The 280903-nt window shown below is 44.8% G+C and overlaps 1 protein-coding gene across 3 annotated transcripts; it reads left to right on the forward strand.

Annotated features, from left to right (window-relative positions):
- The first annotated feature begins 50730 nt into the window (after window positions 1-50730).
- On the forward strand, window positions 50731-242222 carry LOC132826430 (FYN-binding protein 1). Of its 3 annotated transcripts, none has more exons than XM_060842351.1 (19): window positions 50731-50886; window positions 107967-109095; window positions 159237-159333; window positions 174623-174714; window positions 176575-176612; window positions 178359-178405; window positions 179647-179773; window positions 187327-187486; window positions 190954-191086; window positions 204389-204420; window positions 205639-205720; window positions 208778-208924; window positions 215533-215564; window positions 219278-219341; window positions 227322-227436; window positions 228885-229047; window positions 233977-234010; window positions 238129-238172; window positions 241302-242222. In XM_060842351.1, exons 1-19 carry the CDS (start codon window positions 50833-50835, stop codon window positions 241322-241324), a joined length of 2613 nt encoding a protein of 870 aa, XP_060698334.1. In that variant the 5' UTR covers window positions 50731-50832; the 3' UTR covers window positions 241325-242222. The 3 variants fall into 3 exon arrangements, with proteins under 3 accessions (XP_060698334.1, XP_060698351.1, XP_060698343.1); XM_060842360.1 differs by lacking the exon at window positions 50731-50886 and adding an exon at window positions 98735-98841; XM_060842368.1 differs by lacking the exon at window positions 208778-208924 and having other exon boundaries at window positions 50732-50886.
- The last annotated feature ends 38681 nt before the right edge of the window (window positions 242223-280903 follow it).

Consider the following 280903-nt stretch of genomic DNA (forward strand, 5'->3'; position numbering starts at 1 on the left):
ACACATTAATCAGTCTGTGATCCCCAACACTCATTGATCAGTCTGTGATCTCCAACTCACATTGCTTACTCTGTGATCCCCAACACACATTGATCTGTCTGTGATCTCCAACACACATTGATCATTGTGTGATCTCCAATACACATTGATTGTCTTTGATCCCCAACACACTTTGATCAGTCTGTAATCCCCAACACACATTGTTCAGTCTGTTATCTCCAACACACATTGATCAGTCTGTGATCCGCAAAACACATTGATCGGTCGGTGATCCCCAGCACACATTGATGCGTCTGTGATCGCCAACACACATTGATCAGTCTGTGATCCCCAAAACATATTGATCAGTCTGTGATCCCCAGGACACATTGATCAGTCTGTGGTTTCTAACACACATTCATCAGTCTGTGATCTCTAACACACATTGATCAGTCTATGATCCCCAACACACATTGATCAGTCTATGATTCCCAGGACACATTGATCAGTCTGTGATCCCCAACACACATTGATCAGTCTGTGATCTCCAACACACATTAATCAGTCTGGGATCTCCAACACACATTGATCAGTCTGTGATCTCAAACACACCTTGATCAGTCTGTGTTCGGCAACACACATTGATCAGTCTGTGATGTCCAACACACATTGAATTCTCTGTGATCTCCAACACACATTGATCATTCTGTGATCTGCAACACACATTGATCAGTCTGTGATCTCCAACACACATTGATCAGTCTGTGATCTCGAACACACATTGATCAGTCTGTGATCTCCGACTCACATTGATCACTCTGTGATCTCCAACACACATTGATCTGTCTGTGATCTCCAAAACACATTGATCAGTGTGTGATCTCCAACGCACATTGATCAGTCTGTGATCTGCAACACACTTTGATCACTCTGTGATCCCTAACACACATTGATCAGTCTGTGATCTCCAACATACATTGATCAGTCTGTGATCTCGAACACACATTAATCAGTCTGTGATCTCCAACTCACATTGACCACTCTGTGATCTCCGACACACATTGATCAGTCTGTGATCTCCAACGCACATTGTTCAGTCTGTTATCTCCAACACACATTGATCAGTTGGTGATCGCCAGCACACATTGATCAGTCTGTGATCTCCAACACACATTGATCAGTCTGTGATTCCCAACACATATTTATCAGTTTGTGATCTCCAACACACATTGATCAGTCTGTGATCTCTAACACACATTGATCAGTCTGTGATCCCCAACACGCACTGATCAGTCTGTGATCTCCAACACACATTGATCAGTCTGTGATCGCCAACACACATTGATCAGACTGTGATCTCCAACACACATTGATCAGTCTGTGATCCCCAACACACATTGATCAATCTGTGATCTCCAACACACATTGATCAGTCTGTGATCCTCAACACACATTGATCACTCTGTGATCCTCAACACACATTGATCAGTCTGTGATCTCCAACACACATTGATCAGTCTGTGATCTCCAGCGCACATTGATCAGTCTGTGATCTCCGACACACATTGATCAGTCTGTGTCCTCCAACACACATTGATCAGTGTGTGATCTCTAACACACATTTATAATCTGTGATCCCCAACACACATTGATCAGTCTGTGATCCCCAACACACATTGATCAGTCTGTTATCTCCAACACACATTGATCAGTCTGTGATCCCCAACACACATTGATCAGTCGGTGATCCCCAACACACATTGTTCAGTCTGTGATCTCCAACACACATTGATCAGTCTGTTATCTCCAACACACATTGATCAGTCTGTGATCCCTAACACACATTGATCAGTCGGTGATCCCCAGCACACATTGATAAGTCTGTGATCTCCAACACACTTTGATCAGTCTGTGACCCCCAACACACATTGGTCAGTCGGTGATCCCCAGCACAGATTGATCAGACTGTGATCGCCAACACATATTGATCAGTCTGTGATCCCCAACACACATTGATCAGTCTGTGGTCTCTAACACACATTGATCAATTTGTGATCTCCAATTCACATTTATCAGTTTGTGATCTCCAACACACATTGATCAGTCTGTGATCTCCAACACACATTGATCAGTCTATGATCTCCAACACACATTGATCAGTCTGTCATCCCCAACACACATTGATCAGTCTGTGATCTCCAACACACATTGATAGTCTGTGATCCTCAACACACATTGATCAGTCTGTGATCGCCAGCACACATTGATCAGTCTGTGATCTCTAACACACATTGATCAGTCTGTGATCACTAACACACATTGAATTCTCTGTGATCTCCAACACACATTGATCAGTCTGTGATCTCTAACACACATTGATCAGTCTGTGATCTCCAACACACATTGATCAGTCTGTGATCCCCAATACACAATGATCAGTCTGTGATGTCCAACACACATTGAATTCTCTGTGATCTCTAACACACATTGATCATTCTGTGATCTCTAACACAATTCGTTCAATATGTGATCTCCAGCACACATTGATCAGTCTTTGATCTGCAACACACACTGATCAATCTGTGATGTCCAACATACATTGATCAGTCTGTGATCTCGCAACACACATTAATCAGTCTGTGATCCCCAACACTCATTGATCAGTCTGTGATCTCCAACTCACATTGCTTACTCTGTGATCCCCAACACACATTGATCTGTCTGTGATCTCCAACACACATTGATCATTGTGTGATCTCCAATACACATTGATTGTCTTTGATCCCCAACACACTTTGATCAGTCTGTAATCCCCAACACACATTGTTCAGTCTGTTATCTCCAACACACATTGATCAGTCTGTGATCCGCAAAACACATTGATCGGTCGATGATCCCCAGCACACATTGATGCGTCTGTGATCGCCAACACACATTGATCAGTCTGTGATCCCCAAAACATATTGATCAGTCTGTGATCCCCAGGACACATTGATCAGTCTGTGGTTTCTAACACACATTGATCAGTCTATGATCCCCAACACACATTGATCAGTCTATGATTCCCAGGACACATTGATCAGTCTGTGATCCCCAACACACATTGATCAGTCTGTGATCTCCAACACACATTAATCAGTCTGGGATCTCCAACACACATTGATCAGTCTGTGATCTCAAACACACCTTGATCAGTCAGTGATCGCCAACACACATTGATCAGTCTGTGATTTCCAACACACATTGATCAGTCTGTGATCCCCAACACACATTGATCAATCTGTGATCTCCAACACACATTGATCAGTCTGTGATCCTCAACACACATTGATCACTCTGTGATCCTCAACACACATTGATCAGTCTGTGATCTCCAACACACATTGATCAGTCTGTGATCTCCAGCGCACATTGATCAGTCTGTGATCTCCGACACACATTGATCAGTCTGTGTCCTCCAACACACATTGATCAGTGTGTGATCTCTAACACACATTTATAATCTGTGATCCCCAACACACATTGATCAGTCTGTGATCCCCAACACACATTGATCAGTCTGTTATCTCCAACACACATTGATCAGTCTGTGATCCCCAACACACATTGATCAGTCGGTGATCCCCAACACACATTGTTCAGTCTGTGATCTCCAACACACATTGATCAGTCTGTTATCTCCAACACACATTGATCAGTCTGTGATCCCCAACACACATTGATCAGTCGGTGATCCCCAGCACACATTGATAAGTCTGTGATCTCCAACACACTTTGATCAGTCTGTGACCCCCAACACACATTGGTCAGTCGGTGATCCCCAGCACAGATTGATCAGTCTGTGATCCCCAACACATATTGATCAGTCTGTGATCCCCAACACACATTGATCAGTCTGTGGTCTCTAACACACATTGATCAATTTGTGATCTACAATTCACATTTATCAGTTTGTGATCTCCAACACACATTGATCTGTCTGTGATCTCCAACACACATTGATCATTGTGTGATCTCCAATACACATTGATTGTCTTTGATCCCCAACACACTTTGATCAGTCTGTAATCCCCAACACACATTGTTCAGTCTGTTATCTCCAACACACATTGATCAGTCTGTGATCCGCAAAACACATTGATCGGTCGGTGATCCCCAGCACACATTGATGCGTCTGTGATCGCCAACACACATTGATCAGTCTGTGATCCCCAAAACATATTGATCAGTCTGTGATCCCCAGGACACATTGATCAGTCTGTGGTTTCTCACACACATTCATCAGTCTGTGATCTCTAACACTCATTGATCAGTCTATGATCCCCAACACACTTTGATCAGTCTATGATTCCCAGGACACATTGATCAGTCTGTGATCCCCAACACACATTGATCAGTCTGTGATCTCCAACACACATTAATCAGTCTGGGATCTCCAACACACATTGATCAGTCTGTGATCTCAAACACACCTTGATCAGTCTGTGTTCGGCAACACACATTGATCAGTCTGTGATCCACAACACACATTGATCAGTCTGTGATCTCCAACACACATTGATCAGTCTGTGATCTCGAACACACATTGATCAGTCTGTGATCTCGAACACACATTGATCAGTCTGTGATCTCCGACTCACATTGATCACTCTGTGATCTCCAACACACATTGATCAGTGTGTGATCTCCAACACACATTGATCAGTCTGTGATCTCGAACACACATTGATCAGTCTGTGATCTCCGACTCACATTGATCACTCTGTGATCTCCAACACACATTGATCTGTCTGTGATCTCCAAAACACATTGATCAGTGTGTGATCTCCAACGCACATTGATTAGTCTGTGATCTGCAACACACTTTGATCACTCTGTGATCCCTAACACACATTGATCAGTCTGTGATCTCAAACACATATTGATCAGTCTGTGATCCCCAACACACATTGATCAGTCTGTGGTTTCTAACACACATTGATCAGTCTGTGATGTCTAACACACATTGATCAGTCTGTGATCTCCAACACACATTGTTCAGTCTGTGATCCCCAGGACACACTGAATAATTTGTGATCTCCAGCACGCATTGATCCGTCTCTGATCTCGAACGCACATTGATCAGTCTGTGATCCCCAACACACATTGATCAATCTGTGATCTCCAACACACATTGATCAGTCTGTGATCCGCAAAACACAAGTTGATCATTCTGTGATATCTAACACTCATTGATCAGTATGTGATCTCCAGTACACGTTGATCAGTCTGTGATCTGCAACACACATTGATCAGTCTGTGATCTCCAACATACATTGATCAGTCTGTGATCTCGAACACACATTGATCAGTCTGTGATCTCCAACTCACATTGATCACTCTGTGATCTCCGACACACATTGATCTGTCTGTGATCTCCAACGCACATTGAGAGTCTGCGATCCCCAATACACTTTGATCAGTCTGTGATCCCCAACACACATTGTTCAGTTTGTTTTCTCCAACATACATTGAACAGTCTGTGATCCCCAACACCCATTGATCAGTCGGTGATCCCCATCACACATTGATCAGTCTTTTTTTTTAGATTACCTACAGTGTGGAAACAAGCCCTTTGGCCCAACAAGTCCACACCGACCCGCCGAAGCGCAACCCACCCATACCCCTACATTTACCCCATTACCTAACACTACGGGCAATTTAGCATGGCCACTTCACCTGACCCGCACATCTTTGGACTGTGTGTGATCTCCAACTCACATTGATCACTCTGTGATCTCCAACACACAGTGATCAGTCTGTGAACTCCAACACACATTGATTAGTGTGTGATCTCCAACACACATTGATAGTCTGTGATCCCCAACACACTTTGATCAGTCTGTGATCCCCAGCACACATTGATCAATCTGTGGTCTCTAACACACATTGATCAGTCTGTGATTCCCAACCAACATTAATCAGTCTGTGATCGCCAACACACCTTGATCAGTCTGTGATCCACAACACACATTGATCAGTCTGTGATCCCCAATACACATTGATCAGTCTGTGATCTCCAACACACATTGATCAGTCTGTGATCTCAAACACACATTGATCAGTCTGTGATCTCCAACTCACATTGACCACTCTGTGATCTCCGACACACATTGATCAGTCTGTGATCTCCAACGCACATTGTTCAGTCTGTTGTCTCCAACACACATTGATCAGTCTGTGTTCGGCAACACACATTGATCAGTCTGTGATCTCCAACACACATTGATCAGTCTGTGATTCCCAACACATATTTATCAGTTTGTGATCTCCAACACACATTGATCAGTCTGTGATCTCTAACACACATTGATCAGTCTGTGATCCCCAACACGCATTGATCAGTCTGTGATCTCAAACACACATTGATCAGTCTGTGACCTGCAACATACATTGATCACTCTGTGATCTCCAACATACATTGATCACTCTGTGATCTCTAACACACATTAATCAGTCTGTGATCTCCAACTCACATTGACCACTCTGTGATCTCCGACACACATTGATCAGTCTGTGATCTCCAACACACATTGTTCAGTCTGTTATCTCCAACACACATTGATCAGTTGGTGATCGCCAGCACACATTGATCAGTCTGTGATCTCCAACACACATTGATCAGTCTGTGATTCCCAACACATATTTATCAGTTTGTGATCTCCAACACACATTGATCAGTCTGTGATCTCTAACACACATTGATCAGTCTGTGATCCCCAACACGCACTGATCAGTCTGTGATCTCCAACACACATTGATCAGTCTGTGATCGCCAACACACATTGATCAGTCTGTGATCTCCAACACACATTGATCAGTCTGTGATCCCCAACACACATTGATCAATCTGTGATCTCCAACACACATTGATCAGTCTGTGATCCTCAACACACATTGATCACTCTGTGATCCTCAACACACATTGATCAGTCTGTGATCTCCAACACACATTGATCAGTCTGTGATCTCCAGCGCACATTGATCAGTCTGTGATCTCAAACACACATTGATCAGTCTGTGATCTCCAACTCACATTGACCACTCTGTGATCTCCGACACACATTGATCAGTCTGTGATCTCCAACGCACATTGTTCAGTCTATTGTCTCCAACACACATTGATCAGTCTGTGTTCGGCAACACACATTGATCAGTCTGTGATCTCCAACACACATTGATCAGTCTGTGATCCCAACACATATTTATCAGTTTGTGATCTCCAACACACATTGATCAGTCTGTGATCTCTAACACACATTGATCAGTCTGTGATCCCCAACACGCATTGATCAGTCTGTGATCTCAAACACACATTGATCAGTCTGTGACCTGCAACATACATTGATCACTCTGTGATCTCCAACATACATTGATCAGTCTGTGATCTCGAACACACATTAATCAGTCTGTGATCTCCGACACACATTGATCAGTCTGTGATCTCCAACGCACATTGTTCAGTCTGTTATCTCCAACACACATTGATCAGTTGGTGATCGCCAGCACACATTGATCAGTCTGTGATCTCCAACACACATTGATCAGTCTGTGATTCCCAACACATATTTATCAGTTTGTGATCTCCAACACACATTGATCAGTCTGTGATCTCTAACACACATTGATCAGTCTGTGATCCCCAACACGCACTGATCAGTCTGTGATCGCCAACACACATTGATCAGTCTGTGATCTCCAACACACATTGATCAGTCTGTGATCTCCAACACACATTGATCAGTCTGTGATCCCCAACACACATTGATCAATCTGTGATCTCCAACACACATTGATCAGTCTGTGATCCTCAACACACATTGATCACTCTGTGATCCTCAACACACATTGATCAGTCTGTGATCTCCAACACACATTGATCAGTCTGTGATCTCCAGCGCACATTGATCAGTCTGTGATCTCCGACACACATTGATCAGTCTGTGTCCTCCAACATACATTGATCAGTGTGTGATCTCTAACACACATTTATAATCTGTGATCCCCAACACACATTGATCAGTCTGTGATCCCCAACACACATTGATCAGTCTGTTATCTCCAACACACATTGATCAGTCTGTGATCCCCAACACACATTGATCAGTCGGTGATCCCCAACACACATTGTTCAGTCTGTGATCTCCAACACACATTGATCAGTCTGTTATCTCCAACACACATTGATCAGTCTGTGATCCCCAACACACATTGATCAGTCGGTGATCCCCAGCACACATTGATAAGTCTGTGATCTCCAACACACATTGATCAGTCTGTGATCCCCAACACACATTGGTCAGTCGGTGATCCCCAGCACAGATTGATCAGTCTGTGATCCCCAACACATATTGATCAGTCTGTGATCCCCAACACACATTGATCAGTCTGTGGTCTCTAACACACATTGATCAATTTGTGATCTCCAATTCACATTTATCAGTTTGTGATCTCCAACACACATTGATCAGTCTGTGATCTCCAACACACATTGATCAGTCTATGATCTCCAACACACATTGATCAGTCTGTCATCCCCAACACACATTGATCAGTCTGTGATCTCCAACACACATTGATAGTCTGTGATCCTCAACACACATTGATCAGTCTGTGATCGCCAGCACACATTGATCAGTCTGTGATCTCTAACACACATTGATCAGTCTGTGATCACTAACTCACATTGAATTCTCTGTGATCTCCAACACACATTGATCAGTCTGTGATCTCTAACACACATTGATCAGTCTGTCATCTCCAGCACACATTGATCAGTCTGTGATCTGCAACACGCATTGATCACTCTGTGATCTCCAACACACATTGATCAGTGTGTGATCTCCAACGCACATTGATCAGTCTGTGATCTCCAACTCACATTGATCACTCTGTGATCTCCGACACACATTGATCTGTCTGTGATCTCCAATGCACATTGAGAGTCTGCGATCCCCAACACACTTTGATCAGTCTGTGATCCCCAACACACATTGTTCAGTTTGTTTTCTCCAACATACATTGATCAGTCTGTGATCCCCAACACCCATTGATCAGTCGGTGATCCCCATCACACATTGATCAGTCTTTTTTTTTAGATTACCTACAGTGTGGAAACAAGCCCTTTGGCCCAACAAGTCCACACCGACCCGCCGAAGCGCAACCCACCCATACCCCTACATTTTCACCATTACCTAACACTACGGGCAATTTAGCATGGCCACTTCACCTGACCCGCACATCTTTGGACTGTGTGTGATCTCCAACTCACATTGATCACTCTGTGATCTCCGACACACAGTGATCAGTCTGTGATCTCCAACACACATTGATTAGTGTGTGATCTCCAACACACATTGATAGTCTGTGATCCCCAACACACTTTGATCAGTCTGTGATCCCCAGCACACATTGATCAATCTGTGGTCTCTAACACACATTGATCAGTCTGTGATTCCCAACCAACATTAATCAGTCTGTGATCGCCAACACACATTGATCAGTCTGTGATCCACAACACACATTGATCAGTCTGTGATCCCCAATACACATTGATCAGTCTGTGATGTCCACCACACATTGAATTCTCTGTGATCTCCGACACACATTGATCAGTCTGTGATCTCCAACGCACACTGTACAGTCTGTTATCTCCAACACACATTGATCAATCGGTGATCGCCAGCACACATTGATCAGTCTGTGATCTCCAACACACATTGATCAGTCTGTGATCCCCAACACGTATTGATCAGTCTGTGATCCCCAACACACATTGATCAGTCTGTGGTCTCTAACACACATTGATCAGTCCGTGATCCCCAACACACATTGATCAGTCTGTGATCCACAACACACATTGATCACTCTGTGATCACCAACACACATTGATCCGTCCGTGATGTCCAACACACATTAAATTCTCTGTGATCACCAACACACATTGATCAGTCTGTGATCTCTAACACACATTGATTAGTGTGTGATCTCCAACTCACATTGATCACTCTGTGATCCCCAACACACGTTAATCAGTCTGTGATCTCCAACACACATTGATCAGTCTGTGATCTCCAACACACCTTGATCAGTCTGTGATCGCCAACACACATTGATCAGTCTGTGACCACAACACACATTGATCAGTCTGTGATATTCAACACACATTGAATTCTCTGTGATCTCCAACACACATTGATCAGTCGGTGATCTCTAACACACATTGATCAGTCTGTGATCTCGAACACACATTGATCAGTCTCTGATCTCCAACTCACATTGATCACTCTGTGATCTTCGACAAACATTGATCAGTCTGTGATCTCCAACACACATTGATCAGTCTGTGATCCCCAACACACATTGATCAGTCTGTGATCCCCAGGACACATTGATCAATTTGTGATATCCAGTACATATTGTTCAGTCTGTGATTTCCAACACACATTCATCAGACTGTGGTTACCAATACAGATTGATCAGTCTGTGATCCCCAGCATACATTGATCAGTCTGTGATCTCCAACACACATTGATAAGTCTGTGATCCCCAACGCACATTGATCAGTCTGTGATCCCCAACACACATTGATCAGTCTGTGATCTCCAACACACATTAATCAGACTGTAATCCCCAACACAAATTAATCAGCCTGTGATCTCCAACACACATTGATCAGTCTGTGATCCTCAACACACATTGATCAGTCTATGATCCTCAACACACATTGATCAGTCTGTGATCCCCAATACAAATTGATCAGTGTGTGATCTCCAACACACATTGAATTCTCTGTGATCTCCAGCACAGATTGATCAGTCTGTGATCCCCAACACATATTGATCAGTCTGTGATGCCCAACACACATTGATCAGTCTGTGATCTCCAACACACATTGATCAGTCTGTGATCTCGAACACACATTGATCAGTCTCTGATCTCCAACTCACATGGATCACTCTGTGATCTTCGACAAACATTGATCTGTCTGGGATCTCCAACACACATTGATCAGTGTGTGATCTCCAACGCACATTGATCAGTCTGTGATCTCCAACACACATTGATCAGTCTGTGATCCCCAACACACATTGATCAGTCTGTGATCTCCAACACACATTAATCAGACTGTAATCCCCAACACAAATTAATCAGCCTGTGATCTCCAACACACATTGATCAGTCTGTGATCCTCAACACACATTGATCAGTCTGTGATCCTCAACACACATTGATCAGTGTGTGATCTCCAACGCCCATTGATCAGTCTGTGATCTCCAACACACATTGATCAGTCTGTGATCCCCAACACACATTGATCAGTCTGTGATCCGCAAAACACAAGTTGATCATTCTGTGATATCTAACACTCATTGATCAGTATGTGATCTCCAGTACACGTTGATCAGTCTGCGATCTGCAACACACATTGATCAGTCTGTGATCTCCAACATACATTGATCAGTCTGTGATCTCGAACACACATTGATCAGTCTGTGATCTCCAACTCACATTGATCACTCTGTGATCTCCGACACACATTGATCTGTCTGTGATCTCCAACGCACATTGAGAGTCTGCGATCCCCAATACACTTTGATCAGTCTGTGATCCCCAACACACATTGTTCAGTTTGTTTTCTCCAACATACATTGAACAGTCTGTGATCCCCAACACCCATTGATCAGTCGGTGATCCCCATCACACATTGATCAGTCTTTTTTTTTAGATTACCTACAGTGTGGAAACAAGCCCTTTGGCCCAACAAGTCCACACCGACCCGCCGAAGCGCAACCCACCCATACCCCTACATTTACCCCATTACCTAACACTACGGGCAATTTAGCATGGCCACTTCACCTGACCCGCACATCTTTGGACTGTGTGTGATCTCCAACTCACATTGATCACTCTGTGATCTCCGACACACAGTGATCAGTCTGTGAACTCCAACACACATTGATTAGTGTGTGATCTCCAACACACATTGATAGTCTGTGATCCCCAACACACTTTGATCAGTCTGTGATCCCCAGCACACATTGATCAATCTGTGGTCTCTAACACACATTGATCAGTCTGTGATTCCCAACCAACATTAATCAGTCTGTGATCGCCAACACACATTGATCAGTCTGTGATCCACAACACACATTGATCAGTCTGTGATGTCCAACACACATTGAGTTCTCTGTGATCTCAAACACACATTGATCAGTCTGTGACCTGCAACATACATTGATCACTCTGTGATCTCCAACACACATTGATCAGTCTGTGGTCTCAAACACACATTGATCAGTCTGTGATCCCCAACACACATTAATCAGTCTGTGATCTCCAACACACATTGAATTCTCTGTGATCCCCAACGCACATTGATCAGTCTGAGATCCCCAACACACATTGATCAGTCTGTGATCTCCAACACACATTAATCAGACTGTAATCCCCAACACAAATTAATCAGCCTGTGATCTCCAACACACATTGATCAGTCTGTGATCCTCAACACACATTGATCAGTCTGTGATCCTCAACACACATTGATCAGTGTGTGATCTCCAACGCCCATTGATCAGTCTGTGATCTCCAACACACATTGATCAGTCTGTGATCCCCAACACACATTGATCAGTCTGTGATCCCCAGGACACATTGATCAATTTGTGATCTCCAGTACATAGTGTTCAGTCTGTGATCTCCAACACACATTCATCAGACTGTGGTTACCAATACAGATTGATCAGTCTGTGATCCCCAGCATACATTGATCAGTCTGTGATCTCCAACACACATTGATAAGTCTGTGATCCCCAACGCACATTGATCAGTCTGTGATCCCCAACACACATTGATCAGTCTGTGATCTCCAACACACATTAATCAGACTGTAATCCCCAACACAAATTAATCAGCCTGTGATCTCCAACACACATTGATCAGTCTGTGATCCTCAACACACATTGATCAGTCTGTGATCCTCAACACACATTGATCAGTCTGTGATCCCCAATACAAATTGATCAGTCTGTGATCTCCAACACACATTGAATTCTCTGTGATCCCCAGCACACATTGATCAGTCAGTGATCTCCAACACACATCGATCCGTCTGTGATCCCCAACACATATTGATCAGTCTGTGATCCCCAACACACATTGATCAGTCTGTGATCCCCAACACACATTGATCAGTCGGTGATCCCCAGCACACATTGATCAGTCTGTGATTAGATTAGATTAGATTACTTACAGTGTGGAAACAGGCCGTTCGGCCCAACAAGTCCACACCGACCCGCCGAGGCGCAACCCACCCATACCCCAACCCCTTACATAACACTACGGGCAATTTAGCATGGCCAATTCACCTGACCCGCACATCTTTGGACTGTGGGAGGAAACCGGAGCACCCGGAGGAAACCCACGCAGACATGGGGAGAACGTGCAAACTCCACACAGTCAGTCGCCTGAGTCGGGAATCGAACCCAGGTCTCTGTCGCTGTGAGGCAGCAGTGCTAACCACTGTGCCACCGTGCCGCCCTCCAACACACATTGATCAGTCTGTGATTCCCAACACATATTTATCAGTTTGTGATCTCTAACACACATTGATCAGTCTGTGATCTCTAACACACATTGATGAGTCTGTGATCTCCAACACACATTGATCAGTCTGTGATTCCCAACACACGTTGGTCAGTCGGTGATCCCCAGCACAGATTGATCAGTCTGTGATCCCCAACACACATTGATCAGTCTGTGATCTCCAACACACATTGATCAGTCTGTGATCTCCAACACACATTGATCAGTCTGTGATTCCCAACACATATTTATCAGTTTGTGATCTCTAACACACATTGATCAGTCTGTGATCTCTAACACACATTGATCAGTCTATGATCTCCAACACACATTGATCTGTCTGTGATCCCCAACACACATTGATCAGTCTGGGATCCCCAGCACACATTGATCAGTCTGTGATCTCCAACACACATTGAATTCTCTGTGATCTCCAACACACATTGATCAGTCTGTGATCGCCAGCACACATTGATCAGTCTGTGATCCCCAATACACATTGATCAGTCTGTGATCTCCAACACACATTGATCACTCTGTGATCTCCAACATACATTGATCAGTCTGTGATCTCGAACACACATTGATCAGTCTGTCATCCCCAACACACATTGATCAGTCTGTGATCTCCAACACACATTGATAGTCTGTGATCCTCAACACACATTGATCAGTCTGTGATCGCCAGCACACATTGATCAGTCTGTGATCTCTAACACACATTGATCAGTCTGTGATCACTAACACACATTGAATTCTCTGTGATCTCCAACACACATTGATCAGTCTGTGATCTCTAACACACATTGATCAGTCTGTCATCTCCAGCACACATTGATCAGTCTGTGATCTGCAACACGCATTGATCACTCTGTGATCTTCAACACACATTGATCAGTGTGTGATCTCCAACGCACATTGATCAGTCTGTGATCTCCAACTCACATTGATCACTCTGTGATCTCCGACACACATTGATCTGTCTGTGATCTCCAATGCACATTGAGAGTCTGCGATCCCCAACACACTTTGATCAGTCTGTGATCCCCAACACACATTGTTCAGTTTGTTTTCTCCAACATACATTGATCAGTCTGTGATCCCCAACACCCATTGATCAGTCGGTGATCCCCATCACACATTGATCAGTCTTTTTTTTTAGATTACCTACAGTGTGGAAACAAGCCCTTTGGCCCAACAAGTCCACACCGACCCGCCGAAGCGCAACCCACCCATACCCCTACATTTTCCCCATTACCTAACACTACGGGCAATTTAGCATGGCCACTTCACCTGACCCGCACATCTTTGGACTGTGTGTGATCTCCAACTCACATTGATCACTCTGTGATCTCCGACACACAGTGATCAGTCTGTGATCTCCAACACACATTGATTAGTGTGTGATCTCCAACACACATTGATAGTCTGTGATCCCCAACACACTTTGATCAGTCTGTGATCCCCAGCACACATTGATCAATCTGTGGTCTCTAACACACATTGATCAGTCTGTGATTCCCAACCAACATTAATCAGTCTGTGATCGCCAACACACATTGATCAGTCTGTGATCCACAACACACATTGATCAGTCTGTGATCCCCAATACACATTGATCAGTCTGTGATGTCCACCACACATTGAATTCTCTGTGATCTCCGACACACATTGATCAGTCTGTGATCTCCAACGCACACTGTACAGTCTGTTATCTCCAACACACATTGATCAATCGGTGATCGCCAGCACACATTGATCAGTCTGTGATCTCCAACACACATTGATCAGTCTGTGATCCCCAACACGTATTGATCAGTCTGTGATCCCCAACACACATTGATCAGTCTGTGGTCTCTAACACACATTGATCAGTCCGTGATCCCCAACACACATTGATCAGTCTGTGATCCACAACACACATTGATCACTCTGTGATCACCAACACACATTGATCCGTCCGTGATGTCCAACACACATTAAATTCTCTGTGATCACCAACACACATTGATCAGTCTGTGATCTCTAACACACATTGATTAGTGTGTGATCTCCAACTCACATTGATCACTCTGTGATCCCCAACACACGTTAATCAGTCTGTGATCTCCAACACACATTGATCAGTCTGTGATCTCCAACACACCTTGATCAGTCTGTGATCGCCAACACACATTGATCAGTCTGTGACCACAACACACATTGATCAGTCTGTGATATTCAACACACATTGAATTCTCTGTGATCTCCAACACACATTGATCAGTCGGTGATCTCTAACACACATTGATCAGTCTGTGATCTCGAACACACATTGATCAGTCTCTGATCTCCAACTCACATTGATCACTCTGTGATCTTCGACAAACATTGATCAGTCTGTGATCTCCAACACACATTGATCAGTCTGTGATCCCCAACACACATTGATCAGTCTGTGATCCCCAGGACACATTGATCAATTTGTGATATCCAGTACATATTGTTCAGTCTGTGATTTCCAACACACATTCATCAGACTGTGGTTACCAATACAGATTGATCAGTCTGTGATCCCCAGCATACATTGATCAGTCTGTGATCTCCAACACACATTGATAAGTCTGTGATCCCCAACGCACATTGATCAGTCTGTGATCCCCAACACACATTGATCAGTCTGTGATCTCCAACACACATTAATCAGACTGTAATCCCCAACACAAATTAATCAGCCTGTGATCTTCAACACACATTGATCAGTCTGTGATCCTCAACACACATTGATCAGTCTATGATCCTCAACACACATTGATCAGTCTGTGATCCCCAATACAAATTGATCAGTGTGTGATCTCCAACACACATTGAATTCTCTGTGATCTCCAGCACAGATTGATCAGTCTGTGATCCCCAACACATATTGATCAGTCTGTGATGCCCAACACACATTGATCAGTCTGTGATCTCCAACACACATTGATCAGTCTGTGATCTCGAACACACATTGATCAGTCTCTGATCTCCAACTCACATTGATCACTCTGTGATCTTCGACAAACATTGATCTGTCTGGGATCTCCAACACACATTGATCAGTGTGTGATCTCCAACGCACATTGATCAGTCTGTGATCTCCAACGCACATTGATCAGTCTGTGATCCCCAACACACATTGATCAGTCTGTGATCTCCAACACACATTAATCAGACTGTAATCCCCAACACAAATTAATCAGCCTGTGATCTCCAACACACATTGATCAGTCTGTGATCCTCAACACACATTGATCAGTCTGTGATCCTCAACACACATTGATCAGTGTGTGATCTCCAACGCCCATTGATCAGTCTGTGATCTCCAACACACATTGATCAGTCTGTGATCCCCAACACACATTGATCAGTCTGTGATCCGCAAAACACAAGTTGATCATTCTGTGATATCTAACACTCATTGATCAGTATGTGATCTCCAGTACACGTTGATCAGTCTGTGATCTGCAACACACATTGATCAGTCTGTGATCTCCAACATACATTGATCAGTCTGTGATCTCGAACACACATTGATCAGTCTGTGATCTCCAACTCACATTGATCACTCTGTGATCTCCGACACACATTGATCTGTCTGTGATCTCCAACGCACATTGAGAGTCTGCGATCCCCAATACACTTTGATCAGTCTGTGATCCCCAACACACATTGTTCAGTTTGTTTTCTCCAACATACATTGAACAGTCTGTGATCCCCAACACCCATTGATCAGTCGGTGATCCCCATCACACATTGATCAGTCTTTTTTTTTAGATTACCTACAGTGTGGAAACAAGCCCTTTGGCCCAACAAGTCCACACCGACCCGCCGAAGCGCAACCCACCCATACCCCTACATTTACCCCATTACCTAACACTACGGGCAATTTAGCATGGCCACTTCACCTGACCCGCACATCTTTGGACTGTGTGTGATCTCCAACTCACATTGATCACTCTGTGATCTCCGACACACAGTGATCAGTCTGTGAACTCCAACACACATTGATTAGTGTGTGATCTCCAACACACATTGATAGTCTGTGATCCCCAACACACTTTGATCAGTCTGTGATCCCCAGCACACATTGATCAATCTGTGGTCTCTAACACACATTGATCAGTCTGTGATTCCCAACCAACATTAATCAGTCTGTGATCGCCAACACACATTGATCAGTCTGTGATCCACAACACACATTGATCAGTCTGTGATGTCCAACACACATTGAGTTCTCTGTGATCTCAAACACACATTGATCAGTCTGTGACCTGCAACATACATTGATCACTCTGTGATCTCCAACACACATTGATCAGTCTGTGGTCTCAAACACACATTGATCAGTCTGTGATCCCCAACACACATTAATCAGTCTGTGATCTCCAACACACATTGAATTCTCTGTGATCCCCAACGCACATTGATCAGTCTGAGATCCCCAACGCACATTGATCAGTCTGAGATCCCCAACACACATTGATCAGTCTGTGATCTCCAACACACATTAATCAGACTGTAATCCCAAACACAAATTAATCAGCCTGTGATCTCCAACACACATTGATCAGTCTGTGATCCTCAACACACATTGATCAGTCTGTGATCCTCAACACACATTGATCAGTGTGTGATCTCCAACGCCCATTGATCAGTCTGTGATCTCCAACACACATTGATCAGTCTGTGATCCCCAACACACATTGATCAGTCTGTGATCCCCAGGACACATTGATCAATTTGTGATCTCCAGTACATAGTGTTCAGTCTGTGATCTCCAACACACATTCATCAGACTGTGGTTACCAATACAGATTGATCAGTCTGTGATCCCCAGCATACATTGATCAGTCTGTGATCTCCAACACACATTGATAAGTCTGTGATCCCCAACGCACATTGATCAGTCTGTGATCCCCAACACACATTGATCAGTCTGTGATCTCCAACACACATTAATCAGACTGTAATCCCCAACACAAATTAATCAGCCTGTGATCTCCAACACACATTGATCAGTCTGTGATCCTCAACACACATTGATCAGTCTGTGATCCTCAACACACATTGATCAGTCTGTGATCCCCAATACAAATTGATCAGTCTGTGATCTCCAACACACATTGAATTCTCTGTGATCCCCAGCACACATTGATCAGTCAGTGATCTCCAACACACATCGATCCGTCTGTGATCCCCAACACATATTGATCAGTCTGTGATCCCCAACACACATTGATCAGTCTGTGATCCCCAACACACATTGATCAGTCGGTGATCCCCAGCACACATTGATCAGTCTGTGATTAGATTAGATTAGATTACTTACAGTGTGGAAACAGGCCGTTCGGCCCAACAAGTCCACACCGACCCGCCGAGGCGCAACCCACCCATACCCCAACCCCTTACATAACACTACGGGCAATTTAGCATGGCCAATTCACCTGACCCGCACATCTTTGGACTGTGGGAGGAAACCGGAGCACCCGGAGGAAACCCACGCAGACATGGGGAGAACGTGCAAACTCCACACAGTCAGTCGCCTGAGTCGGGAATCGAACCCAGGTCTCTGTCGCTGTGAGGCAGCAGTGCTAACCACTGTGCCACCGTGCCGCCCTCCAACACACATTGATCAGTCTGTGATTCCCAACACATATTTATCAGTTTGTGATCTCTAACACACATTGATCAGTCTGTGATCTCTAACACACATTGATGAGTCTGTGATCTCCAACACACATTGATCAGTCTGTGATTCCCAACACACGTTGGTCAGTCGGTGATCCCCAGCACAGATTGATCAGTCTGTGATCCCCAACACACGTTGATCAGTCTGTGATCTCCAACACACATTGATCAGTCTGTGATCTCCAACACACATTGATCAGTCTGTGATTCCCAACACATATTTATCAGTTTGTGATCTCCAACACACATTGATCTGTCTGTGATCCCCAACACACATTGATCAGTCTGGGATCCCCAGCACACATTGATCAGTCTGTGATCTCCAACACACATTGAATTCTCTGTGATCTCCAACACACATTGATCAGTCTGTGATCGCCAGCACACATTGATCAGTCTGTGATCCCCAATACATATTGATCAGTCTGTGATCTCCAACACACATTGATCACTCTGTGATCTCCAACATACATTGATCAGTCTGTGATCTCGAACATACATTGATCAGTCTCTGATCTCCAACTCACATTGATCACTCTGTGATCTCCGAGAAACATTGATCTTTCTGTGATCTCCAACACACATTGATCAGTCTGTGATCTCCAACACACATTGATCAGTCTGTGATCCCCAACACGTATTGATCAGTCTGTGATCCCAAACATACATTGATTCGTCTGTGGTCTCTAACACACATTGATCAGTCTGTGATCCCCAACACACATTGATCAGTCTGTGATCTCCAGCACACATTGATCAGTCTGTTATCTCCAACACACATTGATCAGTCTGTGATCCCCAACACACATTGATCAGTCTGTGATGTCCAACACACATTGATCAGTCTATGATCTCCAACACACATTGATCTGTCTGTGATCCCCAACACACATTGATCAGTCGGTGATCCCCAGCACACATTGATGAGTCTGTGATCTCCAACACACTTTGATCAGTCTGTGATCCCCAACACACATTGGTCAGTTGGTGATCCACAGCACAGATTGATCAGTCTGTGATCCCCAACACATATTGATCAGTCTGTGATGCACAACACACATTGATCAGTCTGTGATCTCTAACACACATTGATCAGTCTGTGATCTCCAACACATATTGATCAGTCTGTGATTCCCAACACATATTTATCAGTTTGTGATCTCTAACACACATTGATCAGTCTGTGATCTCTAACACACATTGATCAGTCTATGATCTCCAAAACACATTGATCTGTCTGTGATCCCCAACACAAATTGATCAGTCTGGGATCCCCAGCACACATTGATCTGTCTGTGATCTCCAACACACATTGAATTCTCTGTGATCTCCAACACACATTGATCAGTCTGTGATCGCCAGCACACATTGATCAGTCTGTGATCCCCAATACACATTGATCAGTCTGTGATCTCCAACACACATTGAATTCTCTGTGATCTCCAACACACATTGAGCAGTCTGTGATCTTTCACACACATTGATCAGCCTGTGATCCCCAACACACATTGATCAGTCTGTGATCTGCAACACACATTGATCACTCTGTGATCTCCAACATACATTGATCAGTCTGTGATCTCGAACACACATTGATCAGTCTGTGATCTCCAACTCACATTGATCACTCTGTGATCTCCAACACACATTGATCAGTCTGTGATTCCCAACACATATTTATCAGTTTGTGATCTCTAACACACATTGATCAGTCTGTGATCTCTAACACACATTGATCAGTCTATGATCTCCAACACACATTGATCTGTCTGTGATCCCCAACACACATTGATCAGTCTGGGATCCCCAGCACACATTGATCAGTCTGTGATCTCCAACACACATTGAATTCTCTGTGATCTCCAAAACACATTGATCAGTCGGTGATCGCCAGCACACATTGATCAGTCTGTGATCCCCAATACACATTGATCAGTCTGTGATCTCCAACACACATTGATCACTCTGTGATCTCCAACATGCATTGATCAGTCAGTGATCTCCAACACACATTCATCAGTCTCTGATCTCCAACTCACATTGATCACTCTGTGATCTCCGACAAACATTGATCTGTCTGTGATCTCCAACACACATTGATCAGTCTGTGATCTCCAACACACATTGATCAGTCTGTGATCCCCAACACGTATTGATCAGTCTGTGATCCCAAACATACATTGATTCGTCTGTGGTCTCTAACACGCATTGATCAGTCTGTGATCCCCAACACACATTGATCAGTCTGTGATCTCCAGCACACATTGATCAGTCTGTTATCTCCAACACACATTGATCAGTCTGTGATCCCCAACACACATTGATCAGTCTGTGATCTCCAACACACATTAATCAGACTGTAATCCCCAACACAAATTAATCAGCCTGTGATCTCCAACACACATTGATCAGTCTGTGATCCTCAACACACATTGATCAGTCTGTGATCCTCAACACACATTGATCAGTCTGTGATCCCCAATACAAATTGATCAGTCTGTGATCTCCAACACACATTGAATTCTCTGTGATCCCCAGCACACATTGATCAGTCAGTGATCTCCAACACACATTGATCCGTCTGTGATCTCCAGCACACATTGATCAGTCTGTTATCTCCAACACACATTGATCAGTCTGTGATCCCCAACACACATTGATCAGTCTGTGATCTCCAACACACATTAATCAGACTGTAATCCCCAACACAAATTAATCAGCCTGTGATCTCCAACACACATTGATCAGTCTGTGATCCTCAACACACATTGATCTGTCTGTGATCCCCAACACACATTGATCAGTCTGGGATCCCCATCACACATTGATCAGTCTGTGATCTCCAACACACATTGAATTCTCTGTGATCTCCAACACACATTGATCAGTCTGTGATCGCCAGCACACATTGATCAGTCTGTGATCCCCAATACACATTGATCAGTCTGTGATCTCCAACATACATTGATCAGTCTGTGATCTCGAACACACATTGATCAGTCTCTGATCTCCAACTCACATTGATCAATCTGTGATCTCCGACAAACATTGATCTGTCTGTGATCTCCGACAAACATTGATCTGTCTGTGATCTCCAACACACATTGATCAGTCTGTGATCTCCAACACACATTGATCAGTCTGTGATCCCCAACACGTATTGATCAGTCTGTGATCCCAAACATACATTGATTCGTCTGTGGTCTCTAACACACATTGATCAGTCTGTGATCCCCAACACACATTGATCAGTCTGTGATCTCCAGCACACATTGATCAGTCTGTTATCTCCAACACACATTGATCAGTCTGTGATCCCCAACACACATTGATCAGTCGGTGATCCCCAGCACACATTGATGAGTCTGTGATCTCCAACACACTTTGATCAGTCTGTGATCCCCAACACACATTGGTCAGTCGGTGATCTCCAGCACAGATTGATCAGTCTGTGACCCCAACACATATTGATCAGTCTGTGATGCCCAACACACATTGATCAGTCTGTGATCTCCAACACACATTGATCACTCTGTGATCTCCAACACACATTGATCAGTCTGTGATTCCCAACACATATTTATCAGTTTGTGATCTCTAACACACATTGATCAGTCTGTGATCTCTAACACACATTGATCAGTCTATGATCTCCAACACACATTGATCTGTCTGTGATCCCCAACACACATTGATCAGTCTGGGATCCCCAGCACACATTGATCTGTCTGTGACCTCCAACACACATTGAATTCTCTGTGATCTCCAACACACATTGATCAGTCTGTGATCGCCAGCACACATTGATCAGTCTGTGGTCCCCAATACACATTGATCAGTCTGTGATCCCCAACACACATTGATCAGTCTGTTATCCCCAGGACACATTGATCAATTTGTGATCTCCAGTACATAGTGTTCAGTCTGTGATCTCCAACACACATTCATCAGACTGTGGTTACCAATACAGATTGATCAGTCTGTGATCCCCAGCATACATTGATCAGTCTGTGATCTCCAACACACATTGATAAGTCTGTGATCCCCAACGCACATTGATCAGTCTGTGATCCCCAACACACATTGATCAGTCTGTGATCTCCAACACACATTAATCAGACTGTAATCCCCAACACAAATTAATCAGCCTGTGATCTCCAACACACATTGATCAGTCTGTGATCCTCAACACACATTGATCAGTCTGTGATCCTCAACACACATTGATCAGTCTGTGATCCCCAATACAAATTGATCAGTCTGTGATCTCCAACACACATTGAATTCTCTGTGATCCCCAGCACACATTGATCAGTCAGTGATCTCCAACACACATTGATCCGTCTGTGATCCCCAACACATATTGGTCAGTCGGTGATCCCCAGCACAGATTGATCAGTCTGTGATCCCCAACACATATTGATCAGTCTGTGATCTCCAACACACATTGATCAGTCTGTGATCTCCAACACACATTGATCAGTCTGTGATTCCCAACACATATTTATCAGTTTGTGATCTCTAACACACATTGATCAGTCTGTGATCTCTAACACACATTGATCAGTCTATGATCTCCAACACACATTGATCTGTCTGTGATCCCCAACACACATTGATCAGTCTGGGATCCCCATCACACATTGATCAGTCTGTGATCTCCAACACACATTGAATTCTCTGTGATCTCCAACACACATTGATCAGTCTGTGATCGCCAGCACACATTGATCAGTCTGTGATCCCCAATACACATTGATCAGTCTGTGATCTCCAACACACATTGATCAGTCTGTGATCTCCAACATACATTGATCAGTCTGTGATCTCGAACACACATTGATCAGTCTGTGATCCCCAATACAAATTGATCAGTCTGTGATCTCCAACACACATTGAATTCTCTGTGATCCCCAGCACACATTGATCAGTCAGTGATCTCCAACACACATTGATCCGTCTGTGATCTCCAGCACACATTGATCAGTCTGTTATCTCCAACACACATTGATCAGTCTGTGATCCCCAACACACATTGATCAGTCTGTGATCTCCAACACACATTAATCAGACTGTAATCCCCAACACAAATTAATCAGCCTGTGATCTCCAACACACATTGATCAGTCTGTGATCCTCAACACACATTGATCTGTCTGTGATCCCCAACACACATTGATCAGTCTGGGATCCCCATCACACATTGATCAGTCTGTGATCTCCAACACACATTGAATTCTCTGTGATCTCCAACACACATTGATCAGTCTGTGATCGCCAGCACACATTGATCAGTCTGTGATCCCCAATACACATTGATCAGTCTGTGATCTCCAACATACATTGATCAGTCTGTGATCTCGAACACACATTGATCAGTCTCTGATCTCCAACTCACATTGATCAATCTGTGATCTCCGACAAACATTGATCTGTCTGTGATCTCCGACAAACATTGATCTGTCTGTGATCTCCAACACACATTGATCAGTCTGTGATCTCCAACACACATTGATCAGTCTGTGATCCCCAACACGTATTGATCAGTCTGTGATCCCAAACATACATTGATTCGTCTGTGGTCTCTAACACACATTGATCAGTCTGTGATCCCCAACACACATTGATCAGTCTGTGATCTCCAGCACACATTGATCAGTCTGTTATCTCCAACACACATTGATCAGTCTGTGATCCCCAACACACATTGATCAGTCGGTGATCCCCAGCACACATTGATGAGTCTGTGATCTCCAACACACTTTGATCAGTCTGTGATCCCCAACACACATTGGTCAGTCGGTGATCTCCAGCACAGATTGATCAGTCTGTGACCCCAACACATATTGATCAGTCTGTGATGCCCAACACACATTGATCAGTCTGTGATCTCCAACACACATTGATCAGTCTGTGATCTCCAACACACATTGATCAGTCTGTGATTCCCAACACATATTTATCAGTTTGTGATCTCTAACACACATTGATCAGTCTGTGATCTCTAACACACATTGATCAGTCTATGATCTCCAACACACATTGATCTGTCTGTGATCCCCAACACACATTGATCAGTCTGGGATCCCCAGCACACATTGATCTGTCTGTGACCTCCAACACACATTGAATTCTCTGTGATCTCCAACACACATTGATCAGTCTGTGATCGCCAGCACACATTGATCAGTCTGTGGTCCCCAATACACATTGATCAGTCTGTGATCCCCAACACACATTGATCAGTCTGTGATCCCCAGGACACATTGATCAATTTGTGATCTCCAGTACATAGTGTTCAGTCTGTGATCTCCAACACACATTCATCAGACTGTGGTTACCAATACAGATTGATCAGTCTGTGATCCCCAGCATACATTGATCAGTCTGTGATCTCCAACACACATTGATAAGTCTGTGATCCCCAACGCACATTGATCAGTCTGTGATCCCCAACACACATTGATCAGTCTGTGATCTCCAACACACATTAATCAGACTGTAATCCCCAACACAAATTAATCAGCCTGTGATCTCCAACACACATTGATCAGTCTGTGATCCTCAACACACATTGATCAGTCTGTGATCCTCAACACACATTGATCAGTCTGTGATCCCCAATACAAATTGATCAGTCTGTGATCTCCAACACACATTGAATTCTCTGTGATCCCCAGCACACATTGATCAGTCAGTGATCTCCAACACACATTGATCCGTCTGTGATCCCCAACACATATTGGTCAGTCGGTGATCCCCAGCACAGATTGATCAGTCTGTGATCCCCAACACATATTGATCAGTCTGTGATCTCCAACACACATTGATCAGTCTGTGATCTCCAACACACATTGATCAGTCTGTGATTCCCAACACATATTTATCAGTTTGTGATCTCTAACACACATTGATCAGTCTGTGATATCTAACACACATTGATCAGTCTATGATCTCCAACACACATTGATCTGTCTGTGATCCCCAACACACATTGATCAGTCTGGGATCCCCATCACACATTGATCAGTCTGTGATCTCCAACACACATTGAATTCTCTGTGATCTCCAACACACATTGATCAGTCTGTGATCGCCAGCACACATTGATCAGTCTGTGATCCCCAATACACATTGATCAGTCTGTGATCTCCAACACACATTGATCAGTCTGTGATCTCCAACATACATTGATCAGTCTGTGATCTCGAACACACATTGATCAGTCTCTGATCTCCAACTCACATTGATCAATCTGTGATCTCCGACAAACATTGATCTGTCTGTGATCTCCAACACACATTGATCAGTCTGTGATCTCCAACACACATTGATCAGTCTGTGATCTCCAGCACACATTGATCAGTCTGTGATCTCCAACACACATTGATCAGTCTGTGATCCCCAACACGTATTGATCAGTCTGTGATCCCAAACATACATTGATTCGTCTGTGGTCTCTAACACACATTGATCAGTCTGTGATCCCCAACACACATTGATCAGTCTGTGATCTCCAGCACACATTGATCAGTCTGTTATCTCCAACACACATTGATCACTCTGTGATCCCCAACACACATTGATCAGTCTGTGATCCCCAGCACACATTGATGAGTCTGTGATCTCCAACACACTTTGATCAGTCTGTGATCCCCAACACACATTGGTCAGTTGGTGATCCCCAGCACAGATTGATCAGTCTGTGATCCCCAACACATATTGATCAGTCTGTGATGCCCAACACACATTGATCAGTCTGTGATCTCTAACACACATTGATCAGTCTGTGATCTCCAACACACATTGATCTGTCTGTGATTCCCAACACATATTTATCAGTCTGGGATCCCCAGCACACATTGATCTGTCTGTGATCCCCAACACACATTGATCAGTCTGTGATCTGCAACACACATTGATCACTCTGTGATCTCCGACAAACATTGATCTGTCTGTGATCTCCAACACACATTGATCAGTCTGTGATCTCCAACACACATTGATCAGTCTGTGATCTCCAGCACACATTGATCAGTCTGTGATCCCAAACACACATTGATCAGTCTGTGATCTGCAACACACATTGATCACTCTGTGATCTCCGACATACATTGATCACTCTGTGATCTCCGACAAACATTGATCTGTCTGTGATCTCCAACACACATTGATCAGTGTGTGATCTCCAACGCACATTGATAGTCGGTGATCCCCAGCACACATTGATCAGTCTGTGATCTCCAACACACATTCATCAGTCTGTGATCCCCAACACGTATTGATCAGTCTGTGATCCCAAACATACATTGATTCGTCTGTGGTCTCTAACACACATTGATCAGTCTGTGATACCCAGGACACATTGATCAATTTGTGATCTCCAGTACATATTGTTCAGTCTGTGATCTCCAACACACATTCATCAGACTGTGGTTTCCAATACAGATTGATCAGTCTGTGATTCCCAACACATATTTATCAGTTTGTGATCTCCAACACACATTGATTAGTCTGTGATCTCTAACACACATTGATCAGTCTGTGATCCCCAATACACATTGATCAGTCTGTGATCACCAACACACATTGATCAGTCAGTGATCTCCAACACACATTCATCAGTCTGTGATCCTGAACACACATTGATCACTCTGTGATCTCCAACACACATTGATCAGTCTGTGATCCTCAACACACATTGATCACTCTGTGATCCTCAACACACATTGATCAGTCTGTGATCCTCAAAACACATTCATCAGTCTGTGATCCACAATACAAATTGATCAGTCTGTGATCTCCAACACACATTGAACTCTCTGTGATCTCCAACACACATTGATCAGTCTGTGATCTCCAACACACATTGATCAGTATGTGATCTCCAGCGCACATTGATCAGTCTGTGATCCTCAACACACATTGATCAGTCTGTGATCCTCAACACACATTGATCAGTCTGTGATCCCCAATACAAATTGATCAGTCTGTGATCTCCAACACACATTGAATTCTCTGTGATCCCCAGCACACATTGATCAGTCAGTGATCTCCAACACACATTGATCCGTCTGTGATCCCCAACACATATTGATCAGTCTGTGATCCCCAACACACATTGATCAGTCTGTGATCCCCAACACACATTGATCTGTCGGTGATCCCCAGCACACATTGAACAGTCTGTGATCTCCAACACACATTGATCAGTCTGTGATTCCCAACACATATTTATCAGTTTGTGATCTCTAACACACATTGATCAGTCTGTGATCTCTAACACACATTGATGAGTCTGTGATCTCCAACACACATTGATCAGTCTGTGATCCCCAACACGCATTGGTCAGTCGGTGATCCCCAGCACAGATTGATCAGTCTGTGATCCACAACACATATTGATCAGTCTGTGATCTCCAACACACATTGATCAGTCTGTGATCTCCAACACACATTGATCAGTCTGTGATTCCCAACACATATTTATCAGTTTGTGATCTCTAACACACATTGATCAGTCTGTGATCTCTAACACACATTGATCAGTCTATGATCTCCAACACACATTGATCTGTCTGTGATCCCCAACACACATTGATCAGTCTGGGATCCCCATCACACATTGATCAGTCTGTGATCTCCAACACACATTGAATTCTCTGTGATCTCCAACACACATTGATCAGTCTGTAGTCGCCAGCACACATTGATCAGTCTGTGATCCCCAATACACATTGATCAGTCTGTGATCTCCAACACACATTGATCACTCTGTGATCTCCAACATACATTGATCAGTCTGTGATCTCGAACACACATTGATCAGTCTCTGATCTCCAACTCACATTGATCACTCTGTGATCTCCGAGAAACATTGATGTTTCTGTGATCTCCAATACACATTGATCAGTCTGTGATCTCCAACACACATTGATCAGTCTGTGATCCCCAACACGTATTGATCAGTCTGTGATCCCAAACATACATTGATTCGTCTGTGGTCTCTAACACACATTGATCAGTCTGTGATCCCCAAAACACATTGATCAGTCTGTGATCTCCAGCACACATTGATCAGTCTGTTATCCCCAACACACATTGATCAGTCGGTGATCCCCAGCACACATTGATGAGTCTGTGATCTCCAACACACTTTGATCAGTCTGTGATCCCCAACACACATTGGTCAGTTGGTGATCCCCAGCACAGATTGATCAGTCTGTGATCCCCAACACATATTGATCAGTCTGTGATGCCCAACACACATTGATCAGTCTGTGATCTCTAACACACATTGATCAGTCTGTGATCTCCAACACACATTGACAGTCTGTGATTCCCAACACATATTTATCAGTTTGTGATCTCTAACACACATTGATCAGTCTATGATCTCCAACACACATTGATCTGTCTGTGATCCCCAACACACATTGATCAGTCTGGGATCCCCAGCACACATTGATCTGTCTGTGATCTCCAACACATATTGAATTCTCTGTGATCTCCAACACACATTGATCAGTCTGTGATCGCCAGCACACATTGAATTCTCTGTGATCTCCAACACACATTGAGCAGTCTGTGATCTTGGAAACACATTGATCAGCCTGTGATCCCCAACACACATTGATCAGTCTGTGATCTGCAACACACATTGATCACTCTGTGATCTCCGACAAACATTGATCTGTCTGTGATCTCCAACACACATTGATCAGTGTGTGATCTCCAACGCACATTGATAGTCGGTGATCCCCAGCACACATTGATCAGTCTGTGATCTCCAACACACATTCATCAGTCTGTGATCCCCAACACGTATTGATCAGTCTGTGATCCCAAACATACATTGATTCGTCTGTGGTCTCTAACACACATTGATCAGTCTGTGATACCCAGGACACATTGATCAATTTGTGATCTCCAGTACATATTGTTCAGTCTGTGATCTCCAACACACATTCATCAGACTGTGGTTTCCAATACAGATTGATCAGTCTGTGATTCCCAACACATATTTATCAGTTTGTGATCTCCAACACACATTGATTAGTCTGTGATCTCTAACACACATTGATCAGTCTGTGATCCCCAACACACATTGATCAGTCTGTGATCACCAACACACATTGATCAGTCAGTGATCTCCAACACACATTCATCAGTCTGTGATCCTGAACACACATTGATCACTCTGTGATCTCCAACACACATTGATCAGTCTGTGATCCTCAACACACATTGATCACTCTGTGATCCTCAACACACATTGATCAGTCTGTGATCCTCAACACACATTCATCAGTCTGTGATCCACAATACAAATTGATCTGTCTGTGATCTCCAACACACATTGAACTCTCTGTGATCTCCAACACACATTGATCAGTCTGTGATCTCCAACACACATTGATCAGTATGTGATCTCCAGCGCACATTGATCAGTCTGTGATCTCCGACACACATTGATCAGTCTGTGTCCTCCAACACACATTGATCAGTGTGTGATCTCTAACACACATTTATAATCTGTGATCCCCAACACACATTGATCAGTCTGTGATCCCCACCACACATTGATCAGTCTGTTATCTCCAACACACATTGATCAGTCTGTGATCCCCAACACACATTGATCAGTCTGTGATCTCCAACATACATTGATCAGTCTGTTATCTCCAACACACATTGATCAGTCTGTGATCCCCAACACACATTGATCAGTCGGTGATCCCCAGCACACATTGATGAGTCTGTGATCTCCAACACACTTTGATCAGTCTGTGACCCCCAACACACATTGGTCAGTCGGTGATCCCCAGCACAGATTGATCAGTCTGTGATCCCCAACACATATTGATCAGTCTGTGATCCCCAACACACATTGATCAGTCTATGATCTCCAACACACATTGATAGTCTGTGATCCTCAACACACATTGATCAGTCTGTGATCGCCAGCACACATTGATCCGTCTGTTATCTCTAACACACATTGATCAGTCTGTGATCACTAACACACATTGAATTCTCTGTGATCTCCAACACACATTGATCAGTCTGTGATCTCTAACACACATTGATCAGTCTGTGATCTCCAGCACACATTGATCAGTCTGTGATCTGCAACACACATTGATCACTCTGTGATCTCCAACATACATTGATCAGTCTGTGATCTCGAACACACATTGATCAGTCTCTGATCTCCAACTCACATTGATCACTCTGTGATCTCCGACAAACATTGATCTGTCTGTGATCCCCAACACTTATTGATCAGTCTGTGATCCCAAACATACATTGATTCGTCTGTGGTCTCTAACACACATTGATCAGTCTGTGATCCCCAACACACATTGATCAGTCTGTGATCCCCAACACACATTGATCATTCTGTGATCCCCAATACACATTGATCAGTCTGTGATGTTCAACACACATTGAATTCTCTGTGATCCCCAACACACATTGATCAGTCTGTGATCTCCAGCACACATTGATCAGTCTGTGATCTCCAACACACATTATTCAGTCTGTGATCCCCAACACGTATTGATCAGTCTGTGATCCCAAACATACATTGATTCGTCTGTGGTCTCTAACACACATTGATCAGTCTGTGATCCCCAACACACATTGATCAGTCTGTGATCCCCAACACACATTGATCAATCTGTGATCCCCAATACACATTGATCAGTCTGTGATGTTCAACACACATTGAATTCTCTGTGATCCCCAAAACACATTGATCAGTCCGTGATCTCCAACACAAATTGATCAGTCTGTGATCTCCAACACGCATTGATCAGTCTGTTATCCCCAACACACATTGATCAGTCTGTGATCCCCAACACACATTTATCAGTCTGTGATGTTCAACACACATTGAATTCTCTGTGATCTCCAACACACATTGATCAGTCTGTGATCTCTAACACACATTGATCAGTCTGTGATCTCGAACACACATTGATCAGTCTCTGATCTCCAACTCACATTGATCACTCTGTGATCCCCAACACACATTGATCAGTCTGTGATCCCCAACACACATTGATCAGTCTGTGATCCCCAGGACACATTGATCAATTTGTGATCTCCAGTACATATTGTTCAGTCTGTGATCTCCAACACACATTCATCAGACTGTGGTTACCAATACAGATTGATCAGTCTGTGATCCTCAACACACATTGATCAGTCTGTGATCCCCAATACAAATTGATCAGTCTGTGATCTCCAACACACATTGAATTCTCTGTGATCTCCAGCGCACATTGATCAGTCTGTGATCTCCAACACACATTGATCAGTCGGTGATCCCCAGCACACATTGATGAGTCTGTGATCTCCAACACACTTTGATCAGTCTGTGATCCCCAACACACATTGGTCAGTCGGTGATCCCCAGCACAGATTGATCAATCTGTGATCTCCAACACACATTGATCAGTCTGTGATCTCCAACACACTTTGATCAGTCTGTGATTCCCAACCCATATTTATCAGTTTGTGATCTCCAACACACATTGATCAGTCTGTGATCTCTAACACACATTGATCAGTCTATGATCCCCAACACACATTGATCAGTCTGTGATCCCCAGCACACATTGATCAGTCTGTGATCTCCAACACACATTGAATTCTCTGTGATCTCAAACGCACATTGATCATGCTGTGATTCCCAACACACATTGATCAGTCTGTGATCCCCAACACACATTGATCAGTCTGTGATCCACAACACACATTGATCAGTCTGTGATCCCCAAAACACATTGATCAGTCCGTGATCTCCAACTCACATTGATCAGTCTGTGATCTCCAACACGCATTGATCAGTCTGTTATCCCCAACACACATTGATCTGTCTGTGATCCCCAACACACATTGATCAGTCTGTGATCTCCAGCACACATTGATCAGTCTGTTATCTCCAACACACATTGATCAGTCTGTTATCTCCAACACACATTGATCAGTCTGTGATCCCCAACACGCATTGATCAGTCGGTGATTCCCAACACACATTGATCAGTCTGTGATCTCCAACACACATTGATCAGTCTGTGATCCCCAACATATATTGATCAGTCTGTGATCCCCAACACACATTGATCAGTCGGTGATCCCCAGCACACATTGATCAGTCTGTGATCTCCAACACACCTTGATCATTCTGTGATCCCCACCACATATTGATCAGTCTGTGATCCCCAACACACATTGATCAGTCTGTGGTCCCTAACACACATTGATCAGTCTGTTGTCCCCAATACACATTGATCAGTCTGTGATCTCCAACACACATTGATCAGTCTGTGATCCCCAACGCACATTTATCAGTCTGTGATCTCCAACAGACATTGATCAGTCTGTGATCTCCAACACAGATTGATCTGTCCGTGATCTCCAGCACACATTGATCCGTCTGTGATCTCTAACGCACATTGATCAGTCTGTGATATCCAACATATATTCATCAGTCTGTGATCCCCAGGACACATTGATCCATTTGTGATCTCCAGTACACATTGATCAGTCTGCGATCTCCAACGCACATTGATCAGTCCGTGATCCCCAGCTTACATTGATCAGTCTGTGATCTCCAACACACATTGATCAGTCTGTGATCCCCAATACACATTGATCAGTCTGTGATCCCCAACACACATTGATCAGACTGTGATCCCCAACACACATTGATCAGTCTGTGATCTCTAACACACATTGATCAGTATGTGATCTCCAGCACACATTGATCAGTCTGTGATCTGCAACACACATTGATCAGTCTGTGATCTCCAACTCACATTGATCACTCTGTGATCTCCGACACACATTGATCAGTCTGTGATCTCCAACACACATTGATCAGTGTGTGATCTCTAACACACATTGATATTCTGTGATCCCCAACACACACTGATCAGTCGTTGATCCCCAGCACACTTTGATCAGTCTGTGATCTCCAACACACATTGATCAGTCGGTGATCCCCAGCACACATTGATCAGTCTGTGATCTCCAACACACATTGATCAGTCTGTGATCCCCAACACACATTGATCAGTCGGTGATCCCCAGCACACATTGATCATTCTGTGATCCCCAACACACATTGATCAGTCGGTGATCCCCAGCACACATTGATCATTCTGTGATCTCCAACACACATTGATCAGTCTGTGATCCCCAACACACATTGATCAGTCTGTGATCTCTAACACACATTGATCAGTCTGTGATATCCAACGCACATTGATCCGTCTGTGATCCCCAACACACATTGATCAGTCTGTGCTCTCCAATACACATTGATCAGCCCCTTCCAATGACCCCTACCCCCAGTCTGCCCCTCTCCAATCTCCCCATCCCCAGTCTGTCCCCTCATGAATCACCCCATCCCCCAGTCAACCCCCTCTCCAGTCACCCCATTCCCCAGTCAACCCCCTCTCCAATCGCCCCCTCCCCCACTCTGTCCCCTCTCCACTCACCCCATCCCCAGACTCTCCCCCCTCCAACCCTCCCATTGCCCAGTCTCTCCCCTCTCCACTCCCCAGATCCCTCAGTCTCTCCCCCCTCCAATCTCTCCATCCCTGAGTCTCTCCCCTGTCCAATCACCCCACCCTTAGTGTCTTCCTGTCAAATCATCCCACCCCCGTCTCCACCTCGCCAATCCTCCCACCCCACCTCTCCCTCTCCAAGCATCCCAATCCCCATTCTCCCCCTCTCCAATTCCCCCAACCCACTTCTTCCCGCTCTCCAATCATGTCATCCCCAGTCTCTCCCCTTTTCAATGTCCCCATCGCCAAGTCTCCCCCTCTTCAATCACCCCCTCCCCCAGTCTTTCCTTCCTCCAATCTGCCCTTCCCCCAGTCTACCCTTTCTCCAATCCCCTCCATTCCCCAATCTCTACCCCTCTCCAATCACCCCATCCCCCAGTCGATTCCCCCTCTCCAATTTCCCCATCCCATCTCCTCCCTCTTCAATCTCTCTTCCCCCAGTCTCCCCTTCTCCAATCTCTCATCTCCCAGTCTCCCCCTCACCAAATAACCCACACCCCAGTCTCCCCCTCTCAAATCACCCCATCCCATAGTCTCTCACACCTCCAATCACCCCCATTCCCCAGTGTCCCCCTCTCCTATCCCCTCATTCTCCAGTGTCCCCCTCTCCAATCTCCTCATTCCCCAGTCTCTCCTCTCTCCAATCTCCCCATTCCCCAGTCTCACCCCTCTCCAATCACTCCACGTTGCCAGTCTCTCCCCTCTCCAATCTCCCCATTCCCCAGTCTCACCCCTCTCCAATCACTCCACGTTGCCAGTCTCTCCCCTCTCCAATCTCCCCATTCCCCAGTCTCACCCCTCTCCAGTCACTCCACCCCACCTGTCTCACTCCCTTTCCAATCACCCCACTCCCAATCTCTAAAAGAATTACAAATACTTGTGGTGCAGGAGGCTGCCATTTACCCATTGTATCTTGACCAGCTCTTCTAATGAGCATCATGGCTTATTGTCATTTTCCCGTTGCCTTTTTCCTACACCCTTGCACATTGTTCTCATTTACATAACCATTCAATACCCTCGAGTGCCTCAATAGAACCACACATCGAGACAACACATTCCAAAGCCAAATCACTCAGTGTGATGAAACAGCTTATTCTCATATCACATGGATACAGGGAAAACTAGCCATTTGGATACAACAGTGCCTGAAAGGGAAGACAGAGGGTGGTGATGGAGGGTTGTTTTTCAGACTGGAGGCCTGTGACCAGTGGAGTGCTACAAGGATTGGTGCTGAGTCTACTACTTTTCATCATTTATATAAATGATTTGGATGTGAGCACAAGAGGTATAGTTAGTAAGTTTGCAGATGACGCCAAAATTGGAGGTGTAGTGGACAGCAAAGAAGGTTACTTCAGAGTACAATGCGATCTTGACCAGATGGGTCAATGGGCTGAGAAGTGGCAAATAGAGTTAAACTTAAATAAATACAAGGTGCTGCATTTTAGGAAAACAAATCTTTGCAGGACTTATACACTTAATGTCAAGATTAGAGTGGTGTTGGAAAAGCACTGCAGGTCAGGTAGCATCCAAGGGACAAGAAAATCGAATGTTGATTTTCCTGCTCCTCAGATGCTGCCTGACCTGTTGTGCTTTTCCAGCACCACTCTAATCTTGACTCTGATCTCTAGCATTTGCAATCCTCACTTTCGCCTTAGATATTTAATGATAAGATCCTCGGGAGTGTTGCTGAACAAAGAGACCTTGGAGTGCAGGCTCATAACTTCTTGAAAGTGGAGTCACAGGTAGATAGGATAGTGAAGAAGTGCTTTCCTTTATTGGTCAGAGTATTGAGTACAGGAGTTGGGAGATCATGTTGCGGCACATTGGTTCGACCACTGTTGGAATATTGCGTGCAATTCTGGTCTCCTTCCTATTGGAAAGATGTTGTGAAACTTGAAAGGGTTCAGAAAAGATTTACAAGATGTTGCCAGGGTTGGAGGATTTGAGCTATAGAGAGGCTGAACAGGCTGGGGCTGTTTTCCCTGGAGCATCAGAGGCTGAGGGGGACCTTACCGAGGTTTTTAAAATCATGAGGGATATGATTTTCTTTTCCCTGGGCTGGGGGAGTCCAAAACGAGAGGGCATAGGTTTAGGGTGAGAGGGGAAAGATATAAAAGAGATCTAAGGAGCAACTTTTTCACACAGAGGGTGGTATGTGTATGGAATGAGCTGTCAGAGGAAGTGGTGGAGGCTGGTACAATTGCAACATTTAAGAGGCATTTGGAGGGGTATATCAATAGGAAGGGTTTGGAGGGATATGGGCCGGGTGCTGGCAGGTGGGATTAAATTGGGTTGGGATATCTGGTCGGCATGGACGGGTTGGACTGAAGGGTCTGTTTCCGTGCTGTACATCTCTATGACTCTATTTGCTTCTTTTGAAAACCACATTAAATCTGTGCCCTCAAGTTCTTGATCCTTTTATGAGCAGGAGCAGGTTCTCCTTATCTATGATATCCAGCCCCTTCATGATTTTTAAAACTTCCATCTGATCTCCTCTTACCTTCCTTCACTCCAAGAACACTCCCATCCTCTCCAAACTATTTTCACGATTCATTCCTGGAACCATTCTTGTAAATCTTGTCTGCACACTCTCCCCCCATTCACATCCCCCCAATAATGTCTCACCAAGAACTGTGTACAATATTCCAGCTGAGGACTAGCAACCTATAGGTGGTGCAGTGGCTCTGTGGTTAGCACTGCTGCCTCAGAGTGCCAAGGTCCTGGGTTTGATTCCTGCCTCAGGGGACCGCCTATGTGGAGTTTGCACATTCTCCCTGTGTCTGTGTGGGTTTTCTCCAGATAGTCTGGTTTCCTTTCACAGTCAGCGCAGGTCAGGTGAATTGGCTCTGCTAAATTGCCCATAGTGTTAGGTGCATTAGTCACTGGTAAATGCAAGGAAATGGGTCTGGGCGGGTTACTCTTTGATTAGATTAGATTAGACTTACAGTGTGGAAACAGGCCCTTCGACCGACCCGCCAAAGCGCAACCCACCCATACCCCTACATTTACCCCTTACCTAACACTACGGGCAATTTAGCATGGCCAATTCATCTGACCTGCACATCTTTGGACTGTGGGAGGAAACCGGAGCACCCGGAGGAAACCCGGGAGGGTCAATATGGACTTGTGCCAAATGGCCTGTTTCCAGACTGCAGGGTATCTAATCTAAACTCAAGTATCCCAATCCTCATATCATTCTTTTAACATGTAATGTCCGGAACTATACTTCTGGATTAAACAATGGGCTTTGACAAGTGTCTCATTCAAGTTCACCATCACCTCCTCGCTCTTGTACTCTATGTCCCTATTAAAAAAACCAAGGACACTGTATGCTTTATTGACTGCTCTCTCCATGTGCCCTGCCACATACACACCCAGCTGCCTCTGCTCCTGGCTCCCCTTTTTCATATTGTGTTCCAATGGTCTTCTGACCAAAATGCATCACTTTATGTTTCTCTACATTGAACTTCATCTGCCACCCCCCCTCACCAGCTTGTTTAGATCCTTTCAGAGCCCACCTCACACTTATCAAGGTTCAGGTCATCCACAAACTTTGAAATCGTCCTCTCCGCACCAGATCATTAATAACAGAGAAAGTGAGGATCTCAACACCACCCCCTGAGGAACTCCATGACAAACCCACCTCCAGGCTGAATAATATCCAATGACCATTACTCTCTGTTTCCTGTCACTCCGCCAATTCCATATCTAATCTCCCTTTTATTCAGTGACCTATAAGTTTTGACACATATCTGTTTTGTGGCACTTTATGGAGTGCCTTCTGGAAGTTCACATACACCACGTCAACACTTTACAGAAATTATTTTTGCTTCCTATTCAAAAAAACTTCAGCACGTCAGTTAAATATTATTTCTGCTTCACAAATCTGTGCTGAACTCATTAAATCAATCTTTCCTTTTGCATGTAAAATCATAAAATATAAGAGCACGAGTCCATCAAGTCTGGGATCGTGTCTGATCTGATCATCCTCAATCTCTGCTTCCTGCCTTTCCCCCATAACCCTCGATCCCCTTCCTGATTAAAACTCTCTCTGTCTCAGCCTTGAATGACCCAGCCCTGACAGCCCTCAGTCTCCCACAGATTCACTCCCCTTGGAGGGAAGACATTCCTCCTCATCTCTGTCTTCAATGGGTGAGCCCTTATTCTGAGATGATTCCCTCTGGTCCTAGTCTCTCCCTCACAAGGGGAACAACCTTTCCACGTCTCCCCCTGTCACATCCCTTGAGAATCTTGACTTGTTATCACAATCTCAGAGACTAGTCACTCCTCAGAGTGGGAGGGAGCAGGTTGAGAAGCAAGGTCCTTCATGGTAACGAGGTAAAAACAATGACTGCAGATGCTGGAAACCAGATTCTGGATCAGTGATGCTGGAAGAGCACAGCAGTTCAGGCAGCATCCAACGAGTAGCGAAATCGACGTTTCGGGCAAAAGCCCTTCATCAGGAATAAAGGCAGTGGTAACCTCAGGTAGTGACAGGATCTGAACCCACACTGCTGATTTGATTTTAATTTTATTGTCAAGTGTATTTTACAGTAACAATACAGTGAAAAAGCATTCATTTGGCTCCTTGAAAAGGCATCCTTTTGAACAATTTAAGAATAAGGAATAAAAAAGGAAGCTACAGTTTGAAGAGAGTCTCTCAGTCCTGAGCCAGCTCTCACCATCAATGAGGCTTGCACTGCCATCCATCTGCCACCACCACCGTCTACACCAGACCCAACCAACTTCAAAGTTGCTGGTCCCGGGTCAAAGCCCCTCTGCCACCCACTCACTACCCCCTGCACGTGATGCCCTTCCTCTACCATTTCACCGGTAACTACACCCTAAACTCCTTTTCCCAATAACAGATGTCAAGTTAACTGGTCTATAGTTACCTATGTTATTTTATCTCCTTCCCTTGGTAAATAAAAGTGCCACATTGTCAGTTTTCCATAGCTCTGGCACTTTTCCAGACTCTAAGGATTCCTGGAAGACTCCTATCAGTGCATTCATTATCCCTGTAGCTACTTATAATATCCAAGGATGGCTATTACAGGACACCGTTAATATCCAAGGATGGATATTATAGGATACCATTAGTATCCAAGGATGGATATTACAGGATACTGTTAATATTCAAGGATGGATATTATAGGACACCGTTAATATCCAAGGATGGGTATTATAGGATACCGTTAATATCCAAGGATACATCAAATCAGGTCCAAGGGACACTGCAGTCTTTAGCCCCATTAGTTTCCCAAACAATTTTTGGATCATTGGAATCTCTTTTGGGGTAGAAGTGACCTGTACAAGAAGGATGGATTGCACCTAAATTGGAAGGGGACTAATATAGTGGCAAGGAAATTTGCTAGAGCTGCTCAGGAGGATTTAAACTAGTAAGGTGGGAGGGTGGGACCAGGGAGATAGTGAGGGAAGAGATCAATCTGATACTGGTACAGTTGGGAACAGAAGTGAGTCAAACCGTCAGAGCAGGTAGGGACAAGGTAGGACTAATAAGGTCATGCAAGTGTGCCCATAGTGTTGAAGAAAAAAGTGGGCAGCACAGTGGTTAGCACTGCTGCCTCACAGCGCCAGAAACCCGGGTTCAATTCCCACCTCAGGCGACTGACTGTGTGGAGTTTGCACATTCTCCCCGTGTCTGCGTGGGTTTCCTCCGGGTGCTCTGGTTTCCTCCCACAGTCCAAAAATGTGCAGGTTAGGTGAATTGGCCATGCTAAATTGCCCCGTAGTATTAGATGAAGGGATAAATGTAGGGGAACGGGTCTGGGTGGGTTGCGTTTCGGTGGGTCGGTGGGAAACTGTAAGTAATCTAATCTAATAAATTAAATTGCATTTATTTCAATGCAATGGGCCTAACAGGGAAGGCAGATGAACTCAGGGCATGGTTAGGAACATGGGACTGGGATATCATAGCAATTACAGAAACATGGCTCAGGGATGGGCAGGACTGGCAGCTTAATGTTCCAGGATACAAATGCTACAGGAAGGACAGAAAGGGAGGCAAGAGAGGAGGGGGAGTGGTGTTTTTGATAAGGGATAACATTACAGCTGTGCTGAGGGAGGATATTCCCAGAAATAGATCCAGGGAAATTATTTGGGTGGAACTGAGAAGTAAGAAAGGGATGATCACCTTATTGGGACTGTATTATAGACCCCCTAATAGTCAGAGGGAAATTGAGAAACAAACTTGTAAGAACATCTCAGCTATCTGTAAGAATAACAAGTTTGTGAAAAGATTTGTAGCTTGGGTGCTCGTTGTTGTGGTTCTGTTCGCCGAGCTGGGAATTTGTGTTGCAGACATTTCGTCCCCTGGCTAGGTGACATCCTCAGTGCTTGGGAGCCGCCTGTGAAGCGCTTCTGTGATCTTTCCTCCGGCATTTATAGTGGTTTGTATCCGCTGCTTCCGGTTGTCAGTTCCAGCTGTCCGCTGCAGTGGCCGGTATATTGGGTCCAGGTCGATGTGCTTATTGATTGAATCTGTGGATGAGTGCCGTGCCTCTAGGAAGTCCCTGGCTGTTCTCTGTTTGGCTTGTCCTATAATAGTAGTGTTGTCCCAGTCGAATTCATGTTGTTTGTCATCTGCGTGTGTGGCTACTAAGGATAGCTGGTCGTGTCGTTTCGTGGCTAGTTGGTGACCCAATATACCGGCCACTGCAGCGGACACCTGGAACTGACAACCAGAAGCGGCCGATTCAAACCACTGTAAATGCCGGAGGAAAGATCACAGAAGCGCTTCACAGGAGGCTCCCAAGCACTGAGGATGTCACCTAGACAGGGGACGAAACGTCTGCAACACAAATTCCCAGCTCGGTGTAAGAATAGGGTGGTTATGGGAGGGGATTTTAACTTTCCAAACATTGACTGGGATTACCATAGTGTTAAGGGTTTAGATGGAGAGGAATTTGTTAAGTGTGTACAAGATAATTTTCTGATTCAGTATGTGGATGTACCTACTAGAGAAGGTGCAAAACTTGACCTACTCTTGGGAAATAAGGCAGGGCAGGTGACTGAGGTGTCAGTGGGGGAGCACTTTGGAGCCAGCGACCATAATTCTATTCATTTTAAAATAGTGATGGAAAAGGATAGACCAGATCTAAAAGATGAAGTTCTAAATTGGAGAAAAGCCAATTTTGATGGTATTAGGCAAGAACTTTCAAAAGCTGATTGGAGGCAGATGTTCGCAGGTAAAGGAACGGTTGGAAAATGGGAGGCCTTCAGAAATGAGATAACAAGAATCCAGGGAAAGTATATTCCTGTCAGGGTGAAAGGGAAGGCTGGTAGGTATAGGGAATGCTGGATGACTAAAGAAATTGAGGATTTTGTTAAGAAAGAAAGGAAGCTATGTCAGGTATAGACAGGATAGATCAAGTGAATCCTTCGAAGAGTTTAAAGGAAGTAGGAATATACTTAAGAGGGAAATCAGGAGCGCAAAACGGGGACATGAGATAACTTAGGCAAGTATAATTAAGGAGAATCCAAAGAGTTTTTACAACTACATTAAGAACAAAAGGGTAACTAGGGAGAGAATAGGGCCCCTCAAAGATCAGCAAGGCAGCCTATGTGTGGAGCCGCAGAAAGTGAGGGAGATACTAAGTGAATATTTTGTATCAGAATTTACTGTGGGAAAGGATATGGAAGATATAGAGTGTAGGGAAATAGATGGTGACATCTTGCAAAATTTTCCTATTACAGAGGAGGAAGTGCTGGATGTCTTGAAACGGTTAAAGGTGGATAAATCCCCAGGACCTGATTAGGTGTACCCAAGAACTCTGTGGGAAGCTAGAGAAGTTATTGCTGGGCCTCTTGCTGAGATATTTGTATCATTGATAGTCACAGGTGAGGTGCTGGAAGATTGGAGGTGGGTTAAAATGGCGCCACTGTTTAAGAAGGGTGGAAAGGATAAGCCAGGGAACTATAGACCAGCGAGTCTAACGTTGGTGATGGGCAAGTTGTTGGAGGGAATCCTGACGGACAGGATGTATATGTATTTGGAAAGGCAGAGGCTGACTGGGGATAGTCAACATGGCTTTGTGCGTGGGAAATCATGTCTCACAAACTTGATTGAGTTTTTTGAAGAAGTAACAAAGAGGATTGATGAGGGCAGAATGGTAGGCATGATCTATATGGACTTCAGTAAGGCGTTCGACAAGGTTCCCCATGGGAGACTGATTAGCAAGGTTAAATCTCACGGAATAGAGGGAGAACTAGCTACTTGGATACAGAACTGGCTCAAAGGTAGAAGACAGAGGATGGTGGTGGAGGGTTGTTTTTCAGACTGGAGGCCTGTGACCAGTGGAGTGCCACAAAATTATGAGGGGCATGGATAGGATAAATAGACAAAGTCTTTTCCCTGCAGTTGGGGAGTCCAGAACTGGAGGGCATAGATTTAGGGTGAGAGGGGAAAGATATAACAGACACCTAAGGGACAACTTTTTTACACAGAGGATGGTATGTGTATGGAATGAGCTGCCAGAGGATATGGTAGAGGCTGGTACAATTGCAACATTTAAGAAGCATTTGGATGGTATGTGAATAGGAAGGGTTTGGAGGGATATGGGCTGGGTGCTGGCAGGTGGGTCTATATTGGGTTGGGATATCTGGCCGTCATGGATGGGTTGGACGGAAGGGTCTGTTTCCGTGCTGTACATCTCTATGAGTCTATGACTAATTATTATTCTTATCACCACTCCTCCTTTTGCTCCTTGATTATTTAATAATTTTGGGATGCTATTAGTGTCTTCCAGTGTGAAGATTGATGTAAAATATTTAGTCAGCCCCTCTGCCATTCCCCCATTCTCCATTATTATTTCCCCAGCCTCAGTCTCCAAGGGATCTGTGCTCACTTTGCCTTCTCTCTTCCTGTTTAGATAGTTAAAAAAGTTCTTGATGTCCATCTTGACATTACTTGAAGTTTATGCTCAAAGTTTATCTTCTCCCCCTATATTATTCCTTTTTTTGGTCATCTTTTGTTGGACTTGGTGCAGGTCAGGTGAATTGGCCATGCTAAATTGCCCGTAGTGTTAGGTGAAGGGGTAAAGTGTCACTGCGATCTTACAGAAATGCAACGTGCGGGGATCTTACAGAAACATAAAATTATGAAAGGGATAGGTAAGCTAGTGGCTGAGACGAGGACATGGGGAAATGGCCTCGAGATTAGGGGGAGGAGATTTAGGACAGAAATGAGGAGAAACTGCTTTTCCCAGAAAGTAGTGAATCTGTGGAATTCTCTGCCAAAGCAAGTAATGGAGGCAGCTTCATAAAATAGATTCAAGACACAATTGGATGGGATTTTGCATGGCAGGAAAATCAAGGGTTATGAGGATAATGCAGGGAGACGATGGATGGATCGACCATGATCCTAATATATGGCAGAGCAAGCTCAACAGGACAAAAGGCCTTCTCCTGCATCTATTACTATGAAACTATGTTATTTGTGTCCTCCACTGTGAAGACTGACACAAAATACCTTCAGCGAACAAATATAAGGAACATCACAGCAAAGTGTGTGGCACTATGGAACTGTGTTTCCCCAATTTTTTTCCTCCAACAATAACACCAGTTTTTTTTGTCTGTCTGTAAGGGTGGTTAATTGGATGGTAAGTAGAACCTCAAATAGTAGAGTTATGTGTTAATGGTTGTTTACCTGGTTAGTGTTTTCTGTTAACCTGCTTCTAACAGACAGGTATATCGGGGACTTCATATTTTATGATAATACTTTCAAACTGTTATGATGACGATGACCCCAAGAGTAGTTGGGCTTGAGCAACACTGCACCTTCCCAAAACTCATGCACACACTTACACATTCCCCAGTCACTCTCTTGCCCCCATCTCTCAGGCTGTCTCCCTCTCTCCTCAACACCAATTTCTCAATCCAACTATCTCCTCTCTTCCCAGTCTCCCTCACTCACCCTTCTCAACACCTCCAGTCTCCCATTCTGCCCAAACTCCCCCCCCATTTCCCCTTCCCCCTCTCAGTCCCAGTTGAGTCAGGGTTAATTCCATTGTCATATTCTTGTGCGAATCCAAGTATCAAGATTATTGTGTGGCCAGAGAAATAGTGTAGGACTGAAAGCTTCCAACTCCCAGTACGCTGGGACCAATCCTGTGTTAGCAGCATGTCTCAAAAGAATAGAGACAATGGTGCTTATTGGAAAGTTAACCAATGAGGCGGAGAAGAATTTAATTGTGTGTGTGTGTGTGTGTTTTGTGTCTCTTTGTGTGAGAGTCTGTGTGTGTTGTGTCCGTGAGTGTGTGAGAGAGTGAGTGGGGTGTGTTGGGGGAGGGGTGGTGGGGTGGTGGGGTGGTGGGGGGGCGGAAATGGTGGTTTGCTCTGTGTGGGGAGGTCTTTGTGTATGTGAACAAAGAACAGTACAGCACAGGAACAGGCCCTTCGGCCCACCAAGCTAACACATGATACCTTTCTAAACCTTTCTTAGGGCCAGCACGGTGGCTCAGTGGTTAGCACTATGCCTCACAGCGCCAGGGGCCTGGGTTCGAGTCCAACCTCGGGCGACTGACTGTGTGGGTTTCCTCTGGGTGCTCTGGTTTCCTCCCATAATCCAAAGATGTGCAGGTCAAGTGAATTGGTCATGCTGAATTGTCCATAGTGTTAGGTACGTTAGTCAAATTGAAATGGGTCTGGGTGGGTTACTCTTCGGAGGGTCAGTATGAACTTGTTGGGCCGAAGGGCCTGTTTCTATGCTGTAGGGTATCTAATCTAAACTAAACACCTTTTTCCCCCATGCTGTCCAATCCATCTATTCCCTGCCTATTCATGGATCTGTCAAGATATCTCTTAAACATAGCAATTGTATTCCCCTCACCCACCTCCTCAGGCAGCACATTCAAGGCACTTACCACCTTCTGAGGAAAACACCTGGCTCTCACATCACCTTTAAACTTACCCCCTTTTCCCTTAAACCTGTGTCCCCCAGTAATTGACAATTCTGCCCTGGGAGAAAGACTCCGATGAGTCATTCTATCTGTGCTGCTAATAGTGTAAACCTCTACCATGCTGCCCTTCAGTCTTCGACGTTCAAGTGAAAATCCATTTTGGTTGGAGTAGCAGTAAAAAGGATTATTACTTGAATGGTAAAAAGTTGCAGCATGTTGCTGTGCAGAGGGACCTGGGTGTCCTTTTGCATGAATCACAGAGGGTTGGTTTGCAGGTACAACAGGCTATCAGGAAGGCAAATGGAACTTTGTCCTTCATTGCTAAAGAGGTTGAGTTTAAAAGCAGGGAGGTTATGTTGCAGGTGTACAGGATACTGGAGTACTGCATGCAGTTTTGGTCTCCTTACTTGAGGAAGGACGTACTGGCATCAGAGGGGGTGCAGAGGAGGGTCACTAGGTTGATTCCGGGAGCTGATAGGGTTGGCTTATGAGGAGCACTGAGTAGACTGGGATTATATTCAGTGGGATTTAGAAGAATGAGGAGGGAATCTTATAGAAACATATCGAGTTATGAAGAGGATAGATAAGATAGAAGTAGAGAGAATATTTCCACTGGCGTATGAAACTAGGACAATAGGGCAAAGCCTCAAAATTAGGAGGAGCAGATTTAGGACCGAATTGAGAAGGAACTTCTTCGCCCAGGGGATTGTGAATCTGTGGAATTCCCTGCCCAGTGAAGTGGTTGATGTTACATCAGTAAACGGTTTTAAGCTAAGGTAGATCTTTTTTCAACAATAATAGAATGAAGGGAAGTGGTGAGCTGGCAAGTACATGGTGCTGAGGCTGTGAAAGGATTAACCATGATCTTATTGAAAGGCAGAGTAGGATTGAGGGGCCAAATGGCTTACTCCTGCTTCTAGTTCTGATGTTCTTATGTTCTATGTTCTAAAACAAACCAAGTTTGTCCAATCTCTCCCCACAACTAATTCCCTCCAAACCAGACAACATCCTGATAACAAAAACAGAAGTTGCTGGAAAAGCACAGCAAGGCTGGCAGCAACTGTGCAGAGAAATCAGAGTTAATGTTTCAGGTCTGGTGACCCCTTCCTCAGAACATCTTGGTAAACTGTTACTGTACCCTCTCCAAAGCCTCTGCATCCTTCCGGGCAGTGTGGTGACCAGAACTGCACACCATATTGCAAATGTGGCCGAATGAAAGTTAATAGATGTGAAGCTGGAAGAGTACAGCAGGTCAGACAGCTTCCCAGGAGCAGGAATGTAAGTGTTTCAGACCAAAACCCTTTGTCAGGAATGTTGACTGTCCTGCTCCTTGGATGCTGTCTGACCTGCTGTACTCTTCCAGCTCCATATCTATTGACTCAGGCCTGAAGAATCTACAGTCCTTACTGTCTGCTCTTGCTCTCAGTAAAATTTTCTACAGCTGCAACATGACTTTTTATACTCTATGCCCTGACCGATGGTGTGGAGGTATCAGTGTGGGGTGGACAAGGTCAGAAGTCACATGACACCAGGTTACAGTCCAACAGGTTTGTTTGAAATCACAAGTTTTCGGAGCACGGTCCCTTCATCAGGTGAAGTCCTGACCAATGAAGGCAAGCATGCTATAGGACACCGTGGGCATCTTGACCTCCTTACCCACGTGCGTTGCCACTTTTAGGGAACTGTGACATGCCCAGACCCCTCTGCGTGTTAGTACTTTTCAGGACTCTGCCACTTGTTGTGTACTTCCCTTCTGTATTAGACCTTCCAAAATAAGTCACCACCCATTTGTCTAGTTTAAACTCCATCTGCCATTTCTCTACCCAAGTCTCCAGCCTAATGATACCCTGCTGTATCCTCTCCTCACTGTCCACAGCTCCCCCAATCTGTGTATCATCCCCAATCTTACTAATTAGACCACTGTAATCTTCTCCAAATCATTTATATATATTACAAATAAGAGGGGTCCCTGCAGAGCACCGCCGGTCACAATTCTCCAATCTGACAATCCCCTTTCCACTGCTACTCTGCCTTCTATGACTAAGCCAGTGTTTTATCTATCTTACCAGGTCACTGTGGATCCCATTTGACTTCAACTTCTGTATCAGTCTGCCATGAGAGACCTTGTTAAAGACCTCGCTAAAGTCCATATAAACATCTCTTCCCTCCTTACATCAATCAGCTTTGTCACTTCCTCAAAAAACTCAATCAAATTTGTGAGACTCAATCTTCCCCGCACAACACCATACTGTCTATCATTAATAAGCCCATATTTTTCAAAATGTGAGTAAAAGAATTTTTGCTAATTAGCTCCCTCCTACTGATAGTAAAAAGTGAGGTCTGCAGATGCTGGAGATCAGAGCTTAAAATGTGTTGCTGGTTAAAGCACAGCAGGTCAGGCAGCATCCAAGGAACAGGAAATTTGACGTTTCGGGCCAGAGCCCTTCATCAGGAATCATGATGAACCATTCCTGATGAAGGGCTCTGGCCCGAAACGTCAAATTTCCTGTTCCTTGGATGCTGCCTGACCTGCTGTGCTTTAAACAGCAACACATTTTCAGCTCTCCCTCTTACTGATGTAAAGCTCACTGGCCTGTACTTCCCTGGATTATCCCTGCTGCCCTTCTTAAACAAAGGAACGATGTTGGCTATTCCCCAGGCCTCTGAGTGCTCTGCTGTCACTGAAGAGGATATAAAGATTTCATGCAAAGCCCCAGCAATTTCCTAACCTGCCTCCCTCAGTATTCTGGGATAGATTCCATCAGGCCTGGGGACTTATTTACCTTTAATGCTTCTCAAAACATCCAAAATCTCCTCCTTTTTGACATGCCCTGGAATATCAACATACTCATCCCTAGACTCACCACTCACTATGTGTTTTCCTTTGTGAACACTAATGCAAAGTATTAATTAAGGGTTCCATGCATAAATTCCCTCCTTTGTCCTTGAGTGGACCTACTATTTCTCTGGTTACTATTTGTGTTCATTATATATGTATAAAACACCTTGGGATTCTCCTTAATCCTGTTTACCAAAGGCACTTCATGCCTCCTTTGAGCTCTCTGATTCGTTGTTTGAGTTCTTTTTTGCTATCTTTGTATTCTTCAATGGATTTTGTCTGTCTTTACTTTCCTAAACCTTACATATACCTCCTTTTCATTGTTGACTAAGCTCTCAATTTCTCTTATCATCTAAGGTTCCTGAATCTTGCCATCCGTAACTTGCATAGGAACATGTTCGACCTCAACTCTCATCAAATGACCTTTAAAAGATTCCCACATGTCAGATTTGGATTTACTTTCAACCAATCACCCCCAGTCTACATTCTCCATTTGCTACCTGACAAGGTGGTAGTTAGTCTTCCCCCATATTAATACTTTCACCTCTGGACTGGGGTAGTACGGTGACTCAGTAGTTAGCACTGCTGACCCACAGCACCAGAGAACTGAGTTCACTTCCAACCTCGGGCAACTGCGTCTGTGTGGAGTTTGCACATTCTCCCCGTGTCTGTGTGGGTTTCCTCTGGGTGCTCTGGCTTCCTCCTACAGTCCAAAGATGTGTAGATTAGGTGGATGGTCTATGGGAAATTGCCCATAGGGTTTCAAGATGTACATGCCAGGTGGATTCGCCATAGGATATGCAGAGTTACAGGGATAAGGTAGATGGAATGCTCTTCAGAAGATTGGTGTAGACACAATGGGTTGAATAGCCTACTTCCACCCTATAAGGATTCTATGACAACTCTTGTCCTTATGTATAAGTAACTTAAAACTTAAGGAATTATGATCACTATTCCCAAAATGCCCATCCACTGAATCTTCGATCACTAGACTAGGCTCATTCTCCAACACCAGGTCTAGTCAGGGACCCTTCCCGAGTTGGATTATTTACATATTGCTTCAAAAAATCACTCAGAACACTCCCTCCCCATTCAAGCCCCTGCTACTAAGCGAGTGCCCGTCAACATAGGGGAAGTTACAATCATACCCTACAACAACCCATTGTTGTTCATTTTTCCATCATCTGCCCACTTTCCTGATCCTCTAACTCCCACTGGCTATTGGGAGGCTTGGAAAATCATCCCAGCAAAGTGACTGCCCCCTTCCTATTCCTGAGCTCTCCCTGTAAGGTTTTGCTGGATAGTCCCTTGAAGGTGTCCTCCCTCAGTACAGCTGTGATATTCCCCTGATCAGTAACACAACTCCCCCACTTCTTTTACATTCTTATTGATCTCAGCTGAAACATTTAAATCCCAGAACGTTAACCTGCCAGCCTGAGTGGGTGGGTCTGTATGTTTTGGGAGGTCAATTTGTGTGTGGAGGTGGCAGTGTCTATATGTGTGGGAGGGGAAGTCTATGTATGTGTGGCAGGGCCATATCTATGTGTAGGGGCGGGTCTGTGTGTGGAGGAGTGGGGTCTATATTTGTGTGTGGGGCCTGGGTTGTGTGTGTGTGTGTGTGTGTGTGTGTGTGTGTGTGTGCGTGCGCGCGTGTGTGTGTGTGTACGTGCAAGAGTGTGCATATGAGTGCATGTGTATGGGCATGTGTGAGTGCGCATTGTGTGTGTACGCACATGCAAGAGTGTGCATATGAGTGCATGTGTATGGGTATGTGTGAGTGCACGTGTGTGTGTGTGTGTGTGTGTGTGTGCGTGTGTGAGAGAGAGAGAGTCTGCCTGTGCATCTCTCAGTGTAAGTCTGTATGTGTCTGTGTGTATGTTTGTCTGTCTCTACATGTTTATGTGCGCGTGTGAGGGATTGTCTCTATATATATTAGTGTATCTGTGTGGATGATGTATCTTCCCTAAGTGCTTACTAATCGCAGTGTTCCAAGACAAGCTCCTCCCACTGCTTTGGCTTCAATTTCACCCTAGCCCTCCCCATTGAACTCTCTAACCATCCTTGCTCCTGGCACTGAATGCAAACGTTGAATGTGGTGATCGAGCTTCCTGTAATGCTGTTATAGAACGACACTTCAGCAGTCAAGCAGGAAGTAAATGATGTAGAGAACAGACTGAACTATATGGATGTACTGGAGCAGGGCAATCAGGGCCAACAGGAGCAACAGCACAATATGGTGAGTCCTCATGGGTTTCACTACGTGTTTGTGAGCGCTTATTTATTGGTGTGTTGACATGGTGGCGGGTGGGGGGTGGGGAGCTTAAGTATATTTTTGAGTGTGTTAGTCTAAGAATGTGTTAGTCTGTGAATGTGTTATTCTGTGAATGTGTCAGTCTGTGAGTGTGTCAGTCTGAGTGTGTCAGTCTGAGTGTGTTAGTCTGAGTGTGTTAGTCTATGACTGTGTCAGTCTATGACTGTGTTAGTCTGTGAATGTGTCAGTCTGTGAGTGTGTTAATCTGAGTGTGTTAGTCTGAGTGTGTTAGTCCACCTGTGAGTGTGTTTGTCTGTGAGTGTGTTAGTCTGTGAGTTTGTTCGTCTTTGAGTGTGTTAGTCTGTGAGTGTGTTAGTCTGTAAGTGTGTTAGTCTATGAGTGTGTTAGTCTATGAGTGTGTTTGTCTGTGAGTGTGTTTGTCTGTGAGTGTGTCAGTCTGTGAGTTTTTTCGTCTTTGAGTGTGTTAGTCTGTGAGTGTGTTAGTCTGTGAGTGTGTTTGTCTTTGAGTGTGTTAGTCTGTGAGTGTGTTAGTTCAGTGTGTGTGTTAGTCTGTGAGTGTGTTAGTCTGTGAGTGTGTTTGTCTGTGAGTGTGTTAGTCTGTGAGTGTGTTAGTTCAGTGTGTGTGTTAGTCTGTGAGTGTGTTAGTCTGTGAGTGTGTTTGTCTGTGAGTTTGTTCGTCTTTGAGTGTGTTTGTCTGTGAGTGTCTTAGGCTGTGCATGTGCTAGATTGAGAGTGTGTTAGCCTGTGAGTGCGTTAGTCTGCGAGTGTGACAGTCTGTAAGTGCATTAGTCTGCAAATGTTCGTCTCTGAGTGTGTTAATCTGTGAGTGTGTTAGTCTGTGTATGTGTTAGGTTGTGTGTGTGTTAGTCCATCTGTGAGTGTGTTTGTCTTTGAGTGTGTTAGTCTGTGAGCGTGTTAGTCTGTGAGTGTGTTAGTTCAGTGTGTGTGTTAGTCTATGAGTGTGTTAGTCTGTGAGTGTGTTAGTCTGTGAGTGTGTTAGTTCAGTGTGTGTGTTAGTCTGTAAGTGTGTTAGTCTATGAGTGTGTTTGTCTGTGAGTGTCTTAGGCTGTGCATGTGCTAGATTGAGAGTGTGTTAGCCTGTGAGTGCATTAGTCTGCGAGTGCAACAGTCTGTAAGTGCATTAGTCTGCAAATGTTTGTCTCTGAGTGTGTTAATCTGTGAGTGTGTTAGTCTATGAGTGTGTTAGACTGTGTGTGTGGTAGTCCATCTGTGAGTGTGCTAGTCTGTGAGTGTGTTAGTCTATGAGTGTGTTCGACTGTGAGTGTGTTAGTCTGAGAGTGTGTTAATCCATCTGTGAGTGTGTTAGACTGTGAGTGTGTTAGTCTGCAAGTGTGTTAGTCTGTGAGTGTGTTAGACTGTGAGTGTGTTAGTTTGTATGTGTGGTTGTCTGTGAGTGTGTTAATCCACCTGTGAGTGTGTTAGTCTGTGGGTGTGTTAGTCTGTGAGTGTGTTAATATATCTGAGTGTGTTAGAGTATGTGTGTTAGTCTATGAGTGTGTTTGTCCATCTGTGAGAGTGTTAGACTGTGAGTGCATCACACAGTGAGTGTGTTAGTCTGAGAGTGTGTTAGATCATCTGTTCGTGTGTTAGACTGTGTGTGTTTGTCTGTTCATGTGTTAGTCTGTGAGTGTGTTAGTCTGTCAGTGTGTTATTCTGTGAGTGTGTTAGTCGGTGAGTGTATTAGTCTGTGAGAGTTTTAGTCTCTGAGTGCGTTAATCTGTGTGTGTTAGAACATAGAATATAAAACAATACAGCACAAAACAGGCTCTTCAGCCCTCAAAGGGAGACAGTGAGGTCTGCAGATGCTGGAGATCAGAGTTGAGAGTAAGTTGCTGGAAAAGCACAGCAGGTCAGGCAGTATCCGAGGAACAGGAAAATTGATGTATTGGGCAAAAGCCCTTCATCAGGAATGAGTCTGGGATCCTCGGGGGTGGAGAGATAAATGGGAAGGGGTGGGGCTATGGAGAAGGTAGCTAAGAGTACAATAACTGGATGGAGGTGGGGCTAAAGGTGATAGGTCAGAGAGGAGGGTGGAGTGGACATGTGGGAAGGAAGATTTACAGGTAGGACAGATCATGGGGCTGGTGCTGAGCTGGTAGGTTAGAACTGGGGTAGGTTGGGAGGAGGGGAAATGAGGAAACTGTTGAAGTCGACATTAATGCCCTGGGGCTGAAGGGTCCCGAGGTGGAAGATGGGGTGTTGCTCCTCCAGGTGTCGGGTGGTGAGGGCGCTTTAGGGAACATCTCTGGGACACCCGCACCAAACAACCCCACCACCCCGTGGATGAACACTTTAACTCCACCTCCCCCTCTGCTGAGGACATGTTGGTCCTGGGCCTCCTCCATCGCCGCTCCCTCACCAACTGATGCCTGGAGGAAGAACGCCTCATCTTCCGCCTCGGAACACTTCAACCTTAGGGTATCAATGTGGACTTCACCTGTTTCCTTATTTCCTCTCCCCCCACCTTACCCCAGTTCCAACCTTCCAGCTCGGTACTGTCCTCATGACCTGTCCTACCTGCCAATCTCCCTTCCCACCTATCCACTCCACCCTCCCCTCTGACCTATTACCTTTACCCCCAACTCCATCCACCTATTGCACTCTTAGCTACCTTCTCCCCAGCCCCACCCCCCTCCAATTTATCTCTCCATCCCCGAGCCTCCCTGCCTCATTTCTGATGAAGGGCTTTTGCCTGAAACATTGATTCTCCTGCCCCTCGGATGCTGCCGGAACTGCTGTGCTTTTCCAGCACCACACTCTCAACCCTTCGGCCCTCGATGTTGCGCCAACCTGTGAACTAATCTAAGCCCATCCCCCTACACTATCCCATCATCATCCATGTGCTTATCCAAAGATTGTTTAAATCTCCCTAATGTGGCTGAGTTGATTACATTAGCAGGCAGGGCATTCCACACCCTTACCACTCTCTGAGTAAAGAACCTGCCTCTGACATCTGTCTTAAATCCATCACCCCTCAATTTGTATCTATGCCTCCTCGTACACGCTGATGTCACCATCCTAGGATAAAGATTCTCACTGTCCACCCTATCTAATCCTCTGATCATCTTGTATGTCTCTATCAAATCCCCCCTTAGCCTTCTTCTTTCCAATGAGAACAGACCCAAGTCCCTCAGCCTTTCCTCATAAGACCTTCCCTCCAGACCAGGCAACTTCCTGGTAAATCTCCTCTGCACCTTTTCCAATGCTTCCACATCCTTCCCGAAACATGGGGACCAGAACTGTACACAATATTCCAAGGGTGGCCGCACTAACGTGTTTAATAGTTATAGTGTGACATTACGGCTCTGGAACTCAATCCCTCTACGAATGAAACCTAACACACGGTATGCCTTCTTAACAGCACTATCCACCTGGATGGCAACTTTCAGGGATCTATATACATGGACTCCAAGATCCCTCTGATATTGCACACTACCAATAATCTTTCCATTGACCCAGTATTCTGCTTTTCTGTTGTTCTTCCCAAAGTTAGTCTGTGAGTGTGTTAGTCTGTGTGTGAGTGTCTTAGTCCATTTGTGAGTGTATTATTCTATGAGTGTGTTAATCCAACTGTGAATGTGTTAAACTGTGAGTGTGTTAGTCCATCTAGGAATGTTTTAGTGTGTGAGTGCGTTAGTCTGCGAGTGTGTTAGTCTGTGGGTGTGTTATTCTGAGAGTGTGTTAGTACATCTGTGAGAGTGTTAGACTGAGAGTATGTTAGTCCATCTCTGAATGTGTTAGTCTATGAGTGTGTTAGTATAACTATGAGTGTGTTAGTCCATCTGTGTGTGTTAGTCTGTGAGTGTGTTAGTCCATCTGTGAGTGTGTTAGTCCATCTGTGGGTGTGTTAGTCTGTGAGTGTGTTAATCTTTCAGTGAGAATGTTAGACTGTGAGTATGTTACATAGTGAGTGCATTATACAGTGAGTGTGTTAGTCTGTGAGTGTGTTAGTCCATATGTAAGTGTTTTAGTCTGTGAGTGTGTTAGTCTGTTAGTGTGTTATTCTGTGTGTGTTAGTCTGTCAGTGTGTTATTCTGTGAGTATGTTATTCTGTGAGTATATTAGTCTGTGAGTGTATTATTCTGTGTGTGTTAATCTGTCAGTGTGTCATCTGTGAGTGTGTTATTCTGTGAGTATGTTAGTCTGTGAGTGTATTATTCTGTGTGTGTTCATCTGTCAGTGTGTCATCTGTGAGTGTGTTATTCTGTGAGTGCGTTAGTCCATCTGTGCGTGTTTGTTTGTGAGTGTGTCAGTCCACCTGTGAGTGTGTTAGACTGTGTTACACGGTGAGTATGTTAATTTGTGAGTGTTAGTCCCTCTTTGAGTGTATTAGTCTGTGAGTGTTTGTTCATCTGTAAGACTGTTAGTCTGTGTTACACAGTGAGTGTGTTAGATTGTGAGTGTGTTAGTCTGTGAGTGTGTTAGTCTGTGAGTGTGTTAGTTTGAGTGTGCTAGACTGTGAGTGTATTCGTCCTTGAGTGTCTTAGCCTGAGAGTGAGTCAGTCTGTAAGTGTGTTAGTCCATCTGTGAGTGTGTTATTCTGTGAGTGCGTTAGTCCATCTGTGCGTGTTTGTTTGTGAGTGTGTCAGTCCATCTGTAAGTGTGTTAGACTGTGAGCGTGTTAGTCCATCTGTGAGCATGTTAGTCTTTGAGTGTGTGATGCTTTGAGTGTGTTAGCCTTTTTCGTGTAGTTGGCTGTGAGTGTGTTAGGCTTTGAGTGTGTTAGTCTGCGTGTGTGTTAGGGTTTAGATCAGAGTGGTGCTGGAAAAGCACAGCAGGTCAGGCAGCATCCGAGGAGCAGGAAAATCGACATTTCAGGCAAAAGCCCTTCATCAGGAAAGGAAACAGGGAGCCTCCAGGGTGAAAAGATAAATGGCAGGGGTGGGGCTGGGGAGAAGGTAGCAAAGAGTACGAAAGGTGAATGGGGGTGGGAATGGAGGTGAGAGGTCAGAGGGGAGGGTGGGGGAAGGTAGCAAAGAGTACAATGGGTGAATGGGGGTGGGAATGGAGGTGATAGGTCAGAGAGGAGGGTGCGGGAAGGTAGCAACGAGTACAATGGGTGAATGGGGGTGGGGATGGAGGTGATAGGTCAGAGGGGAGGGTGGAGTGGATAGGTGGAAAGGAAAATAGGCAGGTAGGACAGGTCATGAGGACAGTCCTTGGTGGAAGGTTGGAACTAGGGTGAGGTGGGGGAAGGGGAAATGAGGAAACTGGTGAAGTCCACATTGATGCCCTGGGGTTGAAGTGTTCCGAGGCGGAAGATGAGATGTTCTTCCACCAGGCGTCTGGTGGTGAGGGAGCAGCGGTGAAGGAGGCCCAGGACCTGCATGTCCTCAGCAGAGTGGGAGGGGGAGTTGAAATGTTGGGCCACGGGGCGGTGTGGTTGATTGGTGCAGTTGTCCCGGAGATGTTCCCTAAAGCGCTGTGCTAGGAGGTGCCCAGTCTCCCCAATGTAGAGGAGATCACATCGGGAGCAACGGATACAATAAATGATATTGGTGGATGTGGAGGTAAAACTTTGATGGATGTGGAAGGCTCCTTTGGGGCCTTGGATGGAGGTGAGGGAGGAGGTGTGGGCGCAGGTTTTACAGTTCCTGCGGTGGCAGGGGAAAGTGCCAGGATGTGAGGGTGGGTTGTAGGGGGGCGTGGACCTGACCAGGTAGTCACGGAGTGAACGGTCTTTGCGGAAGGCAGAAAGGGGTGGGGAGGGAAATATATCCCTGGTGGTGGGGTCTGTTTGGAGGTGGCGGAAATGTCGGCGGATGATTTGGTTTATGTGAAGGTTGGTAGGGTGGAAGGTGAGCACCAGAGGTATTCTGTCCTTGTTACGGTTGGAGGGGTGAGGTCTGAGGGCGGAGGTGCGGGATGTGGACGAGATGCATTGGAGGGCATCTTTAACCATGTGGGAAGGGAAATTGCGGTCTCTAAAGAAGGAGGCCATCTGGTGTGTTCTGTGGTGGAACTGGTCCTCCTGGGAGCAGATACGGCAGAGGCGGAGGAATTGGGAATATGGGATGGCATTTTTGCAGAAGGTAGGGTGGGAAGAGGTGCAATCCCAGGTAGCTGTGGGAGTTGGAGGTTTGTAAAAATGTCAGTGTCAAGTCAGTCGTTATTAATGGAGATGGAGAGGTCCAGGAAGGGGAGGGAGGTGTCAGAGATGGTCCAGGTAAATTTAAGGTCAGGGTGGAATGTGTTGGTGAAGTTGATGAATTGCTCAGCCTCCTCGCGGGAGCACGAGGTGGCGCCAATGCGGTCATCGATGTAGCGGAGGAAGAGGTGGGGAGTGGTGCCGGTGTAATTACGGAAGATCTTCGAGTAAAAAATGAGGTCTGCAGATGCTGGAGATCACAGCTGCAAATGTGTTGCTGGTCAAAGCACAGCAGGTTAGGCAGCATCTCAGGAATAGAGAATTCGACGTTTCGAGCATAAGTCCTTCATCAGGAATAAGAGAGAGAGAGCCAAGCAGGCTGAGATAAAAGGTAGGGAGGAGGGACTAGGGGGAGGGGCGATGGAGGTGGGATAGGTGGAAGGAGGTCAAGGTGAGGGTGATAGGCCGGAGTGGGGTGGGGGCGGAGAGGTCAGGAAGAGGATTGCAGATTAGGAGGGCGGTGCTGAGTTGAGGGAACCGACTGAGACAAGGTGGGGGGAGGGGAAATGAGGAAGCTGGAGAAATCTGAATTCATACCTTGTGGTTGGAGGGTTCCCAGGCGGAAGATGAGGCGCTCCTCCTCCAGCCGTCGTGTAGTTGTGTTCTGCCGGTGGAGGAGTCCAAGGACCTGCATGTCCTCGGTGGAGTGGGAGGGAGAGTTAAAGTGTTGAGCCACGGGGTGGTTGGGTTGGTTGGTTCGGGCGGCCCAGAGGTGTTCTCTGAAGTGTTCCGCAAGTAAGCGGCCTGTCTCACCAATATAGAGGAGGCCACATCGGGTGCAGCGGATGCAATAGATGATGTGTGTGGAGGTACAGGTGAACTTGTGGCGGATATGGAAGGATCCCTTGGGGCCTTGGAGGGAAGTGAGTGTGGAGGTGTGGGCGCAAGTTTTACATTTCCTGCGGTTGCAGGGGAAGGTGCCGGGGGTGGAGGTTGGGTTGGTGGGGGGTGTGGATCTAACGAGGGAGTCACGAAGGGAGTGGTCTTTGCGGAACGCTGATAGGGGAGGGGAGGGAAATATATCCTTGGTGGTGGGGTCCGTTTGGAGGTGGCGGAAATGGCGGCGGATGATACGTTGTATGCGGAGGTTGGTGGGGTGGTAGGTGAGAACCAGTGGGGTTCTGTCTTGGTGGCGGTTGGAGGCGCGGGGCTCAAGGGCGGAGGAGCGGGAAGTGGAGGAGATGCGGTGGAGGGCATCGTCGATCACGTCTGGGGGGAATCTGCGGTCCTTGAAGAAGGAGGCCATCTGGGCTGTGCGGTGTTGGAACTGGTCCTCCTGGGAGCAGATGCAGCGGAGACGAAGGAATTGGGAATATGGGATGGCGTTTTTACAGGGGGCAGGGTGGGAGGAGGTGTAGTCCAGGTAGCTGTGGGAGTCAGTCCCCACCGAACTCATCTCCCAATACCTCGACACGGTCCTGTCCCCTTTAGTCCAAGAACTCCCCACCTACGTTCGGGACACCACCCACGCCCTCCACCTCCTCCAGGATTTTCGCTTCCCCGGTCCCCAACGCCTTATTTTCACTATGGACATCCAGTCCCTCTACACCTCCATCCCCCATCACGAAGGACTCAAAGCCCTCCGCTTCTTCCTTTCCCGCTGCACCAACCAGTACCCTTCCACTGACACCCTCCTTCGACTGACTGAACTGGTCCTCACCCTGAATAACTTCTCTTTTCAATCCTCCCACTTCCTCCAAACTAAAGGAGTTGCCATGGGCACCCGCATGGGCCCCAGCTATGCCTGCCTCTTCGTAGGATATGTGGAACAGTCCATCTTCCGCAACTACACTGGCACCACCCCCCACCTTTTCCTCCGCTACATCGATGACTGTATCGGCGCTGCCTCATGCTCCCACGAGGAGGTTGAACAGTTCATCAACTTTACTAACACCTTCCATCCCGACCTGAAATTCACCTGGACTGTCTCAGACTCCTCCCTCCCCTTCCTAGACCTTTCCATTTCTATCTCGGGCGACCGACTCAACACAGACATTTACTATAAACCGACTGACTCCCACAGCTACCTGGACTACACCTCCTCCCACCCTGCCCCCTGTAAAAACGCCATCCCATATTCCCAATTCCTTTGTCTCCGCCTCATCTGCTCCCAGGAGGACCAGTTCCAACACCGCACAGCCCAGATGGCCTCCTTCTTCAAGGACCGCAGATTCCCCCCAGACGTGATCGACGATGCCCTCCACCGCATCTCCTCCACTTCCCGCTCCTCCGCCCTTGAGCCCCGCTCCTCCAACCGCCACCAAAACAGAACACCACTGGTTCTCACCTACCACCCCACCAACCTCCGCATACAACGTATCATCCGCCGCCATTTCCGCCACCTCCAAACGGACCCCACCACCAAGGATATATTTCCCTCCCCTCCCCTATCAGCGTTCTGCAAGGACCACTCCCTTCGTGACTCCATCGTCAGATCCACACCCCCACCAACCCAACCTCCACCCCCGGCACCTTCCCCTGCAACCGCAGGAAATGTAAAACTTGCGCCCACACCTCCACACTCACTTCCCTCCAAGGCCCCAAGGGATCCTTCCATATCCGCCACAAGTTCACCTGTACCTCCACACACATCATCTATTGCATCCGCTGCACCCGATGTGGCCTCCTCTATATTGGGGAGACAGGCCGCTTACTTGCGGAACGCTTCAGAGAACACCTCCGGGCCGCCCGGACCAACCAACCCAATCACCCTGTGGCTCAACACTTTAACTCTCCCTCCCACTCCACCGAGGACATGCAGGTCCTTGGACTCCTCCACCGGCAGAACATAACAACACGAAGGCTGGAGGAGGAGCGCCTCATCTTCCGTCTGGGAACCCTCCAACCACAAGGTATGAATTCAGATTTCTCCAGCTTCCTCATTTCCCCTCCCCCCCACCTTGTCTCAGTCGGTTCCCTCAACTCAGCACCGCCCTCCTAACCTGCAATCCTCTTCCTGACCTCTCCGCCCCCACCCCACTCCGGCCTATCACCCTCACCTTGACCTCCTTCCACCTATCCCACCTCCATCGCCCCTCCCCCAAGTCCCTCCTCCCTACCTTTTATCTTAGCCTGCTTGGCTCCTCTCTCTCATTCCTGATGAAGGGCTTATGCTCGAAACGTCGAATTCTCTATTCCTGAGATGCTGCCTGGCCTGCTGTGCTTTGACCAGCAACATATTTGCACCCAAGATCTCTCTGCACATTCACACTACCAAGAGTCTTTCCATTGACCCAGTATTCTGCCTTCTTGTTATTCTTCCCAAAGTTAGTCTGTGAATGTGTTAGTGTGTGAGTGGCTTATTCTGTAAGTGTGTTAGGCTGTGAGTGTGTCAGATGGTGAGTGTGTTAGTCTGTACGTATGGTTGTCTGTGACTGTGTTAGTCCACCTGTGAGTGTGATAGAGTGTGAGGGTGATAGACTGTGAGTGGGTTAGTTTGTGATTGCGTTAGTCCATCTGTGAGTGTGTTAGTCTGTGAGTGTGTTAGTCTGATTGTGTTAGTCCAACTGTGAGTGCATTAGTCCTTGATTGTGTAAGTCCATCTGTGAATGTGATTATTTGTGTGTTAGTCTGTGAGTTTGTTAGTCTGTGAGTGCATTAGTCTATGAGTGTGTTAGTATGTGAATGTGTTAGTCTGTGAGTGTGTTCGTCTGTGATTGTGTTAGTATGTGGATATGTTAGTCTGTGAGTGTGTTAGTATGTGATTGTGTTAATTCAGTATGTGTGTTAGTATGTGAGTGTGTTAGTCTGTGAGTGTGTTAGTCTGTGTGTGTTAGTATGTGAGTGCGTTAGTCTGTGAGTGTGTTAGTCTGTGAGTGTGTAAGTTCAGTGTGACTGTGTTAGTTTGTGAGTAAGTTGGTCTGTGAGTGTGTTAGTCTGTGTGTGTTAGTCTGTGAGTGTGTTAGTCTGTAAGTGTGTTAGTATGTGAGTATGTTAGTCTGTGTGTGTCAGTCTGAGTGTGTTAGTTCAGTGTGTGTGTTAGTCTGTGAGTGTGTTAGTCTGTGAGTGTGTTAGTTCAGTGTGAGTGTGTTAGTATGTGAGTGTGTCAGTTCAGTGTGAGTGCATTGAGATGCCTGTCTCTGTGAGCATGCTATTTATTTGAATTGGGTGTGGAATGTGTTAGTTGCTCTTGTGTCTTGCTCAATGTAGCTTTGTCCTTTTGAACCTGTTTTTGGTCTGTAGCTGTTGTCTGGGGATGTTGGAATTTGCATTCTGTATTCAAATTCAGAATGTGTGTGTGCGTGGGTTCCTTTGTCAGCACACCCTCATTAAATTTCAGGTGATCCTGTGAAGGGCTTTTGCCCAAACCGTCGATTTTGCTGCACTTTAGATGCTGCCTGAACTGCTGTGCTCTTCCAGCACCACTAATCCAGAATCTGGTTTCCAGCATCTGCAGCCATTGTTTTTACCTTGTGCATCATAGCCCAACTCAGTGAGACATCAGCTGGTCCCAGGCTCTCACTGCATGGTCTTACATTCTGGAATGAAAGGTAGATTGAAGTGAGTGAAACAGGCAGAGAGAGAATGAGCAAGTTATATTGAGAAATGGAAAGTGTAGAGAGGAAGAGATAGAAAGAGAATTGTGCATTTGCTGAGAAAAAAGAGACACATTTTGTCAAAGTTTTTGATCTTGCACTCTTCTGGACATTTCACAAGAATGCAAAATCCAGGGGAAAACCAACATTTATTTTAATGTCAGTTTCACCCCAAGAACTGGCTTCCTTGCAATCGATCTGAGAAACTTCAATTCCTCAGAAAACAGAAAACTTCAATTTTTTTTTAAAACAATGTTTTGGTTCTGAGAGTCCAAATAACTTAAAGAGAATTGTGTTGAATTTAAATCCAGAAATCAGCTGATTGGCCCAACATATGTTTGTCAGTGGCTTTGTCAAAGTTTAACACAGGCCTATATCCACTTTATCTGTGTCCATCACTGTTTCCTCTTCCTGTCTCCCTCATGTATTTATCTAGCTTCCCATTAAGGTCAGTTAGACCAATTTACCCCACTGCTTGTCACTGTGAGAGTGAGACATAGAGATCATACTTACAACTCCACTTGGGTTGTGGAGAAAAGTGAGTGTGAGGTGGGAAAAATGAGGCGAATTGTCTCATTCATTCCCTTGCTGCTAACTAACTCACTCTTTGTTTTGAGCAGCTTGTTGTTTGTTTTGTCAGAGTTCCAGGTTAGATTTAGCTTTGTACTTGTAGTTACAGCAATAAGATTATGAGGCAGTTAGACAGTGTAGCACTGGCACTGACTGGACGGTCCAGGGATTGGAAGGGTCGGTCCAATGATGGAGCATGGTATCAGGATTTTGACCCTCTATCTCCTGATGGGAGAATGCCAGGGAGCGAAGAATACAAGGAACCTTCAGCAGGCTGGTTACTGGGAGTTGGGGAGAAGTGTCATGATTTTTTGACTCGAGACGGATGGGATATATGGGTTCAGTGAGGGTTGACAGGGCTATATTTCCTCTGGGGTTTTGGAGAGGTTGTCACCCTGCTAACATCTGAAAATGAACCTTCTAACCCTGCTAACCCTGTTGGAGTGTATAATCATGGATGAGGTCCCTGAACAACCTGAGAATCTTCAGTTAGCCAACATGAGCCAGCACGGATCCATGACTGCTGACAAAACTCAGTGAACATTTTGAAGAGATGTCTGAGGCAGTGGGCAGAGGAATGCCTAGGGGTGTTGGTTATATGAATTTCTAGAAGGCATTTGATAAAATCCAACAGAAAAGACTGTCAACTAAGGTAGAAGAGCACTGAATTGTCATGGCTGCAAAGTTAATTGAGTGATAGGCAACAGAACGTAGGGCTAACAGTTAGAGATTCAAGTTAGCCAGTGACCAGTGGTACTGCATAAGGAGCATGTGTGTGTTGGGATCTCAATTATTCACATTATTTATTAATGACTTGGATAAAGGCATTGAAAATCATATACCCAAAATTGCTGATGACACAATGTTAGGCAGCATAGTAGACAGTGCGTATGATAGTCTAAAATTACCAAGGGATATTGACAAACTAAGTGAATGAGCAAAACCGCAGCAGATAAAATCCAATGTCAGCAAGTATGAGATTACCCATTTCGGACGAAAATAAAGGATAGGCTAGGGCACTTTCTCAGCGATATGAAGTTAACGGGTTTTGAGAAGACTTGCAGCTGAGGTTGAGGTTCTGGATGTAAGTTTGTTTGCTGAGCTGGAAGGTTCATTTTCAGATGTTTCCTCACCACGCTAGGTAACATCTTCAGTGAGCCCCCAGTGAAGCACTGGTGTTAGTGACCCAGTTTCTATTTATGTGTTTAGGTTTCCCTGGGTTGGTGGTGTCATTTCCTATGTCAGTGATGTAACTTTCTGTGTTGGGGATGTCATATCCTGTTCTTTTGCTCAGAGGGTGGTACCTGAGGTCCAAGTCAATGTGTTTGTTGATAGGGTCTTGGTTGGAATGCTATGTTTCCAAAATTCTCGAGCATGTTTCTGTTTGGCCTGGGGATGGATGTGTTGTCCCAGTCAGAATGGTGTCCTTCCTGATATCCAGGGTTCTTAGCAGAGGTAAGGAGGTTAAGGTGAGATCTGTTCAAAGTCTTCAAGATATTAACTGGAAAGACAGGGTTGATAAACTATTTCCATTGATTGGGGATTCCAGAACCAGGGCATAGTCTGAGAATTAGGGCCAGACTGTTCATGGAGGGATATGAGGAAGCATGTCTATACACACAAAGAGTGAGAGAGTTCAGCATTCACTTCCACAAACGGCAGTGGCTGCTGGATCAGTTATTTAGTTTAAATCTGCCATAGATAAGAGTTTTGTTAAGCAAAGGTATTAAAGGATATGGGCCACAGGTGAGAGATAGAAACATAGAAGATAGCAACAGGAGTAGGCCATTCGGCCCCTCAAACCTGCTCCATCATTCAATATGATCATGGCTGATCATCCAGCTCGCTACCCTTATCTTGCCTTCCCCATATTCCTTGATCACTTTAGCTCCAAGAGCTATCTCTACTTCCGAGACCATAGACCTAGAAGCAGTATTAGACCATTAGGCCGAGAGCAGCTTATGCTTGACATGCCGACTCTCGTGTTCCTCGGATGCTGCCTGACCGTCTGTGCTTTACAACACTCATCCTAAATATTCCAAGATCCCTGTATACCTCCAATCTAGCCTCTGACACATAGAACATAGAACAATACAGCGCAGAACAGGCCCTTCAGCCCTCGATGTAGTGCTGACCTGCGAACTAATCTAAGCCCATCCCCCTACACGATCCCATCATCATCCATTATCCAAGGGTTGTTTAAATCTCCCTAACGTAGCTGAGTTAACTACATTGGCAGGTCGGGCATTCCACACCCTTACCACTCTCTGGGTAAAGAACCTGCCTCTGACATCTGTCTTAAATCTATCACCCCTCAATTTGTAGTTATGCCCCCTCGTACACGCCGATGTTATCATTTTAGGGAAAAGGTTCTCACTGTCTACCCTATCTAATCCTCTGATCATCTTGTATGTCTCTATCAAATCCCCTCTTAGCCTTCTTCTTTCCAATGAGAACTGACCCTAGTCTCTCAGCCTTTCCTCATAAAACCTTCCCTCCAGACCACATCCTGGTAAATCTCCTCTGCACCTTTTCCAAGGCTTCCACATCATTCCTGTAATGAGGCAACCAGAACTGTACACAATATTCCAAGTGCGGCTGCACTAGCGTTTTGTATAGTTTTAGATTACTTACAGTGTGGAAACAGGCCCTTCGGCCCAACAAGTCCACACTGACCCGCCGAAGCGAAACCCACCCATACCCCTACCCCTACCCCTACATTTGCCCCTTAACTAACACTACGGGCAATTTAGCTTGGCCAATTCACCTGACCTGCACATCTTTGGACTGTGGGAGGAAACCGGAGCACCCGGAGGAAACCCACGCAGACACAGGGAGAACATGCAAACTCCACACAGTCAGTCACCTGAGGCGGGAGTTGAACCCGGGTCTTTGGCGCTGTGAGGCAGCAGTGCTAACCACTGTGCCACCGTGCCGCCCACAATTGCAGCATGACATTACGGCTCCGGAACACAATCCCTCTACCAATGAAACCGAGCACACCGTATGCCTTCTCAACAGCACTATCAACCTGGGTGGCAACTTTCAGGGATCTACGTACATGGCCAATTCACCATCACCTGCACATCTTTGTGACTGTGGGAGGAAAACTGAGCACCTGAAGGAAGCCCGCACAGACACGGGGAGAATGTGCAAACTCCACACACAGTCACCCGAGGCTGGAATCGAACCCTAATGCTGTGAGGCAACAGAGCTACCCACTGAGCCACCATCCCATTCCTGACCTCCCCCTCCCCCATTACAGAGTCATGCATGTCAAATAGCAGTGTGGATATGTCCTAGCGCCTTGCAATACTCTGCAGTTTAGGGCAGCATGGTTGGAGTGATGATTGGATAAATTTTCGATAAGCTGATCATGCCGGGAGTGGGAATCTTACCCCTATTGAGGCTTACCCTGCAGCAGTTTATATATTGCCATGCAATCAGAGAGACAGGTATACTGGCAACAAGTCAACGGTCTGCAAGCATCCACACCCCTCTCAAGAATGCAGTTAAGAGTTTATATTTAGAATCATTCCTAATTATCACCTCGGCAAGCTATAAAGATTTCACCATGGACTTGTGTCAGCAGAGAAATATGTATCAGTCTCCTCTTCCAGAACCATGGTGAGAATGCGGTAACAGCTGGAAGTTTCAGATATAAGTCAGTCCCAGTTGTCAGCAATGGATCTCTCCCTGCTCCTGATTACTCATCCCGGGCTGAGGGAATACAGTATTCAGTGATTCCCAAACACAGCAACACTATACTTCACAAAGCAAATAAAACAGATTGGCCCCTCCAAATGAGTGGGGTGCGGGATTAGTGGGAGACAAAATGTTTGAATCATTTGCTAACTGGGCACTGAGACAGAAGAGGGCTTAATTCCGTCAACATTAAAAACACAACTCCCATGTCATGGGACTTTTGAGGAACTGAGAAGTGTAGTCTTTATCATGAAAAGTGTCAACTCCAGAATAAATACCCGGCAACAGACACTGCGATGCTGACTCTGTTCCTGAGGCCTCTTGTTCAGGCCTGTTTCCAGTCAGTAGCAGTGTTCAGCTGTGATAAAAACTTTCACACTCCCCTTATCTGACACTTTTTGTGTCCCAGCTTTCAGCACTGTTTGAAATTTACAGATGAACATGTTGAACTATTGTTTGGTCCAACAGGCAATTATGTCTCAAAATAAGAATAAGAGCAGATGTATCTATTTGTCCCCTCAAGCTGCCCTTCACTCAATAAGATACTGCTCAACAGCGTCAACTCCTCTTTGCCTCCCATTCCCCATGACCTGTGATTCCGTGAAGATTAAAATTCTCTCTGGGCCAGCCTTAAATCGATTCAATGATGGGACCTCCACAGCCGTATGGAGTCTTTTTTTAAGTGAATCATTGATTTCCTACATTGTAGAAACAGGCCATTTGGCCCAATAAGTCCACACTGACCTTCTGAAGAGTATCCCACCCAGACCCATTCTCTTGCCCTATCACTCTACATTTCCCGTAACTAATGCAGCTAACCTACACATCCCTGAACACGATCAGCAATTTAGCTTGGCCAATTCATCTCACCTGCACATCCCTGGATTGTGGGATGAAATGCGGAGGAAACCCAAGCAGACACAGGGAGAAATGTGCAAAATCCACAGAGATAGTCACCCAAAGTTGGAATCGAATGGGGGTCCTTGGTGTTCTGAGCCACCGTGCTGCTCACAGATAAGAGAAAAACTCTTTTTGCTTGTTACAAGTTTATGAATGGAAACTAAGTGTGAATATTGGTGCTGGAGCCTGACTTTTCAGGAGTGAAATTAGAACATATTTCCAGACAAAAAGGACAGAAGTTTGCAATTCTCACAAATGGCAATTGACAGCAGATCAATTGCTGATGTCAAAATGAAGATGGTTCAATATTTTGTTATCCAAAGACATTAACAGATACAAGGCTAAGTTGGTGCAGAGAGTTTGGTCACACTAGATCCCATTAAATGGCTGAAAACGCTCAAAGAGTTGAAGCATTCCCTCCTACGACCGTGTTCCTAAAAGCTTCAGAAAATGTTGTGGCTTTGGACCATTTTTAATTCTTTTATACGATAAATAAACTAGAGGCCAATGAATCTCATACAGATTAAACATTTCACAGAATTACAAATACTTGTGGTGCAGGAGGCTGCCATTTTCCCATTGTATCATGGCTTATTGAGAATGTCAGTGGAAAGTCTTTTCCTAATCCCATTCTGAGTCAATCCTCTGATACTGACACTGAGTCACAGTGCTAGATTTCCCCAACTCCCAACTCCCATCCCTCCAACATCCATCACAATCTCTCCCCCACTCCCCCCATCACAGTATCACCCTTACCGATTATGTATGGATCCTGCCTCACACTGTATTTCACAAAGCAAATAGAACAGAATGGAACCTCGAAATCAGTGGGGTGCTGGATTATTGAGAGACAAAAGGTTTACTAACTGGGCAGTGAGACAGAGGAGGGCTTAATTCCGTCAGCATTAAAAACATAATTCCCCTTTTGAATCAAACGGAAGCAGATGATAGGCAGTGACTTGAATTGCCATAAATAACAACAGGTTTGAAGCCTTTCCAGACAGCTGCACACCATGGGCGTCGGAGAGCATTAGTTCCCCCTCCAACTCCATTTTAATTTAACACCTTCCCTCTCATCATTGAATTAGTTTTATTGTCATATGTGTTCACGTGAGTTGTGAAAAATTTACAAGTTGCCACTTTGGCACCATCTTCAGTACAAAGGCACCTGGGTACAAAATCTTGGTACAAAGTAGAAAAATAAAGACAACAAAGTTTAAAAAGTTTAAAACATTACCGTCTTCTCACTGGACATGAAGGTGCCAGTGTTGAATTAGAGTGAGCTGGAAATGTGTTGCTCGAAAAGTGCAGCAGGTCAGGCAGCATCCAAGGAGCAGGAGAATCGACGTTTCAGACATGAGCCCTTCATCAGGAACACTTCCTGAAGAAGGGCTCATGCCCGAAACGTCGACTCTCCTGCTCCTTGGATGCTGCCTGACCTGCTGCACTTTTCCAGCAACACATTTTCAGCTCTGATCTCTAGCATCTGCAGATCTCATTTTCCCCTTGAACTAGAGTGAACAAAGTTAAAAATCACACAACACCAGGTTATAGTCCAACAGGTTTATTTGAAAGCACTAGCTTTCAGAGCGACGCTCCTTCATGAAGTGGTTGTGGTGTGTAAGATCATAAGGCACAGAATTTAGAGCAAAAGATCACAGTGTCATGCAACTGAAATGATATATTGGACAAGCCTGGATTATTGTTAGATCTTTCATCTTTTAGAATGGAGTGCAGGTTTCGGTTCATTAATATGTAATTTCTCTTAAGTCTCATTCTCGAGATAACACACACATGTTACACCCCTCACACTCGCACCCACTCACACACCCCCTCATAGATATATACCCCATCACACTCATGTACACCCCTCGCACACACCCACGCACACACACCCTCACAGATGTATACCCCATCACACTCACACCCCTCACACTCACACCTACGCACACACTCCCTCACTGACGTATACTCCATCACACTCACATACACCCCTCACACTCACACCCAAGCACATACCCTCTCACAGAGGTATACCCCATCATACTCACACCCACACCCACACGCCTCACTGACGTATACCCCATCACACTTACATACACACTTTACCAAGCATGCACACAGGAAAACATACACACTCACATGCCCTCACATTCACATGCACACACTCACTCTCTCTCTCTCTCTCTCTCGCTCTCTCTCTTATGCACGCACACATATAAGTCTACACGGTGAATTTGCATTTGCAGATTTGTATTTGCAGATGCATTCCATTTTGCTCAAAAAGTGCGCAATCTGCAGGCAGTCAATCAATGTATCATTTTATAAATTTCACTTTGGAAATAGAACCAGTCTGAATCAAGACTGGGATACAGACAGACTCTAACCTCACACCTTTAATACATTGTCTGTGCTGCGATGTCACCTTTGTTTCATAAAACCTTAAGCTATCTTGAGAATCACGTCAGGAGATCTCCCACCCACAGCTTCCAACCTCATTGTCCAGGAACCCCGCACTGCCCGGTTCTACCTCCTTCCCAAGATCCACAAGCCTGACCACCCTGGCCGACCCATTGTCTCAGCATGCTCCTGCCCCACTGAACTCGTCTCTACCTACCTCGACACTGTCCTATTCCCCCTAGTCCAGGAACTCCCCACATACGTTCAAGACACCACCCACGCCCTCCACCTCCTCCAAGACTTCTGTTTCCCCAGCCCCCAACGCCTCATCTTCACCATGGATATCCAATCCCTTCATATCTCCATCCGCCATGACCAGGGCCTCCAAGCCTTCCATTTCTTTCTGTCCTGACGTCCCCAACAGTACTCTTCCACTGACACTCTCATTCATTTGGCTGAACTGGTCCTCAACAATTTTTCCTTCAAACCCTCCCACTTCCTCCAGACAAAAGGAGTAGCCTTCTGGGCGGCACGGTGGCACAGTGGTTAGCACTGCTGCCTCACAGCGCCTGTAGACCCGGGTTCGATTCCCGACTCAGGCGACTGACTGTGTGGAGTTTGCACGTTCTCCCCGTGTCTGCGTGGGTTTCCTCCGGGTGCTCCGGTTTCCTCCCACAGTCCAAAGATGTGCGGGTCAGGTGAATTGGCCAAGCTAAATTGCCCGTAGTGTTAGGTAAGGGGTAAATGTAGGGGGTATGGGTGGGTTGCGCTTCGGCGGGTCGGTGTGGACTTGTTGGGCCGAAGGGCCTGTTTCCACACTGTAAGTCTAATCTAATCTAATCCATGGGTACCCGTATAGGCCCCAGCTATGTCTGTCTCTTTGTTGGCTACGTAGAACAGTTCATCTTCTGTAGTTAAACCAGCATCACTCCCTACCTCTTCCTCCGCTACATTGATGACTGCATTGGCGTCACCTCGTGCTCCCACGAGGAGGTTGAGCAGTTCATCAACTTCACCAGCACATTCCACCCTGATCTTAAGTTCATCTGGACCAGCTCTGACACCTCCCTCTCCTTCCTAGACCTCTATCTCAATCAATGATGACCAACTTAACACTGACATGTTTTTACAAATCCACCGACTCCCACAGCTACCTGGATTACACCTCTTCCCACCCTACCTCCTGCAAAAATGCCATCCCAAATTCCCAATTCCTCCACCTCCGCTGTATCTGCTCCCAGGAGGACCAGTTCCACCACAGAACACACCAGATGGCCTCCTTCTTTAAAGACCATAATTTCCCCTTCCATGTGGTTGAAGATGCCCTCCAACGCATCTCAACCACTTCCTGTTCCTCTGTCCTTGAACCCCACCCCTCCATCCGTAACAAGGACAGAATCCCCCCAGTCCTCACCTTGCCCCCCACTAACCTCCGTATACATCTCATCATCCTCCGCCATTTCTGCTACCTCCAAACAGACCCCACCACCAGGGATATATTTCCCTCCCTACCCCTTTCTGCCTTCCGCAAAGACTGTTCCCTCCGTGACTACCTGGTCAGGTCCACGTCCCCCTACAACCCACCCTCCCATCCTGACACCTTCTCCTGCCAACACAGGAATTGTCAAACCTGCGCCCACACCTCCTCCCTCACCTCCACCCAAGGCCCCAAAGGAGCCTTCCACATCCATCAAAGTTTCACCTGCACTTCCACACATGCCATTTACTGTATCCATTGCTCCCAAAGCGGTCTCCTCTACACTGGGGAGACAGGACGCCTACTCGCAGAGCACTTCAGAGAACATCTCTGGGACACACGCCCCAATCAACCCCACCACCCTGTGGCCGAACACTTCAACTTCCCCTCCCACTGTGCCAAGGACGTGAAGGTTCTGGGCCTCCTCCATCACCACTTCCTCACCACCCAATGCCTGGAGGAAGAATATTTCCCACCTCAGAACACTTCAACCCCAGGGCATCAACGTGGACTTCACCAGTTTCCTCATTTACCCTCCTCCCACATTACCCCAGTTCCAACCTTCCAGCTCAGCACCACCCTCATGACCTGTCCCATCTGACAATCTTCCTTCCCACCTATCCACTCCACCCTCTCCTCCAACCTATCACTTTTACCCCCACCTCCATCCACCTATTGCATTCTCAGCTACTTTGTCCCCAGCCCTACACCTCTCCCATTTATCTCTCCACCCCCAAGGCTCCCAGCCTCACTCCTGATGAAGGGCTTTTGCCCGAAATGTCGATTCTCCTGCTCCTTGGATGTTACCTGACCTGCTATGCTTTTCCAGCACCACACTCTCGACCCAGATTCAATTCCACTGCTCGAGTGTCAGACATATCTGAGAAGGTTAATTAAAAATAACAGGGTCCTCTCAGAGTCTCTGAGTGGTGATACACCCCATGTATGGTATTGGTTTCCATGCCGAAGGATATATCTGCCCCAGAAGGAGAGTAACTAAGACTCACCTGCAATGAAGGGTAGTCTAGAGGAGAGTTTAAAGGGGAGTCGGTCTATGTTGCCTGGTGTTTGGAGGGTACCTGACTTCAGCCTATCAAATTCGGAAGGGAATTGACTGGATAGATGCTGAGAGGATGTTCCTGCAAATGTGAATTCTAGAACAGAACTGCATTATTTAGGACTGAAAAAAAGGAGGAATCTCTTCACTCCAAACTGCTGTGAGCCTTAGAAATTCTCTACCTCAGAGGGTTATCCAAGCTCTATTATTGAGTAAAATCAAAACAGAGCTTGATATGTTTTTCGAGAATTGAAGGATATGTGGAGTGAATAAGTGGGGATAAATAGGGTGGCCCAATGTCAGCCTTTAACACTAGTCTTTCACGAGACGCCAGTACTTGGAGTTTTGCTTTTGCAAGACCAGCATTTGCTGCCTCATTAGTAATCATCTATGAACTGAGACACTTGCTGTATAATTTTCAGAGTCAACATTCACATCCGGGAGTCTGGAGTCAAATGTAGGCCAGACTGGTACAGCCTGAAAGGACATTAGTAAGCAGATAGGGTTTTAGTAACAAAATAAAAATGATAGTCATCATTGTCACAAAAGCTAACTTTCACCTCCAGTTTCATGAATGGGTCTCTACTTGCTGTTGTAGGATTAGAACCTTCATCCTCAGAGGAGATACTTGAGCCTCTGGATGACTGATCAAGTGATATTATCATTATATTACTGAAGCCTGACCGAACAGGCTTGATGGGCTGAATGCCCTGTTCCTTCTCTCACATGATATCAAACTTGAACTGAACCAATCTCCAGTCCACTGACACTCCGAATGAACTGTGGGAACACCACTTCCTGTTCCATTATATGCCTTCCCCTTCACACTAACATGACAAGTTATGCAGCTCAGCATGTTGTTATAGACATCCGACAACTACCAGTCACAAAAACTCTTTAAGATGTCTTTCCCTAACTGAGGAAGACGGTGAGGGAGGAGAGTTGTGAGCTCTCAGACAGAGGATTATGTGTATGACCTATCACACTGACCAGCAGTGATGAGTGGACTGGACTCAGCAATTGGTTCGTCTGTGAATCGGGAGCCAATGACAAGGGTGGGAGCCAATGACAATCAGTTTCAGGATGCCACCCCAGTCCATGACAATGCCACTTCCTCTCATAATCTCTAGCATTTGTGGGAATACAATTTCTGATATTGGTGTGGGCAAGTTGTTGGAGGGAATCCTGAGGGACAGGATGTACATGTGTTTGGAAAGACAAGGATTGATTAGGGATAATCAACATGGCTTTGTGCGTGGGAAATCATGTCTCACAAACTTGATTGAGTTTTTTGAGGAAGTAACAAAAAGGATTGATGAGGGCAGAGCAGTAGATGTGATCTATATGGACTTCAGCAAGGCGTTCGACAATGTTCCCCATGGGAGACTGGTTAGCAAGGCTAGATCTCACAGAATACAGGGAAAACTAGCCATTTGGATACAAAACTGGCTTGAAGGTAGAAGATAGAGGGTGGTGGTGGAAGGTTGTTTTTCAGACAGGAAGCCTGTGACCAGTGGAGTGCCACAAAGATCGATGCTAGGTCCACTACTTTTTGTCATTTATATAAATGATTTGAATATGAACATAAGAGGTATAGTTAGTAAGTTTGCAGATGGCACCAAAATTGGAGGTGTAGTGGACAGCGAAGAAAGTTACCTCAAATTACAACGGGATCTTGACCAGATGGGCCAATGGGCTGAGGAGTGGCAGATGGTGTTTAATTCAGATAAATGTGAGGTGCTGCATTTTGGAAAGGCAAATCAGGGCAGGACTTGTACACTTAATGGTAAGGTCCTGGGGAGTGTTGCTGAATAAGGAGAGCTTGGAGTGCAGGTTTATAGCTCTTTGAAAGTAGATAGGATAGCGAAGAAGGCATTTGATATGCTTTCCTTTATTGGTCAGAGTAATGAGTACAGGAGGTAAACACAATAACTGCAGATGCTGGAAACCAGATTCTGGATCAGTGGTGCTGGAAGAGCACAGTGGTTCAGGTAGCATCCAACAAGCAGCGAAATCGACGTTTCGGGCAAAAGCCCTTCATCAGGAATAATATTCAGCAAAAGCCCGAAACGTCGATTTCGCTGCACCTTGGATGCTGCCTGAACTGCTGTGCTCTTCCAGCACCACTAATCCAGTATTGACTGCAGGAGTTGGGAGGTCATGTTGTGGTTGTACAGGATGTTGGTTAGGCCACTTTTGGAATAACACTTGCAATTCTGTTCTCATTCCTATCGAAAGGATGTTGTGAAACTGGAAAGTGTTCAGATAAGATTTACAAGGATGTTGTCAGGTTTGGAGGATCTGAGCTATAGGGAGAAACTGAATAGACTGGGATAGTTTTCCCTGGAGCACTGAAGGTTGAGGGGTGACCTTATAGGGGAACATAGATAGGATAATTAGACAAGGTGTGGGGGAGTCCAGAACTAGAAGATGTAGGTTTGGGCTGAGAGGGGAAAGATATAAAAGGGACCTAAGGGGCAACATTTTCATACAACGGGTGATGCGCTTATGGAATGACCTGCCAGAGGAAGTGGTGGAGGCCAGTACCAATTCAGCATTTAAAAGGCATCTGGTTGGGTATATGAATAGGAAGGGTTCAGAGGTATATGGGCCGGGTGCTGGCAGGTGGGACTAGATTGGGTTGGGCTATCTGGTCAGCATGGACGGGTTGGACCAAAGGGTCTGTTTCCATGCTGTACATCTCTATGACTCTAATTGTACTAATATCAGAATGTCAACATTTGACTTAAGTGAGTTTTTAAAAAATATTTATGGGATGTGTTTCTGGCTGGGTCGGGTATTTATCATCCGTCCCTAGTTGCCCCTTGAGAAGGTGGGGGGTGAGCTGCCTTGTTGACCCGCTGCAGTCTATGTGCTGTAGGGTGGCCCACAATGCCTTGAGGGAGGAAATTCCAGGATTCTGACCCCGGGATACTGAAGGAACGGCAATATATTTCCAAGTCAGGATGGTGAGGGGCTCGGAGGGGAACTTGCAGGGGGTGGCGTTCCTTTGTATCTGCTGCCCTTGTCCTTCTAGATGGAAGTGGTTGTGGGTTTGGAAGGTGCTGTCTGAGGATCTTTGGCGAATTTCTGTCGTGCATCTTGGTGTTAGTACACACTGCTGCTACTGAGCATCGGTGGGGGGAGGGAGGGGATGTTTGTGGATGTGGTGCCAATCAAGCCGCTGCTTTGTCCTGGATGGTGTTGAGCTTCTTGAGTGTCGTTGGAGCTGCCCCCATTCAGGGCAAGGGGGGAGTATTCCATCACACTCCTAGCTTGTGCGTTGTAGATAGTTGATAGACTTTGGGGAATTGAGGGGGTGAGTTACTTGCTGCAGTATTCCTAGCCCCTGACCTCTGGGTCATGTCTTTTTGTGGCTAGTTGGTGTTCATGTATCCTGGTGGTTAGTTTCCTGCCTGTTTGTCCAATGTAGTGTTTGTTACAGTCCTTGCACAGTATTTTGTAAATGACATTAGTTTTGCTTGTTTGTTTAACACTAGATCCACTCTGTCCATGTGTAAAGTCTGAAATATTTAAAATAATTTGTTGCCAATTATTCCAAGGGAATGGAATATCAAAGCAGGGATGTTGGAAAGAGCACGGATCAGGCAGAAAGAAAGGATGTAAACCTGTGAAAAGCAGTTCAGAGAAAATTCACTCAATTGACCCCTGCAAGAGAAAGAGGGTTACCTCACATTGAAAAGCTGGACAGGCTGGGTCTGCGTACACTGGAAATGTGAAGAATGAATGTGATGTTATGGAAATATATTAGATGCCAAAGGGAATTAACAGGGTGGCTGCTGAGAGGGGCCTTACCCTTGAGGGAGAGATTGGAACCGGGAACAAAGTTTAAAAATAAGGAGTCTCCCACTTTAAAACAGAGACGAGGAGGCATTTTTTCTTTGGAACTCTCTTCCCCAGAGAATGGAGGGCTGCGGTCTTTTCACACAGAGGTGGACAGGTTCCTCATGAGCAAGGGCATCAGGGGATATCGAAAGGTGTCGTGCTGGAAAGATTGGAGTCAAAAGGTGTGACGCTGGAAAAGCGCAGTCAGTCAGGCAGCGGCCGAGAAGCAGGAGATCCAAAGATCCTCAGACTGCACCTTCCAAACCCACATTCCCAATGAAGAACTAATGCTCGAAATATCGATTTTCCTGCTCTTCGGATGCTGCCTGACTGACTGCACTTTTCCAGCGTCACACTTTTTGACTCCAATCTTGAGCACTTGCAGTCCTCACTTTCTCCCATCAGGGGATATCAGGAATGATCGGGAAGTTTGGAGTAGGAGGCCACTCTGCCCGTCTAGTCCTGCTCTGCCACTCCATCAGACTATAGCTGACCTGACTGCTCTGGATTCCACTGAAATCAACAGGCGCTTGAGTACTGCTAAAAAAAAGACACGCTTCTGTCGAAGTTGTTGGTTTACCATCCATCAGGAGATTTTACAAAAGTAACAACATTAAGGGAAGACTGCAAGATGAAGAAGTGTTTTTCTCAGCAGCGCTCAACTTCACACATCAGTTCAGAGTGGAGTAGGCTTGAGGGGAATATGGCTCACTCTTGTTCCTTGTTTATATGATTGATGGCTTCTTCTTTCAGACTGCCCATCTCCAACGTAGTTAGTCTCGCTCTCTCTCTCCATCTTTCTTCATCTCTCTCTCTGTCTCTGTCTCTATCTCTCTCTCTCTCTCTCTCTGTCTCTCTCCGTCTCTGTCTCTCTCTCTCTGTCCATCTCTGTCTCTCTCTCTGTCTGTCTGTCTCTCTCTCTCTCCATCTCTCTCTCTCTCTCTCTCTCTCCGTCTTTCTCTCTCTCTCCGTCGCTGTCTCTCTGTCTTTTTTACTTGCTTTCTCTGTCTCTCTCTTTCTCTCTCACTGTCTCTCTCTCTCTTTCTCTCTCACTCTGTCTCTCTCTCTCTCTCCATCTCTCTGTCTGTCTCTCTCCAGCTCTTTCTCTCTCTCTGTCTGTCTCACTCTCTGTCTCTTTCTCTCTCTGCCTGTTTCCACCTCTCCCTGTCTCTCTCTCTCTGATCCTGTCTCGTTCTCTTTCATCCTTTTGGTGTCTCACCTTGCCCAAGATCTTCTGTAAGTATTTCACTTCACACAAATGCTGATGGAGAAGCTATCCCCAGATGCTCAGCTGGAAGCTGTGATGTGAAGTGTTTGCAAGTGATTTACAGACTGTGGATCGACATACCAATCCATCTGCTCATACATTCGACATCACTGACAACCAGCAACCCAGCATGAGACTGGACCCCCAGACCCCCTGCCCGTCCCCGGACTCCAGACCCCCTGCCCCTCCCCGGACTCCAGACCCCCTGACCCTCCCTGGACCCCAGACACCCTGCCCCTCCCCGGACCCCCAGACCCCCTGCCCCTCCCTGGACCCCAGACCCCCTGCCCGTCCCCGGACCCCCAGACACCCTGCCCCTCCGTGGACCCTAGACCCCCTGCTCCTCCCCGGACTCCAGACCCCCTGCTCCTCCCCGGACCACCAGACACCCTGCCCTCCCCAGACCCCAGAACCCCCGCCCCTCCCTGGACTCCAGACCCCCTGCCCCTCCCCGGACCCCCAGACAACCTGCCCCTCCCCAGACCCCAGACCCCCCCCGCCCCTCCCCGGACTCCAGACCCCCTGCCCCTCCCTGGACAACCAGACCCCCTGCCCCTCCCTGGACAACCAGACCTCCTGCCCCTCCCTGGACCCCAGACCCCCTGCCCCTCCCTGGACCCCAGAACCCCTGCCCCTCCCTAGACCACCAGGCACCCTGCCCCTCCCCAGACCCCAGACCCCCTGCCCCTCCCTGGACCCCCAGACCCCCTGCCCCTCCCTGGACTCCAGACCCCCCTGCCCCTCCCTGGACCCCCAGACCCCCCCGCCCCTCCCTGGACCCCCAGACCCCCTGCCCCTCCCTGGACTCCAGACCCCCCTGCCCCTCCCTGGACCCCCAGACCCCCCCGCCCCTCCCCGGACCCCAGACCCCCCGTCCCTCCCCGGACCCCAGACCCCCTGTCCCTCCCTGGACCTCCAGACCCCCTGCCCCTCCCTGGACCCCCAGACCCCCCCGCCCCTCCCTGGACCCCAGACCCCCCGTCCCTCCCTGGACCCCAGACCCCCTGCCCCTCCCCAGACCCCAGAACCCCCGCCCCTCCCTGGACCCCCAGACCCCCTGCCCCTCCCTGGACTGGTGTGACTGGTTATTGGGCACTAATGGGAATCTGGGTCAAAGTGTGGTGCTGGATAGGCACAGCTGGTCAGGCGGCATCCGAGGAGCAGCAAAGTCAACATTTTGAGCGTAACACTCCTGCTGAAGGGTGTTTGCTTGAAACGTCAACTCTCAGGTTCCTTGGATGATGCCTGACTGGCCTTATTTATCCAGCACCACACTTTTTGACTGGTCTCCAGCACCTGCAGTCCTCACTTTCCCCCAACTAATGGGAATATGGAGGAATCAGGCCAGCTGCTATCTTACGGCATGATAGAACAGGCTCAAGGACTGAGTGGTCTATTCTTGTTCGTAATTGGTCTGTTTGTAAATTCACCTTCCTCTGCTCTTGGTCTTGCTCTGTGTGTTTGCTTCTTTCTGTTCCCTCTCTTGATCCCTACATCTCTGGGTGTCTCTCTTTGCCAGGCCTATCTCTATTGGCTGCACTCCTGATCTCTCTCTCTCTTCCTCAGTCTAGCTCTGCCAGTCTGTAGCGCACTGTATCTGTCTATCTCACTCTACATTTCACTCTCTGCTAATCTCTCTCCATCACTCTCTCTGTCTTTGCAAAAGGCTCTCTGAATCTTGCTCTGTCTCCCTATCAATTTCTCTTGATCATTATATCTCTGACACACCCTGTTTCTCTTATACTTTTAGCTTCTCTCTATCGTTCACAATTCTTCTCCCACACTCTCTCTCTCTCTCACACACACACACACACACACGCACACTCTCTCTTTCTCTCTCTCCGCTGGTCTCTCTCACTGTATCTGTTTCTCTTTGTCTCTCTCTCTCTCTCTCTCTCTCTCACTTTGTCCCACTCCCTCTCTCTCTCTCTCTCTCTCTGTCTCTACTGATCTCTCTCACAATATCTGCCTCTGTCTCTCTCTCTCTCTCTCTCTCTCTCTCTTACACGCACACACACACACTCTCTTTCTCTCTCTCCACTGGTCTCTCTCACTGTATCTGTTTCTCTTTGTCTCGCTCTTTCCACCTGCGCCCCTCCCCCACCCCCACATCTCTCTTTCTTCTGGTCTTTCTCACTGTATCTGTCCCTCTATATCTCTTTCTCACTCATTCTCTCTCTTTATCTCTTTCTCTCTCACACACATACTCTATCTATCTCTTTCTCTCTCTCTCTCTCTCTCTCTGTGAATCTGTCTCACTGTATCCATCTCTCCTGTTTCTCCTTTTATCTTTCCTGCTCCCTCCTACTCTCTCTTTCGCTCTATTGCTCTATTTTCCTGTCTCTCTCTGCAGGGATCATTCTCAGCTGTCATTGCTTTGAGCATTTCCCATCTGACGATTAATATTCGCTTGGGTGGGGAGGCAGAGGTAGTACAGGGATGTGGGCACCACTGACAAAACTGGGATTTGTCTCCGTACCTAATTGCCCCTGTGTGGCTTGATTGGCCATTACAGGGGGCAGTTAAGAGTGTCCGTAATGCTGTGAGTCTGGAGTCACATGTAGGCCAGATCAGGTAAGGACAGCAGATTTCCTTCCCTGAAGGACATTAATGAACCAATCCCTGGTAGATTATAGAGAATAGTAACATAGGGAATAGGAGCAGGAGGAGGCCATTCGGCCCCTTGAGCCTGCTCTGCCATTCATTATGATCATGGCTGGTCATCCAACTCAATGGCCTGTTCCTGCTTTTCTCTATATCCTTTGATCCTTTTAGCCCCAACTACTGTATCAGACTCCTTCATTCAATGCTTTAGCCTCAATTGCTTTCTGTGGCAATGAACTCTACTGTTTCTGATTATAAGGAACCTACATTTTTCTTCACTAATCTTTTTCTCTTCACAAACTTTTCAAAACTTTTGCAGTCAATGTTTATGTTTCCTACATGCTTACTCTTGGAATTTATCTTGCTTTTCTTAATCAATCCCTGTGTTCATTGCTGAATTCTAAACTGCTCCCATTCCTCAGCTCCGTGGTGATTGTAATGAGGTCAGCTGGGTGGACCGCGTAGAATCGGAGTTCCTTGATTGGGGCTGTTAACCTGGTCCAAACAGGGAGCCCTGGCTGACAGATAGGAACTGGAGTGTCAGGGGTTCTGCTCACTCAAGGGGCTGCCTCTGAGCTAATTGGGTCACTGTCATGTACTGTGCATGTGCAAACAAAGGGTGAATGATGACAGGATACTAGCCGCTACAGAGTTATTTCAAGATCTGTTGCTTTATTGATGTAATCTCCACTGCGACTGTGTAGAATCTATTGGTGTTCGTGCTGTGCATGAGTCTTCTTCCAGCACCCTTGCTTCTCTGTCGAACTGTGGATGATGGCTTAGACAGCAACATCCATTAAATAATTCCTACTGATGATTTGCTGCTATAACTATACATTGGACAAACATATACATGAAAATGGAATAGTGTAGGATAGATGGGCTTCAGATTGGTTCCACAGATCAACACACAATCAAGGGTCAAATGGCCTGGACTGCACTCTGATGTTCTATGCTTATTTTTAAAAGCCCCTGTGCGTATTGAGAATAGTGTTCTCTGTTCTTTTATATATGGAGACGAGTATACCCTGTGTGTATTAAAGAGAATAGCAGCTCTGTGTACAGTACAGAAAATAGCAGTCCCTGTGTTTTATTATATATAATGAATAGCAATAAAAGTGCACATTATACAGATCAGATAAGCAGGACTCTGGAAGAACACAGCAAGCCAGACACCTTCAGGTCCTGAAGAAGGGTTAGACACCAAGTGTTGACTTCACTACCCCCTGATGCTGCCTGGCTTGCTGTGTTCTTCCAACCTCCTGCTGGTCTACCTTGGATTCTAGCAACTGTAGTTTTTATGTCTCTAACCAAGTGTTATTTAGAATGCCAGTCCTTGTGTATATTATAGAGAACAGCAGTCCCTGTGTATATTACAGAGAACAGCAGTCTCCGTGGATATTGGAGAGAACAGCAATCCCTATGTATAAGGCAAAGGGCAGTCCCTGTCTGTATTATAGAGAATCACAGTCCCTGTGTCTCTTATCAAGAAAAGCAGTCCCTGTGCATATTATAGAGAATAGCAGTCTGTGTGTACATTACACAGAATCACAATCCCTATATATATTATACAGAATCACAGGTCCTTTGTACATTATACAGAATCACACTCCCTGTGTTTATTATATAAAATACCAGTCCCTGTGTATATTATACAGAATCACACTCACTGTGTATATTATACAGTATAGCAGCCCCTGTGTATATTATGCAGAATCACATTCCTTGTGTATATTATACAGAATTGCAGTCCCTCTGTATATTAGACAGAATCACACTCCCTGTGTATATTATAAAGAATAGCAGTCCCAGTGTATATAATAGAGAATAGCATTGCCAATGTATATTACAGAGAATAGCAGTCCCTGTGTATATTATAGAGAATCACACTCCCTGTATATATTGTACAGAATAGCAGTCCCTGTGTGTATTATAGAGAACAGCATTTCCTGTGTATATTATAGAGAATAGCAGTCCCTATGTGTATTATAGAGAATAGCAGTCGCTGTGTATATTATACAGAATAGCAGTCCCTGTGTATATTATAGAGAATAGCAGCCCCTGTGTATATTATACAGAATAGCAGTCCCTGTGTATATTATAGAGAATAGCAGTCCCTGTGTGTATTATAGAGAACAGCAGTCCCTGTGTATATTATAGAGAACAGCAATCCCTGTGTATATCATAGAGAATAACAGCCCCTGTGTATATTATAGAGAACAGCAGTCTCTGTGTATATTATAGAGAATCACACTCCCTGTATATATTGTACAGAATAGCAGTCCCTGTGTGTATTACAGAGAACAGCATTTCCTGTGTATATTATAGAGAATAGCAGTCCCTGTGTATATTATAGAGAATAGCAGTCCCTGTGTGTATTATAGAGAACAGCAGTCCCTGTGTATATTATGCAGAATCACACTCCTTGTGTATATTATACGGAATAGCAGTCCCTCTGTATAATAGACAGAATCACACTCCCTGTGTATATTATACAGAATAGCAGTCCCTGTGTATATTATACAGAATAGCATTGCCAGTGGGCAGCACGGTGGCACAGTGGTTAGCACTGCTGCCTCACAGCGCCTGAGACCCGGGTTCAATTCCCGACTCAGGCGACTGACCGTGTGGAGTTTGCACGTTCTCCCCGTGTCTGCGTGGGTTTCCTTCGGCTGCTCCGGTTTCCTCCCACAGTCCAAAGATGTGCGGGTCAGGTGAATTGGCCATGCTAAATTGCCCGTAGTGTTAGGTAAGGGGTAAATGTAGGGGTATGGGTGGGTTGCGCTTTGGCGGGTCAGTGTGGACTTGTTGGGCCGAAGGGCCTGTTTCCACACTGTAAATCTAATCTAGTCTAGTCTAGTCAATGTATTTTACAGAGAATAGCAGTCCCTGTGTATATTATAGAGAACAGCAGTCCCTGTGTATATTATAGAAAATAGCAGTCCCTGTGCGTATTATAGAGAATTGCAGTCCCTGTGTATATTATAGAGAACAGCAGTCCCTGTGTGTATTATACAGAATAGCAGTCCCTGTGTATATTATAGAGAATAGCAGATCCTGTGAGTATTATACAGAATAGCAGTCCCTGTGTATATTATAGAGAATAGCAGTCCCTGTCTACATTATGGAGAACAGCATTCCCTGTGTATATTATAGGGGACAGCAGTTCCTCTGTATATTATAGAGAATAGCAGTCCCTGTGGATGTTATAGAGAATAGCAAGTCCTGTGCATATTATAAAGAACAGCAGTCCCGGTGTATATAATAGAGAACAGCAGTCCCTGTTGGGAATAACAGTCTCTATGTCTATTACAGAGTATAACAGTCCGTGTGCATATTATAGAGAACTGCAGTCCCTGAGTGTATCATATAGAATAGCTGCCCTGTGTATATAATAGAGAATAGAGGTCCCTGTATATATTATAGAGAATAGCAGTCCCTGTGTGTATTATAGAGAATAACAGTCCCTGTGTATATTATAGAGAATAGCAGTCCCTGTGTGTATTATAGAGAATAGCAGTCCCTGTGTATATTATAGAGAACAGCAGTCCCTGCGTTTTTTATAGAGAACAGCAGTCCCTGTGTGTATTATAGAGAATAGCAGTCCCTGGGTATATTATAGAGAATAGCACTCCCTGTGTGTATTATAGAGAATAGCAGTCCCTGGGTATATTATAGAGAACAGCAGTCCCTGTGTGTATTATAGAGAACAGCAGTCCCTGTATGTATTATAGAGAACAGCAGTCCCTGTGTATATTATGCAGAATCACACTCCTTGTATATATTATACGGAATAGCAGTACCTCTGTATATTAGACAGAATCACACTCCCTGTGTATATTATACAGAATAGCAGTCCCTGTGTATATTATACAGAATAACATTGCCAATGTATTTTACAGAGAATAGCAGTCCCTGTGTATATTATAGAGAATCACACTCCCTGTATATATTGTACAGAATAGCAGCCTCTGTGTATATTATAGAGGGCAGCAGTCCCTGTGTATATTATAGAGAATAGCAGTCCCTGTGTGTATTATAGAGAATAGCAGTTCCTGTGTGTATTATACAGAATAGCAGTCCCTGTCTACATTATGGAGAATAGCAGTCCCTGTGTATATTATAGAGAACAGCAGTCCCTGTGTATATTATAGAGAATAGCAGTTCCTGTGTGTATTATAGAGAATAACAGTCCCTGTGTGTATTATAGAGAATAGCAGTCCCTGGGTATATTAGAGAGAACAGCAGTCCCTGTGTATATTATAGAGAATAGCAGTCCCTGTGTTTATTATAGAGAACAGCAGTCCCTGTTTATATTATAGAGAATACCAGTCCCTGTGTATATTATACAGAATAGCAGTCCCTGTGTATATTATTGAGAATAGCAGTCCCTGTGTATATTATAGAAAATAGAAGTCCCCGTGTATATTATAGAGAATAGCATCCCTGTCTACATTATGGAGAACAGCATTCCCTGTGTATATTATAGGGAACAGCAGTTCCTGTGTATATTATAGAGAATAGCAGTTCCTGTGGATGTTATAGAGAATAGCAAGTCCTGTGCATATTATAAAGAACAGCAGTCCCGGTGTATATAATAGAGATCAGCAGTCCCTGTTGGGAATAACGGTCTCTATGTCTATTACAGGGTATAACAGTCCGTGTGCATATTATAGAGAACTGCAGTCCCTGAGTGTATTATATAGAATAGCTTCCCCGTGTATAAAATGGAGAATATCAGTCCCTGTATATATTATAGAGAATAGCAGTCCCTGTGTGTATTATAGAGAATAGCTGTCCCTGTGTATATTATAGAGAACAGCAGTCCTGTGTATATTATAGAGAATAGCAGTCCCTGTGTGTATTATAGAGAATAGCAGTCCCTGTGTATATTATAGAGTACAGCAGTCCCTGTGTATATTATAGAGAACAGCAGTCCCTGCGTTTTTTATAGAGAACAGCACTCCATGTGTGTATTATAGAGAGTAACAGTCCCTGTGTGTATTATAGAGAACAGCAGTCCCTGTGTGTATATTATAGAGAATAGCAGTCCCTGTGTATATTATAGAGAACAGCAGTCCCTGTGTGTATTATAGAGAATAGCAGTCCCTGTGTGTATTATAGAGAACAGCAGTCCCTGTGTGTATTATAGAGAATAGCAGTCCGTGTGTATATTATAGAGAATAGCAGTCCCTGTGTGTATTATAGAGAATAGCAGTCCCTGTGTATATTATAGAGAACAGCAGTCCCTGTGTGTATTATAGAGAATAGCAGTCCGTGTGTATATTATAGAGAACTGCAGTCCCATGACATCATCCAGAATAGCAGTCCCTGTGTGTATTATAGAGAATAGCAGTCCCTGTGTATATTATAGAGAACAGCAGTCCCTGTGTGCATATTATAGAGAATAGCAGTCCCTGTGTGTATTATAGAGAATAGCAGTCCCTGTGTGTATTATAGAGAACAGCCGTCCGTGTGTATATTATAGAGAATAGCAGTCCCTGTGTGTATTATAGAGAATAGCAGTCCCTGTGTATATTATAGAGAACAGCAGTCCCTGTGTGTATTATAGAGAATAGCAGTCCGTGTGTACATTATAGAGAACTGCAGTCCCTGTGACGTTATACAGAATAGCAGTCCCTGTGTATATTATTGGGAATAACAGTCTCTGTTGAAAAATGTGTTGCTGGAAAAGCACAGCAGGACAGGCAGCATCCAAGGAGCAGGAGAATCGACGTTTCGGGCTTAAGCCCTTCTTCAGGAATGAGGAGGGTGTGCCAAGCCGGTTAAGATAAAAGGTAGGGAGAAGGTACTTGGGGGAGGGGCGTTGTGAATGCGATAGGTCGGAGAAGGTTAAGGTGAGAGGGAGGAAGAGAGCTTCTTCAAGGAAGGCATCCTTGCAAGAGGTTTCACAAGAGGTTGGCTAAAATCAACTAGGAGAAAGTGAGGACTGCAGATGCTGGAGATCAGAGCTGAAAAATGTGTTGCTGGAAAAGCACAGCAGGTCAGTCTCTGTGTCTATTACAGGAAATAACAGTCCGTGTGCATATTATAGGGAACAACAGTCCCTATGTGTATTATATAGAATAGCTGCCCCATGTGTATTATAGAGAATAACAGTCCCGATGTTTACTATAGAGAATTAAAGTCCCTGTTTATATTATAGAGAATAGCAGTCCCTATGTATATTATAGAGAATAGCAGTCCCTATGTGTATTATAGAGAATAGCAGTCCCAGTGTACAATACAGAGAATAGCAGTCCCAATTTATATTATACAGCATGGCAGTCCCTGTCTAAATTATACAGAATCACAGGCCTTGTGTGTATTATAGAGAACAGCAGTCCCTGTGTATGATATAGACAAAGCAGTCCCTGTGTATATTGTAGATTAGCAGTCCCTGTGTGTATTACAGAGAATTGCAGTTCCTGTGTATATTATAGAGAATTACAGTGCCTGTGTATATTATAAAGAATTATAGTGCCTGTGTATATCATACAGAATCACTGTCCCTGTGTATATTATAGAGAACAGCTGTCCCTGTGTATATTGTACAGAATAGCAGCCCCCGTGTATACTATAGAGAACTGTAGTCCCTGTGTATACTATAGAGAACAGTAGTTCCTGTGTACATTATACAGAATAGCAGTGGATGTAGATTTGCTCACTGAGCTGGAAGATTCATTTTCAGACATTTCATCACCATAGGTCGGTAAAATCATCAGTGAGCCTCCAGATAAAGCACTGGTGGCATGGCTTACTTTTTGTTTATGCGTTTTCCTTGGGTTGGTGATGTCATTTTCTGTTCACACCCAATGAACCCAGTCTGCCGATTTCTTAGCAACAAAACCCAAACAAGCAGACAAAACACGTCCAGAAGCCCTAGCCACTCTCCCCGATCAAAAACATCTTGGAAATGACCGCCAGACTACTCAGACCCCTTGGCATCACGGTAGCCCACAAACCCACCAACACACTAAAACAGCAGCTAATGAACTTGAAAGACCCTACACAGACAACAAGCAAAACTAATGTCATTTACAAAATACCTTGCAAAAATTGTAACAAAAACTACATTGGACAAACAGGCAGAAAGCTAGCTAGCAGGGATAGTGTAGGGGGACAAGCTGACAGTTCGGCGCAACATCGAGGGTCAAAGGGCCTGTTCTGCGCTGTATTGTTCTATGTTCTATGTTCTAAACACATTGACTTGGATCCCATTTACTACCCACTGAGAAGAAGAACAGGAAATGACATGGGAAGTGGCATCACCAACCCAAGGAAACCTAAACACATAAATAGAAAGTGGACCATGCCAGTAGGGTGGCGAAACATCTGGAAATGAACCTTCCAGCTCAGCGAGCAAACCTACATCCAGAACCTCAACCTGACCTATAACTCCCCTCAAAACCCGCTCACAGAATAGTAGTCCTTGCGTATATTATACAGAGTAGCAGTCCCTGTGTATATTATAAAGAATAGCAGTCCCTATTTATGTGATAGGGGAGGCAGTGGTATTGTTGCTGCTTACAGGTAATATCTGTGAGGACAGGCACTCAGAAATTGCTCCAATAGAAGGCAGAATTTGAATACAATAAAAATTAAGACATAAAAACCTCATCGATTGTTGTAAAATCCCAACTGGTTCACGTCTGTCTTTTTGGGAAGGAAATCTATCATCCCCGCCTGGCCTGGCCTCCATGTGACTCCTGACCCACAGCAATGCAGATGACCCTCACCTGTCCTCTCAAACAGCCATGCGAGTTATATCAATCGCTACAAAATTTCAACGAAGAAATGAAACCAGATGAAAAACTGTCATTGACTAAGGTACCAGAAAAGACAACGGCAAAAACAGCCCTGTCAAATCTGCAGGGTCCTCCTCACTAACAATCTGGGGGAGGGTGCCAATATTGGGACAGCTGTCTCACAGACTGACACAGTCATGCTCACTGAATCATACTTTACAAACAATGTCCTAGACACCACTGTCCCTGGAGATGACCTGTTTAATTCTTTGAAGAGGTGACAAGTAGGTTAGACCAGGGAAACCCAGTGGATGTGGTCTATCTAGACTTCCAAAAGGCCTTTGATAAGGTGCCACACAGGAGGCTGCTGAGCAAGGTGAGGAGGGCCTATGGTGTTCGAGGTATGCAACTGGGATGGATTGAGGATTGGCTGTCTGACAGAAAGCAGAGTTGGGATAAAAGGTTCTTTTTCGGAATGGCAGCCGGTGACGAGCGGTGTCCCGCAGGGTTCAGTGTTGGGGCCACAGCTGTTCACATTATATATTAATGATCTGGATGAAGGGACTGGGGGCATTCTAGCGAAGTTTGCCGATGATACGAAGTTAGGTGGACAGGCAGGTAGTACTGAGGAAGTGGGGAGGCTGCACAAGGATCTAGACAGTTTGGGAGAGTGGTCCAGGAAATGGCTGATGGAATTCAACGTGAGCAAATGAGAGGTCTTGCACTTTGGCAAAAAGAATAAAAGCATAGACTACTTTCTAAATGGTGAGAAAATTCATAAAGCCAAAGTACAAAGGGATCTGGGAGGGCTAGTTGAGGATTCTCTGAAGGTAAACATGCAGGTTGAGTATGTGATTAAGAAAGCGAATGCAATGTTGTCATTTATCTCAAGAGGGTTGGAATATAAAAGCACCATTGTGCTACTGAGACTTTATAAAGCTCTGGTTAGGCCCCATTTGGAGTACTATGTCCAGTTTTGGTCCCCACACCTCAGGAAGGACATACTGGCACTGGAACGTGTCCAGCAGAGATTCACACGGATGATCCCTGGAATGGTTGGTCTAACATATGAGGAACAGCTGAGGATCCTGGGATTGTATTCATTGGAGTTTAGAAGATTAAGGGGAGATTTAATAGAAGCTTATAAGATAATACATGGCTTGGAAAGGGTGGACGCTAGGAAATTGTTTCCGTCAGGCGAGGAGACTAGGACCCGTGGACACAGCCTTAAAATTAGAGGGGGTCAATTCAGAACAGAAATGCGGAGACATTTCTTCAGCCAGAGAGTGGTGGGCCTGTGGAATTCATTGCCACGGAGTGCAGTGGAGGCCGGGACGCTAAATGTCTTCAAGGCAGAGATTGATAAATTCTTGATGTCACGAGGAATTAAGGGCTACGGGGAGAATGCGGGTAAGTGGAGTTGAAATGCCCATCAGCCATGATTGAATGGCGGAGTGGACTCGATGGGCCGAATGGCCTTACTTCCACTCCTATGTCTTATGGTCTTATGGTCACACTGACAGGACAGAGTGACGACACAGTGGGATACAGTCGGAAGAGAGTTGCCCTGGTAATTCTCAACAGTACTCCCATAAAGCAGTACTGTCATTCAGGAAGGAAGCAGGGGATATTGGGATAAACCGGGAAAGTTCAGGCCAGTCAGTCTAACCTCAGTGGTGGGGTAACAATTGGAAGCAATTCTGAGGGACAGAAGAAAATTGCATTTGGAGAGGCAGAGATTAATCAAGAACAGTCAGCATGGTTTTGTTAAGGGGAGATCATGTCTGATCAACTTAATTGAATTATTTTAAGAGGTGACCGACGTGTGTAGATGAGGGCATTGATTTTGACATTGTCTACTTGGACCTCAATAAGGTTTGTGATGTGATCCCGAACAGGAGACTGACAGTGAAGGTAAAATCTAATGAGATCCAGGGCAAATTGACTAATTAGGATCAGAATTCGCTGAGAGGCAGGAAACAGAGGGTGATAGTTGAGGGGTGTTTTGCCTGATGGGGACCAGCAGCAAACCACAGGAGGCTGAGTTGGGGCCCTTGCTGTTTGTGTTAATATAAATGACTTAGACTTGGATGTAGGAAGTTTGATCATTAAATTCGCTGATGATATAAAATTTGGTAGGTTAGTAAATGGTGAGGTGAATAGACTTACATATAGGCAGATCAGCGACCAAAGGAGTTCAATCCAGATAAATATGGGGTGATGCACTTAGAGAATACCAGCCCTTGTCTGCGTTTACAGAGAATAATAGACTCCTTACATTGTGGAAGCAAGCCATTTGGCCCATTGGGTCCACACTGATCCTCCAAAGAGCATCCCACCATACTCACACACCTGCATTCTCCATGGCTAACTCACCCAGCCTGCACATGCCTCGACACTATGGACAATTTAGCATGGCCATTCTACCCTAACCTGTACATCTTGGACTGTGGGAGGAAACCCACCCAGACACAGGGAGAGTGTGCAAACTCAAGACAGTCACCCAAGGGTGGAGTGTCAATCACTGAGCCACTATGTCATGTATTTACAAAGAATAGCATTCCCTATTTGTGTTGAACAGAACAGCACTCCCTGTCTATATTATAGAGAATCACAAGCCCTGTGCATATGGTAGAGAACAGCCATCCCTGTGTAAACTACAGAAACAGCACCTCCTCTGTATTTTATAGAGAATGGCAGGCCCTGTGTCAATTGTAAAGAATAACAGCCCATTTATATGATAGATAAAGCAACTGTTTAAATTATAGATAGTAGCAGTCCCAGTGTGTTTTATAAAGGTAGAAGTCTCTATTTATATCAAAAAGAATAACAGACCCTGTACATATTATAGAGAATAGCAGTCCTTTTGTATATTATAGAGAATAGCAGTTCCTCTGTATATTGTAGAGAACCACATTCCCTGTGTATATTATAGAGTATAGCAGTCCCTGTGTGTATTATACAGAATAGCAGTCCCTGTGCATATTATAGAGAACAGCAGTCCCTGTGTGTATTATATAGAATAGCAGTCCTGAGCATATTATAGAGAACAGAAGTCCCTGTGTGTATTATAAAGAAGAGCAGTCCCTGTGTATATTATAGAGAACAGCAGTCCCTGTGTGTATTCTAGAGAATAGCAGTTCCTCTGTATACTATGCAGAACAGCAGTTCCTGTGTATATAGAGAGAATAACAATCCATGTGCATTTTATAGAGAACAGCAGTCCCTGTGTATCTTGTAGAAAAAAGCAATCACTTTGTATATTATGGAGAATAGCAGTCTCTGTGTCTATTATAGAGAATAGCAATCCCTGTGTCTAATATAGAGAATAGCGGTCCCTGTGTCTATTATAGAGAACAGCAGTCCCTGAGTATATTGTGAGAATAGCAGTCCCTCTTTATATTGTAGACAATAACATAGAGATGCATAGCGCAGAAACAGACTATTTGGTCCGACTTGTCCATGCCGATCAGATATCCTAAACTGACCTCGTCCCATTTGCCATATCCCTCTAAACTCTTCCTATTCATATACCCATCCAGACACCTTTTAAATGTTATAATTGTACCAGCCTCCAAAACCTTCTCTGGAAGTTCATTCCATACACACACCACCCTCTGCATGAAAAAGTTGTGCTTTAAGTCCCTTTTATATCTTTCCCCTCTCACCCTAAACCTATGCCCTCTGGTTCTGGACTCCCCCACCCCAGGGAAAAGATCTTGTTTATTTATCCTATTCATGCCCCTCATGTTTTTATAAAACTCTATAAGGTTACCCCCTCAGCCTCCTCCACTCCAGGGAAAACAGCCCCAGCCTATTCAGCCTCTCTGTGTATATTATAGAGAATGGTAGCCCCTGTATATAAAATACAGAATAGCAGTCCCTATATATATATATATATATGTATATGGTACAGAATAGCAGTTCTTGTATATAATATAGACAACAGTAGCCCCTATACATATTCTAAAGAATAGAGATCCTTTATATTATAAAGAACTGCAGCCCCGTGTATATTAAAAAGAACATTAGTCCCTCTGTGTATTGTGGAGAACAGCAGTCCATGTGTATATTATAGAGAATAGCAGCCCTTGTGTACAGTGTAATGAACTGTGCTTGAATGAGAGCTTTTTCAAGCTTTTTCCACTATTCAGAAAGTCCCTGACTCAGTTGATTGTAACCTCAAATACACATTCTTTCCCACTCCCTAAATGCCTTTGATTCCACAACACTCAGTGGGGTTTAGAATAATGGCAGAGATCTCATAGAAACATATAAAATTCTCAGTGGGCTAGATAAGGTAAAGACAGGAAGGATGGTCTCAATGACCAGGGAGCCCAGAATCACAGGGTCCCACTTTAAAGATGGGTAAACCATTGAGGACTGAGATGTGGAGAAATGTTTAAGGTCTGGTTGAAGATTTGTAGCTCGGGTGTCCGTTGTTGTGGTTCTGTTCGCCGAGCTGGAAGTTTTTGCTGCAAACGTTTCGTTCCCTGGCTAGGGAACATCATCAGTGCTATTGGAGCCTCCTGTGAAGTGCTGCTTTGATGTTTCTTCCGGTATTTATATTGGTTTGTTCTTGCCACTTCCAGGGCTTCTAGCCAGGGAACGAAACGTTTGCAGCAAAAACTTCCAGCTCGGCGAACAGAACCACAACAGTGGAGAAATGTCTTCACCCAGAGATGATGTGGAGGTGCTGGTGTTGGACTGGGGTAGACAAAGTTAAAAATCACACAACCTCAGATTATTTCCTCCCACACCGGGTGCTCCGGTTTCCTCCCACAGTCCAAAGATGTGCAGGTCAGGTGAATTGGCCATGCTAAATTGCCCGTAGTGTTAGGTAAGGGGTAAATGTAGGGGTATGGGTGGGTTTCACTTCTGCGGGTCGGTATGGACTTGTTGGGCCGAAGGGCCTGTTTCCACACTGTAAGTAATTTAATCTAATCTAATTATAGTCTAACAGGTTTATTTGGGAAGTACAAGCTTGTGGAGCACTGCTCCTCCATCAGGTAGCTAGTGGGGCAGGATCATTAGACACAGAATTTATAGCAAAAGATCGCAGCGCAAACAACGTGCACACATGACACGGAGATGTATCTTATGATCCTGCTCCACAGCTACCTGATGAAGGAGCAGCGCTCCGAAAGCTAGTGTTTCCAAATAAACCTGTTGGACTATATCCTGGCGTTGTATGGTTTTTAACTTCACCCAGTGAGTGTGGAGCCTGTTGAGGCCAAAATATTGAATGTTTTCAAGAAGGAGTTAGGTAAAGGTTTGAGAGCTAAAGGGGTCAAAGGGTATGGGGAGACAGCAGGATGGGGGACTGAGTTGATGATCACGCATGATCATATTAATGGTGATGCAGGCCTGAAGGGCTGAATGGCCTATTCCTGCTCCAGTTTGATATGTTTCTGTCATAGAGAATATCAGTCCCTGTGTATAAGGACCTCTCCTTCTCAACCTCTCCACTTGCCTGAGGTATGGTGACCCTCAGGTTAAACCACCACCAATCATCTCTCTCTCTAACGAAAGCAGCCCCACGATGCTCTGGGACTACGGCAACTTTACCTTATTACTGAACTGCCCAAGAGCATAGTATAGAGTTAAGAGTCACGTCATTGCTGTGGGTCTGGAGTCACCTATGGGCCAGACGAGGTAATAATAGCAGATCTCCTTCCCTGAAGGTCATCAGTGAACCACATTGGTTTTAATAGCAATTGACAGTGGTTACATATTCATTATTAGACTTTTGATTCCAGTTTGATTTGAATTTAATACCTACCTAATCTGACCTACTCTTGTAGGCACTGTATTTGTGTGGCCAGTTTATTCAGTTTCTGTCAATGGTAACCCCAGGGATGTTGATAGCGGGGCATTCACTGAATGTCAAAGGACAATGGTTACATCCTCCCATGTTCGAAATGGTCATTGCCTGGCATGTTTATGATGTGACTTTAACTTGCCACTCATCAAACCAAGAGTGGCTATTGTCCAGTTTGTGCTGCATTTGGCCATGGACTGCTTCAGTATCTGAGAAGCTGCGAATGGTGCTGAACTTTATGCAATCATTGGCGAACATCCCCACTTCTGACCTTATGATGGAGGGAAGGTCATTGAAGAAGCAGCTGAAGAGTCAAAGAGTGTGATGCTGGAAAAGCACAGCCGGTCAGATCCTAATGAAGAGCTTATGTTCGGAATGTTGACTCTCCTGCTCCTCGGATGCTGCCTGACCGGCTGTGCTTTTCCAGCACCACACTTTTTGACTCTGATCTCCAGCATCTGCACTTCTCATTTTCTCTTGTATGAAGCAGCTGAAGATGGTTGGGTCTAGGGCATAATCCCTGAGGAACTTCTGCAGAGCTGTCCTAGAGTTGGGATGACTGACCTCCAATAACCACAACCATCTTCCTCCGTGCCAGGTATGACTCCAATCAGCGGAGAGTTTGCCCCCAATACCCATTGATCCCAGTTTTACTCAGACTCCTTGATGCCACACTCGGTCAAATGCAGCCTTGATATCAAGAGCTGTCCTCCCCTCTGGAATTCAACTCTTATGTCCAAGTTTGACCCAAGGCTGTAATGAGGTCAGGAGCTGAGTGATCCTGGGGGATCCCAAACTGGGCGTCACTGAGCGGGTCATTGCTGAGCAGGTGCTGCTTGATAGCACAGTGGATGACACCTTCCGTCACATTACTGATGATGAAGAGCAGACTGATGGGGCAGTACCACAGAAGGTGACAGTGTAGATGGAGGACTTACAGCCCAACGTTTCTGCACTGACTGAACATCACAACTAATTGCAATTCTCCTGCCTTTTCCCTACAACTTGTACATCATTCCCCACTTAAATAATCGTCCAATGCCTGTCCTGAATGTCTGAATTGAACCCGTCTCCATCCCATTTTCAGGCAGTGACTTTCATGGTCTGAATACTCACTGTGCACATTTCATTTGCTTTGTTTGCAAATTATTTCTAATCTATGTCCTCTTGTATTGACCTTCCTACAGCCTATCCCGATCCATACTGCAATGTAATGATTATCTGTAATTTGTTTATCTGACTGTAACATTTATCCTTTTAAGTATGAATTATTTCTAACTTATACTATAAATCACTGTAAGGTAATGCAACTTATTTTCTTTATTTGTCTTTTTGTATCTAAGATTTGTACCTAAGATGACAGCGTGAGAGGTGACATTGTAAACCTTTCACTACTCCTGTACTTCTGTACTTGAGTACGTTGACAATTAAGGATATACTATTCTATTCTGTCCAGCCCCCACTCATGATTTTGGAAACCTCTATCAGATCTCCTCTCTCCAAGGAGAACACACCTAACTTCTTCAATCTATCCTCATCGCTGAAGTTTCTCATTGCTGGAACTACCCTTGAAAATCACCTCCATTCTCATTCCAATGCATTCAGATCATTCCTGTAACATGGCCCCCACAACGGTACACAATCATCCAGCTGAAATGTAACAAGTGTCTCGTACAAGTTCACCATCACCTCCTCGCTCTTGTACTCTCTGTCCCTATTAATAAAGCTGAGATCACTGTGTGCTTTATTCACTGCTCCCCAACTGTCCTACTATCTTCAATGATCTGTGCACATGCACGCTCAACTCTCTCTGCTCCTGCCTTCCCTTTAGAATTGTGCCCCCTTTTTTTATATTATTCTTCAATGACTAAAGTGCATCACTTCACACTGCACAGCATTGAGCTTCATCTGTCACCTACCCACCCACTCCACTGAGTTGTCAATGTTCTTTAGGAGCTCCACACTGCCCCCCCCACTACAGGTTACAATTCTGCTAACTTTCATATCACCCACAAACTTTAAAATTGCTCCCTGAATATCATATCATTAATATATATTAGGAAAAGAACGAGCCCCAATACCAACCCCTGGGAAGCTCCACTCCTCTATCCTGTTGGGTTTATCTGCTCTTGTGGAGAGGACATACCAGGGCAATCTTCCCCATTGCTGGGTAGATACCTTCGAGGTATCCAACCTTACTTTGATATCAAGTGGAGTGGATCCAATTGGTTGAAGACTGGTGTCCATGATGCTGGGGACCACTGAGGGAGAGCAAGATGGATCATCCTCTCAGCACTTCAGGCTGCTGTGAATATTTCAGCCTTATCTTTCACACTGTTTTGCACTGGACTCTTCTGTTATTGAGGATGGGGAAATGCTCTGAGGTTTTTGTATAAATATATATTTCAATATATCTCATGCACCCTAACCTTAACCACACATGCTACATTTTCTCACTGACCTGTTGTAGTCCTAGTTTCCCTAGTGACAGATGGTCTCATAGGAAGTGAACGATTCCTATTTAAGGAACTGTTCATAGCCACTCAAAGCTGCAAACGCAAAGTTTCACCCTTCAACTGGGTTTCCCATAGTGTTTACTTCCAAAATGTACTCTTAGTGCCCAATTTCTAAACAAAATAATAGATTTAGATTTATACAGATCTTTTCACAATCGCTGCACTTCCAAAACTGCTTTGTAACAAAAGAAGTACTTTCTGGTGTGTAGTCCCTGTTCTAATGATGGAACCACCAAAATACTTACAGAAGCAGGCCACAGACTGAGAATTCTGCAGTGAGTAATGTTCTTCCTGTATCTCCGAGGAGGTGACCCACCCCCATCTTCTCCAGGGTAACTAGGGATGGGCAATTAATGTTCACCTAGCCAACCACACCCAAAGGATGAAAATATTACCAATTTATGCACAGCTAGTTCACACAAATAGCAACGACTGGATGGTACCTTTTTTTTCTGTTTGTTGATGCATGAGCTGCCATGCTGTTTTGTCCTGGGATCCTTTACAAACACCCGAGGAGTTTGCAAGGCGGAGACTGACCTCTGACCTGCCGCTGGCAGTGCGGCACTCTCTGTCTCACTGTCTCTGTACTTTGAGTCTTATGCTCATGCTCTGGAGTGGGATTTAAATCTGGAACCTAGTGACGCGGTGGAGAGATGAGAACAAAAGAACAAAAAGGGAAGTACAGCACAGGAACAGGACCTTCGGCCCTCCAAGCGCATTCCAATCATCATGCCTTAACTAAACTAAAAAAAACTGCTGCCCATATTTTGTCCATGTCCCACTATTTCCTTCTAATTCATGTAACCATCCAAATGCTTTTTAAATGTCGCCAATGTGCTTGCTTCCACCACCTATTCTGGTAGTGCGTTCCAGCCACCTATCACACTCTGTGAAAAATTCTTCCCTCACACATCTCCCTTAAACGTTTCCCCCTCACCTTGAACCGGTGTCCCTTTCTAATTGAAATTTCAACTCTGGGAAAAAGCCTCGAACTATCCACCCTACTGCTGCCTCTCAATTTTGCAGACGTCTATCAGGTCTCCTCTCAGCTGCCATCTTCCCAGCGAAAACAATCCTAGTCTTTTTAATCATTCCTCATTGCCAATGCCCTCGAGACCAAGCAGCATCCCGGTGATCCTTTCTGCACTCCCTCCAAAGTTTTCACATCCTTCTTGTAGTGTGCAACCAAAACTGCACACAATACTCCAAATGTGACGTATATCACTGCGACATAGTTTGCCAACTCTTGTACTTCATGTCCTGGCCAATGAGGGCAAGCATGCATTACACCTTCTCAATCATCTTGGTCAGCTGTGTGGCCACGTTTATGGAACTGTGGACCTACACGCCCACTTCCATCCATATGATAATGTTCTCAGGGTTCTGCCATTTACAATGTAATTCTACCTAAATTTGATCCTCTAAAATGCATCACCTCACATTTGTCTGGAGAGTCGCAGGTAGATAGGATAGTGAAGAAGGTGTTTGGTATGCTTTCCTTTAATGGTCCGAGTATTGAGTACAGGGGTTGGGAAGTCATGTTGTGAGTGTACAAGACATTGGTTCGGTCACTGCTGGAATATTGCATGTAATTCTGGTCTCCTTCCTATCGGAAAGATGTTGTGAAACTTGAAAGGGTTCAGAAAAGATTTACAAGGATGCTGCCAGGGTAGGAGGATTTGAGCTACAGGGAGAGGCTGAACAGGCTGGGGCTGTTTCCCCTGGAGCGACGGAGGCTGAGGGGTGACCTGATAGAGGTTTATAAAATCATGTGGGGCATGGATAGGGTAAATAGACAAAGTCTTTTTCCCTGGAGTCAGGGAGTCCAGAACTAGATTTAGAGTGAGAGGAGAAAGATGTAAAAGAGACCTAAGGGGCAACTTTTTCACACAGAGGGTAGTGCATGTACGGAATGAGTTACCAGAGAAGCGGTAGAGGCTGGTACAATTGCAACATTTAAAAGGCATCTGGATGGGTATATGAATAGGAAGGGTTTAGAGGGATATGGGCCGGGTACTGATAGGTGGGACTAGATTGGATTGGGATATCTAGTCGGCATGGATGGGTTGGACTGAAAGGCCTGTTTCTGTGCTGTACATCTCTATAACTCTTTGACTCTATGACTGTATAGTTTTCCACCAGGTTAGGGGCAGGAGGAGAAGCTTTGATTCAGACTGTAGGCTTTGGGGATCGATTGTGTTAGCGTTTAACTCATTTGCATGGTATCCTGTGCCGTACATTCACCGGGCTGACACTTCAGAGTTTTAGGTGAACTTACTTTTGAAAGTTAACAAGGAAATTCAAGTCTTTTTTTTTGTCCATGTTCCAAGTTAATTCCATTTGCAACTGCAGAACAACCTTGGTTATCCGAACATCAATTATCCGAATTTCGGATTATCCGAACAAGATCTCATGGCCTCTTGAAAAATGTTATCAGTTATCTGAACAATCAGTTATCTGAACAATCAGTTATCTGAACAAAATACTCCCTGCCAATCTCTTTCAGATAATCAAGGTTTTTCTGTACTCAACCTGTTCAGGAGGTACTTCTGTTTGTACAGAGTAATGATGCCATTCTATGTGTTACAGTCTCAGTGTCATTTGTTCATTAACTCTTCAGTTATTCAGTTATGGGTGGCACGGTGGCACAGTGGTTAGCACTGCTGCCTCACAGTGCCTGAGACCTTGGTTCAATTCCCGCCTCAGGCAACTGACTGTGTGGAGTTTGCACATTCTCCCCGTGTCTGCGTGGGTTTCCTCCGGGTGCTCCGGTTTCCACCCACAGTCCAAAGATGTGCGGGTCAGGTGAATTGGCCATGCTAAATTGCCCGTAGTGTTAGGTAAGGGGTAAATGTAGGGGTATGGGTGGGTTGCGTTTCGGTGGGTCGGTGTGGACTTGTTGGGCCGAAGGGCTTGTTTCCACACTGTAAGTAATCTAATCTATTCCAAACTCTGACTCCCTCCACCTGGTCTCGAGGCGAAGTCTGATTTTTCAATCTATTTCTGTGCTTTTTGCCACATTGTTTGTCACCCAGCGCATTCCTCCACTTGGAACGATGCAGTGGTGTGGACGTTCGGATCTGCTTGCCAGTCTTCCCTGTTGTTGTTCCTCTTTGCTGCTTCCTCACTGCCTGAGCAGAGCTGTAGCGAGTCTCTCTCTCTCTCTCTCTCTCTCTCTCGCTCGTTGGTGAGCAGCCTTCCAAACGTGTGTGTGCAGGGACTTAACACTGTGTGATCCACAAGTGCACTTTATCGGCCAGACACTCAGTTCGTGGCTGAAATTCTCTGCGGTTTTTCTATCGAGGTAAGACTCCTTTCTTCTGTCGGCATGCTTTGTCGAATCTGAAAGGGCTGCGAGTGACTGGGAGCTTTAAGCTGAATAAGAGGGATGTATTCCCAGTGATAGTACAGAGGGGATTACTCAGCCTTCTGTTACACTGTATGGGCCAGCCTCCGCATACAGTTTAACATACTCAGAGAAACAACGTTCACTCTTCCCGTTTTTAATTCCCCTCCTCATTGAAATCAGTCAAAGGTCTTTGGTTCAAGGGACTTGATTTCTTTCCCCCCTCTCCCTGATCCTGCCCCCTGTTGGGGTACAATGTTCCCCTCTCCCTAACTCTGTCCCATGTTGAGGTACAATGTTCCCCTCTCCCTGACCCTGCCCCATGTTGGGGTACAGTGTTCCCCTCTCTCCGACCGTGCCGCATGTTGGGGTACAGTGTTCCCCTCTCCCTGACCCTGCCCCATGTTGGGGTACAATGTTCCCCTCTCCCTGACCCTGCCCCATGTTGGGGTACAATGTTCCCCTCTCCCTGACTCTGTCCCATGTTGGGGTACAGTGTTCCCCTTTCCCTGACCTTGACCCATGTTGGGGTACAGTGTTCCCCTCTCCCTGACCCTATCCCCTGTTGGGGTACAATGTTCCCCTCTCCCTGATCCTGCCCCATGTTGGGGTACAGTGTTCCCCTCTCCCTGACCCTGACCCCTGTTGGGGTACAGTGTTCCCCTCTCCCTGACCCTGACCCCATGTTGGGGTACAGTGTTCCCCTCTCCCTGACCTTGCCCCATGTTGGGGTACAGTGTTCCCCTCTCCCTGACCCTGACCCCATGTTGGGGTACAGTGTTCCCCTCTCCCTGACCTTGCCCCATGTTGGGGTACAGTGTTCCCCTCTCCCTGACCTTGCCCCATGTTGGGGTACAGTGTTCCCCTCTCCCTGACCTTGCCCCATGTTGGGGTACAGTGTTCCCCTCTCCCTTGCCCCATGTTGGGGTACAGTGTTCCCCTCTCCCTTGCCCCATGTTGGGGTACAATGCTCCCCTCTCCCTGACCTTGCCCCCTGTTGGGGTACAGTGTTCCCCTCTCCCTGACCCTTACCCCTGTTGGGGTACAGTGTTCCCCTCTCCCTGACCCTGACCCCATGTTGGGGTACAGTGTTCCCCTCTCCCTGACCTTGCCCCATGTTGGGGTACAATGTTCCCCAGCTTTCCAAAGTCCCTGCTTCAATACACAGGAATGGGTCTGGGTCATGTTGAGGAACGTCTTCTATACTGGCATGCCCAATATTGTCCTTATTTAGTGCACACAGTGCAACACACACACACACACACCGCAACACGCACAACGCGCACACGCACTCACACACAGGCACACGCACACAGGCACACGCACACGCGCACATACACACACACACTGCAACACGCACAACACACGCCCACACGCACTCACACACAGACACACACACACAGGCACACGCACACGCGCACATACACACACACACCGCAACACACACACAAACTGCAACACACGCACACTCACACAGGAGCGCGCGCGCGCGCACACACACACACACACAACACATACAGACACACCGCAACACACACACATACTGCAACACACACACAGCGTAACACACACAGGCAAACCCGCACGCAGACATACAGCAACACATACACACACATGCATACACAGACATACACGCACACACATACACACCGCAGCGCGCGCGCACACACACACACACACCACAACACAACACAGAGACCGCAACACACACATCATATACACACTCTCAGACACACACACACACATTCAGGCACACCGCAACACACACAGACCACAACACACACGCACACACACACCGCAACACACACACACATCATACACACGAACACACCGCAACACACACATCATACAATACACTCAGACACACACATGCACAAACACAGACTCAGACACACACATACGCACACAGACACACACACACATGCTTGTGCACACATGCACTGACACAGACACACATACACGCATGCACATACACCACAACACACCCCCAACATACTCCACAACATGCACACACACTCCGCTATACACGAACACCACAACACACACACTGCAAAACATACTCACACTGCAACACACATGCACACACTGCAACACACATGTGCGCTCACACAAACTAAAACACTCATACACATGTGCACGCTCATACACACACACATATGCATGCACATACACCACAACACACACACACTCACTGCAACACACAAACATCACAACACACACACCGCAACACATAGTCACACTGCAACACACATGCACACACACCACAACACACACTGCAACACACACAAACACATGCGTGCACACACATGGACACACACCGCAACACAGACACAACACCCACATGCACGCACATCTGCATACACACACACACTCTCACAAACACGTGTGCATGCGCACAGATGCACACACAGCCACAGACACATGCATAAACATATACACACACCCACACAAACAACTATACACACAGACAGGGACACAGAGTTACATACAGGTCCACACACTGATAGACATACAGACAGCTTCGCTAGGATACACACCTAGATACAACAGACATACTCTGAGAGCCAACGGCATATGCTAACACACATGCACACACAGATAGAGACAGACACACACCGAACCACACAGATAAACAGATAGACACACACTGCTCAGCTGGGTGTTCTACTCGAGTGCAGGGGGTTTGAGGCTAAAGTTCAAGGTGACAGCAGATGTACCACTCTGTGTTAGAGACCTTGGCCTTTCCTGATCCATGAGCTGTCGAAGCTCACCACAGGAATGGGGAAGGGGAGTGGGGAAGGGGAGTGGGGAAGGGGTGTGGGGAAGGGCTGTGGGAAAGGTGAGTGGGGAATGGGAGTGGGGAATGGGAGTGGGGAATGGGAGTGGGGGAGTGGGGAAAGGTAGTGGGCAAGGGTAGTGGGAAGGGGAGTTGGGAAGGGAAGTGGGAAGGGGAATTGGGAAGGAAAGTGGAGGGGGCTGTGGGGAATGGGAGTGGGGAAGGGCTGTGGGGAAGGGGTGTGGAGAAGGGCTGTGGGGAAGGGGTGTGGAGAAGGGGAGTAGGGAGGGGGAGTTGGGAAGGGCTGTGGGGAAGGGGAGTGGGGAATGGGAGTGGGGAATGGGAGTGGGGAAGGGCTGTGGGGAAGGGGAGTGGGGAAGGGCTGTGGGGAAGGGGTGTGGAGAAGGGGAGTAGGGAGGGGGAGTTGGGAAGGGCTGTGGGGAAGGGGAGTGGGGAAGGGGAGTGGGGAAGGGGAGTTGGGAAGGAAAGTGGAGGGGGCTGTGGGGAAGGGGGCTGGGGAAGGACTGTGGGGAAAGGGAGTGGGGAAGGGGTGTTGGGAAGGGCTGTGGGAAGGGGAGTGGGGAAGGGGAGTTGGGAAGAAAAGTGGAGGGAGCTGTGGGGAAGGGGGCTGGGGGTGCCCCCTCATGTGGGGCTGGCTGAATTGCAGACTCTTTCCTCATTCTGGGCGATTAACTCAGCCAACTTCCTGAGCTGCTAACGGATGTGGTTTCTTCATTGTTTAATGGCTGCTTAACCAACATTTGCAGAAAGGTTTCAGTCATATTGCAATTCAGGGATGGTGCAATAGCAAGAATTAGCTATGCTAATTTAAAGAGATGGCACCACAGCAGTAATGTCATAGTATCCATAGCCTCAGTTTAATGTCCTGGCCATGGCTTTCAAGGCTGCAGTTTGAATCCAATATAAAACTGAAAATAAAGGCTAGTCTAATGATGGCCATGTGACCACTGCCACTTGGCATAAAAAACCCATCTGGGTCACTAATGTCCTTTAGGGAAGGAAACTGCCACCCTTACCTGGTCTGGCCTACATGTGACTCCAGACCCACAGCAATGCGGTTAATGATTAAACTGCCCATTGGGTAATTAGGGATGGACAACAAAAGCAGGGCCCAGACAATGTCAAGGAGTAAAAATCTGATCATGTGCCAGTTTAGTACAAGGGCATCAGACTCTCAGGCTGGTCAGATAACCAGGGCACTGCCAGAAGGGATGATATTTGTCTTCGTCATTGAACATCAAGGAGTGATGGTTAGACTCTCTCCTGTTGGAGAAGGTCATTGCCTGGTATCTGAGCGATGGTTAGACTCTCTCTTGTTGGGGATGGTCATTGCCTGGTATCTGAGTGATGGTTAGACTCTCTCCTGTTGAAGATGGTCATTGCCTGGTATCTGAGTGATGGTTAGACTCTCTCCTGTTGGAGAAGGTCATTGCCTGGTATCTGAGTGATGGTTACACTCTCTCTTGTTGGAGATGGTCATTGCCTGGTATCTGAGTGATGGTTAGACTCTCTCCTGTTGGAGAAGGTCATTGCCTGGTATCTGAGTGATGGTTAGACTCTCTCTTGTTGGAGATGGTCATTGCCTGGTATCTGAGTGATGGTTAGATTTTGTCCTGAAGAAGGGCTTATGCACAAAATGTTGATTCTCCTGCTTCTCGGATGCTGCCTACCCTGCAGTGCTTTTCCAGCACCACACGTTTCAACTCTCTCCTGTTGGAAATGATCATTGTCTAGTAGCTGAGTGATGGTTAGACTCTCTCCTGTTGGAGAGGGTCATTGCCTGGTATCTGAGTGATGGTTAGACTCTCTCCTTTGGAGATGGTCATTTCAGGGTTGGTTCCTGAGGATTAGAGGGTGGCTAATGTTATACCACTTTTAAGAAAGGTGGGAGAGAGAAAGCAGGAAATTATAGACCAGTTAGTCTGACCTCAGTGGTTGGAAAGATGCTGGAGTCTATTATAAAGGATGAAATTACAGCACATTTGGATAGTAGTAACAGGATAGGTCAGAGTCAGCATGACATTATGAAGGGGAAATCATGCTTGACTAATCTTCTGGAATTTTCTGAGGATGTAACTCTGAAGATGGACGAGGGAGATCCAGTAGATGTAGTGTACCTGGACTTTCAGAAAGCTTTTGATAAAGTCCCACATAGGAGGTTAGTGAGCAAAATTAGGGCACATGGTATTGGGGGCAAAGTACTAAATTGGATTGATAATTGGTTGGCTGATAGGAAACAAAGTGTAGTGATAAACGGCTCCATTTTGGAATGGCAGGCAGTGACCAGTGAGATATCGCAGAGATCTGTGCTGGGGCCGCAGCTTTTTACAATATATATTAATGATATAGAAGATGGTATTAGCAATAACATTAGCAAATTTGCTGATGATACAAAGCTGGGTGGTGGGGTGAAATGTGATGAGGATTTTAGGAGATTACAGGGTGACCTGGACAAGTTCGGTGAGTGGGCAGATGCATGGCAGATGCAGTTTAATGTGGATAAATGTATGGTTATCCACTTTGGTGGCAAGAACAGGAAGGCAGATTACTACCTCAATGGAATCAATTTAGGTAAAGGGGCAGTACAGAGAGATCTGGGTGTTCTTGTACACCAGTCAATGAAGGCAAGCATGCAGGTACAGCAGGTAGTGAAGAAGGCTAATAACATGCTGGCCTTCATAACAAGAGGAATTGAATATAGAAGCAAAGAGGTGCTTCTGCAACTGTACATGGCCCTGGTGAGACCATACCTGGAGTACTGTGTGCAGTTCTGGTCTCCAAATTTGAGGAAAGACATTCTGGCTATAGAGGGAGTGCAGCGTAGGTTCACGAGGTCAATTCCTGAAATGGCGGGATTACCTTACACTGAAAGACTGAAGCGACTGGGCTTGTATACCTTTGAGTTTAGAAGACTGAGAGGGGATCTGATTGAGACATATAAGATTATGAAACGATTGGACACTCTGGCAGCAGGAAACATGTTTCTGCTGATGGGTGAGTGCCGAACCAGAGGACACAGCTTATAAATACGGGGTAGACCATTTAGACAGAGATGAGGAGAAACTTCTTCACCCAGAGAGTGGTGGCTGTGTGGAATGATCTGCCCCAGAGGGCAGTGGAGGTCCAGTCTCTGGATTCATTTAAGAAAGAGTTGGATAGAGCTCTCAAAGATAGTGGAATCAAGGGTTATGGAGATAAGGCAGGAACAGGATACTGATTAGGAATGATCAGCCATGATCATATTGAATGGCGGTGCAGGCTCGAAGGGCTGAATGGCCTACTCCTGCTTCTATTGTCTATTATCTATTGTCTATTGTCTGGTATCTGAGTGATGGTTAGATTCCCTCCTGTTGGGTATGGTCATTGCCTGGTATCTGATTAATGGTTAGATTCTGTCCTGAAGAAGGGCTTATGCCCAAAATGTTGATTCTCCTGCTCCTCGGATGCTGCCTGCACTGCAGCGCTTTTCCAGCACCACACTTTTCAACTCTTTCCTATTGGAGATGGTCAATGCCTGGGATCTTAGTGATGGTTAGATTCTCTTCTGTTAGAGATGGTTATTGCCTGGTATCTGAGTGATGGTTAGATGCTCTCCTGTTGGAGATGGTCATTGCCTGGTATTTGAGTGATGGTTAGCTTCTCTCCTATTGAGGATGGTCACGGTTTGGTATCTGAATGATGGTTAGACTCTCTCTTATTGGGGATGGTCATGGTATGGTATGTGAGTGATGGTTAGATTCTCTCCTGTTGGCGATGGTCATTGCCTGGTATCTGAGTGATGGTTAGACTCTCTCCTGTTGGAGATGGCTGTTGTCTGATATCTGAGTGATGCAAATGTCACTCACCACATTCCAGACCAACCCTGGATGTGGTCAGGTATTGTTGCATATCAGATGTGGACTGTCCAAAATCTGGGGGTGGGCTTTTGCCTTCGGTGAATGAGACAGCACCAAATGTGGACACAAATAGTTTGAATACTCCATGTTCAAATCTCGTGGCAACAATGCACGGAGATAACTCACACAAAAGTAGAAAGAGAGATTTGTATTTATATGGCACCTCAACTACTCCAAAGTCCTTTGCATCTATTGACTCATAGAGATTAGATTAGACTTACAGTGTGGAAACAGGCCTTTTGGCCCAACAAGTCCACACCGACCCGCCGAAGCGCAACCCACCCATACATTTACCCCTTACCTAACACTACGGGTAATTTAGCATGGCCAATTCACCTGACCCGCACATCTTTGGACTGTGGGAGGAAACCGGAGCACCTGGAGGAAACCCACGCAGACACGGGGAGAACGTGCAAACTCCACACAGTCAGTCGCCTGAGTCGGGAATTGAACCCGGGTCTACAGGCGCTGTGAGGCAGCAGTGCTAACCACTGTGCCACCGTGCCGCCCACAGCATGGAAATAAACCCTTTGGTCCAACACATCTATGCCAACCAGAGATATCCTAAATTAATCTAGTCCCATTTGCCAGCATTTGGCCAATATCCCTCTAAACCCTTTCTATTCATATACTCATCCATGTGTTTTTTAAATGTTGTAATTGGACCAGCCTCCACCATTTCCTCTGGCAGCTCACACACACACACACCACTCTCTGCGTGAAAAAGTTGCCTGTTAGGTCTCTTTTAATTCTTTCCGCTCTCACCTTACCCAGGAAGGCCAAAGATGTATTTTTGAAAAGTGCAAACACTTCTGCAATGTGGGAAGTTCAGAAGCTAAATTGTGCACAGCCAGCTCCCTACAGACAGTCACTTATTAATGACCTGAGAATCGGATTCTATGCTGATTGAAGGATAAATATTGTTCAAGACACTAAAGGACAAGTCATTGGACCTCTCTTTGATCATGCAGTTCAGTGGATGGTTGAGGGGGATCTGCAGTTGTAAGGCACTGTGCTGGTGGTGAGGCTTTCATTCAGAGCATTCTAAATCAAGGAGCAGTCTCTTGGGCCACATCTGCAATCAAAGGTTCTGGAGAGCATTGGTGCACTGTGATAACACACACCAGGACACACTGGCATTCACCAAAGATCCTCAGACAGCACCTTCCAAACCCATTACCACTTCCATCTAGAAGGACAAGAGCAGGAGATATATTGGAACACCACCCCCCTGCAAATTCCCCTCCAAGCCACTCACCATCCTAACTTGGAAATATATTGCCTGCAATTCCCTCTATAAGGGCATTGTAGGTCTACCTGAGCACCTAGAGCCATGGAGATGTACAGCAAGGTAACAGACCCTTTGGTCCAACTGGGTGGAATAATTTTCAGAGGGTCACTGTGAACTTGTTGGGCCAAATGGCCTGTTTCCACACTATAGGCATTTTATGATTCTATGAACTCATCCATGCCGACCAGTTATCCTAACCTAATCTAGTCCCATTTGCCAGCACTTGACCCATAACCCTCTAAGCCCTTCCTATTCATACACCAGTAGCTCCAGCAGGAGCTCACCGGCACCTTCTCAAGGGACAATGACTTAGGGGAGGCAGGGATGTCACTGGGCTAGTAATCCTAAAGGTAAAATTCTAATAAGCCTAAAGCCCAGGCTAATGTTTGAGGGACATGGGCTTGAATCTCACTGTGGAAGATGGTGAAATCAGGGTGATCCTGGAGGGGAGATCCACATGTGAGTCCAGACCAAGTGGTTGACTTTCAACTGCCCTTTGGATAATCAAATGCTGGCCCAGTCAGAAAGAGCCACCTCCCATGAACAAATAAATGAAAATAACAAATTGGAACACAGTGCTGCTGCTGGATGTGAGCACGGCCCCTGTGTTCAATTAACCTGAGTATCGCTGCACAGCTACAGTATTGAGTGCTATTGGTTTTATTATACTGTCACTCACATGTGCCCAGACATGGAATCGACCTGATTGTCACAGAAGTAATGGAGCCTCTCTGGGCTGTGGAGCGTGTGACACCCCACAGTTTCAATTTGCTGACTGGTTCCTCTAATGATCTCGCAATGTGATATGGAGACAGAAGGAAGTGCCCCTATCTCTTACTTGTGGTCTCTGACTGTAAGTCTGGCTTACATGCAAACACCTTGTTAATGCATTTATTGTTGCAAAGCTTGTTGAGACCACAGCAAAGGAAGATTAGGTCAGGTGGTTGCGACAATGACAGGAAACTGAAAATGTCACGCTTTTGCTATGAACCAATTAGGGAGACTCTTGGCTGCTACCAAGAAAACCTCATTTGTCTTAAACTCCTTCTCACAGAAACCTAACACCGAGTTTTCCTTTCTCTCCTGGCGTGTTCTGTAGGATGGCAAGACTGACGTGAAGGCTCTGATGGCGAAGTTTGGCAACAAGTCTGCGGAGGAGACATCCTCCCTAGGCTCTCGGCCTGTCAGGTTCACTCCCCAATCCTCACTCCAAGGGGACAAGCCCTCAGTGGCCAGCAAGGCTGCTGGATTCGAAACCTCCGCCGGTCACAAGTTCCAGACCCCCAGAACGACAGGGTCCTTCAACGAGAATTCCAACCGGGCTGCACCCAAACCATTCCAGGAGAACAAAGCTTTTCCCAAACCGTCAGCTTTGAAAGCTCAGTTTGAGGGACTCAACAAGGAAGCCAATGATTGCAAGCCTGTGTTCCCAAAGTCCACTTTGGGGGCTAAACCATCCCTGAATACCTTCAGTGCTCAGAAAGCCGAGAAAGATGAGAAGGCTCCTTTCCCAAAGCCTCAGACTGGACTGAGGCCTACACTGGACTCGGCTGATTCACAAAAGGAAAATGAAGTCCGGCCAGGTTTTTCCAAGCAGTCTCCATTTTCCAAACCGTTGAATCCCGTGACCTCCCATGAATCTAAGCCGGTTTTCCCCAAATCCCAGTTCCCAAAGCCCCCAAATAGCCACTCGGGCAACGTGGGTGAAGACAGGGCCCTGAAGCCTGCATTCTCCAAACCACCTGCAGGGCCGAAACCTTGGAACGAAGCCAGCAGCACACACAGAGAAAACAAGGAAGGTGTCGGCGAAGAGGAGACCAGCACTGGGAGAGGGGATGCGGCCTTTGGTGTGAGGTCACTCAGACCCGTGAGTGAGCGAGGGAGATTTCTCAGTCATGGTGGAGAGGACAAGGCATCCACAACCGAGAACAAGAGTGAGCCTCTGAGGCCCAGTGGCCTGAAGAACTTCCCACCAAAACCCAAACAGGAAGAGGCCTCTGCTTTGCCCCCTGGGACCAGCAATGTCCAGAAACTGCAGAGCCAGTTCCTCAACAAGTCGCAGAGTCAAGAGACTGAGGAGAGGCCAAAGGATCCAAGTGCCCCTAAACGGAGAGCCCTGCCCGCTCCATGGACTCTGGGGGCCCCACCTCAAAAACCCAAAAGACCTCCAACGGTGAACTTGGACCTTTTCCACCAACCCCACAAGAAAGAGCCCCCAGCACCCCCAGGTATTTCTCACAATCTCACTCGTTACTGTGTTGCTAAAACAGATCTATATCTTGGCAGAGGGTGATGTTTAAAAAGCTTGTCATCTTTTCAATAGGCATTTGCTAACTCATTCCGTTGTGGACATTTTAGCTAAAGCCTCCTTGTAGTGAACAGCATTGAACCACAACTTGCATTTATATGTCCATTTAATGTTACAAGGTATCCTAAGGTGCTTGACAGAGCGTTTTCTGCATTGGATATCAAGTCTGTTAGTGGGGCTGTCAGAACAGGGAGTGTCTTCAAGTGCAGTAAACAGACAAAGAGGATAGGAGCATAATTTCAGAACTTGCACTCCAAGCACCTGAGGTCACGGCCACCAACAGTAGACAAGAGGCCCGAGTTTGAGAATTGTGCCATTCTTAGACAGTTGCAGTTCAGGAAGAGATTATGTAGTAAGCAGGAAGAGATGAAACATTGAATTGTAGAAGATAGAAGCAAGAGTAGGCCATTCAGCCCTTCCAGCCAGTCCACCATTTTACACTATCGTGGTTGATCATCTAATTCAGTTCCTTGTTCCTGCTTTCTCCCCATATCCCTGGATCCCTTTAGCCCAAAGAATTTTATCTAATTGCGATGCCTGCCATTGTCAACCAGCCCCACCCCCCCTCATTCAGTCACTGTGTAAATGAAGAACGATACACTGCCCAACCACCCATCAACAAAGGGTTGATGTCTTCAGGAGAGGAATACGGATTAGTCAGCCAGGAGACTTGGGCTGACCGATCACCTCCAAGATCTCAAACAAGATCAAGGCACCAGGGATGGGCTTGTGTGGAGAGACTGGAGCTGCAGAGATTGTAAAGCAAAGAAGATTAAGAGGAGGTTTGTTAACTTTATTAGATTGAAGGAAAAGGGCAGGAGGTTCAGAGGGGAATGTGAGAAAACATTTTCACCCAGAGGGTGGTGGGAGTCTGGAAGTCGCTGCCTGTGTGGCTGGAGAGGCAGAAAACCCTCATCGCATTGAAGAAGTGTTTCAAGTTGCACTTTATTTTTTTATTGAGATGTGAGAGTCGCTGGCTGGACCCAGCATTTATTGCCCGTCCCTAGTTGCCCCTGGAGAAAGTGGGGGTGAGCTGCCTTCTTCAAGACTTCCAGAGCTCTGGGCCAGTTTGTGGAAAGTGGGATTGGAGATGTTAAATGTTGTCTCTGTTTGGAGGGGATGCAATAGGCCAGAAGGTGGTTTCCTGTGCTGTCGCTCTCGGTGACTGTCATTCAAAAGAATGAATGGTTTTGGTAGACTAATTAAGGAGAAAGTGTTCCTAGTAATGGATGGGTTGGTTATTTGTTGATTAATTTATTTTGTACATGCCCAGGCCTTCACAGAGTGACACCTATCAGACTGTAGCCTTTCAAACTGTAGATGGGGAAACCCTTCAGGTGTGTGTGTGTGTGTGTCTGTGTGTGTGTGTGTGTGTGTGTGTGTGTGTGTGTGTGTGTGTGTGTGTGTGTGTGTATATGAAGGGCTTTGTCCTGTGCTGGGTTGAGGGGGCAGGAGCTGTGTGTGCAGGGAGCTTGGACTGTTCCTCTGGGTGCAGTTGTTCAGACCCTGTCAATCAGCATAGGCAACATGTTACTGACTTCTCATATCTCCAAACCCTTGGCCCAAAGGAGGTCCAAATCTAAAGGATTAGTCACCAAAGGGCACAGATTTCAGACTGTCACAAAAAAACATGAGAAATACTTAAACTCAGAGGATTTTCCTGATCTGATGGGGCGGTGGAAGGAGACGTCTTGTGGATTCAGAAAAGTAATTTGAAAACGGGAAAATGTTCGGAGGGAAGATAAGAAAAGGGAACGAGAGTAAATCTCAACGATAGCTCTTTCAGAGGGCCAGAATGGGAACAGTGGGCCAAATAGCCTCTTTCTAGATTGTATCATTTATAGATTCTGAATCTGGCTGATTCTGAGTCCGCTCCATCCTCTCACAAGAGATGGGGGTGGCTGGGCTGAATACACAGGGTGCTCTTGTGGCTCTGTGCCGAGGTCTAGAACAGGTGGAGGGATGTGGAGGGAGTCACTGTTCCTGACTCTCCACCCTTCCTTCGTGTTAGTGTCTGCACTTGGGATTCCCAGGGAGGGAGTACATGGTGCTCATCCGCACACCAGCCGCGATGTTTCCACACTCCAAACACTGGTTCTGATTCCTTAATTTGTCTTTGGTTACAGTGTCCCCATGGGGGCTGTTTAAATGTTTTGTGACTTTCTGTTTAAAGGGAGCTTTACTCTGTATCTAACCCTGAGCTGTCCCTGTCCTGGGAGTGTTTGATGGGGGACAGTGTAGACGGAGCTTTACTCTGTATCTAACCCTGTGCTGTCCCTGTCCTGGGTGTTTTTGATGGGGACAGTGTAGAGGGAGCTTTACTCTGTATCTAACCCTGTGCTGTTCCTGTCCTGGGAGTGTTTTATGGGAATAGTGTAGAGGGAGCTTTACTCCGTGTCTAACCCCGTGCTGTCCCTGTCCTGGGAGCATTTGTTACAGACAGTGTAGAGTGAGTTTTACTTTCACTTTAAAAAGGTGCAGGAAGCTTTACAGGTCCCTCGTGTAGATACTGAGACTAGAATGAAGATAGATTGACAGTGTTAGAATGAATTACCATTGCGTATCCACATCTGCCATTTGCTCCCGTTATGATTCTAGCCAGTCTCTGCCGGGATGTTTGCACCTTCATGTGCAGGTGTAAAGGGCATTTGCCACCCAGGGCCTGTGTTTCAGTTTGCAGAGTGTACACTGTACTGTCAGAATCCTCACTCTCTCTCTGTGCTCACCTGCACCTTCCTCACCTGCTGATGGTTCCTCATTGACCTCCCCAAGTGCACCATAAGCAACAGGCTTCCTAACACCTGCCTATCCCCACACTGCCTCTCTGCCTATCACTGCTGGCTCTGATAGTCTTCACTCTCTCCCTATCAGTCAAATTTCACCCTTGTTCCTCAGTCCCTCTGCGTCATCCCTTCCAATCCCTGAAGTATTACACATTTATTTTTGTATATTTTTCCCTCAACTCCTGCATCATTCACTCCTGCCCTGTTCCAAACTCTCTCTCTCTCTCTATCTAGCTCTCTCTCCACCTATCTCTCCCATACTCTGTCAGTCTGATTCTCTCTCTCCCTCCTCCTTCACAGTACTTCTGGAAACCCACCCACACGACTGTAACTGTGCTCACAAGCACTAATTCCTCCTGTCAGCTTTGTCAACCTTGAGCTCTGCTTGAGATGTTTAGTTGTTTAAGTGTCCACCCCCGTTCGTTACAAACGAGGGTTTTGCGGACTCGACACAGCTGCTTCTGCCATTGTTTTTCCCAGTGCCCAGATCGATGCCAAGTGGTCTGTCTGGTTTCATTATGTTTTTGCAATGGAGTGCCCTGCCTGGCCATTTCAGGGTCACCCACGTCATTGTGAGAACAGCAGACTCCCCACTCCTGCTACAGAGCAATAGTGAACCAGATGGGTTTTTACAATAATCAACTGTGGTCACATGGTCACCATTAATGAATTTAAATTTCACCATCTGCCTTACTAGGATTTGAACCATTATTACTGGAATTTTAGCCTCAGACACTAGATTATTAATCCAGTGACATTACTCACTACACCACTGCCTCACCACAACCGAGTGCACAGACAGAACCCTAACATTATGTACGACAGAGCAACTTTCCTAATGTACTCAGTCAAAGTGTTAGCCTCAATGTTGTGTTTAAGTGTCTGCAGTGGGACTTGAACCTGCTCCCTTAGACCATGAGACCCAGGAGCCATTCAGCCCATTGGGTCTGCTGTGACATTCAATGAGACTCACCGATGAAAATGTTGCCAACAGCTGACTGGGAAGGATAGGAGAGTGCAGAAGAGCTATCCGAGAGGATCGTACAGTCAGACGTCAGCAAGCAACTTTGCTGGGGAAAGATTGATACTTAGAGTCATAGAGTCATAGAGATAGACAGCACAGAAACAGACTCTTCGGTCCAACCTGTCCATGCCGACCAGATATCCCAACCCAATCTAGTCCCACCTGCCAGCACCCGGCCCATATCACTCCAAACCCTTCCTATTCATATACCCATCCAGATGCCTTTTAAATGTTGCAATTGTACCAGCCTCACCACTTCCTCTGGCAGCTCATTCCACACACGCACCACCCTCTGCGTGAAAATGTCCCTTAGGTCTCTTTTATATCTTTCCCCTCTCGCCCTAAACCTATGCCCTCTAGTTCTGGACTCACCCACTCCAGGGAAGAGACTTTGTCTGGATGGAGGAAGGTTCATTTTCAGACGTTTCATCACCATATGAGGTAACATCTTCAGTGAGTCTCCAAATGAAGCACTGGTGGTGTAGCCCGCTTTCTATTATACGTTTGCATTTCTTTATTCTGTAACAATCCCAAGGACCTTACCATTAAGTGTATAAGTCCTGCTAAGATTTGCTTTCCCAAAATGCAGCACCTCACATTTATCTAAATTAAACTCCATCTGCCATTTCTCAGCCCATTGGCCCATCTGGTCAAGATCCCGTTATAATCTGAAGTAACCTTCTTCGCTGTCCATTACACCTCTAATTTTGGTGTCATCTGCAAACTTACTAACTGTACCTCTTATGCTCGCATCCAAATCATTTATATAAATGACAAAAAGTAGTGGACCCAGCACCGATCCTTGTGGCACTCCACTGGTCACAGGCCTCCAGTCTGAAAAACAACCCTCCACCACCCTCTGTCTCCTACCTTTGAGCCAGTTCTGTATCCAAATGGCTAGTTCTCCTAGTATTCCATGAGATCTAACCTTGCTAACCAGTCTCCCCATGGGGAACTTTGTTGATCCCATTACTGAAGTCCATATAGATCAAATCCACTGCTCTGCCCTCATCAATCCTCTGTTACTTCCTCAAAAAACTCAGTCAAATTCATGAGACAGGATTTCCCACACCCAAAACCATGTTGGCTATCCCTAATCAGTCCTTGCCTTTCCAAATACTTGTACATCCTGTCCCTCATGATTCCCTCCAACAACTGTCCCACCACCGAGGTCAGGCTCACCGGTCTATAGTTCTCTGGCTTGTCCTTACCACCCTTCTTAAACAGTGGCCCTACATTAGTCAACCTCCAGTCTTCTGGCATCTCACCTGTGATTATGAATGATATACATATCTCAGCAAGGGGCCCAGTAATCACTTCCCTAGCTTCCCACAGAGTTCTAGGGTACACCTGATCAGGTCCTGGGGATTTATCCACTTGTATGTGTTTCAAGACATCCAGCACTTCCTCATTTGTATAATGGATATTTTTCAAGATGTCACCATCTATTTCCTTATATTCTATATCTTCTATTTCATTTTCCACAGTAAACACTAATACAAAATATTCATTTAGTATCGCCCCCATCTCTTGCGGCTCCACACAGAGGCTGCCTTGCTGATCTTTGAGGGGTCCTATTCTCTCCCTAGTTACCCTTTTGTCCTAAATGTATTTGTAAAAGCCCTTTGGATTCTCCTTAACTCTATTTGCCAAAGTTATATCATGTCCTCTTTTTGTCTTCCTGATTTCCCTCTTAAGTATACTTCTACTTTCTTTATACTCTAAGGATTTACTCGATCTATCTTGTCTCTACTTCTTTTTCTTAACCAAACCCTCAATTTCTTTAGTCATCCAGCATTCCCTATACCTACCAGCCTTCCCTTTCACCCTGACAGGAATATACTTTCTCTGGATTCTTGTTATCTCATTTCTGAAGGCTTCCCATTTTCCAGCCGTCCCTTTACCTGTGAACATCTGCAACCAATCAGCTTTTGAAAGTTCTTGCCTAACACCATCAAAATTAGCCTTTCTCCAATTTAGAACTTCAACTTTTAGATCTGGTCTATCCTTTTACATCACTATTTTAAAACAAATAGAATTATGGTCGCTGGCCCCAAAGTGCTCCCTCACTGACACCTTAGTCACCTGCCCTGTCTTACTTCCCAAGAGTAGGTCAAGTTTTGCACCTTCTTTAGTCGGTACATTTCATATATTGAATCAGAAAATTTTCTTGTACACACATGTTTGCATGGAGTTTGCACATTCTCCCTGTTCGTGTATGCGTGGGTTTCCTCCGGGTGCTCCAGTTTCCTCCCACAGTCCAAAGATGTGCAGGTCAGATGAATTGGCCATGCTAAATTGCCCACATGAGTTGTATTAGTCGGAGGGAAATGGGTCTGGGTGGGTTACTCTTCGGAGGGTCGGTGTGGACTGGTTGGGCTGAGGGGCCTGTTTCCACACTGTAGGGAATCTAATATCTAATATTAACTTAACAAATTCCTCTCCATCTAAACCTTTAACACTGAGTCCTGAGTTCATCTGCCTTCCCTGTTAAGCCTCTTGCATTGAAATAAATGCAGTTTAATTTATCAGTCTTACCTTGTTCTCTGCTTTGTCCCTGTCTGCTCTGTTTGACTCGCTTCTTTTATCAACTGCACCAGTCTCAGAGTGATCTCTTTCCTCACCATCTCCCTGGGTCCCACTCCCTATTCCACACTCTCCCACCCCCACCTTAACAGTTTAAATCCTCTTGAGTAACTCTGGCAAATCTCCCTGGGCAGCGAAATGAGACAATCTCCAAACAATCTGTTCCTGTTGTAATGTGAGAAAGTGGAAGGGGCTTCTCCTCCTGCACCAGCCCTGAGTGTAGCCATCTGTAATTAGATTGTGGGTGACTTCATCAACCTTTATAAGGGCAGCTTCAGGGCTGGCCAGGAATGAGTTGAGGTTGGAGGAAAGTGTCGTAGAATGAGAGTCATACAGCATAACACAACGGCCAAAGCAACCCTTTGGCCATTGAGTCTGCACTGCTGGGTAGCCTCTGTGGTTTGGTGAAGCAGAGACACACTGAATAATCTTTTGCTGTGCTCGCTCTCCCTGACTCAATCACACTCTCTCCACCCATTTTCTCTCTCTCTCTCTCTCTCTCTCTATCTCATTATTTCTCTCTCAATTCCCAACCTTTCTCTCTATCCCACTCTGTCTCCCACACCCTCCCTCTCATCTGTCTCTGGTACTGGCTCCCTTTCTCTCTCTCTCCCCCACCTCTCTTGTTCCATCCTTTCTCACTCTCTTTCTCCTTCTCCTCCCAACCCCCATCTCTCGCTGTTAACAAATGCTGCAGAAAGCAGGGCACAAACAGGAAGAGCATGTATTCAGCTGTTGGCTGCAGACAGCAGTGAAATAAAATTGAGAAAGGATTCTGTTACAATCATAGAACCGTGGAAATGCACAACACAGAGGAGGCCATTTGGCCCATCACGTCCCTGCTGAATAATTAGCTATTTAATCTCACCTCTCTCAGTTCCTGGTCGAGATTTATGAAAGTTATGGATTTCAAGTGACTATCAAACATTTTTAAAAATTAATTTCTGTATTTCTGTCTCAAACATCCTTCAGGCAATTACTTCTAGGTCCCTAGACAATTCCCCACCACTCCCCTCAACTTCATTCTGATGCTGCTGCTAATTCCTTAAAATCAATGTTCCTTGGTTATTGACCATTTTGATTACATTGATCCCTACACCCACTAATCCACTTGATCAGATATACCCTTGATTTTATTCCAATTAAATCTCTCATTGGTTCCTCTCTTCCAAAGAAAAACCATCCCTAGCCAAGCTCTTCCAGTACAGTTCCAACACCAGTATCTACCCGACAATGTGGAAAATTGCCCAGGTACGTCCTGTACATAAAAACTGGACAGATTCAACCCAGCCCCTTCCCGCCCCATCAGTCTCCTCTCCATCCTCAGTAACGTGATGGAAGGGGTCAGTAACAGAGCTGTCAAGCAGCAGCTGCTCAGCAATAACCTGCTCAGTGACGCCCAGTTTGGGATCCCCCAGGGTCACCCAGCTCCTGACCTCATTCCAGCCTTGGGTCAAACATGGACAAAAGAGCTGAATCCCAGAGGGGAGGGGAGAGGGACAGCCCTTGATATCAAAGCTGTATTCAACCGAATGTGGCATCAAGGGGCCCTGGCAAAACTTGAATCGACTATTGGGGGCAAAGTCTTCACTGGTTAGGGTCATACCTGGCACAGAGAAAGATGGTTGTGGTTATTGGATGTCAGTCATCGCAGCTCCAGGACAGCTCTGCAGGAATTCATTAGGGTACTTTACTAAGCAAGTAACATTTTCGCCCAAAAGCAGGCAATGTCCATCTCCAATAAGAGACAATCTAACCATTGCCCCTTGACATTCAATGGTGTTACCCACTACATCCTGGGATTTACCATTGACCTGAAACTCAACTGAATTTACCAGTTAAACATAATGGCGACAAGAGCAGGTCAGATGTTAAGAATCTTACAGTGAGTAACTCACCTCCTGACTCCCCCAAAGCCTGTCCACTATCTACAAGACACAAGTCAGGAGTGTGATGGAATACTCCCCACTTGCCCTGAATGGGTGCAGCTCCAACAATAGACAAGAAGCTCAACACCATCCAGGACAAAGTAGCCTGCTTGAATGGCACCACATCCACAAACATCCCCTCCCTCCACCATCGAGGCTCAAAAGCAGCTCAAGGCTGGAATGAGGTCAGGAGCTGAGTGGCCTGGCAGAACCTAAGCTGTACATCACAGCAGGTTATTGCTGAGCCGGTGCTGCTTGGTAGCCCTGTTGATGACACCTTCCATCACTTTACTGATGATCAAGAGTAAACTGATGGGGCGGGAATGGGCCAGGTTGAATTTGTCCAGCTTTTGATAGCAGTGTATACTTTTTACAAGATGCATTGCAGAAACTCACCAAAGATCCTTAGACGGCACCTTCAAAACACATGACCACTTCCACCTAGAAGGAATAGGGCTGCAGATACATGGGAACACCACCCCTGCAAGTTCTACTCTAAGATCCCCTTAAAGATCCATCCCACCCTGGCAATGTTTTCTACACCCTCTACCATTGGGGAGAAGGTACAGAAACCTGAACACACGCACCAGCCGGTTTCGAGACAGTTTCTACCCAACTGTTGTTAGAATACTGAATGGACTCACAAACTCTTCATATTCGCCTGTGCCTGTGTTTTTGTTTTTGCCGCTGTTTATCCATTATTTACTACCTGTGCGACTTAACTCCATGATCTGCCTGTGTTGCTCGCAAGACAAAGCTTTTCACTGTGCCTCTGGACATGTGATAATCAACTCGATTCAACTCAATCACGTCCAATATGATTTCGCTCCAGAACGAGCGTATCAGACTGAAACATTAGCTCTCTTTCTCTCTCACCACATCTGCGGAAACTGCTGAGTTTTTCCAGGACTTTGTTTTTATTTCTGATTTCCACCCTCCCACATCTTGCTTTTATTTATCAGAATTCTCTAGCTCTGTATCCCTTTCCCCAATCCTATAACTTCACAGTTCTCCAAATTAAAATCTCTTTGCCGTTTTAATGTCCATTCGCTCGGTCTGTTGATATCTTCCTACAGCTTACAGCTTTCTTTGTCACTATTGACCATGTGGCAATTTTCTAAAAACTCATCTGCAAACCTCTTCGTCATTCGTGTGAGTCCAACTCATTGATGATAGAAACACCAAAGACGAGGGGCCCTGTATTGTGTTCGATCAAACCCCACTGGAAACACACTTCCAGTCACAAAAACACTGCCAAACGTTACCGCTCTGCATTCTACCATTGATTCCCACTTTTCAGTAGATTCCATGAAATTTTACCTTTCTGACCAGATTACCAGATGGCACCTTGCCAATAATCTTCCTAAAATTTATGTAGACCAGCCCATCAGTCAACGCCCCTCATTACTCAGACATTTAGTGAGACTGAAATTCCCCTTAACAAACCCAAGGTGATTATTGTATCTTGTATTTAAAACTGTCCCTCAGAATCTGTACAAAATACTCATCAAAGAACAAAGAACCAATACAACCCAGGAACTGGCCCCTCAGCCCTCCAACTCTGTGCCACCACATTTTGCCTTTACATAGTAAAACTGTCTTCACTTCCAGGGTCCCTCTATTCCCTTCCAAATCATGTATTCATCCAGGTGCGTGTCGAATGTTGCTCTTGTGTTTGCTTCCACCACCTCCTCTAGTAGCACGTTCCAGGCACTCACCACCTTTTGTGTGAAAAACTTGACTTGCACATAGAAACATAGAAGATACAAGCCTGCTCCACCATTCATCACAATCATGGCTGATCATCCAACTCAATAGCCTAATCCCACTTTCTCCCCATAACCTTTGACCCCATTCACCCCCCCCACCCCAAGTATTATATCTAGCCGCCTCATGAATACATTCAATGTTTTGGCTTCAACTCCTTCCTGTGGTAATGAACCCCACAGGCTCATCTCCTTCCTAAATGGTCTACCCCAAATCTTCAGACTGTGACTTCAGTTCTGGGTGCACCCACTGTCGGGAACATCCTCCCTGCATCTACCTGTCTAGTCCTATAAGTGTCTATGAGATCCCCCCTCACTCGTCTGAAATCCAGTGAAAACAATCCTAACCCAGTCAATCTCTCCTCATACGTCAGTCCTGCCATCCCTGGAGTCAGCCTGGGAAACCTTCGCTGCACTCCTTCAAGAATAAGAGTATCCTTCCTCAGAAAAGGAGACCAGAACTGCCCACAATATTCTAGGTGTGGCCTCACCAAGGCCCTGTATAACAGCAACGACACATCCCTGCTCCTGTACTCGAAACTTCTCGCAATCAAGGCCAACATTTCATTTGCCTTCTTTACCGCCTGCTGCATCTTCAGCAACTGGTACACAAGGTCACCCAGGTCCCACTGCACACTGTCCTCTCCCAATTTACAGCCATTCAGGTAGTAGTTTGCCTTGTTTTTGCTTCCAAAATGAATAACCTCACAGTTATCCAAACTATACTGCATCTGCCATTGATGTGCCCACTCACCCAACCTGTCCAGATCACGCTAAAGGATCTGTGCATCCTCGTCACAGTTCACCCTCCCACCGAACTTGGTATCATCTGCAAACTGCACTTTTCTTTTAAACATCCCCGCACTGCACCTTGAACCTGTGTCCCCTGGTAATTGACCCCTCCACTCTGGGGAAAAGCCCCGTACTTTCCACTCTATCCATGCCACTCACAATCTTATAAATTTCTATCAGGTCTACAAACTGTGCGCTGACTGACCTGTCATTACATGGTTTCTCAATTTCAACGATAGTACAATGTTGGCTGTCCTCTGGCCATCTGACACTACACCTGTAAACAGACAGGATTGAAAATTGACAACATTTTTTGAATACTATTTCATGGGGTCTGGGTGTTGCTGGTTAGGCCAACATTTATTGCCCATCCTGATTTGTTGAGAGTTAACCACATTTCCGTGGGTCTGGAGTCACAGACTCAGGTAAGAACAGGAGATTTTGATCTCTCCAAACATTAGTGAACCAGGTGGATTTTAAAGCTGAAAATGTGTTGCTGGAAAAGAGCAGCAGGTCAGGCAGCATCCAAGGAGCAGGAGAATCGACGTTTCGGGCATGAGACCTTCGTCAGGGCTCATGTTTCCTGAAGAGGAGCTCATGCCCGAAACGTCGATTCTCCTGCTTCTTGGATGCTGCCTGACCTGCTGCGCTTTTCCAGCAACACATTTTCAGCTCTGATCTCCAGCATCTGCAGTCCTCACTTTCTCCAGGTGGATTTTAAAGACAATCAACAATGGTGATTATATCAGCAGCCAACTTTGTTTGAAATTCCGGATATTTACAGAGGAACCTCGGTTATCCAAACGAGATTGCAAGGTCTCGATACTTGGCATTCGATGTGATCCATTTGTTCAACCAAACAAAATACTCCCTGCCCGTATCCTTTGGGTAATCAAGGTTCCATTAGCCTAGGGTTCTAGATGACAATCCACTGGAGTACTATTGGCCCAGCTAATCCCTCCTTTGGTTACTTTAGATTACATTACTTACAGTGTGGAAACAGGCCCTTCGGCCCAACAAGTCCACACCGACCCACCACCCACCACCCACCCATACCCCTACATTTACCCTTCACCTAACACTACGGGCAATTTAGCATGGCCAATTCACCTGACCCGCACATCTTTGGACTGTGGGAGGAAACCCACGCAGACACGGGGAGAACGTGCAAACTCCACACAGTCAGTCGCCTGAGTCGGGAAATGAACCCGGGTCTCAGGCGCTGTGAGGCAGCCGTGCTAACCACTGTGCCACCGTGCCGCCCACTAGGATTCAGCTCTGATGCTTCATTGTTCTTCAAAGATGCTAAATGTAATATTTCCTCTCTTGCCATGTTTAATGCATCCAATATTTCACACTTCTCCTTATCTACATTATCGCCGTCTTTCAATCAGAAAATATTTGCTAAAAACTATGCTCACACCTTCCTCCTCCACACACTGGTTTATTTTTACTGCCTCTCAACAGGACCTTACGCTTTTGCAGGTTGCTATCTTGCCTTTTATCTATTTCTAAAACACCATTTAGCTTTATTTTCCAGCCTCACCCCAGCAATTTCACCGATTTGTTACAGTACGATAAAATCAGCCATTCAACCCATCATACCTGGACTAACTATTACCTCCTATCTTTTCCCCATAACCCTGATTGCCATCAGAATCACAAAATGGTCTCTCTAGTTGTCAGCTTTCTGCAGGATTGAGCTTTCAGTATGCACCAGAAAAAGCCCTTTTCTTGCCTTGATTTACTCTGTACACTCCATAACAACCAGGGATTCAGAGTGGGGGCAGGTCAGTGGACGTTGAATCCCCCCACAGCATCCTCTTTCATTGTGAAAGCATATTTGTCCTGAACCCTCACTATCTCCTCTGTACAAATCTCCCTCTGCTCTGACCCCCTGATTTCCTCCTGATGCCTCTCTCCAACTCACTTTTAACACATCACACCTCAGTTTTGTCAAATTGGCCCTTTGAAAACTCTCAATCCTGGTCTGTCTTTGACCTTTTCCAAAAGCTCACTACTGGAGGTACAACATTTATCATTGCAACAATCTCCCAATGATACCTCTTGCTCAATGCATTCGTCTAAACTAAGTCCACACTTTTTTTTAATTTCAAACATATACTTTATTCATAAAATAATCATAAAATAATTTGATGGTCTGTACATTTGGTCATGCCATACATATGTCAACATTTACATACACAGATCAGAAATTATCATTGTTATATACAGGTCTGTGCATTTCTCACTCATATGCCCATATATTTAGCTGAGGTGTCAGCAGAGCCCAAACGACTGCATGGGCCCCCTGTTCCACTCCTGCCTCTTCTCTTGTTGAGTTGACTGTCCCCTAGCAGAAAGGTTCACCTGAATTCTGTTCCCTGTATACCCCTTAGGCTGATTTGGGCCTAATTAATATTGGGCCCTTGCTGTTGCTGTACTTCTGAGATTTACTTCTCTACTACTCTCTGATCGGGGGTTGGGGTTGGAGGGGGAGGGTTGGATATACCCTTTGTTGTGCAATTGGCCAATCTTTTCTTCTCCAATGCAACCCCTTGTAGTGTAATTTGATGTTACTAAAACAACAGCTCTCCCCCCCCACCCCCTCCCCCAACCCCCAAAGCTTGAGTCTTTCACTTTAACCAAGACTGTGAGCTTCTCTGTAATGCTCCTGCCTGTCTCACCTGAAAGGCCTGTGGAACGGGGCCTGCAACTGCAGGTGATGACAAAGATAGAGGGCAGTGGGCAGGGGAGCCCTCAAACAGTCTCGCAATTCTCTCTGGAGGGAAGGACCCTCATGGAGAGAGGGAGAAACAGTCAAAGGATTACCTCAGCTACAGGCCATGTTCCACGTAAATAATCCATTTTCCTGATCTTTGTTTCCCTTCATGTTTTTGGAAGACCTAAGGTCACTGCAATGCAGAATCCCTGCTTCATGATCTTTGGGCTGCCCACAAGTTTCAACCTCACATTAGGGGGAGCTGAGGCCGAGTGGTGTTATTACTAAACAATGAATCCTGAGACCCAGATATTGTTCCAAAGACCTGGGTTCAAATCTCACCACGGCAGATGATGGAATTTGAGTTCAATAAAATTCTGGAATTAAGAGTCTAATGATGACCATGAATCCATTATCGATTGTTAAAAAAAAACCATCTGGTTCACTAATGTATTTTATGGAACGGAACTGCCATCCTTATCTGGTCTGGCCTACATGTGACTCCTGACCCACAGCAATGTGTTTGACTCTTAACTGCCTCTGGGCAATTAGGGATGGGCAATAAATGCTGGCCTGACCAGCGACTCTCCATCCCCTGAATGGGTAAAACAAAAATTACAGCTGTAACCAGGTTCCTGCCCTTTCTTGAAGACAGGTTTTTTCTATAATATCAGAATTCCAAGTGTCCATCTGATTCTTGTAGCCTGTTCCTGTACACTTCAGTGAGACTCCCTGCTCTAAGGAAAGCCTATCTGCTCTCTCTTCACAACTGAATCAGGTAACATCCTGGTGAATCCTGTCTTGTGAAATCATATCCTTCATGCAGTACAGTGATCGGATCTCTGGGCAGTACTGCAACTGTGGCCTAACTAACATTATATCCAGCTCCATCACCACCTCCCTGCTCTTATACTCACTGCCTTGACTAATAAAGGCAGGTGAAAGTGAGGTCTGCAGATGCTGGAGGTCAGAGCTGAAAATGTGTTGCTGGAAAAACACAGCAGGTCAGGCAGCATCCAAGGAACAGGAGAAGCTGAAGAAGGGCTTATGCCCGAAACGTCGAATCTCCTGTTCCTTGGATGCTACCTGATCTGCTGCGCTTTTCCAGCAACACATTTTCAGCTCTAATAAAGACAGGTACCCCCGGGCCTTCTCAATTACCTCATCTACCCATCCTGCTCCCTTCAAAGATCGAGGGATATGCTCACCAAGCTCTCACTGAACCTTCTCAGAGCCTATCATTCAATGTGCTTTGTTTGTCCTCGCAAAAATCATCACCTCACACTTTTCAGAATTCAATTCCATTTATTCAGCCCATCTATCCAGCCTGTCTACATCGTCCTGCAGACTGAGGCTTTCCCTCGGGTGAATGTTCATATTACCTGTGAACCGACTGATCATACCTCCTACATTCATGTCTATGTTGTTAATGCAAACAGCAAACAGCAAGGGAGCCAGCCCTGAGTTCTGTGGTACACCATTGAACACAGGCAGCTTCCAGTCATAAAGACAATTGCCTCCAAAACTGGTAATAATGGCTCATTTTAAATCCCCCTCCTCCTCACCATCTCTCCAACCACATGTATCCTTTTATTTTCGTACTCAGTAGAGTGTGATACAGGGAGTAATTCAGTAGTTGCTACCTTTGAGATTGTAACATTTGATTCTATATCTAGTGCCCCAATACCTACCTATTAGACTCACTGTCTCTTGTCCTCTGACATTCCATCTATCTCTGTTTGTTGTCTCTCTCTGACTCACCCTGTAGCTGTTTCTCTCTGTGCTGTCAATCATCCTCCTCTCTGTCTTTAGAACCCCTATAGCATGGAAGCAGGCCATTCAGCCCATCAAGTCCACTCCGAGCCTCTGAAGAGCATCCCACCCAGTCCCACTCCCCTACCCTACCTGTATAATCTTGCATTTCCCATGGCTAATTCACCTGGCCTGCACATCCCTGGACACTACAGGACAACTTAGCATGACAGCCCCCTGAAGTTGGAATCAAGCCTGGGCCCACGGCGCTGTGAGGCATCAGTGCTAACCACTGAGCCACCATTCCACTCAAGTATCCCTGTTTTCAGGGATCACACTCCTGCTCCATGTCACCCCCACAGCCAGAAGGAGCAAGAGGCGGGGTTTTCACCATTCACAAGGGATAAAGTCCCGCTTCCATGAGATCCTGGCCATTCTGATTGGCCAGTGGTTCTGTAGACCCAGCAGTGCCATCTGTAGCAGTGGCGTGGGCTGGGATTACAGTGACTTCCTGAATCTGGAATCTCCATGTTCAGGAGGTAAGTATGAAGGGTGGGGTGTAGTGGGGGTGGGTGTCACTGCCTCGGGGGAGTGGTACTGAGATCTGTCTGGATTTGGGTGCTGAGGGGACTTGATTGAGAAGCTGAGCTGGGGGGGATCACCATGAGGGGCACCACAATGGGAAAGGTGATCGAAGTGGAACAGAGACCAGTGAGGGTGGTATCCTGAGGCCTGAGCGTCTCACTCACACCCTCCCCCACCTCCCAACCTGAACTCCCCGAATTCAGGCCCGATGCGAAACAACATCATCTCAGAATAAGGGGCCAGCCGATTTTAGACAGCGATGGGGAGGAATTTCTTCCCTCATAGGAATTGAATCTGTGGGATTCTTTCCTGCAGACGGCTGTCGAGACATTCAGTAAGTTCAAAGCTGAGACAGACACAGTTTTATAACCGGAAGGGGGTCACAGGTAATGGGGAAAAGACAGGAAATTGAGTTGAGAATCATCAGATCAGCCACGATTTCATTGAATGACAGAGCAAACTTGATGGGCTGAATGGTCTGCTTCTGATCCTATGACGTATGGTCTGATAATCCTATTGGCCATTACGTAGTCATTAGTTGCGCAATGAAGAGCCTCAATGAGGGTGAAGGGTTGCCTAAGTGTCACCCACACCTCCCTTGTATGACAGGCAGGGTGGGGGGTGGGCACCCTGGGTGCCTCCTGCAGACCTCCCCTCGAGGGGAGTGTTACCTTCCTTTTTCACTATTCACTCATGGGGCCACAGACATCATTGACTGGGCCAACATTTACTGCCTGTCCCTCTTTCTCTTTGAGAGTCTGCACAGATTGTGTGTCCCCCTCAGGCTCTCTGTGATCACTCTCTCTCTCTGTCACTGCCTTAACTCTCTCCCTCTGACTAACCCTCACTCTCTCTGGTCAATCTCTCTCTATCTCTTTCTCTCTCTCTGTCTCTTGCTCAAAGAACAGTACATCACAGGAACAGGCCCTTCAGCCCAACATGACTGTACCGACATGTGATGTGTTTCTAAATTAAAAACCTTTTGACCCTCTGTGGTCTGTGTCCCTCTCTTCCCTGCCTATTCATGGATCTGTCCAAATGCCCCTTAAACATTGCTATTGTTTCTGTCTCCACCACCCCCTCCAGCAGTGCCTTTCAGGCACTCAACACCCTCTGTGTAAAAAGCCTCATCTCCTTTAAACTTACCCCATTTTACCATAATCCTATGTCCCTGGCCATTGACATTTCTACAAACGATGATGATTCTCATTCTTTCTCTCATTGACTGACTCTCACTCAGACTCTCTCTCTCCCATTCCCTTTTACTATCTCCCTCACACTCTCATTCTCACTCAGACTCTCTCTGATCACTCTCTTTCACATTCCCTGTCTTTTGCTCTGACTTTCTCTGAACAATCCCTCCATCTTTGCTCTCTCTCTTTCTCTGTCTCTCTCTGTCTCTCTCTGTCTCTCTCTCTCTAAGTTTGACTGCAACTCTGTCCCTCACTTGGATTCTCTCTTGCTCTCTTTCTGACCGTGGCTCTCCATCCCTGAGATTTGCTCTGATTGTCACTCTGGTGCTGACTCACTCTCACTCTCTCGCTCGCTCTGATATTTGATGCTCACTCGTTTTGTGACAATGAGAAGTCCTATCTGCTGTCGTTTAGGACACACAGCTCATCAGCACTGACTCTGTGAGAATGTAGGGGGGAAGACCAGATTGCTTCTTGTCGCTTTCAATAATGACTGACAGAGTTAGCCCTTTGAGGGGCAGTGAAGCGTGGAGAATGGGGAGGAGGGGGAATGGGGAGGAGGGGGAATGGAGAGGAGGGGAATGGAGAGGAGGGGGAATGGAGTGGAGGGAGAATGGAGTGGAGGGAGAATGGAGTGGAGGGAGAATGGAGTGGAGGGGAATGGAGAGGAGGGGGAATGGGGAGGAGGGGAATGGGGAGGAGGAGGAATGGGGAGGAGGGGAATGGAGAGGAGGGAGAATGGGGAGGAGGGGGAATGGGGAGGAGGGGAATGGAGAGGAGGGAGAATGGGGAGGAGGGGGAATGAGGAGGAGGGAGAATGGGGAGGAGGGGGAATGGGGAGGAGGGGAATGGAGAGGAGGGAGAATGGGGAGGAGGGGAATGGGGAGGAGGAGGAATGGGGAGGAGGGGAATGGAGAGGAGGGAGAATGGGGAGGAGGGGGAATGAGGAGGAGGGGGAATGGGGAGGAGGGGGAATGGAGAGGAGGGGAATGGAGAGGAGGGGGAATGGAGTGGAGGGAGAATGGAGTGGAGGGGAATGGAGAGGAGGGGGAATGGGAAGGAGGGGGAATGGAGTGGAGGGGAATGGAGAGGAGGGAGAATGGGGAGGAGGGGGAATGAGGAGGAGGGGAATGGGGAGGAGGGGAATGGAGAGGAGGGGAATGGAGAGGAGGGGGAATGGAGTGGAGGGAGAATGGAGTGGAGGGGAATGGAGAGGAGGGGGAATGGGAAGGAGGGGGAATGGAGTGGAGGGGGAATGGAGTGGAGGGGGAATGGAGTGGAGGGGAATGGAGAGGAGGGGGAATGGAGTGGAGGGGGAATGGGGAGGAGGGGAAATGTGGAGGAGGGGGAATGGGGAGGAGGGGGAATGGGGAGGAGGGGGAATGGGGAGGAGGGGGGATGGGGAGGAGGGGGAATGGGGAGGAGGGGGAATGGGGAGAGGGGGGAATGGGGAGAGGGGGGAATGGGGAGAGGGGGGAATGGGGAGGAGGGGAATGGAGAGAGTGAAGATGGAGGGGATGGGAAGAGGCAAATGCAGAGGAGGGAAAGGGAGGAAGAGGGAGTGGGAATGAGGGTCAGTATGAAAGGGAGCTTGGTGAGGAAGAGGGGAAGGGATGAATGGGAGAAGGAAGAGGAAATGGAGAGGGAGGATATTGGGCTAAGGGAGAGAATGTGGAGCAAGGGGAATGAGAAGGAGAGGCAGCTCTATTTAAACACCTTTTCTGTGTTTAAGCTGATGCCATTTAATCCTCGGAGTGTCACTGTTTCAGCCCAATGAAACCCCCTGCCTCCCAGTCCCAGACCCCCACCATTTGCAGATGGTGCTGCTGCCCCTGACCCTCGGGGCTAAGTTCCGGATGCTGAATGATTTCCGTTATTTCCAGTCTAGCATCACATTTACTCAAGTGTAACCAACTCGTACTGAATCTACTCTCACTAACCTGTTTGTATCAGTTACAAATATAGCAGTTAAACTCAATGCCGCAAGGGTTTCTGTCAGTGCACATTTACAGAAATATAGTTCTGTTTCAGGCATCAGGCTCAAAATAGTTCAAGGGGTTCACTGCATGTAGCGAGAGTTCTTGAACTATCTTGAGTTTCATATTTGATCCGAAAATACATTTCTGCAAACTTGCGCTCTCCCAAACCCTTGTCGCATTGATAGCTTTCAGTGGCTCAGCATCACAGACCAGTGAGTCTGAGCTCTGCTGCAGTATCTCAGCACATAACCAGGCTGATAGAACTGGGAAGTCAATTCTTAGAACAATTCCAGTACAGGAGGAGGCCATCCAGCCCATTATTGCCATGCTGGCTCCCTGCAAAAGCAACTCCCAGTCTGCCTCACGTTGTCTCTCCCCACTGCTCTGCAAATATCACTTCAGGAAAGAATTGAATTAAAGATCTAATTCTAAAGACCTTGATTGAACCTAACTCCACTGTACTCTTGGTCGGTGTAGCCACTGTGAAAATAGTCAATTTTTCTTTACTAATCATTGTACCTCGGTGTTCTCTGTACAGAAACTTTCCAGCAAAGATTTCTTCCTCTCTACTTTGTCCAGACACTCACATAATTAAACATCTCAATCAAATCTCCTCCTAATATGCTCTTCTATAATGAGAGTACCTGATTGAGGTGTACAAGATATTGAGAGGCATGGATAGAGTCAATAGTCAGAGACTTTTCCCCAGGGCAGCATTGACTGGTACAAGGAATTATAGTTTTAAGATATTAGGAGAAAAATATAGAGGGGATGTCAGAGGTAGGTTCTTTACGCAGAGAGTTGTGAATGCATGGAATGCATTGCCAGTGATGATGGTGGAAGGGACATTTAAGCGACTGCTGGGCATGCACATGGATAGCAGTGAGTTGAGGGATGTGTAGGTTAAGTTATTTTATTTTACATTGGGATTAAACCTCGGCACAACATCGTGGGCCAAAGGGCCTGTTCTGTGCTGTACTTTTCTATGTTCTAACCCCAGCTTCTTCAAACTATCCTCAAACTTAAAATTCTTCATCCCTGGAATGATTCTCATGATTCCTTTCTTCACTCACTGTAATTACATCCTTCTTAGAGTGTATCACACAGAACTAGGCACAATACTGCAGCTGAGACCAAACTAGCAACTTGTACAAATCCGACATAACCTCCCTGCTCTTGTCATCTCTGTCCCTATTTTCTTCCAGTCCCAGGTGATAGTGATACCTGCCAAGTCTGACCCCAGAGTGAAGCCTGTCTTGTGGTTTCTGTTAGCGGTTGGTTACCCTGGTGGTTAGACACTAACTCACATTCACAAGAGGCTGCAGGTGTTCCTCACTAGCAAAACAAAATGACAGAAAATAAGAAATAAACAAAGCTACATAAACATTACCAGAAATATCTTAATACAAGCATCTAAACAAAGTTTCAACCTATTCCATAACACCATCTATTGCAGAGACTTAATCCCAGAGAAACATCATTTTTATTTCTGCTTTTTAAATGTTTATTTCACGGCCATGTTCCAGTTTCTTCTCTTTGGTCAGCCGAGGCAGCTTTCCTTTCCAAGCTGCTGATGTCAACGTCTCACAATTCTTTACAATTAGATTTTATCTTCACGTGTACTCAAGTACAGAGATACAGGAGTACAGTGAAAAGTGTACAATGTTACCATTCCCAGAGCCAACTCTGAAACTTACTTCATTCAAACCGTTTGAAGTTTTCTGTCCAAACTCTACTGGATAAGAAGCTTCAGAAACTGGAATCCACTTCTGCAGAGGTGACTGATTCCCCAGAATTGACGGGATTACCTTGTGAGGAGAGACTGATCTACACCTTGTACTGAACTCTGGCTTCTTCCGAACCAAAGCTTTGAACTTCCATTCTGAAATCAAAGTTACACTAATTCCCTCTGCCTGTCATAAACGCAACATCATAACCATTTGATTCATTAACTCTACAGGGGGATTTGTTAGGCAGTTAATGGATGTCATACACCTTCTAAATCTGATGGGGTGGTGGTGCAGGGTTGTTTTTCAGACTGGAGGCCTGTGACCAGTGGAGTGCCACAACGATCGGTGCTGGGTCCTCTACTTTTTGTCATTTATATAAATGATTTGGATGCGAGCATAAGAGGTACAGTTAGTAAGTTTGCAGATGACACCAAAATTGGAGGTGTAGTGGACAGTGAAGAGGGTTACCTCAGATTACAACAGGATCTGGACCAGATGGGCCAATGGGCTGAGAAGTGGCAGATGGAGTTTAATTCAGATAAATGTGAGGTGCTGCATTTTGGGGAAGCAAGTCTTAGCAGGAATCATACACTTAATGGTAAGGTCCTAGGGAGTGTTGCTGAACAAAGAGACCTTGGAGTGCAGGTTCATAGCTCCTTGAACGTGGAGTTGCAGGTAGATAGGATAGTGAAGAAGGTGTTTGGTATGCTTTCCTTTATTGGTCAGAGTATTGAGTACAGGAGTTGGGAGGTCATGTTGCGGCTGTACAGGACATTGGTTAGGCCACTGTTGGAATATTGCATGCAGTTCTGGTCTCCTTCCTATCGGAAAGATGTTGTGAAACTTGAAAGGGTTCAGAAAAGATTTACAAGGATGTTGCCAGGTTTGGAGGATTTGAGCTATAGGGAGAGGCTGAACAGGCTGGGGCTGTTTTCCCTGAAGCATCGGAGGCTGAGGGGTGACCTTATAGAGGTTTATAAAATTATGAGGAGCATGGATAGGGTAAATAGACAAAGTCTTTTCCCTGTGGTCGGGGAGTCCAGAACTAGTGGGTATAGGTCTAGAGTGAGAGGGGAAAGATATAAAAGAGACCTAAGGGGCAACTTTTTCATGCAGATGGTGGTACGTGTATGGAATGAGCTGCCAGAGGATGTGGTGGAGGCTGGTACAATTGCAACGTTTAAGAGGCATTTGGATGGGTATATGAATAGGAATGGTTTGGAGGGATATGGGCCGGGTGCTGGCAGGTGGGACTAGATTGGGTTGGGATATCTGGTCGGCATGGACGGGTTGGACCGAAGGGTCTGTTTCCATGCTGTACATCTCTATGACTCTCTGATGGATTTAAATCTATCACTTTCACAACACAGACTCAAACAAACCTGCATCTTTTATAAAAAACAATCCAGATTCCAAAAGAATAGACCTTTCGTGAACATTTTCAAAGCCCAGAAAACCATATGCTTTATTAGTTCAGCCCATTGTGCCACCTCCACCAGACTGCCTGACTCTCACCTCCTGTCTCTGATTGTAGCTTTTAGTTTGTATTGGTTGCCCATGCGCGTCCCATCAGAATAAATCACTTCAAGACACCACTGCATTTGGTTTAATGTGTCACTGGTCCTCCTGCCCAAGAGCCTGTCTACCTCATCTAGAATCGAAACAGAAAATGCCGCAAATGCTCAGCAGGTCAGGCCGCAATTAAGGAAGGTGAAAAACAGTTAATGGGACAAATCTTCCCAGGTTTTGACTGTCTCATTTTTTTTATTCAGCTTCACAAAGGGCTTCTCACTGTGGGGCCTACTCACTGTACCGTCCTGAACTCTCCTCCTTAATCACCTACCCCATTCCTCAGCTGATTCTCCCGCTCGTCTTAGCTAGAGGAAGTCGTCACTTCCCAGATTTCCCAGAATAAGCCAGGATTCCTGGCACTAGCACCTCCTTGGAACCTCAGCTGTAGACCAGGACAAGTGTTGACAATCACAAGTCTCCCTTCACTGGAAGACTTGGGGCACAGCAGCAAATAAGTTCATGTTGCCCATGGCCGACTCTGTCTTACGGCTGCTTTCTCTTACTCCTAACACTGTCTAACCATCAGGCCACATCTACACCACATCTCACCAACATCTCCGCATCACCACTACTCTCTGCCCGCAGTGCTCACTGGAGACCAGCAGCTTATCATTGATCATTGGGAGGCCTGTCACATACAGGGCAACTTTCAAATGATACAAAGGACTATCTTTTATTTGCAAACGCCGAAAGGTTTAAAATGATGGGCAAATGAAGCAAGGGTGATGTGTGACCCAGTAAGTAACTAGGGTCTGAAATGCACTGCAGGGAAATGTTGGGGGAGGGGGGGGGGAGCGGGGTGGCAGGTCCAACTGAGACATTCGAGAGGGACATTGGGTGCATTGAAATAGTGTGCAGGGATAGGAGAAATAGAACCTGAACACGCATCATGGGCCGAATGGACTCCTTCCACACTGTAACAACTCTGTGATTCTGTGAACAAACAAACAGAAGCTGCGTTTCTGCCCCAGAATAGAAGCAGATGAGGTGCTGGCTGAGCAACACCAACAATGTTACAGGCAGTAAGTCATCAGGACTGCAGCCAACTCTCAGCGAGTAGGGCCCAGCCTCAGTCCGTAATCTGTTGGCTTCTAGCATCCACTGCTGCTGGGCTTTCTCATGGACAATGTGGGAGTTTCCTCCCACTCAGTATCCTCATCCTCCTCCCCAGCTCCAGTATTCCGAGTTGCTCAGTTTCCAGCATATCACCTCACTGCCTGCTGCAATTGGCCAGACTATACCACAGCCAGATGATGCAGCAGTCACTCTCCAGAGTTTACTAGAAAGACACCCCCAGACCAGTCCCGGCTGTGGGGCCACTGATCACCACAGCCTTGGTCAATGCAAGAGTAGCATTGTATTTACACTCCATGTCAGTCAGGGTTCCACAATGGTGTCATCACCAGCAGTCTCATTGGGGAGCACTTTCCCTCAGTAACCAGCCTGCATCCTCTAACACAGCAGAATCACGCCAGTGCTCCACAACATAGGAGTCATGGAAACTGCCAGGGTATCAGGCTCACACCTACAAGAATTGGTACCAGTGAATACAGATCACTTGCTCATTAATGGAATGGAAGCCCTCCTCATTGAAGAACATGTAAATGGCCTCTCGGTGTGGTGTGCGCTGAGATCTGTTCTGAATCAGATTCAGATTCCTTACAGTGTGGAAACAGGCCCTTCAGCCCAACAAGTCCACACCGACCCACCGAAGCGCAACCCACGCAGACGCATTCCCCTACATTTACCCCTTCACCTAACACTACTGGCAATTTAGCGTGGTCAATTAATCCTAACCTGCACATTTTTGGAGTGTGGGAGGAAACTGGAGCACCCAGAGGAAATCCCGCAGGCACAGGGAGAATGTACAAACTCCACACAGTCAGTTGCCTGAGGCAGGAATTGAACCCAGGTCTTTGGCGCTGTGAGGCAGTAGTGCTAACCACTGTGCCACCGTGCCGCCCATAATCCATTCTATTTCACACAGTCAACCAATGAAACACAACACAAAGTGGTCAATCCTCACTGTGGAGTTGGGTTGGTGAGTCCTCATGGACTACATTGTCACTCTTCTAACACACTCTCTCACATATACACACAATCTCTTACACACCCGCTCACTCACTCACTCACTCGCACGGAACTCTCACATTCTCTCTCTCTTACAGAGTCTTTCTCAAATTCACCAACTCAAAGACAAATATTCTCTCTTACATAAACTCCATACATGTGCAAGCACTCAAAGTATTTTTTAAAAAATGAATTATTATAGCTTCAACAAAAAAATTAAAATGTCACAGTGTATTTTTTAATAAAGGCATTTCTGTTCTTATCATTTGTCACCCCACTTGTCTGCATTTTGAGACACGTGTAATGGACTGAAACCCACAAAGTATCTTGCATGTTAAGTTACATAGTACAGTGTAGAAGGAGCTTTACTCTGAATCTAACCCCGTGCTGTCCCTATCCTGAGAGTGTTTGATGGGGACAGTGTGGAAGGAGCATTATTCTGAATCTAACCCTGTGCTGCCTCTGTCCTGCGAGTGCTTGATCAGGACAGTATAGAGAGCTTTACTCTGTATCACTATACAGGACTAAGATATAAACACCCACTGACCTAATGTATTTTTTTTGCGGGGAGGAATGCTATGACTGAGCCCCTTGTGGGCCAGTGCACATTTAGCCAGACAGACACAATTTTGTAAAGATACTTCACTCAGTAATCTAATTACTAAGAATTAATTAATATTCACAAATACAGTTATTTAGTGTGGCAGCATTTTGTTTTGAGTGTAGATCAGTATTTCTTGTCCTTATACTGAATTAATATCTTACGAGATGTTAGCCAGGGCTGCAGTTGGAACAGGAGGAGAAAGTGAGGTCTGCAGATGCTGGAGATCAGAGCTGAAAATGTGTTGCTGGAAAAGCGCAGCAGGTCAGGCAGCATCCAAAGAGCAGGGGAATTGACGTTTCGCCTGAAGAAGGGCTCATGCCCAAAAAGACGATTCTCCTGCTCTTTGGATGCTGCCTGACCTGCTGCGCTTTTCCAGCAACACATTTTCAGCTCTGCAGATAGAACACTTCAGTCTCTGCCCCACACTGTCTCAGGTTAGTCTCCTTTCCAGAGATTTCAACACGACACTACATCTACACTGACAGTCAGTATGGGACAGGCAGGGTGTTCCACTGTCCACCGAGTTAGCTTTAGAACAAGACATTTCCCCAAGACATTCTACCCTCTTACAATTTTGACAAAGATTGGAACATTCTGGCCTGGTTCCTGACAAATACTTTCCCTTGAACAGCGTCATTAAAAATTAATTGTCAGTCTGTGTGTGTCTCAGTGTCAGCTCCTGTACGGTCTGTGTGTGTGTCTCAGTGTCAGCTCCTGTACGGTCCGTGTGTGTGTGTCTCAGTGTCAGCTCCTGTACGGGGTCTGTGTGTGTCTCAGTGTCAGCTCCTGTATGGTCTGTGTGTGTGTGTCTCAGAGTCAGCTCCTGTACGGTCTGTGTGGGTCTCAGTGTCAGCCCCTGTACGGTCTGTGTGTGTGTCTCAGTGTCAGCTCCTGTATGGTCTATGTGTGTCTCAGTGTCAGCTCCTGTACGGTCTGTGTGTGTCTCAGTGTCAGCTCCTGTACGGTCTGTGTGTGTCTCAGTGTCAGCTCCTGTATGGTCTATGTGTGTCTCAGTGTCAGCTCCTGTACGGTCTGTGTGTGTGTGGCTCAGTGTCAGCTCCTGTACGGGGTCTGTGTGTGTCTCAGTGTCACCTCCTGTATGGTCTCTGTGTGAGTGTCTCAGTGTCAGCTCCTGTACGGGGTCTGTGTGTGTGTCTCAGTGTCAGCTCCTGTACGGGGTCTGTGTGTGTCTCTCAGTGTCAGCTCCTGTCAACATTAAATAGACAAAAGCTCAAATGGAATGATTCAGGCATGAAATTATAAATTATATTTTTTTGGAAAGCAATTAGAGCATTGAATTACATTTATTCGATAATCATTCATTTTAATACTAGCAGCAAAAATGTTAAAAACGTTGTTTTGCAAATGAAGTGCTTGGTTAAAGTGTGAGTGATTGGAGAAGTGGATATGTAACTGAGAGTTTTCACACGATAGAGCAGCGAGCAGAGGGTCACTTTATTTGAGTTTCTGTTGCAAAGTGAGCAGCGATTGTGTTAAAATAAAATGAGAGAAGCGGCAAAGAAATGAGTGAAAAGCTCTGTGTTTTACGTCATTGACACCTACATGCAGGATATTGTTAAAAAGAGAACAACAGACAGTGCAAAACATTTGATTCTCGTTAAAACAAATAGTTTAAATAGTTCAAATCATTGGTGAGCATCCATGTGGACTGTTCACCTGCTTATTTATGTTATTTTTGTGTTTAGGATGTGAAATATGCTTGTATTCATGTTAAAATACAAGAACACACCATAAATACGCAATGAATGCCTCTTTCTCCAGAAATGTTCCTGACATCCTGAGGCATATCAGTAGGACATATCAAAGGGTCCCTGTCCAGTTGGAATTTTGTCACTCTTAGCGAGTTGGAAAAGTAACCAGCCTTAGATTAACTTGAGACAGTAGCTTGATTTTGGTTCAAGAGTCAACTGTTTGGAAGAGACCAATGGGAAGAGGTCTGCTGTGAGGTGGTTGGGGGTGGGTGCTGAGTCATAGAGTCATAGAGAGGTGCAACATGGAAACAGACCCTTCGGTCCAACCCGTCCATGCTGACCAGATATCCCAATCCAATCTAGTCCCACCTGCCAGCGCCCTGCCCATATCCCTCCAACCCCTTCCTATTCATATACCCATCCAAATACCACTTAAATGTACCAGGTTCCTCTGGCAGCTCATTCCACACACGTACCACCCTCTGTATGAAAAAGTTGCCCCTGAGGTCTTTTTTATATCTTTCCTCTCTCACACTAAACACACGCCCTCTAGTTCTGGACTCTCCCACCCCAGGAAAAAGAAGGACTGGTCTGCGATCTCTGGAAACTAGATATTAATCTCTGCCAAACTCAAGAAAAGCTTCACAAGGCTGTGAAAAACTTTGTTGGATTAATTTTCTTGGAAAAGTTTTGTTTTTCGCTTTAACAGCGAAAATTGGCTGGAGATTATATACTGTTTGACCAAGTCAGCATTCAGACACACTGTGCTATGATTAGAACAAGTCAAAATGGTTTCTTAGAAGGGGAATCACGCTTGAAAAATTCATAGTGTTTTGGGGATCTAACCAGTACAGTCATTATGTATAATATACATGGATTTCTAAACAACATTTGACAAAATGTAAGACAAAAGATTAACACAATAGGAGTTGTGGTGACAGAATAACACACAGGTGGAGATTGGGTTAATGGACAGTAAGCAGAGGGTGGACATAAACGTGGCATTTTCAAGTTGGCAAGCTGTGACCAGTGCCCCAACCATCAAGGTTGGGTCCTCAGCTCTCTGACAAACTCTATTAATGGAGCAACAGAAGAGCTGTCTATCCAAGTTTGGTAATAATGTAAAGCAAGGTGGAAAGTTAATCTGTGGTGAGGACACAGAAAGGCTACAATGGGAATTAGACATGTTCAACACAATGGCATGGAGTATTATTTGGGGAAATGTGAAGTTGTGCACTGTGTGTAAATTTAGAAAATCAGGATTTTTTTAAGAGGTCTGAAATTGGTTTTCAAAGAGAGCTTGGGTGTGCTTATGCGTGGAACATACATGACCATGGATGGCACGGTGGCACAGTGGTTAGCACTGCTGCCTCACAGCGCCAGAGACCTGGGTTCAATTCCCGACTCAGGCGACTGACTGTGTGGAGTTTGCACGTTCTCCCCGTGTCTGTGTGGGTTTCCTCCGGGTGCTCCGGTTTCCTCCCACAGTCCAAAGATGTGCGGGTCAGGTGAACTGGCCATGCTAAATTGCCCGTAGTGTTAGGTAAGGGGTAAATGTAGGGGTATGGGTGGGTTGCGCTTCGGCGGATCGGTGTGGACTTGTTGGGCCGAAGGACCTGTTTCCACACTGTAAGTAATCTAATACTATTCAGCCCATTGAGTATGCTAGATGACTGATATATTTCTCAACTACATTCTCCTGCCTTCTCCCCATAACTTTTGATCCCCTTACTAATCAACCTATTAGTCTCTGTCATAAATACACTCAATGACTTGGCCTCCACAGCCCTCTGCAGCAATGAGTTCCACAGATTCCCCACCCTCTGGCTGAAGGAATTCATCCTCATCTCAGTTCGAAAGGGTTGTCCCTTCACTCTGAGGCTGTGCCCATGGGTCCTAGTCTCTCCTACTCATGGAAACATCTTCTCCATGCCCACTCTACCCAGGCCTCTCAATACTCTGTAAGTTCCAATCAGATTCCCCTCATCCTTCCAAACTCTATCGAGTACAGACCCAGAGTCCTCAACTGCTCCTCATATGAAGGATACCAACGCTGGGATCATTTTTGCAAACCTCCTCCGGACCCTCTCCAAGACCAGCACATCCTTTCTGAGATATAGGGCCCAAAATTGTTCATAATATTCCAAATGTGGTCTGATCAAAGTCTTACACAGCCTCAGCAGTACATCCTGCTCTTGCATTCTACACATCTAGAAATGAATGATAACATTGCATTTGTGTTTTGAACTGTCAACTGAACCTGCATGTTAACCTGAAGGGAATCCTGAACTAGGAATCCCAAGTCCCTTTGTACTTCAGGTCTCCTTTCCCTGTTTAGAAAATAGTCTAAACTCTATTTTTCTCCCAAAGTGTATCACCTCACACTTTCTCCCATTACATTCCATCTTTGCCCACTCTCCCAGCCTGTGCAAGTTCTTCTGCTCTGCCTCCACTTCCTCAACACTATCTGTCCCTCCACCTAGCTTTGTGTCATCTGCAAACTTAGCAATACTGTCCTCAGTTCCTTTGTCCAGATCATTAATGTATAGCATGAATAGTTTTGGTACCAACACTGACCCCTATGGAACTCCACTAGTCACCAGCAGCCATCCTGAAAAAGACCCTTCTGTCCCTATTCTCTGCCTTCTGCCAGTCAGCCAACCCTCTATCCATGGCAGTACCTCACCCTCCATGGGCACTGACCTTATTTAGCAGCTTCTTGTGCAGCACCTTGTCAGTGGCCTTCTGTAAATCCAATTACATCACACCCACTGGCTCTCCCTCATCTAACTTGCTCACTACCTCCTCAAAGAATTCTAACAGTTCCCTCCTTCTGCAGTACTGGGGCCATGTCCCATTGGAACAGTTCCCTCTTTCCCCTATCCTGGGGCCCTGTCCACTGGAACAGTCCCCTCCTTCCCCAGTACTGGGGCCATGTCCCATTGGAACAGTACCCTCCTTCCCCAGTACTGGGTCCATATCCCATTGGAACAGTTCCATCCTTCCCCAGTACTGGGGCCATGTCCCATTGGAACAGTTCCCTCCTTCCCCAGTATTGGGGCAATGTCCCATTGGAACAGTTCCCTCCTTCCCCAGTACGGGGGCCATGTCCCATTGGAACAGTTCCATCCTTCCCCAGTACTGGGGCCATGTCCCATTGGAACAGTTCCCTCCTTCCCCAGTATTGGGGCCATGTCCCATTGGAACAGTTCCCTCCTTCCCCAGTACTGGGGCCATGTCCCATTGGAACAGTTCCCTCCTTCCCCAGTACTGGGTCCATATCCCATTGGAACAGTTCCATCCTTCCCCAGTACTGGGGCCATGTCCCATTGGAACAGTTCCCTCCTTCCCCAGTATTGGGGCCATGTCCCATTGGAACAGTTCCCTCCTTCCCCAGTACTGGGACCATGTCCCATTGGAACAGTCCCCTCCTTCCCCAGTACTGGGACCATGTCCCATTGGAACAGTTCCCTCCTTCCCCAGTACTGGGACCATGTCCCATTGGAACAGTTCCCTCCTTCCCCAGTACTGGGGCCATGTCCCATTCGAACAGTTCCCTCCTTCCCCAGTATCAGGGGCCATGTCCCATGAATTTAAACCTGTTTCTCCCACACTAACCTTTGAGTTACATGTTTACCTCTTTAATCTTGTTGCCTCTGTGACAAATTTGTTGTGGCCCAGATAGTCATCCAGAAATTATTACCTTTTTGGTTCTGCTGTCCGATGTAGCCTCCAGCTGCTGATATTCCCTCAGCAGAACCTCTTTCTCCTTCCAACGTGGACCACGACATCTGGGTCTGTTCCCTCCCACTCCAAGTTCCTCTGCTGTCCAGATGAGAGATCCTGAACCCGGGCACCAGGCAGGCAGTACATCCTTCGTGAATCTCAACCCTTGCCACAGAGAACAGTGTCTATTCCCATGACTACACTAGCCCCAATTACAACTACATTTCTCTTTTCTCTCCTACTCTTGAATAGCTCTCTGTACCATAGTATTTTGTCAGTTGCACATCCTCTCTACAGCTCCGACTCTCATCCACATGCAGAGCAAGAATCGCCAACCTGTTAGACAAGCTCAAGGGTTGAGGCTCCTTCAGCACTACCTCCTGATCCCTCTACCTGCCTCACTCAGTGTCACACCCCCTGTTCCCTGACTACTGACTGGATTTGAAGTCGTTAATCTAAGGGGTATGACTACCTCCTGAAACACAGCATCCAGATAACTCTCCCCCTCCCTGAAGTGTCGCAGTGGTTGAAGCTGAGATTCCAGATCATTGTCTCTGAGCCGGAGTTCCTCAAGCAGCCAACATTTACTACAGAATGTGGTCACTCTGAATCACAAGGGTCCACCAGCTCCCATGTCATGCAGATACAACACATGCCTGAAACATCGATTCTCCTGTTCCTCGGATGCTGCCTGACCTGCAGCACCACACTCTCGACTCTGATCTCCAACATCTGTAGTCCTCACTTTCTCCTAAATATGGCACATTGCTTGGCCTAGCAGCTTTGTTTTAATTACTTAGTTCTTAATTTGAGTTTTAAAATTTAATGCCAGTCTTTTGGTTTGCAGCATGTAAATACTTCTCCTATTTACCTTCAATCTGAAAGTAACCTAAAATAGATCATCCAATCAACAGTTATCTCCAGCCTTGAAGTTAGTTTCCCTGTGATGTCACTGTGAAGTGACAGTTTCCCTGTGATGTCACTGTGAAGTGACAGTTCCTCTGTGATGTCACTGTGAAGTGATAGTTTCCCTGTGATGTCACTGTGAAGTGACAATTCCCCTGTGATGTCACATGTGAAGTGACAGTTTCCCTGTGATGTCACTGTGAAGTGACAGTTCCTCTGCGATGTCACTGTGAAGTGACAGTTCCCCTGTGATGTCACTGTTTTGTGCTGAGTCTCTGATCCTGAGTTTCAAATTGTCCTCTTGAAAGACTTTACAAACTCTGAGCTGAAAAAAGCAAGCAAGAAGTACCCCATCCTCTCTGCACCGAACTCCCACGATGCCTCCAAATGATATACCCACTTGGCTGTGTCTCACCCCTTCCTGACCATGAGGGGTTTACATGGGAATACAAATAGGCCAATCAGCTCATCGAGTCTGCTCTGCCATTCAGTGAGATCATGCCTGATGTAATAATCCTCAACTCAACTTTCTGCCTTTTCCCCATAACCATCAATTCCCTTCCTGAATAAAAATCTGTCTTTTTCAGCCTTGAATATATTTAATGATCCATCCTCAACAGGCCTCTGTGGTAGTGAATTCCACAGATTCCTCCTCATCTCTGTCTTCAATGGGTGAGCCCTTATTCTGAGATGATGCCCTCTGGTCCTAGATTGTCCCACAAGGGGTACAACCTTTCCACATGCACTCTACCAAAGAATCAGGTATGTTTCAATAAGGTCACCTCTCATTCCTATAAACTCCCTCCATCCCCGAAATCAGTTGATGATCTGTCTCTGGAGAGCCTTTCCAACTGCAGGCTATCTTTGTTTAGTAAGGGGATCAAACTGTTCCCGTGAATGGGCAGGGCCTGGTGTTCTGCTGAAATAAGGAGTCACCTAGGAGTCGTGCCTTTCAGTTAAACATAACCTTGGGGCCCCACTGTTCCCTGATGCATTTTCCATCACAACACCTTGAGCACTCAGAGTCCACTTGCCAGTCAATCAGCTTCACTGTCTCATGAGGTATAAACTGTTGTAACCAATGAAACGTGGTCTCCTTGTTTCTGTCCAGATGAGTGCAGGATGATAAGCAGGTCTCTGTTTTCAACAATACCAGTTTCCCGTGTGAGCAAGTGTCTCTTTGTTTTTTAAATTTTACTATAGCATTTAAAGTCCACCACATTTTTTGGGTAGCACATCCCAGTTGTAATTTGTAGCAGCTTTATTAAATATCTCCCTCCCGTTATCTGCTGTAAGGAAAACTCAGCAGGTCCTGACAGTAACTTCTTCAGAGTCAGACCGAGACTCCAAACATTCACTCTGTATCTCTTCCCACAGAGGCTGCCACACCCACCGAGTTTCTCCAGCACTCTGTGTGTTTGTTTCTGATTTGCAGCATCTGCAATATTTTTCTTTTACTTCATTGATTTTTGGGGCTTTTTTTGTTGGGGGCGAAAGCGTTTATTTAGTTCTGTTCAAAACCCCAAACCTCCCACTAAGTTTCCACAGGAAATCAGGTTTAATTTAATTACTTTGTTACATTTCTGTTCTTTTTAACTAACTCCAAACCAAAACGCACAGATTGAAAGCGCTGCTGAGTGCAAATCTGCTCATTGTCGAACAACAGTTTGCAAATTTAGCAGCTTGCCATGTCCTCAGCTGACCCCAGGAGCCTCACAGCAATGTCACCAAGCAAAGACTAATTTTAAGCATGCAAGATTGGCAAAGGGGTTAAAAAAATGAATCTCAGAGATGGCAGAGGATCAGCCAAAAAAATTACGTCGATTCATAAGATACCCCATAACACTTCACAGCCAATTAATTGTTTTTGTACACAGAACAAACAGCAAGGAATAATGAACAGATAATATGTTTTTAGTGGTTGATTGAGGGATAAATATTGGCCAAGAGACGATTGAGAACTGCCTTGCTCGTGTTCTAAATGGTGTCCATGGAATATGTTAAGCCCACCTCAGAGGACAGAGGTGATCTCAAATCGACTCATTCAAAAAAAACACCATATTTGCTAATGCTCTTCGGCGGGGGGGGGGGGTTTAAACTAATTCAGCAGGGGGTATATGAACCCAAATTACAGCTCCAGTAAAGACGTTTGAGAACAGTGAGGTCAGAAATAAGGTTTCAATGTCGCAAGAGTGCACTGGCAAGCAAGACGGTGGTTTCAAGTGTGTCTACTTCAATACCAGGAGCATCCGGAATAAGGTGGGTGAACTTGCAGCATGGGTTGGCACCTGGGATTTGGATGTTGTGGCCACTTCAGAGACATGGATACAGCAGGGACAGGAATGGCTGCTGTAGGTTCTAGGATTTAGATTAGATAACTTACAGTGTGGAAAAAGGCCCTTCGGCCCAACAAGTCCACACAGACCCGCCGAAGCGCAACCTAACACTACGGGCAATTTAGCAAGGCCCATTCACCTGACCCACACATCTTTGGACTGTGGGAGGAAACCGGAGCACCCGGAGGAAACCCACGCAGACACGGGGAGAGCGTGCAAACTCCACACAGTCAGTCGCCTGAGGCGGGAATTGAACCCGGGTCTCTGGCGCTGTGAGGTAGCAGTGCCAACCACTGTGCCACCGTGCCGCCCACTAAGAACTGGGAATGTTCTTAGTAAGATGTTTCAGTAAGAACTGGGAAGGTGGTAAAGGGGGGGAGGTGTGACATTGTAAAGGACAGTTCCCTGTTGGGAGTTTTCTATAGGTCTCCAAATAGTTGCTGAGATGTAGAGGATAGGATAGCAAAGATGATTCTGGATAGGAGCGAGAGTAACAGGGTAGTTGTTATGGGGGCTTTAACTTTCCAAATACTGACTGGGAATACTATAGTTTGAGTACTTTAGACAGATCAGTTTTTGTCCAACATGTGCAGGAGGGTTTCCTGACACAGTATGTAGACAGGCCAACAAGGGGCAAAGCCACATTAGATTTGGTACTGGGTAATGAATCTGGCCAGATGTTAGATTTGGAGGTAGGCGAGCACTTTGGTGATAGTGGCCACAATTCGGTTATGTATACTTTAGCCATAGAAGGGGATAGGTATGTATCATAGGGCAAGGGTTATAGCTGGGGGAAAGGCAATTATGATGCAATCAGGCAAATGTTAGGATGCATGGGATGGGAAAGGAAACTTCAGGGGATTGGCACAATTGAAATGTGGAGCTTATTCAAGGAACAGCTACTGAGGGTCCTTGATAAGTATGTACTTGTCAGGCAGGGTGGTTGAGCAAGGGAACCATGATTAACTAAAGAAGTTGAAACTTCTATCAAGAGGAAGAAGAAAGATTATGTCAGAATGAGATGTGAAGACTCAGTTATAGTGCTTAAGTGTTACAACTTAGCCAGGAAAGACCTAAAAGGAGAGCTAAGAAGAGCCAGGAGTGGACATGAGAAGTCATTAGCAGGTAGGATCAAGGAAAACCCTAAGGCTTTCTATAGGTATATCAGGAATAAAAGAATGACAAGAGTAAGATTAGGGCCAATCAAGGACAATAGTGGGAAGTTGTGGGAGTCTGGGGAGGTAAGGAAAGCGCTAAATGAATATTTTTCTTCAGTATCAACACTGGAAAAAGACAATGTTGTCGAGGAAAATACTGAGATACAGACTATTAGACTAGACAGGATTGAGGTTCACAAGGAGGAGGTATCAGCAATTTAGGAAAGTGTGAAAATAGATAAATCCCCTGGGCCAGATGGGATTTATCCCAGCTTTCTCTAGGAAGCCAGGGAGGAGATTATAGAGCCTTTTGCTTTGATCTTCAGAACATAGAACATAGAACAATACAGCACAGAACAGGCCCTTCGGCCCACGATGTTGTGCTGAATATTTGTCCTAGCTTAAGCACTTATCCATGTACCTATCCAATTGCCGCTTAAAGGTCACCAATGATTTTGACTCTGCCACTCCCACAGGCAGTGCATTCCATGTCCCCACCACTCTCTGGGTAAAGAACCAACCCCTGACATCCCCCCATACCTTCCACCCTTCACCTTAAATTTATGTCCCCTTGTAACACTCTGTTGTACCCTGGGAAAATGTCTCTGACTGTCTACTCTATCTATTCCCCTGATCATCTTATAAACCTCTATCAAGTCACCCCTCATCCTTCGCTGTTCCAATGAGAAAAGGCCTAGCACTCTCAACCTATCCTCGTACGACCTATTCTCCATTCCAGGCAACAGCCTAGTAAATCTCCTCTGCACCCTCTCCAAAGCTTCCATATCTTTCCTAAAGTGAGGTGACCAGAACTGCACACAGTACTCCAAATGTGACCTTACTAAGGTCCTGTACAGCTGCAACATCACCTTGCAACTCTTGAATTCAGTCCCTCTGCTAATGAACGCTAATACACCATAGGCCTTCTTACAAGCTGTATCCACCTGAGTGGCAACTTTCAAAGAGCTATGAACATAGACCACGTGATCCCTCTGCTCCTCCACCTTACTAAGAACCTTACCGTTAACCCTGTATTCCGCATTCTTATTTGTCCTTCCAAAATGGACAACCTCACACTTGACAGGGTTGAATTCCATCTGCCACTCCTCAGCCCAGCTCTGCATCATATCTAAGTCCCTTTGCAGCTGACAACAGCCCTCCTCACTATCCACAACTCCACCAATCTTCGTATCGTCTGCAAATTTACTGACCCACCCTTTGACTCCCTCTTCCAAGTCATTAATAAAAATTACAAACAGCAGAGGACCCAGAACTGATCCCGGCTGAACTCCACTTGTAACTGGGCTCCAGGCTGAATATTTACCATCTACCACCACTCTTTGACTTCGACCGGTCAGCCAGTTATCTATCCAACGTGCCAAATTTCCCACTATCCCATGCCTCCTGACTTTCCGCATAAGCCTACCATGGGGACCCTTATCAAATGCCTTACTAAAATCCATGTACACTACATCCACTGCTCTACCCTCATCCACATGCTTGGTCACCTCCTCAAAGAATTTAATAAGACTTGTAAGGCAAGACCTACCCCACACAAATCCGTGCTGGCTGTCCCTAATCAAGCAGTATCTTTCTAGATACTCATAAATCCTATCCCTCAGTAACCTTTCCATTACTTTGCCTAACACCAAAGTAAGACTAACTGGCCTGTAATTCCTGGGGTTATCCCTATCCCCTTTTTTGAACAGGGGCACAACATTCGCCACTCTCCAGTTCCCCGGTTACCATCTTTATGTTGTCATCTTCTACAGGAATAGTGCCAGAAGACTGGAGGATAGCAAATGTTGTTTCCTGTTCAAAAAGGGGAATAGAGACAATCCTGGTAATTATAGACCAGTGAGTCTTCCTCTGATTGTGGGTAAAGTGTTGAAAAGGGTTATAAGAGATAGGATTTATCATCATCTAGGAAGGAATAAGTTGATTAGGGATAGTCAATGCGGTTTTGTGAGGGGTAGAACGTGCCTCACAAATCTTATTGGGTTATTTGAGAAGGTGACCAAACAGGTGGATGAGCGTAAAGCAGTTGATGGGGTGTATATGGATTTCAGGAAGGTATTTGATAAGGTTCCTCACAGTAGGCTATTGCACAAAATATGCAGGCATGGGATTGAGGATGTTTTAGTGGTTTAGATCAGAAATTGGTGAACTGAAAGAAGACAGAGTGGTGGTTGATGAGAAATATTCATCCTGAAGTTCAGTTACTAGTGGGGTACCGCTAGGACCTGTTTTGGGTCCACTGTTGTTTGTCATTTTTCTAAATGACCTGGATGAGGGCATAGAAGGGTGGGTTAGTAAATTTGCAGATGACACTAAGGTCGATAGAGTTGTGAATAGTGACAAAGGATATTGTAGGTTACAGAGAGACATAGATAAGATGCAGAGCTGGGCTGAGATTTCGCAAATGGATTTTAATGTGGAAAAGTGTGAGATGATTGATTTTGGAAGGAGCAACAGGAATAAATAGTATTGGGCTAAAGGTAAGATTCTTGGTAGTATAGACAGGCAGAGAGATCTTGTGGTCCATGTACATAGATCCTTGAAAGTTGACACCCAGGTTGATAGAATTGTGAAGAAGGCATACGGTGTGTTAGCTTTTATTAGTAGAGGGATTGAGTTTTGGAGCCACAAGGTAATGCTGCAGCTATACAAATCTCTTGTGAGGCTGCACTTGGAGTAATGCGTATAGTTCTGTTCACCTCATTATAGAAGGATGTGGAAGCTTTGGAAAGGGTTCAGAAGCGATTTACTAGGATGTTGCCTGGTATGGAGGGAAGGTCTTATGAGGAAAGGTTGAGGGATTTGAGGCTATTTTTGTTCGAGAGAAGAAGGTTGAGAGGTGACTTAATTGAAACATATAAGATAATCAGAGGGTTAGATAGGGTGGACAGGGAGAGCCTTTTTCCTCAGATGGCCATGGCTAGCATGAGGGGCATAGCTATAGGGGTGAAAGATATAGGACAGGTATCAGAGGTAGTAAGGGCATGGAACGCCCTGCCTGTAATAGTAGTAGACTCGTCAACTTTAAATGGTCATTGGATAAACACATGGATGGAAATGGAGTCGTGCTGGATAGGTGGGCTTCCGATTGGTTTCACAGGTCGGCATAACATCTAAGGCTGAAGAGGTGTACTGCGCTGTAATGTTCTATGAAAACTCAGTCGTCCCTCTGTACTGCCCTGGGACATCTGTCTGCGGTAATGTGCTGGATTGCTCGAGTGGAAACTGATCCATGATCATTTCACTCTGAAGCAAGAGGGTCCCCACTAAGAGGGAGAGAAGGGGAGAGCTTTGTGGGGCTAAGATGCAACAGGAAAAGGGCACTGGGCACATTTGGTTTGCTTCTCCAAGGAGCTAGCATTGGTCACAGAGGGCTGAAATGGTCTCCTTATGTTCTGAATCAAACAAAATAGGCTGACGGTTGAGTGCCTTGAGCAAGTCGATGAGGAGGAAGGCAGAAAGTGTGCAGGGAAATGGCCGTGCGGTTTTCAGACCAGTTCCAGTTGGCTGACTGCTTGTTCCTGGTGATGCAAATCGAATATGACGGGGTGGGGGGGGGCGCGGATTGCAACCATCAAGCTGCATTACTCCATCACACACAGACAGAGGGAGAGGTGGAAACAGAGCTCCTCAACTCAGTGTCCCAATACAGGAAGCAAATTTCTCTCACAGGAAACAGTGTCAGCTTTTACTCTGCCTGGATGCTCAGCTTCCTCCCCCCCGAGAAACTTTTACAGCAGCTTCATTCAATCACACTTCCCCCTTATTCCGATCAGATGCCTTGAGTTTAAAATTGACCGTCTCATTGCTGAGATTGTGGGAGTTGGCAATCGAAGTACAGGATAAGATAGTCTGAAAATCTTCCATATTGTTTTAAGTGTCAAAGATCGCTCAACATTTATATAAATGATTTGGGTGTGAACATAAGAGGTACAGTTAGTAAGTTTGCAGATGACACCAAAATTGGAAGTGTAGTGGACAGCGAAGAAGGTTACTCAGATTACAACAGGATCTGAGGAGTGGCTGATGGAGTTTAAATGCATTTTGGGAAAGTAAATCTTAGCAGGACTTATATAGTTAATGGTAAGGTCCTCGGGAGTGTTGCTGAACAAAGAGACCTTGGAGTGCAGGTCCATAGCTCCTTGAAAGTGGAGTCGCAGGTAGATAGGATAGTGAAGAAGGCATTTGGTATGCTTTCCTTTATTGGTCAAGAGTATTGAGTACAGGAGTTGGGAGGTCATGTTGCAGCTGTACAGGACATTGGTTAGGCCACTGTTGGAATATTGCGTGCAATTCTAGTCTCCTTCCTATTGGAAGTATGTTGTGAAACTTGAAAGGGTTCAAAAAAGATTTACAATGATTTTGCCAGGGTTGGAGGATTTGAGCTACAGGGAGAGGCTGAACAGGCTGGGGCTGTTTTCCCTGGAGCGTCGGAGATTGAGGGGTGACCTTACAGAGGTTTATAAAATCATGAGTGGCATGGATAGGATAAATAGACAAAGTTTCTTCCCTGGTATGGGGGACTCCAGAACTAGAGGGCATAGGTTTAGGGTGAGGGGAAAAATATAACAGGGATCTAAGGGGCAATGTTTTCACACAGAGGGTGGTGCGTGTATGGAATGACTTGCCAGAGGATGTGGTGGAAACTGGTACAATTCCAGCATTTAAAAGACATCTGGATTGGTATATGAATAGGAAGAGTTTGGAGGGATATGGGCCAAGTGCTGGCAAATGGGACTAGATGAGGTTAGGATATCTGGTTGGCACGGATGGGTTTGATTGAAGGGTCTGTTTCCATGCTGTATGTCTCTATGACTCCATGACTCTATGGCACTGTCCCCATCAAATATACCCAGCATGTGGTTAGATACAGAGTAAAGCTCCCTCTACACTGTCCCCATCAAACACTCTCAGAGCAGGAACAGCACAGGGTTAGATACAGCATATCTTCAAAGTTTGTGAGAAGATTTGTAGCTCGGGTGCTCGTTGTTGTGGTTCTGTTCGCCGAGCTGGGAATTTGTGTGGCAGACGTTCCGTCCCCTGTCTAGGTGACATCCTCAGCGCTTGGGAGCTTCCTGTGAAGCACTTCTGTGATCTTTCCTCCGGCGTTTATAGTGATTTGAATCTGCTGCTTCCAGTTGTCAGTTCCAGCTGTCCGCTGCAGTGGTCGGTATTTTGGGTCCAGGTCGATGTGCTTATTGATTGAATCTGTGGATGAGTGCCATGCCTCTAGGAATTCTCTGGCTGTTCTTTGTTTGGCTTGTCCTATAATAGTAGTGTTGTCCCAGTCGAATTCATGTTGCTTGTCATCTGCGTGTGTGGCTACTAAGGATAGCTGGTCGTGTCGTTTCATGGCTAGTTGAACATCACTGGCCAGGACAGCATTTATTGCCCATCCCTAATTGCCCAGAGGGCAGTTAAAAGCCACCCACTTTGCTGTAGGTCTAGAGTCACCTGTAGGCCAGAGCAGGTAAGGACAGTAGTGAGCCAGATTCGTTTTTATAACAATCTCTTCACGGTTAGAATTAGATTTTCACTTTCAGATTTTTAGTGAATTCGAACTCTGCTGTGATGGGATTCAAACTAAGGTCCCCAGAACATTAATAGTCTTGTAATAATGCCACTAGATCATCACTTCCCATTTTAGGGATGGAAATCTGCAGTCTTTACCCAGTCTGGTCTCCAGGCCCGCATCAATTGACTCTTAACTGCCCTCTGAAATGTTGAGAGTGTGTTGCTGGAAAAGCACAGCGGGTCAGGCAGCATCCGAGGAGCAGGAAAATTCACGTTTCGGACAAAAGCCCTTCATCAGGAATTCCTCATCCTCATTCCTGATGAAGGGCTTTTGCCTGAAACGTTGATTTTCCTGCTCCTCGGATGCTGCCTGACCTGCTGTGCTTTTCCAGCACCACACTCTCAACTCTGATTTCCAGCATCTGCAGACCTCACTGTCTCTGAAATGGCCTGGAGAGTTAATTAGTTTAAGGGAGACTTGGTGGGGGGGTGGGAGGTCAGCAAATGTTGCCGTGCCAATGACTCTTAATGAAAGACAATGGGGGAGAAAGCAGGAACAGGGGACTGAGTTGAATGATCAGCCATGATCCAATTGAATAGCAGGGCAGGCTCGAAGGGCTGAATGGCCTCCTGCTAATACTAACCTCTATGTTTCTCTGTCATGTCCATGATCCATACTAGAGTAAAGAGAAACAGATCTACAGGGAGTCAGCAGCAAGAAACAAACTCCATGGATTTTGAGTACAATTTTTTTCACCGCTGAGAACCAGAAGTTACACATTTCTGAACCTATCCTAAATTCCAGTGCAATGTTTTTGCTTTTCTCCTCAGCTGTAGGCCCAGTGTATTAAATCTCTGTCCTTCACTAATGAACCAGATCCATTCAGTAGGGCCCAAAGTGGCTGCAGTGATCAATGATGTGAAAGTATGCTTTAGCCAAACCAAACAAGCAGATTCCGATAGGCTGAGGGTAGTGAATAAATCTTAAAAACTGGAACACCAGTCCTTTTGGCGTGTAATCTCTCCTGCGTTCCACAGGGCTGTTCAATCCTCGTCCAACTCCCTGTCCATACTTCAGTGCTCCAACGTCTACTAATTCTGCCAAAAGATCTGAACCATTAACTCTGCTTCTCGCTCTCTCTCTCTGCAGATGCTGCCACACCTGCTGAGTTTCTCCATTATTTTTGTTTATATTGTAGCTTTTTTTGTAAGAAGTTGTGGTCACATCTGAAAAGCTGATTCCACTTAGGAACTGAATCAAAGACAGAAACCCACTTCACCAGTGATCGGAACCCAGTGCTCCAGTTAATTCTGCTTTTCTCCACTTCTGCTTCAGTCTTCCTCATTTTATTTTAATTATTGTTGTGCTCAGAATAAACAAGGAGGAAGTAAATGTCCTGACACAGCTTGTTTAGTGCAGACGGAATTCTTCAATTCACACACAGCAAGCTCCCACAAACTGCAATGTGATCAAGAGCAGATCATCTCTCTTTGTAATGGTGGCTGAGAGATAAATTAAGGGCTGGCATACTGCTGACAACTCCCCCACACTTCTTTGAGATAATTCCAGAAGGTCTTTTGCACTTGAGAGGGCAGTACATTTCCATGATTCCACATTTTAAGGCAAAGGTTTTTTTTCCCTTTATTCCACTGATGTTAGAACATAGAACAGTACAGCACAGGAACAGGCCCTTCGGCCCACAGTGTTGTGCCAAATAAATAATGGCACAATGCCAGAAACGCTTACCCAAAATCAAAGACAACTGTTTTTTTTTTAAGATTAGATTAGATTAGATTTACAGTGTGGAAACAGGCCCTTCAGCCCAACAAGTCCACACCGACCCGCCGAAGCGCAACCCACCCATACCCCTACATTTACCCCTTACCTAACACTACAGGCAATTTAGCATGGCCAATTCACCTGACCCACACATCTTTGTGACTGTGGGAGGAAACCGGAGCACCCGGAGGAAACCCACGCAGAACGTTGCAAGTGAATTTCTTCAGGAGCAACCTTTTCTATTGCTGCCACTGAAATAACTCCACAGAAGGTGGTATCCCGTCACCAAGTCATCCTTTCCTTACATGTGGAGAATCCTTGACACTGATTCAACTTCCTCAGAGCCAGCTTTCAGAGTGAACAGAACCTCTGATACTCCTGTTTATTTTTTTTGTTCTTTTTTTTAAAATTTCCAGTTTATTTTTTTCTTATTAACCCCCACACTACCGCCTAACTGCAGTAGTGCTTATTTTTTTTCCCCAGCACCCATGGTGTGTGTGTGTGTGTGTGTGCAGGTGTGAGACACAGTGAAAGACACAAAATGTACAAATCTTTATTCAATTTCCACCACCAGGAAAATAGGAAAACACCCGAGTGGCCTGTGACGAGCAGTGCCCTTCACATCAAAGCGCAATGCTGTGTGATCAAAACAGTGAAGGGGAGGGCAGGGACTAAATCAAAATAGAGTTGGAGGTGGAAATGATGCACTCCACTCCCTGCGGCGCCCACCTCCCCCTGAACAACTCCAGGATGTTGGTGGACACCGTGTGCTCCCTCTCCAAGGACACCGGGTTCTAACATAACCGCGGAAGAGGGAATACTCCTGTTTATATCCGTCAGCCAGGGCTCCCTGATTGGATCAGATTAGCAGCCCCAATCATGTCCTTCCCTACAGGACATGAGTGAACCAGATGGATTTTTATGATAATCGACTATAAATTCATAATCATCATTAGACTGGTCTTCTGTTCCAAAATAAAGGTTCTGGAGAAGAGTCACTTCGGACTCAAATGTTTACTGTGTTTCTCTCTCCACAGATGGTACTAGACCTGTTGAGTTTCTCCAGCACACTATATATTCAATGGTAGATTCAAACCCATATCCTGGGGACATTCGCCTAGGGTTCTGGATTATTAATCCAGCAACATTACCACAACACCCCGTCATTATGGAAAGGCGTAGTGAGTAAAGTCGAACCACATGCTGATAATTTGTGCGTTGTGGCTCTGGCTGGAGCACTGTGCTGATTTTTAAGATCCACTATTCTATGAGCCATCTCATTTGTATAAATGTTTTAATTCAATCATGAACATGGCTAAATTGTATCCCTTTATTACCATTATCACATGAGACTTTCAGCAGGTTTGTTTAAAGTAGCACAGATGACTAAATTTTATTCCAAAATTAAACAATGTGCCCTTAAACCCAAACACACACATTCACACAACAAATTAGACAACACTGTGGATTTTTTTTTTAAAAAGCAAAGGGGAAATATCAAAAATTTAGGCCAAGAGTCTGAACTCCAAGGATTTATAGTTTTCTGAGTTTCCTGTTGATGAAATCAAAATGTTGACCACTGTGGAATGGTGGATGATCTTCAGATTCTAGTTCAGATGGAAAGTCAGTTAGACTTGAGTCTTTGATTAGAAGTAAAAGTTTAGCTTTCAGGTTTTACGATCTTGTCAAATGTATTAATATTTCAAACTTTCTCAAGTACCCAGATATTTTCCCAAACGTTGTTAGACCAGGAATGTTGTAGATTCTGGATCATCAGCCTTCAGTACTGTCACCAGACTGTTGCCAGGGAGCCAGAGCCTTAGCAGTGTCCAGTGCTTAATGAATTTCTTGATATCAATTGGAGTGAATTGAATTGGCTAAAGACTGGTATCGGTGATGCCGGGGACCACTGGAGGAGGCTGAGATGGATCATCCACTTGGCACTTCTGACTGAAGATTGTTTCAAATTCTTCATCCGTATCTTTTGCACTGATACAGAATCCCTATAGTGTAGAAACAGGTCCTTCAGCCCAACAGGTCCACACCCACCCTCTAAAGCGTAACCCACCCCAGACCCATTCCTCTACACCCTCTGAACACTATGGGCAATTTAGCATGGCCAATTTACCTAACCTATACATCTTTGGATTCCACACAGACACAGGGAGAATGTGCAAACTCCACCCAAGGCAGGGATCAGACCTGGGCCCCTGGCACTGTGAGGCAGCAGTGCTAACCACTGAGCCACTGTGCTTTCCCCCCAGATGTGCTAGGCTCTTCCATCATTGAAGATGGGGATATTTGTGGAGCCTCACAAGACTGTTATGAGTTGTTTAATTATTGCTTAATTATCCCCACAACCTGATGTGATAGGGCTAAGGTCTGATTGTTGGTTGTGTGATCACACAGCTCTGTCTATCACTTGCTGCTTATTTTGTGTCCGTAAGTAACCCTATTTGGTAGCTTCACCAGGTTGACACCTCACTGCATTGCACTGCTTCCTGTCCTCTTCATTGAATCATGATTCATGTTAGGGAAGCCTATTCCCAGGACATGGAGACAGCATCAAATTCCCAAGTGAAACATTTAAAGTGTCCTTGTCATGCTTCGGGTGGCATTGTGGCTGAATGGTTAACACTGCTGCCTCACAGCACCAGGAACCTAGGTTCGATTCCGCCCTTGGGTGGCTGTCAATGTGGATTTTGCACATTCTCCCCGTGTCTTTGCAGGTTCCCTCTAAGTACTACCACAATCCAATGATGTGCAGGTCAGGTGAATTGACCATGCTAAATTGTCCATAGTGTTCAGGGATGTGTAGGTTAGATGAATTAGTCAGAGGGAAATATAGGGTAAGGGAATGGGTTTGGGTGGATGACTCTTCGGAGGGTCGGTATGGATTTGTTGGACCGAAGGGCGTGTTTCCATACTGTAGGCATTCTATTCTCACTTCCATTGTCCAACATGTGATGTAGCTAAGACTCAGGACCTGTACAGAGATTCTCTGGCAGTCTGACTACATCGGCCAGGCCAACTCAGTGCCAGGGAGCCAGGTTCAATTACAGCCTTGGGCAACTACCTGCATGGGGTTTGCCCATTCTGCCTGTGTCTGAGTGAGTTTCCCCGGGTGTTCCGGTTTCCTCCCACAGTCCAAAGATGTGCAAGTCAGGGTAAATTGGCCATGTCAAATTGCCATGGTGTTAGATATATTCGTCAGAGGGAAATGGGTCCGGGTTGGTTACTCTTTGGAGAGTCAGTGTGGACATGGGAAACACTGTAGGGAATCTAATCTAATCTAAGATACCTTAGGCATTGCAGTGTCCCACTGATTACAGCCTGACAGCTTACAAGTGCCCCATTTATCCTTATTCTCTGTTTCCTATCTTTCAACCAGTCCTCTACCCACACTATTATCCTAAAAACAACTCTTAGCAAGCCTTTTAATAGGAAGGCTACTGGTGTCATGGTAATATTACTAGATTAATGTTCTGTGAATGTGAGTTCAAGTCCCACTGTGGCAGATGGTGAAAATTGAACCTAATGGAAGTCTGGAATTAATAAGCCAGTCTCTTGTTTGCTGATTAAAAACATGAGTGGTTCACTAAAGTCCTTTCAATCATAGAATCTCTACAGGACATAAAGACTCAGCACATTGAGTCTGCACCAACCCTCTGAAGAGCATCCCACATAAATCCAACCCCATACCCTATTCACGTAATTCTGTGTTTGCATGACTCATGCGCCTGCACATCTCTGGGCCCTGTGGGCAGTTTAGCCTGGCCAATCCACCCTAACCTGCACATCCCTGGACCCTGTGGCCAGTTTAACCTGGCCACCCCACCCTAACCTGCACATCCCTGGATCCTGTGAGCAGTTTAGCCTGGCCAACCCACCCTAACCTGCACATCCCTGGGCCCTGTGGGCAGTTTAGCCTGGCCAACCCACCCTAACCTGCACATCCCTGGGCCCTGTGGGCAGTTTAGTCTGGCCAACCCACCCTAACCTGCACATCCCTGGACCCTGTGGGCAGTTTAGTCTGGCCAACCCACCCTAACCTGCACATCCCTGGACCCTGTGGGCAGTTTAGTCTGGCCAATTCACCCTAACCTGCACATCCCTGGACCCTGTGGACAGTTTAGCCTGGGCAATCCACCTTAACCTGCTCATCACTGGACCCTGGGAGAGATTTAGCCTGGCCAATCCACCCTAACCTCCACATCCCTGGACCCTGGGTACGATTTAGCCTGGCCAATCCACCTTAACCTGCACATCCCTGGACCCTGGGTGCGATTTAGTCTGGCCAATCCACCCTAACCTGCACATTCCTGGACCCTGTGGGCAGCTAAGCCTGGCCAATCCACCCTAATATGCACATCCCTGGACCCTGTGGGCAGCTAAGCCTGGCCAATCCATACCAACCTGCACCTCCCTGGACCCTGTGGACAGTTTAGCCTGGCCAATCCACCCTAACCTGCATGTCTCTGGACCCTGTGGGCAGTTTACCCTGGCCAATCTACCCTAACCTGCACATCTCTGGACCCTGTGGGCAGTTTACCCTGACCAATCCCACCCTAACCTGCACACTCTTGGACCCTGTGGACAGTTTAGCCTGGCCAATCCACCCTAACCTGCACATCCTTGGACCCTGTGGGCAGTTTAGCCTGACCAATCCACCCTAACCTGCACATCCCTGGACCCTGTGGACAGTTTAGCCTGACCAATCCCACCCTAACCTGCACATCCCTGGACCCTGTGGACAGTTTAGCCTGGCCAATCCACCCTAACCTGCACATCCCTGGACCCTGTGGGCAGTTTAGCCTGACCAATCCACCCTAACCTGCGCATCTTTATAGAAGGAAGCTGTTGCCCTGACCTGGTCTGATCTATGTTTGAGATCAAAGCAATGTGGTTGCCTTTTGGACAATAAATGTTATCCTTGCCAGTGATACCTATATCTCACGAATTAATAAAATAGGCTAATAAACTACTGGTTATACAGCCCTTAGTTTTGTGTCATTTCATATTTTAAAGAAAATAGTTGTACTGGAGATGGTACAATGAAAGTGAACTCAATTGGGCCCTGAGATAAATGGGATAAATGAAGAGGTGTCTGGAAGAGGAAGGGGTGCTGTCAATGGACACATATGGTTTTGAAGGACTTGACATGGTAAATACTGAGAGGCTGATTCAGGGAATCTAACTCAGTGGGGCACAGCCTCAGAATACTGGGCTGTATATTTAGGAATGTCATTGGAAGTTGTCAAAATATGGAATTCTCAGAGATGAAAAGATGTTTATCACTCAGAAGAAGGCATTTTGGCCCATCATATACATGTGAGATTGATTACATTAATCCTTTCCCCCAGTTATGACCAGGCAAGTGAATATCTTCAATGTCACATGCGTTTCTGACTCAACTATTCTTTCAGACAGTGAGATCCAGAATCTCATCACTCTCTCAGTGAAAACCTTTTCTTTTTCATTCAATTCTCTCTTTAGCCTTCCACCCTTTCCTGATGAAGGGCTCTGGCCCGAAACGTCGAATTTCCTGTTCCTTGGATGCTGCCTAACCTGCTGTGCTTTAACCAGCAACACATTTTCAGCCTTCCACCCTTTACCTTCAATCTCTGCCTCTTGGTTATTGACCCCTACATTGATGAAAATAGTGTATTATTCATCTTATCTATGCCTGCTGTAATATTATTCAACTCCATTAAGTCACCTTTCAACTCTCACTGTTCCAAGTAAAACAAGTGCAGCCCATCCACTAAAGGCAATATAGATCCTGGAAATCAGACCAAAGTGTTAACTCTGTTTCTCTCTCCACAGATGTTGCCAGACCTGCTGAGTTTCTCCAGCAGTCTGTGTTGATCCAACCTTACCAACCTTTCCTCATAGTTCAGATCCTCCAGCCCAGGGACCATCCTGGAGAATTTCCTCTGCCTCTCTCGACTGCATATGCTTTCTTGCCAAGTTACCTGCCCACTCCCTGCTGCCTTCAAGAGTGTGTACGTCAAGGCGCATCTCATCTTCAGTCCATTCCCCTTCCTACCATTCCGAATGCAATCCTTTCCCTTGTTAGCCCTCTGCAAGTGACCCTTTTTCTGGGTAGAATTCCATTTGCCACTGGCTCTGCCCAGTTGACCACTCTGTTGTTTACAGCTACTCTCCTCATTATTTATCACCAACGTTGCCTCGAATGGTTTCTGCCAGTGTGAGAACCACCAGAATCCAAAGGGAAGCAGGTCCCGGGGTTGGGAGCAATGAGTCGGCATGTTTAGTGCGTTGTATCGTGTTTCCCAGCAACCATACAGCTTCGAGCGTGTGTCATCCTTGAACTTCTTGGTCGCAGTAACATACAAGTAAATGGTAGGGCTGGTGCGAGCAGGCTGATGGCTTAGCGGTATCATTGCTAGGCGACGAATCCAGCAATCCAGGTAAGGTTCTGGGAGCCTTGTTTCAAATCCCACCACAGCAGATCGTGGGATTTGAACTCAATGTCTTTTTTATAAAAATCTGATAATTAAGAACCTAATAATGGCCATGAAACCATTATCAATTATTGGAGAAAAACCCATCTGATTCACTAATGTCTTTTGGGGAAGGAAATTGCCATCCTTACCTGGTCTGGCCTACATGTGACTCCTGACCAGGTAAGGATGGCAATTTCCGATGTGGTTGACTCTTAACTGTCCTCTGGGCAATTAGGGATGGACAGTAAATGCTAGCCCAGCAAGCGACATCCCATCCTGTGAATGAATTTTTTAAAAAGCAGTTTATTGAAAGGAAGGGATCATTCAAAGGGATTGTTTGGCATGTCTTTGCTATTTGAGGCTCAGGAAGCAGATCCAGAGTGATTTAGCACAGACAGCTCACACTGAGGAGGTCCTCAGAGTTAATTATATTCAAAACAGAATTCTGATGAGCAAATGGAGACATCCTCAGAGACCTGTGGACAAAGGATGAACAACTGTTCATCAAATAGTGGTACTGACCCGAGATTGTAAGAAGATATTGTGAGTAGAACATGAAGGCATGGGTGGCACGGTGGCTACAGCGCCAGGGATCTGGGTTCCATTCCAGCCTTGGCGATTGAGCGAAGTTTGAACATTCTCCCTGTGTCTGCATGGGTTTCCTCCCACAATCTAAAGGTGTGTAGGTTATGTGGATTGACCATACTAAGTTGCCCATAGTGTTAAGGATTGCGTAGGTTAGGTGCATTAGTCAGGGTTAAATGAAGAGTAATAGGGTAGGAGGAATGGGTCTGGGTGGATTGCTTTTCAGAGGGTCGGTGTGGACTTGTTGAGCCAAATGGCCTGATTCCACACCGTAGGGATTCTATGACAGGACATATAGAAACACAAACTCAGACATTGATAAACAGGTATTCTACATGGGCCAAGATATAAAGATGTAAAAGTTTGTGAAATGTGTCATATATATCAGGTATCTGGAAACCTCACTGTGTAGTCAGTCCAGCCCCTTTGGTAGCCAGATCAGTTTTTGAAGAACTATTCAGTCGAGTGTCCCTAGATTGTGTCAGCCCATTAGACCAAAACAACAGCATTGCATCAATTTCTCCTTACAATTATGGCTTTGGCAATCTGTATTTCCACAGGTCCATTAGACCAGAACATGTAATAGTAGGCAGATCAGACTCTTCCATTCTATTTAGTGTCATGAGATCTGGGTGTTTTTCCCTTGCTGACTTGCTGTCAGGGTTTTGCTCTCCTATAGTGCCTTGATGTTTGATTTACTGCTTACTGATAAGTTATTATTTTCTCATTCTAAACAATATCATTAATTTCTCATAATTGTATGTTTTACAGTTTCTAATCGTCTTGCCAATAAGCCACTGCCTACAGCCAGTCCCTCAGCACCCAATCTGCCCCCTCGCCCTCCAATCGGCAAACCACCTGAGATCATGTAAGTAAACTGGCACAAGAGGGCAGTAAGACTCCAGTTGGTACCTTGGTTTTTACTGGTTGACCAATGAACGCTCACTATACTCTGGTGACTGTCAGACTGCTGGTTAGATGCTGCAGATGGCTCTAACATTGAGATGTGTGCTACAGAAATTAATTATGGAGAGAGATTGGACAAACTGGGTTTGTCTGTATGGGTTTCCTCCCAGTGCTCCGGTTTCCTCCCACAGTCCAAATATTGGACAGTAGAGGAGCCTGAAGGGATATGATTGAGATATATAAAATTAATAGGATCAAAAATAAGATAGATAGGAAGCAACTTTACTCGTGGGTGGAGGGATCACTGACCAGGGGCTTAGATTTAAGGTGAGGGATGGGATGTATAGACAGGGCATTCCACAGGGAATCTGGGTCGAGCTGCCTGTCAGGATGGTAGAGGTACAACCCATCATCACACTGAAAAAGTAGGGCAGCTCAATGGCCCAGTGGTTGGCACTGCTGCCTCACAGGGACCTGGGTTCAATTCCAGCTTGGGACAACTGTCTGTGTGCAGTTTGCATTTTCTCCCCCTGTCTGCAAGGGTTTCCTCCTCGTGTTCCAGTTTCCTCCCACAGTCCAAAGATGTGCAGGTTAGGATGGATTAGTCATGGGAAATGCAGGGTGACAGGGATGGAGTGGGTCTGGGTGGGATGCTCTTCAGAGGGTTGGTTATGGACATAGTGATGTCTTGGTGATCATCTTCAAAGATAATGTTGTTGGCGGATAGGATCAGGGTAAACCCTAAGGCTTTCTACAGGTATTTAAGGAATAAAAGAATGACAAGAGTAAGATTAGGACCAATCAAGAATAGTAGTGGGAAGTTGTGTGTGGAGTCAGAGGAGATAGGGGAAGCACTAAATGAATATTTTTCAACAGTATTCACTCTAGAAAGTGACAATGTTGTCGAGGAGAATACTGAGATACAGGCTACTAGACTAGGTGGGATTGAGGTTCACAAGGAAGAGGTATTAGAAATCCTGCAGAGCGTGAAAATAGATAATTCCCCTGGGCCGGATGGGCTTTATCCTAGGATCTTCTGGGAAGCCAGGGAGGAGCTGAGCCTTTGGCATTGATCTTTAAATCGTCATTGTCTACAGGAATAGTGCCAGAAGACTGGAGGATAGCAAATGTGGTTCCCCTGCTCAAGAAGGGGAGTAGAGACAACCCTGGTAATTATAGATCACTGAGCCTTACTTCAGTTGTTGGTAAAGTGTTGGAAAAGGTTATAAGAGATAGGATTTATAATCATCTAGAAAAGAATAATTTGATTAGGGATAGTCAGCATGGTTTTGTGAAGGGTAGGTCGTGCCTCATAAATCTTATTGAGTTCTTTGAGAAGGTGACCAAACAGGTAGATGAGAGTAAATCGGTTGATGTGGTGTATATGGATTTCAGCAAAGCGTTCGATAAGGTTCCCCACAGTAGGCTATTGTATAAATTGCGGAGGAATGGGATTGTGGGAGATATAGCAGTTTGGATCAGTAATGGGCTTGCTGAAAGAAGACAGAGGGTGGTGGTTGATGGGAAATGTTCATCCTGGAGTCCAGTTACCAGTGGTGTACCACAAGGGTCGGTGTTGGGTCCACTGCTGTTTGTCATTTTTATAAACGACCTGGATGAGGGTGTTGAAGGGTGGGTTAGTAAATTTACAGATGACACTAAGGTCGGTGGAGTTGTGGATAGTGACGAAGGATGTTGTAGGTTACAGAGAGACATAGATAAGCTGCAGAGCTAGGCTGAGAGGTGGCAAATGGAGTTTAATGCGGACAAGTGTGAAGTGATTCACTTTGGTTGGAGTAACCGGAATTCAAAGTACTGGGCTAATGGTAAGATCCTTGGGAATGTAGATGAGCAGAGAGATCTCGGTGTCCAGGTACTCAGATCCTTGAAAGTTGCCACCCAGATTGACAGGGTTGTTAACAAGGCATACAGTGTTTTAGCTTTTATTAATAGAGGGATCAAGTTCCGGAACCATGAGGTTATGCTGCAGCTGTACAAAACTCTGGTGCAGCTGCACTTGGAGTATTGTGTACAGTTCTGGTCACCGCATTATAAGAAGGATGTGGAAGCTTTGGAAAGGGTGCAGAGGAGATTTACCAGGATGTTGCCTGGTATGGAGGGAAGGTCTTATGAGGAAAGGCTGACGGACTTGAGGATATTTTTGTTAGAGAGAAGAAGGTTGAGAGGTGACTTAATAGAGACATATAAGATAATCAGAGGGTTAGATAGGGTGGACAGGGAGAGCCTTTTTCCAAGTATGGTGAGCATGAAGGGCCATAGCTTTAAATTGAGGGGTGATAGATATAGGACAGATGTCAGAGGTAGTTTCTTTACTCAGAGAGTAGTAAGGGTATGGAATACTTTGCCTGTAACGGTAGTAGGTTCGCCAACTTTTAAGTACATTTAAGTCATCATTGGGCAAGTATATGGATGTACATGGAATAGTGTAGGTTAGATGGGCTTCAGATTGGTATGACAGGTCAGCACAACATCCAGGGCCAAAGGGCCTGGACTGCGCTATAAATGTTCTATGTTCTATAAGTTGTGGAGTGATAGCCACAGATTGGAAGGTGCAAGTGAAACCCACAGTATTTAAGAAAGGAAGGAGGAAGTAAACAACAGACCAGAACTGACATCAGTGGTAGGAAAAATACTAGAATTGAGATATTTTCTAACCAACAAATTCATAAATATTATATGATACCCACAGAGCAAGTGGGACTTTAACCTCGATCTCTGAGCCCAACATAGGGACATACCACTGTGCCAGAAGAGACCCTCTACCATTGATCCTTAAGTATTTGATAACTGAACATCTGGAAAATAATGACTTGTTTTGGCCGAGTCAACATGGAATAATGAGGGGAAAATCATGTTGATAAACTGGTTAGAGTTTTTTGAGGATATAACTTGCAAAGTAGATAAAGGGTAGCCAATGGAATTTTTAGAATGCTTTCAACTAAATTCCCCCCAGATTAGCCAGAAAAACTGCTGCACATGAGATAGGATGTAATAAACTGGTGAAGATTGGTAATGTTTTAATGGAATGAAAACAGAGAATGAATAAACAGGTCACTCATGGTTAGGGAGTTGTGACTGGTGCAGTATCACAAGAAACAGGGCTTGGTCCCAAGCTGTTAACGATTTGTTAAGTTATTTGGATGGGAAAGAAAATGTACAAAGAACAAAAAACAAAGAAAATTTACAGCCCAGGAACAGGCCCTTTGGCCCTCCAAGCCTGAGCCGATCCAAATCCACTGTCTAAACCTATCGCCCAATTCTTAAGCCTCTGTATCCCTCTGCTCCCCACCTACTCATGCATCTGTCCAGACGCAACTTAAATGAATCTACCATGCCTGCCTCTACCACCTCTACTGGCAACGCATTCCAGGCACCTACTACAGTCTGAATAAAGTACTTGCCATGTATATCCACCTTGAATGTGTGACCTCTCACCTTGAATGTGTGACCTCTCATTACTGAATCCCTCACCTTGGGAAAAAGCTTATCTCCATCTACCCTGTCGATACCCTTCATGATTTTATAGATCTCAATCAGGTCCTCCCTCAATCTCCTTTTTCATAATGAAATAATCCTAACCTACTCAATCTCTCTTCATAGCTAACACCTTCCATACCAGGCAACATCCTCGTAAACCTTCTCTGCACCCTTTCTAAAGTGTCCTCATCCTTTTGGTAATGTGGCACCTAGAACTGTACGCAGTATTCTAAATGCGGCCAAACCAAAGTCTTGTACAATTTTAACATGACCTGCCAGCTCTTATACTCAATACCACTGACACAAACTACATGGAAATGTAGGTTATGAGGATGTTTCAAGGATAAGGACTGAGGATTAAGGGGAGCTGGACGACTTGAGGAGTGGGCAAGAACATGTCTGGCGGAATATTATGAGGATGACAGTGACATTATCCGCTTTGCTAGAGGGATCAGACCAACAGAGTATTCCTTGAATGGTGAGAGATTAGAAAAGATCACTGTCCAAAAGGATTTGGGCATCTTTGTTCATAAGTCACTCATAGCTAACAAGTAGCTGCAGCATGCTATTAGGAAGGGAAAGGTATATAATTAGCCTCCATTGCAAAAGGAATTGAGTGCAGGAGTAAAACTATCTGGCTTGAATATTATAGCAAGTTTGTGAGACTACCTTCTGACCCCCTTACCTATGGAAGACTCTGATTGCCATAGAGAAAGTGCACCAGAAATTCATCTGACTGATTAGCAGGATTAGTTTCGCAGGACCTGGGTCTGTATTTCCTAGAATTTCGAAGGATGTGCAATGATCTAATTGAAACTTTTAAAATTCATACAGAGTTCAGTGGGGGAGAAGCAGAATTGCTGGAGTTGGCAATGAGCTAGAACTAGGGGACACAGTCTCAGAGTAAAGGTCAGAGTGTTTAATAAGACTGAGATTAAGAGGGATTTCTTTACTCAAAAAACAGAGAATCTTGAGAATCCTCTGACCCAGAATGCAGTGGGCTCAGTTATTGAGACAGGAATTTCGTGACCTCTAGGAATACAGGGGTAATGCAGGAAAGTGACATTGAAATCGATGATTTTTAAAATTTCATTCATAGGAGGTGTGCATCGCTGGCTGGGTCCGGCATTTATTGCTTGTCTCTAGTTGCTTCTTGAGATGATGGGGGTCAGCTGCCTTCTTGAAGTGGATTTCACCAGTTTCCTCATTTCCCCTCCCCCACCTTACCCCATTTCCAACCTTCCAGCTCAGCACTGTCCTCTTGACCTATCCCATCTGTCCATCTTCCTTCTATCTACTTCACCCTTCCCTGCGATCTATCACCTTTGGCCCCCACCTCCATCCACCTATTGCATTCTCAACTACCTTCCCCCAGCCCCCCCCCCTTTCCATTTATCTGTCCACCCTGAGGCTCCCAGTCTCATTCCTGATGAAAGTCTCTGGCCTGAAACATCAATTTTCCTGCTCCACGGATGCTGCCTGGGCTGCTGTGCTTTTCCAGCACCACACTCTTGGCTGCAGTCCATGTTGTGTAAGTGGACCCACAATGCCCTTAGGGGGAGAATTCCAGGATTTTGACATAGCGACAGTGAAGGAACAGTAATAAAATCTTTCCTCCAACAGCATTTTCCAAGTGCCACCCCCCACACACACACACACATCGCCTAGCAGGTTGACGACAGCAGGTATATAAGCATCTCACACTCTGTAAGTTCCCCTCCAAACCACACACTATCTTCACTTGAAAGCATGGGCAGGATTTTACAGATGGAGAGGTTTTCCAACCAACTACCCAAAGACTTGGCTGCATTCAAACACATCTTTCTGATCACATGTTCTGAGGACAATTAGTTGGTCAAAAATAGGACTTTTCCCCCTCACTTGAGTAATCTGGTGTTTTTCCCCCAGTTTGCTCTCTGACAACCAAGAGCAGATTCCAAGCCTAGGGTAGTGGTTGACAGGGACAGAAGGGTTAAGGAAGGCTTGAAGATTTCCTTTTAAAATGACCTGCTAATCATCACCATCATGTGAGATATGGGAAGAGAGTCTGCTAAGGCAAGAGATCACAAGAAGTTTGAGTCAGCACTGTAACAATAGGAGGACAATAAGTTCAAAGTGGAGAATGATCAGGAGCAGGCGTTCTGAGATGAGAAGAATATTTGCTGGAGTGAGACATTCTTTGAGAGGAAATGTTCCTGTTCTGGTTATGTCTTTACGATCCAGAATTCCAGATTAATGTTCAAGGGACCTGTCTTCAAATCCCACCAATGGCAACCATCTAAACATTGCCGATTATTGTCAACACCCATCTGGGCTACTAATGTCCTTGAGGGAAGGAAATCAGTCATCCTTACCTGGTCTGGCCTACACATGGCTCCAGACTCACATTAATGTGGCTGACTTTTAACTGGCCTCTCCTGTGGCCTAGCAAGTTATTCCACTCTTGAGTAATAAATGTTATCCCAGCAAGCAACATGTGAACAAATAATAACAAAAAGCTGCAAAATTTTGATTGATCTTCAGCTACAACTTAATCTCTTTAGCCAGCGAATGTAAAACACAGGGAGCCATTGAGTCATTTCTGGGAAGCTGGGAGTATGAACAAGGAGCAAGACTAGGCTATTCGGCCCATTGCCAACATTCACCAAGACTATCGCTGTAACCTCAACTCCATGTTCCCACTTACCCCTGATAGCCTTTAACTCTCTTGTTGAAGAATCAATCTACCTCTGCCTTAAAAGTATTCAATGGTCACTATGGTCCCGCATTCTAGTCTTTCCAATGAGGGTAAACATCTTTCATCATCCACCCTGGCAAGTTCCCTCAGGAACGTACATTTCAAATAAATGAGACCGTAAGTAATGGAAGGAAAATATTGAGAGATTTACAAGGAGAGAGATGGACTAATTAGGCCAAATGGTCAGCTTCTGGACTTTAAAATCTGGTTCAATTCTTTAATGTCTGAAGGCAGAAATGACATTGCAGGGTCCCCCGAAAATATAAACAAAACACTGAACTACGTCTGAAAGGGTGAGTGAGGTCAGGCGTGGCACAGGAAATGAAGAAAGGTCACCTGAGGTTTTTCTGGTACACCACAGAAATTAATCAAATAGCCTGATTTCTATTGCCCTGTGGTCTTTAACTAATGGCGTGTGAATTCCAAAACAATGCAACTGAAGCAGCAATCGTTGGTCAATTCATGAAAACCAGCAAAGTACAAGAAGGAAGTCACGATGTTAGGAAAATGGAGCGAGTGTAGCTCATGATCATTCAGGGATGTGACCAAGCCTTCGTATGAAATTTTCAAACGTTTGTTTGTAGAACACCATTGAGGTCAGGCTCACTAGTGTATAGTTCCCTGGTTTGTCCTTACTGCCCTTCTTAAACAGTGGCACCACGTTTGCCAACCTCCAATCTTCCGGCACCTCACCTGTGACTATCGATGATACAAATATCTCAGCAAGAGGCACAGCAATCACTTCTCTAGCTTCCCACAGAGTTCTTGGGTACCTGATCAGGTCCTGGGGATTTATCCACCTTTACCCGTTTCAAGACATCCAGCACTTCCTCCTCTGTAATCTGGACATTTTGCAAGATGTCACCATCTATTTCCCTACAGTCTATATCTTCCATATCCTTTTCCACAGTAAATACTGATCCACACAAAGGCCACCTTGCTGATCTTTGAGGGGCCCTATTCTCTCCCTCGTTACCCTTTTGTCCTTAATATATTTGTAAAAACCCTTTGGATTCTCCTTAATTCTATTTGCCAAAGCTATTTCATGTCTCCTTTTTGCCCTTCTGATTTCTCTCTTAAGTATACTCCTACTTTCTTTATACTGTAAGGATTTACTCGATCTATCCTGTCTATACCTGACATACGCTTCCTTCTTTTTCTTAACCAAACCCTCAATTTCTTTAGTCATCCAGCATTCCCTATACCTACCAGCCTTCCCTTTCACCCTGACAGGAATATACTTTCTCTGTATTCTCGTTATCTCATTTCTGAAGGATTCCCATTTTCCAGCCGTCCCTTTACCTGCGAGCATCTGTCTCCAATCAGCTTTCGCAAGTTCTTGCCTAATACCATCAAAAATTGTCCTTTCTCCAATTTAGAACTTCAACTTTTAGATCTGGTCTATCCTTTTCCATCACTATTTTAAAATGAATAGACTTATAGTTACTGGTCCCAAAGTGCTCCCCCACTGACACCTCAGTCACCTGCCCTGCTTTATTTCCCAAGGGCAGATGGAGTTTAATTCAGATAAATGCAAGGTGCTGCATTTTGGGAAAGCAAATCTTAGCTGGACTAATACACTTAATGGTAAGGTCCTGGGGAGTGTTGCTGAACAAAGAGACCTTGGAGTGCAGGTTCATACCTCCTTGAAAGTGGAGTTGCAGGTAGATAGGATAGTGAAGGCAGTGTTTGGTATGCTTTCCTTTATTGGTCAGAGTATTGAGTACAGGAGTTGGGAGGTCATGTTGCGGCTGTACAGGACATTGGTTAGGCTACTGTTGGAATATTGCGTGCAATTCTGGTCTCCTTCCTATGCGAAAGGTGTTGTGAAACTTGAAAGGGTTCAGAAACGATTTACAAGGATGTTGCTACAGGGAGAGGCTGAACAGGCTGCGGCTGTTTTCCCCGGAGCTTCGGAGGCTGAGGGATGACCTGATAGAGGTGTACAAAATTATGAGGGGCATGGATAGGATAAATATACAAAGTCCTTTCCCTGGGGTGGGGGAGTCCAGAACTAGAGGACATAGGTTTAGGGTGACAGGGGGAAAAATATAAAAGAGACCTAAGGGGCAACTTTTTCAAGCAGAGGTTGGTACGTGTATGGAATGAGCTGCCAGAAGATACAGTGGAGGCTGGTACAATTGCAACATTTAAGAGGCATTTGGATGGGTATATGAATAGGTAGGGTTTGGAGGGATATGGGTCAGGTGCTGGCAGGTGGGACTAGATTGGGTTAGGATATCTGGTCGGCATGGACAGGTTGGACCGAAGGGTCTGTTTCCATGCCGTACATCTCTATGGCTCTAATTTGGTAAACCAACCTTTTCAGCTCTTGGTGGTTTTGCCTTTTATGTGATGCTGGGTTCAGGGGCAGGTCTGGAGAGAGGAAGAACAAACCCTGTACCACTGAAAGTCGCGCAGTCACTGGAGAGCATTGGACAATGCTGCCAAACACTAGATCAGGAGTGAAACAGTACCGTCCCTCCATAGTTACTTCAAACCCAGAGGGTGTATAACTCCAGCTTGTTCAGGGCTGGAGTTCTGTTCAGTGGCTCACACAGATCACAATGTTTCCTGTTCCAGTCCAGGATTACTCTGCATCGAGAGGTTCACCTGTGGCCAATGTGAACACTTGTGGCTTTGAAAATATTTAAATCCTTGACAAAACCACTTTTGGAATTTTCCGGGTGATCAGCAGGTCCTCTCATAATGCCGCCAGCTCAGAGGTGCTAGGGATGGACAGTAACAGAAATTAGGAGCAGCAGGAGGCCATTTGGCCCTTTGGGTCTGCTCCACCATTCAATATGATCATGGCTAATCCTCAATCTCAATGTCATATCCGCACTTCCTCCTCACACCCTTTGATGCCTTAAATCTAAAATATTATCTGTCTCTTTCTTGAATACCTCCATGGTTTTCTGGGTAGAGAATTCCACAGGATCACTCCCCTCTGAGTGAAGACATGTTTCCCCATCTGGGTCCAAAATGGTCTACTCAGTATTGTGAGACTATGGCTCCTGGTTCTAGACTTCCCAGTCAGGGAAAACATCCTTTTCTGTCTCTGGTCTGTCCAGCCCTGTTAGAACTTTATACATTTCAACCAGATCCCATCTCATCCTTCTCAAGTCTAAAGCAATGGCCCAGTGGTATTTTTTCATTGCACATTAATCCAGAGGCACGCATGATGTTGTTGAGACCTGGGTTCAAAGCTTATCAGGGCAGATGGTGGAATTTGAATTCAACAATAATCTGGAAATAAGAGCCTAATTGTGACCACAAAACTATTATTGATTGTCAGGAAAAACCCATCTGGCTCTCTACTATCTCTCAGGGAAGGAACTCTGCCATTCTCACCTGGCCTGGCCTTCATGTGACTCCAGACCCATAGCAATGTGGTTGACTGGGAGCTGTCAGCTGGACAATAAATACTGGTCCAGCTAATGACAGCCACATCCATGAATGAATTTTTAAAAAGAACCCAACTCCGTCAAACCGATCTATAAAGTGCCAGGGCATAGTAGGCTATGGACCAATTACCGATAAATGGGATTAGTGTAGTTTTGGTGTTTGCTGGTTGGCATAGACATGGTGGACCGAAGGACTCTCCCTATGACTCTAATCTCTCCTCTTCAGACAGTCCTACCATCCCTGGTATCAGCCAGTGAAAGTCTGCAGTCTTCCCTCTATGGCTAGTACTTCCTTACTGAGGTAAAATGATGTGATCTCACCAAGATCCTACAAGAAGGCTTCCCAATTTCTGAACTCAAGTCCTCTTGCAATAAAAGCAACTAGATCATTGGCCTTCCTAATTGCTTCCTGCGCCAGCCTGACTTTCATTGACTTCATTTTTAATTCACTCTTCAGATGTGAGCATTGCTGGCTGGGTCAGCATTTATTGCCCTTGAGAAGGTGGGGGTGAGCTGTCTTCTTGAACCACTGCAGTCCATGAGCTCTGGGTAGACCCACAATGCCCTTAGAGAGGGAATTCCAGAATTCTCGTCCAATGACAGTGAAGGAACAATGGTATATTTCCAAGTCAGGATGGTGAGTGGCGTGGAGGAGATCTTGCAGGGGGTGGTGTTCCCATGTACCTGCTGCCCTTGTCCTTCTAGATGGAAATGTTCATGGGAAGGTGCTGTCTGAGGATCTTTGGTGAATTTCTGTCGTGCATCTTATACACACTGCTGCTACTGTGCATTGATGCCAATCAAGCGGCTGCTTTGTCCTAAATGGTGTTGAGTGTTGTTGGAGGTGCACTCATCCAGGCAAGTGGGGAGTATTCCATCACACTCCTGACTTGTACCTTGTAGCTGCTGGACAGTCGTTGGGAAGTCAGGAGGTGAGTTCTCGCTACAGCATTCCTAACCTCTGACCTGTTCTTGTAGCCACTGTATTTATATGGCAAGGTCAATTCAGTTTCTCGTCAAGGGAAATCCCCAGGTTATTGAGAGAGGGGATTTTGGTGATGGTAACACCATTGAATGTCAAAGGGCTGTCATTTGATTGTCTCTTATTTGAGATAGTCATTGCATGGCATTTACCAGCCCAAGCCTGGATATTGTTGCATTTGAGCATGGACTGCTTCAGTGTCTGAGGAGTCACACACATGGTTCTGAACATTGTGCAATCATTGGTGAACATCCCCCACTTCTGACCTTGTGACGGAGGGAAGGTCATTGATGAAGCAGCTGAAGATGATTGGGTCTAGGACATTCCCTTGAGGAACTCCTGCAACGATGTCCTGGAGCTGGGATGACTGACCTCTAACAACCACAACCATCTTCCTCTGTGCCTGGTATAACTCTAATCAGCGGAGAGTTTGCCCCCGATACCCATTAATTCCAGTTTTGTCAGGGCCCCTTGATGCCACACTCGGTCGAATACAGCTTTGATATCAAGGACTGTCCCTCTCCCCTCCCCTCTGGGATTCAGCTCTTTTGTCCATGTTTGACCCAAGGCTGGAATGAGGTCAGGAGCTGAGTGACCCTGGGGGATCCCAAACTGGGGGTCACTGAGCAGGTTATTGCTGAGCAGGTGCTGATTGACAGCACTGTTACTGACCCCATGCATCACGTTACTGAGGATGGAGAGCAGACTGATGGGGCGGGAATGGGCTGGGTTGGATTTGTCCTGCTTTTTGTGTACAGGACGTACCTGGGCAATTTTCCACATTGTTGGGCAGATGCCAGTGATGTAACTGGACTGGAACAGCTTGGCGAGGGGAGCGGCAAGTTCTGAAGCACAAGTCTTCAGTACTATTGCCAGAATGTTGTCAGGGCCCACAGCCTTTGCAATGTCCAGTGTCTCCAATCATTTCTTGATATCACGTGGAGTGAATTGAATTGACTAAGGACTGATATGTGTAATGCTAGGGACCAATGGAAGAGCAGAGATGGATAATCTACTTGGCACTTCTGACTGAAGATTGCTGTGAATGCTTCAGCCTTACCTTTTGCCCTGATGTATGGGGCTCCCCCATCATTGAGGATGAAGATATGTATAGAGCCTCCTCCTCCAAAGAGTTGCTTAATTGTCTACCACCATTCACAACTGGATGTGGCTGTGGGATTACTTCACCCTAACTTCATTCTTGTTTATTCTGCTGGTTTTTATGCAATTCAGTTTGCTGTTGTTGCTCTCAGTGCCAGGGCAAATGCTGGGCACAATGTCTGATTTCAATATTTCCTATTGATCTTTTTCTGATACAACAGAGTGGCTCACTGCATCATTTTAGAGTTACAGCTACATCACTGTAAGTTTAGAGTCACACCTAGGCCAGACCAGGTAAGGAGGTTTGATTTCCTTTCTTAGTGAACCAAATGGGGTTTTTATGATAATTGACAGGGGCCCTATCGTTACCATTAAGCTAACTTTTAACTCCAGATTTATAAAGAATTGAAATTCCACTGTTTGCCATGTGGGATTCGAATCATGTCCGAAAGCATTAGCCTGGGCCTCTGGGTGACTAGCACATTAACAGTACCACTGTACCGCCGCCTCCTCTATGTAAAATCCAATTGCCATGTTTGTTGAAATGGTCACTGAAATGAGCTGACTACCTGATGAGGAAAGGCTAGGCAGACTGGGCCTGTGTCCTCTGGAGTTTGGAACAGTCAGCAGTGGCTGAATTGAAACATATGTGAAGCTGAGGGGAGTTGATCGGGTGGATGCTGAAAGCGGGTTTCCTCTTGTGGGAGGATCTAGAACTGCATCACAGTTTAAAAATAAGGGAGCACCCATTTAAAACAGAGATGAGGAAACATTTTTTTTCTCTCAGAGGGCTGTGAGACTTTGGAATTCCCTTCCTCAAAAGGCAATGGATGCAGGATCTTTCAATATTTTTAAGACACAGGGAGATAGATTTATGATGACCCAGGGGATGAAAGATTATTGGGGGTGGGGGGAGGTATGCAGGAATGTCAAGTTGAGGGTAAAATCAGATCTTATTGAATGGTGGGGCAGGCTGGAAGGGCCGAGAGGCCTACTGTTGTTTGTCTATTTACTTTGCTGAATATGTGTTGCTGGAAAAGCGCAGCAGGTCAGGCAGCATCCAAGGAACAGGAAATTCGACGTTTCGGGCATAAGCCCTTCATCAGGATTCCTGATGAAGGGCTTATGCCCAAAACGTCGAACTTTCTGTTCCTTGGATGCTGCCTGACCTACTGCGCTTTTCCAGCAACACAGTTTCAGCTCTGATCTCCAACATCTGGAGACCTCACTTTCTCCTGTCTCTTTACACTACTGGGAGAACGTGAGGACTGCAGGTGCTGAAGAGTCAGAGTCAAAAAGTGTGATGCTGGAAAAGCACAGCAGGTCAGGCAGCACTTTACTGGGTCAGTGTCCACCAGAAGTAAGGTCCAATCTTCAGTGTGGAACGTTTACAGACAATGATGTTGAGTTAAACTGCTCCCCAAGGTGAAACCAAACTGAGTTGAATGAGTGCACCCATTCAGAGTCTCCGGATTTTAAAACAAGTGCTGTGTGAGTAGATAGTGATTGTGATAACAATAGATACTGAAGAATGGAGGGAAAGGAGAAGTTAATTTATATTTACAGCACATCCTGTTATTGTTCAATTCAATGCAGTAAAACAAATAATTCCTCTACATTTTTTATTTTTGGAATTCTGGTTATGATTTATGGGGAAATCACTTCCCTATGATATCATAATGTAGTCCATAAATTACTACAATGTTAACGCGCTTTGAGAAGATTTGTAGCTCAGGTTGAAGTTCTGGATATAATTTTGTTCTGGATCAGTGGTGCTGGAAGAGCACAGCAGTTCAGGCAGCATCCAAAGTGCAGCGAAATCAATATTTCGGGCAAAAGCCCTTCATCAGGAATAAAGGCAGTGAGCCTGAACCGTGGAGAGATAAGCTAGAGGAGGGTGGGGGTGGGGAGAGAGTAGCATAGAGTACAATGGGTGAGTGGGGGAGGGGATGAAGGTGATAGGTCAAGGAGGAGAGGGTGGAGTGGATAGGTGGAAAAGGAGATAGGCAGGTAGGACAAGTCCGGACAGGTCATGGGGACAGTGCTGAGCTGGAAGGTTGGAACTAGGATGAGGTGGGGGAAGGGGAAATGAGGAAGCTGTTGAAGTCCACATTGATGCCCTGGGGTTGAAGTGTTCTGAGGCGGAAGATGAGGCGTTCTTCCTCCAGGCGTCTGGTGGTGAGGGAGCGGCGGTGAAGGAGGCCCAGGACCTCCATGTCCTCGGCAGAGTGGGAGGGGGAGTTGAAATGTTGGGCCACAGGGCGGTGTGGTTGAATGGTGCGGGTGTCCCGGAGATGTTCCCTAAAGCGCTCTGCTAGGAGGTGCACAGTCTCCCCAATGTAGAGGAGTCCGCATCGGGAGCAACGGATACAATAAATGATATTGGTGGATGTGCAGGTAAAACTTTGATGGATGTGGAAGGCTCCTTTAGGGCCTTGGATAGAGGTGAGGGAGGAGGTGTGGGCACAGGTTTTACAGTTCCTGCGGTGGCAGGGGAAAGTGCCAGGATGGGAGGGTGGGTCGTAGGGTGGCGTAGACCTAACCAGGTAGTCACAGAGGGAACGGTCTTTGCGGAAGGCGGAAAGGGGTGGGGAGGGAAATATATCCCTGGTGGTGGGGTCTTTTTGGAGGTGGCGGAAATGTCGGCGGATGATTTGGTTTATGCGAAGGTTGGCGGATGTTTTTACCTATATAATTTTGTTCGTTGAACTGGAAGGTTAATTTTTCAGACATTTTGTCACCATACTAGGTATCATCAGTAAGTCTCCAGTGAAGTACTGGTGTTATGATCTGCTTTCTATTTATGTGCTTAAGTTTCTTTGGTTTGGTGATGTCACGTCCTGTTCTTTTTCTCAGAGGGTGGTAAATGGGGTCCAAATCGATGTGTTGGTGATAGAGTTCGGGTTGGAATGCCATGCTCCTAGGAATTCTTGTGTGTGTCTCTGCTTGGCTTGTCCTCGAATGGATGTGTTGCCCCATTACAATGTCTTCTGTGCACAAACTGGCTGCCATATTCTGGACACTTTACAAACATTCGTTAGTTGTGAAGCATCTTGGGAGACCCTGAGATGGATTGTAAATCTGTCTTTTCTCATTCTATCGATCATGGGATTTGGGTGTTGTTGGCTGGGACAGCATTTACTCACTGTCCCTTATTCTTTGGGTGGCACTTATGAGTCAACCTCAAAGAAGTGGATTTGGATTTGTATTTCGGACAGACTGGGTAAGGTCAGCAGTGCACCAGACAGGTTTTTAGAAGAAAGGACAATGATTACATAGTTACCATTGGCTTTGGGATTCAAATTTCACTACCTGCCATGGTGGGATGTGAACCCAAGGTCCCAGAACATTAACCTAGGTTTGAGGATTATTAGCCCAGTGACATTACCATAGCTTGACTGCCTGCCCCTGTATGTGTGAGCCAGTACTACATGCACAGAGGTAAACCAGGCTCAGCCAGGCGGCGAGGGGAAGGATTAATGCTCCATTTGTACTCCCCTTGGCAAACCTTTCTTCTTGTCAACAGCCCAACAACAGAACAGCAAGAGGACGAAAACTATGACGACGTCCAAAGTGTCGGGCAGCTGCCACCGCCTCTTCCGCCAATGAAACCAGAAGGTAAGAATTTGTTCCAACCAAAACCAGCGAGGTAGTGTCAGAAGAAATAAACTACATATGGGAGCTCTGTATTCAAATCCAGCCTCAAATGACAGACTGAAAAGCTCTGAGTGCCAACATGTGGGGAATTCTCTTCCATTCCCAAAAGGTAGGCATCATTTGCCCATCTCGGATTACTCTGACACTGTGGTAGTGAGCTGTATTCTTTGTCCTCTGGTAACAGCTTGACACAACAGAGTTATTTCCAATCTCTTATAACAGTGGGCAGTTGACAGTCACATTGGCATATCATAAGCTATGGGTGGTTGTTTGATTATTCTACAAATTGATTTATTTGGAGATGAGTTGAACACCATTTTCTTTCAATAAACTTCAATAATCCACCAATGTAGCTTATTAGAAACATTCAGAGTTATGGTGGTACCATTAATTACATAACTGAGACGTGTGAAAACTGGGCTGTAAAGATAACTTAAGAATGAACTGAGTCAACGAAGAGACAGTGCTAATGTTTCACTACTGTCGTCATCAATGTTTGCTGGTGAAATAAATATTCAGCCATGCCATGTTCAGGAGCAGCCACTCAATGCAGGTTGGTTACATGACCTCCTAGCAGCACGATAGAATTGGCCTGTTCATCCAAATAGTCACTGTCTGGGAGGGAGTTCACAGCGATGTAGGTCATTCTGTCTGCAGCCAGTTTCTGCAATTCTAAAAGTGATTGGTTTATGCTTTTCTCCAGCTCCTGAGAGCTCACCATTGCGTCAAAGCCACTTCCCTAATTACCACGATCTGGTTTGTTGATATCCTGAAGTAAGATTGGCCCTGCTCACTGATTTTGTAGATTCATGCAATCCATGGCCACACTCTTCATGGGATTGCCCCGGGAAGAATTTGGCAAAATTCCTCAACTCAATGCCATCTCAATCAAAATAGAAGGACGTGGAGAGGTAAATGTAAGAGTTAGTTACAACTCCAGGTTGGTGTGGTGTCTGATGGCAGCCTCACAGTCAGGATGATAACTGTGTCACATTAGATTAGATTACTTACAGTGTGGAAACAGGCCCTTCGGCCCAACAAGTCCACACCAACCCTCCGAAGCGCAACCCACCCATACCCCTACATTTACCCCTTCACCTAACACTACGGGCAATTTAGCATGGCCAATTCACCTGACCCACACATCTTTGGACTGTGGGAGGAAACCGGAGCACCCGGAGGAAACCCACGCAGACACGGGGAGAACGTGCAAACTCCACACAGTCAGTCACCTGAGGCAGGAATTGAACCCAGGTCTCTGGCGCTGTGAGGCAGCAGTGCTAACCACTGTGCCACCGTGCCACCCCTCTGGGGGCATATGGCAATGGTCGGAGCAGGGGGTAGCGATTGGGTATGTAAATAGAGAGGTTCACTGGTAGCAGCCGGATGAAGCAGTGGGGAATGAAGGTTCTGTTCAATCACTGTTGAAGGAGGAACTCTATCTCCTCCTCAACACTCCCTCACTCAACCCAGTCCCTGTTAGGCATGGGCACTCCCAGTCTGTCAGTTTGGTACCCATTGGCACTGTCAGTCTGAAAGCTGACAGTATGATCAGAATGGAGAATTAATAAGACACCACGGAGGGGCTAGTAGGTGAAGGACTGAGGCTTGCTGTCAGAATTGAATAAAGGAAGTTTCTCTCAGCATCTGACTGGGTTGGGGCTGAATGGCAAATGGGTGGGGCCAACCCTCGTCCCATTTCCCATGAAGCTCATTGGTGAAGACAACAAATAAAATAAAAACTGCTGAATTCCCAGTTTCAGCAGCTTGTAGTATTTAATATTTAGTCACATTTCTCTCCTGTAACTCTTGTCATTTCAGATCGCAAGATTCCGGCATCTTCTATCAATTCTGAGGAGGTAAGATTTCCGATTCCGGAACTACCCTCAACTCTCCAGCCATCATCACTCTCAACTCCTAACACTCCCCATGCTTCATCCTTACAACCTCACCCTACAGCACATGGACTGCAGCAGTTCAAGAAGGAAGCTTACCACCGCCCCCACCCCCCTCACTACTCAAGGAGCAACTAGGGACAGGCAGTGAGTGTTGCCCTAGAGGACAAAGGTGCAACATGTGAACAAATACATTAATTACAGGAGGATTGTTTTTCTCTCAGCAGGGAGTGAATCTGTGGGATTCTTTCCCACAGGGGGCTGTTGAGGCTGGATCATTCAGGATATTCAAGGCTGAGAGAGAGAGAGACAGATTGTTAATCAGGAAGGGGATCGAGGGTTATGGGTAAAAGGCAGGGAAGTGGAGTTGAGGATAATCAGATCAGACACAATCTCGTTGAAAAGCAGAACAAGCTGAAAGGGTTGAATGGGCTAATTTTCCTCCTATATTTGATGGTCCTATTTAAAAAATTTCATCCACTATGTTGTAAATAAACAACGAACCTTGAGCAACAGTATTTTGTGTTAAGAAAAATGTAAACAGAAGTTATTTACTGGGTAACATTCCTGTAGTTTCAAGCTCCTTTTCACCACAGGCAATAAGTATCATTCTAACCATAGCAGGAACTGCAATCCCTTTAAAACCTTCATTCTTGTGTAAATAAATCTCATGAAATTGACAGCAGAGAGAAGATAGAACTGTCAACCAAATGAGGATGCACATGATTCCACCGAGTGATGGATGTCTGTCCTGTCAGCCCTGGTTCCATGCAGGAAAAGGAGAGCATGCCTAGCTCCAGTGGAGGCCTGGGGTGATAGGTATGGGCTTGTGACACAAAAGCAGCCCTTCACAAACTTAAAGGCACTCAGAGGAATTGGAAACCACAATAATAGGATCAAGAATCCTGGCATCTACACCCAGAATCACAGATTTAGCCCATTGTGTCTGAACTGGTTCTTCCCCTCCTATTTTTCTGCATACCATTTCTGTCACTCAATCACTCACAAGTGTTCACGTGTGTGTGTGGATTATGTGTGCATACATATGTGGAGTGAATGCTTGTGACTGTATGAATGTGTGTGTTTTTGAGTGTGTGTGTATGTCAAGTGAGTCCGTCTGTCTGGGGAGAGAGGGAGAGAGAGTGAGTGTGCGTGTTGCATGTGTGCATGTGTGAGTGTGTGTGCGAGTGCATGTGTGAGAGAGCGTGTGCATGTGTGAGAGAGTGCATGTGCGAGTGTATGTGTGAGAGAGCACATGCATGTGTGAGAGAGTGTGTCTGGATGTATGTGTGAGAGTGTGCGTGTGCAAGTGCATGTGTGAGAGAGTGTGTGCGTGTGCATGTGTGAGAGAGCGTGTGCATGTGTATGTGTGCGAGAGTGTGTGTGTGTGTGCATGTGTGAGTGTGTGCTTGTGCAAGTGCATGTGTGAGAGAGCATGTGCGTGAGAGTGTGTGCATGTGTGAGAGAGACCATGTGCGTGTGCATGTGTGAAAGAGTGTGCGTATGCGTGTGTGAGAGAGTGTCTGCCTGTGTGTGAGTGTGTGCATGTGTGAGAGAGCATGTGCATGTGAGAGAGAGAGCAAGTGACTGTGTGAGAGAGCGTGTGTGCATGTGTGTGCAAGTGTATACACAAGTCTTCCGTTTCTGTCAGGGCAGGCAAGTGTTGAGACAAGTGAATACACACTAATCTCTGCATATTTTTAATTTCAGAAAGATGATTCAGATGGAGAAATGTATGAAGATCTGGACAATTACAGGTACAATTTAGTTTTTTGAACTGTTTTGTGTTTTATTTGCTTTTAGAATGTAGGCACACATTTTTTTGAACATGCTTTATTACCCTGAGAGCCGGTTTGAGTAATTCCCAGGGACTGGAGTACAGGCTCAGATTAGTTTGGGATGTCCAGCCCCTTAGCCTGAGAACAGCAGCAAAGCAGTTTTGAGTCTTTACACCAGTGTGGCGGTTTAAAGCACTCGCCTTCTGATGTTAACAAATTCTATTTAACTCGTAGCTGTGGTGATATTTGAGTTTCTGGCAGTTGGACTAGAGGATCAGTATTATAAAGATCAGGCACAGCAACGTGTTAAAATACTGCCCTCATTGACAAAAATCAGAGAGAGGTGCAGGGTGAGGGAAGATCAGAGGGAAAGGGAGAAGTAAAATAGAAGGAAAGAGGGAAGAATGAGGTCCAAAAACAGGGAAAGGCCAAGGGGAACATCAGTAAGGGGAATATACCCAGTGGATATTTCCCCTTCCCTAAAGGATATGAATGAAACACTCAGATTTATACAAAAATCTACTTGCTTACCGATTACTTTCACTGAGACTAGTATTGTATATCCCATTGTTTTACCTTTGGAGAGAATGGTCTATTATAGAATGGTAGGTTTGCTTGGAATTCTATATGGCACAGCTCCATCTGTGACAGTGTTTCTGCCCTACTGCAGCCTCCTCCTATCTTTTCGTGTGAGTCTACCATCGCAAACCTCTATTCCCTTTCACCTCATCTGCTGTCTAGCTTCACCTTAATCAAATCTACACCATACACTCCTACTGCTCCCTGAGGGAGAGAGTCCCACATTCTTTGGGTGAAAGCGTTGCTTTTGAATTCACCACTGGATTTCTTTGCTGGAACTGCTTGCTTAGGCCTAACACTGAAGGAGATTATTATAAACACGCTTGTGTCTCATGTTGGGGTAATATTTAATGTTGCAGTGTTCAGAGCCCAAATCCAGCACACACCTAGCCTTAGGCTTTAAACTCTGTCATCCTGAAGAAAAGTGGTCATCCACCTCTCCTCACCTGGACAACATTGCAAAGCCTGTACCTTTGAGTCAAGAATTATCAAAGGCTTCAGTCACCAGGTCCCCGATCCTTGGCTTATGGTCCAATTCCTGTCCCTGATTCATTCTTGGATTAATTCTCTTGAACCCCTTGAGCTCAGACGATATGCTACAAGATTCATTTCCGCATCCTCTCCATTCCCTGTACACACAGATCACTGAAGGAACTGAAGGAGCAAGAGAAGAAAAGAGAGAAAGAAGAGAAACGACGACAAGAGCAAGAGAGAAAGGAGCAGAAAGAGAAAGAGAAGAGAGAGCAGGAAATGAGGAAAAAGTTCAAGGTATGAGCCTCATTCCTTGTGAATACCATCTGATGAACTCATGAGTGTTAAAAGCGAACTGATACATAGCAAAGTTTTGGAAAAAGTTCTAAAGGACAGGATTTATCAACACTTGGAAATACAGGGACTGATCAGAGTTAGGTAGCAAGGATTTTTTATAGGAATATCCTGACTGATTAATTGAGATTTTGTAAAAAAAAATGACTACGTACATTGATGCGGTTTACACAGACTTCAGTAAAGCCTTTGACAAGGTCCCACATGGAAGGCTGGATCAAAAGGGGAGAACCTATGGGATCCACAACAAGTTGGCAAACTGGATCCAAACCTGGATCCAAACAGGAGGCACAGTGTGATGGGGGAGGGCGCTTTCTTTGTAAAAGGAAACCTGTGACCAGTGATGTACCCAGGGATTGGTGCTGGGTTGCTTATTGTTTGTTATTTACACTAATGACTGGTGTGTGAATACAGGAGGCATAATTGATAAGTTTGCAGCTGACACAGACATTGGTGGCATTGATAGTGAGGAAGGTGGTCTCGGGCTATCGTCTGATATTGACCAGCTGGTAAATTGGGCAGAGCAGCAGCAGATAGAATTTAATCCTGAAAGGTGCAAGGTGAGGTCTAATGAGGATAAGAGATGTACAACGAATGGTAAGTCCCTCCGGAGTACAGAGGAACAAAGGGACCATGGTGTAAAAGCTCATCGATCCTGGAAGGTGTCAGCACAGGTCGACGGTGTGGGGAAGATGTATGGGATGCTTGTCTTCATTGGCCAGGAAGTAGTATATAGGAGCAAGAAAGTCTTGTTACAACCTTAGTACACAGATTGAATTCTAAGTGCAGTTCTGGGGACCACACAATCAGAGGGCTGTGATGGCACTGGAGAGGGTGCAGAGCAGATTCACCAGGATGCTGCCTGGGATGGAAACTCTCAGATATAAGGAGAGGCTGGGTTTGTTTTCCCTGGAGCACAGGAGGCTAAGGAGGGAGGATCTGATTGAGGTATACAAAATCATGAAAGACATAGACGGATTAGATCATGAGAATCTCCTTCCCATGGCAAATGTGTCTAAGAGCAGAGGGCATAAGTTTAAGATGATGAGTAAGTGGTTTACAGGAGATCTCAAGAGGATCGCTTTCATCTAGAGGGTGGTAGAAATATGGAACGTGCTGCCTTAGAGGGTAATGGAGGCAGGTAACTCTCTTAACATTTAAGAAGCACATGATGAGCAGTTAAAATGCCAGGGCACAGTAGGCTGTAGACTGAGTGCAGGTCAATGGGATTAGTGTAGTTTGGTGCTTGTTAGTCAGCATAGACATGGAGGGCTGAAGGTTTTGTCTCTATGCTGTATGATTCTGTGACTCAATGATCCACTGCCTAATTCATGCTCTTCTCTGTACGGGGCATTCAATCAATACTAGAACTATAGAACAATGGCATGTTATTGGTAGAGATGAGGGGACCTAACATACAAGGGTACTCCCTGACCCAGTCACTGTGGCAGGGTGGGCACTGAAATTGGCAACCCCCTCAACATTTTCAATAATTAATTAATGGGCAATTGAGTTTGTTACCAAGTCTGGCTAGATGCAGAGAGGCTATTTCTTTAGGACCAGAGGGTATCATCTCAGAATAATTGAAGACAGAGATGAGGAAGAATGTTTTCCCTCCGAGGGGAGTGAATCTGTGGGATTCTTTCCCACAGGGGGCTGCCGAGGCTGGGTCATTCAGGATATTCAAGGCTGAGACAGACAGATTTTTGAATCAGGATGGGGATCGAGAGTTATAGGGGAAAAGGCAGGAAAAGGCAGGAAAGTGGGGTTGAGGATAATCAGATCAGCCACGATCCCATTGAATTGGAAGGACAGACTCAGTGGGCTGAATGGCCTATCTCTTCTCCTCTGTCTTATGGTTTTATAGTCAATTGACCTCTATTTGACACTCTCCATGATATAAAACATTGACATGGACAGACAGATGGGTGTGAGGAAACATTTTTATAAAGGCCGAGGGGTACAGTATGCAGGGGATGCTCTTGCACTTGGACAGCATTTGCCTTTTGATGTCACCTCCCCTTTGTTCCTCCCACTGAGCCTCCAAAACCTGCCACCCCTCCCTCCTTGCTCCCCTCCATAGCCTGCCCACATCGGTCCCCACCCTAACATTGCTGATTTTCTGGGTATGGTCTTTGTGTGGGTCTAAGTGGCCATCCTGAAAGTGCCCATTCCTGTGTTCTGGTTCAGCTGGGATTGCCAGAACTGCTGGATGATCCATTAGATCAGGAGCTCTCAAGAGCAGAAGGACAGAAGTCCCACTCTCACCTCATTCAGCCCAGCCCAGTGCTGTGTTGCTGATGGCTGGGCTTTTGTGGATCATTCAGTTATGATGTGCAAAAGACACAGGATGGTAGCCCATAGAATTCCACAGCATTGTGAAGAAATTCCAATGGCCTAGTGGCATTAACGTGACACTACTAATCCAGAGACCAGTCATTTTCTGGGGAATTGGGTTTAAAACTCACCATGGCAGATGGAGTTGAATGATAACCATGATTCTGTTGTTATAAAAACCGATTGGATTCACTAATGCCCTTGAGGGAAGGAAATATGCCATCCATACCTGGTCTAGCCTACACGTGACTCCACACTCACAACAATAACTGCAAAGAGGCCAGTGACCGATCACCAAGTACCCTTTATTTCCTCCTCTACAGCACACTGACTATAGCCAGCCAGATTGGAGTCAGTCCCTGAACTGATGACATTCTAAATCCCCAGGTTATATCATTTTTCCTGAACTGAGGAGATTCTAAACCTCCTGGTTATATTTCTTTTCACAGGAGCTAAGGAGATTCTCGATTTCCTGGTTCCCCAGCACCCATGTCATGTGTGTGTAGGAGATCTCTTGGTTAAATTTTTTTTCGAAACTGTACTGAATACAAACAAACAGTTAGCAATGAACAATAAGCAGCTGTTTAGAGTAAACAGCAATTTACAGGGAAAAAGCCAAATCCCAAAGCCCACCGTACAACCAGATCGCAGGGAAATGAGGACAAGCCTCAAATCCCACCTTATCTTAACAAAAAGGAAACAGTGAACACAATCACATACAAACAGTCCAATAAACAGAACACTAAAACAGTGCATACATCACAGACACCCCTGGTAACCCAGCAAAGCACCCATCCCACCCACCCACCTCCTAGCCACATGGGAGGCCGCTCCGGTACCTTCCTGGGGTGGCAGCGTTGAGGACGGCCTGCCTGCCTTTCAGTTCTCGGTCTGCCCCGGACACACTTTCCAACCACCTCAAGGATAGTTCGTCCCGCTCTCACCCCGGGACAATGATGATCAGGACGGCCTACCCATCTTCCGGCTTCCCTAACCGCCCTTCCGTACCTTCTGACCACTTCTAGCACAGCCTGGCCCGGTACCTGCCCGGAGTGACAGTGCTGAGGACAGCCTACCCGCCTTCCAGCTCTCAGTCTGCTCCGATGCACTGTCCAGCATTCCCATACCCTGACACACCATCCAGCTCCTGGACTTCCCTGACACACCTTCCAGCCACCTCTGGGACAGCCCGTCCCCCTTCCTGGGATAACAGCCCACAGGGCAGCCCATATACCTTCCAGCCCTCGGCCTGCCCCTATGCACTGTCTGGCTGTTGGTCTGCCCTGTCACACCTTCCAGCTACCTCTAAGATAGTCCATCCCCCTCTTTCCTCGGAATGACAGCATTCAGAATGGCCTATCTGCCTTCCAGCTCTCAGGACGACTGGCACCGGGGTGGCGTACACACCTTCCGGCGTTCGGGATAGCCTACCCAACTTCTGGTTCACAGGACGGCCTACCCACCCTCCGGCTCACAGGGTGACAGCTTTTGGGATGATCAATGAGCCTTCCAGCTCACAGTAAGGCCTGCCAGACCCAGGGACACACAAGACAGTGCAGATGATAAAACAAACCAGCAAAAAAGCAGAATCTATTACCAAAAATAGAGTCAACAGCCAAAGGCAGAGTCCACTCCCGAAGGCAGCAAATACACACAGTCTCTACAGAACCCTGACCCACTCACAGAGGCCCAGGCCTACTCACAGAGGAACAGTTCATCGGGAAAGGTGCAGTTGACTCACAGCCTCAGTTCAAAACATCAAAAAAGTGAAAATGTGCAAAAGTGAAAGTGCAGACACTAAAAACCAGAGTTCAAGGGCTAAGCCCTACCACAAAATCAGCACAGTCCTTTCTCAAAATAAAAGAAGAAAGAGTAACAGACAGGCTGTGTAACTGACTGTGAACATCAGCCAGTTCAAACATCAGTCCTCCAAAAGGAATACCCATAACAAACTGGCTGTGTAGATTAGGCAACTCAGGAGTCGGATCCCCAAAAACAAAACCATCCGCAGTACACTGCCAAGTAGCCAGCCAGCTTAGAGTCAGTCCCTGAACTGAGGAAATTCTAAATCCCTTGGCTGTATTTTTTTCCTGAACTGAGGCAGTGCTAAGTCTCCCGGTTATATTATTTTGTAAATCCGCACTCTACTATCAAACAGTGGTAGTGCTTTATTTCTCCCCAACACCCATATCATGTACATGTAGGTGATCTCCTGGTTATATTAGTCAGCCAGAGCTTTCTCCAACCAGGTGACCTCATAGTCGATGAGATCCACCTGGTTCCAATCACTCCAACCTCCCTCTTGGTTCTAAAGGTCCTGCTACGGATTCTGAGAGTGTGCCTCTCATTTTATGAAGTTCTAGCAACAATAGTGACATTTACATGAACATCTTGGAATTTGCATTTCTTTGTTTAAAAAGAGATTCTGGGCAGAGCACAGTCATTTACAGGAAGCACTGTTTTACTTCCTTTATTGAATTGTATATTTAATGCTGTCAGAGCAGTAATGAGGACTTATTCAAGCAATCAGCCAACTCAGCTCTGCATGTACATCGTCACTTGATGTTAGAAATGTGTTTGTGTTTTTTTTTATAAACATTTCAATAAAACAAGGGTTGATTGTGCATGGCCAGTGAATAATTGTGCCCAGGGGATGCGTTTCACAAATAAATGAAAGTCCTGGATATCTGAGCTGCATATCCCACCACCTCTGTCAGAGTCACTCCTTGTAGTTTGAAACATAGAAACTGAAACCTGTAAAACGACCGAGGTCAGTCTCCTTCTCCTATATTCCATGCAAATGTTGCAACAGCAAAGGAGTTGTTGCCTAATCCTTAGCAACCAATCCTAAACAGTTAGCTACAACATGTAGTAAGAAATACACCTTGTGTTAGGAGCTCATAGCCAAATTCCTCTGTACTTTCAAAGCTATCTTCGTCACTCATTATGACTCATGGACAATATCCCAGAATGATTTGCTGAAAGAGGTGTGTTCACATGAAGCAATACTATACCTGGGAAGACTGTTTCATGGATTGGCCACTTGCTAACTGAAAACAGCAATCACTAGATTCCTAAATCAGCCCTTTCACATTACGTGACTCATCTCCTGACTCCCCAAATCCTGTCCACCATCTACAAGGCACAAGTCAGGAATGTGATGGAATACTCCCTACTTGCCCTGGATGGGTGCTGCTCCAACAACGCCCAATGCACTTGACACCATCCAGGACAAAGCAGTCCACTTGATTGGCACCACACCCACAAACATCCCCGATGCTCAGTAGCAGCAGTGTGTACTACCTCCTAGATGCACTGCAGAAATTCATCAGTCAGCACCTTCCAAACCCATGACCACCTCCATCTCAAAAGACAAGGGTAGCAGGTACATGGGAATACCACCCCCTCGAAACCACTCACCACTCTGACTTGGAAATATACTGTCATTCCTTCACAGTTGTTGGGTCAAAATTGTGGAATTCCTTCCCTTTTGGCATTGTGGGTCAACCCACAGCAAGTGGACTGCAGCGATTCAAGAAGGCAGCTCACCCTTACCTTTTCAAGGGGCAACTAGGGATGAGCTTTCAATGCTGACCAGCCAGCGACACCCAAGTCCCATAAATGAATCAAAGAAACCCTCAGCCTCTGACGCTCCAGGGGGAGAAAAAGTCACAACCCATCCACCTCACCTTATAATTCAAACCTTCCAGTCTTGGTAGCATCCTTATACAGCTTTTTTGCACCTTTTCCAGTTTAATAATATCCTTCCTATAGCAGGGCATCCAGAATTGCACACAGTACTCCAAATGTGGCATTCAGCTGTAACATGACATCCCAACTCCTGTACTCAATGCTTTGACCAATGAGGGAATGCATGTTAAATGTCTTCTTTACCACCCGTCCACCTGTGACATCGCTTTCAAGGAGTTGCATACCTGCACCCCCAGGTTGCCATTGTTCCCAAAAGCCCCATCATTAAGTGTGTAACCCCTGCCCTGGTTTGTCTTACCAAAATGCAACACCTCACATTTATCTGAATTAAACTTCATTTGCCATTCCAGGCCCACTGGCCCAGTTGGTCAAGATCCCATTGTACTCTTATATAACCTTCTTCACCCTGCGCTACATCACCAATTTTGGTGTCATCCACAAACTTCCACCCATGCCTCCTACTTTCTCAGCCGAATCATTTATATAAATAATGAACAATAGTGGACCAATCCTTGTGGCACACTGCTGGTCACATGCCTTCAGTCTGAGCAACAACCGTCTACCACCCTCTGACTCCTACTGTTTGGTATCCAACTGGCTAGCTTCCCTTGGATCCCATGTGATCTAATCTTCCAAAACATTGTACAATGCAGAACCTTCTCAAAGGCTCATGTAAAGTTCACATAAACATCATCTACCACTCTGCCTTCATCTATTTTCTTGGTCACCTCTTCAAAAAATACAATCAAGTTTGTGAGACACTACTTCCAATGCACAAAGCCGTGTTGACTATCCCTAACCAGTCCTTGTCTTTCCAAGTGTGTGTAGATCCTGCCTCTCAAATCACCTACCAACTATATACCATCTTCTGATGTCTGGTTTGCCAGTCTGTGCAACTTTTTATTGGATTCAGTTATCACCCTCTGCCATGGTGGAATTCAAACTCATGCCCCCTAGAGCATTAGCTTGTAGCTCTGGATGAAGAGCCCATTGACAATACCACTAGGCATTGCCTCCCAAAATCTGGGGCTCCTTCCTTAACAGAACTGTGGTTGTCCCTATATCCCACAGGCTACAGCAGTTCAACAGGCAGTTCATCACACCTTCTCAAGGGACAGTTAGGGACAGGCAGTAGATGCAGGCTAGCCCAAATCGCATGAATGGATTAAAAACATCCAGTAATAAAAAGTGAATATTGCTGTGAAGTTTATTTCATTAATCATCATTGGGTCTCTGCAGAGAGGCTGTGTACTCTGTTACTCTGTTGTAGCTGGTGGCCGTGGGAAGGTTAGTTTGGATTGGACAAGTTGCATCATTGTGCGTGATGTCCCTGAAAAGTCCATCTCAGTCATTTCCTTCAGCCACTCCTCTTCCACTGGCCTCATCTTGCGGGGTGAGAATTTGCTGCTGTGACCAGGTGCCTAAAGGGACTCTTTTTTCCTGTTTAGCTCTCGGGACCAATTGAGATCATCCAGACCGTGAAGGTCACAATGGACTACAGAGGTGGAAAGAACGAGCTATCGTGTAAACAGGGCGACTGTCTGGAGATTATTCGCATCACCGACAATCCTGAAGGCAAATGGTTAGCCAGGACATTGGATGGCTCCTGTAAGTACAATGATACTGAAGCAACTTTCACTTAGATAACAAACCTCAGAGGAGGGAAATCAAATAAAGATTTGACACTGAGTTGCAGACAAGTGTGATCAAAGTGATAAGCTTCAAGAGGCACCAGAAGGAGGGAAGTGAGGTTAGAGGGATGGACAAATGTGGGGAGAGAAACCTAGCACTGAGCTTCACCAACAGTGCCACCAAAAGTAGAGCAATTAAAAAGGATGGATACTCAAGAAGCTGGAATTCAAGGCACAGAGATAATGTGGCGGGTTGTAGGGTTGCAAGAGACTACATCGAGAGTTAGGGAGGCTCAAGCTCCATAAGGGGTTTCAAAGTCAAGGACAAGCATTTTGAAATCAACATGTTGCTTGAGCTGGGATCAGTGTAAGTCAATGAATCAAATAGAGGGTGATGAGTGAACTGGATTTGGTGGGGGTCAAGACATGGACAACTGAGTTTTTTGGACAATCTTAGTCTTTCTGAGGGTGTGAGATGGGAGGCTAACTAGAAAGACAGTGCACCATCAGTGCCCCCTGCTGTTAGTTATGGGTCCTACAGATATTTTTCAATTAACGAGAAAGTACATGCAGTATCTATCATACTGTCTTGTGCTGTTTATGGATCTCAGCATGTCTGAAACCAAAGCAATTAATTTTAGAGATTGATTCACTATTTTAATGTTGGAGATCTTTTCCAGATATTAAAGATCTGAAAGGCTGTGTGGGAAAGTAACGTTGAGGTAGGGGAATAGCCATGATCCAGTTGAATGCTGGAGCAGGTTTGAGGGGCTGAATGGCCCACAAATGCTCCTATTTCTATGTTCCTACACAATACAGCAACTGAAGTGCAGACAAGAAACTCCTAGGAACAGCAATATGATAATGTCCAGATCAGTTATATTTGTGATCCCTCTCCTGACTGTTCGCCCCACCCTTACTCCCCACGGCATTTACCTTTCGCCAGGGATCCCATGATGAATGTTGATGAATTTAGTAATAGAGGAGGCTTGGCCTCTGTTTGAGTATCAGGGCCCTCAGGATGGTGTTCTGTCCCAGGATGGGGTAAGTGTGGTAATGAAGCTGGGAGGCCCAGCCACAAGGGCTCTGCTGCCAATGACATTTCCTCCAGGTTCCTGGGGATCATGTTAACCAGGTGCTGCCTACTTTGGTGGTAGGCATTAGACCTTCTCACTGCCCTCAGGTCCATTCAGCTTCTTCAAGTAAGGAGATGCCAGTCTAATCGATCCATGGTCTCCTGGTGATGACAACTTCTACAGTTGGAAATCATGGAAATCTACTTTTCAAGGAAAGATCAACAGGAACATGCACTGCACATCTGATCATTCGGCATCTGTGCCATTTGCTCTTGCTTCTAGGTCCAATGGACATAGATTTGATTCCCATTTGAGTGCATGGATTGAGGCTGATATTCCAGTCAGTCCTGAGGTTGTTTTAGATGTCCAGCAACTAGGATGCTAGGTCGAGAGCACTCTCACCCCTTGAGCTGGAATACAAGCACAATTAGTATTTATACACTGCCATTAAATAATAAAGTGTCACAGTATGACTCTTCTTTTTATTGGAAGGAGAGTTGCACCAGACTCAAAGCATTAACTCCACCTCTCTCCACACTTCCTGCCAGACCTGCTGAGTCTCTCTAGCATGCTCTGTATTTATTTCAGATCTCCAGCATGTCCAGGGTATTGTTTTTCTTTTAAGGGGATGATAAGATGGGTGGTCAAAAGGTTTTAAGGACCAAGTTAAAGCAATGAGACCTTTGATTTATTTTTTTAAATGTGAAAGGGATCAAAAGAGGTGAGGACAAAGCATAAACAGGGGACTGTGTTGGATGGTGGTAGGGAAAAACAATGACTGCAGATGCTGGAAACCAGATTCTGGATTAGTGGTGCTGGAAGAGCACAGCAGTTCAGGCAGCATCCAAGGAGCAGCAAAATCGACGTTTCGGGCAAAAGCCCTTCATCAGGAATAAAGGCAGTGAGCCTGAAGGGTGGAGAGATAAGCTAGAGGAGGTTATCTCTCCACGCTTCAGGCTCACTGCCATTATTCCTGATGAAGGGCTTTTGCCCGAAACATCAATTTCGCTGCTCCTTGGATGCTGCCTGAACTGCTGTGCTCTTCCAGCACCACTAACCCAAAAAATACTGTGCTGGATGATCAGTGGTGATCGTGTTGAGTGGTAGAGAAGGCTCAAAAGGCTAAGTAGCCTTTCGTCTTCTGAGTATCTATATTTCGATGACCTTGCAGTGAGTTGAAAACATGCATAAGAATTTTAAAGTCAAGGTATTGTTAATCTGGGAGTCAGTGTAAATGATTGAGCACAGATATGATGGATGAGCATGACTTGGTGCATGTTCAGATATGGGGATCTGAGTTGTTGATGACCTGAAGTTTATGAAGAAGGGTAGAATGTGGGAGATCAGACAGGAGTGCATTGGACTAGTCAAGTCTAGTGGCTTTGAAGGCAGGAATGATAGGTTCAACATCACATGATCTGAGAAAGTATGTGCAATGTTTTTATGGATAGAGGTATCGATGATTTTAGTGATGTGCAAAGATAGAGGGAGTGAAGGTTTGAGGAGGAGAGTGATGACAACAGATTTGAGGAGAGTGTAACAGTAAGATCAGAGAGAAAACCATTAATAATATTAGTTAACGAGAGCCAGGTTGAATCCCGCTCAAGAGACTTAAGTGCATAATCCAGAGTAACAACTGTCCCAATATCAAGAAAGTGCCTCACAGTCAGAGAAGTCATGTTTCAGATTGGAACTTAAGCCAAACCCAAATATCAAAACATTGTCTGCTCCCTCAGATAAATTCTGAGACAATATTTTCAAAATGGACAAAATTACCAAATCAAGTTTATCTGGATATTATCACATTGCTGTTTGGGAGAGGATGCTATGTATTTGATGACTGACAGTTGATTGACAAATTTAGTTTAAATTTATACCAGATAGGTTAACATTTATCAAGGAAAGTTGAAATTGGCACAACGTGTGCACATGTTCTTTCAGCCTGCAACAAACAGGGGCCTGTGTTTTGCATTTATGTCACTTCTAGTATATACAAGTGAGCCACACTGTGTACCTGGTCTATTTCAACTTTACAGACTGGGCAATGACCATTCTCTGGTTCATTCCTCTGGACAATGTCTTGACCAATCAGAGTCAACAAGCTGGCTTAAATTTAAACAAAGCTTAATTTACAATTAATTGATCTTCATCAAGCTAGTGTGTTCTCTGTTGCAAGATATAATTGGACTATCATGTAGGAATATCCCTGCACTATTTACTGCCTTCTTTGTGGCATCTGGAACTCATCATCATTGAAGAATGAAATCTCTGCCACACTATCCTGATTAATTGGTGCTGCAGCACACTGGATCTTTACAACCCTACAGTTCCTGTGAAATATTTACCTTTTTGTTTCCTTTATTTTCAGACGGGTACATTAAGGTAACGTGCGTGGATATCAACTATGATGAAATAAGGAAAAAAACAGCGACCAGGCCCACCATGAAGCAACCAGTCGAAGACCAGGAACTCTATGATGATGTTGCACCAAATGATGACATGTAAGGAACAAAAATCTCTCCAAGCAGGGGTTAGATTTTCCATGTTTGTGCATTCCAGTTTGCAGAAAAATAGAAACACCCATTCTGAAGAAGGGTCACTGGACTCGAAACACTAACTCTGCTTTCTCTCTACAGGTTCTGCCAGTCCTGCAGAGTTTCTCCAGCAATTTCTATTTTTTGTTGTGGTTTGATAGTAGCTTGTACAGTTTGAGAAAGACCTCCCTACTTTTATACTTCATTCCCTTTGAAGTAAAGACCTAAGCCTGTGGCAACCCACTCGTTACTTCTTGCCATCCATCAGAAAGAAAATATTTATCTCAGCTGTCTGTCTTCTGTCCATTTGCCAGTCACCTATCCAAGCTGATAAATTACCCCTAATCCTATACAATCCAACCTTGTGAACTAACCTTTTGTGGGTCACCTTATCAAATCCTCCCAAGGTCCAGATAAATTTATATCTACAGGGTCCCCAATATCCACTTTGCTTGTTACATCTTCGAAGAACTCTAGCAAATGAGTCAAACATGATTTGCCGTTCATAAAACCACACTGACTCTGATGAGTAGTGATTTGACTTTCCAAATATCCTGATATTGCTTCCTTGATAATTGATTCTAAAATGTTCCCAACAACTGATGTTATATTGCCTCCATCCCATTTTGAATTAGGTCATTAGATTAGCAATTTTCCAGCTCACTGGAACTCTTTCCATGTTCAGGGAATTTTGTAATATGGTAACCAATGGATCCACTATCTCCACAGCCAGTTCCTTTAATACCCCAGGATGTACATCTTCAGGACAAGGGACTTGTCTACCCTCAATCCTAATAGTTTGCTGAATACCTTTTCCTGTCAATGTTGATATTTCTAAGTTCTACCCTTTCTATTGCCTCTGACTTGCCTGTTCCAAACAGGAATGGCACTATTGTTTTCCACCATGAAAACTGAGGCAAAGAACTGATTCAGCATCTCTGCCATCTCAGTGTTCCCCACTATTAACTCTCCTCTTTTATCTTCCATTAGCAACTCTTTTTCCTTTTACATACATACAGAAACTTTTGCTATCCTTTTTGATATTTTGTGTTAGTTTAATTTTGTAATTTACCTTTGGTTCTTAAAATTAATTTATTAGTATCCCTTTGTTTATGTTTGAAAGTTTCCCAATTTTCCAGCCTGCCATTGGCCCTTGCAATATGGTATAATTTTGACCTTATATTGTCCTTGACCTCCTTGTTTAGCCATGGATCATTTTTACCCCCCTTATCATCTTTCTTCCTCACTGGGATGTATTTTAATTGTGAGGAATTGAGTAGCTCCTCAAATATCTGCTCATCCACTGTCTTACCATTTAGCCTTCCTGCCCAATCTACTCAGGCTAATCTGTCCTCATGGAGAAAGTGAAGACTGCAGATGCTGGAGATGAAAGCTGAAAAATGTGTTGCTGGAAAAGTGCAGCAGGTCAGGCAGCATCAAAGGAGCAGGTCAATCTTTCCGACCTCGCTGCCCCCTACCCCTCTATGGCCTATCACCCTCACCTTAACCTCCTTCCACCTATCGCATTCCCAACGCCCCTCCCCCAAGTCCCTCCTCCCTACCTTTTATCTTAGTCTGCTTGGCACACCTTCCTCATTCCTGAAGAAGGGCTTATGCCCAAAACGTGAATTCTCCTGCTCCTTTGATGCTGCCTGACCTGTTGCACTTTTCCAGCAACACATTTTTCAGCTCTAATCTGTCCTCTTGCCTATATAATTTCCTTTGTTTAATTCAAGAACACTACTATGGGACTCCACTTTCTCACCCCTAAACTGAATATTGAATTCAATCATACTATGGTCATTATTCCCTCAAGGATTCTTAACTATGATGTCATCAATTAATTTCTTCTCATTATACAATACCAAATCCAGAGGACCCTGCTCTCTGGTTGGTTCCACAATGTACTGCTCCAAGGAACAATCTCTAATACATTCAATGAACTCTGCCTCCAGGTTACCCTTACAATTTGATTCTTCCAACCTATGTGCATTTTAAAATCACCCCTGATTATTGCCGTACCTTTCTCACAAGCCTGTAGTATTTCCTGGTTTATATTGTGCCCCACTGAAGAACTATTGTTTGGGGACCTATAGATTACTCCTACCAAGTATATCTTCCCTTTGCTAGTTCACATTTCTACCCCAGACTGATTCCACATCTTGATCTCCCGTGCTTATGTAATTTCTTATTGCTGCACTCTTCCTTCACCAGCAAGGCCACACCACCTCCTTTTCCTTTCAGTCTATCTTTCCAAGTGCTGAGTAACCCTAGATATTCAATTCCCAGACCTGGTCTCCTTGTAACCATGTCTCAGTAATCACTACCAAATTGTAACCTTTTATTTTTATTTGCACCATTATCTCATTAATTTTGTTACAAATGTTTCATGCACTTAGATACAAAGCTCGTAAATTTGTTCCAGTAGTAAATTGCCCTACTCTTTTATAGTTCCTTGGTGCATAGAGACATTCTGTTCTGTCCTTCTCCTTTATTGTCTGGTAACCATCCACCACATCGCTAACCTGCTCTGTTACCTTATCCTTTAATCTGGGTTTTCTAATTTCCCCTACAACTGAACCCTCCCCCACCCCATTTAGTTTAAAGCCCTACCTACAGCCCTAGTTATGTGATTCACTAGCACTCTGGTCCCAGCCCGGTTCAAGTGAAGACCATTCCATCGGAACAGGTCTCTCCTTACCCAATACTGATGTCAATATCCCATGAATTCAAAACCATTTCTCCCACACAAAACTATAAGCCATGTATTTATCTGCTTAATCTTATTGACTCTGTGCCAATTAGCTCGTGGCTCAGTTAATAACCCAGAGATTATGATCTTCTTGATTCTGCTTTTTAATTTAGCTCCTGGCTGTTCATATCCCCTCAGCAGAACCTCGGCCTAGTTTTATCAATGTGGACCACGACCACTGGGTCTTTTTCCCTCCAGGTTCCTCTGCAGCCCAGATGAGAGATCCTGAACCCGAGCACCAGGCAAGCAACACCTTTGGGACTCTCGGTGCTGGTCACAGAGAAAAGTGTCTATGCTCCTAACTATACTATCCCCAATCACAACAGCATTTTTCTTCTGGTCCCCCAAGTTGAATGGTTCCCTGTACACAGTGCTGCTGTCAGTTGACTCATCCTCCCTGCAGTCCCCATTCCCGTCCACACAAGAAGAAAAACTCTTGAACCTGTTGGACAAGGACAGAGGCTGAGGCTCCTGCATCTCCAATTCCTGGATCCTTCTACCTGCCTCACTCACAGCCACACCCTCCAGCCCCTGACCATTGGCTGAATTCCAGTTCATTAGTCTAAGGGGTATGATTGTCTCCTGAAACACAGCGTCCAGATAACTCTCCCCGTCCCTGATGTGTCACTGCAACTGAAGCTCAGACTCCAGCTCATCGACTCTGAGCCAGAGTTCCTCGAGCAACCAGCATTTAACACAGACATGGTCACTGGGAACCACAATGGGGTCCACCAATTCCAACATCATGCAGCACGTCACACATCACCTGAAGCTCCATCCTTATTTAATAGCATTGAATTTGTTTTAGAAATTATTTAACTGTTTTTATATCCTGCTTATTATCCCAATCTGAATGCAACTTCTAACCAATAATTTAGCAAAGGTTGAATTGAACACCAACTCAATTTTAACATAAAATCAAATGTAGCAGATTCCCTATTAGACGATCAAATCACAACCTTCCTGTTATCTCACTTTTCAGTTCACCCTCAGTCGAAACACTCAGAATCCGAAACTCTTACCTTCCCAGGCTGCCTCCAACTCACTCCTGCCCATCTCTGCTCCTGCCAAAGGACAGAACCTCACAATTCCCTGCATTATATTCCATCTACCAACTCTTTGCCTACTCACGTAACCTGTCTGGATGCCTCTGCAGACTCTGTGTATCCTGTAGGTGCTCATGTTTTTGTGCATCTCGCCCCAGCTGCCCTTGGAGCTGAATCAGCTGGGTTTCGTGGCTGGACATACAGCAGGAAGGTGCTACAATCTTTCATACAAACATAGGAGATAGAGAGTCATAGAGTCATAGAGCAGTACAGCATGGAAACAGACCCTTCAGTTCAACTCCATGCCAACCAGATATCCTAAATTAATCTAGTTCCATCTGCCAGTGTTTGGTCCATATACCATCTAAACCCTTTCTATTCATATACCCATCCAGATGCCTTTTAAATGCTGTAATTGTACCAGCCTCCATTGCTTCCTCTGCGTGAAAAGGTTGCTCCTTAGGTCTCTTTTATATCTTTCCCCTCTCACCCTAAACCGATGCCCTCCAGTTCTGGACACACCCATCCCAGGGAAGAGACTTTGTCTATTTATCTTATCCATGCCCCTCATGATTTTGTAAACCTCTATAAGGTCACCCCTCTGCCTCTGACGCTCCAGGGAAAACAGCCCCAGCCTGTTCAGCCTCTCCCTACAGCTCAGATCCTCCAACCCTGGCAACATCCTCGTAAATCTTTTATGAATCTAGGAGCAGGAGTAGACCTCTCAAGTCTGCTCTGCCATTCGTATGACATGGATTTCACCTTCAAAGCTAATGTTTGTTGCCCATCCCTAATTGACCCTTGAACCTGGTGACCAAGTTGGTCATTTTGCTATGGGCCTGAAGTCACTTGTTGGCCATACTGTGTGAGGATGGTTGATTTCCTTCCTTAAAGGATATGAGTGAACTATGCAGGTTTATATGACCATCAATGACAGTTTCACACATTACTGAGATTAGTTTTCAATTCCACATTTGTTAATTGAATTTAAATTCCACCTGTTGTTGTGGGATTTGAAATAAGAAAAAGAAAGTGCTGGAGAAACTCAACAAGTCTGGCAGCATCTGCAAAGACAGAAACAGTGTTAACATTTTAGGTCCATGACCTGAACGGGGTTGGAAAATGGTGGACAGAAAATTGCTGGAAAAGGGGAGGAGGAGCAAATTGGACAGATTGTGAGGTCATCCAGAGCAAGACAAAAGGCATGATACAGAGAGAAGGAGATGTGAAATAGGAGTAAATGTTAACTATATAAAAGCGAAAATGGGTCCACTCTGTGGAAAGTCAACAAGACACAGCTGGTAGGTTGGTGGGGAATGGGGGGGAAGGGCTTTGTATTCAGGATGGGGGCTGGAGGTCATGTTCTGAAGTTGTTTGATTCAATATTGAGTCTGACAGACTGTAAAGTGTCTGAGAGAAAAATGAGACGTTGTTCCTCAAGGAGATGTTGCGCTTCATTGGAATATTGCAGCAAGCCCAGGGCAGGAAGGTGCACATGAGAGTAAGGTGGTTGGTTGGAATGATGAGTAACTGGAAGGGTGGGCTCATTCTCACAGACAGAGCGGAGGGGTGTCCACAAAATGGTCTCCCAGCCAGTGCTGGGTCTTCCCATTGGAAAGGGGGCTGCATCAGGAACTGTGAACACAGGCACCTCGATTGTAAGAAGCCCAAGTAAAACACTGCTTCACCTGGAAGGTGGAACTGGGACCTGGGACAGGGAGGAGGGAGGAGGAGAATGGGCAACGGTTATACCCTCTACAGTTAAATGGGAAGGTGCCACGGAGTAGTGAGGAAGTGTTAGGAGTGATGGACAGGTGAACCAGGGTGTCCTGTAGAGAATGGTCCTTGTGGAATGCTGACAGTGGAGGGGAGGGGAATGTGTTTGGTGATGGCATCCTGCTGAAGCTGGGGGGAATGGCGGAGGATGACCTTTTGAAGGCAGAGCCTCGTGAGGTGGATCGTAAGGATAAGGGGAACCTACCATCGTTCTGAAAGGGTGAGGAAGTGGTGAGGGTGAAGGTGCAGGAAATGGGTCAGACATGGCTAAAGGCCCTGTTTCCTTGGTTGAGGAAAAAGGAGGTCATGTCAGACACAGCCTGTGGAAGGTGGCATCGTTAGAACAGAGATAATGGAGATGGAGGAACCTGGAGAATGGAACAGAGTCTTTACAGAAAGCAGGGTGTGAGGAAGTGTACTTGAGGTAATTGTGGCCATTGGTGGGTTTGTAATAAATATCAGTGGACAGAAATTGAAGCAGGAAGAAAGGAAGGGAAGAAAAGAGGGGAAGAATGGAAATTGGAAACAAAACTGATGAATTGAACCAATTTTGGATGTGAGCGAATGTTGAAGGTATCAAGGATATACCAGAGAAAGAGTTGTGGGTGGGGCCAGAGTAGGACTGGAACAAGAAAGGTTCATGTACCCCACAAAGAGACAGACATAACATGCATACCATGCAGATACCCACGGCCATCCCTTGGATCTGAAGAAAATGAGAGAAGTTAAAGGCGAAGTTGTTCAAAGTGAGGACAAGTTCAGTCAGGCATAGGAGGGTGGTAGTGAATGGGAACGGTTCAAGCCTCTTAACAAGGAAGAAACAGAGAGCCCACAGACCATCCTGACGAGGAATGAAAGGGATATTTATGACTCTGGATCATTAGCCTACACTGAATTGCTAGTCTAGTGGCATTGTCACTGTACCAATATCACCCTTGGCTGGCATGCCAGTTACTATTCCCAAAAATGACTACGGACACAGAGAGACTCCCCAAACCTTGCCTCTGTCAATATGTTGAGACTAAAGACTACTAGGAGAGGCATTAACCCAGCACACAAATCATCAGTGTTAAAGAGAAGGCTTAAGGCTTTAATACAATCTTCAGCCAGAAGTGCAGAGTGTGTGATCCTTCTTGACATCCTCCAGTGGTCCCCAGTATTACAGATATCAGAATCCAACCAAATTGGTTTACTCCATACTCATAAAAAATGTTCAGAGGCACTGGATACTGCAAAGCCTACAACACTGTCTGACAGCATTCCAACAGTGTAACTGAAGACTTGTGCTCCAGAACTCACTGCTCCCCTAGCCAAGCTGTTCCAGTACAGTTGCAACACTGGCTTCTACCCAAAAAGTTGAAAATTTGTCCAGGTATGTCCTGTATACAAAAAAGGACAAATCCAACCTGTCCCATTCCCACCCCATCAGTCTACTCTCCATCCTCAGTAACGTGATGGAAGGGGTCAGTAGCAGTACTATCAAGCAGCACCTACTCAGCAATAACCTGCTCAGTGACGCCCAGTTTGGGTTCCCCCAGGGTCGCTCAGCTCCTGACCTCATTCCAGCCTTGGGTCAAACATGGACAAAAGAGCTGAATTCCAGACGGGAGGGGAGAGGGACAGCCCTTGATATCAAGGCTGTATTTGACCAAGTGCAGCTTCAAGGAGCCTGAACAAAACAGGAATCAATATTGGGGGCAAATTCTCCAATAGTTGGAGTCATACTTAGAAAGATGGTTGTGGGTGTTGGTCAGTCATCTCAGCTCCAGTACATCTCTGCAGGAGTTCCTCAGGGTAGTGTCCTAGATCCAACCGTCTTCAGCTGCTTCATCAGTGACCTTCCCTCCATCATAAGATCAGAAGTGGGGGATGTTCACCAATGATTGCACAATGTTTATCATCATTCACGACTCAGATACTGAAGCAGTTCGAAGGAGATTTGCTAGATTGATACCAGAGATAAGGGATTTTGGACACAAGAAAAGATTAGAGCGATTTGGCTTCTTGGAGCAGAGAAGATTTAGAACTGACCGTATTGAGGCGTTCAAATAAGTTGGCACTTATTTCCACTAGTTGGTATTCTGCAACTCGTGGTCACAATTTCACGATTTTCAGCAAGAGAACTAGGAATAGGATGAGGACAAATTCCTTTATTCAGAGAATTGCTAGGATTAAGTTGTTAAATTGTTATGATTTCAACAAAGAGCTGAATATTACAATAGAAAGTGAAAATTTAGGGGGCTACAGAGTTAGGGCTGGAGAATGGGTCAAGCTGGATAGGTCTTTCAGGAGCTGTACAAACACAAAGGGTAGAATGGCCTCCTTCTCTACTGTAAAATTTGATTATTCTATGTCCAAATCCAGCATGATCTGCAGAACATTCAGGATTGAACTGACAAGTGGTAGGAAATATTCATACCAGAGAAACACCACACAGTGACCATCTCCAACCTGAGCAAATTTAATCATCTCCCCCTGATATTCAACAGCATTACCACTGCCCAATCTCACATTATCAACATCATGGTGGTTACCATTGACCAGAAGCTAAACTGGTCTGGCCATATAAATATAGTTGAAAATGTGTTGCTGGAAAAGCGCAGCAGGTCAGGTGGCATCCAAGGAATAGGAGATTCGACGTTTCGGGCATAAGCCCTTCTTCATTCCTGAAGAAGGGCTTATGCCCGAAACGCCGAATCTCCTGTTCCTTGGATGCTGCCTGACCTGCTGCGCTTTTCCAGCAACACATTTTCAGCTCTGATCTCCAGCATCTGCAGACCTCACTTTCTCCATATAAATATAGTGACTATGAGGGCAAACGGTAGGTGGGGCTTCTGTGGTGAGTAACTCATCGGCTGACTCCCCGAAGACTGTCCACCATCTGCAAGGCACAAGGCAGGAGTGTGATAGAATACTCCCCACTTGCCCTGGATGGGGGCAGCTCCAACAACACTCAAGAAGCTCAACACCATCCAGGACAAAGCAGCCACTTGACCATCACCACATCCACTGCCTGCAACTGACACATAGTGGCAGCAGTGTGCACTATCTACAAGATGCAGTGCACAACTAAGGCTCTTTCAAACCCCAATTTTAGCTCACCATCACCTCCTCAAGGGTAATTAGGGATGGATAATAAATATTAGCCTAGCCAGCCGACATCCCATGAATGAACTGAGAAAGTATCAAATTCAACAGGGAACTGAAGACAAATGTCTTTTCACAGAGAGTGATTATGATGTTGATCCTGTGATCCTGTAAGTGTGATGTGGTGATGTTGCAGCAATGTCATTGGGAACAGAAAAAGTCATCCAGTGATTTTAGGTTAATATCTGAGGATTAGGGTTCACATACAATAACGACAAATCATGAATTAGATTAGACTTACAGTGTGGAAACAGGCCCTTTGGCCCAACAAGTCCACACCGACCCGCCAAAGCGCGACCCACCCATACCCCTATATATACCCCTTACCTAACACTACGGGTAATTTAGCATGGTCAATTCACCTGACCCGCACATCTTTGGACTGTGGGAGGAAACCGGAGCACCCGAAGGAAACCCACGCAGACACGGGGAGAACGTGCAAACTCCACACAGTCAGTCGCCTGAGTCGGGAATTGAACCTGGGTCTCAGGCACTGTGAGGCAGCAGTGCTAACCACTGTGCCACCATGCCGCCCAAAAATTAGCAATCAATAAAACTCTGAAATTAAATGCTAGTGTTGTAATCACCATGTAACCGTGTCCTCAAATGAAGGAAATCTTGTCATTCTTACCCAGTCTGTCCTACATGTGACTCCAGACCCTCAAAAATGTGGTTGATTCCCACTGGATTACAGACAATACTGGATTTGGTGATGGGGAATGAAGCCGACTTGATCAAGGAGTTTAAGGTGAAGGAAGCCCTGAGGGGGCAGTGACCAGAATATGATCGAATTCACCCTGTGGTTTGGGAGGGAGAAGCTGGAATCAGATGTGACGGAGTTAGGATTGAGTAACGGTCACTACAAAGACATGAGGGAGGAGCTGGCTGGAGTTGATTGGAAGGGGAGGCTGGCAGGGAAGATGGTGAGACAGCAATGGCTGGGGTTTCTGGGGGGATTTCGGGAGGCTCAGCAGGAATTCATCCCAAGGAAGAAGGAACATACTGGGGGGGGGGATGAGGCACCCAGGGCTGACAAGGGAAGTCAGGGACAGCATAAAAACAAAACAGAAAAAACATATGATGTGGTGAAGATTAGTGGGAAGCTGGAGGATTGGAAAGCCTTTAAAAACCAGCAGAGGACAACTTAAAAACAATGAGGAAGGAGAAGATGAGATATAGGAGTGAGCTAGCTAGTAATATCAAAGAAGATTGCAAGAGGTTTTATTTTAGGTATTTAAAAGGAAAGAGAGAAGCAAGAATGGATGTTGGACCAGTGGAAAATGAGGCTGGCGTGGTATATAATGGGGAACAAAGAAATGGCAGAGGAGCTAAAGAGATACTTTGTTTTCCTCGTGGAAGACACCAGCAGCACAACAGAACTTAAAGAGTATCGGGGCAGAGGGGAGTGTAGGGGCCATCATTCAGGAGAAGGTGCTGGGGAAGCTGAAAGGTCTGAAGGTGGATAAATCACTCGGACCAGATGGACTACACCCCAGAGGGTGGTACGGTGGCTCAGGAGGGTGGCACGGTGGCTCAGTGGTTAGCACTGCTGCCTCACAGCACCAGGGTCCCAGGTTCCATTTCAGCCTCGGGTGACCGTCTGTGTGGTGTGTGGAGTTTGCACGTTCTCCCCGTGTATGCATGGGTTTCCTCCAGGTGCTCTGGTTTCCTCCCACAGTCCAAAGATGTGCAGGTCAGGTGAATTGGCCGTGCTAAATTGCCCATAGTGTTAGGTGCATTAGTCAGAGGTAAATGGGTCTGGGTGGGTTATTCTTCAGAGGGTCGGTGTGGACTGGTTGGGCCAAAGGGCCTGTTTCCACACTGTAGGGAATCTACACCCCAGAGTTCTGGAGGAGATAACTGAAAGGATTATGGAAGCATTGGGGGGTGATCTTTCAGGAATCACTGGAGTCAGGGAGGGTTCCAGAGGACTGGAAGGTGGTTCATGTAACAGCCCTGTTTAATAAGGGAGGGAATCTGAAGACAGGAAATTATAGACCATTTAGTCTGACCTTAGGTATTGGTAAGAGTTTTGAGCCCATAATATAGGATGAGATTGAAGTGTATTTGGAACTGCATGGTAAAAGAGAGCTGAGTCAGCACAGTTTCATCAAGGGGAGGTCATGACTGACAAATCTATCAGAAATCTTTAAGGTGGTAACAAGTAAGTTAGACAGAGGAGAACCAGTGGACGAGATGTTTTTGGATTTCCAGGATGCCTTTGACAAGACACCACACAGGAGGCTACTAAATAAAATAAGAGCCCATTGGTGATGGGGGCAAAGTACTGGCATGGTGAGAGGACTGGCTGACTGGCAGAAGGAACAGAATTGGAATAAAGGGGTCTTTTTCAGAATGGCAACCAGTGACTAGTGGAGTTCTGTAGGGGTCAGTGCTGAGATCACAACTATTTACGTTGTGCATTAATGATCTGGACAAAGGAACTGAGAGCATTGTTACTAAGTTTGCAGATGACACAAAGATAGGTGGAGGGACAGATAGTGTTGAGGGAGCAGACAGGCTGGGAAAGTGGGCAAAGAAATGGCAGATGGAATACAATGTGGGAGAGTGTGAGGTGTAAAAAATGAGGTCTGCAGATGCTGGAGATCACAGCTGAAAATGTGTTGCTGGTTAAAGCACAGCAGGTTAGGCAGCATCCCAGGAATAGGGAATTCGACGTTTCGAGCATAAGCCCTTCATCAGATGCACTTTGGGAGGAAGAATAAAGGTGTAGACTATTCTCTAAACGGGGAAGGTTTCAGAAATCTGAAGCACAAAGGGACTTGGGAGCCCTATATCAGGATTCTCTTTGGGTTAACATTCAGGTTCAGTTGGCAGTTAGGAAAGCATCCATTTAGCATGTTAGCATCCATTTCAAGAGGGTTAGAATACAAGAGCAGAGATGTACTGCTGAGGCTGTATCAGTCTCATGGTCAGACCATGTCTGGAATATTGTGAGCAGTTTTGGGCCCCATATGTAAAGGGGGGTGTTCTAGAATTGGAGGGGGCCTGGGGTTAAGGGCTTGTCATGTGAGGAGCATTTGAACACTCTGGATGGATTTTGAAGGACAAAGAGGAATATGATTGAAACTTAAAGAATGCTGGGAGGCCTAGCTAGAGCAGACGTAGAGAACAGTGAGAGAGACTAAGACCCAAGTCTCAGAGTGAAAGGCCAACTCTTTAGCCAGAGGTTGATTATACAATACTATTGAACTCTGTGGAACCTATGTCCACAGAGGGCTGTGGAGGCCAAGTCATCGAGAGCATTGAAGACCGAGATGGAGGGATTCTTCATTAGTAAGGAGATCAAAGGTTACAGGGAGAAGGCAGAACAATGAGGTTGAGAACCATATCAACCATGATCGAATAGTAGAGCAGACTCATGGGCCATATGGCCTAACTCTGCTCCTTTATGGTCTTATGATTCTTAACTACTCTCAAAATGGCCTTTGTAAGGAAATTACGAATGGGCAATTGAAAACTGGCCTAACCATCAATGCGCACATCCCTTGAACAAAAAGCAATTTGTTTTAAATCTTGTAGTGGTTGAAATAAATAGATTAAACTATTTAAGACCAAGCTCATACTCCCTCCCCCTCTCCTATGATTGCTTCTCTCAAGTGGTGCCCCTCAGATTTCTATAACTGATTATTTTTCTCTCTAACGGACTGAGATGCCTATGATCCCTTGTACGTTGTGGTTAGTTACCTATCGTTACCTAGGTAACCTGCATCGGTTCAGGAAAGCACCTCACTGGCACCTTCTCAAGACCAATGAGGGGCAACCAATAAACACTGGCCCAGTCAGTGACAGAAAGATTAACTGAAAGGGAGGCAAGGTAAGAGAAGACCCAGGTGGAAACTGGAACCAGTTGTGAATGACCAGATTGTGTGCCAAAGCCTCTGTGTAATTTTAAATAAGATGGCAGCAGTCTGTATGGGAGAGAGAGCATGCACTGCACTCTGACTAAACAAGGGAGGGGGTCGACTCGGTTTTGTCACTTCCTGGCTTCAGACGCTCTTAAATCAGAATGAATTGGTTCTGTATGTGTGGTGCTGGAAGAGCGCAGCAGTTCAGCAGCATCCGAGAAGCAGTAAAATCAACGTTTCGGGCAAAAGCCCTTCTGTAGTCATTGTTTTTATCTGGTTCTGTATGTGTCCAGGCCTGAATCACGACCAGTCAGCTGGATAGTCTGCGGTGTTCCAAAATGTGCATTGGCCTAAAGGTGACAAGGGCAGCACGCACCTCGATAGTACTGTATAATCAACCTGTTCAGAGAAGTTATTCCATACTTCTCAGTCACTTAAGATTTGAACCCAATGGTCCTGACGCAGAGGCAGGGACACTACCACTGCACGCAAGAGCCTCTTAAATGCAGCCTTTTTAAAAAAAATTCAGACTTCTATCAAGTTCACACTAATCCAAACTGCCTGAAGGTTCAACCATACTTTGTCAGCACAAAAAGGAATGTGTGAGATGCCATTTTCATCTAAAGTCTTTGTTTCAAGTAATTTGCTGAGTGTGATCCTCTTTTCCATTGTTTTCTAGAGGGAATGGAAGTGGCAGTACTGGCGGCAGTGGTGAGTATCCAATAAACAGTCACTCACTATTCTTCTCCTGTATTGTATACTTAGATGTGTCAATAGCTTTTACATCTCTTTGAGCTCTTCTCACATTTTGTAAAGCCAAAATTCTTTAACCCTAAACTCTGTCTCCTATCTCCTAACCCATTTCTAAAATATTGAATAATTATTGCCTACCATAATTATAGAGAGATAGAGATGTACAGCATGGAAACAGACCTCTCGGTCCAACCCATCCATGCCGACCAACTATCCCAACCCAAACTAATCCCACCTGCCAGCACCCGGCCCATATCCCATCAAACCCTTTCTATTCATATACCGCAATAACCATTGTGTGCTAATGGAGGAATTTCCTAATCAGTAATCTTTGTTTTGCAAAAATACAATCAATCCACTCCCAAGACTTGCACAGTGCACCTTTACAGCAAAGGAGAGATAACTAGGTGAATTTTCAATCACAGTTATTTCATTGTCGATTTACAGCTACAGGTCACCTCTTACATTGTGTAGAGTGAAGGGACTGGCTCAGGGTGTGGGAATCATTAAAAGTGGGAAAGGACAATGAAACCCAAATTTGCCCACCCCTGTTTAATAGGACAATGTTGACTTGTTTCCCCTGGCTGGAGTGTCTGGTTCATAGAACCATTGCCTCAGGATAAGACAGTGGAATGAGTTGAGGAGTAATTTCTCTTTAAAGGGTTGCAAAATGTAAGAATTATCCATCATCGAAGGTTACTGATGCTCAGTTGTTGGGTATTTTTGAAATTGAGATCCATAAATCCAAGAACACTAAACAAAATCCAAGATATTGGGGATAGGGTGAGAGATTCGAGTTGATATTGAGTTTTAAACATTTTATCAGATGGTGGGGCAGGCCTGAGGGCTCACTCCCGCCACTTGTTCTTGAATTTTTAACTGCGCCTCACTGTTTCTCTCATTGTTTTGCTTTCTAGGACCCCTTTGACCTGTCTCCTGAACAAACGTACACTCCCCATTTCAATGTTCACTGACTTCCCAGCTCATTTATCCTTTGGCTGAATAGGTTCCTTTGGAACATTTTCACTCGTGCCTGTCCCATTTACAGCATGCGATCTGTGGGATTTGCATTTTCCTGATGAATTCTTTTAATACTCTGCATTATTATCAAACTTCTTTCCAAAATATTTTTCAAACCATGAACCTGACAGTTTTGTATCTTCCTGTCCATCTCAGGGCTCTTTCCTCCTCCTCCTCCTCCTTCCACTGATGATATCTATGATGATGTTGATGGTATACCTGAAGACATTAAACCTCGGTAAGAACCATATGATTCTTTGTAGACCTTAAGTGGAATTAACCTAAAGGTGCTCTGAGCTTGGGTAGGGCACACGGACAGCAGCTTAGCTTGTGAATGGATTCACCACTTGCCCAGTGAAAAGGATCCAGGACCCAGGTCACTTTCAGGTTCACTTGACTCGAATCAGTGAGTTCAAAGAGTGTGATGCTGAAAAAGCACAGCCGGTCAGGCAGCATCCAAGGAGCAGGAGAGTCGACATTTCGGGCATAAGTTCTTCATCAAGAGGCTCGATTCTCCTGCTCCTCAGATGCTATCTGACCGGCTGTGCTTTTCCAGCACCACACTCTTCAACACTGAACTCCAACATCTGCAGTTGTATTAGTCAATTGCCTGGTGTTGATTGAGAAGCTGAGCAGGCACTTCGAGTGAGAAGACAGGCAGATGCATCATTCACATTGTCTGTAGGTTGAAGCTGCAGAGAGGTAGACTGTGGAGTTTCTGTGGGGAGATGGTTGGATGGGCTGGGCCGTTGATTTTTGATGGGTTACTCTGTCACTTTAATCTTCCTGCTGATGTCTGCAGGCTGGTGTGCAGGCTGGTGCCTGCAGGCTGGTGTCTGCAGGCTGGTGTCTGCAGGCTGGTGTCTGCAGGCTGGTGTCTGCAGGCTGGTGTCAGCAGGCTGGTGTCTGCAGGCTGGTGTTCTGCAGGCTGGTGTGCAGGCTTGCGTCTGCAGGCTGGTGTCTGCAGGCTGGTGCCTGCAGGCTGGTGTCTGCAGGCTGGTGTCTCCTGGCTAGTGTCTGCAGGCTGGTGTCTGCAGGCTGGTGTCTGCAGGCTGGTGTCTGCAGGCTGGTGTCTGCAGGCTGGTGTCTCCAGGCTGGTGTCTGCAGGCTGGTGTCTGCAGGCTGGTGTCTGCTGGCTGGTGTCTGCTGGCTGGTGTGTGCAGGCTGGTGTGTGCAGGCTGGTGTGTGCAGGCTGGTGTGTGCAGGCCGGTGTCTCCTGGCTAGTGTCTGCAGGCTGGTGTCTCCTGGCTGGTGTCTGCAGGCTGGTGTCTGCAGGCTGGTGTCTGCAGGCTGATGTGCAGACTGGTGTCTGCTGGCTGGTGTCTGCTGGCTGGTGTGCAGGCTGATGTCTGCTGGCTGGTGTCTGCTGGCTGGTGTCTGCTGGCTGGTGTCTGCTGGCTGGTGTCTGCAGGCTGGTGTCTGCAGGCTGGTGTGTAGGATGGTGTCTGCAGGCTGGTGTCTGCAGGCTGGTGTCTGCAGGCTGGTGTCTGCAGGCTGGTGTCTGCTGGCTGGTGTCTGCTGGCTGGTGTCCAGGCTGATGTCTGCAGGATGGTGTCTGCTGGCTGGTGTCTGCAGGCTGGTGTCTGCAGGCTGGTGTCTGCAGGCTGGTGTCTGCAGGCTGGTGTCTGCTGGCTGGTGTCTGCAGGCTGGTGTCTGCAGCAGGCTGGTGTCTGCAGGCTGGTGTCTGCAGGCTGGTGTGTGCAGGCTGATGTGCAGACTGGTGTCTGCAGCAGGCTGGTGTCTGCTGGCTGGTGTGTGCAGGCTGGTGTGTGCAGGCTGGTGTGCAGGCTGATGTGCAGACTGGTGTCTGCAGGCTGGTGTCTGCAGGCTGGTGTCTGCAGGCTGGTGTCTGCAGGCCGGTGTCTGCAGGGTGGTGTCTGCAGGTTGGTGTGCAGGTTGGTGTGCAGGTTGATGTCTGCAAGCTGTTGTGTGCAGGCTGGTGTGCAGGTTGGTGTCTGCAGGCTGGTGTCTCCTGGCTGGTGTCAGCAGGCTGGTGTCAGAGCTGGTGTCTGCAGGGTAGTGTCTGCAGGCTAGTGTCTGCAGGCTGGTGTGCAGTCTGGTGTCTGCAGGTTGGTGTCTGCAAGCCTGTGTCTGCAGGATTGTGTCTGCAGGATTGTGTCTGCAGGCTGGTGTCTGCAGGCTTGTGTCTGCAGGCTGGTGTCTGCAGGCTGGTGTCTGCAGGCTGTTGTGTGCAGGCTGTTGTATGCAGGCTGGTGTCTGCAGGCTGGTGTCTGCAGGCTGGTGTCTGCAGGCTGCTGTCTGCAGGGTGGTGTCTACAGGCTGGTGTCTGCAGGCCTGTGTTTGCAGGCTGGTGTCTCCTGGATGGTATGCAAGCTGGTGTATGCAGGCTGGCGTCTGCTGGCTAGTATCTCCAGCTTGTTGTCTGCAGGCTGGTGTCTGCAGGCTGGTGTCTGCAGGCTGGTGTCTGCAGGCTGCTGTCTGCAGGGTGGTGTCTACAGACTGGTGTCTGCAGGCCTGTGTCTGCAGGCTGGTGTCTCCTGGATGGTATGCAAGCTGGTGTATGCAGGCTGGCGTCTGCTGGCTAGTATCTCCAGGTTGTTGTCTGAAGGCTGGTGTCTGCAGGCTGGTGTCTGCAGGCTGGTGTCTGCAGGCTGGTGTCTGGCAGCTGCTGTCTGTAGGCTGCTGTCTGCAGGCTGGTGTCTGTAGGCTGCTGTCTGCACCTACTGTCTGCAGGCTGGTGTCTGCAGGCTGGTGTCTGCAGGCTGGTGTGTGCAGGCTGATGGGCTTACAGCTGGGACCCATTGAAGAAGGCTGGCAAGAGTGAAATTTTTACAGTGCACATGGTCCTTGTGCTGGTATTGCCGGGAGTCTGTGACTTTCAAACAAAGTGCTTCTTGCAGCACTGTAACATACTGCAGCTCATTGTTCATCCAAATTCTCACATTATAAACTCACCGCATATTCACAAACCCATTGCTGAGATTTGAGCAAATAAACAACAAATTTGACAGGTGGAAATAATGGCAGGACAAATTGGTACAGCAGTTCTGATTGAAATTTCTATCTTCTCAGTCTTATGTTTCATACTCAATTCTACATGAGCATAAATATTATTGAATGCATTACTACAGTGGAAGTATTTGTATTTAAAATTAAACATGCAAATAAAATTATAACTGCTTGATTCAAGTCAGAATGTTGGATTTTATTTTACATACAAACAGCCAAAGGTGCAATCCACTGGTGGTAGTCAAGAGTAAGTGGTTTTGGATGACCTACTGTTACAGAGGCTAGGACTTGTTAATGAGTAAATAATGCCCTGAATGCTTTGAAGCCCTGCTTCACAGGATGCCTCCAAGACTGGCTCCTGGTCCTGGGGACTCCTGAAGAAGAAGAAGGTGGAGAAAGACGAAAAAGACAAAAAGGCAAGAGAAAAGGAGAGCAGTGAAGCTCGGGATGAAAACGGTGAACGGCAACTCCCGTAAGACACCAAACAGCAAGAGCACCACCGTACTAATAACCACACTCAGTACTAATGTGTTTGACAGTTTGCGCTAACTGCATGGAGGAACGTAATTCTATCACTGGCCCATTTAGTGTGAGCACCAATATCCAGACTGACCCTCACCCAATCAAAAGCTCTATGTATCTAATCAGGATAAATTCCAGTTTCTGACCCATCTTTTTCTTGCTCATTACTTCACATTCACCGAGCCTTAATGAATTAATCTGGCTTCACATGTATTGATGAGAATTCACTTCTTACTAATACACTGGCTAATGTTACTGTTCAGGCAGCATTGAGAAGCAGGTATAAAATACAAGCTGCTGTGAGCAATGTCATTGTTACTAATAAAGCTTTTTGTTTTCTATGTAAAATTGATCATTGCACTTATCAAATGTTTGTTCAATTGACAAGAAAATTAATTACTGAACATCTATAGAGAATGTTTCGCAGCCAGAAATAATGTCTTTTGTGTTTTTTCTGTCGATTTACCCTCCAGCCTGTACTTCTTACAAGAAAGGGTATTTAAGAACGGGAGAAGGTCTGAACCCTCTCACTGGAACAGGAGACCACCCAGATTCTCAAACCTGTTCCTCCTGTCAATTAGACCACATCTAATCTGTTTTTTAATTCCATTCACCCTCTTTCACTTGGTAACTAAATTACTTCACAAACAGGTTTTCTTTGTTATTGCTCTATACACAGGGCTTTGTAGGTAAACATTTAGGAGCAGATTGCAGAAAACAAGCTAGCAAACTGGATTGGAGATGTGCTTCCTTCCCAGCCCCATTGTCAGACAGGATGTCAGTTTTCAGCCCTCTATTCAGGACCACTTCTACTGAGATGCCATTTCATAGCTAAAATTGTCAATTTGAACTGAGAAACATGGTGGCCTTCACGATCTGGAGATAGCTTTCTTATATACCAGATATTAACTGGCTTCTAAATGTCTCCCTTTGTAAAAAATGCAAAGATTACCCATCAGTCTATCTGCTGCTTACGCTGTATTGAATCAACAAGGATGGCCACATGACTTCTAGGAGCTGTTTTGCAGGATTCCATGCCCACTATTACAAGGAGATTAGCCTGCTTTAAAAAATACAGTACTCTAATGTCACAAATCATGACACTTGTAGGTAATGGCCAAACTTTGGAAGGTCAGAACTTCCTGAACAATTCTCAACCTTTCACCTGCATTTGAGATGCCACAGGGATCAGTACTGGGGCCACATTTAATTGCATTGTATATTAATTATTGGATGAAGAAAGTGAATGTTCTATAGCCAAGTTTGTGGATGACACAAAAATAGCTGGGAAGGCACGTGGTGAGAATGACACAAAGAGTTTGCAAAGGGATAGAGGCAGATTAAGTGGGAAAAAAAACTTGGTGGATGGAATATATGTGGGAAAATGTGAGGTAATGCACTTTGATGAGGAAGACTTTCTTCTCTCAGAGGGTAGTGAATCTGTGGAATTCTTAACCACAGAGGTTGCCGAGGCTGGGTTGTTAAGTGTATTCAAGGCTGAGATAGACAGACATTTCATCAGTAAGGAGTTCAAGGGTTATGGAAAAAAGGCAGGAGTTGAACATTATCATATCAGCCATGGTCTCAGTGAATGGTGGCATCCACTCAAAGGACTGAATGGCTTACACTTGGTCCTACACCTTATGATCATTTATAGCTACAGTATTTACATATTAGACAGGCAGGAGGCTGAAGAACACAGCAAGCCAGGCAGCATTAGGAGGTGGAGAAGTCCACATTTCAGGTCAAGCCCCTTCGTCAGGAATATTTACGTGACTTGGCTAGTTCAGTTTCTGGTCAGTGGATGTTGTCAGTTGAGGGGCGGTGGGTACAGTTCAGTGATTGTAATATCACTGAACGTCAAGGGACGTTTGGTTCAATTCTTCGTTGTTGGTGAAGGTCATTACCTGCCATCTGATTAATGACATAGACCTGGGTGTCCAGACCACAGGTTCAGAAACCAAAACAGAAACTGCTGGAGAAACTCAGCTGACTCTTCTTTAGAATAGGGTCAAAACATCTGCTCTGAAGAAGGGTCACTGGACTCAAATGTTAACCTTTTCTCCACAAATGCTGCCAGACCTGCTGAGTTCAACTCTTTAGCATCTACAGTTCTTTGTCTTATTTTACCAGCTTCAGAAAACATAGTGATTTTGAGAATTGTAAGGAAGGCAGAGATTGGCTGATGGAATGGATGGGCATGTGACACACACAGGGCAAAATAAGAGAAAGAATACTATTCTAGAGTGGGTGCAAAAACAGAAGGGTTTCATGGAATATGTGTACAAGTCATTGAAGGGACAGGAAAGGTTGAATAAGTGGGTAATAAAACATGATTGTATAAGGAGATAGGATACTGCGCTTTAGAAATAGGGACATAAAGTACATAATTTCATAAAATATTTTTTCAGTCTTAATTGGAGCATCATGTCCAATTCTAGGCACTGAATGTCAGAAGGATGTGAAGGTTGGAAATAGATTTATGAGAATAGTTCCAGTGTTGAGGGTCTACCATTCTGAAGGTAGGTTGTAGAATCTGAGTTTTTTCTCTTGGGAAAGGAGACATTTGAGAGAAAATTCCACAGACGTATTCAAAATCATGAGGGGACTGGCAAGATTAGAGATAAACTGCTTTAAGATTGAGACACAGAGGCCGTCTATTTATAATGAATGGCAATAGTAAAAAACAGAAAGTATAGAGACAGGTACTATTTAATGCAACAAGTCGTTGCAATCTGGAATGAACTGCCTGAGAATGTAAGGAAGGTAAAATAACTCAAAGGCCATTATCCCATCACCAAGTCACATGGTGAATCCTTGACTCTGGTAAAGCCTCGTAAAAGTCAACTCCTAAAATTTTCAGGGTGTCTGATGCTCCTGTTTAATTTTTTTTTCATCTGTTTATTTTTTTTCTTTTTTTTCCCCCACACTACTGTCTAACTGCGGTAGTGTTTATTTTTCCCCAGCACCCATGGTGTGTGTGTGCAGGTGTGAGACACAGTGAGAGACACAAGGTGCACGAATCTTTGTTCAATTTCCACCACCAGGAAGATAGGAAAACACCCGAGTGACCAGTGACAAGCAGTGCCCTTACGCTCCTGTTTATTTTTTATTGTTCTTTTTTTTTGTGTGAGACTCTCCTTTTTTTTGATCAAACAGTGAAGGGATGCTCTGTTTATTTTTTTTTTCCCATACTACCGCCTAACTGCAGTAGTGCTTATTTTATCCCCAGCACCCATGTTGTGTGTGTGCAGGTGTGAGACACAGTGAGAGACATAAGATGCACGAATCGTTATTCAATTTCCACCACCAGGAAGATAGGAAAACACCCAAGTGGCCAGTGACAAGCAGTGCCCTTACGCTCCTGTTTATTTTTTTTTCACAGTGAAAGACACAAAGTGTACAAATCTTTATTCAATTTCCACCACCAGGAAAATAGGAAAACACCCGAGTGGCCTGTGATGAGCAGTGCCCTTCACATCAAAATGCTCCTGTTTATTTTTTTTTCACCTCTATTTTTTCTTTTTTTTCTTTTTTTTAAATTAACCCCCACACTACCACCTAACTGCGGTAGTGCTTATTATTTTTATCCCCAGCACCCATGGTGTGTGTGTGCAGCTGTGAGACACAGTGAGAGACAAGGTGTACAAATCTTTATGCAATTTCCACCACCAGGAAAATAGGAAAACACCCGAGTGGCCAGTGACAAGCGCTGCCCTTCACATCAAAGGGCAATGCTGTGTGAATCTCTTGGTTATATTTTTTGTTTTTTTTTCCATAGTGTGTGTGTGCAGGTGTGAGACGCAGTGAGAAACACAAAGTGCACAAATTTTTATTTAATTTCCACCACCAGAAAAATAGGAAAACACCCGAGTGGCCTGTGACAAGCAGTGCCCTTCACATCAAAGGGCAATGCTATGTGATCAAAACAGTGAAGGGGAGGGCAGGGACTAAATCAAAATAGAGTTGGAGGGGGAAAACGCTCCTGTTTATATCTGTCAGCCAAGGCTCCCTAATTGGATCAGAATAACAGCCCCAATCAGCGAATTTGTATTCTATGAGGTCCACTTGGCTGACCTGGTTACAATCATTACAGGAGGCATGTTCAGTTGTGGCCTTCATAAGGGTATTGGATAATTATCTGAACAGTGTTTGCTGAACTACAAGGAAGATGTGAGGGAGTGGGGCCAGCTGAATTGTTTTGAAGAGAACCTGTACAGACACAATGGGCTGAATGGCCATCTTCTATGCCACCACCATTCCATGATTCTATGGAAGGAGAGAGGCAGGGATTCACAGATATCAGTATATCTTCATCATTCCATGAACCTGCATTGATTCCCATTAATTTTCAAGTTTTAGTCCTGAGTGGTACCCTTCTGTCACAAGAGGTGTGAGTGTTATTCAGTAAACTGCAGCCTACAGAAAAGAAAGACAGAATATTGCTAGCTGCTACATGAACAGATGGGACTGAACCTTAGTAGTCATTGCATAGGAAGCCATTTCAGACATTTCTGTGATGTAGGTAAAAACAATGACTGCAAATGCACGTGGGAAGGGAAATTGCGGTCTCTAATTGCGAAGGTTGGTAGGGTAGAAGGTGAGCGCCAGGGGCGTTCTGGGTAAGGTGGAAGGTGAGCAATTTCCCTTCCCACGTGGTTAAAGATGCCCTCCAATGCATCTCGTCCACATCCTGCACCTCTGCCCTCAGACCCCACTCCTCCAACTGTAACAAGGACAGAACGCCCCTGGTGCTCACCTTCCACCCTACCAACTTTCGCATAAACCAAATCATCCTCCAACATTTCCACCACCTCCAAAAAGACCCCACCACCAGGGATATATTTCCCTCCCCACCCTTTTTCACCTTCCGCAAAGACCGTTCCCTCCATGACTACCTGGTCAGGTCCACGCCCCTCTACAACCCACCCTCCCATCCTGGCACCTTCCCCTGCCACCGCAGAACTGCAAAACCTGCGCCCACGTTTCCTCCCTCACCTCCATCCAAGGCCCTAAAGGAGCCTTCCACATCCATCAAAGTTTTACCTGCACATCCACCAATATCATTTATTGTATCCGTTGCTCCCGATGCAGTCTCCTCTACATTGGGGAGACTGGGCGCCCCCTAGCAGAGCGCTTTAGGGAACATCTCCAGGACAGCCGCACCAATCAACTACACCGCCTCGTGGCCCAACATTTCAACTCCTCCTCTCACTCTGCCGAGGACATGGAGGTCTTGGGCCTCCTTCACCGCCACTCCCTCACCACCAGATGCCTGGAGGAAGAACACCTCATCTTCTGCCTCGGAACTCTTCAACCCCAGGGCATCAATGTGGACTTCAACAGTTTCCTCAGTTCCCCTTCCCCCACCTCACCCTAGTTCCAAACTTCCAGCTCGGCACTGTCCCCATGACTTGTCCTACCTGCCTATCTTTTTTTCCACCTATCCACTCCACCCTCCTCCCTGACCTATCGCCTTCATCCCTTCCCCGACTCACCCATTGTACTCTATGCTACTTTTTCCCCACCCCCACCCTCCTCTAGCTTATCTCTCCACACTTCAGGCTCCCTGCCTTTATTCCTGATGAAGGGCTTTTGCCCAAAATGTCGATTTTACTGCTCCTTGGATGCCGCCTGAACTGCTGGGCTCTTCTAGCACCACTGATCCAGATTTCTGTGATGTGACAAGGTTCTTCTTTACATGTTGAAAGATTGCCATCTACTGGACAAACTTACAGGAGTGTTCCATTTTTAAACAAAAGGTTTAGCTTTGACTTAAGCAGTTTCATTATGAGTATTGCTATTTTCAGTACAGGGAAAGTTGAATGCTTGCACAATGTTGAATGAATTAAGGCTAGTCAGACCATATTGCATTCTCACAATAGAGAAATCCTAGTTTTAAGTTAGAACACTGGAGAAACTCAGCAGGTCTGACAGCATTTGTGAAGAGAGAAACAGAATTACCATTTTAAGTCTGATATGACTTTTCTTTAGAACTGAAAACTGTTGGAAAATAGAAGAGAACTCTTCTGAAGAGCAGTCATATCAGACTTGAAATGTTAACTCTCTCTCTCCAGCTGCCGCACCTTCTGAGTTTCTCCAACACTTTCTGCTTTTGTTTCAGAATTCCAACATCTGAAGTATTTTGCTTTTATTTGAAAAATATTGGATACTTCAATGTCTGAAAAGAAAAGACAGGGTGGCACCGTAAGCCAGCCTTTTCAGCTCAGACAAGATTCAGATTTCCAATGCAGCCTGGTTTTTAAATTTACCTGGGTTTCCTTGTACAAAGTCTAACCTCAACGCAGCCAGAATTGCTCAATGCACTACAGATTCATGTGGCTATACAAATACTGAGCAGGTTTCTGATATGTTCCTCGTGTCTGCTACTTTAACCTTCCCCCCACTCCCTCATACATCAATCTAGTTAGTCTAACGTCTTGAATGCATTTTCTTTGCCTTTCTCCTCCCTCCCCTGTGAATTCTGTTAGATCAGAGTTATTGGGAAGTAGTTACTCTTGACAGTGTAAACTGATGTGCTTTTATTTTTTTCCTCAGATCTATTCCTCCACCAGCAGAACTTCCAACAGGTAAGGGAGCTTCCAATATGAATCCATGCTTTCTGCTTTCTTTTGGTGGGAAGTCAGGAGTCTCAATTTTACATTTTATATTTCATAGAGACCAAGTTTCGTTCATCAGATTCAACTGTGCCTGAGTAACAGCGATAATCAGGGCTGAAACCCAGCACAGAGTAAAAGAATCTGTTTGCTGTTCACCTAAATGTAATGAGCCTTAGTACACAAAGGACCATAGGCATTTCTCTCCATGAGAGAGAGAGAGAGAGAGAGAGAGACAACTGGATATGTACATCTTGAGGGTAACCACTCCACAAGTATGAGGTAAGGTGAGGAGGCAGGCCTCCATGAGTTATCAATGCCAAGATAGGAATTGAACCTACCCTCATTAGCTTTATCCTGCTCCAAACTCTAAAGGCTATTCAGCTTCTTAAGCCTGCTCCACTATTCAATGAGATCATTTACTCACAGAGTCATACAGCATGGAAACAGATCCATCAGTCCAAACAGTCCAGGCCGAACATAATCCCAAGCTAAACTAGTCCCATCTGACTGTTCCTGGCCTATATCCCTCCAAACCTTTCCTCTTCATGTATATATCTAATTGTATCTTAAATATTGTAACTGTGTCCACAACCAACGCTTCCTCAGGATGTTCATTCCACATACAAACCACGCCCTGTGTAAAAAAAAATTGCCCTTCAACTAAATCTCTGTCCTCTCACCTTAAACATATGCCCCTAGTCTTGAAATCCCCCATCCTAGGGAAAAGACAACTACTATTAACCCTATTTATATCCCCCAGGATTTCATAAACTTCTGTAAGGTCACGTCTCAACCTCCTATGCTGCAATATCCTAGTAAATCTCTTCTGAACCCTCTTTAGCTTAATAATATCCTTCCCGTAACTGAGTAACCAAAACTAGATACAGTATTCCAGAAGTGGCCTCACCAATATCCTAGCTGAAAAATGAGTTGCTGAAAAAGCGCGGCAGATCAGGCAGCATCCAAGGAGCAGGAGAAATGACGTTTCGGGCATAAGCCCTTCTTCAGGAACCATTCCTGAAGAAGGGCTTATGCCCGAAACTTTGATTGTCCTGCTCCTTGGATGCTGCCTGACCTGCTGCGCTTTTCCAACAACACATTTTTTCAGCTCTGATCTCCAGCATCTGCAGTCCTCACTTTCTCCTCACCAATATCCTATACAATCTCAACATGACTTCCCAACTCCTAGACTCAAAGGATTGAGCAATGACAGCAAGTGTACCAAATGCCTTTTTAACTACCGTCTATATGTGATGCATATCACAAACTTCAAAGTATATACCTACAACCCTAGGTCTCTCTATTCTACAACACTACCCAAGGCCTTACCATTAACTATATAAACTTTACCTTGTTTGTTGTACCAAAATGCAACAAATCGTATTTATCCAGATTGCGCTCCATCTGCCATTTTTCAGCACATTGATCCATTTTATCAAGATCCCTTTGTGATCTTAGGAAACATTCTTCACTATCTATTATGCCACTAATTTTGGTATCATCCACGAACTTACGAACCATGCCTTCTATCTAAATCATTTATATAAACAATAAACAAAAGAGGACCCAGCACTGATCCCTGTGGAACACTGCTGCTCACAAGCTCCAGTCTGGAAAGTAATCCTCCACCACCACCCTCTGTCCCTTATCCCTTATCCCTCTAAACCCTTCCTATTCATATACCCATCCAGATCCCTTTTAAATGTTGCGATTGTCCTAGCTTCCACCACTTCCTCTGACAGCTCATTGCATACATACATCACCCTCTGTGAAAATGTTGCCTTTTAGGTCCCTTTTATATCTTTCCCCTCTCACCATAAACCTATGCCCTCTAGTTCTGGACTCCCTCACACCAGGGAAAAGACTTTGTCTATTTATCCTATCCAAGCCCCTCATGATTTTATAAACTTCTATAAGGTAGCCCCTCTGATGCTCCAGGGAAAACAGCCCCAGCCTATTCAGCCTCTCTCTATAGCTTAAATCCTCCAACCCTGGCAATATCCTTTGTAAATCTTTTCTGAAGCCCTTCAAGTTTTGCAACATCCTTCTAATAGGAAGGAGACCAGAATTGCATGCAATATTCCAAAAAGTGGCCTAGCTGAAAATGTGTTGCTGGAAAAGCGCAGCAGGTCAGGCAGCATCCAAGGAACAGGAAATTCGACGTTTCAGGCATAAACCCTTCTTCAGAAGAAAGGCCTATGCCCGAAAAGTCGAATTTCCTGTTCCTTGGATGCTGCCTGACCTGCTGCGCTTTTCCAGCAACACATTTTCAGCTCTGATCTCCAGCATCTGCAGACCTCACTTTCTCCTCCATAAAGTGGCCTAACCAATGTCCTGTGCAGCAGCAACATGATCTCCCAACTCCTGTACTCAATACTCTGACCAATAAAAGAAAGCATACCAAACGCCTTCTTCACTATCCTATCCACCTGTGACTCTACTTTCAAGGAGCTATGAACCTGCACTCCAAGGTCTCTTTCCTCAGCAACACTCCTTCGGACCTTACCATTAAGTGTATCAGTCCTGTTCTGACATGCTTTCCCAAAATGCAAAACCTCACATTTATCTAAATTAAACTCCATCTGCAACTCCTCAGCCCTTTGGCACACCTGATCAAGATCCCATTGTACTCTGAGGTAACCATCTTTGCTGTCCAAAGCACCTCCAATTTTGGTGTCATCTGCAAACTTACTAATTTTCCCTCCTATGTTCACATCCAAATCAATTATATAAATGACTGAAAGCTAATTGGTGTAAATTGTGAAAGTCGAAAAGTGTGGTGCTGGAAAAGCACAGCTGGTCAGGCAGCATCTGAGGAGCAGGAGAGTTGACATTTCGGGCATAAGCCCTTCATCAGGAATGTGGGGGTGAGGAGAGGAAGTGGGCTGAGAGATTAATAGGGGGCTGGGGGGAAGGTAGTTGGGAAAGCAATTGGTAGATGTGGCCCTGGAAGTTGTAAAAGATTGAGTCCCAGCACAGACCCCTGCAAAACTCCACTCATCACGTTCTGCCAATCAGACACAGACTTGTTTATGTAAACTTTCTGATTACTGCCAACCGGCCAATTTACCGTCCATGTTCACATCTTCCCCTCCCCACTCGCACCCCACACCTGAGCTTTTATTTTCCACAATAAGCTTTGAGGTGGCACCTTATCAAATCTCTTTGGGAAATCCTGGATTTCTATAGTTTGAAACAATGGAACGCCAGGTACAGCATGGAGTTAGATTGAGTAAAACTTCCTCTGCAGTGCCCTCATCGAACACTCCCAGCACAGGGACAGTATCTTGCATCCAGAAGTTTGGGCACAAGCTGTTTGGCTCAGCTGTTATCCATCACATTGAGTGAGCACTGAGAAGAGGAAATGAGGACTTTGACCAATCTTTCCCTGCACATTTCACTGACTCTATCACTCTGAATGCGACAAATACTCACTTCATTCTAGCCTGCTTACTGAACCGTGAATGAAAAGACCCAGCTAAACCCGCCTGGAAGGGAGCAGTGATTTATGCAAAATAAACCAATTGTGTCATGCTTGATGCCACTTGACTACCGTTCTGTGGCAGCCTGCGGCACTTTTACAACATGTGGCTAGGGATTGTGGTTTTTCTGCAGTAAAGCATCTTTTATACTTGTTGCTGTTGTTGGACGTTGCATTCACAGACTCTTGCTTCCTTTCACAGAGGGGGAGGATGTTTATGATGATGTTGGCGCTGATGATTTCCCTCCTCCGCCTCCTGAATCAAGGTAAAATCTACATGTAAAGTATTTATTAGCTCCAAGTAACTCTGTTGCTTCATAAAAGCAAGATCCATAGCAAGAATATGGCCATTCAATCTGTTCTGCATTTTGCTGTGTTCAGTGCTGCACCCCTATTTTCTGTCAGTAACCCTGTATGACCCTCATCTGCTGCCTGGTCCATTCACTTTAAACATGATTCATGGAATAGTGGGGAGAACAGTGGTTAAGGTAATGCCACTGAACTAGTAAACCAGAGATCATGGACTGCGGAGGATCAAGAAAGGAACGCCACACCATTTTCCACAGGGCTATAAGGGACATGCAATAAATGCTGGCCCAGCCAAGGAACACCAACATCCCAGAAATAAATTTTTAAAAACACCCAAGCGAATGTCAAATCCCATTATGGCATAGACATAGGACCATAGAAACAAAGAAAGCAGGAATAGGCCATTCAGCCCTTCGAACCTGCACCACCATTCAATAGGATCATGGCTGATCATACAATCTCAGTATCCTATTCCCACCCTCTCTCCATACCACTTGATCCTTTTAGCCGCAAGGGCATGTCCAACTCCCTCTTGAATATATCTAAGGAACTCGCTCCAATAGCTTCCTGTTTGAGAGAATTCCACTGGTTCACAATTCTCTGAGTGAAGAAATTCTTCCTCATCTCAGTCCTGAATGCCTTACCCATTATTCTTAGACTATGACCCCTGGACTTCCTCAACATCGGGAACATTGTTCCTGCATCTAGCCTGTTCAACATGATCATGGCTGATCATCCAACCAAGTTGCTGCTTTTACCCCATATCCTTTGATTCCTATAGCCCTAAAAACTACATCTAACTTCTTCTTATAATATTTTGGCCAACATGACTCTCTTCAGAACTCTTCAGACCTTGTGACAATTGGTAGAGTTTGAAATCAACCAATTAATACATAGAATCATAGAGACGTATAGCACAGAGACAGGCCCTTTGGTCCAAACTGGTCCATGTCATCCAAAATGTCCATCTACACTAACACAATTTCCCTGCACTTGCCCATTTCTTTATAATCTTTTTCTATTCACTTATTTATCCAAATGCCTTTTAAATGTTGTTAATGTACCTGCCTCAACCACTGACATTGGCAGTTCCTTCCATATGCGTACCACCCTCTGTGTAAAAAAGTTGCCCCTCCAGTTCCCTTTTACTCTTTCCCCTCTAACCTTAAACTGATGCCTTCTAGTCCTCGATTCCCCAACCTTGGGAAAAAGACTGAGTTCATTCATCTTAACCATGCCTCTCAGGATCTCACACACTCAGAATCATAGAATCCCTACAGTGTGGAAACAAACCCTTTGGCCCAAAATGTCCACAATGATTCTCCAAAGAGTAATCCACCCAGACCCATTCCCCTACCCTATTATCCTATATGTACCCCTGACTAATGCACCTAACCTACACATTCCTGAACACTATGAGCAATTTAGCATGGCCAATTCACCTGACCTGCACATCTTTGGATTGTAGGAAGAAGCCAGAGCACCCAGAGGAAGCCCACACAAACACGGGGAGAATATGTAAACTTCATACAGACAGTCACCCAAGGCGGGAATCAAACCTGGGTCCCTGGCACTGTTAGGCAGCAGTGCTAACTACCGTGCCACCGTGCAGCCACTAATTCTAGGGGGATTGCTCTCAGTCACCTATGCTCTAAAGAAAAAGGTCCTACCTTATCCAATCTCTCCCCATAACTCAGTCTATTGAGTCCTGGCAACATCCTTGCAAATTACTTCTGCACTCTTTCCAGTTTAATAACATCCTTCCTATAACAAGGTGACAAAAGCTGAACACAATACTCCAAGTGTGGCCTCACCAACATCCTGTACAACTGCAAGATAACTTCCCAACATCTATACTCAATGCCCTGACCGATGAAGGCCAGTGTGCCAAAAACTGCCTTAACTGCCCTGTCTACCTGGGACTCCACTTTCAGAGAACCATGCACCTGAACTCCAAGGTTCACTACACTCCTTAAGGCCCTACCATTCACCATGAAACACCTACCTTGATTTGACATTCCAAAATACAAGACCTCACACCTATATTAAACTCCATTTGCCATTTCTCAACCCACTTCCCCAGCTGATCAAGTTCCTGCTTCAATTTCTGATAACCTTCCATGCTGTCCATTTACTGCCTATTTTAGTGTCTTCTGTAAACTTACTTATCATGTCTTTTAGATTCTCATCCAAATCATTATAGACAACAAACAGCAATGGGCCCAGCACCGATTCCTGAGGCACTCGATTAATCACAGGCCTCCAGGCCAACAAGCGTCCTTCCACGATTACCCTCTGCTTCCTACCATCAAACCAACTGTGTATCCAATTTGCTAGCTCCCACTGGATTCCATGTGATCTAACCTTCCAGAGCAGCCTACCACATGGAACCTTATCAAAGGCCTTACTGAAATCTATATAGACTATGTCAACTGCCCTTCCTTCGTCAACCTTCCTGGTCACTTCGTCAAAAAACTCTAAGAAATTTGTGAAATTTGTTTTCCCATGCACAAAGCCATGATGACTGCTTGTAGTCAAACCCTGTCTTTCCAAATGCACACACAGAGGAACCTCCATTATCCGAAAGAGCTGGGCAGGCACTATTTCATTCAGATAATTGATTATTTGGTTAATTGATTTTCTCTGGAGCTCAGAGTTTTCTGTGAAGCCTGCTTCCTGTTCAGGAAACTAGGCAAAAGCACACTGCGGGCGAGACCCTGCCCCCACCCCCCCCCCAACCCCAACCTCATCCAACCTCACCCCCACATCCACACCCCCGTCTGCCCCAACTCCATTCACTCCCACCCTGTCCCCTGCCCACTCCCAATCCCATCCCATCCAACACTGACCCCTGTCCGCCCCCACCTGCTCCCCAATCCCGTCCAATACGGCCCCCCCAACCTGCCCCCAACCCCACAGCCCAAACCCCGCGCCCACAACTCCACACCCCTGTCCATCCCCACCCACTATCCGACCCCCCTTCCACACGCCGCCTCCCCCCCCCCCCAACACATTCTGCACCATACCCCCGGGCAGCCAGACTGTACACCAATAGTAATACTGCTGCTGCCTTTGTGGGGTCTCTCTCACACACACACACACACACACAACTTTTTCACAGGTTCCACCTCTGCCCTGTGTAGGACAATGTTGGAGAGATTATCTGGTGAAGGGGGGGTTTAGGGTACACCCCGTGTAGAATTTCAGGGAAAGTGTGAGGGGAGAGAGAGAGGGCAGGAGGTCAGTCATTTGGAGACGGTGCCTGGACGTTCCATGACTGTTCTCGGCAGCATTTCAGTGAGCTGAGTTCATTTTTAATCATTGTACCTGTAAACAAAAGACGCGATCAGGGTTGACACAGCTCTTTGACGTATTGTTTCTATAGGAACCTTGAGATCTCCTTTGGTTAATCTGATATTCAGACAATTGATATTCGGATAATCAAGGTTTCTCTGTATAACCTATCCCTCAGAATCCTCTCAAGTAATTTACCTAACACAGATGTTAAGCTTACTGCTCTATAGTTCCCAGGTTTTTGTTGCAGCTCTTCTTGAATAATGGCACAACATTCACTACCCTCCAGTCTTCTGGGACTTCACTATGGCTAGCGATGATGCAAAGATATCAGCTAGGGCCTCCGCAATTTCTTTTCTAGCCTCTAGCTGTGTTCTTGGATATATCTGGTCAGAACCAGGAGATCTATCCCACCTTCATATATTCTAATATGTTCAATACTTACCTCTACTGTATTATAGATTATCCCCAGGACATGACCATTAACTTCCCAAAGTTCCCAAATCTTCATATGTCTTTCTCCATGGTAAACACAAAGGAGAAATATTCATTGAGGACCTTGCCCATCTTCTGCAATTCTACACATACTTGTCCACTTTGGTACTTGAGGGACCCTATTCTCTCTCCAGTTTTTTTTCCTTTAATATACTTAAAGAATCTCTTTGGATTCATCCTAATCTCTCAGTCAAACTATTTTATACCCCTTTTCGCCCTCCTGATTTCCTTCTTCAGTAAAGTCCTGTATCCCCTATATACCTCCAGGGATTCCCTTGATCCCAGCTGCCTCTACCTAAGCTATGCCTCCTCCTTTCTTCTGATCAAAGCCTCAATAATTCTTGACATTGAGTCCCCTCTTCCTGTCAATCTTGCCCTTCACCCTCACAGGGATATATAGACCTTAAACTTTAGGTATCTCACTATGTGGGGGCAACATGGTGGGCTCAGTGGTTAGCACTGATGCCTCACAGTATCAGGGACCCAGGTTCGATTCCAACCTTGGGTGACTATCTGCGTAGAGTTGGCACATTCTCCCCGTGTCTGCATGGCTTTCTTCTGGGTGCTCCAGTTTCCTCTTACAATCCAAAGATATGCAGGTCAGGTGAATTGGCCATGCTAAATTGCCTAGGTGCACTAGACAGAGGGAGATGGGTCTGGGTAGGTTACACTTTGGAGGGTTGGTGTGGACTTGTTAGGCCAAAGGGCCTGTTTTCAAACTGTAGGGAATCTAATCTAATCTAAAGGACCCCCCACTTGCCGGAGGTCCCTTTATCTGCAAACAAACTACTCCGAATAACCCCTGAAAGCTCCTGTCTAATTCCATCAAAACTCACCTTGCCCCAGGTTAGAACTGGAATCTGTGGACCAGTTTTGTCCCTCTCAATAACTACCTTAACATTAATAGAACTATGATCACTGGTCCCAAAGTGCTCCCCCCACTGTCACCTCAGTCACCTATCCTGCCCTATTGCCCAAGAGTAGCTTGGGTTTTGCCCCTTCCTGAGCAGGACCCTGCACGTACTGCTTGAGGAAATTTTCCTGAACACTCTCAACAAGTTCTACCCCATCTAATCCTTTCATGCTCTGGCAGTCCCAGTCTATGTTAGGAAAGTTGAATTCCCCTGCTATGATAACCCTATTGCTCAACCACTTGATGAAGGAGCAGCACTCCAAAAGCTAGTGCTTCCAAATAGACCTGTTGGACTATATCCTGGTGTTGTGTGATTGTTAATTTTGTACACACCAGTCCAACACCGGCATCTCCAAATCATGGTATTGCGTGATTTTTAACATTGCATGGATGGGAAGGAAAAGACTGGGCTGCCAGCAGAGGAGGTGAAGTGGAAATTTTACAGAAATATTTAAATTCATGAATGGTTTAGGCAGACTTCCAATAATTGAGGAAGGGGTGAGAATCAGAAAGCACAGTTTAAAGGTGACTGGAAAAAGTACCTGGAAATGACAAGGGCAAAGCAGAATGCAACAGAATATTTGGAATTTGCAATGGAATGTCTAATATGCTGGACAAAACAGATTCATAAGGGAATTGGTTAAATACTTGACAATCAAACATTGTGGAAATATAAATAAAAACCAAAAGAACTGTGGATGCTGTATAAATCAGAAACTAAATTTGCTAGAAAAGCTCAGCAGGTCTGGCAGCATGTGTGAAGAGAAAGCAGAGTTAATGTTTCAAGTCTGGAAGGGTCACCAGACCTGAAATGTTAACTGATTTCTCTTCACAGATTTTGCCAGACCTGCTGAGCTTTTTCAGCAATTTCTGTGATTTTGGAAATATAGGCAAAATGCAGGAGAGTGGGACTAACTGGATTGCTTTTCCAACAAGTTCACTCAGACTTGATGGGCGGAGCAACAATGGTTCCTATTGTTTGTCTGCCAGCTCAAAAAGGAGACAGAAAAAAACATATCAATTTATGAGAGGAGGTAAACGTATTATAGGTTTCCATTGTAACTGGGCACAACAAGTAACTAATCACTATGGTCTTAACTGTGTAGTTGGTAAACTTATCTTTTATGAATTTGAAAAACATGCCTAATCCTATGTTCTAAGTCTTCCAGTGGGTGTAACTATTTCCTGGTTCTCATTATTGAAAACCAGCCTCTGGTCAGGGTTCAGAACAATGCATGAAACATTGGGAGTTGGAAGTGAAGTGTTTCTGCTTTGAACAATGGTTGCACCATTTCACAAAAGCCTGGTGACAGTACTGCAAAACATATAAAAGTCAGTATAGTCATCATCTGTTGTTCCAGCAGTTAAGGGAAAGGAATGAGGTAACCAACCTTTTGTTTATGCTGTTGGTTCCTGCTAATCACATAATGTCGTGCTAAGAAATGTCTTGGATCCAGGCACCAATAAATTGCACTTATCAGCGAGTCAATTTACAACTATTTGCAGCATGGCCCACTTTGTTGTCCATTCAAACAACAGGGACCATGACACTTTAATTGAGATTTTAATTGGAAGCACACTTTTATTACTTGCCACAGTTCATTGTCTGCCTAAGCTTGCTGGATAGATTGTTGAAGCTGGGACTTCCCAGCAGTGTAATAGCTGGCTGGCAGTAAAGGTGAAGTATATGAGAGGGTGCTTTTTGGTGGAAATGCCTCTGCAGGATGGCCTTGCTACATCACTTTCCCACCCCATCCTCCCCACCAGCAGTTTACCATGTCTCCCTACATCAAGGCCACTGCATCCTAACTGGTCTATTATTCAGTGCCTTTAATGAAATTTCACACTGAAATGTGTCAAAGGCAAAGTCTTCTGTGCACTACCTGGTGGGGAAAACAGCCTTCACTCTGGCAGCACAGATATTCTTGAATAATGTCTTCCTTTATCCCATCATCAGTATGGTCTGAAAATTCTGCCCATGGTTGTGTTCAGTCTTTGGGTTTCATAAATGGAATAAATGGGAATACATTTGGTCCGCTGGAATTATATGGAATGGGAATGAATGAAAATGGTCTGGGCATTGGTGAATGGGAATGAGTGTGAAAAGGTTTGGCCCACTGGAACTACATGCCAATTTTGGCCAGCAGGTCTTTTTACCCTGATGGCAATGCATTCACAGATTCATGGAGCTTTGTATTGCAAAAGTATCACAGCATCAAGTGGCCTAACCAACAGTACGGAAATGGATTCAGATGGCCAGACCAATAAGGCCCAATAGCAAAAGATGCTGGAGATCATTGCAGGTCAGACAGCAGCCATGGAGAGAGGGCAAGCTAATGTTTCAAGTCTAGATGACTTTTCATCAGAGCTGAAATGAAGTGTGGAGGAAGGTAGCATTTATGCTGTAGTTGGTGGGTGGCAGGGTGGGGGGGGAGTTGAGACAGTGATGAGTATAGAGTGCTGGTGGGGAAAAGATGTTTGATAATTCAGATTAAGTGATGGGAATGTGGGAATGACAGAACAATGGCATGACTAACTTCCAGATTGAAAAGAGAAGGCAGTTCCACTGGGGTGGGGGAGGGGAGAGAGGACGTGGTGACAAAGAATGTAACAAGTAAAGGTAAAAGAAAAACAACAAATGGAAGTTGGGTCAAAGTTTGAAGGCGCTGAACTCAATTTTAAGTCTAGAAGGCTGAAAAGAGCACAGTGTGAAGATGAGATGTTGTTTGTCCATTTTGTGCTGGGATTCACTGGATCACTACAGCACACCAAAGGCAGGTAAATGGTCATGTGAGCAGGTTGCTGCTCTGCTGTAATCGCCTGCATTTGTTGTTTTCAGTACAGATTCCAGCATCTGCTGTAATTTGCTCCTACATACGGCCTGATAACTCTTTCCAAGCTACATTTCTATAGGGTTGAAAGTGAGAAAAATGCAATGGGGTGCAGCAAGTTCAGGCTTGAATTTCCCTGCTTTGTCTCAATTGCTGCAGTTAGTCAAGCTGGTGAACCACAGTGGGATTTAGGAATGAAAAGGCCAAAGGAGCAATACTTTCAGAAGTGCTCTGGTTAATCTGCTCTTCAAAATCGAACAAGGTGTAAGATGGTATTAGTGAACTGCTCATAAAAGCTAATATAAAGAAAGTAGCATGTTGGAATGAGGCAACAAAGGAAGCTGAAGTCACAGCTTTTGGGTAAATTATCAAATTCTCTAAATCCATCTTCTCTTTGTGTTTAGTTTGCCAAAGTCCTCAAAGCTACTAACAACTGCAAAAGGCAAAAAGGATGAAAAGGATCCCAAAAAAAACAAAAAGATGGAGAAAGAGGAAAAGGACTTCAGGAAAAAATTTAAAGTAAGTTTTGGACTTCCTGAATTACTTTGAATTTTTTAAAATTAAGAAGCTCCATACTGTTGGATGTTTGTGAGGGCTGGGGCTAACTGAATACTACCCACTGGATCCCCAGACTTGCCTGACCTGCTGTCACACCCTCCTGCAGGTCCTCATTGCTTGTTTGGGTGTGGATATGCGTGAAGAGTACCCTGGAAAGAAATTCTCCCACCACTGATCATGCAACAGTAGTGGCCTGGCAGCTGAATCTGCTTTTGTATTCAGACATTTGATTAAAAAGTTGTCAAGTGAGCATCTCTATAGTGAAGCATCCTCTCATTTACATAATTTCCGTTGTAGTTTGTTCTACTCAGATTGAAAGGCCTCTGATTGGTGCTCTAGTTTCACAAGGGCATCTGCCACCACCCAGGGAACCTGTCTCCAATGGAGAGCATCTGAATGAAATTCCCTAAAGAATGATTCTTTCCCCAAGGGGCTGCACTGGTTCTTGTTCCTATATCCTCCCACCCTCCACCCATGGGTGAAAGATCAAGGTTTACAATATACAGCGAATCCTGGAGAAATTCAGCAGGTCTGACAACATCCACGGACAGAGAAACAGAGTTAACATTTAAAGTCAAGTGTGATTCTCCTTCAGAACTGAGTACCTTTTAAGCTCTTATGCCACTGTGGCCAATTTGTAAGCAGTTATTCGAGAGCTTTTTATAAGACCCTCAGTTCACATTTGTTTTGTCTCTTTCAAAGGATAGTCACTTGCACATTGAATATGCCTCTGTTTGTCAGTGAAATAGAAACTTCGGTTATAAACTCTAGCATTGCTACGAGAGGATAACCGACAAGACACTGACTCTCTACAATTAGAAATCAAGTCAGCATTTTGCTATTCCTATGGGCGAAGTCTCCCACCAATATCATTGATTAACGGTCACATCTTCTGAAGATCACAAGTGCTGCAGTGGACCTTCATATGACTGTACTGATTGATTCTCGATCCGCAGATCTTTGGACACAAGAGTAGGTGTACCATAAGGCAGTGGGATTCGGAGAGCAGGACTTGCTTCCATTTTCTTCCTTCTCCATCGTCACTTTGACTCACTAAAATTGGACTCTAAGCAGCTTCATTAACAAGTTGTCATCATTTTGAATGGTTAGTTGCAAATTCCTCCTAACTATTAATGTCAATGCTGCTATGCTTCAGGGAGTGCTCCGGAGTAACTTTGCAACATGTCCATCTCTTCCCTTGAAATGCTAGATTATTGGTCCCTCAGAAAATCAAGAACATGAGGAGTGAACAGGCCAAAGGTGTTTTCATGTCTCATCAATAATCACATAACTGGTTGACCGGTGGCATAAGCACATAACCGACGTATATGAAATCAGTTATTTACTCACTTGGTGATTTTGTGCTTTAGCTTTTAAAGCATTTTGTCTACATTTTTTTTTCACCTCAGTATGATGGAGAAATACGAGTTCTAGGAACTGTTGAGGTTGTTCAGAACTTAACAGCAAAGAAGTGGGCCAATCGGGAGCTGCCAGTGAAAGCAGGCGAAGTGTTGGACATTATACAGCACACCGACAACACAAAACTGCTTTGTCGGAATGAAGAAGGGAAGTGTAAGTTTTTATTAAAGAAACTGAACCTTGTACATTTATTGAAGACTTGAGGAATAAAAGATATATCCTAATTTCCTCCCTCACTCCCTTGGAGTAAGGTACAGTGAGTTCCCAGTGATTGGTGTCTAGATTAGAGTGGTGCTGGAAAAGCACAGCAGGTCAGGCAGCATCCAAGGAGCAGGAAAATCGATGTTTCGGGCAAAGGCCCTTCATCAGGAACCAGGAATCCCAGTGATTGGTGTTAGAACCTCTCCTGTTTCTGATCTATATTAATGACCTGGACTTTGGCATAAAAAGCACAGCTTCAAAGTTGTTTGTAATTGTAAACTACGAGAAAACAGAGCAAATTTTCAAAAAAGACGTTAGCAGGTTGCTGGAAAGGGCAGGTAAGTGAGAGATAAAATTTAATGCAGAGAAGTGTGACATGATTCACTTTGGTCACAAGAATGTGAAGAGACAGCACAACGCAAAGTATCAGGAGCAGAGGGACCAGGATGTGTATGTGTGTAAAGCTCCAAAGGCAGCTAGGCAGGTTGAGAGAGCTTTTCATAAAGCATATGACATCCTAGCTTTTATCAGTAGGATCACTGAATGTAAAAGCAAGGAAATGATGTTAAATCAATATAAAACACCAGTTAGGCCTCATCTGGAGTAATCATTCAGTCTCCGGTACCATACATTATGAAAAATGAGAAAGCATTAAGGAAGAAATAAAAAGGATTCATGAAAATAGGTCCAGGCTTGAGGAACTTCAGCTATAGAAAGTTTGAAGAAGTTGAGGCTGTTTTCTGAAGAAGAGAATGTTGAGAGGAGATTGATGGTTATTAAAATTCTGGATAGAGTAGATGAGGAGAAATTATTTCTATTGGTAGAAAGATCAAGCCAGAGGGCCCTGACCTAAGGCAATTGGCAAAAAAAAAGCAATGAAAGAAACAATGAAGTGTGATGGAGCTGAATAAGTTGAGGCTTTCAAAAATCGCACAGGCTATTATTTGAAAAAGAAATTGCAAAGATATGGAGAAAAGAAATGCAAGTGTTCCTAGGTGAATTGCTTTTACAAAAGAGTCAATACAGACTTGATGGACTGAATAGTCTGTTCCTGTGCAGTAACCATTCCATGATTCCATGGACTGTGATTCATGCTTCGATTTTGTTCAGTACGATGCTTCAGCCATGTATTCATTCTGCATGTACAAGTTTAGTCATCAGTGACGGTTTCACTTGAAGGAGCTTCTCCTGACATCAACCTGTATCTACCACTTAGGGAGCTTTACCAAACAGGATTGAGAGCAGAGGTCGAAACGGTGGACAGCGTCACATTCCTTGGAATGACAATATCCGGCATCCTGTCCTAGACTTCCCATGTAGATGCGATGGTCAAGAAGGCACAACAACGCCTCTTCTATAAGCAATATTGAGACAGGGAACCCCTAGTCGATCTCAGGGATCATCTTAAAGAATAGAGAGACAGGTGTGGTGGATGCAAGGAGGTGGTTTGACAGGTGATTAAGACTATGAGATGATTAAGGTCTTGTGAAGATGGCTGTAAATAATTTGGACAATTTATATTGAAAGACAGGGTTTAAGGCATAGAGGAGCATGGTGAACTCATATAAGATAAGAGAAGGGGAGAAAGATAGGCAGTTAAAGAAAGAAATTCCGGAGCTTAGAACTCAAACAGCTGAACACCAATAAAGGGCAAAGGAAATCGGGATGAGCAATATTTGATTTGATTTGATTTATTCTAGTCACGTGTACCTAATTAAAGAGAAAAGCTTTATTTGTGAGCAGTACAGGTGGATCATAATAAGCAAATACATACAGACCAAAGGGTGTTGAGATAGAGTGAGGCATATAGCACACAGCAGGTGCATGAAATAAGATCAACATTAGCAAGATCAACGTTATTTGAAGTTAGAGAGTCCTTAACAGTGAAGTGTGGAAGAAGATGTTCTTGAACCTGTTGGTGCATGTGTTCAAGCTTCTGTACCTTCTGTCTGATGGTAGAGATTGTAGGAGTGCATAACCAAAGTGGGAGGGGGCTCCGATGATGGTGGCAGCCTTTCCGTGACAGCAAGCTGTGTAAGTGGAGTCCATGGATGGAAGGCTAACTTCCATGATGGTCTGGGCTGTACACACCACCACCTGTAGTGTCTAACGGTCTTGGGCCGAGCTGTTGCCATACCAGACCCTTATGTGCCTGGACCATATGCTTTCAATGGAACATCTGTAGAAGTTGGTGAGGGTCCTTCTGGACATGCCAAATTTCCTGAGCCACCTGAGGAAGAGGAGGCGTTGTGCCTTCTTGACCATCGCAACTGCATGGGAAGTCTAGGACCGATTGTTGGATATCGTCACTCCAAGGAACGTGACTCCCTCCACTCTTTCACCCTCAGCTTCATTGATGAGGGGGGAGGGGTGTTCTCCTCCTTACATTCTGAAGTCAATGATCAGTTCTTTTGTTTTGTCAACATTGAGAGAGAAGTTGTTCCCATTGCAGCATGACACCAAGCTCTCTGTCTCCTTTCTGTATTCTGCAAGAGGCCGTAATTGAAAAAGCATAGAGATCTAGGAGGGCTGTAGATCTGGCACTTACAGGGATAAGATTACAGTGGATCTAAAGATGAGAAGCATCCAAAGAGTTTGAAGGAAGTGAGAATGGAAATTGGCAAGGTAGTCTTCCTTAGCGTCAAGCCACTGGTGGTATAGGAGGACTGGAGAACTACAGATATTATACATATATTGGTGAGGAAACAATATTTTTGAGAGAGAATTAATAATTAATGGACAAACATGGGTTAAATTCGGAGAGCCAGATCTCTTAAGAGAAAATCATGTTTAATTAAGTTGCTGGAGTTTTTTGAAGAGGCAATAGAGAGGGTTGATTGTAATGTTGTTGATGGGGTGTACTTGGACTTCCAAAAGGTGTTTGATACAGTGCCACTGGACATCAACTCCCACTGGACAGAAATTGGATGGCAACAATTCCCGAAATGAAAATCTGAGCATATACTTGGATACTCTCACTCATCTCTTGCTTCTCTGACCCATCATCTGTCATCAACATCACAAGACATGCTCCATAGATAGTGGCCACATGTACACCCCCAGGACCTCCAGGTCTGCACTGGCAAAGCAGGGTACCAATTGTCCTAGGTCTGATATAGAGTCATAGAGTCATAAAGATGTACAGCACAGAAACAGGCCCTTCGGTCCAACTTGTCCATGCCAACCAGAAAACCTAATCTAATCTAGTCCCATTTACTAACACTTGGCCCACATCCCTCTAAACCATTCATATTCATATACCCATCCAAATGCCTTTTAGATGTTGTAAAACAAACCATCTAGGGTGGCTGTGGATAGTCACTGGACTCTGAAAATAATGCAGTGCCAGGAATTCTGGAAGATTCTGGCAGCGGTCATGGAGAATATGAGTGAGGCATTATAGAGGCAGGCTGCATGGTGAGTTTGGGACAATAAGATGAGAAAACACACTAGGCCTTGCAGAGAGAAACCTTCCATGAAATTCCACAAAAAATGCCATTTCACTGACTTTTGTTAAGAATCAGCCCAATACATGTATTACTGAAAATGCAGGAGAGTGGCACTATGTCTTTGCCATTTTAAAAAGCAAGAGTGTAAATAATGTTATTAATGAATTTAACTTGTTTGATAGATGCTGCTAATAATACCTTTCAGTGAACATAAGAATTAGGAGCAGAAGGCAATTCAGCTCCTCAATTCTGTTCTGTCATTTAAAACGATCATGGTTGATCTCATCTTGGCTTCAACTCCACTTTCCTTGGATTCCTGAAGAAGGGCTTATGCCCGAAATGTCGATTCTCCTGCTCCTCGGATGCTGCCTGGCCTGCTGTGTTTTTCCAGCACCACATTTTTCAACTCTGGTCTCCAGCATCTGCAGTCCTCACTTTCTCCAAATCCACTTTCCTGCCCATTCTCCATTATCTTTCAACCCATTGTTCATTAAAACTGTATATCACCTTCTTCAAATTACTCAATGTCCCAGCATCCACCACACTCTGGGACAGTTAATTCCATGGCCCTTCAAGAGAAGTAATTTCTCCTGATGTCTGTTTTAAATCAGCTTCCCCTTATCTAAAACTATGACCTCTCGTTCTAGATTTCCCCACATGAGGAATCATCCTCTCTATGTCTACTTTGTCAATCCCCTTTTCTTTACATTAATATCCTTCTCCGAAAAGATCAAACGCGTAAAGAAAATTGAACATTGATGACATGAGGAAATCTACTTTCAAAAGTTTTCTAACCTTTAAGTCTAAAGCCAATTCAACCAATCTAAGAATAGTAGGGAAGAACCTTTGTCCACCTTTCTCCTCTCAAAGCCAGACATCCCATTCTCCATTCTATGGGGGTGCAACTTGAATAGTAAGCTGGATTGCTGCATTAGGGATAGACCCATTTGTCTGCAGCTGATCTGCTCTGGTAAGACTTCTGGAGTAAGTCCTCCCAGCTCAATGAGTATTTTACATTTAACATGCAGCTTATTTTGGTACCCCTTGACTCTTTTCATCCCCCTGTTGGGTTGCTCTGACTGAAAAGCCACAACCTCTTTCCTGCCCAGGCCATAATTCAAGCAGCTGATAAGGTGTCATATCCCAAACAAGCACCAGATCTCAAACACATACTGTTTCTTGTGGACATCCTTCATATCCATTGCAGATGAGCAGGTTATGTCAGATGAGAACAGGAAGTCAGCCTCCAGTGATTAGAACTATTCCCTCTCCCAGACAGGCAGAGTTGAAATCCACCCTACTGTGTCCGATTTTGATTTCAAAAGATCTTGTTTTTTTTCACTTTCTATTGCGTTGCAGTAACATCATTTATGAATCCTGTTTGTTTTATGTGAATACTAACTATACTCTTCTTTCCTCCCAAACAAAACAGTTGGATATGTTCAAAAAATCAACTTAGATTTAGGGTGAGTATTTGTTGCTCTATGCTAATACTGTGACTCCTTCTGTAAGGCTCCTGACAGTTGGCTGTCTCTTCAAACTTTCTGTTAGCCTTTGATGATTTATCGAAGGTGTTTTCCCATGGGATTTTTCTGTTTAATCTTTTGAACAAATGGAAATTAAAAGTTTATTCCCCACAGCTAAAATAAGAGCTGACCTTGACAGCTCATCTGAAGTTCTCAAAATATAAGAGCAAGAATAATCGCAAAACTTAAGGAGGAAAATACAATGTAGATAAATATTAATGGTTTAATATGAATGAGAAATTAGACTTAACACAAGAAAGAAAATAAAGCAGTTTGGGGTCTTGCTGTTGAACATTGAACATTTCCTGCCGATATGTAAATAGCAAACTTGCTATGTTACCTGACTCAGAAGAAGTCGTGGGATTTGCCCTGTTATTGGTTGGTAATAATGCCAAGGGCTGGTGCTGGCTCATCATCTTGGCATTTGTTGAGATGAATGCAGGTCATTCTGTTATAATGCGCATTTCATCAACACAAATTTGCAGTAATGCAACTGACGAATTGTGGACGCTGGTTAAAATGTGTGTTGGCTGTAATACAATTACGGTGCCAACACTAAGTACTGTTTCTAAAGCACAATTTTTCTATAATATGGGGTTGCACAAGAACGCAACCATCGCATTATAGAAAACTGACTGTATATTTTTTCTGAAGTCTCCTGATTACATCTCTAATGGTACATTCACATTCATTACCTGCTCCAGCTAACAATTTCTGCCATTCAATCAATTAGTCTGCCTTCCTGGAATTAAATCATTGTATTCTTTTTCTGTTCTGTTATTTATTCATTTACAATGTGGCTGTTGTTAGCTAGCTTTCTCTGACACTGTCTCTGCTGTTCTCTGGCTATCACATAATAGGAAGTCAAGCACTGATGTCCCCTGTAGTTTTATAGACCATTTAAATTATATATCATAAACAGGCTTGTTTGTGAGAGGGGAACTTGGAGGGTCACTTGCTGCTGGTGATGTTCCCATGTATCTGCTGTCCTTGTCCTTCTAGATAGAAGTAGTCATGAATTTGGAAGGTTCTGCCTGAGGACCTTTGGTGAATTTTTGCAATGCATCTTGTAGATGGTACACACTAATGCTACTGAGCGTCAGTGGTGGAAGAAATGGATGCTTGTGGATGTGGTGCCAATCAAGTGGGCTGCTTTGTCCTGAATGGTGCCAAGCTTCTTGAGTGTAGTTGGGGCTGCACCCATCCAAGCAAGTGGGGAGTATTCCATCACACTCCTGACCTGTGCCTTGTCGATGGGAGTCTTTGGGGAGTCAGGAGGTGAGTTATTTTCCACAGAATGCCTAGCCTCTGACCTTCTCTAGTTGCCACTGTATTTATATGGCCAGGCCAGTTGAATTTCTCGTCAATGGTAACCACCAGGATGTTGATATTGGGCATTCTGTGATGGTAGTACCATTGAAAATCAAAGGGCGGTGGTTAGATTGTCTCACATTGAAGGTGGTCTTGCCTGGCATTTGTGTGACATAGTTGTTACTTTCCACTTGTTGGCCCAAGCCTGGATATTGCATTCATTATTAATCTATTAATTTCCCCCCAAGCAAAATCCATTATGGCAATTTAGATGGTTTCCATATGCAACTCCTCGATTTGAGTATGAGGTGCCTTCACAAAAGAAAAGATAATGTCAGAGTAGCAAAGGAGGAACTTGAGATATTCGGAAGTATAAAATAGATAGATGCTAAATATGTTAGCATCACTAAGAGTTAAGACTTCACCCAGTCTACATAATAAAAGCAAAATACTGTGGATGCTGGAAGTCTGAAACACACACAAAGAATGCTGGGGAAACTTAGCAGGTCTGCTAGCACCTGTGGAGAGAGAAACAGAGTTAATATTTTGCATCTGATATGATTTTTCTTTAGAACTCTAGATGGAGTACATCTTAATTGTTGAAGGAGTAGAAGCAGCAGAAGAAGGAGCTGACGATAACTTTTGGGATATGGGATTGATGGTAGTTTATCAAAGGACTGCAAGTAATATGGCCCTATTCAAATCAGTGATGGGAAAACTATTATATATTCTTGAAAGACAAAATTAATGCTCACTTAAAGACGCACGAGTTAATAAAGAACAGAAAGCAGGAATTTGTTAAAGGCTAATATCTGATTAAGCCCACTGAGTTGTTTGAAGTAACAGGAATAGATTAGATTGCTTACAGTGTGGAAACAGGCCCTTCGGCCCAACAAATCCACACCGACCTGCCTAAGCGCAACCCAACCAGACCCATTCCCCTACATTTACACCTTCACCTAACACTACAGGCAATTTAGCATGGCCAATTCACCTAACTTACACATTTTTGGACTGTGGGAGGAAACCAGAGCAACCAGAGGAAAGTCACGCAGACATGGGGAGAATGTGCAAACTCCACACAGGCAGTTGCCTGAGGCGGGAATTGAACTCAGGTCTCTGGCACTGTGAGGCAGCAGTGCTAATCACTGAGCCACTGCGCTGCCCACAAATGTTGACAAAAATCAAGACTTTCAAAACATATTTATAAAATATCACATACACTTAATTTGAAAACAGAACTACCTGCTGGCAAATGAATGTTGGTAACTTGAGTATGTTACTCATTAAGGATTACTGAGGACTGGGCAGTGGTACTGCTCATCAGTAGGTACTCTGACTGGAGGGAGTAATGCCACCTTTACCATCTTGTAGAACAAGCCCAGCAGATACATGGGAACACCACTTGCAGGTTCACACACACTATCCCAATCTAGAACTACATCATCATTCCTTCACTGTTGTTGGGGCCAAAATACTGGAACTCCCTATTTAACAGCAATGTAGGAATCCCTACACTACAAGATTGCAAAAGTTCAACCCAGAAGCTCATCATTACTTTCTCCAAGGCAATAAATGCTGGCTGTGCCAACAATATCCACATTCTGTGAAAATAAATTTTTAAATACCACATTGGTGTGATTGAGACTGGAGTCAAATGTAGGACAGAGCAGGTAAAGATTAAAGATTTCCTTCCTGAGAGAATATTAACTAGCCACTTCGGTTTCTATGACAATCAAATAGTTTTATTCCTATTGTAAATGATTTTTAAACTGTGTTCAAATTCTCAAACCATTATGTTGACATTTGAACACTCATTCTCTGGATTACTAATCCAGATGTCTTGACAACCAATACAGTAACATAACCATTATGTAGCCATACCCTTAAATAGTTGAAATGACACAATTGGCCCATTCATATATAGCCACCACTTACAAAACCTTAGCTTGTTAGTCAAACCTACATAGTCATGGTTTGAAATTAAAACTAGCCAAAAATAACCCAGTCTCCAGTTAAATAGCTACTGTTGCTTTACAACAAAGTAGTCAATGAATCATCTGATTGTATAAAACTGATGGACAGGAGAAACCAGCTGGTCTATTGAGTCTGTCCCATAAAGGCATGTTATAACTAAGCATCATGACCTTCAAAGCTGTTTGCTCATCAGAAATCATAAAATCCGTTGGGAAAGGCAGATAAAAGTACCCTAGGTTAATTCAGGATGAAAGAAATTCTACAAAGTAACTTTTGGATCCATAAAGACAATTTTTAAAAAGTGTTCCAAGAGACTACAGTGACCATAAGACATAACATCCTGCACTGCATCTACTTTTGACAGCAACAGTCAGTCACAACCAGGAATTCAGCCAGATGAACTTATGAGCAATATTCACAACAGTTCAGGCCAAATTCAGTTCCCTAATCAAAAACAGTTTCTTCTAATTTTCAAACATGTAAAAAAGCAGTGAGAAAAAAAAACAGATTGGTCACTTTGCAAATAATTGTAGGGATGGAATGGCCAAACTATCAGCATTTTCATGACAGGAATTTCATAAACAGAAACAGAAATTGCTGGAAAAACTCAGCAGGTCTAGCTGCATCTGTGGAAGGAAGCAAAGTTAACGTTTCAGGTCCAGTGACCCTTCTTCCAAATATTGAGGCAAAGAAATAATGGATACATCTCACTGTTTTTAGCATTTCAATCGAAAAATTAATTACAAATACACCTTTCTTTTTGTTTTTAGAAACAAAGAAGGGGATGGTGAAATCTATGATGACATTGACACAGGTATGTGGACAAAGAGAGGGTTTCCGTTGAAAAGTATCTGAGACTGGGTGGTATTGTGCATCGTTCCAAATGCATCAATGAGTTTCAAATGCTGATTTGGTACACCATTCAGTGATGTCACAAGAGTATGCCAATGGAACAAAATTCAAGCCACAATGGAGGGCTGGCAGCTCAGCCATTATAAAGAAGTTAAAAATCATACAACACCAGGTTATAGTCCAACAAATTTGTTTGGAAGCACTAGTATTTCCAAATAGTCCTGTTGGACTATAACCTGGTGTTGTGTGATTTTTAACTTGGTCATTCCTAGTCCAACACCGGCACCTCCAAGTCATTATAATAAAGGACATAGGGCAAGTCTCTTAAGCACAGCATGAAACAACCCCTGAAAGCTGGTATTAAGAGTAGGCTGCTCTCTTGACACAGAATACAAAGTGGTTTGAAGGAGAACATAATATGACCAAGCATTGTGTTTATGCTGAAAAATCAAATAGTTCCAAAATTCTCTGTAATTAAATCTGGATTAGCCATGGGAAAAACAAGTTTACAGAGCTAGGCTAGGGTGGGTGAGTCTGAGTGGGATGTTCTTCAAAGGGTCAGTGTGGACTCGATGGATCAAATGGCCTGCTTCTACACTGCAGGAATTCTAGGATTCTATGATTCTTAACCTTCTAAATTCTACAGAAAACAAGCCTAATTTGTATAATCTTTCTTTATTACTTAACCTCAAGAGTCCAGGTATCATTCTTGTAACGACCATAACACCATAAGGTACGGGAGCAGAATTAGACCATTCAGCCATCGAGTCTGCTTCACCACGCGATCATGGTTCTTCCACCAAGGCCGATACAAAAGCTTAAACATATACCAACAGATTCAAGAACAGCTTCTTCCCTGTAGTTATTAGACTTCTGAATGGACTTCTCTAATTTCAAATCTAATGTTGATCTGGCATTTTATGCACCTTCTTGGTAGCCATAAATTTGAATTCCTCGCTCTGTTCAATCACCCTATTATCTTTGTACGGCATGATCTGCCTGTACTGAACACAAAACACAACTTTTCATTGTACTTAGGTACATGTGACAATAATAAATCAAATCAAAGGAAGATTTAAAAGACAGCATATAGGTTAAGTGTGTCACTGAGAGTAAAAGTGGTCTGTAGAGGGATGGATTTCACAGATCCAGAGTAACAGTGGGGAAAATGTAGAAGAGAGACACAATTAATACAGACAGAAAATCATGATTAACAAAGGGGCGGCAGTTTAGGGAGAGTATTGGAGAGGACTAAAACAACATGGATAATAATAATAACTAAACATAAGAAATAATAGCAGGAGTGAATAATTCAGTCACTCATGTTTGCTCTGTCATTCAATAAGATCATCTTAATTCCATTTTTCTGCCTTATTCCCAACCCTTGGTCTTGACCTTATTCAAAGATAAAGATCCTGAGGGGTCTTTACAGGGTATATGCTGAAAGGATGTTTCCCCTTGTGGCACAGACTAAGTTAAAAAATAAATGGTCGCCCATTTAAGATGATGACAAATTTGTTCCTCTCAGAGGGTCCTGAGTCTTTGTAACTCTCTCCCTTTGAGAGCAATGGAGGTTGAGGCAATGGTTACTTTTAATGCAGATGTAGACAGATTCTTGACAAACAAAGGAGGAATCATTAATTGAGTGGTAGGTATGAATGCAGAGTTAAGGCTACAGTCAGCTCAGTCATGGTCTTCTTGAATGTCAGAACAGGCTAGAAGGGCTGAATGGCCTATTTCTGCTCCTAATTTGTAAGTAGTACGTTCATATTCATGTAACTCCAAGTGAAGGAATTCCTCAGACCGATCTTAAAACATTGAGCATTTGTCATTCAAGCAGGTAACCTCAAAACCTTTAAAAGCACTTGGATGAGCACTTAAATGTTATAACATTCATGACTATGGGTCTAATGTTGGAAAGTGGCACTAGTGTAGATTTAGTGTAGCTTTGGTGGACTGAAAGGCATATATTGTATGATTCTGTGATTCCTTCTCAGAATATTATAAGTTTCAGTGATCTTCTCTCATTAGTCTAAACTCCAGCAATTCTTTTCAACTTCACATCATAGTACATTTTTCATCCCAGAATTTGATTTAATAAGTCTTCACTACAATGACTTCAAGGCAAGTATATCTTTCCTTAAAATCATAGGATAGAATTCCTACAGTGCAGAAAGAGGCCATTTGGCTCATTGAGTCAGCACCAACTCTCCAAAGGTTATCCCATCCAGAACTAGCTCCCCCCACCCTATCCCCATAACCCTTCTTCACCATGGTCAATTCACCCAACTCGCACCTCCTTGGAAACTTTAAGGCAATTTAGCATGGCCAATTCACCTAACCTACACATTTTTGGACTGTGGGAGGAAACTGGAGCAGCCGGCAGAAAGTGGAAAATCTAAAGTTGGCCCCTAGTGCTGTGAGCCCAGCAGTGCTAATCACTGAGCCACTGTGCTGTCCTTGGATAAGGAGACTATGCACAATACTCCAGGTGTGGTCTTACCTATATATTTATAGCACATCTTCCTTAATCTTAAGTTCAAGCCCCCTTGCATAAAGGTGCAAATAAATGAACTGGGAAAGGAGGAGTGAAACCACTAAGAGATAGGGATGAAACAGACTCATTTTAGGATCAACCAAGACAATAATGTGGCATAAAGCTTTCCTTCAACCTGAGATAGTGTCTGAGAAGGGAACCAGAATCAATGACTCAGGAACCAGGAAGAACCTGCATTCAGCTTTTCTAATGTTTAGCTTCACTTATTCGTAACTCATCCAAAACTGTTTGTTAGAAAACACAGGCAGCTTAAATTTATGTTCCTAGTTTCCAACTCACCAAATAATGGAAATAATTTTTCACTGATTACCATATTTAAACCCTTGAAAGCTTTCATCAATTTTACTCCTATTAAAATTTCCCTAAACTTTCTTTGTTCTACTGAAAAGTAAATTAAATTCACTGGCCTTGTCTCAACAAGCTCTCAACCAATGTAATCTCTCTCTAGCTTATGTATTTGCAGCACTTTGTTTTGTGTCAGATTTACTGGATCAGTAGTTCTCATTAATTTATTGGTATTATTTTGTTATTCAGAATGCATCTACGATAATGACTGACCGCAACTTAAAGGAACTGAAAGTAGCTCCCAAAATTTAGCTCCCCTTCATTTCCTTCCACTTGTGCTGTTTAACAATCCACAATTTGCACCCTGCTAAGAAAATAAAAACCTGCAGATTCTTCAGCTATCAACATGTTGCTTCTCAAAGACCATCTGAAAGCTGATTCCTCTGTCTCCACAGGGATGAGTCCAGAAAACAAATGATGATGAAGTTGCATTATGCAACATGCTTTACATTTGAAAAGATTATATTTCCTTAACCATTCTGAACCATGGATTTCCTTTGGAATAATACATTGAAAAATATTTATATGAATGTGACCATTTGGACTAACCTGATAATAATGGATATCTTTGGACATACAGCAGGTTTATTTTTGTTACTTTTCATCCTGAGAATAATGTTTTGTACACATGCTTTGATAGGTTACCGCTGTTTAACTATTCCTCAATTCCAATAAGCAAAATGTACTTAGCGAGTTTTGAGAAGATTTGTAGCTCAGGTTGAGGTTCTGGATGTAGGTTTGCTTGTTGAGCTGGGATGTTCATTTCCAGTTGTCATTTACAGTGGTGATGACATCACCAACCCAAAGAAACCCAAACATATAAATAGAAAGCAGGAATAAACAGCAGTGCTTCACCCGGAAGCCCACTGAAAATGTTACCTAGTAGGGTGACAAAATGTCTGGAAATAAGCCTTCCAGCTCAGCGAGCAAACCTACATCCAGAGTAAAATGTACAACCATGCAAGAAATGTATCCTACTTTTGTAGGCATGGAGTTAAATATATTTTCATTCCTTATTGAATTTTTTCTCAGTTTGTAAACAGTCACTTGGTGTTGGACAGCGATTAACCTGTTATCTGTGTGATTAAAGAATGTTTGTCTACCTTGTAATTCTTTGCAAGTATTGCCCCATTTCACAGCTGCTACACGTATGCAATCACTGCACACACTGCTTTGACAATTATTTTTAAAGAGAGGTTTCGGTTGATGGTATTTCTCCACAATGTGATGAATGGCTAGCTCATCGCTCATGTGATGAGGTTCAAGTTCACATCTACTAGAGGTACTACTGGTTAAAGTAGAATTCGGGTTCAGATAAAGATTATTCAGATGTTGAAGATTTGTCCATGAAATGGTGTTGAATGAACAAATGTAAACGGCGAAATGGGTAGGAGTAATTGAAGTGTTCTTCGTTGACAGTCAAAATTTTGTGGGAATGTCAATAAACCAAGTGCAAACCATATAAAGAGGGTATGGAAGGAGAGAGGAGTGAAAAATACAAAGATGTGCAATTGAGCACAGAATCAAAATCTAAATTCCAGTTTCAGGTACCTCCACTGACTCACAACCGCATTTCAAATTATTGTTGGAGTTAATGAAATAATTCGCTGACAAGGCTTATTATTACAACTTGAACTCCATAGTACAAGAAAATGGCCCAAGGCTTTTCGAATACATGATCTGAGACATCACAGACCCTGACACCTTGGAGGCAGCACACCAACCGTGAGTCTCTCTCATTCCCACAGAATGTCATATCTCTCCCCCTTACTGTGGAGTCCCCAATGACTAATGCTCTGCTCATCTCCCCCCCCTTTGTTTCTGAGCCACAGAAACTGACTCTATGCCAGAGACCTGTACCCCATGGCTTATCTCCAACACTATCCAAATGGTATACTTGTTTCTGAGAGAAACGGCCACCGGGAATCCCTGACTATCTGCCAGTTCCCTTTCCATCCCCTGACTGTAATTTATCTTACCTTCTCTTGTACCTGAGGTGTGACTACCTACCTGTAGCTCCTCTCAATAACTCCCTCTGCCTCCTGAATGATCCAAAGTTCAACCAGCTCCAGCTCCAGTTCTCTAAGACTGTTTTCGAGGAGCTGGAGTTGGCTTCACCTCCCAGAGATGCAGTCAGCAGAGACACTAGTGGTGCCCCTTACCTCCCACATGCTGCAGGGGGAACATTCAACTGCCCTAACCGCCATTCCCACTATTCCAAATTCCCAGAGAGACTGTAGAAAAATAAAGAATAAAAGAAACTAGTTACCTTACCAATCCGGCGCACCAAGGTTTTTTTTTAGTTAGAGGAGGAGGATGTGTGAGAGAATCTACCTAAATAGTGTTTCGGGTAACGCAAACACCCAAATATATTACCTCACTTACCCAGCAGTCCACTGTCCACTCCTGCTCAGCGTGTGCTCTGCCTACTCACAAGGTAAGTTTTCAAATCAGTGATTCACCTTCCCATCAGCCCCCAGGCTGTCACTCCCACTCTTCCTGCTGCTGAACACAAAATGGAGGGCCCTGACACTTGAGGTAAGTGACTTACCTCTGGACATGACTTGATCGAAGTTAGGAAATGGAAAGGACAGATGTGCATGATCCTAAGTTTACGTCAGATCAAAAATGTAAAAACTCGATTTTTTTGAGGAATAAAGTTTAGTGGTAAGAAAGGCATGGATGCAGTTGTCCACATTAATGAGCTGCATTAGGGACAAGTTGCATGAAATAGAAATAAGGGTTTTAGTTATGTTGGAATGTGTGGTTGCAAGCTCATCTCAGGTCAACATTAGCACCTAATAGGCTGAAGAAGTGACGATTTATTGGTACCATTGTTAGACTATTAATCCAGAGATTTGTTCCACCAGCATCTCATTTTCCACCTGGGGACCTTGCAGCCTTTCAGACTCAATATTGAGTTAAATAATTTTACAGCCTGATCACCTCCTTCCATGTCATTTGCCAACCCGAGTACACGTTAGGTTCTGTCATGACATGAGTTGATTTCAGCAGAGCCAACTTATTTTCACCAACTTATAGTGTCCATTATCATTTCTTCTTCCCTGGCTTACCATCACAATTCCTTTGTTCCTCTCTTTCTCTCTGTCTCTCTCTCTCTCTCCCATGCTCTCTCTCTGTGTCTGAGCTCCATCTCCACTATCTACTTGCTCCTTTTACTTTCTATCCCTTATCAGCAAGATGAGAACTATTTTATCCCAGATGCTATCAGTTCTGGAATTGTTGAACTCAAACATTAACTGCTAAGTTTCTCCAGCAACATCTGTTTTAGTTTCAGATCCCCAAACAAGCAATTGTTCATTTTATATTAATCCAGAAACCTAGGTAAAGGGCACCTGGATTTGAATCCCACCATGGCAAATGGAATTTGAATTCCAATAAAACAATCTAGACTTAAAAGTTTAATGATGACCATGAAACTGTTGTCAATTGTCAGAATTAATCCATTTTGAAATAACTCTACAGAGGCCAGTATCCTGTTACCAAATTACCATTATTTACACTTGCATACTACTTGATACTGGTCTAGCTTCCTCAAAACTAGCTCTGAGTGAACAAAACCTCTGACACTCCTGTCTCTGCCTGTCACCAGGGGTCATAGGCAAACAGCCCCAATCAGGGAACTCATATCCTATGAGGTCGAACTGGCTGACCTTGTTACAATCACTACATCCCTCTACCTCTAAGCCTGTTGTTTTTTTTTGTTGCCTCTCCTGGGGAATTTTCGCACCAGGCCCGGTTCCTCTGACTCAGCCTGAGTGTGTACTGGACCATAGCTAGCTTCTTGTACCCAGGGCATCTTGGGAAAAATGTATCCTGTTCTTCAGGCAGTAAAGGCGTCGAGGCTATGGCATCCACCATGGCCATCTCAGACTCTGAGGTTTCTTTAACTTTAGTTGGAAGGGGAGAACCCATGGGTTCAAAATGCCTTTCTGGCTGTTCTAAGGGGTTGGGTATGTTTTTCTCCTGCTCTGTTTGCGAGTTTACAGCTTTCAGGGCTGTCTTGTACTTATTCAAACTTTGTACGTCACTGGACCTGACCTCATGTCAACCATGCCTGTTACCCATGCAGGGCTATTCCCGTGGCTCCCACACCAAACCTTATCCCCTGAAGTAAACTGTCTCTTGTCTAAAGGGGTCTTTTGTCTAGCATTGGCGCTCCTGCTGCTGTTTCACCTCCACCCCAGGGACGGGTGTCATCCCGTTTTCCCCCCCTCAGTCAAAGCAAAATGCTCAGAAACAAAGTATAATTTTACCTCCTTCACCTTTATTCCAGGCTCTAGAGGGAGAGAGAACAATCGCCCATGTGCACAGGGACATGAGTTCACTGTCTTCTCTGGAACAGTAGTTTCTTGATGAACTATATAGTCATTTTACAGGGAGGAACATTCAGATAAGGCAACATTCATATTGAGTGGGTGACCATTACAATCAATGAGTACCAACAATAAAGATTAAGCAATCTGCTGTTACACAATGAATAACTGACTTCACAAAATGAATACTTTTCACCTTGTTGACTGATGTCACATACTGAATGCTACCTCATCTTGTTAAATGACTCTACATAATGAATGCTTTTTCACATTGTTAACTCATTATCCTTGCCTCCAGCATCCCATTGTTAACTGTAAGTTCTTAGCTGATCTGAGTCATGCTCAGCTGAACCTCTTATTCCACAAAACTCAGAACTTAGCTCTTTCCCTGCCTGCTTATACCCTATACACATTCACACAGAAAGATCAGATCTAACCTAGTATGGAGTCTTCTCCCCATTAGCAGCTCTGCTAGAGCAATCCCTGCAGTTGCCCGAGGGGTGGTATGGTAATCAAATAGGAACTGGGACAGTTTGGTATCTAATGAAGTTGTAGGCTGTTTCTTTAAGCTCTGCCTCCAAAGTTTGGATTGTCCTTTCCACCAGACCATTGGATGATGGATGGTATGGAGCTTCCCTTATATGCTGAATGGCATTCGACTTTAGGAAATACTCAAATTCCCAGCTGGTAAAACAATGGCCCATTGTCTGTAACTAACTTCTGGGAGTCTGCGTATTGCAAAAGATGTACATAGTTTTTCTATCATCATCTCCTGTTTGATGATTGAATTTTGTGCATGCCCAACCACTTTGAATGCCATTCATTATGACTGAGAACATTGAGCCCATAAAAGAGCCGGTGCAGTTGGTGTATAACTGAGTCCAGGGTTTATCCAACCATACCTACCAATGCGGGGGAGCTGCTGGTGTTAATTTTTGTCCTGGGCACTGCTCCACCAACATGACTATGATTGCATCCACTCCTGGCCACCAGACGTAATCTCTCGCTAACTTGTTCATTTTGGACATCCCTGGATGGCCCTGATGGAGTTCAGCCAGTATCTGGCAATGACCTTTGGCTCAGAACAATCACTCTTGCTCCTCATAATAATATGCTTTGTTCATAAAGGTTTCACTTCTGATTGTTATGGCCCTATTGTTTCACCCATCATCACCAGTTGTTTTAGTTTTGTCAGCACCAGATCTTTTTGCGTCCAAAATCTGATTTTGTCAGCGATGACTAGGTATCCACAAAGTTTAAAACCAAAACTGACTCTTTCAGTGGTGATACCACTGATGGTGTATCTGCCAGTGGGAAGCAGTTCAAGGCATCCGCGTTTGCTAATTGACCTCCCGTAATAGTGTTCCAACTGGTAATTGTACGCACTTAGAATGAGAGCCTACCGCTGAATTTGACCCAAAGCTATGGGCAGCACAGCCTTGTCCTCTTGCAGTAGCCCTAGCAGGGGTTTGTGGTCTGTTACTATTACAAAATTTACATACATAAAGGCATTGGTGGAACTTTCTCACACCAAAGATGACCGCCAAACCATTCTTCTCTATGTGGGTGTATTTGAACTCTGCATTAGCTAAACTCCAGGAAGCATATGCTATTGGGTGTTCTTCTCCATTGGGCCATCTGTGAGCCAACACTACCCCAATACCACACAGGGAGACATTTCAAGTCAGCCCAGATCTCCCTTGGGATCATAATGTTCCCATACCTTAGATAATGATAGCTGCTTCTTCACTTCCCTAAAGGTTGAGTCTTGTCTATGAAAGCATTTTCGAGGCTGACCCTTTTTCAAAAGTGGATGTGAGAGTGTCAGGATGGAGGCCTTGTTAGGAATGAACTTCACATAATAATTCACTAACCCAAGGAAAACCCTAAGCTCTGGTACAGAAGTGGGAGCCAGGGTTCCTTTGATCACTCTCACTTTATCTTCCAATGGGTTTAAATCAGTATCTTCAACTCTGTAGTCTAATTATGTCATTGGGGCACCTGGAACACACTTTTTTCCCTTCTAGGGTTTTTGCCCACCTTGGAGAAACATCTAAGCACTAAGTCCAAGCTCTCTAAATGTTCTTAAATGGTCTTCCCTGTTATTAGAATGTCATCTAGATAAATGGCAACTTGGGGTAGACCTTGTAAGGTCCTAGGGAGTGCTGCTGAACATAGAGACCTTGGAGTACAGGTGCATAGCTCCTTGAAAGTGGAGTTGCAGATAAATAGGATAGTGAAGAGGGGTTTAGTATGCTTTCCTTTATTGGTCAGAGTATTGAGTACAGGAGTTGGGAGGTTATGTTGTGGCTGCACAGGACATTGGTTAGGCCACTGTTGGAATATTGCGTGCAATTCTGTTCTCCTTCCTATCGGAAAGATGTTGTGAAACTTGAAAGGGTTCAGAAAAGATTTACAAGGATGTTGTCAGGGTTTGAGGATTTGAGCTATAGGGAGAGGCTGAACAGGCTGGGGCTGTTTTCCTTGGACCTGAGGGGTGACCTTGTAGATGTTTATAAAATCATGAGGGGCATGGATAGGATAAGGGCTTTTGCCCGAAACGTCAATTTCGCTGCACTTTGGATGCTGCCTGAACTGCTGTGCTCTTCCAGCACCACTCATTCAGAATCTGGTTTCCAGCATCTGCAGTCATTGTTTTTACCTCCTAAATAGGCAAAGTGTTTCCCTGCTAGAAATCCAGAACAAGAAGGCATAGGTTTAGGGTGAGAGGGGAAAGATATAAAAAAGACCTAAGGGGCAACTTTTTCACGCAGAGGGTGGTACGTGTATGGAATGAGCTGCCAGAGGAAGTAGTAGAGGCTGGTACAATTGCAACATTTAAAAGGCATCTGGAATGGTATATGAATAGGAAGAGTTTGGAGGGATATGGGCCGGGTGCTGGCAGGTGGTACTAGAGGTGGCTGAGGAATTAGCGGAGGCATTGGTTGAGATCTTTCAAGAGTCACTGGAGTCAGGGAAAGTCCCAGATGATTGGAAGATCGCTGTTGTAACCCCCCTTGTTCAAGAAAGGATCAAGACAAAAGATGGAAAATTACAGGCCAATTAGCCTAACCTCAGTTGTTGGTAAAATTCTAGAATCCATCATTAAGAATGAGGTTTCTAAATTCTTAGAAGAGCAGAGTCTGATTAGAACAAGTCAACATGGATTTAGTAAGGGGAGGTCATGCCTGACAAACCTGTTGGAATTCTTTGAAGAGGTGACAAGTAGGTTAGACCAGGGAAACCCAGTGGATGTGGTCTATCTAGACTTCCAAAAGGCCTTTATAAAGGTGCTACACGGGAGGCTGCTGAGCAAGGTGAGGGCCCATGGGGTTTGAGGTGAGCTCCTGGGATGGATTGAGGATTGGCTGTCTGACAGAAGGCAGAGAGTTGGGATAAAAGGTTCTTTTTCGGAATGGCAGCCGGTGATGAGCGGTGTCCCGCAGGGTTCAGTGGTGGGGCCACAGCTGTTCGCATTATATATTAATGATCTGGATGAAGGGACTGGGGACATTCTAGCAAAGTTTGCAGATGATACGAAGTTAGGTGATAGGCAGGTAGTACTGAGGAAGTGGTGACGCTGCAGAAGGATCTAGACTGTTTGGGAGAGTGGTCCAGGAAATGGCTGATGGAATTCAACGTGAGTAAATGCGAGGTCTTGCACTTTGGCAAAAAGAATAAAAGCATAGACTACTTTCTAAATGGTGAGAAAATTCGTAAAGCCAAAGTACAAATGGATCTGGAAGTGCTAGTCGAGGATTCTCTGAAGGTAAACATGCAGGTTGAGTCCGTGATTAAGAAAGCGAATGCAATGTTGTCACTTATCTCAAGAGGGTTGGAATATAAAAGCACCGTTGTGCTACTGAGACTTTATAAAGCTCTGGTTAGGCCCCATTTGGAGTACTGTGTCCAGTTTTGGTCCCCACACCTCAGGAAGGACATACTGGCACTGGAACGTGTCCAGCGGAGATTCACACGGATGATCCCTGGAATGGCAGGTCTAACATATGAGGAATGGCTAAGGATCCTGGGATTGTATTAATTGGAGTTTAGAAGATTAAGGGGAGACTTAATAGAGACGTACAAGATAATACATGGCTTGGAAAGGGTGGACACTAGGAAATTTTTTCCATTTGGCAAGGCGACTAGGACCCGTGGACACAGCCTTAGAATTAGAGGGGGTCAATTCAGAACAGAAATGCGGAGACATTTCTTCAGCCAGAGAGTGGTGGGCCTGTGGAATTCACTGCCACAGGGTGCAGTGGAGGCCGGGAAGCTAAATGTCTTCAAGGCAGAGATTGATAGATTCTTGTTGTCTCGAGGAATTAAGGGCTACGGGGAGAACGCTGGTAAGTGGAGTTGAAATGCCCATCAACCATAATTGAATGGCGGAGTGCACTCGATGGGCCGAATGGCCTTACTTCCACTCCTCTGTCTTATGGTCTTATGATTGGGTTGGGATATCTGGTTGACATGGACGAGTTGGACCGAAGGGTTTGTTTCCATGCTGTACATCTCTATGACTCTATTGTAAAATGTTCTGCATCATCTTCTGAAAAATAGCACAGGCTGATGATATTCTTAATGGCAGTCTCGTATACTGGTACAAATCCTTATGGAGATTAATTGTAGCATACTTCTGGGAATCCTCATCTAACCGCAATTGTAGACGTGCTTGACTCATGTCGAACTTTGTGAAGGACAGCCTCCCCCTCCAGCTTTGCATATAAGTCATCTTTGCAAGGGATTGGGTATTTATCCAGTAACGGGAAGTGGTTTACTGTCGTTTAAAATCCTGACAAAGTCGAACCAACCCGTAGGCTTCAAAATTGGTATGACTGCTGCTGCCCATTCCACAAGTTAGACAGGTTTGGTGATTCCTTCCCTTTCCAGCTCCTCATTTCTGCCTCTACTCTTGCACATAAGGCAAATGGCACTAGGTGGGCCTTGCAGAATCGTGGAACTGCTTCTTGATCAATATTCAAGGTGGCCTTGGCTCCTTTGATAGTCCCAAGACCTTCTGGACAAACATCCAGGTATTTAATTAGGACTTCACTCAGGAAGCCATTTTCTAATCAAAAAATGTTGAGCCAATAAAATGAATCTTTCTTCACCAATGTTGCCCCATCCGGCTTGGGTCCAAGTTTTTAACTACAATCAGTGGTAACTGAGCCAGCTTCTTCTCCCACGAGATTGGAACCAAATGGCTTTAATCTCACAAATCATTCGATGGAGAAGTTTTCTACTCATCCAATAATTGCTATCCAACAAGCACTTTGAGATTATTGACAGGTGAAGAGAATTGGGGGTTGGGGGGAGCAGTGCTGGGCATCACCAGTCTACATATTACTATATTTTTTGGATTATGTGATTGACAGAAGATGACAGTTTTGGAGTATCTGTGGAGTTGGGAAAACTGCATCTATTTTCAATATTTCTCCTGCAGACTAGGAGATTCATAAAGACTTTGGTTTATAAAATCAAATTTCTACATCTACTATCAATGAGGCAGAAATTCCTCATACACTTTAAATGAAGATAGATACTTTGTTATCAATTATAACACTATGTATTTGGGTGGAAATTAGTCAAAACCCTTGATTTCAACGCATCTTTCTGCTAGACATCATGCTAAACCAAATAAAGATTTTTCAGTATCAGGTACGTAATAACAGAAGTGTGGAAACAAGTTGATTCCCTAACTGAGAATTGAATTTGGTGAATTTCTGCAGTGCATTTTGTTGATGCACAAAGCTTTGTGACAACCACTCAAGATAGTGGCAGAGTATGGTTCCTAAGCTGGAGGCTTTTTTTTTACTCCTTTTGTGTTCGTCTTTCTTTTTCTTTTTCTTTTTTTTCTACTTATCTCTATTCCTCAGACAGACTCTCGATGGACTCTTGGCCTCGAGGAGGTCCCGCACAGACTCCCAGTCTCGAGGTAAAGCTCATTTCAGATTTTGTGCCTAGGTATCCTTGTACCGAAGAAGGCGTCAGAATTGATTACCTTGTACACTTTTCACTGTACTCATGTTATCTCTGTGCCTCAGCACATATGATAATAAACCTAATTATAATTCTAGATGGCACAGTGTAGACTGCTATCACTATGTGAAGAGGAGGTTGGTTAGCTCAGTTGACTGGACAACTAGTTTGTGAAGTGAAATGACCTCGACAGCATGGGCTCAGTTCCCACACCAACTGAGGTTAACATGAAGGTCCCACCTTCTCAACCTCACCCTTACCCTTACCTGAGATGTGGTGACCCTCAGGTTTTGCCACCACAGTTGTCTATCCCTAGAGAGCAGCCCTATGGCCTGGTAGGTCTAATCCATTTTTACTATATATAAATAAACCTGTTGGACTATAACCTGGTGTTGTGTGACTTCCGAGTTTGTAAGCCTCACAGCTACCACTCAGTGTCTGATCTCAGACGTCACCTTTAGTATATTCCTATCACTCTGTCTCATTGTCATGACAGCACGGCACTGACATTGACTTTATAAACATTCTATACACTGTCTAACACTCTTAGTCACCTGCAGAGAGAGGAATTGTGTAACACTCCGCTTACACTGGTTGTATGATCTTTGATCTCTCTGCCCTTGATCTCTCTGCCTATAAATTCTGGATGTGTGCTCTGCTCTCTCATTGCACCTGACGAAGGGGCTGCACTCTGAAAGCTTGTGTGATTTCAAATTAAATTTGTTGGACTATAACCCGGTGTCATGTGACTTTTGACATTGTTGACACCAGTCCAATACCAGCACCTCCACATCTTTACTTTATGAGTACATGGTGAAAAGAGTGAATGTTGACAGTGATGGGTGTGAAGCCAATCAAGCGGGGCCTGCTTCATCCTGGATGGTGTCAAGCTTCTTGAGTGTTTTGGACCTGACTCTATCCAGGTAAGTGGGGAATATTCCATCACCCTCCTGACTTGCATCTTATAGAGAGTGGACAGGCTATGGGGAGTCGGAATTCCAAGTCTCTGATCTGATCTTGTAGACACGGTATTTATAATGTTGATTCAGTTCAATTACTGGTCAATGGCAACTCCCACAAAGTTGATAGAGGGAGATTCAGCAATGGTGATGCCACTGAACACCAAGGACGGTGGTTAGATTCCCTTCTGTGGGAGATGGTTATTGTCTAGCATGTGTGCGGTGCAAATGTGTGGTATACAGCAGCCATAGAGACAAACGGACCAAAAAATAAACATGAAGATCTAATACATTTTCTGCATTCCTGACTGTTCAGTGTCCTTAAAAACCAGAATGTGCTTGATAATCCAATGCTGTAGAAATTAGTACTGTTTATTATTATAATCATGGCCATTCAGGGGCGACTTTACTAACATGTGAAAATCTGGAAAACACTGGAAAAATCTGGAAATCTAAAAATAAGTTGGAAAGTGTATTAAGGAATATTAAACAAGTCAGGTGGATAATAGTCAGATATAGATCGACAATGATCTAATAATGGAACAAGGGCTGATTGGCCAGCACAAGTTTCCACGTTACGATAATGATTTTACAATTAGGTTTCAGGATTGAGAATTAACAGGTTAAACAGACAAATACATTTTTTAATGTGCCCAAGTTCTCTGGAAATTTCCAGAAAGTGCTCTAAGAAAAGCGAGAATTGGGCTATCCAACTGTAACGTAACAAGCTGGCTTGTTCCATCCAGATCAGCTCAGAGATGAACACATTCAACAGTATGTTTGTTTATATATAAACAATTCAAAAACTGTAGAGCTAGGACATTTCTCCAATCTTATTGCTACTCAGGTAGTGTGAGTCACAAGCTTGGAACAGAAATGTCCTATTGCAGAGACCCACCCTGGAAGGTGCAACAAAAGTGGTATTCCCGATTCAGAGGACAGCTGGTGCATGGTAAGATCTTCTAAATGTTTGTTCTTTTAAATAATCACATGTGGTTTCTTGTGGATAATCTTCAACCATCAGACTGGCATACGAGAAGGACTGTAATGTTGAATTTTATTTCTTTATTTTCTGCATTTATATTCTATGTTTTGGTTAATTTTTCTGTGTTTTAAGATGGCGAGTGACTAGGAGAAAGTGAGGACTGCAGATGCTGGAGTACCAGAGTTGAAAAATGTGGTGCTGGAAAAACACAGCAGGCCAGGCAGCATCCAAGGAGCAGGAGAATCGACGTGGCCTGCTGTGTTTTTCCAACACCACATTTTTCAACTCGAGTGACTACACTATACAACACTTTTCACTGCAATTTGTAACAATGTATATGTGCCAACAAATAATTCAAATCAATTTGGAGCACTGCTCTGAATGGATTAGAAAGCCTGTCAACATTTAATTTTAATCATTTTAATTTGATTGTATGGCCTTATGGGTAGAACAGACACTATATACATTTGCAACTGAATATGCATCAAAATTATTTATGCTAAGGCAGTTACTACATATTTGGTAGCTACTAATTTTGTATAGCACAAAATATATAATTTGTGCTCAAATATTGAAAGCATCAACTCGTCTTTAAGAACACAGAACAGTACAGCACAGAAACAGGCTCTTCGACCCACCATGCCTGCATCAACAATGATGATATTCTAAACTAATGCCATCTCCCTGCACATAGTCCATATGTCACTATTCCCTGCTTGCTCATGTGGCTGTCTAATTGCCTTTTAAATGTAGCTATCATATGTACTGTCTCCACTAGCAATACGTTCCAAGCACTTCCCACCCTCTGTGTAAGGATCCTCTTTACATACATAGAAACATAGAAAATAGGTGCAGGAGTAGGCCATTTGGCTCTCCACAATTCAATATGATCGTGGCTGGCCATGCAATCTCAGCATCCCATTCCCTCTTTCCCCCCATACCCTTTGATCTCTTTAGCCGCAAGGGCCACGTCCAGCTCTCTCTTGAATATATCTAACGAAATGGCCCAAACAACCTCCTGTGAGAGAGAATTCCAAAAGTTCATTATTCTCTGAGTGAAGAAATTCTTCCTCATCTCAGTCTTGAATGGCTTACCCCTTATTCTTAGATTGTGACGCATAGTTTTGGACATCCCCAACATTGGGAACATTCTTCCCATATCTAGCCTGTCCAATACCATCAGGATTTTATATGTTTCTGTGAGATCCTCCCCATATTCTTCAAATTAGAGTGACTGAAAGACAAGCCCAGTCGATCCAGTCTTTCCTCATTTGTCATCCCAGGGATCAGTCTGGTGAATCTTCGCTGGACTCCCTCAATGGTAACAATGTCCCTCCTCAGACTAGGAGACCAAAACTGCATACAATACTCAAGGTGTGGTCTTACTACTTGAACTTTTTGAATCCTTGCTATTTTTGTATGATGGGCAGGCATTTAGGTATTTGCCACAATCAAACAAACTAGCGACTAGTTTCAGCTGTATGATGGGTCAAGCTCAGATTTTCTGCTTGGGAACTTTGCAGCCTTCTGGACTAATATCAGGTGGGCGGCACAGTGGTTAGCACTGCTGCCTCACAGTGCCAGAGACCCAGGTTCAATTACTGCCTCAGGCACCTGCCTGTGTGGAGTTTGCACGTTCTCCCTGTGTCTGCGTGGGTTTCCTCTGGGTGCTCTGGTTTTCTCCCACAGTCCAAAAATGTGCAGGTTAGGTGAATTGGCCATGCTAAATTACCCGTAGTGTTAAATGAAGTGGTATATGTAGGAGAATGGGTCTGGGTGGGTTGCTCTTCAGAGGGTCGGTGTGGACTTGTTGGGCCGAAAGGCCTCTTTCCACACTGTAAGTAATCTAATCAATTCAACAATTCTAGGGCTTAAACACCTTTCCCCATATTTTCCCCACCTCCACACACCAGGCCTTATCATCACATGGGCTGCAACCACACACAACCCATTGTCAGCTCCCAGTAGTCTGCATCAGCAGTTATTCATTCCCACAAACTGACCTTTAACCACTCCTTTGTCCAACTGGTTTCCTCTTTCTTCGGCTCTATCTCCACTTCTCTTTTACTCTGTCCCTTCACCATACCCCATCTTCTGTATAAGATCTATCTTTTTCTTAGCTACCATCAATTCTGAGGAAGGGTCACTGGACCAGAAACATTAATTCTGATTTCCCTTCACAGATGCTGTCAGACCTGCAGAGATTTTCTAGCAATTTCTGCTTTTGCTTCAGATTTTACCTTCCCACCTATAGTATTTGTTATTATACAATCCTCTTCCTTCTGATTAGGAACCAGGCGCTGACTGCCTGTGTGTGTTTATGTATCTTTTGTTTAGTTTGGACCAGATTGCACTGAAGCACTCAAGCACACATGTACCAAATCTCACAATAAGACAAGAGAAAAAATTCACTCCTCAGGCCTGCTCTCGACTGCAAGTTCAAGCCAATTATAACTTTCAGCTTGCATTTGTGTAGAGAAAGAAAGGTGCATATTTTTATGAGTTCTTCTCTATGTTCTTGCAAAGTTTACTTTTGTGATTGATTTCAAAATTTCAGAATCACAGAATTACTACAACACAGAAGGAGACCATTTGGTCCATTGAGTCTGCACTGAATACTCGCCTTTTCCCTATAACTCTGTACATTGTTTCTACTTAAATATCTATCCAACGTCCTCTTGAATGCCTCATTGAACCTGCCTCCACAATATTTCCAGGTAGTACATTTCAAATCCTAACTACTCACTGTGTGAATACATTTTTCTCATATTTGCTTCTTTTCCTTCCTGAAGTGTGGTACCTGAAATTGCACACAAGACTTCAGCAGAAGTCTAAGAAGTGTACTCTCTGGTCTAGTTAATGAAAACTAGAATGCTGTACACTTTATTAACAGCTCTCCCTACCTATTCTGTCACCTTTAATGACTTTTGCACATATAGACCTAGGTCCCCCTGCTCCTGCACATCCTTTAGAATGGTACCCTTTGTTTTATACTGTCTGTTCACATTCTTTGTACAATAAAGTATCTTCACACACTTCTCCGCATTGTACCTCATCTTCCATCTATCCAGCCATGCCACTAACTTGTCAATGCTCGGTTTTCTGTTATTCCCTTACATAAAAACAAAGAAATAATTCTGGTATAGCACAGGGACAGGCCCATCGGCCTACCAAGCCTGCGCCAACATAGTATGTCATTCTAAATTAACGCTTCACGTCCATGTGGAGAGTATCCACCTATTCCCGGTTTATTCATGTATCTATCAAGACGCCGTTTAAATGTTGCTATTATATCCATCTCCACCACCTCCTTTGGCAGCCTGTTTTTTACATCTCCTTTAAACTTACCCCCTTTTTTCTTAAACCTATGTCCCTTAGTAATTGACATTTCTACCCTGAGGAGAGAGACTCCAACTATCATAATTTTGTAAACTTCTGTCAGGTCATCCCTTAATCTCCAATATTCAAGTGAAAACAATCTCTCACATCCTAGAGTTGATCTTTCTTTGCACCTTCTCTGTAATATTCTGCATTGTGTTCTGTTACCCTGAGGTACTGAGATTCAAATCAAATTGAATCAAATTTCTTTATTTACTCAAGGGATGTAAGTGTCCCTGGCTGGGCCAGTATTTATTGCCTGTGCCTAGGTGCCCCTTGAGAAGTTGGGGGTGAGCTGCCTTCTTGAACGGCTGCAGTCCATGTGCTATAGGGTGACCCACAATGTCCTGACGGAGGGAATTCCAGGATTCTGACTTAGCGACAGTGAAAGAACAATGGTATATTTCCATGTCAGGGTGATGAGTGGCTTGGAGGGGAACTTGCAGGGGTTGGTGTTCCCAGGAATCTGCTGCCCTTGTCCTTCTGGACTGAAGTGGTCATGGGTTTGGAAGGTGCTGCCTGAAGATCTTTGGTGAATTTCTGCAGCATATCTTGTAGATTGTACACACTGCTGTTACTAAGCATCGAGGTGGAGGGAGTGGATGTTTATGGATATGGTGCCAATCAAATGGACCACTTTGTCCTGGATGGTGTTGAGCTTCTTCAGCATTGTTGGAACTGCACACATCCAGTCAAGTACAGCACAAAATTTCATTTAACTACTGTTACAGCAGTAACTAGCTTTTCAAATTTCCACAATATGAAAACACGAATCAATAAGGTCACAATGTCTGATTGAACTAGTTTTAGTGATTTAGCAGGTGTATATGGACCCCATTATCAATGTATTATTTGGGAAAATGAGAAGATTTTCTTATTAGAAAGAATGGTAATCTAAAATGCTGATAAAGATGGGCAAGGGGACAATGATTAAATAAAAGCAAAATACTGCAGAAGCTGGAAACCTGAAACAAAAGCTGTAGAAACTCAGTATGTCTGGCATGATCTGTGGAAAGAAAAACAGAATTTGAAAAAGTGGCATTCTGGACTTGAAACATTAACTCTGTTTGCGGTCTTTGAGAAGATTTGTAGCTCAAGTTGAGGATCAGGTTGTAAGTTTGCTCACTGAGTTGGTAGGTTTGTTCTCAGATGTTTCATCACTATGCTAGGTAACATCATCAGTGAATCTCTGTTGAAGCACTGGTGTTCTGTCCCACTTTCTATTTATGTATCTTAGTCTGTTAAGGTGGGTGATATCATTTCGGGTTCTTTTTCACAGAGGTCAGTAAATGGGGTCCAAATCAATGTGTTTATTGATGGAGAATACCAGGTCTCTAGGAATTCCTGTCCATGTCTCTGTTTAGCCTTACCTCAGATAGATGTGTTGTCCCATCAAAGTGGTGTCCTTCTTCGTCTGTGTGTAAGGATACTAGTGATAGCTGATTTTGTCTTTTGGCAGCTAGTTGGTGCTCGTGCATCATGGTGGCTAATTTTCTACCTGTCTGTCTGATGGAGTGTTTGTTGCTATCCTTGCAAGGCATTTTGTAAATGACATTTGATTTGCTGGTTGTTGGTATAGAGTCCTCTAGGCTCATCAGTAGCTGTTGCAAATGTGTTGCTGGTCAAAGCACAGCAGGCCAGGCAGCATCTCAGGAATAGAGAATTCGACGTTTCGAGCATAAGCCCTTCATCAGTAGCTGTTTCAGTGTGTTGGTAGGTTTGTGGGCTACCATGATGCCAAGAGGTCAGAGTAGTCTAGGAGTCATTTCCGAAATGTCTTTTCTGTATTGTAGCGTGGCTAGAGTCTCTGGGCGTGTTGTGTCTACTTGTTTTGGGTTTGTTATTTAAGAATCGAAGAACTGTAGACCAGCATCCACAGGAAAGAAACACACACAGACCAGATACTCAACTACAGAAGCAATCATCCCAACACCCACAAACAGAGCAGCATCAGGTCATTATTTAAGTGGGCCACAACACACTGCAGCACCCAGGAACTATGAGCAGCAGAAGAAAAATACCGATAGAATGTATTCAAGAAGAACGAGTACAAGATAAACAGAATTCGACGATTCTTAAACAGCAAACCCAAACAAGTAGACACAACATGCCCAGAGATTCTAGCCACATTATCATACATCAAAGACACCTCAGAGATGACTACCTGACTACTCTGACTGCTTGGCATCATGGGAGCCCACAAACCTGACACACTGAAACAGCTACTTATGAACCTAAAGGATCCTATACCAACAGCCAGCAACAGAATTGTAATTTACAAAATACCATGCAAGGACTGAACCAAACACTACACTGGACAAACTAGCCACCAGAATACATAAGCACCAACTAGCCACCAAATGACAATACCAGCTATTACTAGTATCTTTACACACAGATGAAGAAGGACACCACTTGAACTGGGACAACACATCCATCCGAGGGCAAGCCAAACAGAGACAAAGATGAAAATCCCTAGAGGCCTGGCATTCAAACTGGAACCCCAACAAAAAGCACATTGATTTGGACCCCATTTACCAATCTCTGAGAAAAAGAACCAGAAATGATATCACCCAACTTAACAGACCAAGACACATAAACAGAAAGTGGGACAGGACACCTGTGCTTCATCGGAGGCTCACTGATGATGTTGCCCAACATGGTGATGAAACATCTGAGAACAAACCTACCAGCTCAGTGAGCAAAATCAACTCTGCTTCTCTCCCTTCAGATGCTGCAAGACCTTCTGAGTTTCTATTGTGCTTTTCTTTAGTCACAGGAGAGGTCCCAGGGTACTGCAGGATAGCCAATGTTGTACCTTTATTTTAAAAGAGAAAATTGCAGGTCATTGAGCCTTGTGTCAGTGGTAAAAAAATTATTGGAGAAAATTCTTATTGATAGGACTTACTCATTTTTGGAAAAATACAGACTTATTAGCAATGGGCAACATGGCTTTGTGTCCGAAAAATTGTGTTTCATAACTTTTAATGAGTTTTTTGAGGAAATGACAAAAATGATTGATGAGGGCAAGGTGGTAGATGTTGTGTACATAGATTTTAGCAAGGCCTTTGACAAGGTCTCTCGTGGCAGGCTGAACACAAGGTGAAGTCACATTGGGATCCACAGTGACCTGGTAAGATGGATACAGAACTGGCTTAGACAAAAAGGCAGAGAGTATCAGTGGAAGAGTATTTTCTGACTGAGGATTTATGACCAGTGCTGTTCTGCATGGACAAGAGTTGGGACTTGTGCTGTTTGTAATATATATAAACAATTCAGTTTAGGTAATCAGACAACACAAGGATTAGGGGAGTTGTGGATAGTGAGGAGGATTGCCAGAGATTACAGCAGGATAGCTATAGGTTGGAGACTTGGGTGGAGAAATGGCAGATGAATTTTAATCAGGACAAATGTGAGGCAATGCATTTTGGAAGATCTAATGCAGATGGAAAGTACACAGCAAATGGCAGATCTCTTAGAAGAATTAACATACAGTGGGATCTAGGCATACAGGCCCTCAGTTCCCTGAAAGTGGCAACACACGTGGCTAAGGTGGTCAAGAAGACAAATGGCATGCTGGCCTTCATTAGTCAAAGCACAGAGTATAAAATTGGCAAGTCATGTTGCAGCTGTAGAGAACTTTAGTTAAGCCACATTTGGAATATTGATTACAGTTCTGGTTATCACATTAGAAGGATGTAGAGGTTTTGGAGAGGAAACAGATATTGTTTACTAGGTCTGGTAATTACAGGGAAGAAGTAGTTCTTAAATCTGTTATACATGTTTTCAAACTTCTGTATCATCTCCCCAAGAGAAGAGGGTGGAAAAGTATAACTGTGGTGGGAGGGGTCTTAATTATGTTGGCTGCTTTCCTGAGACAGTGGGAGTATAGACAGAGTAAATAGATGGAAGGTTGGTATTCATGATGGACTGGACTGCGTTCATTACTCTCTGTAATTTCTTGCGCTCTTGGGCAGAGTAGTTGCCATACCAAGCTGTGATGAGTTTTGATTGGATGCTTTCTGTGATGCATCTATAAAAATTGGTAAGAGCCATTGTGGACATGACAGATTTCCTTAGCCTCTTGAGGAAGTAGAGGCTTGCTGGGCTTTCCTGACTGCAGTGTTGATGTGGATGGACCGGGATAGGTCGTTTGGTGAGATCTAGTCCTAGGAACTTGAAGCTTTCTGCCACCTCCACCTCAGTACCATTGATAGAGACAGAGACATGTCCTCCACTCCGCTTCATGAAGTCAATGATCATCTCCACGTCACTAAGCTCTCACTGTGTTTCCAGTACTCTGCCTTGTCATTGTTTGAGGTCTGACCCACTACAGTGGCATCATTAGTAAATTAGTAAATGGAGTTCCAGCTAAGTTTGGTCACACAGTCATGAGTGTAGTAAGGGGCTGACTATGCACTCTTGTGGGCACTGGCATTGAGGATTATTGTGGGGGAGGTGTTGTCACCTATCCTTACTGAGTGCAGTCTGTGGGTCAGAAAGTCTAGGATCCAGTTGCAGAGGGGGCGGCAGAGTCCTTGGTCTCGGAGTTTGGAGTTGAATTTGGTTGGAACTATGTTGTTGAAGGTGCAACTAACGAAAATAAACAGGAGTCTGATGTAGGTGTCCTTGTTATCCAGGTGTTCCAGGGATGAGTGTAGGAACCCCAGATTCCATTAGGTGCTTGAGATTCATCTGCTCACCTACAAGGAAAGAAACCTCATGGGAGAGGATTGACACCTCTCATGTGGGGATACTGAGAACTCCATGTGCAGGCAACCAAAAAAGATTGCAAAAGTCACACCGCTCTCCCACTATATCGTAACCGTCAATGTTTTTTTAAAACTCACTCGTGGACATGTGTATGACTGGATGGCCAGAATTTATTGCCCATCCTTAGTTGCCCTTGTGAAGTGGAATTGGCCTTCTTGACCCGTTGCAGTCCATGTGCTGTAAGGTGACCCACAATACCATTAGGGAGGGAATTCCAGGATTTTGACCCAGCAACAGTGAAGGAACAGCGATATATTTCCAAGTCAGGGTGGGGAGTGGCTTGGTAGGGAAATTGCAGAGGGTGGTGTTCCCATGTATCCATTTTCATTGGTCTTCGAAATGGAAGTGGTTGTGAATTTGGAAGGTGCTAATAAGGATCTTTACTGAATTTCTGCAGTCCATCTTGTAGATAATGCACACTGCTGCTGAGTGTTGGTGATGGAGGGAGTGGATGTTTGTGAATGTGGTGCCAGTCAAGCAGGTTGTTTTGTCCTGGATAGTGTCAAGCTTCTTGAGTGTTGTTGGAGCTATACCCATCTAGGCAAGTGGGGAGTGTTCCTGATCAGTGCTTTGGAGATGGTGGACAGGCTTTGAGAAGTCAGGAGGTGAGTTACTCACCGCAATATTCCTAGCCTCCTGTCTGCTCTTGTAGCTTCTGTGGTGAGTCCAATTAAATTTCTGGTCAATGTAAATAATAGGGGATTCAGTGGTGGTAATACCATTAAATATCAAGAGTCAGTGGTCATGAACGGTGCTGAACATTGTGCAATTATCAGTGAACACCTCTACATCTAACTTTATGATGGAAAGCAGATCATTGATGAAGCTGTTTATCAATGCAGAGATGCCCTGGAGATGAAATGACTAACTTCCAACGACCACAACTATCTTTCCTATGTGTCAGGTATGATTCTAACCAGCTAAGAGATTGCTTGCTGATATTCGTTGATTCCAATTTTGCTTGGGCCAATTGATGCCATACTCGGATGAATGTGGCCTAGATGACCAGGGCTGTCACTCTCTGGAACACAATTGTTTTGTGCTTGTTTGACTCGGCTGTAATTGGCCAGGGCACATTTGTCAAACTGTTTGTGTACAGGAAATACGTGGGCAATTTCCCATATTGTCAAGTAAATGTCAATGGTGTAACTGTACTTGAAGAGCTTGGCTATGGGAGCAGCAAGTTCTGGAACACAAGTCTTCAATACTATTGCCAGAATGTTATTGGGGCTCATAACGTTTGCAGTATCCAATGCCTACAACCATTTCTTGATACCCTGTGGAGTCAATCGAATTGGCTGAAGGCTGGTATCTGTAATGCTGGGAGGAGGCCTAGAGAAATCATCCACTTGACACTTCTGGCCGAAGACTGCTTATCTTTTGTACTGAAATTTTGGGCTCCTTCGTCATTGAGGATGGGGATATTTGTGGACCCTCCTCCTCCAATGAGTTTAATTGTCCATCATAATTTACAACTGGATGTGGCAGAACTGCAGAGCTTAGATCTGGTCTGCTGGTTGTGGGATTGTTTAGCTCTATCACTTGATGCTTATGTTGTTTAACAAGTAGCCCTGTTGGTAGGTTCACCAGGTTTGTAGGTGTGCTTTGTGCTGTTCCTGGCATACCCTCCTGCACTCTCGGTTGAACCCCTGGCTTGATGGTAATGGTTGAGTGGGGGATATGACGGGCCATGAGGTTACAGATTGTGCTGGAGTACAATTCTGCTGCTGTTGATGGCCCACAGTGCCTTAGGAATGCCAAGTATTGAGTTGCTAGATCTGTCCAAAGTCTGACCCATTTAGCACAGTATGCCCAATATCACCATATAAATACTGAACTTCATTTCCACAAGGACTGTGGACTTTTTGTATTTCCAACAGGCAGTTTGGTAAGGATTGGGGCAAAAATGTCTTTACCTCTTGTTGGTTACCTCACCACCTCCTGTAGATCCAGTTTAACAGTTATGTACTTTAGGACCTGAGCCACTTTTGAAATCCCCACTCCAGAGTACATTTATATCCTTGACACCCACAGTTCTTTCTCAACTGCTTTCAACATGGAGGAGCACTGACTCAACTGAGGAAGGACGGTATGTGCCTTGCCTATGTTTAACCTGAAGCCATGAGGCTTTATGTATTTCGCAGTCAATGTTGAGGACACTCTCTCGCCCATATGCCATTGCGTCGCCACCTCTGCCGGATCTGTCCTCCTGATGGGAAAGGACATACCAAGGAAAGAGTGACTATATCAGGCTGTTTCTTGACTAGCCTGTGAGACAGCTCTCCTAATTATGGCACTTTCCCCCATTTGTTAGTAAGGAGGACTTTCCATGGTTGACAGGGCTGTTTTTGCTGTTGTTTGTTTCCAGTAGTCCATCTGGTTTTATTCCTTTTTCAATACTCCATATCGATTGATACAACTGAGTGGTTTGCTCCACTATTTCAGAGGGCAGTTGAGAGTCAACCACTTTGCTGCAGGTCTGGAGTCACATGTAGGCCAGAGACAGATGAAGATGGCTGATTTCTTTCCTTGAAGGACATTAGCGCACCAGATGGGGTTTTCTGACAATCAATAATGGTTTCATGATCATTAGATTCTTAATTCCGGATTTGTTTTTGTTGAATTCATGGCAGGATTTGAACCTGAGTCCCTGGAACATCAGGGGAAAGCGAGGACTGCAGATGCTAGAGATCAGAGTCAAAAAGTGTGGCACTGGAAAAGCACAGCAGGTCAGGCAGCATCCAAGGAGCAGGAGAATCAACGTTTCAGGTATAAGCCCTTCATTAGGAATGTGGTAGGTTGAGGCCCAAGGGGGGTCAGAGATAAATGGGCGAGGTGAGTCTGCGGGGAAGGTAGTTTGGAAGGCGATATGTAGATGAAGGTAGGAGCTGACAGTGATAGGTCGGAGGTGAGGGTGATTGGTCGGAGGTGAGGGTGGAGTGGATAGGTGGGAAGGAAGATGGACAGTGGTGCTGAGTTGGATGGTTGTATCTGGGATAAGGTGGAGGGAAGGGAGATGAGGAAGCTGGTGAAATTGACATTGATCCCATGCGGTTGAAGGGTCCCAAGATGGAAGATGAAGCGTTCTTTCTCCAGGCGTCAGATGGCTTGAATTTGACCCGCCCTCTTGAACTGTCCTATCTGTCCATCTTCCTTCCAATCTATCTGCCCCACCCTCCACTCCGACCTATCACCATCACACCCCACCTTCAACACCTATCGCCTTTCAAGCTACCTTTCGTCCCCCAATACCCACACCCTCCCACTTATCTCTCAGCTCCTTAGCCCCATCCCCACATTTCTGATGCCCGAAACATGAACTTTCCTGCTCCTCGGATGCTGCCTGACGTGCTGTGCTTTTCCAGCACCCCACCTTGTTTCTGCATTAATAGGTTAGCGATAATACCACAAGGCCTCTTCATGCATCCTTAATGTGCTTGAGCTTCTACCCTTACGACATAAATCATTCGATCTCTTGCCTTCTGCAACACTAATGGCAACTGTACTCAATGCTCTTAACAGAGCAGGCTCTCCAACCAACACTTCCCCCTTCACCTGTGAAAAGCATGTTTCGGAAATCCAAATATATTATGTCCATTATTCTATTATTATCTCCTCAAAGAACTCTAGAAAATTTGTCAAGCATGATGTCCACTTTATGGTGACTCTGTTGAATTAAACTATGTATTTCTAAATGCTCTGTTATTACATCCTTTATAATTGATACTTGTGCAGTGACAGATGTTAAGCTGCATGTTTTGTTTCCCTCCCTTTTTAAAGTGTCACATTGGCAGTTTTTCAATCCTCTGGGACTTTTATAGAATCTAAACATTCCTGGGAGATTACTAGCAGTGCAACCAATATCTCTGTGGCCATTAGGATGCAGTACATCAGGTCCAGGGGACCTATTAGTCTTTACCCCTTTGAGTTTCCGAAGCACTTTCTCTTCAGTGGTAGTTAATGTATTTATCTCGTTCCCCCCCACTTTGCCCTTAGTTTAGTAATTTTGGAATGTTAATAGAGTAATTTACTGTGAAGACTGATGCAAAATATCTATTCAACTTCTCCGCCATTTCCTGGACCTCTATATCCCCAATCTTATTTTCTCTGGGACATTTATTCACTTCAGCCTTTATTTCTTTCACTGCCCGATTTAAATTACTTGCTAGTTTATCCTCAGTTTTATTTTCTCCTTCTTTATTTCTTTTCATTCACTTTTTATTGGTTCTAAAATCTTTCTCAATCTTCTATTAATATATGCCGTAATTTACATTTTTTGTTTCGGTTTGATATTATTCTAAACTTTCTTCACTAACTGTTTCTGAGAATCATTCTTCCACATTGGGATATATTTTTGCAGGGTGTCATGCTATTTTCTTAAAAGTCTGCCATTGTTAATCAACCAATCTTGCTGAAAAACCCGTTTTCCAGTTCCTTGCAGTAAACTCTGCCCTCATTCCTTTGTAATTAGTCTTACTTAAGTGCAATACAATTGTTCCTCCCTCTCAAAGTGAGTGCTAAATTCTACCATGTTATAGTCATTGTTTCCTAGAAGATCGTTTATCAGCTCCAAAACAGTCTAATCCCTGGGTGGATCTGCAGCATGTTGTTCTAGGAAACTGTCTGAAATTCACTTGAGGCTGTATCTTACTGTATTTCACACAAGTGTAAATATTGTTGAGGTTCATGGAGGGTTTATCTCTGTGGGGCCAAGTGCATTTTCTCGCACAATCATCCCAAACTTGCCTTATTATTTACTACCAAGCTAAATCAGATTCTCCCAGTCATCCTAGGTGGAAGAACTCACCGCTGCCCAGATTTCCTGGAATAAATCGGCCTCCCCATTGCTGATGCCAATTTGCAATCCACCAAACACCTAGTCAAGCATTGGCAATCCAGAGTTGCCCATCACCACCACAGCAGCTACAAGCCTCAGCTTCTCATGGCAAAAAGCTGGCATGGCTGCCACTTCCTCACACATACTTGCTGTTTAAACACCAGCCCATGCAACTTACCTGCCCGTACATATAACCTATCATATTGACCTCTTTAAGTCACATCAGTTGTGTCCCATTCCTGATCAGCATCTGTGCATTGTCCAGCAATGAACCCATGACATGCAGAGAAGCATTCAAACACTGTCAAAGGTTATCTTTTTCTTACAATCAGCAGAAACAAACAGAAAAAAAAGAACAGAGGCTGCATTTGCCCCCCAAAATTAAACAATTTACTTGTTTATTGACCAGCAGCAATTTACAATCAAATTGTTTTCTGCAGCCAGTCCTTATCTACTGGAACTGAGTGTCAATCAGATCCTATTTGGCTTGTCGCACCAGACACAGATGGGCGCTGGTGAGCTTCCTCTTACTCAATGTCCTCACCCTCCTGTTCAGAGGACAGTTCCCAGATTCCGAGTTGTTCAGCTTCCAGCACATTGACTCATTTCCTGCTCCAGTTGTGCAGAGTACAGCACAGCCAGGTGGCTGCCTGTCCATGGAGGTAGACAGACAGTTGCAGGACTAGCGACACACAAACACACACACATGCATACACTCACTCACATATATATATGCACACACGTTCACATTCTCTCTCAAATACATACACACACACACACACATTCTCTCTCTGGCATACACACGTACGTGCGCTGGGGGGAATTACTTCATTCAAGGTTCTTTTCTGTCAAAAAAAAACTGGACCTCAACTTAAAACATAGATAGATTTGGGACCTCACACCTAAAGTGCATTATCTAACCTGAGATATCAGGTTATCTAGGTACAAAGACATGAAATGAAACTGGATTTTGCATTTTAATCAGCAGTCTACCTCCAACTGATTAAAGGATTCAACAAGGGCAGCTAGTTTTAAAGTTGTTAACTTTTTACTTAGAAATGCTGTGTCGTATACCTCCCTGTCATACCACACCATAACAAGGTGCAGAAGCCAATTTGGACCTTCATTCTGATCATGGCCATTCCACTATCCCACTGCAATATTCCCACGTTTTCCTCATACCTCTTAATGGCTTGAAAACCTATAAATTTATCAATCTCTTTCTTGGACATAATCACTGACTTGAATAAATATATATTACCTGATAGTCTTTGCTGAACTGTAGTTTCAAGATGATTGTTGCTGGGACCTAACTGTTGAAAGGTATTGAACATTTTGAAAACACAGAAGGCTCAGAAAGGGACTAATATACTGGCAGGGACATTTGCTAGAGCTGCTCTGGAGGATTTAAACTTGTAAGGTGGAGGGGTGGGACCCAAGGAGATAGTGAGGAAAGAGAGCAATCTGAGACTGGTACAGATGAGAACAGATCTAGCGAGTCAAACAGTCAGGGCAGGCAGGGACAAAGCAGAGAACAAAGTAGGACTGATAAATTAAACTGCATTTATTTCAATGCAAGAGGCCTAACAGGGAAGGTAGATGAACTCAGGGCGTGGTTAGGAACATGGGACTGGGATATCATAGTAATTACAGAAACATAGCTCAGGGATGGACAAGACTGGCAGCTTAATGTTCCAGGATACAAATGCTATAGGAAGGACAGAAAGGGAGGCAAGAGAGGAGGGAGAGTGGTGTTTTTGATAAGGGATTACAGCTGTGCTGAGGGAGGATATTCCCAGAAATACATCCAGGATTGTTATTTAGTTGGAACTGATAAATAAGAAAGGGATGATCACACTGTTGGGATTGTATTATAGATCACAGACAGTGGGAAACTGAGAAACAAATTTGTAAGGAGATCTCAGTTATCCATAAGAATAATAGGGTGGTTATGGAAGGGGATTTTAACTTTCCAAACTTAGACTGGGACTGCCATGTGTTAAGGGTTTAGATGGAGAGGAATTTGTTAAGTGTGTACAAGAAAATTTTCTGATTCAGTATGTGGATGTACCTACAAGATACGGTGCAAAACTTGACCTACTTTTAGGAAATAAGGCAGGGCAGGTGATTGAGGTGTCAGTGGGGGAGCACTTTGGGGCCAGTGACCATAATTCTATTTGTTTTAAAATAGTGATGGAAAAGGATAGACCAGATCTGAAAGTTGAAGTTCTAAATTGGAGAAAGGCCAATTTTGATGGTATTAGGCAAGAACTTATAAAATAACTTTTGCCCGAAACGTCAATTTTCCTGCAGCTCAGATGCTGCCTGACCTGCTGTGCTTTTCCAGCACCACTCTAATCTTGGCAAGAACTTTCAAAAATCTAGATTAGAGTGGTGCTGGAAAAGCACAGCAGGTCAGGCAGCATCGAAGGAGCAGGAGAATCAATGTTTCAGGCATCAGCCTTCATCAGGAATTTGTTGTATCTGCATGATATGGGAGCTGGTGGACCCTTTTACAAACACCTTAAGGACAAAAGGGTAATTAGGGAGAGAATAGGGCCCCTCAAAGATCAGCAAGGCAGCTTTGTGTGGAGACACAGGAGAAGGGGAAGATACTAAACAAGTATTTTGCATTAGTATTTACTGTGGAAAAGGACATGGAAGATATAGAATGTAGGGAAATAGATAGTGACATCTTGAAAAATGTCCATGTAACAGAGAAGAAAGTGCTGGATGTCTTGAAACGCATAAAAGTGGATAAATCCCCAGGACCTGAGCAGGTGTATCCTAGAACTCTGTGGGAAACTAGAGAAGTGATTGCTGGGCCCCTTGCTGAGATATTTGCATCATCAGTGGTCACAAGTGAGATGCAGGAAGACTGGAGGTTGTCAAATGTGGTGACACTGTTTAAGAAAGGTGGTAAGGACAAGCTAGGGAACTATAGACTGGTGAGCCTGACCTCAGTGGTGGGCAAGTTGTTGGGAGGGAATCCTGAGGGACAGGACGTACATGTATTTGGAAAGGCAAGGATTGATTGGGGATAGTCAACATGGCTTTGTGCGTGGGAAATCATGTCTCACAAAGTTTTTTGAATAAGTAACAAAAAGGATTGATGAGGGCAGAATGATATATGTGATCTATATGGACTTCAGGGATAAGCCGTTCGACAAAGTTCCCCATGGGAGGCTGGTTAGCAAGGTTAGGTCCCATGGAGGACTAGCCATTTGGATACAGAACTGGCTCGAAGGTAGAAAACAGAGGGTGGTGTTGGAGGGTTGTTTTTCAGACTGGAGGCCTGTGACCAGTGGAGTACCACAAGGATCGGTGCTGGGTCCACTTTTTTCCGTCATTTATATAAATGATTTGGATGTGAGCATAAGAGGTATAGTTAATGAGTTTGCAGATGACATCAAATTTGGAGGTGTAGTAGACAGCGAAGAAGATTACCTCAGATTACAATGGTATCTTAATTGGATGGGCCAATGGGCTGAGGAGTGGCAGATGGAGTTTAATTTAGATAAATGTGAGGTGCTGCATTTTGGGAGAGCAAATCTTGGCAGGATGTATACACTTAAGGTAAGGTCCTAGGGAGTATTGCTGAACAAAGAGACCTTGGCGTGCAGGTTCATAGCTCCTTGAATGTGGAGTCGCAGGTAGTGAAGAAGGCATTTGGTATGCTTTTCTTTATTGGCCAGAGTATTGAGTACATGTTGCGGCTGTACAGGACATTGCTTAGGCCACTGTTGGAATATTGAATGCAATTCTGGTCTCCTTCCTATCAAAAAGATTTTGTGAAACTTGAAAGGGTTCAGAAAGGATTTTCAAGGATGTTGCCAGGGTTGGAGGATTTCAGCTATAGGGAGAGGTTGAAAAGGTTAGGGCTGTTTTCCCTGGAATGTTGGAGGCTGAGGGGTGACCTTATAGAGGTTTATAAAATCATGAGGGGCATGGATAGGATAAATAGACAAAGTCTTTTCCCTGGGGTGGGGGAGTCCAGAATTAGAGGGCATAGGTTTAGGGTGAGAGGGGAAAGATAGAAAAGAGTCCTGAGGGACTCTGATTTCTTTCCACAGAATGGTGCCAGACCTGCTGAGCTTTTCCAACAATTTCTGTTTCTGATTTACAGCATTCACAGTTCTTTTGGGTTTGATTATGTATTGAATCTTTATTCAAGTCTGCAGCAAATATTAGAGACTGCAGTCCAATGCGGGAGAAAGGATGCAAAATTTTTGGGGAAACTTTTAATTTTAATTTTTCTACCTGTTCAGATGGATGCTATATAGATCCTGTAGCCAATCCTCTATGAGTCAATACTACCATAACCAATTTATTGCTCAGCTGTGTCATTATTGTTTAGGAGATTTTGTTGTGAGTTTTTGAAAATAATTCCTTTTATATGAAATGTTTCAGGATGTCTCAAGCAATCTGACAAGGTACTTCATAAATGTAAACTTTTTCTTTCTTGTGGCTACCAACTTAATAGCGGGTGTAAAATATATTTAAATCTCTGGCGATAATCAACCAAGTAGCAGAATATTCATTCTCCTTTACATGTCTGCCCTCCTTTAGCACTTCTGGTGTAAACATTCTTATGTAACAAAAACATTTAGTTCTATTGGAACAGAAATTGCAAATGCAGTTATTCAAGGATCACAGAGCTAAATATACACAAACAACACTAATTTGTGAATTTTAGGAATCTGCCCAGAGAGCAAATCTTGATTCAATTGCATCATGTTTGAATAATGGAATTAACTGTAGGGTGCAACCTACACTGCACAAATGCATAAAAGAAAAATATGCAGAATTATAAAAAATATTTTGCTTTTCTTGTGACTCCCTCACTTTGACCTTCTGCTTGTATACAAAGCTTGGATATATTTAACAGAACTCTGTTATTTTTTCTTATTTTGCATGAGCATGGATGATTAAAGAGCAATCAGAGAGAAAGTTCCCTCTGGGTAGGAGGGTAACAGAAATTTGCATAACCCTTAAAACCAGAGTGAGACCATTCAAGAGTGCAATCAGAAAACATGACTTCATACAGATGATTGTAGAAATGTGGAACATTCCCCTCCTAAAATCCTGCAAGTGTGAATTCACATTTAAGGAGTGAGATTTTTGCCAGACAAGGAGCATGTAACCAAAGAGGTACACGGAATATACGCTTGCCAGGAGTCATAGTTATAAAGATTACAGCATGGGAAAAGTCCCTTTGATCCATTATATCTGTGCTCATTAAACATAAGCATCTAATTACTCTAGTTCCATTTTCCAGTACTTGGTCCATAGCTCTCCATGCACTGGCAACGCCAGTACACATCTAAATACTTCTTAAATGTTATGAGTGTTTCTGCCTCTATCAGCTTTTCAGACAATAAGTTCCAGATTCTCAGCATACTCTGGGTGAAAACATTTTCCTCACATCCCTTCTAAACATCCTGCCACTTACCGTAAATCTATGCCCCCTGGTTATTGATTCCTCCATTAAGGGAAAAAGTTGCTTTCAGTCTAGCCTGTCTATGTCCCCTATAATTTTATCTATGTCAATCATGTCTCCTCCCCACTCAATCTCCTCTCCTCCAAAATAAACAGCCACAGTCTGTCAAATCTTTCATCATAGACTGAAACTCTCCAGACCAGATAACATCCTGGTAAATCTTCTGCGCCCTCTCTAGTGCAATCACATCCTTCCTAAGTGTGGAGAACAGAACTGCACACAATATTCCAGTTGTGGCCTAACCAGTTTTTTGTTCAGTTTTAGCATTACTTCTAGGCTCTCAAACTCTATGCCTTGGCCAATAAAGGCAAGCAGGAGACAGTGAGGTCTGCAGATGCTGGAGATCAGATGCTGGAGTTGAGAGTGTGTTGCTAGAAAAGCACAGCAGGTCAGGCAGCATCTGAGGAGCAGGAAAATCTACATTTCCGGCTGGAGCCTTTCTTCAGGAAGCCCTTCCTGAAGAAGGGCTCTGGCCCAAAACATTGATTTTCCTGCTCCTCAGATGCTGCCTGACCTGCTGTGCTTTTCTAGCAACACACTAATACTGGTAAGCATCCCAAAAAGCTTCTTAACCACTTTATCTACATGCCCAGCTACTTTAAGGTACCAGTGAACATGCACACCAAGGTCCCCCTGATATTTGGTGCTCCTAGGGGTCCTACCATTCAATATGTATTCCATTGTTTTGTTTGTCTTGCTCAAGTGTATCATCTCACACTTGTCCACATTGAATTCCATCTACCACCGATCAGCCCACCTGACCAGCCCATCTATTTCCTATTATCATCAAAGGCTATCCTCCTCACTATTTACCACCCCACAATTTTTTGTATCATCCGCTGAACTTACAGCCATCTGTTGTAAAGAATTCCACAGATTCACAATCCTCTGAGAGAAGAATTTCCTCTTCATCCCTGTCATAGATATCTCCTTATTCTATTATTATACCTTCTTGTCTTTTACTCCCATATGAGGAAACAACCTTTCTGCATCTACCTGTTTGAATAAGTCATTTCACATTCTTCTATATTCCAATGAGTTCAATAATATATTGACCTCTTCTCATAAATCCCTCTATACTGGTATAAGCGTGTGAACCTTCTCTTGACTGCTTCCAATGTATGTCTATTTTTCAGTCGATAAGGTACCCAAAGCTATTTATAATATTCCAGCTCTGGTCTAACTAGATGCTTGTCTAGTATTGGCAAAACCTGTCAACTGTTATACTGCATTCAATTTAATGTAAAGGTGACCTTTCCATTTGCCTTCCCTATCACCCACTGAACTTGGATGCTAGCTGCTTGTGATTCATGAACAAGGACTCTCAAATCCGTCTATTCCATTGCTTTCTTCTATTTTTGACCCTTTAAATAATATTCAGCTCCTCTATTCTTCCTGCCAAACTACATAACCTCACATTTTCCGACACTATATACCATCTGCAAAGTTTTTATCCACTTGCTTAATGTGTCTATAAATCTCTGCAGGCTCTTTGTGTCACCCTCACTACTTACCTATTTCTGTGTCATCCACAAACGTGGCTATAGTGTATTCACTTACCTCAATTAAGTCATTCCACCACTGAATTTCCTTTTTTTCAAAATGTTAAAAGTTGACATACGCAGGAGTATTCCTGGAACATTTATATACTGGGCTACAAAACAGGGCAAAGGCTGAAGATTCTGTGCTGAGTAACTAAGCCAGATCCCTTGATGGCAGCAGTGGTAGTGCCTGGATGTTTGGCAGTGCCAGTGAGGTGATAGCAGAGCCGAGGACTCCCAGGGCATTGATGCTGTCATTGCTCAGGACTGAAACACCCTGAAGCCATGTTTGAGACCACAATCTGAAGAGAAGATGAACTCTTACTTAAATAATTTCTTTATATCGTTATTGTAACTCGAAATGGCACCGGATTGTGGCAAAACACTTTTCACTATATCCTCAAGATACATGCAACAATAAATCATTCATTCATTCTGACTCCTCAAATTCTGTCCACCATTCACAACAAGATAGTCAGGATTGTGATAGAATACTTTCCAGTTGTCAGTGACAGTCACATCCCATGAAATAAAATAAAATTTTATTGACAGTTTGACAGAGTGGATTATACATGATTTTTTGAAGAAATGGGGTTCCTGGATGGAATTACGTTTTGCTCATTCTCTGTTTTCTTAAGTTGCTGAGAATCCAAAATTAACTCTCCCTCATCTCTAACATGTTTTGCTTCACTTCTTCACATCAGGAAATGCATAGGTAATTGTGAAATGAGAAGCATTTGAGATAGACACTGAACAGAATCTGCAAGACTGAAAATGAATGAATAGGTATGCTGAGAAATACACAGTGCATTATAGTTGACAAGTACTTGGCAGACCTTAATGAACAGATGGGTTTTGAAACACTCAGATTGGTGAGCGGTGAACTGGAAAGCACTTGTAGTGAATGGGCTACAAGACAAAAAAATCATCGAATCATACATTACAGAAAAGGCCCTTTGGCCCATCGAGCCTGTACCAACAAAAAAACTACTCTAAATCTACACTAGTCCTGCTTTCTAACACTGTGCCCATAGTGTTGAATGCTTTGATTTTCAAGTACTTTTTAAAGGTTGTGTGGTTTCCTGCCCTCCCACCTTCCAGGCAGTGCATCCCATACCCCCATAAAAGGTTTTCCTCAAATCCTCTTTAACCTATAAATTATGCTCCCTTGTTAGGTATTTTCTAATTAACCTTCAAGGTTTGTGCGAAGATTTGTAGCTCGGGTGCTCGTTGTTGTGGTTCTGTTCGCCGAGAGAAAAAAAACTTCTAATTAACCTGTTCAGTATTTTTGTTATACACCTCTGGAGCAGGTAGAACTTGAAACAAAGCTGCAAGGAAGGGATACTATCACTGCAACACAAAAGCCCAATGCCTCCTTTGCCAGCTTTGACACAGATTCCTACAACCTGCAATGGATCCACGTTAGTTTCAGCGAATTATTTCATTTTTACGCACCTATAAAAGCTTGTGCAGTCCATTTTCAAGTTTTTGCTAGATTGCATTTATACTCAATTTCTCCCTCTCGTTATCAGTTTCTTGGTCCTTCTTTGTTGTATTTGACAAAACTCCCAATTCTGCCAATTATTTCTATTTCTGGAAACTTTATTAGCCTTTTCTTCAGGTACTGTATAACTCTGAATTTGCTTTGTTGACTGATCTTTTTCCACCTTAAAGGGACACATTACTATGTCACAAAGCCAGTCCCTTTTCTCCTAAAAACTTTTCCTTGACTCAAGGATACTCTGTCTTTGATTTTTTTCAGACCAGTAATAAACTTGGCTGGGCTCCGATCAGTCTGGGTTGGTACAGAGATGAAAAGGATTTTGAGATGCCTTTTGTTTATATGTAAACAGATGAAACTTCAGTCCAAAGTGGTCATGTTTAGGAAGTGACCTGTAAAAAGAAAGGGGAGCGGTCAGCTCTCTAGCTGAGTTGAGTAGTTTAGTTCAGTCTTGAACTGGTGAGGAGTTCAACAGTGAGCTGTGTGGAAACTCTCTCTCTCTTTCTGCCCTTCACCTTCAACCTGTAAGCGTGTGTTCCATTTATACTGAGCTTTAAAGGGAGTTTGCTTATTGGGACTGTTGTGTATATTCGGAACAGCATAATTAAGTCTCGTTTGGATAGACTGAGTTCTGTAGGAATTCTTTATTCTGTTGTTTGAGTTTCATTATGTAATTTTCTGAATAAATATTTTTCTGTTTTAAAATCTAGTATGTGAAAATGAGTATTGCAGATGCTGGAGATTAGAGTCAAGAGTGTGGTGTTGGAAACGCATAGCAGGTCAGGCAGCATCTGAGGAGCAGAAAAATCTACGTTTCAGGCAAAAGCCCTTTATTCCTGATGAACGGCTTTTGCCTGAAACATTAATTTTCCTGCTCTTCGGATGCTGCCTGACCTGCTGTATTTTTCCAGCAGCACACTCTTAAAATCTAGTAGTTAATTTAGCTAACTTACTCCGGATAATTTTCACTGTACACTTACCAAACCAAATTGCAAAGTTATGGTTTGGGGCTGCCTGCTGAAGAATGTTTTAAGTGGTCTGCCTTAGTCCATAACAATTGCTATAAGTCATGCAACAGTTTCTTAAAGATTATTCATTTCCTATGTGGATTCATGCCTTTTAATGTATTTTCTCAATCTACATCAGTCAACTTTTGTCTCATGTCTTGATAATCTCCCTAAGTCACATTTAGAATTTCATACTGAAAAACCTTTCTTTCAAACATAATGTAAAATTATGATTGTTGCTTTGCCCGCTAAGCTGGTTGGTTCATATGCTGACATTTTGACACCCTGTTAGGTAACATCATCGGTGCGCCTTCCAAAGAAGTGTTGTTGTACTCCTCCGCTCATTAACTATCTGACCCAGTCTGTTATGGTCCTGTGTCATTTCTAGTCATGCTCCACAGTGGCTCGAATATAGATTCATTTTTACATGGCTGTTGATAGTGTTCCGGGTTGAGAACTAGGCCTCCAGAAATTTCCATCCATGTCTTTGGTTAGCTTGACCCAAATGGTTTTGTTATCCCAGTCAAACTGCATTCCTGATGAAGGGCTTATGCTCGAAACGTCGAATTCTCTATTCCTGAGATGCTGCCTGGCCTGCTGTGCTTTGACCAGCAAAACACATTTGCAAACTGATAACCCTCCCTGTCTGAGTGTATGGAGATGAATAAGAACTGGTCATGTCATTCTATTAGGCAAAAGTGAGGACTGCAGATTCTGGAAATCAGAGTCTAGATTAGAGTGGTACAGGAAAAGCACAGGTTAGGCAGCATCTGAGGAGCAGGAAAGTCGATGTTTCAGGCAAAAGCCCTGTTGCTAGTTGGTGTTCTTGTAATCTGGTACCTAGTCTCCTTCCAATCTGTCCGATGTAGTGTTTGTGGCAGTCACGGCATGGAATTTTGTATGTTTTATTGGTTCTGTATGTTATGGGTATGAGGTCTTTCCCCCTTAGCAGCAGTTGGTGTAGTGTGACTGTGATCCCAAGTGGTTGTAGGAATCTTGTTGTAGGATTCTTGATGTTCTTAATGTAAGGTAAGGTGACCAGTGTATTTGACTGCACTGTGTCTCCATGTCGTTGTCTGCTCTGCAGGCCTTGGTGGATAAAGCTGATTGGGTATCTGTTGTTTGCAAAAACTTTTGTGTTCTTCATTTTTACATAGTTCTGGGTTGCTGCAGTGTGTTATTGCTCATTTGAGCAGTGTTCTAACACAGCTCTGTTTGTGGGCGTTGGGGTGGTTGCTGTTGAAATTAAGGATTTGGTCTGTGTGGGTTGCTTTCATGTATACCTTGATTTGGAATTCACTGTTGGTCATTCTTTCCACCATTATGTGCAGAAATTGGAGTTAGTTGTTGTTTTCCTCTTCTCTAGTGAATTGAACACCTCTGAAAATGTTATTAATCAGCTGGTGTGTTCCCTCTAACCTACTGCTTTTGATGGTGATGAACATATCGTCTATATATCATATCCACACCTTTGGTTGGATCAAGGGGAGGGCTGTGTATTCCAGTCACTGCATGACTACTTCTGCTTTGACAATTTAGATGGGTGATCCCATGGGTGTGCCCTTGAATTGTTCATATACCTGGCCGTTAAAGACGAGGTGGGTGGTGAGGCATAAGTCCAGTAGTTTCTCCCTGTCCTCCCCTTCACTGTTTGATCACACAGCATTGCCCTTTGTGAGGGGCACTGCTTGTCACTGGCCACTCGGGTGTTTTCCTATCTTCTTGGTGGTGGAAATTGAATAAAGATTCATACACCTTGTGTCTCTCACTGTGTCTCACACCTGCACACACACACCATGGGTGCTGGGAAAAAATAAGCACTACCGCAGTTAGGCGGTAGTGTGGGGGTTTAAAAAAGAAAAAAAACTGGGAAAAAAAGAAAAAAAACAAAAAAAAACAGAAGATTCCCCCTTAAAAAGAAAAAAAAAGGAAAAAAAAGAAGTCCAGTAATTTCAGCAAGGATATCTGTGCCATTGATGTAATAGTGTATGGAGCTGAGTACTTGGTAAAACCAAAACCAAGAAGATTATTACTGAGGTGTCACTCAATAACGTCAGTGTCACCTTCCATAACTTTGCTGATGATTCAAATTAAATTGTCAGGGTGGTAATTTGCCAGATTGGATTTAAACCATATATACAGGAGTAGAATTAGGTCATTCAGCCCATCAGGTCTACTCCACCATTTGATCATGGCTGATGCGTTTCTCAACCCCACTCTCCTGCATTTTCCCCATAACCCTTGATCCCCTTACCAATCAAGAACCTAACTATCTCTGTCTTAAACACATTCAATGCCTTGACCTCCACAGCCTTCTGTGGTAATGAATTCCACAGATTAAATAGCCTCTGGCTGAAGAAATTCCTCCTCATCTCAGTTTTAAAAAGTTGCCCCATCATATTGAGGCTGTGCTCTCAGATCCTAGTCTCTCCATCATCAATGACATGCTGAAAGTTGCGAAGAATGTGGCGTACTTTCTTCACTCTGGGAAAGGGTATTCTGTTGGTTGTGTCCCGTGTCTGTCTTCTGAGGAAATTATTTTGATTTTTCACTGTGACACTTGTGGAGGCTAGTACAATTGCAACATTTGAAAGGCATCTGGATGGGCATATGAATAGGAATGGTTTGGAGTGATATGGGCCAGGTGCTGGCAGGTGGGACTAGATTGGGTTGGGATAACTGGTTGGCATGGGCAAGTTGGACCGAAGGGTCTGTTTCCATGCTGTACATCTCTGTGACTCTATGGTCAAGGGCATTCAGCCTCTGATGTTCGGGTAAGCATTCTCCAAGATACACGACAATGCAGAATCACTGAACAGAAACTTAAAATTCACAACACTAGGTTATAGTCCAACAGATTTATTTGGAAACATTAGCTTATGGAGCACTGTTCCTTCATCAGGCAAACATTATTCAAATGTCCTGTATGGCTAAAGCATAACATCCTTATTTTTATATTTGATTTTTCTCAAAGAATAATAATAGTTTCTTGGTTATATACTGTACCTGAATATTAACTTTTTGTGATTCATGCACTAGAGCATCTAAATCTCTCTCTACACATCAGATTTTCACAGTCATTCTCCGTCTAACTAATACTCTGCTTTGTCATTCTTCTTGCTGATGTGAATTTTGTATTTTCCCCATTATACTTCATCTGCCATATTTTTTCCTACACAACCTGTTATCTGCATCATTCTGCAAACACCTTGCACCTGATTCACAGGACACATAGAGAAAAGCAAGTGCTGGAGGTCTTAGAAAACGTAAGGTAGATAAATCTTTGGAACCTGATCAAGTGCATCCCAGGATGTTGTGGGAAGTTAGGCAAGAACTTGCAGGGCCTCTAGCAGAGATATTTGCATCATCTATATGCACAGGTGAGGTGCCGGAGGACTGGAGGGTGGTTAATGTTGTGTTTTTATTTAAAGAGAAGCCTGGGAACTCGAGACCCCTGAGTCTAACATCAGGAGTTGGTAGGTTGTTGAGGTGATTCTAAAAGATAGGACTAACATGCATTTGAGAGGCAAGGACTGATTAAGGCGAGTCAGCATGGCTTTGTGTGAGGGAAAGGATGTCTCACAAACTTGGTTGAGTTTTTTGAGGAAGTAACCAAAAAGATTTGAGAGTTCTCAGAGCAGTAGACGTTGTTTACCTGGACTCAACTGAAGCCTTTGATAAGGTTCTGCATTGTAGATGAATTAATAAAGTTAGATCACATGGGATTCAGGGAGAGCTTGCCGATTGGATACAAAATTGGCTTGACGGTAGGAGACAAAGGGTAGTGGTGGTGGAGGGTCATTTTATGAACTGGAAAGCAATGTTCCACAGGTATTGGTACTGGGTGCACTTTTGTTATTTATATAAATGATGTGGATGAGAACTTAGGAGGCATGGTTAGTAAGTTTGCAGATGACACCAAAATTGGGAGTGTCGTGGACAGTTTTTGTCACGCTGCTACAGGAAGCATATTGTTAAATTGGGAAGGATTCAGAAAAGATTTACCAGGATATTGCAAGTAATGGAGGGTTTGAGTTATAAAGATAGGCTGGGACTTTTTTCACTGAAGCATAGGAGGTAAAGGGGTGACCTTATCAAGGATTATAAACTTTAATCTATTCGGGGCATAGATAAAGTGAATAGAAAGGGTCTTTCCTCTAGGCTGGGGTAGTTCAAAACTAGGCGGCATATTTTTCAGGTGAGAGGAGAAAGAGTTAAAAAGGACACGAGGGGCATTTTTTTTAGAGAGAGTGGAATGAACAGAGAAAGTGGTGGACGTGGGTACAGTTACAATTTTTAAAAGGCACCTGGATAGGTTCATGAATAGGAAAGGTTTAGAGGGACATGAGCCAATTGCAGCTAAGTGGGACTAGTTTGGTTTGGCAATATGCTCTGCATGGACTAGTTGGACCAAAAGGTCTGTTTCCATGCTGTATAACTCTATGACTATGATTTTACAACCATCTTCAACTGCTTGGACAATTTTTGTGTCATCAGTGAATTCCCCAATCATGATTCCCATACTTATGTCTAAATCAGTAAAATACACTACAAAAAAGGAAGGGGCTCAATACTGAACCCTGTGGAGCACAACCAGAAACTGCTTTCTATTCTCAAAAACATCTGTTAACCATTACCCTTTGTTGCCTGTCACTGAGCCACTTTTGAATCTAACTCGCCATATTCTCCTGTAACCCACAGGGTTTTAATTTTTCTGAACAGTTTGCCATGTGAGACATTCTCGAATGTTTACTAAAGTCCATGTGCACATCATACATTGCACAAATCTCATCAATCTTTCTTGTTACCAACTTAATTCATTTCTTTTTAAAGAATAAGACATAAAATTAACTAAACAAAACCATGCAAATTATCCCTGATTAATCTGCATCTATCTAAATAACAATCTTTCTCAACATTGGTTCTTGTTATTTCCCCACCAGAGGTCAGACTGACCGGTTTATAATTATTTGGTTTATCTGTCACAAGCT

Source organism: Hemiscyllium ocellatum, chromosome 2, assembly GCF_020745735.1.
Source record: "Hemiscyllium ocellatum isolate sHemOce1 chromosome 2, sHemOce1.pat.X.cur, whole genome shotgun sequence".
Classification (NCBI taxonomy): Eukaryota; Metazoa; Chordata; class Chondrichthyes; order Orectolobiformes; family Hemiscylliidae; genus Hemiscyllium; species Hemiscyllium ocellatum.

What these genes read in the sequence shown, in the direction of transcription:
- LOC132826430 (XM_060842351.1), top strand. Translation starts at nt 50,833, where the DNA reads ATGGATGTACTGGAGCAGGGCAATCAGGGCCAACAGGAGCAACAGCAC. An exon ending in AAATGAGGAAAAAGTTCAAG is followed by an intron (nt 179,774 to 187,326) that starts GTATGAGCCTCA and finishes TTTCCTGTTTAG; the next exon opens with CTCTCGGGACCAATTGAGAT. An exon ending in ACCAGCAGAACTTCCAACAG is followed by an intron (nt 215,565 to 219,277) that starts GTAAGGGAGCTT and finishes TTCCTTTCACAG; the next exon opens with AGGGGGAGGATGTTTATGAT.